At 44.1% G+C, this 263,831-nt stretch overlaps 1 protein-coding gene across 12 annotated transcripts; it reads left to right on the top strand.

The window, feature by feature from the left end:
• Positions 1 to 97,816: 97,816 nt before the first annotated feature.
• LOC144686843 (myc box-dependent-interacting protein 1-like) lies at positions 97,817 to 260,513 on the top strand. 12 transcript variants are annotated; one of them, XM_078552613.1, is made up of 20 exons: positions 97,817 to 97,970; positions 167,661 to 167,741; positions 173,239 to 173,293; positions 176,363 to 176,457; positions 177,240 to 177,335; positions 179,372 to 179,479; positions 182,778 to 182,870; positions 196,485 to 196,570; positions 201,926 to 202,001; positions 204,555 to 204,637; positions 221,847 to 221,988; positions 227,311 to 227,439; positions 231,636 to 231,746; positions 233,821 to 233,844; positions 237,366 to 237,509; positions 247,163 to 247,234; positions 252,541 to 252,612; positions 254,357 to 254,467; positions 255,716 to 255,817; positions 257,953 to 260,513. In XM_078552613.1, exons 1-20 carry the CDS (start codon positions 97,890 to 97,892, stop codon positions 258,058 to 258,060), a joined length of 1,869 nt encoding a protein of 622 aa, XP_078408739.1. In that variant the 5' UTR covers positions 97,817 to 97,889; the 3' UTR covers positions 258,061 to 260,513. The 12 variants fall into 12 exon arrangements, with proteins under 12 accessions (XP_078408739.1, XP_078408738.1, XP_078408741.1 ...); XM_078552612.1 differs by having other exon boundaries at positions 254,351 to 254,467; XM_078552615.1 differs by lacking the exon at positions 182,778 to 182,870 and having other exon boundaries at positions 254,351 to 254,467.
• The last annotated feature ends 3,318 nt before the right edge of the window (positions 260,514 to 263,831 follow it).

Raw genomic sequence — 263,831 nt, 5'->3', positions numbered from 1 at the left:
CTCCCGCCGGTCCTCGACTGCCTGGGGGAGCGCTGCCAGTGCTTTGTCGCCAGGCTTCGGGGCACAGCGCTTGTGTCTCCTCGGGGCCATTCCAGCGCTTGCCACGACAAGTCCTGGGCTGCAGAGAGTGACTGTGTGCGTGGGAGCCGTTTAAATATGGCGCCTGGAAATATAAGCTGATGAGGTAACAGCGAGGCAGACGAATCCCAGCCTGCCCCGCCATGAGGTGTGACGTGCTACATGTTTATGCGTGTATAATAAGCTAAAAAGCGGATGATATCTTGTGGCAACGTGTGGCACGCTGGCCGGGGCGGGGGGTGGGGGTTTGGAGGGGAGCCATGCCGCCTTTCCCATCTGCCATTGCACTTAGTTTCCGGAGCGGAAAATTCCGCCCATCATCTTTGTCAACAGCAACAACTTGCACTTGTACATCTGTTATTCTATAGAAAGCCTGGTGGTGGAGGATAGAACTGGAGCCAATCTTTACACACTTCTGCAGAAATTTACATTACAGACATGTGCCTCCTCACCGAACACCTTTTTACAGGGGCATAAGTGAATCCCCAATTAAAGTCCACCACCTGCACACAATTAAAAACAATTAACATACAATTAACATACGGCATCTTTACTACATTAAAACAGAATTGTAATCTGACAAAAAAATAACTCTGAGTCACTTCAGGAGATATTAATGGTGGGCGACCAAAAGCTTGGTCAAAGAGATAAAGAAAGAAAAACTTGCATTTTTGTAACACCTTTCTTGACCACCAGACATGACACAGCAGCCAATGAAGTTTTTCTGTGAAGTTGTAGCTACTGTTATAATATTAAAAATGCAGCAGCCAATTAGCACATGCATACATAGTGCACTTGAATCTGTTCCTAAGAAAGCTTGCTTTGCAAACGTATAGGGCTGTTTAATTTATGTCTCTGTCTCCAATAGCATTCCTGTTGTTTGAAAGAAAATACATCATGTGATATAATCTTTGAAAAAAAACCCATGGTAACAAAGCGCTGAACTGATGGCCAATTGTCTGATTTTTAAATATGGCTCACTTACCTTGAGCTGGTCCATTTAAAATGGGCTAATATTTTGGTTGTAACTATAATGGTTGACTCTCAACTGCCCTCTGAAATGGTCTAGCAATCCACTCAGTCATACTCAAGAAGTTGCTCAACACTGTAATATAAGGGTCTGGCATTGAAAGAGTTAACGTGGTACTGGGTATTCCTGCCCGCAGTGTGATGAAAAGGAACACATGACCCGAATCTACAGGGCAGACTTGTACTGGACAGAGACATGTGTAGAGGCAAGCATGGAGACACCACCTAGCTTAGAGCTTATACATTATATATGTATATGGTTACAATTAGCTAACAAACACTTACCTTTAAACTTTACAAGAATCAGAACCTCTTCTTGAGACCTACCGAACGGCACACAACTTCTTACAACAACCACCATATTCCCAGTATAATGTGGGGTGGGCAATAAACGCTACCACTGCCAACCATGCGCGCTTTCCATGAATGTATTAAAATAGAAAGTGACCTTTCAGCATTTACTTGTAATGCCTTCTTTCTTTTCAAGGAGAACACTGAGCAATTAACCCACTTTTATTTCAACACTTTAAATCAAAGACTTAAAAAATAGCACCATACATATTGAGTTGTACCTCGCCAATCCAACTCTTCTCCAGCTTTAAGATGGCCTTTAGTGTCAGCTGTGGCTCAGTTAGTGGTAACACTGACTTCTAAGTCAGAAGATTGTGGATTCACTCTAGGAGCTGACCATAAAAATCAAGGCAGACACTCCAGAGCAGTACTGAGGGAGTGCTGCACTGTCGGAGGTGCTGACTTTCAGATGATATGTTAAACCAAGAAGCCTGGCTTCTTAGATGGAATTAAAAGATCCTCTGAACTGCGAAGGAGAGCAAGGCAGTTATCCAAGGTGCCCTGGCCAATATTTGTCCCTCATTCAACATCACAAAAACAGATTACCTGGTCACTATCCCATTGCTGCTTGCCGGAGCTTGCTTTCAAACGACAGGAATGCTTTTGGAGACAGAGACGTAGGGCAGAATTTTGAGGTTGGTGGGCGGGCGCAGTGGGCGGGACTGGAAACGGCCAGAAAACGACCTGCTGCCTGCGATCGGACCCTGACCACGATTTCACGCTGATGGGCCAATTAGGGCCCGCCCAGCGTGAAACGCGGCTCTTCACTGTTTGGGAAGGGCCGAGCGGGGCCGGGGACCTGTCGCCTGCCAGGTCTGATGGCGAACTTTAAATTGCTGCTTTAACAATGGCCCAGGCAGGCCCAGAAAGGCTGCCGAGGAAGGCCATCTGCTCTGGGTTGTCTTGATGGAGTCGAGTGCGGCTGGAGATGCCAGGCGGGAGGGCAGGTTGGGTGGGCACTGGGCCACCCCGCTTTTTGGATGAGTGTCTCGCCGTCCTCCTGGAGGAGGTGGCTGCCAGGAGGGACACCCTTGTCCCCCAGAGATGAGAGGAGGAGGCCACTGCACCTCACAAAGAGGGCATGGGAGGAGGCAGGGGCGCTGGTGAGCAGCCATGATGTAGTGCGACGCACATGAGTGCAGTGCCGGAAGCGGTTCAATGACCTGCTGCGTTCAGGAAGGGTAATACCGTGTTGGCATTGGTTAGCGTACAGAAGTGTTAAGGTGTGGCCGTCCCGCTGTGGACCTCAGGAGTGCCAGCTGTCAATGACGCCAGAGCTGGTCAAGAGGGTGAGCCCTGGCTGCTTGGGCTGAGGGCCTTGTGGCTCGAGGGCCAGGACTCGGATGTGCCCTGTGAGGTGTTCCTCAGCTGGGATTGGCCAGGCTGCAATGGCGTTGCGGGTAGAGAGTGGACTAAGCAATGCTTTCTCACCCAGAGGGTGGTGGGAGTCTGGAACTCACTGCCAGAAACTCTCATAACATTTAAGAAGTATTTAGATATTACCTTGTATTGCCATAGCCTCCAGGGCTATGGGGTCAAGCGCTGGAAAATGGGATTAGTGTCGTCAGATCTTTGTTGACCGGCACGGACATGATGGGCCGAGTGGCCTCCTTTTGTTCTGTAAACGTCAATAAGTCTATGAGTCTATGCTCCTCTGTCCTTTTAGGAGAAGACGAGCCATAATCAAGCAGACGGGGCACGTACAAGAGGAGGCCCACCCAACCTGCTGCTGCTTAGCAGGTTCGAGCAGGACACCCTTGAGCTGGAGAGGAGGCACGCTCCCCGTGGTACCGGACGCGGAGAGGCAGGGGTGCCAGTCGAAGGTAAGAGCGCAGTGCAGGGAGTTGAAAGTTTCGGATTGTGCAACTACTCTAGTGTAGACTCTTCATTGATGGGAGCTTCGAACCTGGAGTCCCCATTGATCATTGAAAGACGATGGCACCATGATGCAGATCTCCATTGTCTCACCAGCATGCCTGGCATGCGCAGTGACAGTATAATGACTTTAACTAATGACATGTCCTAGTTCTCCCTTTTAGTTTCGCCAGCATGCACTTGCTCTCTGGACCCCAAAGGGCCACCCCTGACACTGGGGGACCACCGGGATTCACTTGCACCTACGTCACACCCGCTCTCTGAACCAGGCACCAGCACAGATACCAGCACCTCAGTGGGCATTAGATCAGTGACTAGAACGTCGGTGCACATTAGTGAGGGCACTGCACACTCGCTTGAGGTGCAGACAGAGGCAGAGAGTGCCCAGGGCGCCGGCAGTCGGAGGGCTGCTGGGGACCAGGACGATGCTGAGTCAAAGGTAGATGATAAGCCACTGGAGTCTTCCATTAGGCAGCAGATGCTGTACATCCAGTGGGATGTGTGTGAGGATCTGGCAGAGATCCATGAGGGTATGTGTGCCATGGTCTCCGTTGTGGAGGAGTCCATGTGGAGCGTGAGCACTATGTTGACCCTCATGGCCGAGCGCACTGCCTCCTCCACTGAGAGAGTGGCGACTCTCATGGAGAGGCAGCTCCAGGGACAGAATCAGGGGTACCTGGAGTTGTGCTCAGATCTGCAAGCCCTCACACAGGCAATGACCTCAGGTGAGCAGTATCCACGTGGGAGATGGATGAGTCACCTAGTATCCCAGCTAGGTGCCTGTCCACCAATGGTGAGCAGGGAGGTCCAGAGCGAGCTCATGTTGGCACACGAGCTGCTTGTCATCTCTCCGGGGGCGCTCTGGATGTTGGCAGCATCTCCTCTGCTCCTCCAGCTGTGGCATCTGATGAGGCTGTGATGACTGGGGAGATGCCAGCCATGACACTGGCCACTCCCTCCCAGGCAGGGTCAGCACAGGCTCCACTGGCTGGAGGACGACCGCGAAGGTCATCAAGGCCAACAAGACACCAGAGTCAGCAGGCTGGCTCCAATGCCGGTGCCAGCGAGGGGGTTGGGGCGGGGGCACCAAGATGTAGCACTTGCAAATGTGAGTTTAAGGCACCTTGAGCACAAGAGGGATAGTTCACAGGTGATTTTCTGTTCATTTATGTTTGGTTTTATGTCTGCTGGTGTGGACATCAACACCAGTAATTGTAATGTCATAATGATTTCAACCTGACGATGACAAAAAATTTGCTTTAGTTCTGATGGTCTAAGTATGCTTCACATTTTTCTTTCTGGTACAGGGTACGCCAGTATGTAATGCTGAACATGAGTGGCTGGATACTTTATTGCACAGGCACTGAGTGGACTTTAGGCACAAATGATAGGGTCATTTCAGACATGGGGGATGGAGGTAGCAGCCCCGGCGTGAGGCTGTAGGTGACCTTTGGTAACCTAGCTGAAGGATCATTGGACCAATGCATCCCTGGTGTCTCTGCCTCCCTGGAGGTTACCGAAATCTGCCTCCATACCCTCGGCGTTCCATGCACCGTGCTTTTCTTCTGAATCACTACTTGTGGTAAAACGAGGTACACCGTCCCTTTAAGAGAATGCAAGTGCACTGATCATGTGACAGTATTGACGAATCACTGTACAGCACGGGCAACTGGGAACTGTAAGTCTAGTTCTGGAGGTTTCTGAGTGAGCACGTATTATCTTGTGCTTTGCCCTATGTCTTAATAAACCATCACTGTTAATTCTTACATCAGTCTCTCCCCGTAATTGATTGCAAGCAGCAATTGATGAGAACATAGGAAAGCGTGCAGTTACAGTTCGCTTGGCCAACAAACTCATTTACCCAAGACATAAAACTACTGGACTCATCATCTATGGCCTGTGCAGCTGCATCAAGACCCTCTTCCTCCAGTGGGACCCCCTTGCCAGCGCCAGATTATGGAGAGCGCAACATGAAACCACTATCAGTGACACCCGCTCTGGGGGGTATTGTAGTACAGTCGATTGTACCCTGGGCATGGGGGAACCCAGAAATTGCTGCAAAGCCTCTGACTCGCTCAGCCTGGCTGGCCTCATCTGTATGATAAAGGATAAAGGTCAGTATCCACCTGAACAGAGCTTCTGTCACCAGCTTGACACAACTGTGGACAGCTGATTGGGACACTCCACACAGATCCCCCACTGACCCCTGGAAAGAGTCGGAGGCATTGAGGTTGGGGGCCGCTGTGACCTTCAGAGCCTCTGGCATGGAGTGTCCACCCACACAGTCGGAGCTGATCTCAGGCCCAATCATCTGGCAAATGGAGGTCACTGTCTCCCTTGAGAGGCGGAGCCTCCTTCGGCATTTCACCTCAGACATATTGAGGTAGCTGCATCGCCACCTGTAAACCCTGGCAGCAGGATAGTGGTGTCTTCTGCAGCCTGTTCTGCCTTGGACTGCCTGTTGGCCCTGTGCACATTGTGTCTGTGCCTCTCCTCCCACAGGTCCCTCCCCTGGAAGCTGCCTTGGGACACCTGGCCTCCTCTCCCTTCTGCCCCTTGCTTCCTCCTCAGAGGAGGTTCCACCAGCGAAGACCACAATCCCCATTACCAGGAAGGCTGTCTGATACCTGGAAGGGTCCACATGGTCTGAATCCCCCGGGGGCCTTGGAGAAATCAAGGAGACCTGAAATGAAGCCTGGAAATGCCAACAATGAAGTCCCGAACAGAGATGAAGCTGCCAAGTACCAATAACTCACCAGCAGGAAACTATGTACCAAACCCCCCACTACTGACACTGCCAATGCTGCTGACCCCTTTTATCCTGCCCATGGGTGAGGTTTTCAAAATTGTCGGCTGTCTGTTTTGCCCGTGTGGCAAGCACAAAATCGCATGGGCAATGAAAAATCGGCGTCAATTGGCTTTTTAATGGCCTTAAGTGGCCTCTTAATTAATGGCGGGCACGGCTCCGGCACCTGCGTGTGCCCACCGACCATGAAATATCGCGCAAGTCGCGCACTATTTTACGCTCGAGCGTGTCGGGTACGCGGCTGCATGCTGAGCGAAAAGTTTTGCCCGTAAATTAAACAGCCCCATATGTTTTCAAAGCGAGCTTCCCGAGGAACAGCTTCAAGTGCACGATGTACAATAAGCGTTTGCTAACAGCGTGTCGTTGGAAGTGCTTCTATTTACATTAACCCACTTCAGGTGATCAGGCCTTTTAAATTCGTTCTTGAGGTTGTAAGCTTATCATGGGTTGATTTCCTTACAAATAATCAGTTTGCTTATTTAACTAGCATTCGTCTTATTACTTATGCTGATAGGATGACCTCCATGGCTTCAGGAGTGCTACCGCTTGCTGGACGTTCTTAGAATATAAACCTCATTTGGATCAAAACATTAAAAACTCATTGTCTCATCACATGTTGATGATTTTAGAGAAGTGCGGGAATCCATGACTGATTTAAACTTTTGAATTGTATAAGCAGCCAACTTTGGTTATGATGAATTGCTGAGTTTCTTGTATTCATTCATGGGATGTGGGCATCGCTGGCAAGTCCAGCATTTATTGTCCATCCCTAATTACCCCTGAGGAGGTGGTGGTGAGCTGTCTCCTAGAAATGCTGCAGTCCATGTGGCGTAGGCACACCCACAGTGCTGTTAGGGAGGGAGCTCCAGGATTTTGACCCAGTGACAGTGAAGGAATGGCGATATATTTCTAAGTCAGGATGGTGAGTGACTTGGACAGGAATTTGCAGGCGGTGATATTCCCATGTGCCTGCTGCCCTTGTCCTTCTAGATGGCAGAGGTCACGGGTTATGACGGTGCTGTTGAAGGAGGCTTGAACATTGTGCAATCATCAGTGAACGCCCACTTTTCAGATCTTATGGTGCAGGGAAAGTTATGGATGAAGCAGCTGAGGATGGTTGAGCCTGGGACATTACCCTGAGGAGCTCCTGTAACAATGTCCTGAGACTGAGATGATCGGACTTCAACAACAACAACCATCTTCCTTTGTGCTAGGTATGAGTCCATTCAGTGGAGAGCTCTCTCCTGATTCCCATTGACTCCAGTTCTATTAGGGCTTCTTGATGTGTCACTTGTTTAAATTCTGGGTATAATGAAGGGTGAATTTCTAACCAAAAGTGCGGAGATAGAAATTACGGAATGAGTTCCAGAGCCTGAACAAATGCTGGCTGAAGTCTGACACTTGCAATTGCTGTTGAAACAGGACAAAGGATAGAAGGGAAGTGAAAGACAGAAGACAAAGTGCCTTCCCACCCAGTGACCTTTAGCTACTGTAAATCACTGCCTTAGCACTGTAATTGGTTGATCTGCTGAGATTTGCTGTGTGAGAATTGGTACAACTTTTGGCTGTCAGGTCTGAACCCCTTGCACAAAATTGATCTTTTAGGATGAGGGTGATGTTGGCAAGACAGTAGTTATTTCCTAGGCCCAATGAGCATCAAGAGCCTACTACATGGTGTGGGACTGGAGTGTCATATCAGGTCAGGCCAGGTACAGATGTCAGGTTCCATTAGCGAGCCAATTGTTTTTTTAATGACAATATAGAAAATTTCATTACCAATTTTTCCTTGTGCCCAGCAAAGAAATGACCAGGTTACTTAAATTCAGTTTAAGAACTTGCTCCGGTTGGATTTGAAGTCATGACCTCCAGGTTGCTAGTCCAATCATCATAATCATTAGGCTACCATACCCTTCCTTGTGTAAGTGTGAGAGGAAGATGGAAGGTCCCCATTTTGGAGATTCAAGACCAACAATGAGCATTATATCAGAGCAATTGCAGAGCTAAACATCCTCTAGTTTGCCCCATTATTGCTTATTGGCCATAATCTCAACTGTAGATTCCCTCTGCTGCACCAACAGGAGTAAGTCTGCTTTTTACAATGGGCTGAGCGAGACTGCCAACACAGGCTTGAAATGGCTGCGCTGGCACAAGTCAGGTTTTGGTGCTGCACTTGACAATAAGAACTGCCCAAGCACAGAAGTCCACTACTTGTCCCACATACCTATGCCCAGTGGACTAGAATAATTAAGCACGGTTGCTTGTGTCTATTTGTCCTTGTGCTCAGTAGTCAAAGTGCCCACCCGCCATCCAAACCTTTGACTCGGCCCAACCCTCAAGTGAGATATGAGCAACAGACAGCTGACAATTGCCCTGCCCGGTCATCTGTCATTGCAGTAGTTGGATAAAATGCAGCAATGTTTAGGACATATCTGTTAGTCTTCCTCTGAGTACATTATAGAGCAGCTTTTACTTTACTTCTGATTTTTCAAGAGTGTGGCACTTAACCTCCTTCTGTTTCTTCCCCGCCTGGCACTTCTTTTGTTCCTTCAAGAAGGAGCTGGACCTGTTCTTGACTTGGCACAGATCACACCATAGAGAAGGTATAGACAACATTTGGACCATGTGATCTCCTGGATTAGTTAAAATCACTTGAGGGGTGTCAGAGAGGAATTTTTTAGAATATATTTTTCCCTTATTGGCCTAGTTTCTTTTTCCTTGTCTATCCCAAGAGACTGCAGGGTGTAGGGGTGATGGGGAGAAGTGTAGAAAACTAAGAGGTATTTAGTCATGATGGTCATGATGGTTCAGCCATCATGCTCTGAGGCTGAATTGATGGACCAGCTCATCTGTTCTTATCCATCAATTATGGATATCTAATTAAATATTGGGAAGACTGACCATTGTCTTTGGTCCCCACTCCAAATTCTGTTCCCTAGCTACTGACTCCATGCCTCCCCATGGCAACGGCCTGAAACTAAACCAGTCTTTTCACAACCTGGGATATTTGAGCCCAAGAAAACCTACCAACTTCATATTTGTGCCATCGTTAAGACTGCCTATTTCCATCTCCATAGCATCACCCGACTTTGCCCTGTCTCAGCTCATCTGCTGCTGAAACAAACTCCTGCTGGTCTCCTATGTTCTAACCTCAGTAAACTTGAGGTTGTCCAAAGTCCTGCTGCCCATGTCCTAACTTGCAGCAAATCCTGTGCTTGCTGACCTACATTGGCTCCTGGTCAAATAACATCTTGCTTCTAAAATTCTCATCCTTATTCTCAAATCTCTCCATGGCCTCGCCCCTCAATATCTCTGAAATCTCTACCAGCTCCACAACCCTCTGAGATATCTGTGCTCACCTAGGTTGCAATATGGGTTCTTTAGGTGTCTTGATGATGAGATCTTGAGACTGGGGGCAGAATTTTACAGTCCTGTCGCGGCAGGGGCAGGGCCTTAAAATGCAACAAGCCATTCAAAAGCCCACTGACTTTGGCGGCACCTTGAATTCTCACCAATGTAAAATTCCATCCATATATATTTAAACATGAACCATTTATAATGAACCTTTAGAACCTACAGATCTCAGGTTACTGTCATGCACGGTGCTATTACCTTCATGCAAGCTGGTTCTAGAGTGTTCTCTCTGGACTGTTCTCTCAGACTATTACCATCTGACTCTATAGATCATACAGTGGGCAGTGCTATTTTCCAGCCCCACATTAACCCTTGGTTTTCTGCGTACCTTTACATTACAATGGCATGCAGGCATATCATACAACAATCCAATTCTGGCCTTTTGCTCATTCCCAATTATAATTGCTCCACCAATGGTGACCATGTCTTCAGTTGCCTAGGTCCCAAACCCTGAAGTTTGGCCCTGAGAATAATAGGAAAGCAATGACTTTGAAAACCCAAGTTATTCTAGTTAATCAAGTGTTAGGTTTATTTCACAATTTGATGACCAGTTCTGCCATACAACGCCTTCTTTGGAGGATATACTATAGAGTTGCAATACAATGCTCAACAGATGCCCCACAAAGGTAACAACTTGAAATCACCCGCAAAAGTAACCAGGCGTTGATTATACTCTTTAGGTGGCTGACTAACATACTTCGGCTGCAGAAATGGGTTCCAGAGATCACCATCCTTTTACACGCCTTTGACCAGACATGAGTCAGTGCAGGGTGTTGTATATCTGCTTTACACAAAGAACAAAGAAAAGTACAGCACAGGAACAGGCCCTTCGGCCCTCCAAGCCTGCACCGATCATATTGCCTATCAAACTAAAACATTTTGCACTTCCGTATCCCTCTATTCCCATCCTATTCATGTATTTGTCAAGCTGCCTCTTAAACAACCACTATCGTACCTGCTTCCACCACCTCCTCTGGCAGCGAATTCCGGACACTCACTACCCTCTGTGTAAAAAACTTGCCCCGCACATCTCCTCTAAAGTTTTGTCCTATCACCTTAAATCTATGTCCCCTAGTAATTGACTCTTCCACCCTGGGAAAAAGCTTCTGACTATCTACTCTGTCCATGCCACTCATAATTTTGTAAACTTCTATCAAGTCGCCCCTCAATCTCCGTCGCTCTAGTGAGAACAATCCGAGTTTCTCCAACCTCTCCTCATAGCTAATAACCTCCAGACCAGACAGCATCCTGGTAAACCTCCTCTGCACCCTCTCCAATGCCTCCATATCCTTCTGGTAATGTGGCGACCAGAATTACACACAATATTCCAAGTGTGGCCAAACCAAGGTTCTATACGGCTGCAGCATGACTTCCCAGCTTTTATACTCAATACCCCTGCCAATGAAGGCATGCATGCCATATGCCTTCCTGACTACCTTATCCACCTGCGTTGCCACTTTCAGTGACCTGTGGACCTGTACACCCATCGATGCACTTAAGGGTTCTGCCATTTACTGTATAATTCCTACCTGTATTAGACCTTCCAAAATGCATTACCTCGCATTTGTCCAGATTAAACCCCATCTGCCATTTCTCCGCCCAAGTCTCCAACCGATCTATGTCCCGTTGTATCCTTTGACAATCCTCTTCACTATCTGCAACTCCTCCAACCTTAATGGCATCTGCAAACTTACTAATTAGCCCAGTTATATTTTCCTCCAAATCATTTACGTATACTGCAAACAGCAAAGATCCCAGCACTGATCCCTGCGAACACCACTAGTCACAGCTCTCCATTCAGAAAAGCACCCTTCCACTGCTACCCTCTGTCTTCTATGACCAAGCCAATTCTGTATCCATCTTGCCAGCTCACCTCTGATCCTGTGCGACTTTACGTTCTGTACCAGTCTGCCATAAGGGACCTTGTCAAAGGCCTTACTGAAATCCATGTAGATAACATCCACTGCCCTTCCTTCGTCGATCATCTTTGTCACTTCCTCGAAAAACCCGATCAAGTTAGTGAGACATGACCTCCCCTTCACAAAACCATGCTGCCTCTCACTAATATGCCCATTTGCTTCCAAATAGTAGTAAATCCTGTCAAGGAGAATCTTCTCCAATAATTTCCCTACCACTGACGTAAGGCTCACCGGCCTGTAATTTCCTGGATTATCCCTGATACCCTTCTTAAACAATGGAACAACATTGGCCATTCTCCAGTCCTCTGAAACCTCACCCACAGCCAGTGAGGGTACAAAGATTTCTTTATAGTTAGTCAGTTTCAGCGAAAACCACCAGCTTTCCCTTAGCTGTCTCAGCTGTGATATTGTGGTTTCACTCCAACTGATTAGTCTTGGTCTTAATCCTCCACGTCAACAGAAGGCCATTGTTACACCCTGCAGTTAGTCAATCAGTATGTTTGCAAGGTGTTGCGCTGGAGCTGCTTTGAAGCTCAGCTCTTTTGCATCTTTGGAAGTTCAGTCTGACAAAGTTGGTCTTTATTGTTATCCTTTTGTGGTATGCGGGTGTGGCTGGCAAGGTCAGGATTTGTTGCCAATTCCTAATTGCTCTTGAACTGAATGGCTTGCTCAACCATTTCAGAGGGCAGTTAAGAGTCAACCATATGACTGTGGGGTTCTGGAGTCACATGTAGGCCAGACCAGGTAAGAATGGCAGATTTCCTTCCCTAAAGGGGCATTATTGAACCAAGTGCGTTTTTACAGTGATGGTTTTATGGTCACCATTACTGAGGCTAGCTTTCAATTCCAGATTTTATTAACTGAGTTTAAATTCCACTAGATGTCGTGGTGGGATTTGAATACATGTCCCCAGAACATTAGCCTGGACCTCTGGATTACTAGTCCAGTGATATTACCCACTATGCCACCATCTCCCAAAGGATAGCAGGTAGAGTGGTCAACTTTAGATGTTCTGTTTGAGTTCATTCTTCTCTACAGAGTCCTCCCTGAAACAGCTGCCTGGCCAGCTGATGACAGATACTAATGATACTCCTTATCGTAGAATTGAGGTTAGTCAATTTGGTGGGGAAAAGTGCGAGGTTCAATATTAGTGCAAGGATTATCATTGTACAAAATTAAACACATACATAAGCATCATGCAATGTCTTCCATAACTTGACCACTTCTTGTCCCTAGCAGCACTGGTTATCATGGCAAGTCATTATTGACAGGTGACAACACACCTGCTCCAATCCTTACAGGCCGGATTGGGGGTCAAGCAAAATTTTCCCGCTGCAATAGGACAGTTCTGGTTATTATACTGGCACTGCCGATGTAGAGTGGTGACATCTACATCACTCTTCCCCTTCCCCTCTATGCACATCTTATGGGGGAATGCCATAAGTCACCTTTGTGGTCCAGTTCCATTTAACACAATTCCAGTGAAACCCACAGACCGGAGCTGCATGTTCGGACTTGAGTGCACCCTGAAAGGTGTGTAACCACCAATCTATCCAGCCCATATACCCTGGGTGTTCAGCATATTCCACAAAATGGCTCCCTTTCTGTACCCCTATGTATTTCACACAGAACTCCTGTACAAGAGAGGGAAGTATCACACCAGCCCTAGCTGCCTTGATGTGAAGGACAATCACTTTCACATCACCTCTGGAATTCAGCTCCTTTCTCCATGTTTGGACCACCGTCCTAATCAGATCTGGAGCTAAGTGGCTCTGGTGGAAGCCAAACTGGGCACCTGTGAGCAGTTAGTTGCTCAGTAACATCTACAAGATGCAATGCAGCAACTCGCCAAGGTTCCTTCAACAGCACCTTCCAAACCCATGACCTCTAATATCTAAAAGGACAAGGGCAGCAGACACATGGGAGCACAACCACCTGCAAGTTCCCCTCCAAGCTGCACCTGATTCTGATTTGGAACTATATCGCTGTCCTTTCACTGTCGCTGGGTCAAAATCCTGGAACTCGCTCCCTAACAGCATTGTGGGTGCACCTACACCACATGGACTGCAGCGGTTCAACAAAGAGGCTCACCACCATTTTTACAAAAGAAAACGATTGCAGATGCTGGAAATCTAAAATAAAAAACAGAAAATGCTGGAAATGCTCAATAGGCCGGGAAGCATCTTGGAGAGAAACAGAGTTAAAGTTTCAGGTCGAGATAACCTTTCATAAGAACATAAGAACTAGGAGCAGGAGTCGGCAATTCAGCCCCTCGAGCCTGCCCCACCATTCAATACGATCATGGCCGATCTCATTTCGGCCTCAACTCCAATTTCCCGCCCTCTCCCCATAACCTTTCAACCCGTTACTAATTAAAAATCTGTCTATCTCCTCCTTAAATTTATTCAGCGTCCCGGCATCCACTGCTTTCTGAGGTAGTGAATTCCACAGATTCAAGATCCTTTGAGAAAAGTAATTCCTCCTCATCTCTGATTTAAAACCACCACCCCTTTAGCCTAAAACTAAGGCCTCTAGAATGCCCCACAAGGGGCAACATCCGCTCCACGTCTACTTTGTCTATCCCCTTTAGCATCTTTTATACCTCAATTAGATCTCCCTCATCCTTCTAAACTCTAGTGAGTATAGGCCTAAACTGCTCAATCTCTCCTCATAAGTCAAGCCCCGCATCTCTGGAATCAATCTGGTGAACCTCCTCTGAACCACCTCCAATGTAATACATCCTTCCTCGAGTAAGGGGACCAAAACTGTGCACAAGTACTCCAGGTGCGGTCTCACCAATGCCTTGTACAGTTGCAACAGCACTTCCCTATTTTTGTACTCTATTCCTTTAGCAAAAAATGCCAAAATTCCATCTGCCTTCCTTATTACCTGCTGTACCTGCATACTAGCTTTCAGCGATTCATGCACAAGGACACTCAGATCCCTCTGCACTGAAGCATTCTGAAGTTTCTCTCCATTTAAATAATAAATCAGAGCTGTTCTGATGAAAGGTCATCTTGACCTGAAACATTAACTCTGTTTCTCTTCATAGATGCTGCCTGACCTGCTGAGTGTTTCCGCATTTTCGTTTTTATTTCTCAAGGGCGGTTAGAATGGACAACAAGTGCTGCCCTTGCCAGTGATGCTCACATCCCATGGAAGACCACTAAAAAAAAAGGGGGCTGCTGGATAGGTCTGTCGATGACACCTTCCATTGCTTTGCAGATGAGCGAGACTAGACTGATGGGGAGGAAGTTGCTGGATTAGATTTGTCCTGCTTCTTGTGAATATACCTGGGCAATTTTCTGCATGGTAATGTAAGCACTGGCAGGTCTTGTGGCACAGCGTGTTGCATCCCTACCTCTGGGCCAGAAGTTCCAGGTTCAAATCCCACTTTGGCACTTGATGGCCACAGAAGGTAAGTTCATAATATGACCAAGCAGGTTTATTATCAGCCTTTAAATCCTTCCAATACCCCTGATGGCAGGTGGGTGAGTTTCCTGGTCAGCCCTACTGCAGAAGGCAATGGGAAACCACTGCAGTACCTTGCCAAGTATAGCCATGGACCAACACAATAGAAGTCCATTGGCACCAACACCCTCTTTGGGCATGGTAGCTGGAGGAGTAGTAAGGTAGGCACCAGTGCTGTGCTTGTACTGGAACAGCTAAATTTTATTATGTTAGTGGTACGATATAAATATATGCTGTTGTTGTTGATGTTTGGTTGCCAATTGGGCTGTTGCCAAGTTATTCCTTGGCAGAGCAACATGAAGCTTCAAGGCTGTGTCTTTGTAAATAGCAACATTGAATAAAAAGCAAGGAAGTTACGCTAAACCTTTTCAAAACACTGTTTTGGCCTCAACTGGAGCATTCAGTACAATTCTGTGGACCAGGCTTTAGGGAGGAGTTCAAGGCCTTGCAGCAGGCGGAGAGTAGGTTCACCAGGACGATACCAGGGATGAGAGGCTTCAGTTATGAGAAGAAAATGGAGAAGGTAAATTGGAAACCCAATAGGGGTATTCAGAATTTTGAGGGCTTTTGATAGCGGAAGGAGGGGGAAATTGTTTCATCTGCCAAACGGGTCAGTAACTAGAATCACAAATTTAAAATTGAAAACCACTTTAAAAAAGTGTATTCCTGTTGCCTTCAGGTAGAGCTAACCAGAAAACTCTCCTGCTCTTCCCATCTACCTTCAGGGGCATTGGAAGGATTTACAGGCTGATAATCAACCTGCTTGGCCACATTATGAACTCACCTTCCATGACCATCAAGTGCTGAAGCAGGACTTGAACCTGGAGTTTCTGGCCCAGAGGTAGGGACTCAACCCACTGTGCCACAAGACCTGCTGGTGCCTATATTACCATGCAGAAAATTGCCCAGGTATATTCACAAGAAGCAGGACAAATCTAATCCAGCAACATCCTCCCCATCAGTCTAGTCTCGCTCATCTGCAAAGCGATGGAAGGTGTCATCGACAGACCTATCCAGCAGCCCCCTTTTTTGTAATAGCATCACTGCCAAGGGCAGCATTTGTTGCCCATTCTTCATTGGCAAAAAAAATTAGAGGGGAAATGAGGAGAAAGTTGTTCACACGGAGAGTTGTAAAGATCTAGAATACACGACCTGAAAGGGTGACGGAATCAGATCCCATTGGAACTTTCAAAATGCAGAAGGAGATGTCATAGAGTCATAGAGGCATTACGGTACAGAAGGAGGTCATGTGGCCCATCGAGTCCATGCTGGCTCTCTGTAGATCCAATCAGTCCCATTACCCTGCTCTATCCCCTTAACCCTGCAAGTTTATTTCCCTCAGTTGCACATCCATTTTCCCATTGAACTCATTTATCGACTCTGCTTCCACCATCCTTGTACTCAGCAAGTTCCAGGCCATTAACACACGCTGTGTAAAAATGTTCTTCCTCGCTTCTCTCTTGCATCTCTTGCCCAAAATACCAAATCTGTGTTCCCTAGTCCTTGTACCAACGGCTAATGGGAACAGTTTTCCTTAGTCTACCTGATCTAAACCTGTAATAATTTTGTATACCTCTATTCCTCACTCTACCATTACCACCAAGCCAGGGGATCAACCCTGGTTCAATGAAGAGTGCAGGAGGACATGCCAGGAGTAGCATCAGGCACACCTAAAAATGAGGTGTCAACCTGGTGAGCTACAAGAAAGGACTATTTCCGTGCCAAACAGCACAAGCAGTATGTGATAGATAGAGCTACGCGATGCGATACTAACAGATCAGATCTAAGCTCTGCAGTCCTGCCACATCCAGTCATGAATGGTGGTGGACAATTAAACAACTCAGTGGAAGAGGAGGCTCCACAAATATCCTCTTCCTCAATGACGGAGGAGCCCAGCACATCAGTGCAAAAGATAAGGCTGAAGCATTCACAGCCAGAAGTGCCAAGTGGATGATCCTTCTTGGCCTCCTCTTGGGGTCCCCAGCATTGCAGATGCCAGTCTTCAGCCAATACGAATAACTCCACGTGATTTCAAAAAACAGCTGGATACTGCAAAGGCTATGGACCCTGACAATATTCCAGCACAGCATGGAAGGCTTGTAGTCCAGAACTTGCCTCGCCCTTAGCCAAGCTGTTCCAGTACAGCTACAACATTGGTATCTATGTGGCAATGTGGAAAATTGCCCAGGTGTGTCCAGGACAAATCCATATCGGCCAATTACCAATCCATCAGCCTACTTTTGATCACCAGTAAAGTGATGGAATGAGCCATCAGTAGTGCTATCAAGCCACACTTGCTTAGCAATAACGTGCTCCATGACGCTCAGTTTGGGTTCCGCCAGGGCCACTCAGATCTTGACCTCATTACAGACATGGTTCAAAAATGGTCAAAAGAGCTGAACTCCCGAGGTGAGGTGAGAGTGACTGCCCTTGACATCAAGGCAGCATTTGGGCGAGTGTGGCATCAAGGAGCCCTAGCAAAACTGGAGTCAATGGGAATCAGGGGGCAAACTGGTTGGAGTCATACCTAGCACAAAGGAAGATGGTTGTGGTTGTTGGAGATCAGTCATCTCAGCTCCAGGAGATCACTGTAGGAGATCCTCAGGGTAGTGTCCTAGGCCCAACCATCTTCAGGTGCTTCATCAATGACCTTCCTTCCACCATAAGGTCAGAAGTGGGGATGTCCGCTGATGATTGCGAAATGTTCAGAACTATTCGTAACTCCTAAGATACTGAAGCAGTGTATGTCCAAATGCAGCAAGACTTGGACAATATCCAGGCTTGGGCTGACAAGTGGCAAGTAACATTCACACCACACAAGTGTCAGGCAATGACCATCTTCAACCAGAGTGAATTTCACCATCGCCCCTTGACATTCAATGGCATTACCACTACTGAGTCCCCGACCATCAACATCCTGGGAGTTACCATTGACCAGAAACTGAACTTGATTAGCAATTTAAATACTGTGGATACAAGAGCAGGTCAGAGGCTAGGAATCCTGCAGTGTGTAACTCACCTCCTGACTCCCCAAAGCCTGTCCACCATCTGCAAGGCACAAGTCAGGAATGTGATGGAATACTCCCCACTTGCCTGGATGAGTGCAGCTCCAACAACACTCGAGAAGCTTGACACCATTAAGGACAAAGCAACCCTCTTGATTGGCACCCCATCCACAAACATTCACTCCCTCCACTACTGACGCACAGTAGCAGCAGTGTGTACCATCTGCAAGATGCGCTGCAGGAATTCACCAAGGCTCCTTCGACAGCACCTTCCAAACCCACGACTTCTACCACCTAGAAGGGCAAGGGCAACAGATGCACGGGAAAACCACCACCTAGAAGTTCCCCTCCAAGTCACTCACCATCCTGACTTGGAAATATATCACCGTTCCTTCACTGTCACTGGGTCAAAATCCTGGAACTCCCTCCCTAACAGCACTGCGGGTGTACTTACAACAAAGGGGATGCAGTGGTTCAAGGATGCAGCTCAACACCACCTTCTGAAGGGCAATTAGGGATGGACAATAAATTCTGGGTTAGCCAGCCGCACACAGATCCCATGAAGTAATAAAAAACTGTACTAAAAATTAATGTAAAGGAATAAAACGTAATGAGAAATGTTGATGGAACGTTGGCCTTTGTTCTCAAGGGATTGGAATACAAAGGGATGGAAGTGATGCTTTATTTAATACCATAAGACCATAAGACATAGGAGCAGAAATTAGGCCATTCGGCCCATCGAGCCTGCTCCACCATTCAATCATGGCTGATAAGTTTCTCAACCCCATTCTCCCGCCTTCTCCCCGTAACCTTTGATCCCCTTACCAGTCAAGAACCTATCTATCTCGGTCTTAAATACACTCAATGACCTGGCCTCCACAGCCTTCTGTGGCAATGAATTTCATAGATTCACCACTCTCTGGCTAAAGAAGTTTCTCCTCATCTCTGTTCTAAAAGGCCTTCCCTTTACTCTGAGGCTGTGCCCTCAGGTTCTAGTCTCTCCTACTAATGGAAACACCTTCCCCACGTCCACTCTATCCAGGCCTTTCAGCATTCTGTAAGTTTCAATCAGATCCCCCCTCATCCTTCTAAACTCCATCGAGTATAGACTCAGAGTCCTCAAACGTTCCTCATATGTTAAGCCTTTCATTTCTGGGATCGTTCTCGTGAACCTCCTCTGGACCTTCTCCAGGGCCAGCACATCCTTCCTGAGATACGGGGCCCAAAATTGCTCACAATATTCTAAATGTGGTCTGACCAGAGCCTTATAAAGCCTCAGCAGCACATCCCTGCTTTTATATTCTAGTCCTCTCAAAATAAATGCCAACATTGCATTTGCCTTCCTAACTACCGACTCAACCTACAAGTTAACTTTAAGAGAATCCTGGACTATGACTCCCAAGTCCCTTTGCACTCCAGATTTCTGAATTCTCTCCCCATTTAGAAAATAGTCTATGCCTCCATTCTTCCTACCAAAGTGCATGACCTCACACTTCCCCATGTTGTATTCCATCTGCCACTTCTTTGCCCATTCTCCTAACCTGTCCAAATCCTTCTGCAGCCTCCCCACCTCCTCAATACTACCTGTCCCTCCACCTATCTTTGTATCATCTGCAAACTTAGCCAGAATGCCCTCAGTTCCTTCATCTAGATCATTAATGTATAAAGTGAAAAGTTGTGGTCCCAACACTGACCCCTGCGGAACTCCACTAGTCACCTGCTGCCATCCTGAGAAGGACCCCCTTATCCCCACTCTCTGCCTCCTGCCAGACAGCCAATCTTCTATCCATGCTAATACCTTGCCTCTAACACCATGGGCTCTTATCTTACTGAGCAGCCTCCTGTGCAGCACCTTGTCAAAGGCCTTCTGAAAGTCCAAGTAGATAACATCCATTGGCTCTCCTTTGTCTAACCTACTCGTTACGTCCTCAAAGAATTCTAACAGATTTGTCAGGCATAATCTCCCCTTGATGAAACCATGCTGACTTTGCCCTATTTTACAATGTACTTCCAAGTATTCTGAAATCTCATCCTTAATAATGGACTCTAAAATCTTACCAACGACTGAGGTCAGGTTAATCGGCCTGTAATTTCCCGTCTTTTGCCTCACTCCCTTCTTAAACAGGGGGGTTACATTAGCAATTTTCCAGTCCTCTGGGACCCTCCCTGACTCCAGTGATTCCTGAAAGATCACCACTAACGCCTCCACTATCTCTTCAGCTATCTCCTTCAGAACTCTGGGGTCTGGTTCGGGTGGTTTATCCACCTTCAGACCTTTCAGTTTTCCTAGCACCTTCTCCTTGGTATTGGCCACCATACTCACCTCTGCCCCCCGACTCTCTTGAACTATGGGGATGTTACCCGTGTCTTCCACCGTGAAGACTGACGCAAAGTACCTATTCAGTTCCTCCGCCATTTCTTTGTTCCTCACTACTACTTCTCCAGTGTCATTTTCCAGCGGCCCAATGTCCACTTTTACCTCTCTCTTACCCTTTATATATCTAAAAATACTCTTGCAATTTTTTTTATATTACTGGCCAGTTTACCCTCATATTTAATCTTCTCCCTCCTTATTTCTTTTTAGTTGTCCTCTGTTGGTCTTTGTAGACTTCCCAATCCCCTGGTTTCCCACTGCTCTTCGCTGCATTGTATGCTTTCTCTTTAGCTTTTATGCTGTCCCTGACTTCCCTTGTCAGCCATGGTTGCCTCGTCCTCCCTTTAGTATGCTTCTTCTTCCTTGGGATGAATTTTTGCTTTGTCTCCTAAATTACTCCCAGAAACTCCTGCTATTGCTGTTCCACTGTCTTTCCTGCTAGGCTCATCTCCCAGTCAATTCTGGCCAGCTCCTCCCTCATGCCTCTGTAGTTGCCTTTATTCAACTGTAATACCGTTACATCTGATTCCAGCTTTTTCCTCTCAAATTGCAGGGTAAATTCTATCATATTATGGTCACTTCCTCCTAAGGGCTCCTTTACCTTAAGCTCCCTTTTCAAATCTGCCTCATTACACATCACTAAATCTAGAATTGCCTGTTCCCTAGTGGGCTCCAACACAAGCTGCTCCAAAAAGCCATCTCGTAGGCATTCCACAAATTCCTTTTCTTGGGATCCACTACCAACCTGATTTTCCCAGTCTATCTGCATATTGAAATCCCCTATGATCACTGTAACCTTGCCTTTCTTAAACGCCTTTTCTATCTCCTGGTGTACCTTGTGCCCCACATCCTGACTACTGTTCGGAGGCCTGTACATAACTCCCATTATGATTCTTTTACCTTTGCGATTCCTCAACTCTACCCACGCAGATTCTACATCATCTGACCCTACGTCATTTCTTGCTATCGATTTAATTTCATTTCTTACTAACAAAGCAACCCCACCCCCTCTGCCAACCTGCCTATCTTTTTGATAGGATGTATATCCTTGGATATTTGGCTCCCAGTCCTGATCCCCTTGCAGCCATGTCTCCGTGATGTCCACCACATCATAACTGCCAATTTCAATCTGCGCCACAAGCTCATTTACCTTATTTTGTATACTGCGTCGGAGTCTTGGTTAGACTCTATTTGGAGAGTTGTATAGACTTTTGGCCACTGAGCCTCCAGCAATTTATACTGGCCTTGAAGAGGCACAGGACAGAATGACAGCTGGTCTTAAAGGGTTAAATTCTGAGAACTGGTTTTTGGAAGGTTTAGGAATGATCAAAAAGATATTGATGCAGAGAAATTATTTCCACTGGTGGAGAAACCCAACTGTTCCAGCAACTCCACCTCACCTGAAATCGGAAAGATTGAATTTTGTTTTTAGATACACTTCATGCTGTGTGTTCGGGCTCCTTGACTTATTTTTAGCTTCCTTCGTATTGCTGGTAGTTTATCATCCTCCTCTACTGTGAAGCCAGATACAAAGCACTCATTTCACCAGTTTTTCTTTCTCATATAAGTCTTACCTGCATCTGCCTTTAATAGGCCCACACTCCCTTTTACCACTATCTTTCTCTCAGTATATTTATAAAAATGTCTGCTGATAGTTTTGTTATTCCTTTCAAGTTTTTTTCTCATATTCCCTCTGATTAATTTCTGTGTGTTCCTTTCTTGGTTTAGGTTATAACTCGACTCACACTTTTCCTTACATTTGCCTAAGGCTTTTCTGTTAGTTTGATGCTGTCTCTTACTGACTTGTTCACCATGACTGCTTAACTACATAAGTAGTGCCATTGCCTTTTAACTGTCCTGAATTGTGTCCTATATTAATTTAGGTGGGGGTCCATTCCAGCAACCATACGAACATACATGCGACCACATGAGTTCAGAGCAGGAATAGGCCTTTCAGCCCCTCAAGCCTGCTTCACCATTTGATAAGATCATGGCTGATCTGATTGTGGCTTCAACTCTACTTTCCTGCCTACCCCCTATACCCTTTGACTCCCTTGTCAATTAAGAATCTATCTAACTAAGTGTTAAAAATATTCAATGGTCCAGCCTCCATCGCTCTCTGGGGAGGAGAATTCCACAGACTAGCAACCCTCTGAGAGAGAATAAAAACTCCTCCTCACCATCTTAAATAGGAGACCCCTTATTTTTTTAACTGTGTCCCCTTGTTTTAGTCTCTCCCACAAGAGGAAACACCCTCTCAGCATCCACCCTGTCAAGTCCCCTCAGGACCTTACATGGTTCAATAAGATCATCCCTCGTTCTTCTAAACTCCAAAGGGTACAGGCCCAACCTGCCCTCCTTCATCCCAGGAATCAGTTGAGTGAACTTTTTCTGAGCTGCTTCTAATGCAGTTACATCCCTTCTTAATCTGTTTCTGCGTCCAATTTTAACCGAGACACAGGAGAATACTTTTGCTGGTTGTGCACTTGTAAAAGCTGGTAAGGTTTAGAGTTCAGATTGAGCAATCTGACTTAATTGGATCATTCTGCGTTTATTGAGATGTATAATGCAAAAAAAAAACACAGTCATCCTAACTTTTATGATCGAGAAATGAGAAAGCTTCAACAGATTTAACTTATATTGGCTGTAAAGGGTGGCCATACAGCTTTAAAATTTAACTAAGCCCCTTCCTTAAATGAATTGAAGCACACAGTGCGGCATTTAATGGCCATATAAAATGCAAAGTTTCCTTTTTTTGTTATTGGATCTTATTGTACTTTACACCACACTGAATTCACTGCGGGTAATGTACCTAATTCCATGAGGCAGGTTGACTTTTATAAAAGTACATTACGATACTTGTGCAAACATCTAGATGAAGATTACATTTTACAAAATGTGCCCAGAACATAAAAGCACATCAGATATTGAGTACAAATGATTCAACTCAGCCCAGCATTATGGAAAACCTCAAGCATGAAAGTATTCCAAAGCAAAATATCGGAGTATTTCAGTGGAGGAATTTTTTTCCTATGTACCCTCGCCCCCGTCTCTTCCTCGTCTATGCTCCATTTCTCTTCAGTAGGACCAATGGTGTGGGTATCTTGACTTTGCGCGAGAGTGTCAAATGGATCTGTTTTACATCTCTCTCATTTTTATTTCCATTTAAGTGCATATAATTTCAGACCATGGCAACTGCTCACCTTTTCTCAGGCAGCAGGTGCTGGTAATGATCTGCTTTTGCCATTTACAACTCCTTGACCCAGCTTCTCTCATTTACATCTCCTCTAGACTCATCTTTTGCCATTTACACCTCCTCTAGACCCATCTTTTGCCATTCGCACCTCCTCTAGACCCATCTTTTGCCATTTACACCTCCTCTAGACCCATCTTTTGCCATTGGCACCTCCTCTAGACCCATCTTTTGCCATTCGCACCTCCTCTAGACCCATCTTTTGCCATTTACACCTCCTCTAGACCCATCTTTTGCCATTTACACCTCCTCTAGACCCATCTTTTGCCATTCGCACCTCCTCTAGACCCATCTTTTGCCATTTACACCTCCTCTAGACCCATCTTTTGCCATTCGCACCTCCTCTAGACCCATCTTTTGTTTCATTACTTGTCCCATTACCACCCTCCTGGTTTAGCATTGCACCATCATATCTTTTGTCATTTAATCACTTCAGCCCTGCGCTCTACCATGGAACTTCCTCCCCTCCCCCAAAATATTTTCCATCTCTGCACTTGCTTATCACCTACCTGTTACATCGCTAACTTGCCAGTTCTAACGAAAGGCCATCGACCGCAGTTGCTGCATATTTGCTGTCTTTGTTTCAGGCTTCCAGCATCCGCAGTATGTTGCTGTTGATTTACTAACGCTTGTTTGATACAATTTGGAAAAATGACGCTCTTCCCCTTTTTCATCCTGCTCTTCTTAATCCGGTCTGTAACGTGGGGATTCAGTGACATGTTGCCTGATTTTTCGGTGTTCGTCTGTTCTTCTTGTAGTGAGCTCCAAGGTCGGGCCAATTAGAATGTGAAAGGATGTGAAGGCATCAGGGAGGGTGTAAAAAAGATTCACAAGAATGTCTCCCGGGATGGACAACTTCAATCAAATGGATAAATTGGAGAAGCTGGAGATGATCTCCTTGGAGAAAAGAAGATTAAGAGGAGATTTGATAGAGTTGTTCAAAATCATGGGTCTGGACAGGATAGATAGGGAGAAACTGTTCCCATTGGCGGAAAGATTGAGAGCCAGAGGACACAAGATTTAGGGTGATTGGCAAAGGAAGCAACAGAGACATGAGGAACGACTCTTTTATGCAGCGAGTGGTTAGGATCTGGAATGCACTGCCTGAGAATGTGGTGGAGGCAGATTCAATCGAGAATTGGACAATAACCTGAAGAGAAAACAATGGCAGGTCTATGGGGAGAAGGCTGGGGACATGTAAGGGAATTGCTCTTGACCCAAGGGAGTTGCTCTTACAGAGAGCTGGCACAGGCAAGGCGGGCCAAATGGCCTCCTTCTGGGCCATAACCATTCTAAAATTCTATCAGTATAGGAACAAGAAGAAACCACTTAAAAAGGTGATCAGGAAGCAAAAAATAGCCCTTTAAGAGAGCATACCGGCGGGTGCAAATGTAACAGTGAGAAATTGTGTCGGTACTTTAACAGTCAGTGGACTGTCAGAGAAGACGTGTGGTTTGATTTGACGATGGAATACTGTTACAAAAAGCACAAGGCAGTGATAATGCATGTTTTTTTTATTGGCTTTGATGAATAATAAGACATTTGCAGTAACAAATCGTTTTGCTATCTCCCTTTTTCCTTCTACTTTTCTATACGCTGCAATTACATTCTTCTAGAGAGCAGGGCTCCAACTGTGTAATGTGTGGAAAATGCCCAGGATATACAAATGATGCACAATAACTGAGAAGAGAATGGCATCTTTTTCGCTCATATCTCATAGTTCTATTAGCATAATACAAGGATAATTGATTGTGGGTCGGTAGACCTGCCACAGTTCCGAAGAAGAATTATTACTGGAATTGAAACGTTGGGTGAGATTTTCCATTTTGGACACTAAGGCCAGAATTCCACCCCCACCCCCTCCACCAGTGGGGGGGGAAGTTGATGGGCGAGTGCGTGCGGGTGCATTTCCGATTGGTGCCCCCAATCGGAGGCGCGGCGCCATTTTATGTGGGCGGGCCAATTAAGGCCCGCCCAGTGTGACGTCCACAGGGAAGCGCTGTGCACTCCCTGTGCAGGCGGGGAGAATGCCCAAAATCGAGAGTGCGCTCTTTCGCACATGTGCACGAAAGAGCGCAGTCATCTCCCTGAGGCTAAGTGCAGCCTCAGGGAAATCACCTCTACTTTCAAAAATATTAAAAATAGAAAAAAAAAAATTCCCTTACATGTTCCCTCATGTGACAATGTCACATGAGTTGGGACATGTTCATAATTTCCAAAACAACTTTATTAAAATTTTAAAAACCCTACATGAAACCTCATCCCGCTGGTGGATGAGGTTTCATGTTTTTTCTAGTTCGCGCCAGGGCTCCTGGCCTGCCCACCAACCTTAAGGTTGGACGGGCAGGTCCACTAATTACTTTAATTGCTCTGTCAATGGCCTCAGTTGGTCATTGACAGGTTGGCGGGTGCGCAGCTGATTTTGCTGCACCCCCGCCTTCCTGAAAATTTAAATGGGGCAGGATGATGTCGGTAGTTCCGCCCAACGTCACCGCGCATCATTTTACACGTCGACGAGCAGGCCCCGCGCCCGCTCGCCGACGGTAAAACACTGCCCTAGGTGCGGAGGTGGGTGGGCTCTGCAGCGCGTTTCCCGCTGGGCGGCAGGGCAGGAGCCTGTGCCTGATGTCACCCTTCGGAAGCTCATTAATTATGCATCAGTGAGTAGCTCTCCGAATCACATGGCGGGGTGGGCACTGATTTGTCTGCCCCGCCGCTACCTAATGGGGTCGTAGGCCACCCGAACACACACATTCGCTCTCTCCAGCCCAGCAGTTTGGAGGAGGCATCTCGATATGACCGCGCCTAAGGAGAAAGCTGCACTGAGGTTCAGTGATGACCCCCTTGAGGCCATCATCTGTGTAGTCCACCAGCACTGGGATGTCCTCTATCCGCGGAAGGCCCACTACTCAAGAAGGCCCACCAGCCCCACCTCACCGACTGGGGGGGCAGTTGTAAGAGAGGTCAGCTTATCAGGCATTCGCCCGAGAAACACCATCCAGCGTAGGAAGAGGGTGAACGATCTCACCTGCTCCGCCAGGGTAAGTCAACCTTCAGCTCACTCCAATCTCGCACTCTCATAATGGCATCATGCACACAGAGGGTTACACTGGTCAGGGATCGCACACAATATTAGCAGGGGACACATCAGCACTGATTGTCTCATGGGCTCTTTAACATCACCAGCATCTCATCTATCATGCTGCACAAACTCCATCTTCAGCCTTTACTGGGGAGGGCTCAGCACACACACAGCAGACACACATGCTTCCCAACCTCTCCTCCATCCCTTCTCATCACATTCCACCCATTTGTCTTCATGCAGGCCAAACTTGCCCACATTTAGAGAACCCAGACTGGAGGAGGAAGGGCCAACATCCTGGAGCTATCTAAATTCGAGGAGATGCCACTGAGTTGGTAGGTGAGGACAGAGGTCACTCCGGTGGGGAAGGCGATATTGACCTCCCCCAGCAAGCCAGTATGGATGAACCATCCATGAGTTGATCACATCCTGACGTTCTCAGTGAATGACATGCACTGTTGTATTCAGCCTGTTCATGAACTAAATGTATCTGCTCTCTCTTACAGACACCAGCAGGTCCAGGCAGACCTCCAAACCCAACATAAGCCCCAGCGCCCAGGCCATCTCAGAGGAGGATGCTGAGGAGCCATTTGAAGAAGACCCATCACTGCGTTCACCTGCACCCTCCACCAGCTCAGAGACACGTTCCCCGGTGGGTCCTAGTTATAGAACAAGCTTGGGGTCACATCCTGGGGAACACCTCACAGTCACGTCTCCACACCACCCGGAGGTAATGACAGCCCAGGCGTCTGGCACTTGGAGGACTGCTGGAGATCAGACGCTTGCTGAGTCTGAGCCTGATGATCAGGCTCTGGAAACAGCCATCTCACGCATGCTGGAGATGCAACGACAGTCGGTGTAAGATCAGGTAGAGTTACGAGAGGCAGTCAACAGGCCAGAGTGAAGGAGGGAGGAGTCCGTCCATGCTTTCTCTGATGGCGTGGCTCTGACATGTGAATGCCTTGAGGCCTCCATGGGAAGGGTGGTTACCACCTTGGTGACCTCGGTTCAGCACGATCCCACCGGATTTGTGCTTGGATCTGCAATCCATCACTATAGGCATTGGTGGGATCCATCAGTGGCTCAGCAAGAGGTCGGAGGGGCACCTTGACCTCCCTCTAGGAGCCCCTTCTCCTTAGGGAGTCAGGCAAGGGCCCTCAGGCACTCACAGGGAGGAGGGGCATCAGCTGGAGACCCCAGGCCATCCACCCAGGTGACTCCAACGTTAGCATCTAATAAGTTCTGTTTAATGAATGTTAAATACCCAGTACTTGAAGGTAATAAGGTGAACAAGTGCTGGGTATTGATTGGTTAATGATACTCAATTGTATATAAGGAAGAGTCAGCCAGGACTGGCTGTCTAATCTGTTAGAGGTGAGAAGTCAGATTTGTAGTGGGCAATAAACAGTCTTAACTGAATCATCCTAGTCTCTTGTATCCTTCACATCCAGTCTTGGGATTTAGCCAACATCTGACAATGTCCAGCCTTACCCAATGTGGCCCCCATCACCTCCAGCTGCACAGGCCAAGGAGGATGCACCTGCCACACAGCAGGACACCCAAAGCAGGCCGGGACCCTCCAGCTCTCGGCCCTCGAGAGGACGTCCACTAAAGACAACAGGACGTAGCAGTCAGCAGACTGCCTCCACCTCTGCTGTAGATGTTGGGGATATACCAAGATGCAGTGAGGGTTAGAAAAATTAAGAAGCTTTGATATCACTTCTAGGTCACAGGTGTTCAATCATCGTTTATATCGTGGACATTTGCTGTTCATGAGAGTGATCTCATCACTTGAAGACATCCCAATTTGTGATCGCCTCCCTTTGTGAGCCTCACATTCATGTGATGCGTAGCTGAGTCATGATAGTTACTCAACCCTTGTGTTATGTCAGGGATTTATGTAAAACTCTTTACTGGAAGGGTCTGCTAAAAACATTAGTAACCGAATTCCTTACAAGCCTGAATGGAGTTAGGTGTGTTCATTAGCCTTGGAGGGGTAGCTGTAATTGTGTCTCCAAATGAGATGGCTGCCTTCGCTGGTACTGCCAAAGCACAGGAACTGCAGCTATGATGGTCTCTTCAACCATGCGCGCGCCTCAGGCCAGGATTTTCCGATTCCGCCCGCCATTAGACCATAAACTCCTGTCCGAAGTCAACAGGCCTTTGGCTGGTCTGTCAAATTTTCCATCTCGCCTGCCACAATTCCCACCGTGGGCGGAAGCGGAAAATTCCGGCCTCAGTGCCTGCTGAAAGTTTCTCATAAAGGTGGCGATGATAGCATCAAGTCCTTTGATGCAGCGTTTGCGCTGTTGTGCCCACTTTCGCTTCCCAGATCGCACGGGTACAGGCTTCACCGCTGGTCTTTCCAAATATTAGGGCCTGGTGAATCATGAGGGTTGAAGGTGCAAGTGCGAGTGCTGAACTTGCTCTCAATGTTACTGGTTATAAAGGCCTTTCAGAGCACTGGCAAAGCACTAAGGGACAGGAGGAATGTGGCCGTGTCCTGTTGCCTGTACTTTAATCCTCCTGGAGTCTTGTGGCTATTAGACTGACATGGGCACGCCCTCCACGTTGTGCTTCTTCAATGCGCTCATGTGGAAGCTGACCCTCATCTCCCTCTTCAGTTTCTTGCCCTTCCTGCTCTTCATCATCCGAGGAGCTCTCAGCCTCCTCCATGTCTCCCTCTGGCAAGAGATCCCCCCACTATGAAGCACCAGGTTGCGAAGGGCGTAACAGACCACAATGTTGCGGAACACTCTCTGTGGAGAGTACTGCAGAGTCTCACCTGAGCGGTCCAAACATCGGAAGTGCATCTTCAGGATGCTAATGGTCTGCTTGATGATGGATCATATCAAGCTATGCGCCACATTGTATCTCTCCTCCTTGACACTCAGAGGGAGATACGTGGGTGTCATGAGCCATCGTTTGAGTGGGTACCTCTTATCCCCAACCAGCCAGCCCTGTAATCGCTGTGGCCCTTCGAGTACCTCAGGATGTATGAGTCATGGGAGCACCCAGGGGTACCTGGCACAAACCTGCATGATGTGCTTTTGATGATCATACACCAGTTGGATGTTCATGGAGTTGAGCCCTTTCCTGTTAATGAACATCAGGGACTGCTGCCATGGAGCTCTCAATGCCACATGAGTGCAATCGATCGCACCCTGTACTCTAGGGAAGCCTGAGATAGCTGCTAACCCCAGAAAGCTAGCAGCCTGGCTAGCTTCATCGAGGGGTGAAGTTGACATAATGATAAGCCTTACTGTAGTGGGCACCTGTCATCTCCTTGATACATTTATGTGCTGAGGACTGTGAGAAGCTGCATAAGTCCCCTGTCAATCCCTGGAATGATCTACAGGCAAAAAAATTAAGTGTGGCGGCGACCTTCAGGGGCACTGATAGGATGTCCTCCCAGTCCATGGGGCATTAGATACTCCTGCAGAATGTGGTAGATATGATCCACCACATCTCTGGACATGCATAGATGTGCACAGCATTGTCTGTTGCTCATCCCCAGATAGGAAAATCTTCTTTGGTAGACCTTTGTTCATGCGCGTCACCTCCCTGGGATGGGTCTAACCTCCTCATCCTCTGGTTCTTGCTGGGGCTTCTCTAGACCATTGACCTGAAGCCGGGCCTCCTCCTGAAGCTGTGCTAGGTGGTGCTGGACCCTTCTTCTCCTCCTCAATCAGATCACTGCCATTCAGAAGGCAGCACTGAGCAGAGACTCCATTATTCAGTCCTCCTTCAAGCGATTAATGAAGACATTAATGATCTAGATGAAGGAACTGAGGCATCCTGGCTAAGTTTGCAGATGATACAAAGATAGGTGGAGGGACAGGTAGTATTGAGGAGGCAGGGAGGCTGCAGAAGGATTTGGACAGGTTTGGAGAATGGGCAAAGAAGTGGCAGATGGAATACAACGTGGGGGGTGTGAGGTCATGCACTTTGGTAGGAAGAATAGAGGCACAGACTATTTTCTAAATGGGGAGAGAATTCAGAAATCTGGAGTGCAAAGGGACTTGGGAGTCCTAGTCCAGGATTCTCTTAAGGTTAACTTGCAGGTTGAGTCGGTAGTTAGGAAGGCAAATTCAACGTTGGCATTTATTTTGAGAGGACTAGAATATAAAAGCAGGGATGTGCTGCTGAGGCTTTATAAGGCCCTGGTCAGACCACATTTAGAATATTGTGATCAATTTTGGGCTCCGTATCTCAGGAAGGATGTGCTGGCCCTGGAGAGGGTCCAGAGGAGGTTCACGAGAATGATCCCAGGAATGAAAGGCTTAACGTATGAGGAACGTTTGAGGACTCTGAGTCTATACTCGATGGAGTTTAGAAGGATATGGGGGGATCTGATTGAAACTTACAGAATACTGAAAGGCCTGGATAGAGTGGACGTGGGGAAGATGTTTCCATTAGTAGGAGACACTAGGACCCAAGGGCACAGCCTCAGAGTAAAGGGAAGACCTTTTAGAACAGAGATGAGGAGAAACTTTTTTAGCCAGAGAGTGGTGAATCTATGGAATTCATTGCCACAGAAGGCTGTGGAGGCCAGGTCATTGAGTGTATATAAGACCGAGATAGATAGGTTCTTGATTGGTAAGGGGGTCAAAGCTTACAGGGAGAAGGCGGGAGAATGGGGTTGAGAAACTTATCAGCCATGATTGAATGGCGGAGCAGACTCGATGGGCCGAATGGCCTAATTTCTGCTCCTATGTCTTATGGTCTTATGGTCTAAGACTGGTTAAATATAGTGGACCTCCAGCTCGCAAACAAAGCCAACGTCATGCCCTTGAGCTACGTCTCTGCTATCAGCTTTTCACTGATACAGCCTTGTAGCCGAGATGCACACTCAGGTTTCTAGGTGACCACGATGCCGGCCCTGATACTTGGCAACTCAATCCTGCAGAGTTTGGGAGAGGGTTGAACAAATTCATGAAATGTGCCACCTTACCAAAGGCACTCCTGCAATCTCTGACCCGGGATACTGATCAAACTCAACTCCCACTTCAGCAATGGCTGGATGCCCTTTGGCCCATTACCCATGCCAATTGGAGAAAGCGCATCAGAGGCTTTCATTGGTGACCTGGCAGATATGCAGCAGCTCTGCTTCCTTAATGGTTGCCTACGTCTTCCATCCTCACATACCTCTCTGTTAATGCTCAAATGGAGCAACTGTATTGTGAAGCCAATGACCCCTGCAGTCTCTCATTAAAGCACATCAAAGGACAATGGCTCCAACTGCAGCTTCCCGAGGAAGCCTTCCTTTTCCTCTCAGCTCTGACTCTATTTCAATGTTGAGACTCTAAGCAGTTTGAGGGTGCCCCCTGGGAGGGTCACTTAGCCCAGCTGTGGGCTCCTCCCACACTGCCTCAGACCCTTCCCGTGCAGATTCTTTTGGTTTTAAACTGCACAACAACTTCGGGCTTTCAAGATGGTGGCGCTGGTGGAGACCAGCTTCAACCCTCCCCCTGTGCATGTTCGGGTCCCTCCAATCTTTCTGGAACCCCATGGTGTGCCGCTAGAGGAGCTCCCTCTGGTTATTCTCCAGCCTCCCCCAGCAATCCTGGATCCTATTGGAATTGTGGTCGACATTCCAACGCTCCCGCCTGAATACATCACTGTAGATGTCCCCATGTCTAAAGTTGATCTCACCCCTCCCTACCTTGAGGCTGTGTGTACAGTCATGTACAGAGAAACCGCCCCTCTCCCCCCCACACATCCCCACCCCCAAGGAGATCTTTGAATTCCCCGCTGCATACCAAGACGTGCCTTACTCCAATTGAGCTCACAGCCCTTGCTCCTCCCTGGAGTGGGACTATGATGTGCGTGCCATGAATAGCCCTGTAGCATTGCTCACAAAGCCCCAGGACTGTCTTTAATCCTTCATCCTGACCTCTTGGCCCCAGATCAGGGACTATGACTGTCTTTCAATGAGCTCTTGCATTCCTTCTTGACTGATGACAACACAGGCTCCCTCCCCACCTCCTCCATAAGTCCCTCGTGTGCCACACTAACACACCCCGCCTCTTGTACTGTGGAGCCTGCGTGCATCCTCTCTCATTCATGCAGTTCGATTCCCATCCACCCCCTTCTGTGTCTGCGTTCGGGTCATCCGTGTCAGACTCCAACATCCCCACCCTCGGTCTCTCCCCTGCCTCCCATCGCCCCCCTCCCGTCTCCAGCCCAACCATTGCCTATTGTCCCCCGTGTCTCCGTCTCTCTTCCCCCTGCCGCAACCCCACCATTGCCCATTGTCCCCCGTATGTCCGTCTTCCTTCCCCCCCCCACCACCCCCAACAAGGTTGCAATGCTGGTCTCTGGCCCTGAGCCCCGCAGAACACACCCACCCTGGAGTAAGGGCAAAGCCAGTGAGCAGACCAATCCCACACCCCCCAGTGTAGCATCTCACTGGCATTGGCGAGAACCCGGAGCAGGTAGGCTTTGAATGTGGCACTCGCCTCGAAGTCACGTGCAAAGTGAAGGCTGACGGCTACACGCCACTTATTTCCAACCATAATTCAGACCAGCCTAATTTCCCTCTGTAGGGCGGGATTGGGAGGGGGGCCATAATTCCGGTGAGTGGCACTTTCATTGAGCAGTTGTGACATGGTAGTGCGTGCAATTGGCGTTCCCGACATAGATCAGCGGCAAACCGGACCTGCCACCAGCCATCCATGAAAGTGCTGAGGGGAAAATTCCCAACTGATTCCCTGTCGGCGGGAATCCAATTTTTGGTCTGTCTCCAAATTTTCCGTTCCCGTCTGCCACAAAACCCGCCGCTGGCAGGGCTGGAAAATTCCGCCCCCCCCCCGCCCCCGTTAGCTCTGTTTCTCTCTCCACAGATGCTGCCAGACCCTGCTGAGCTTTCCAGCATTTTCTGTTTTTATTTCACATTTCTACCTCTCCGCAGCTCCGGAGAAGACCCATATTAGACTCAAAACATTAACTCGGTTTCTCTCTCTCTCCACAGACGCTTCCAGTCCTGCTGAGTTTTTCCAGCGCTTTCTGTTTTTTTTTTCCACCAGGAATCCCTTGACTACTTATCCTTTACAATATGTTGTTACCTCTGGAATCTCAGTGTTGAGAACTTTGGACATTTATAGAGCCTCTCCAATCCAGTGCTGCGCATGATAGTTGAAATATTTGCAAACACTCTCTCTACAATTAACGAATAAACCTTGGAGACTCACAAAGTTTCATCGATGATTTATTGTACTTCTCAACTGATAAAAATCAGTGTTTACAGCTTTTTGATACAAGAGCTTGGTTTCCTATGGGGACTAAGCACAGGCCCTTACATGTGTGATTGTGTTACAGGTACAAGTTTCAGACTTGTACTTGCTCAGACATAGGACTGTTTATTCCACACATTAATGTACCAATGGCTTAATGTCCAACAAACTTAAGCTACAAAACTTCAAAGTCTTAGACACATAAAAATGCACAGCAATACAGAGAGTCATTTCAGATTAATTATTTTGGGCATGGATTTATAACTTGCAAGTGCTTTCCAACTCATAAACCTCAACACTAATAAGTAATGAAACTTGCGTTATTGTATAATCATGTGTCAGCCATAGCACAGTGGTCACACTCTCGCCTAAGTCAGACAGTCATAGGTTCAAGTCCCACCCCAGAAACTTGAGTACGAAATCTTCCGTGCAATACTGAGGTAGTGCTGCACAGCCAGAGATGCTGACTTTGACATGAGGCGTTGAAATGATGCCTCGTCTGACCTCTCAGGTGGACATAAAAGATCTTGTGGTGATATTTTGAAAATAGCAAGGAATGCATTAATGTTAGTTCCTTGGCCAACATGGCTAAAAATGGATTATCTAGTCATTCCTTTTTGTGGGAGCTTGCTGTGCACAAATTGACGAGCACATTTCTCTAAAGTTTGACAGTGACTACAGTCAAAAGTACCTCATCAGCAACAAAGTACATGGGGAGGTTGTGAAAGGCGCTATATAAACACAGGTTCTTTTGTGCAACTGGCAACCTTTACTTTAAAGGGTCTTGGTATAAAGCTCCAGCCTAAAGTTGGCACTTCCGACAATGCAGCACTCCCTCAGTGCTACATTGGCAGCGCCAGCTTAGGTAATGAGCTCAAACCTCTGGAGTGAGACTTGATCCTGAAAAGCTCTGACTCAGGGGGGAGAGGTGGAGAAAGAGTGCCATGGCAGACACTGTATATTTGTGCATCACTTGATCATGAGCAATACCACAGGAGTTCTCTTAGTATTGTAGTGTTGACACTGTGCTGAAAGTGGCCTTGGTTTTTTTTCCGAAGCTTGGGAAGGATCGGACTGAAACATGGCCTTGCAGCCGTTGCAGTTCCAGTGGTACCACAGTTGGTGTGTTGCCCACCTATTGATTTGGGCAACTATTTGCTGAACATACTCTGTGCACCTTTTGGGCAAACTTCACCTTGAAGATCCTCACCCAGCAACAGGCCAGACTGGGGCCTGCATGGCATTTTACAACAATTAACGTAAATACTGGGAAATAACAAGCCAAGAGGACCATCAAGGACTTTGTTTAACACCTCAAGTCTGACAATGTAGCATCAGACTACCACCCTAGATTTTGTGTGCGAGTCTCTGTGGTGGTACTTGAACCCACAACCTTCTGATTTAGAGCTGCCAGTAGTGTCCACTCAGCCATGACTGACAACTACCTCCCATTTGTTCATTTTCCATGCTCCTTCCAATCATGGCACACGACCTTGATGTTGAAATGCATTGTGGGTTACTGCACCATCTAAAGAACCTGTGCATATGACCATTTCTGTTTGTGGGAACTTGCTGAGCACAAATTGACCACTGTATTTCCTACACTACAACAATGACTACACTTGAAAAGTGCCTCAGTGACTAAAATACTTTGGGGCATCCTGGGGTCCTGAAATGAAACTATTTTTTCTTCGCAGGTAAATTGGCAACATAATCACTCTGGGTTACTTCTGTCGATTTCTTAGTACCTGGGCTAAGGTGGACATTGGCAGAGACCAAGGAACAGACTGTTCTACCTCCCATCTTGTGGCTTGGGAGATTCTGTTTCAAAATCCACTTCAGATGCAAATAAAGATCTGGTAATGTTCCAAAAAAATGTGACGCATATCTTGGACAGGAGTGGTGAGGGAGTCGGGGCTGTGAAATATATATCATCTGGAATCCATGCTCCTCATCATTGTCCATTAACTGCTGCTGCTTGCCTGTGGACACTGCAGCTTGAGAGTGATGACCTCCATACTTACCAATGCAATGTGTCTCATGTATGCATGCTAGAAACTACATATATTCTTACATTTTTTTGATATTCATTCATGGGATGTGGGCGTTGCTGACTGGGCCAGCAGTTATTACCCATCCCTAATTGCCCTTGAGGAGGTGGTGGTGAGCTGCCTTCTTGAACTGATGCAGTCCAAGTGGTGTAGGTACACCCACAGTGCTGTTAGGGAGGGAGTTCCAGGATTTTGATCCAGCGACAGTGAAGGAACGGCTGATATATTTCCAAGTCAGGATGGTGAGTGTCTTGGAGTGGAACTTCCAGTTGGCAGTGTTCCCATGTGTCTGCTACCCTTGTCCTTCTAGGTGGTAGTGGTTGTGGGTTTGGATGTTGCTGTCTGAGCAGCCTTGGTGAGTTCCTGCAGTGCATCTTGTAGATTGTACACACTGCTGCTACTGTGCGTCGGTGGTGGAGGGAGTGAATGTTTGTGGATGGGGTGCCAATCAAGCGGGCTGCTTTGTCCTTCTTGAGTGTTGTTGGAGCTGCGCTCATCCAGGCAAGTGGAGAGTATTCCATCACACTTATGACTTGTGCCTTGTCGATGGTGGACAGACTTTGGGGAGTCAGGAGGTGAGTTACTCACTGTAGGATTCCTAGCCTCTGGTAGCCACAGTATTTATATGGCTAGCCCAGTTCAGGTAACCCAGGAAGCTGAAAGTGGGGGATTCAGTGATAATAATACCAATTGAATGTCAAGAGGTGATGGTTAAATTCTCTCTTGTTGGAGATGGTCATTGCCTGACACTTGTGAGCCACGAATGTTAGTTGCCACTTGTCAGCCCAAACCTGAATATTGTCCAAGTCTTGTTGCATTTGGACATGGACTGCTTCAGCACCTGAGGAGTCGTGAATGGTACTGAACATTGTGCAATCATCAACGAACATCCCCGCTTTTGACTTTATAAGACCATAAGACATAGGAGCAGAAATTAGGCCATTTGGCCCATCAAGTCTGCTCCGCCATTAAATCATGGCTGACAATTTTCTCAACCGCATTCTCCCGCCTTCTCCCTGTAACCTTTGATCCCCTTACCAATCAAGAACCTCGGTCTTAAATACACTCAATGACCTGGCCTCCACAGCCTTCTGTGGCAATGAATTCCATAGATTCACCACTCTCTGGCTAAAGAGGTTTCTCCTCATCTCTGTTCTGAAAGGTCTTCCCTTTACTCTGAGGCTGTGCCCTCGGGTCCTATTCTCTCCAACTAATGGAAACATCTTCCCCACGTCCAATCTACCCAGGCCTTTCAGTATTCTGTAAGTTTCAATCAGATCCCCCCATATCCTTCTAAACTCCATCGAATATTGACCCAGAGTCCTCAAACGTTCCTCATATGTTAAGCCTTTCATTCCTGGGATCGTTCTCGTGAACCTCCTCTGGACCCTCTCCAGGGCCAGCACATCCTTCCTGAGATACGGGGCCCAAAATTGCTCACAATATTCTAAATGTGGTCTGACCAGAGCCTTATAAAGTCTCAGCAGCACATCCCTGCTTTTATATTCTAGTCCTCTTGAAATAAATGCCAACATTGCATTTGCCTTCCTAACTACCGACTCAACCTGCAAGTTGACCTTAAGAGAATCCTGGACTAGGACTCCCAAGTCCCTTTGCACTCCAGATTTCTGAATTCTCTCCCCATTTATAAAATAGTCTATGCCTCTATTCTTCCTACCAAAGTGCATGACCTCACACTTCCCCACGTTGTATTCCATCTGCCACTTCTTTGCCCATTCTCCTAACCTGTCCAAATCCTTCTGCAGCCTCCCAGCCTCCTCAATACTACCTGTCCCTCCACCTATCTTTGTGTCATCTGCAAACTTAGCCAGGATGCCCTCAGTTCCTTCATCTAGATCATTAATGTATAAAGTGAAATGTTGTGGTCCCAACACTGACCCCTGCAGAACTCCACTAGTCACCAGCCGCCATCCTGAGAAGGACACCCTTATCCCCACTCTCTGTCTCCTGCCAGACAGCCAATCTTCTATCCATGCTAGTACCTTGCCTCTAACACCATGGGCTCTTATCTTACGGAGCAGCCTCCTGTGCGGCACCTTGTCAAAGGCCTTCTGGAAGTCCAAGTAGATAACATCCATTGGCTCTCCTTTGTCTAACCTACTCATTACCTCCTCAAAGAATTCTAACAGATTTGTCAGGTATGACCTCCCCTTGATGAAACCATGCTGACTTTTCCCTATTTTATCATGCACTTCCAAGTATTCTGAAATCTCATCCTTAATAATGAACTCTAAAATCTTACCAACAACCGAGGTTAGGCTAATCGGCCTGTAATTTCCCATCTTAAACAGGGGAGTTACAGTAGCGATTTTCCAGTCCCTTGGGACCTTCCCTGACTCCAGTGATTCCTGAAAAATCACCACTAATGCCTCCACTAGCTCTTCAGCTATCTCCTTCAGGACTCTGGGGTGTAATCCATCTGGTCCAGGTGATTTATCCACCTTCAGACCTTTCGGTTTTCCTAGCACCTTCTCCTTGGTAATGGCCACCATACTCACCTCTGCCCCCCGACTCTCTTGAATTTTGGGGATATCACTTGTGTCTTTCACTGTGAAGACTGACGCAAAGTACCTATTCAGTTCCTCCGCCATTTCTTTGTTCCCCACTACTACTTCTCCAGCGTCATTTTCCAATGGCCCAATGTCCACTTTTGCCTCTCTCTTACCCTTTATATATCTAAAAAAAACTCTTGCAATTTTCTTTTATATTACTAGCTAGTTTACCCTCATATTTAATCTTCTCCCTCCTTATTTCTTTTTTAGTTGTCCTCTGTTGGTCTTTGTAGGCTTCCCAATCCCCTGGTTTCCCACTGCTCTTCACGCATTGTATGCTTTCTCTTTAGCTTTTATGCTGTCCCTGACTTCCCTTGTCAGCCATAGTTGCCTCGTCCTCCCTTTAGTATGCTTCTTCTTCCTAGGGATGAATTTTTGCTTTGTCTCCCAAATTTCTCCCAGAAACTCCTGCCATTGCTGTTCCACTGTCTTTCCTGCTAGGCTCATCTCCCAGTCAATTCTGGCCAGCTCCTCCCTCATGCCTCTGTAGTTGCCTTTATTCAACTGTAATACCGTTACATCTGATTCCAGCTTTTTCCTCTCAAATTGCAGGGTAAATTCTATCATATTATGGTCACTTCCTCCTAAGGGTTCCTTCACCTTAAACTCCCTTATCAAATCTGCCTCATTACACATCACTCAATCTAGAATTGCCTGTTCCCTAGTGGGCTCCACCACAAGCTGCTCCAAAAAGCCATCTCGTAGACATTCCACAAATTCCTTTTCTTGGGATCCACTACCAACCTGATTTTCCCAGTCTACCTGCATATTGAAATCCCCCACGATCACTGTAACCTTGCCTTTCTTACATGCCCTTTCTATCTCCTGGTGTATCTTGTGCCCCACATCCTGACTACTGTTCGGAGGCCTGTACATAACTCCCATTATGGTTTTTTTACCTTTGCGGTTCCTCAACTCTACCCACACAGATTCTACATCATCTGATCCTACGTCATTTCTTGCTATCGATTTAATTTCATTTCTCACTAACAAAGCAACCTCACCCCCTCTGCCAACCTGCCTATCTTTTCGATAAGATGTATATCCTTGGATATTTAGCTCCCAGTCCTGATCCCCTTGCAGCCATGTCTCCGTGATGCCCACCACATCATACCTGCCAATTTCAATCAGCGCCACAAGCTCATTTACCTTATTTCGTATACTGCGTGCATTCAGATACAACACCTTCAGTCCTGTATTTCCCGTCCCCTTTCTCATTGTCGTCCCTTTATCTGATGTGCTTGAAGTTAGATTCGTAGCCCTTTCCAAACACTCTGTCCTATTTTGTGTTCTAAAGACTTTAATAGCCTCTCCTGGGCTCTCCTTTCTTTTCAGTTTTTTCATAATTTTCCATGAAGTTGAATCCACCCCCCACACGCTAACCTGCTGCTTTGTTTCCCATTAGTCTTACTTCTTGGAGTTTTACCCTTCCCTTCCCCCCCACTTTCTAGTTTAAAGTCCTATTGACCACCCTATTTACCCTTTTCGCTAGAACATTGGTCCCAGATCGGTTCAGGTGGAGACCATCCCAACGGTACAGATCCCTCCTGTTCCAATACTGATGCCAGTGCCCCACGAAATGGAACCCCTCTTTCCCGCGCCACTCCTTTAGCCACGTGTTTACTTCCCTTATTCTCGCGTCCCTATGCCAATTTGCACATGGTGAAAGAAAGGTCATTGATGAAGCAGCCAAAGATGGTTGGGCCTAGGACACTACCCTGAGGAACTCCTACAGTGATCTCCTGGAGCTGAGATGACTGACCTCCAACAACCACAACCATCTTCCTTTGTGCTGGGTATGACTCCAACCAGCGGAGTGCTTCCCCCCTGATTCCCATTGACTCTAGTTTTGCTAGGGCTCCTTGATGCCATACTCAGTCAAGCGCTGCCTTGATGTCAAGGGCATTCATTATCACCTCACCTCGGGAGGTCAACTCTTTTGCCCATCTTTGAACCAAGGCTGTAGTGAGGTCAGGAGCAGAGTAACCCAAAGTGAGCGCCAGGGAGCAGGTTATTGCTAAGCAAGTGTCTCTTAATAGCATTGTTGATGACCCCTTCCATCACTTTACTGAAGATTGAGAGTAGACTGATGGGGTGGTTTGTTCCAGACTCCAACAACCTTCTGGTTGAAAAAATGTTTCCTCACATCAGTTACTCCTTTTGTCAATTATTTTGAATCTGTGCCCTCTAGTTATTGATGTTCTCTTGAGTGGGAACAGTTTCTCACTATTTACCCTGTCCATACCCCTCAGGATCTTGAATAACTCTATCAAGTCTCCTCTCAGCCTTCTTTTCTCCAAGGAAAACAGTCCTAACCTCTCCAATCTAGCCTCATAGCTACAGTTCTTCATCCCAGGAATCATTCTTGTGAATCTCCTCTGTACTCTCTCCAATGCCTTCATATTCTTCCTTAAGTACGGTGCCCAGAACTGGACACAGTACTCCAGATGAGGCCTAACAAGTGTCTTTTACAAGTTCAACATGACCTCCTTACTCTTCTACTCAATGCCCTGATTATTAAAGCCTAAAATACTATATGCTTTATTTACTGCTCTCTCAACATGCCCTGGTATCTTCAATGACCTATGTACATAAACATCGAGGTACCTCTGTTCTTGCATCTCCTTTAGAGGTTCTCCCTTTATTTTTTACTGTCTTACCATCTCTTTCCTGCCAAATGAATCACCTCACACTTCTCTGCATTGAACTTCATCTGCCACTTGTCTGCCCAATGCACCAACATGTCCATGTCTTTTTGAAGTTCAAAACTATCCCCATCACATTTAACATTTCCAATCTTTGTATAATCTGCAAATTTTGAGATCATACCCTGCACACCACAGTCTAGGTCATTAATATATATCAGTAAGAGTAAGGGGCCCAACACTGACTCCTGAGGAACTCCACTACAAACCTTCCTCCAATCTGAAAAGCAACCATTTATCACTATTTTCTGTTTCCTGTCACTCGGCCAATTTCTTATCCATGTGCCTAATTTCCTTTTTATTCCATCAGCTAGAATTTTGCTCACAAGTCTGTTGTGTGGCACTGCATCAAATGCCTTTTGAAAATCCATATACACCACATCAACAGTGTTTCCTTTATCAACCTTCTCTGTTAACTCCTCAAAAAACTCCAGTAAGTTAGTTAAACATGATTTTCCATTGATGAACTCATGCTGGCTTTCCTCAATTATCCTGCACTTGTTTAAGCGATTAGTGATTTTATTCCAGAAGTTTCCCTACCACTGAGGTCAAACTGATTGGCCTGCAGTTACCAACTTTATCCTTGCACCCCTTTTTTGAACAAGGGTGTAACATTTGCAATTTTCCAGTCCTTTGGCACCTCCCCTGTGTCTAAGGAAGACTGGAAGATTATCACTAGTGCCTCTGCAATTTCCACTCTCACCTCCCTCAGTACCCTCGGATGCATCTCACCCGGTCCTGGTAACTTAATATTTTAAGTAAAGATAGCCTTTCCAACACCTCCTTCCTCTCGATTGTAAATTCATCTAGTGTACCATTTATCTCCTCTCTCACCTCGGCCTGGGTAGCAAGTTCTTCCTTTGTAAAGACAGATGCAAAGTACTCGTTTAACACCTCTGATATTTCTCCAGCCTCCACATGCAAGTCCCCTTTCTTGTCCCTAGTTGGCCCTACTTTTTCTTTTACAACCCTTTTCTTATTTACATGCTTATGGAAGACTTTGGGATTCCCTTTTATGTTTGCTGCCAGCTTCTTTTCATGCTCTCTCCTTGCTTTTCTTATTAGTTTCTTCACTTCCCCCCTGGCCCTTCTATATTCAGCCTTACTCGCCATTGTATTTTCCACTGGACATTTGCGCACTTCTTCCTTTTCATCTTTACTCCTATCTCAGTTGTCATCCAGGGCACGCTGAATTTATTTGCCCTATCTTTCCCCTTCAAGGGAATATACCTGGACATTGCCTGCAATACTTATTCTTTGAGGGTGGTCCATTGCTCAGGCACCATCTTTTCTGCCAACATTTGATTCCAACTCACTCGACTCAGATGCATTCTCATCCCATCGAAGTTGGCTTTCTCCCAATTAATTATCCCTGCTCTGGATTGTTCCCTGTCATTTTCCATGATTAATCTAAACCTTATGATAGAATGTTCACTGTCCCCTAGGATCTTTCCCACTGATATTTGATCCATTTGGGCCAACTCATTCCCCAGAACCAGGTCCAAAAGTGCAAGCCCTCTTGTTGGACTGGAAACATACTGCTGCAGAAAATTATCTTGAATACATTCCAGGAACTCTTGCCCCTCTTGACCTTTTGTACTATTCCTATCCCAGTATATATTTGGATAATTGAAGTCCCCCATTATGATTATTCTATAAGTATTGTACCTCTCATAATTTCTTTGCAAATTTGCTCCTCCACATCCCTTCCACTAGCTGGTGGTCTATATACCACACCAATCAATGTTATTGCACCTTTCCCATTCCTTACCTCTAGCCAGAGAGATTCTGTCCTTGACTCCTCTATAACATCCTCTCTCTCCAGTACAGTAATGCATTCTTCAACCAATATTGCCACTCACTCACCCCCCCAAACCCTTTTCTTCCTTTCCTGTCTCTCCTAAACAATTTGTACCCAGGGATATTTAACGCCCAGTTGTGCTCTTATTTGAGCCAGGTCTCTGTTATAACGATGATCTCATAATTCCATTTGTCAACCTGTGTCTGCGGTTCATCAATCTTATTAATCACACTCTGCGCATTCACATACATGCACATTAGCCCTGGTTTAGGTTTTCTTTAACTTTCCGGCATATGCAGACCCCATCTAATGACTTACTGTTGCCTACTCTAATTCTATCAAACTCTCCAAGTTTTCTAACTACCTTGATGCAACTCTCTGATGTATCCTTGTTATATGTTGATACTTCACTACTTCCCACTGCCAGGTTTTCTCCTCTCCTCTCTGAATATCCCCCCAGGTTCTCACCCCCCTGCCAATCTAGTTTAACCCCTCCCCAGCCACACTAGTAAACCTCCCTGCAAGGACATTAGTCCCAGTCCTCTTAAGGTGCAACCAATCCTTCATGTACAGGTCCCACCTGCCCCAGAACCAGTCCCAATGCCTCAGAAATCTAAAGCATTTCCCTCCTACTCCATTTCTCCAGCCACGTGTTGAACTGCTCAACCTTCCTATTCTTATGCTCACTGGCACGTGGCACTGGGAGTAATTTTGAGATTACTGCTCTTGAGGTCCTGTTTTTTAATCCCCTTTCTAACTCCCTAAAATCTGCTTTCAGGACCTCATCCCTTTTCCTACCTTTTTCATTGGTCCCAATGTGGACCACAACCTCTGGATGTTCACCCTCCCAGAAAATAATGTTCCGCATCTGCTCTGTGACATCCTTGACCCTGGCACCAGGGAGGCAACATACCATCCTGGAGTCATGTCTACGGGCGCAGAAATGCCTGTCTGCTCCTCTAACAATGGAATTTCTTGCCACTACGGCAGTTCCACTCCTCCTCCTCCCCTCCTGAGCAGCTGAGCCCCCTGCAGTGCCACAGACTTGGCTCTTGCTATAGTCCTCCGAGGAAATAGCTCACTCACCAATATCCAAATTATAAATCACATGGAGTGAGTGGCTGAAGACTGGCATCTGGGATACAGAGGACCTCTGGAGGAGGCCAAGATGGATCATCCACTTGGCACTTCTGGTTGAAGGGTGTTGCAAGCGCTTTAGCCTTATCTTTTGCACTGATGTGCTGGGCTCCCCTATCATTGAGGATGAGGATATTTGTGGATCCTCCTCCTCCAGTCAGTTGTTTAATTGTCAACCACCATTCATGACTAGGTGTGGCAGGAGTGCAGCACTTTGATCAGATCGTTAGTTGTGGGATCGCTTAGCTCTGTCTATCGCAATGCTGCTTACGCTATTTGGCACATAAATAGTCCTGTGCCATAGCTTCACCAGGTTGATACCTCATTTTTAGGTATGCTTGGTGCTGCTCCTGGCATGCCCTTCTGCACTCTTCATTGAACCAGGGCTGATCTCCTGACTTGATGTCAATCATAGAGTAGGGAATATGCCAGCCCATGAGGTTACAGATTGTGGTTGTATACAATTCTGCTGCTGCTGATGGCCCGCAGCTGTTTGAATTAAACAAAAGCAATGGAGGACAATGGTTTCCTGGTGCATTCTCCATGGTAACACCTCGACCAATCAGAGTGAACCAGCCAACCAATCAGCACCCTTTCTCCCATTGTCACTCCCTTTGAAATCTGGCATTCTTGCATCTGTCCTGATGAGTGCAAGATGAAAAGCTTTGGCAGCATGTCTCTTTTTTCAGCAATACACAAGTTCTGTACTACCCAGCAACTACTTCCATTTTCTTTGTGTGCAAGAATGCTTCCTGGTATCACCACTGAATAGCCTAGCTCTAATTTTAAGGTTATGTCTCCTTGTTCTGGACTCCCCCAGCCAAGGAACTAGTTTCCTTATTGACCCTATCAAATCTTTTAATCATTTTAGGAACATGGACACAGGTGTAGAACATTCAGCTCTTCAAGTCTGGTCTACCACATCATAACTGATCTGATCCTACCTTCTCCTATGTGATTCTATGCATCTTAACTAACTACCTTGGGTACATAACCCTTAAAGCTTAGCCGAACAAAAATCTATCAATCTCAGTTCAGAAATTTTCTCTTGACCTCCTAGCCTCCACAGCTGTTTGGCGGAGTGAGTTCCTGATTTCCACGTTCCTCCTTTGCGTAAAGAAATGCTTTCTGACATCGCTCCTGAATGACTTAGTTCTAATTTTAAGGCTATTTCTGCACTGTTCCCAACTGAGGAAATAGTTTCTCCCCTAATTTCCTATCAAAGCCTTTAATCATCTCAAAAAGCTCGATTAGGCCACCCCTTAATCTTCTACACTCAAAGAAATACAAACCCAGTTGATGCAAAATCAAAGTACTGAAGATGATGGAAATCTGAAACAAAAACAGAAAGTACTAGCAACACTCGGCAGCATCTGTGGAGGGAAACGGAGTTAATGTTTCAGTTCGATGATCTTTCGTCAGAATTGAGGAAAGATAAAAATGTGATAGATTTTGAGCAAGTGAAAGGTGGGCAGGCACAGGAAGAGGGAGGGTGGTGGTGTAGTGGTAACGTCATTTGACTAGTAATCTAGAGGCCCGTCTCTGGGGGCACAGGTTCTAATCCCACCCCGGCAGCTGGTAGAATTTCAATTCAATTAATAAATCTGGAATTGAAAGCTAAGCTCAGTAATGGTGACCATGAAACTATCATTGATTGTTGTAAAAATCTATCTGGTTCACTCATGCCCTATAGGGAAGGAAATTTGCTGTCCTTACCTGTCTGGGTCTGGCCTACATGTGAGTCCAGACCCATGTTGTTGACTCTGAACTACTCTCTAAAATAGTCTAGCCAGCTACTCAGTTCAAGGGCAGTTAGGGAAGGGCAACAAATGCTGGCCTTGCCAGTGATGCCCATGTCCATTGAAAGAATAGAGGGAGGGAAAAATATCAAAAAGGAAGATTGGTGATAGGGTGGAGAGATTAAATGACAAAATATTGCATGGTACAAAAACCAAAGGGAGTGGTAATGGGGGTGAAGAGATGCAAATGGCTGATTGTAGCCATCTGAATGCAAAGTGAAGGAATAAAGATAGAAATGAGGGAAAAAAATCAAACCAGCAAAGCAAAAATACATGGAACAAAATGGGGGTAGAGGTAATGATCTAAAATTATTCAACTCAATGTTGAGTCCAGTGCTGAGTCTACTCAATCTGTCCTCAAAGTTTAACCCTGCTTGTCCCAGTATAATTCTAGCGAATCTGCTCTGGAACCATTCTTTCCTCAGATGTGATGCCAAGAAGTGATTGCAATTATCGAAATGGAAGTCTAACCAAAGTTCTGTTCACCTGTTTGTATTCCAGTCCCCTTGCGCTAACATCAATATTTCATTCGCCTTGCACACTGTTTTTTGCACCTGCTCACTAATTCCTGAACTTGGTTCCCTAAATCTTGCAGCTCCTCCATGCTTCTCACTATTGACAGTCAATTCCCGCCGTTCATTGACCCGAGCGAATGTGTTTGTACACCCGCTCGCGGTTCACGGCCCCAAAACCTCGCTCGACCCTGATTTAGAATGTTAATCTCTCACCTTTCCCACAGCGTTCCCCCATAGAAAGCGTGCTGTGTGCATGTGCTGTCTCTACGCATGGGCAAGTTCACCGTTCACGATTTCACCCTTCGCGAGATGTCGCAGGAATGGGACCACTGCGAACAGCAGGACATTACTGTCGTAAATACTCTGATCTACCTTTCTGAAGGGCAAAGTGAACAATCTCACCTTCCCCACGCTAAACTACACCTGCCATAGTTTCGTCCACTCACTTAATCTATCAATCTCCCCTTGCAACTTTGTGCTCCCACTGTCTGCACTGTGTACTTTGCAGCCGAATTTGGTGCAATCAGCTAACCTGGATTTGTGGCTCTCCATTTTTTATCTCCAGTGCTTTAGCCAATATTTGTCCCTTATTCAACATCACTAAAAATTATCTCTTCATTACCTCATTGATGATTGTGGGATCTTGCTATGTGCAAATTAGCTGCCAAGTTTCCTACGTTACAACAGTGACTACACTTCAAAAGTACTTCATTGGATGTAAAGGGCTTTGGGATGTACAGTGGTTTTGAATGGTGCTGTGTGAATGCAAGTCTTTCCTTTTTTCATTTAAGTCATTTATAAATATAGTGACAATCTGGGGCCCCAGTACAGATAGTGACATGTTATGGGGGGCAAGGGTCTCTCAGTGCCCACGGAACCATATGAATGGGCATTGCATCACAAGGCGATGACGTCTCACACAATGTCAAGACCTGAGCACAGGGGAGATGGTGTTGTAGTGGTGATGTTGCTAGACAAGTAACCCAGAGGCCTGAGCTAATGTTCTTGGGGCGAGGGCAATGGTTCAGATTCCACCATGGCAGATGGTGGAATTTAAACTAATAACCTGGAAAGAAAATCTAGTCTCAGTAATGGTGACTAAATCGATTGTCATAAAAACCCATCTGGTTCGTTAATGTCCTTTAGGGAAAGAAATTTGTCATCCTTACCTGGTCTGGCCTACATGTAACTCCAGACCCACAGCAAGGTGGCTGGTTCTTAAATATCCTCTGAAATGGTCTAGCAAGCCACTCAGTTCAAGGGCAATTAGGGATTGGCAACAAATGCTGGCTTTGCCCACATCCCGTGAAAGAATGAAGAAAAAGAAAACTCCTTAGACAACATTCCTGGATAATGATTGGGTAGGAAGGACACTGACTCCTTTCCCCAGGGCCCAGGCACCAACTATAGCCTTCCCCTGCCACTCACCCCCTAAAAAAAGTTAAGCCACCAGCTGAGAACAATGAACTCAGTGAACAGACAAAGGGAATCAAGTCTATTGGACTTTAGCTGCTTTGTAGAGGTCAATTTGACACTGGACAGCCCATTCAACAAACGAGCCCTTAGGAACTACAGCGTGGTGGCAGCAGGAGTGGGGGTGAGGCGGGAGTGAGGGTTGATGATTGCTGCCTATATTCAGATTGTTTAGCTTCTGGAACCTTGGCACCCAATGTAACCGTGAGTAGCATTAAATGCTATTTCAGCAGATAACCGCAGCAGCATAAACCAAAATTTGGCAATGCAGCTTTGGAGATTGCCTGCTGCTTTTATCTATCAGCGCAATAAATGTCCCATCCAGCTTACAGGCAGATTACGGCTGTAAACATAAATCTTTCTCTCTGACAAGGTTTGCGAGTCAGGTTTTTATCACTTTCACCTTCAATAAATTGCTGGTGCTGGCTTTAACTTTCATCTTGGTCCCTGGATGAGCTCAACCAACGATTCCTGTTCCCTGTGTGTCTCCATGACTAATCTCTCTTCCCATTTCACTGCTCTGACATAAGCACAGTGGGCAAGTTGAGTATCCTTCCGTCGTTCCTTTAACAGAGTGCTTTTTTTTTTCAAATAAAGTGAAGCGCCAACGTTGTTATGTTAGAGAAGGTTCTATTATGGTCAACTATGGGGCTTAACACTGGAGCTTGCAGGGAGCAGAATTTTGTTTCTTTTTGGTGGACCAGAGGAGATTGAGGAAGAACATTATCTAGATTTTTAAAGCGCTGGGAGGACTGAACAACGTAGATACCTCAAACAAGACTTAGGATAGGAATTTGGTTTGCATTGTGCCCATTTTTCAAGATCAGACTAATTTCTACCCCAGTGTATAATAATGAGGAGGTCTTGTGGTGCAGTGGGTGGTGTCCCTGCCTCATAGCCAGAAGCTCTGTGTTCAATTCCCACTCCAGGACTTGATGGCCAAGGAAGGTATGTTTATAATGTGGCCAAATAGGTTGATTTTTTTCAACCTGTAAAATTTCCAATATGCCTTGGGCAGGTGGTAAGAGTAGGAGAGTCTCCTGATCAGCCATGCTTGATGCAGAGAGGTGCCTCTCTCTGGCAACAGGTTTGTGGCCTGTTCCAGGAAAGGCTAGCCATGGAAGCAGAGGTAAGCATGTATTTTGTCTGCTTCATATGTCACTAGATATGGGAAGCTTCTCAGTCTCTAAGTAGGATATGCTATGATTCTGTGAATATGACTTAGCGGTTAATGTCTCAGACTCCTCCATCACCACTTTCGGCTATGTTTTGTCCGACAGATAAACAGAGCTGCCAGAGATGTGGATACAATGGTAGAAAGGCGGAAGTCTTCAGCATTAACTCAGGATCCGAATAAGTCTCATGACTTCAGGCCAAAAATGGACAAGGAAACCTCATGCTGACCTCCACCAATTGCCCTCTGTCAGCTGATGAGTTTGCACTCCTCCTGGTTCAATGAAGAGCACAGAAGAGCATGTTGACAGTATCAGGCCTACCTGAAAATAAGACCATAAGACATAGGAGCAGAAATTAGGCCATTCGGCCCATCGAGTCTGCTCCACCATTCAATCATGGCTGATAAGTTTCTCAACCCCATTCTCCCACCTTCTCCCCGTAACTTTTGATCCCCTTACCAATCAAGAACCTATCTATCTCGGTTTTAAATACACTCAATGACCTGGCCTCCACAGCCTTCTGTGGCAATGAATTCCATAGATTCACCACTCTCTGGCTAAAGAAGTTTCTCCTCATCTCTGTTCTAAAAGGTCTTCCCTTTACTCTGAGGCTGTGCCCTTGGGTCCTATTCTCTCCTACTAATGGAAACATCTTCCCCACGTCCACTTTATCCAGGCCTTTCAGTATTCTGTAAGTTTCAATCAGATTCCCCCCTCATCCTTCTAAACTCCATTGAGTATAGACCCAGAGTCCTCAAACGTTCCTCATATGTTAAGCCTTTCATTCCTGGGATCGTTCTCATGAACCTCCTCTGGACCCTCTCCAGGGCCAGCACATCCTTCCTGAGATACGGGGCCCAAAATTGCTCACAATATTCTAAATGTGGTCTGACCAGAGCCTTATAAAGCCTCAGCAGCACATCCCTGCTTTTATATTCTAGTCCTCTCAAAATAAATGCCAACATTGCATTTGCCTTCCTAACTACCGACTCAACCTGCAAGTTAACCTTAAGAGAATCCTGGACTAGGACTCCCAAGTCCCTTTGCACTCCAGATTTCTGAATTCTCTCCCCATTTAGAAAATAGTCTATGCCTCTATTCTTCCTACCAAAGTGCATGACCTCACACTTCCCCACATTGTATTCCATCTGCCACTTCTTTGCTCATTCTCCTAACCTGTCCACATCCTTCTGCAGCCTCCCAGCCTCCTCAATACTACCTGTCCCTCCACCTATGTTTGTATCATCTACAAACTTAGCCAGGATGCCCTCAGTTCCTTCATCTAGATCATTAATGTATAAAGTGAAAAGTTGTGGTCCCAACACTGACTCCTGCGGAACTCCACTAGTCACCGGCCTCCATCCTGAGAAGGACTCCCTTATCCCCACTCTCTGCCTCCTGCCAGACAGCCAATCTTCTATCCATGCTAGTACCTTGCCTCTAACACCATGGGCTCTTACCTTACTGAGCAGCTTCCTGTGCGGCACCTTGTCAAAGGCCTTCTGGAAGTCCAAGTAGATAACATCCATTGGCTCTCCTTTGTCTAACCTACTCTTTACCTCCTCAAAGAATTCTAACAGATTTGTCAGGCATGACCTCCCCTTGATGAAACCATGCTGACTTTGCCCGATTTTATCATGCACTTCCAAGTATTCTGAAATCTCAAAATGTAGTGCCTACATGATGAAGCTACATGATAGGATTACCTGCATGCTAAGCAGCAGAAGTAAGCTGTTTTAAACAAATTGAAGACATCCCATATTCAAAGCATCTGGCCAAGGACCTGTAAACCTGATACATCCAATCCTTAATGGTGGTGGACAATTGAGCAACAAATAGGAGGAGGAGACTCCTCGAACATCCCCATCCTCAATGAGCCAAATATATGACTGCAAAATAGTATCTTCTGCCAGGAGTGCCAAGTGGATGGCTTTTCTCGATCTCTTCCTGAGGTACCCGGCATGACAGATGATAGTCTTCAGATATTTCAACCTTCCATTAAAAATCACCAAATGCTGCAGGTCCTGACAACATCCAGGCTGTAATAGTGAAGACTTGTGCTCCAGAACTTGCCGCGCCCCTAGCCAAGCTGTTCCAGTCCAGCTACAACACTGGCATCTACCCGGCTACGTGGAAAATTGCCCTGTCCATACAAAGCAGGACAAATCCAACCCAACCAATTATTACCTGATAACTTCCTCCTCAGCTGTGGGTAAACTTACAATCAATGTTAGAAATTTCTTCATGCAAAGGTTGGGATTGGACTTGTTGGTTCATGTGAAGGAAACACTAGGGCAGACTTGATGGGCCAAATGCACTATTTTGAAGAGTTGATAATGCACATTTTTATTTCATAAAATTGTACAAAACCGGCGGGAGGGGAGGCCACTCAGCCCATCACCCCTGTGCCAGCTCTTTGAAAGAACTCTCCAAACAGTCCTGCTCCTTCTCCATGACCCTGCAAATTTTGCCTCTTCAATTCCATTTTGAGAGTTACAATTGAATCTGTTTCCACCAAACAAACAGTTCGGACCAGCACTCTTATTTCCAAGTTTTTATTGATTTTTCCATTTGGGCAGCCCTTCTGGCACGCATTCCAGATCAGAATAATTTGCCGAATTAAAATCTAAAGCAAAATTTGTGAGTACCAAGTAACATTCTGCCCGCTCAGGTTCCTCCTTACAGACAGAAATGCCAGCCTTCAAGACAAAACCCTCCCCAGCTTTGAGAGCCACATTTGAAGGTTCGAAGTGGAGATTCAGGTTTGTAGACGTTTGGCTTCATCTAGTGTTAATGTGGGAAACTGCAGCTTACGAATGTTTCTTGGTTTGATGCGTCGGGCCTAGGTGGACCTGCTGTTCAAGGGTGTGCCAGGGCTTTACCATCGGAGCCACTAGGCGCCAGATAAGTAATGCCGAATGGTGAAGACCTGTGCTCTAGAACTTGCCGCGCCCCTGGCCAAGCTGTTCCAGTCCAGCAACACCACTGGCATCTACCCGGCTATGCGGAAAATTGCCCGGGTACGTCCTGTACACAAAAAGCAGGACATATCCAATCTAATCAATCATCACCTCATCAACTTACTCCCCAGCAGTGGGTAAACAAATTTACAGTCAAGGTTGGCACTTGGCACTCCCGGCTAAAGATGGTTCTTGTGCAGCCATATGCTCGGCTCATCAAGGATGGGGACGTTCATGGGGGCCTCCTCCTCCCATTAGTTGCTCAATTGTCCAGCACTGTTCAGGATTGGATGTAGCAGGTTTACAGATCTTTGGCTAGATGCATTGTTCATGGGGTTGCTTCAATCTGTTTAAAACAGCTTACTTCTCCTGCCTAGCATGCATGTAGCCCTATCATGAAGCTTCATCAGGAGCTGGAGAGGCACCAACCAATTAGGGCTGCCAAGATTGCCCTGCAGCCTCCAGGAATTGAAGATTCATCTCCAGGACAATGCTGCAAGCAAAACACTGGGCAGAAATCATAGGGACATTAAGAGTAATAGTATCTTTCAACATTTTTGTAAATCATTTATGAAGGTGTTGGTGATGGGACAGGGAGGACTGTTTGACTCCCAGTCAAGCCCCATCCAATTGGTTAATGAAGATCTTGTTTGCTTTCTCGAATGGCTGTGGGAAAGTGTTGTGACATGAGGATGGGCCAGTGGACAACCAACGGTGGGTGGGGGGGAGGGGTGTGGGAGGGAGTTTGGAGAGAGAAGGTCATGTGATAACACCTCCAAGAATGCATCGAGCCAGATTTGACAGCCCTGCATCTCAGGCCTCCAGAGCCTGGGAACTTGGATGCACAGTGTCTTCCACTGGAGCTAGAACCTCGGCCCACACTTCCATGGAGACGTAGCCACTGATTGGCCTCTGGTTGCTTCAGAAGTGGGGAGGAGCTGAGGCAGATTCTTAAAAAAAAAATCATAGAAATTTACAGCACAGAAAGAGGTCATTCAGCCCATTGTGTCTCCACTGGCTGACAAATAGCCACCCAGCCTAATCCCAGTTTCCAGCCCTTGGCCTATGGCCCTGTAAATTGTGACACTTCAAGTGCATGTCCAAGTACTTTTTAAATATTATGAGGGTTTCTAACCCTACCACCCCTTCGGGCAGTGAGTTCAAGACCCCCACCACCCTCTCGGTGAAAAGAATTCCCCTCAAACCCCCTCTAACCCTCCTGCGCATCCTCCAATTCAAGGGGAGGACCGTTGAACAAATGCTAGTGTCCTTCTTGAAGCCAGCTTCACAAGCATTCAGATAAAACTGCAAAATCAAACTCAATGGATTGGACACTGCGTTCGGATGTCCAAAAAGCGTCTCTCCTGCCAGGTCCTGTTTTCTCAGCTATCAAATGGCCAATGTTCTGAGGGATGACAAAGAAAACACTTCAAAGACACTCTGAAGCTCTCTTTAAAGTACGGCAGCATTGATATTAATGACTGGGAGAAGCTTGCATCAATCGTTCAAAATGGTGACAACTTGCCCATCAAGTGGGAAAGCCGTGAGTCACAGAGTCTTAATGATGAGGCAGATCGGCGGCAGAGAAGGAAAGAACAGGAAGCAAATCCTGCACTCCGGATTCCACTACCTCGTGGGACGCCCTGTCCCATTGTGCCCAAAGATCTGTGGGTCGAGAATCGGCCTGTTCAGTCAGGTGAAAGACCCATGAGAGAAATTTGCGGTCTTAAGTAGACATCATCCTCGAACTGAGGGACAGCCAACAATGATAGTGAGTTGACCAGAACTGTAGGCTGTACTCCAGCTGCAGCCAAACCACTGATTTATATACTGCCAGCCTAACTTCCCAGCTCTTATTTTCTATGCAGTTCAGAGAAGGTTTACTCAATTAATACCAGAAATGGGTGGGTTGTCTTATGAGGAAAGACTAGGCTTGTATCCGCTGGAGTTTAGAAGAGTTAGAGGTGACTTGATTGAAACCCTTAAGGTCCTGAGGGGTCTTGACAGGGTGGATGTGGAGAGGATGTTTCCTCTTGTGGGAGAATCTAGTACTAGGGGTCACCGTTTAAAAATAAGGGGTTGCTTATTGAAGATAGAGTTGAGGAGAATTTCTTTCTCTCAGAGGGTTGTGAGTCTTTGGAACTCTCTTTCTCAAAAGGCAGTGGAAGCAAAGCCTTTGAATATGTTTAAGGCAGAAGTAGAAAGCTTCTTGATAAGCGAGGGGGTGAAAGGTAATTGGGGGTAGGTGGTAAAGTGGAGTTAAGGCCACAATCAGATCAGCCATGATCTTATTGAATGGCGGAGGAAGCTCATGGGGCTGAGTGGCCTACTCCTGCTCCTAATTCGTATGTTCGCATGTCTTGGGCAATAAATGCAAATATCCCATGTGCCTTCTTGATGAACTTACCTACATGTTCAGCTATCTTCAGGGATCTGTGGACATGCTGTCCAAGGCATCTCTATTCCTCCACACTCCTCTACCATTTATTGTACAGTTGGCACAAGATCTATTGATGTTCTGCAAGTAAAGAAAGAAAACACCTTCCTTGATGTTGTTGCGATGGAGGGTGACAACTGTCAACAGCCACACAAACTCGAAGAATGACTCGGAGCCTGTGAGTAGACCTGATGTTCCTCAAACTTCCTGCTTTTCAAGGAGTGCCTAAGAGGTCTGGATCAAAAGCTTTGTTGAGAAACCTTGTTCATGGCCTTCCCTGGGAAGACCCACTGCTCATTCCTCAACCTCCGTAAACTGCCCACGCCGTATCCTCACCAACACTATCTAAATGTGGGAGGGAGGTATCTCAAACATCTGCAGTTCACGGAAGCAGCAACACATTTAAAGGTGCAGCTGCTTTGACTCAAATGTAATTTTCGCCACCCAGGTTTCTGAAACACGACTCGTGGGCTTTAGATGTTTGAAGAAAAGGTCTAGGCTTACTAGAATTCTTTGAGGACTCAGGTACTGTTTTGGAGAGGTGAGGTACCCTTTTGGGGAGATTCACATACTCCTTTGGGATTGTTAACAATGAACATTAATGTCCGCAAAAGGTGGATAAGCTCTGTGGAACTGTCAAGTTGTCAAGTTATTTAAACCCCTGCCCTTTAAATTTTGGGGGAAGAAACAGCCTGCTGTGGCTCTTAATTAAGAAAAAAACAACAATTGCAATTTCAATAGACTTTTATTGATATAAACCAGAGGGTTATCATTATGGGATTAGTGCTTCTTGACTGTTTTCACAAACTATCTTTATCACAGTGGATGTCTGTAAGTTCACAGTTTGATTGACAGCTTCAAGTGGTTCTAAAGGGATTACCTATCTTCTTTGATGTGGGGCTATTGAATATAAATGTTTGTTTTTAATAAGGGTAATAAGCACTTGAAGGAAATGTTTGTTTTCATAAGGGACTAAGTACTTGAAGGAATTTAAATGTTTTGAATGGGCTTTTATCAATGAGTGTTTTTTTATATATAGTAAAGTCTGTAATAGATACATAGAACGTCATTTTATTTAATCTCAGCATAGCTACTCAGATCTGCCCATGGTGGATACAGGGTGAGTTGGCATGGAAGGGGTAGGGAAAAGGGTGGTGGGTGGGGGGCATGAGTTGGCATGATTGGGGCATGGGAGTGTGAGGGGTCGAGGGGGTGTGAGGGGTGAGGGCTGGAGGGCTGTTTTTTATTTAATTGTGTTTAGTGTAACCGGGACAAAGTTTCAGACCAGCTTTTAAACAGCCCGCCTAGGCACTCGGCAGCCCCTGAAGCTGCCTCTGCAATGTTTCTGGAGTTGGTGGACCCGACTCCAGTTAGCACCCATCCCCCCAGAACGAAAATCCAATCATTCAGGGCACTTTCTCCCGGTTGGGTTTGTGGAGTTGGAAAAATTTCCCACTCTAGATACCTGACACAGGAGCAAATATTTGGCCCTTTGGGCCCTGGTATCAAATTTTGTTTGATAACACTCCTATAAAGCATCTCAGGAGGCTCTCCTACATTAAACATGCTATATAAACGCAAGTTCTTTGTGCTGTTGTTGATGAAGGCATTTTAGGATTCAGATTTAAAAGCATTGGAACAATTGTTCTTAAAGGAAATTGGTAGGGTATAAAAATTCATAGTTACTGGTTTACTTGACCAGGGTAAAAGTTATTTTTGCAGCTGGTAATTCTCGAAGGAGAGCAGTGCATAGGAGATGAGAGAGACTGGCTGATGTTTTACCTCTCCTGCACTGGTCAGGTTATTGAATATCTTTCACCAGTGGGGATGAGAGCTGCATCTGCCACTACCCTCCCTATGGCACAGAACACTTTTTTAAAAAAAATGCATTGGATGTGGGCATAGGTCAGCCTTAATTTAAGAGTCAACCACATTGCTGTGGGCCTGCTGTCACATGCAGGCCAGACCAGATGAGGACAGCAGATTTCCTTCCCTAAAGGGCATTATTGAACCAGATGGGCTTTTACGACAATTGGCAATGGTTTCATGGTCATCATCAGTCTTTTAATTTCAGATTTTTGTTTTATTGAATTCAAATGTCACCATCTGTCATGGTGGGGTTCAAACCCAGGCCCCCAAAGCATTACTCTGGGCCTCTGGAACATTAGTCCAATGACAACACCACTATACCACCGCCTCCCCATTTTTGGGTGACTGCCTTTGATGGGGGCCTCAGCAATCTGTCTCTCTCGTGCTGAATCTCAACAGTGAGAGTTTGTAGGTCAGCCTTAGGAAAAGAGTGGGCCCTTTGTTTTTGTAGTGCCCGTCTCCCTGCTTGGGTTGCCTCTGCCAAGTCCTACAGAGAATGATATTCTTCAAAAGTGGCACAGAATCACATACACGCCATTCACTGCAGCTATTAGACAGTCAACGCAATGAGAACAACGCTTTCCTATTTCCCTGTTATTTTCTACATGGGATATTGTGCACAATCCTGGTTTCCACACCACGTAAAGGCATTGGAGAAGGTGCAGAAAAGGGATGACACAGATTTAATAGGTGGTAACTATCAGGGCAGGTTGGGGTTCTTTTTTTTAAGATAGAAGTCTGAGGGATAACCTAGTAATGGTCTTTCAAATTATTAAGGGATTTATTGAGGTAAACATAGAGAAGATGTTTTCACTAGTAGTGCAGTTCAAATATAGGGAGGCCATGAATATAAGGTAGTCACTATTAAATCCAGTGGAGAATTAAGGAGAACTTCTTTAGTCAGAAAAAGTGGTTAGAATGTGGAACTCGCTGCCACTAGTGGGTATGTGATTCTGTGCCACTTTTGAAGAATATCATTCTCTGTAGGACTTGGCAGAGACAACCAAAGCAGGGAGACGGGCACTACAAAAACAAAGGGCCCACTCTTTTCCTAAGACTGACCTACAAACTCTCACTGTTGAGATTCAGCACGGGAGAGACAGATTGCTGAGGCCCCCATTGAAGGCAGTCGCTCAAAAAAGGGAGGGGGCGGTGGCGTAGTGGTAATGTTGATGGACTAGTAATCCAGGAACCCAGTCTAATGCTCTGGGGACATGGGTTCAAATCCCCCGTGGCAGCTGGTGGAATTTAAAAATTCAATTAGTTCATAAATCTGGGATTGAAAGCTAATCTCAGTAAATGGTGATCATGGAACTATCATCGATTGTTATAAAAACCTGTCTGGTCTGCTAATGGAAGGAAATTCACCACCTTACCTGGTCTCTGGACTACAGGTCCACACCAATGTGGTTGACTCTTAACTACCCTCTGAAATGGCCTAGCAAGCACCTCAGGTCAGGGGCAATTAGGATGGGCTGGCCTTGCCAGTCACACCTGTATCCCATAAAAGAACGATGCCAGCATAGATGCCCTTAAGGGGAAGTGAAATAACCCATTGAAAGGAATAGGAGGATATGTTGTTTGGGTGCAATGAAGTGAGGTGAGGAGAGGCCAAGTGGCCTGTTCCTGCAGTGTAAATTCTATCCGATACCAGGCACATCCCCAGCTTGCTTCAATCTTCAAATAGACTTGCTTTTTTACAGCACCGGCTGCCTCATGGCAACCCAAGGTGAAGAAGGAGCATAGGAATAAGATAAACAATTCAGCTTCTCAAATCTGCTCCACCATTCAATTACATTGTGGTTTACTCTGTATCATCCCTTCATTTACCTGCCTTTGTTCCATAAACCTTCATAAACTTGCCTAACACCATTATATCAATCTAACTTTTGAAGTTTTCAGTGGGGCCACGGTCTCAACACCTTTTTAGGGGTAAAGGTTCCTGATTTCCACTAGGCTTCATGTGAAGATTTGCTTCCTGACATCACCCCTGAACAGCCTAACTTTAAAGTTTCTGTTTCCTTGTCCTAGACTCTCCCATGAAAGGAAGCAGTTCTTCTCTATCCAACATCTCAATTAGCATCCATTAGTCTTCTGTAGTCAAGGGAACAAAAGCCATGTCTGTACAACCTATCCTCACGGTTTAACCCTTTAAGACCAGGTATTATTCCAGTAACTTTTCTCTGCACCCCTCTCCAAGGCCAGTATATCCCCCCTGAAGTGCAGAGCCCAGATCTGAATTGGAACTCCTGATGCGGTCTAACCAGAGCTATGTATAGCCTCTACCCCACTATATTCCAAACACCCTTGAGATAAAGGCCAACATGCCATTAGACTCTTCAATTATTCACTAGTTTTTAGTGATTTCTGTTCAATGACTCTTAAATCTCACTGCTTTGGCAATCGTAGCTTTTTACCGTTTAGAAAATGCTCTAATCTATCTTTCTTAGGTGCAAAGTGAATGCCCTCACGCTTCTCCACGGTGAACTCCATCTGTCATAGTTTTGCCAATATTGCTGGAGGGGGCTTCAGGCAAGTGTTAGGCCACCTTCTATGCGATGGGCTCATGGCCTACTCAGGCCTGGGGCCCTGAACGCCAGATATCCTTTGGCCTGCACCACTGTGGCGGATACTCACCTCCAGCTCATGGTGAGCATGGGCTTCCTGCCATCCATATTGGAGGAATAGGGGGCCACTTAGCATCCAAAAAAATGATTGCTGCTTTGCCAAATTTCTAAGCCGTGGGGCAGGATTTTACAGTCCCGACGAACTGAATGGAGATTTAAATGGCTCGCTGTAGCCGCCGGGGGGGGAGGTATGCCACAGCAGGGTGGTAAAGTCCTTGCCGTGATCTAACTGAGTTCTTCTGTAGAGTTCCTTATTTTTCATGGAAAGGTAAACCGCTATCTTTTTTTTTTATTATTTAGGAAGTGTATACCTTTCCAAACTTTTCCTTTGACAGCACCTTCCAAACCCACGACCTCTACCACATAGAAGGACAAGGATATGAGGACACTAACATTGGCAAGTTCCCCTCTAAGTCACACACCATCCTGACATGGAACTATATCGCCGTTCCTTCACTGTCTCTGGGTCAAACTCCTGGAACTCCCTCCCTAACAGCACTGTGGGTGAACCTACACCACATGGACAGCAGCGGTTCAAGAAGGCAGCTCACCACCACCTTCTCAAGGGCAACTAGGGATGGGTAATAAACACTGGCCCAGCCAGCGAAGCCCACATCCCGTGAACAAATAAAAAAATAGAAACACTTGCAAAGTGATGCTTTGCACAAACACTCCATGCGCCATTGACAAGTAAGAGGCATTTCTTAAATCTCAACTATTCCTTCACAAGGTGTCGTTTCATGGTTCACGGTGGGATTTCCAAAAGGATGGAATTCGGTGCTTCTTATCAGCCTTTCCCTCTCACTGCGGGCTGACACTCTCTGTGCAGCACCGAGGGAGTACTCCACTGTCTGAGGTGCCACCTTTCAGATGAGATTTTAAACCGAGGCCCCGTCTGCTCTCTCTGGTAGACAGAAGATCCCACAACCCTTATTCTGAAGAAGAGCAAGGGAGTTATCACAGGTGAACAAAAATACCTGGAAAAACTCGGCAGGTCTGGCAGCATCTGCGGAGAGGAACACAGTTAACGTTTCGAGTCCGAATGACCCTTCAACAGAACTGAGTAAAAATAGAAGAGAGGTGAAATATAAGCTGGTTTAAGGGGGGGGTTGGGACAACTAGAGTTATCACAGGTGCCCTGGTTAATATTTGTTTTGCCTTCGACATCACTAATACAGATTATCTTGGATTATCACCTTGTTGTTTGTGGGAGGGTGCTGCCGCTCAAAGAGTCTGCCATAACAACAGCAACTACAGTTCATTGGCTGTAAAATGCTTTGGAACGTCCTAGGCTGCAGAAAGGCACAATATAAATGCAAGTCTTTTTCCCTCCAGAAGCTCACTGGCACCCTCTAGTGGATGTTTACAAAATGGCTATGGCAGAAACCTGTGATTTTGGAAACTTTCAGCAGTTAGGACCTTTCTCAGGTCCTGACCCCATTCGCAACAGCAGAGCACCCAGCACCGGGTGAGTTCAGAGACTCAATTTATTTGCCACGCTGATCAAACCTCCCAATTTGCCTCTTGTAGACACCACGGGGATTCTGTGCGACGCCGGTAAAATCTTGTTTGCACTGGAAAATTGCTGCTAATGGTCGGTGATGTGCCTTACTTGGCTTTCCACCGCTGCTGGGCAGGTGGTCATCGTCCCACTGAAGCCACAAGGGGGCAGCAACACATGGAAGAACAGGGGCGTCTTTCTCTGTGTTTTTCCCGCCATCGCCGCCCCCCCCTCCATCCCTCACCCCCAACCCACATCCAGGAGGAGCAGAGGCGGGGGGCAATAAAGCAATGAGAGAAAGTGGGAACTCAGGGAAGTAGAGCAGGAGCTAAGAGGAACAGAAGGGGAATTTGAAGGATCGGAGTGAGAGTGGGAATTCGGCGGAGCGGAATGAGGCTCTAGTCACCTGCCAGACCCTGCGTGTCCTGCAGGGGGGGTGTGACATCACGGGGAGGCAGGTAGGTGATTGGCTGGTGAGTATTTCCTACTCACCTGATCTAAACTAGGGAATTTTAATCAGGGTAGGTAGAATATTTATTGAAATATTATGAATAGAAACACAATCAAGACTAGACCATTAATTTAAAAAAAAAAATTAGGAAAATAAATAATTAATTGGTCAACTAAAATGCAACAAAGATGGCATAGCAGGTGACGTATTGCGGCTACAGTATGTGGGGGCTCATGGATGTCAGTGTAATCCAATGCAACCACACCTGCAATAGGTGTCTGCAGCTCAACTTTGGCTCAGGGTCATGCATCATGGAGGGGGAAAGTTACCTGCACAATTAGTTCCAGGAGGTAGTCACACACCTTGAGCTGGGGTGCTCTGATTTGGTCCATGGTCAGGGACAGGAGGGTGTGACTGTTAGTGAGGCAGGTATAGGGACCCAGAAGATAGGAGTGGAGGAGTCTCAGTCTTTGCAATTGCCCAGCAGGTTCAAGGTTCTTTCAGCTTGTGTGGATGAGACTGGGGGCTGCAGGGTGAATGACCAAATTGACCATAGCCCTGTGGTGTGGGAAGCCATTCAAGTGCAGGGAGTAAATAGGAATTTAGTGGTAGAAGGGGACCTTATTGTCAGGGGGATAGACACAGTTTTCTGTAGCTGTGAGCGAGAGTCCAGAAGGCAATGTTGCCTGCGTAGTGCTAGGGTTCTGGATCTTGGCTCGGGGTTAGAGAGGAACTAGCAGTGGGAGGGGGAGGAATCCTGTTGTCATGGTCCACGTAGGTACCAATGACACAGATAGGATTTGATAAATTGAAGGAAAAGGACAAGGCAAGAGAGCAATGTAGCAATAAGGATAATGATACTTGGAGGGTGTCAGGAAGGAATAGAGTGTACAAACTTAAGATTGCACCAGCAGATAAGGAGAGTTTGCATAAATAGTAAAATTACAGGACTAAAGGCTCTGTGCCTGAATGCCCACAGCATTCAGAACAAGACAGATTAATTTAAGGAACGTATACATGAAATACAACAATTATTCATTCCTGTCTGGTGCAAAAATAAAACAGGAAAGGTGGCTTAACCATGGTTTACAAAATAAATTAGGGATAGTATTAGATCCAAAGAGGAGACAATAAAATTGCCAGAAAAAGCCACAAGCCTGAGGATTGGGAGCAGTTTAGAATTCAGCAAAAGTGGACAAAAACATTGATCAAAAAGGGGAAAGTGGAGTATGAGAGTAAACTTGCAGGGAACATAAAAACAGACTGTAAAAGCTTCTATAAATTTGTGAAGAGAAAAAGATTAGCAAAGACAAATGTAGGTCCCTTACAGTCAGAAATGGGGGAAATTATACTGGGGAACAAAGAAATGGCAGAAGATGGAAAGAGGTTTTGCTGAGGGAATACGAGCAGCTAGGGGCTAAATTAAAAAGCAGAACCAAAATGGTAATAATCTCCGGGTTACTACCTGAGCCACGAGCTAATTGGCACAGGGTCAGTAAGATTAAAGAGGTAAATGCGTGGCTCAAAGATTGGTGTGGGGAGAAGTGGGTTCGAATTCATGGGACACTGGCACCAGTACTGGGGAAAGAGGGAGTTATTCCGTTGGGACGGGCTCCACTTGAATCATGCTGGGACCAGTGTCCTGGCGAATTGCATAATTAGGGTCGTAGATAGGGCTTTAAACTAAATAGTTGGGGGGAGGGTTCAGTTGCATGGAAATATAAAAAAATCAAAGTTTAAGGAGAGGGTAAGAGTGCAGGTTAGTGACGAGGCTGATTGTTACCAAAAAGTGAAAGGAAGGGACAGAGTGTGTGAACGCCATATTGCACCAAAGAATCATATAAGAGTAGGGAAAATTGACAATAGGGCAAGCTTAATGGCTTTGTATCTGAATGTGCGTAGTATTCGGAATAAAACTAATGAGTTAACAGCACAAATAGAGATAAATAGATATGATTTGGTGGCGATTACTGAGACATGGTTACAGGGAGAACAGGTTTGGGAGTTGAATATCCAAGGGTATTCAGTGCTTCAGAAGGATAGGCAGGAAAGAAAAGGAGGTGGTGTAGCTTTGTTAGTAAAGGAAGAGATCAGTTCTATAGTGAGGAATGATATAGGCACTGGAGAGCAAGACAGAGAGTCAGTCTGGGTAGAAATAAGAAATAGCAAGGGAAAGAAGTCCCTGGTGGGAGTAATCTATAGGTCCCCAAACAGTAGTTCAGCAGTAGGGTACAGTATAAACCAGGAAATACTGGGAGCATGCAAAAAGGCATGGCAATAATTATGGGTGATTTTAATATGCATATAGACTGGACTAATTAAATTGGCAAGTGTAGCCTTGAGGGAGAGTTCATAGAGTGTATTAGAGATTGTTTCTTGGAGCAATATGTTGTGGAACCAACCAGGGAGCAGGCTTTTCTGGATTTGGTTTTGTATAATGAAATGGGATTAATTAATGATCTCATAGTAAAGGATCCTCTAGGGAAGAGTGATCACAGCATGTTAGAATTTCAAGTTCAGTTTGAAAGCGAGAAACTTGAGCTTCACACGAGTGTTCTGGAGTTAAACAAAGGTAACTACATATGTATGAGGGCAGATTTGGCCCCAGTGGACTGGGCAGGAAGACTACAAGGTAGGACAGTTGATGAACAGTGGCAGATATTTAAGGAGATATTCAATTCCTCCCAAGTTAAATATATCCCAAAGAGGAAGAAAGATGGTAAGATGGGGAAAAAGCATCCATGGCTAAGCAAGGAAGTTAAAGATAACATAAAGGCAAAAACTAAGGCATGCCAAATTGCAAAGGTCAGTGGCAGGCTGGAAGATTGGGAAACTTTTAAAGATCAACAAAGGGTTACTAATACAATAATAAAAAGAGCAAAGGTAAATTATGAAAGAAAACTAGCGCAAATGCAAAAACTGATATCAAAAGCTTCTACAAGTATATAAAAGGAAAGAGAGTAGTGAAAGTGAACGTTGGTCCCTTGGAGGATGAGACTGGGGAGTTAATAGTGGGGAATGCAGAAATGGCAGGGATGCTTAATCAATATTTTGCCTCAGTTTGTGGAGGACACTAGTACCACCCCAATAGTAACAGGTAGTGCAGAGGGTATAGAGAAGGAGGAACTTAGAACAATCACCATCACTAGAGAAAAAGTACTGAGCAAACTATTGGGACTAAAGGGTGACAAGTCCCCAGGACCTGATGGCCTACATCCCAGGGTCTGAAAGGAAGTGGCAGTGGAGATAGTGGATGAATTGGTTATAATATTCCAAAATTCCCTGGATTCTGGAAAGGCTCCAGCAGATTGGAAAAATGCTAATATAACACCCTTATTCAAAAAGGGAGTGGGGGGTGGGGGGTGGGGAGGCAGAAAGTAGGAAACTATAGACCAGTTAGTTTAATGTCTGTCATTGGGAAATTGTTGGAATCCATTATTAAGGAAGTAGTAATGGGGCATTTGGAAAGTCAAAATGGAATCCATCAGAGTCAGTATGGTTTTATGAAGAGTAAATCATGTTTGATTAATTTGCTCGAGTTCTTTGAAGATGTGACAAGCAAAGTGGATAATGGGGATCCTGTAGATGTAGTATATCTGGACTTCCAGAAGGCCTTTGATAAGATGCCGCACAAAAACTTAATACACAAGATAAGATCACATGGAGTTAGGGGTAATATATTAGCTTGGATAGAGGATTGGCTAACCAACAGAAAGTAGAGAGTCGTGATAAATGGGTCTTTTTCTGGATGGCAAGCTGTAACTAGTGGAGTGCCACAGTGTTCAGTCCTTGGGCCCCAACTATTTACAATCTATATTAATGACTTGGATTCAGGGATAGAAGGTACTATAGCTAAATTTGTAGATGACACCATAATAGGTGGGAAAGTAAGTTGCAATGAAGAAATAAGAAATTTACAAATGGATATGGACAGGTTAGGTGAATGGGCCAAAATTTGGCAGATGGAGTATAACGTGGATAAGTGTGAGGTTATCCATTTTGGTCGGAAGAATAAAAAGGCGACTTATTATTTAAATGGAGAGAAACATCAGAATGCTTCAGTACAGAGGGATCTGGGTCTCCTTGTGCATGAATTACTGAAAGCTAGTATGCAGGTACAACAGGTAATAAGGAAGGCACATGGAATTTTGGCATTTATTGCTAAAAGAATAGAATATAAAAATAGGGAAGTGTTGTTGAACTGTACAAAGCATTGGTGAGACCGCACCTAGGGTCCCCTTCCCCTTGGTTCCCTTACTTGAGGAAGGATGTAGTTGCATTGGAGGTGGTTCAGAGGAGGTGCACTAGATTGATTCCAGAGATGCGGGGCTTGTCTTATGAGGAGAGATTGAACAGTTTAGGCCTATACTCGCTAGAGATTAGAAGGATGAGAGGAGATCTAATTGAGGTATATAAGATGCTAAAGGGGATAGACAAAGTAGATGTGGAGCGGATGTTTCCCCTTGTGGGGCATTCTAGAACAAGAGGCCATAGTTTTAGGCTAAGGGGTGGTAGATTTAAATCAGAGATGAGGAGCACATAGGGTTGGGGGTAATATACTGGCATGGATTGAGAATTGGTTGACAGACCGGAAACATAGAGTGAGAATAAATGGGTCTTTTTCCGGGTGGCAGGTGGTGACTAGTGGTATACCGCAGGAATCAGTGCTTGGGCCCCAGCTATTCATGGTATATATAAATGACTTGGATGAGGAAACCAAATGCAATAATTCCATGTTTGCTGATGACACAAAACTGGGCGGGGTTGTGAGGAGGATGATGCAAGGTGGCTTCAGGGCAATTTAGACAAGTTTCGTGTGTGGCCAAACACATGGCAGATGCAGTATAACGTAGATATATGTGAAGTTATATGCTTCGGTGTGAAAAACAGAAAGGCAGAGTATTATTTAAATGGGGATATATTGGGAAGTGTGGATGTACAAAGGGTGTCCTTGTACACCAGTCAGTGAAAGTAAATAGGCAGGTACAGCAAGCAATTAGGAAGGCAAGTGGTAGGTTGGCCTTCATTGCAAGAGGATTTGAGTTCAGAAGTAGGGATGTCCAGGACCTTGATGAGGCCACACCTGGAGTATTGTGTGCAATTTTGGTCTCCCTATCTAAGAAAAGATATACTTGCTATAGACAGAGTGCAGCGAAGGTTCACTAGGCTGGTACCGGGAATGGCAGAACTGTCCTTTGAGGAGAGATTGGTTCGACTGGGCCTGTATTCACTGGAGTTTAGAAGAATGAGAGAGGATCTGATTGAAACATATAAAATTCTAACCAAGCTAAACAGGCTGGATACAAGGAAGATGTTTCCGCTGGTTAGGAAGTCTAGAACCAGGGGCCACAGTCTCAGTTTATGGGGCAAGCCACTTAGGACTGAGGTGAGGAAAAATTTCTTCACTCAGGGGGTGGTCAACCTGTGGAATTCTCTACCACAGAAGGCAGTGGAGACCGGGTCACTGAGTATATTCAAGAAAGAAATTGATAATTTTTTGGATATAAGGGGCATCAAGGGGCATGGAGAGAAAGCAGGAATATAGTGTTGAGATAGAGGATCAGCCATTATCATATTTAATGTTGGAGCAGGCTTGAAGGGCTGAATGGCCTACCCCTGCTCCTAATTTCTATGTTTCTATGAATCAGCTCAAATAGAAATAAATATGTATGACCTAATAGCCATTACAGAAATGTGGCTGCAAGGTGACCAATGCTGGGACCTGAATATGCAAGGGTATTTCAGAAGGACACAAAGCTAGGAAAAGGTGGTGGGGTAGCTCTGTTAATTAAGGGTGGCATTGATACAACAGAGAGAGAGAGAGAGAGAGATGACCTTAGTTCTAAAGATCAAAATGCAGAATAAGTTTGGGTAAATGTAAGAAATAACAAAGGGAAGAAGTCAACTGTGGTAGCAGTTTATAGTCTTCCTAATAGTAGTGATGCTGAGATATACAGGAAGAAATAATGGGGGCTTCCAAGAATGTCACTGCAATTATCATGGGTGATTTTAATCTGCATATGGATTAGATGACTTAGATCAGTTCAGAAGATCAGTTCAGGAAGATGAGTTCATGAGTGAATTCAGTTTCTTAAAGCAGCACTTTATGGAGCCAGCTAAAGAGCAGGCTATTCTCAATCTGGTAGTGTGCAATGAGGCAGGATTAATTAATAACTGTATAGTAAAGGATCCTCTAGGGAGCAGCAATCATAACACCTCTGAATTTCGGATTCAGTTTGAGGAAGAGAAGAGTGGGTCTAAGACTAGTGTTTTAAGCTTAAATAAAGGCAATTTCAAGGATTTCAAGAAAGAGCTGGCTAAACTGAACTGGGAAAATAGGTTATGGGTTAACTCAGTAGAAGTGCAATTACTGACGTTTAAGGAGATACGTCATAACATTCAGCAAAGATAGATTCCAATGAGAAAAAAAGACTCTAGGAGACAAATGCACCATCCATGGCTGACTAAGGAAGTGAAAAATAGTATCAAGTTGAAAGAAAAAGCACGGAATTCCGTGAAGATTAGTGGTAGGTCAGAAGATTGGACAGAAATTAAAAAAACAGCAAAGGAATGGCTAAAAACATAATGAGGGAGGAATTAGAGCGTGAGAAAAATCTAGCTAGAAATATAAAAACAGATAGTAAGATTTTCTATAAGTATTTTAAAAAGAAAAGAATAACTAAAGTGAGTGTGGGTCCTTTAGAGAGTGCGTCCGGGGAATTTATAATGCGAAATAAGGAAACGGTGGAGGTGGTGAACAGGTATTGTGTGCCTGCCTTCAATGTAGAAGACATAAATAACATCCCAGAAGAGGTGAAAGGGAGTGAGGAACTTAAAACAATCCCAATCACCAGGGAAAAGATCCTAAGAAAACTATTAAAACTAAAGGCTGACAAGCCCTCAGGACCTGATAGACTTCACCCTAGGGCCCTAAAAGAAGTGGCTGCGGAGATAGTAGATGCATTGGTTTTAATTTTCCAAAATTCCCTTGAATCTGGAAAGGTCCCCTCAGACTGGAAAGCAACAAATTTAACTCCTCTATTCAAGAAAGGAGGGAGACAGAAAGCAGGTAGTTACAGGCCAGTTAGCCTAATATCTGTCATCGAGAAAGTGTTAGAATCTATTATTCAGGAGCTTTTGGCAGGATACTGAGAAAATCTTGATGCAATTAAGCAGAGTCAATATGGTTTTGTGAACGAGAAATCATGTTTGAGTAATTTATTAGCGTCCTTTCTAGAAGTAATCAGTAATATAGATTGTAAGCAATGTAGCTAAGGGAGGCAATGGTGTAGTGGTAGTATTGCTGGACTAGTAATTGCAGAGACCTAAGGTAGTACCCTGGGGACCTGGGTTTAAATCCTGCCACAGCAGTTTGTGAAATTTGAATTCAATAAAAATATGGACTTTGAAAGTCTAATAATGGCTATAAAGCCATTGAAGCTGGAATTCCAAGTCTAATGATGACCATGAAGCCATTGTTAATTGCTGTAAAAACCCATCTGGTTTACTAATGTCCTTCTGAGGAGGAAGTCTACTAAATGTGGTTGACTCTTAAATGCCCTCTGAACAAAGGCAATTAGAGGTGGGCAATAAATGCTGACCTAGCCAGTGACCCCCACATCCAATGAATAATTTAAATAAGGAATCATACAGCACAGAAGGAGACTGTTCAGTCCACCATGTCCTTGCCTGAAGGAGAAATAAATTATTCCCACCCCTTTGCTCTTTCCCCAGACACATGCAAAATCTTTCCTTTTTAAGTCTGTATCTAATCCCCCTTTGAAGTGAGGTGGAGTGTAAAAAGAATAGCTGTAATTGGTTTAAAATACTACTCCCTGATAAAAATGCCAAAAAGAAATCATCGTTTATTGAACACCAATCCGTCTTTGCCTTATTTCTAAGTATAAATGATGGAGGAAACTGGGTCACGCTCCTCCATCTCTCTGCACTCCTACCTATCCAATTTGCCATTTTTGTTTTATTCACACATGGGATGTGGGCATCGCTGACTAGGCCAGCGTTTATGACCCATCCCTAGTTGCCATTTTTCAGAGGGCATTTAAGAGCCAACCATGTTGCTGTGGGTCTGCAGTCACATGTAGGCCAGATCAGGTAAGGATAGCAGATTTCCTTCCTTAAAGGACATTAGTGAACCAGATGGGTTTTTACAAGCAATCAGCAATGGCTTCGTGGTCATCATTAGACTTTTAATTCCAAATTTTTATCGAATTCAAATTATACTATCTGCTGTGGCAGGATTCAAACCTGGGTCCCCACAGCATTACCCTAGGTCTCTGGAATACTAGTCCAGCAACAATACCACTACGCCATTACCTCCCCCATTGCCACGTCTAGCTGATTTGGGTCAGCTAAGGACTCATCTAGGAAAATCCACCACTTCTGTCCTGGTGCAAGAACAGTAGGCAGCTCGAGCACAGAGAGCGACACAGACACGTGCAGGAAGCTGGGCGCAAGAACTTCAGGAAAACAAAACTGACAAGCTGAGAAATAGAAAAAGGGGAAGTGAGTCAGGGCCTTAACAACAAATCCATTTAGACCCATTCAATCTCGGGAACCAGGCACACTGGCAAAGAATAGTTATCAGCACTTCAGAGGCTCGGAGCCTGAATAAATAAAATAATGCAGAGTTCCTAAGATGGTTCATTCTACATCAAACTGCAAATCAGCAGTTTAAATTCTCAGTCAAAATGAAAAGATTTAAGATAATTCAATATAGGTTGAAAATCTGCAAAATTTTTATTTTTTTAGAGATGTTTTTGCTGAGTTCCTCAGTACTGTGCACAATTGTGTTTAAGGTTACTCGGAGCATTTAATGTCATTCCCATTTCTATCACGTTTGTGGGTTTTACCTTGACTAACACTTAGAAATTATTATTTAGAAATTTACTGTTATGATCCCAGCTGATGTTACTACTGGACAAGCCAGAACCCAGGGTGGAATCCGGCTTGATAGTTACGAAAGCTATCTTATGCCCTCATGTTCACAGTAAGTACACACAGTCCATGTAAACCAATAGGCAACCTGTGGTCACGCACACCACACTCTGAGACCAAGTGACAGATGCCACCCCAATCAGATGCTATGGATCCCCCATCAACTCCCCCCAGGCGCTTGTCACACCGTAAGCCAATCAGTCTCACCGAACTCCAGCTTTCGCACGGGGTTTCCAATCTCTGCTTTCAAAGAACCTGCCTTGGGATCTTTTCCCAAATGACACTTTCTCTCAGATGCCTTCCACAAGGGTCCACCTCCAGGGCTTTAAATCCTCCTTCCGATGTTCCTCTCCTCGGGATCGCCACGTGTATTCAATCTTTCTTCAATGCGCTCTCTCTCAGATACTCAGCCGTGCCAACAGAGCACCACCACTTCATATGCCCGTAGTAAGGACTCACCAACCTTTGGCTATCACCTTGGATCTTCTAGCTTCTCGCAAGCCTATTTTGCTTTAAGTCCGCATCCTGCTGCTTTCTCCCTTTAAGCTTGGAGCCTTCCTCTGCTCTTCACTCTTAACTTAACTTACAGGACCTTTTCTAGATTCCTGTTCTTTTCCTTTGACTAGATCTTCTTGGGACTTTCCGTTTTTCCCACTCCCTGGTTTCTGGGACCTTCTCCTGTTCTTATGGGAAATCTACTTTCTGTAGCTCCCTTTCCCGTCCAGCTCCTCTTGGCTCCTAGCTTAAACTGAACTGAAGCTACTTTTCTGTTTTCTCTGTCTCTATGGGCCCCTCTCTCTGGACCACTCTTGCTAGACAACAGCACAGTTTTTCTACATTGTGTTTGTTTTAACTTCCCTTCAAGAGTCATAAAACCTCATTAGAATGCAGGCATCTTTTAAAGTGAAACCAAAACTCAAGTTCCACCCTCTCTTTACACACAAACACAGAAATACAAATTAAAATTAAACTTAAAGCTAATACTCATTCCTCACACCCACAAATACAAATGTAACTTACTTAAAATATCTCTAGTTCCTAACAATACAAAGAAAGGATAGTGGAAGGAGCCACAAGCTTTTTTGGAGAGCTGGCTCATTTGTGATAGGCTGAATGGCCTCATCTCTGCTGTGCTCCTGTTATGTTAGCTGTTCAGTTCATTATTTCAGAGAAGCTTTCTCACCAATGTGCCACACACACACGCGCGCGCGCACGCACACACACACACACACACATACACACGTGCCCCAGCGCACACCATGCACACACACACACATACACACACACACACATACACTGGATGGCCTTATAGAGTGATAGTTGGCTCCTTGAGAATAAGTCCCTTAACTTCAGTGTCTCCTGGGTATACATAGGAATTAGAAGCTTAAAAGCAAGAACAACAGGAACAAGAGCAGGCCATTCAGCCCCTTAAGCCATTCAATTATATCATGTCTGAGCTGTATCTTCACTCCAACTACCTGCCTTGTTACCATATCCCTTCATACCCTTCACTAATAGAAATCTGTCAATCTCAGTTGTTAGATTTTTGGTTGTGTAGTATAAAGGGTTAACAGATGAGCTATGCTAATGCATGACGTAGATGATGATGTACTACTGACATCAGTCAGTCATGTGTCAGATGAGAGAGAGAGAGAGAGAGATTGGAATCATGACTAAGAGCAACATGCCTACTCTGTAACCTGTTTAGAAGTCGGACTAATAAGTAGCTGTTAAGCTGATCCCAGAGTATGACTGCAGTCCGTCCAAGAAACAAGTCCCATGCCTAGAGTCCGAGGTAGAAGGACCAATCTCAGAACATGGGACAGCAGAGTGGAGGTATCGATGTAAAAAAAAACATACGGGTGCTATTGAAGGAATCACAGAGTGAAGGAAACTCTCAAAGCAGCTTGAAAAATTTCAGCGGAAGGAGGGGGCACTCTAGAGAGAAATAACGATGACCATGCCTGGTGAGCGGTCCCTGCCCTTGCCCTTGCCCTGCCTGTTTGACTGTCAGGAGAGGCCGCAGAGAGGCCAGCAGTGGGAGTTACGGAAGTGCCATTTTCTCCGATACTGAGCAGCGCCAGGTCTTCACAAAAAGGAGTCAAAGCTTCAAGTTAATTCCTGTCTTTATGTAGCAGGTCCAGACAATGCTCCCCCAAAGCAGGGTGTGCAGGTGTCCACTGCAGACTTTGAGTCCACTCTTAAAGCCTTCGACACCTATTTTAGCCTGAAGCTAATTTAGTAATTGAACAAGTGTATTTTAACCAGCGCTCGCAACGACCTGGGGAATCGATTGAATTATTCCTAAATGACCTACATCGCCTCAATAGCTCTTACGGATGTGGGCGCTGAAGGGCGAGCTAATCCGTGATCACATGGTCATGGGTGTCCGGGATGAAAAGGTTTCTGACTTCCTGTAGGCCAAAGATGGCCTTTATTTTGGATCAAGGGGTCCAGTATGCGAGGCAGGCCAAGTTTAGAGTATTTAATCGGGCTATAATTCATGGCGGCTTTGAGGCTTCCCATGACTCTGTAGATTGGGTAGGCCCATGGACAGTGGCCCCCCCCATCAGAAAGCCTGCCAAACCAAGAGGAAGGGCAGTAAACGCCGCACCGGCAGCCATTTTGAGATGCTTGCATTGTGGCACGAAAACCCAGTATAGACGCCAAGGCGGCCCAGCAGGGGGTGAGGAATGTTTCCAATGTGACAAAACTGGACGTTTCAAGCTTTTCTGCAAATCTAGAAATTTTAATCAAAGTCGCAGGCCAGCAAGTGTTATAAAACATAAGAAAAAGACAAAGTTACAGTGCTCCTAGGTGAAGTCGATCATTTTAGTCCAGGCTATTGGGCAGTACAGTCCAAGTTCAAGGCTTCAATATCACTTTTAAAATTGGTGCTGGAGCAGCTGTTAACGAATTAGCAGATAACCTTAGCTTGCTTCAGCCATTGACCCTTCATCCATCAGCATCAAATTACAAGGTCCAGGCAGTGTAGACCTTCCAATTAAAGGCAGGATTATTCCTCCCCTTAGTTACAAGAGGTGACAGATCGTTGATTCTCTCTATGTTATTCACAATCAATGTACATCCTTACTGCGTGGAGATGTTGGCATACTTCTAACAATCCTAGAAAAACCAGAAATGCTCTTCATTTGAATGACTCACTGTCATTCATGCAACAATCTTCGGCCTTTTGTTTAGAAGCAGTGGAAATTCAGCCTTCAGAAGCTGAGGAAGTTTATACACTCAGCAGTAAGCTCATTTCTTTCTTGGACATAGCATCCACTAGGATGAGCATCCCTGGGCAGACATGGAAGTTATGAATCCCTCAGTTCTTCACAAAGTAAGGCCTGAGGTGGAGGATACAGAGGCACTGCAGCAGACGGTGACCGTCCCCATGAAGACCTGCTGGACCTGAATTGGATCCTCTTCGAGAGTGATGAGGAAGAATCCCTTGCAGTCCTGAGTGACCTCTTGGAGATTAACGTCCTAGAGAATGATTTGTCTTTCCCATTGATGGATGCGCCTTATGAAGCCCCTGTTGTCTTTTTAGAAGAATCAGCTGTGCTTTTAGCATCCGAGTAGCACTCAGGTCTCAGTTCCATTGAATCTACCAGTGTATTGCCTGCGTTATTTCCTGTTGTTCATGAATTCCACAGAGAATGCCTTGCCTGAGTCCAGGTTAGAGTCCACACTGCTAAAGAGCTGGTACCTTCCCAGGGTGAAATCAATTGCCACCATACTTCAGTCCCACCCGAAAGTTGTCTTCCCTTCAGAGCTGGAGACCAGCAAAGAGGCTGCAGCAGAATGTTTAGTACTTCTGAAGCTGCAGAATCCTGTACAGCAATCTTGTACCCGGGTTGATTTTTTTTTACAGGAGATTTGTCTCATTACAGAAGATGTGCTATGACTTGGGGAGGGGAAGTGTAGGAGCTGGAGCTGAGTAGAACCTGTAGCTGTAAAAAGAGATTTACAGAAATGTACTGTAAATAGTTAGAGACATAGGCCGGGGTTTTCCGCCCCCGATCCCAGCGGACGTGTTTGGTGGCGAGATTGGAGAATCTTGCGAGAAGGCCCTAGTCATGTTTCCCGGTGACATACACCCAGGACGCAATCGTCCCCCTCCCCCCATCAATGGCGGGGCCACGTTTCCTGCCATCGAACATCGGGAGCTGAATTGTAACAAATTTTCATAAATTGTGGCCACACTCAGGAATCATCCCCCCGCCACCCCCCCACATCAAATTTAAATCCCACGTCGGTGTGATTTCACAATGACGTGATTTACAGCTGCCTTTAAGGGGCACGAACCCGGCGACCCTAACTTCGAGGGGAACTCGGAGGTGAGCGCACACAACTTTGCACAGCACTCGCGATGATCCCAGTGGCTCCGCAGATTGGGGGATGGTGGGGGTGAGGAACAAGCAAATCTCCGCAGTGGCTTCTTCATGGCTGGCTGGCGGTGGCAGAGCAAGGGCAACAGTGCAAATGGGCGGCAAGCTCGGGGGAAGGTGACAGTGCCGTGTGGGTCACGACACCACCGACTGAAGTTTGAGCGCAAACACATGTGGTGGGTGGTGGGGGAAAGGGAAGAAAACGGATGGGCTAATGCCAAAACATATCAAAGATGAGCATTCCACTGCAGCTTACAGTGTTTAGCTTGTGCTCAGTTAAAATGTTGGAGTCAGTGTAGTCAAGCAACTGTGCCCACTCAAGCAGTGCAAATTCCTCACAGTGCCAACAATTGCTCCTCTACTGTTAACCCCTCTCGCACTCACTGCAAGCTCGAATGAGCGCTATGGTGCTGCAGAACCAATTGGGCGACTGGGCAGGCTTGAGGATGCCCTTAGGAAAGGTGGCCATTGAACAGCGATGGTGGGATGCGCTCCTAATCCCTTGCATTACGTTTCAGTTTTCATTGAGAAGTCACGCTCATGCTTCAAGCAAATCTTGAAGCCTTGGAGTGCGGGTTAGGAAAACGCCTGCCCCTGGGATAAGGGTTCAGGATGCAGTCGAGTGGCCGCCGCCACTCGGTCATGTGGTGTGGGGCGGTGCTGGGTGTGGGCATGGTGAGCCATCATGTGCACTAAACATTGGGCATCCATGTGGTGGGCTGGACTCTCCGGCATGCGTTAAGAGGCTTTGAGAGGCAGGCACGGGCAATAACTTGACCAACAGTGTTCCATAGGAGACAATTGCTATCTCTTTCTTCGACACTGCGGTGAGGAGACCATCAGCAGCACGGAGCCTGGTGATCTCGCTGTCTGCCTGATTGCTTTTCAGCAGGAGAGAAGAAGGAGAAGAGAGTGATGGAGGCACTTGGCTCTCCAAAGGGAGGAGCAGAATCCTGAAGACCAAGAGGTCCCCTCTGCATGCAGAAGATGAAACCCACAGAGCCATCAGTCATAGGCGCATCGCTAGACCCAGGGTCCATAGACGACGCATGTGCTACCCGCAGATGAGCAAGAACCAGGATCGCCAATGCCTGCGCATGTCAAGGGAACTGGTTATGCACATATGCCACTTCTTGCAGCATTTGGCACCATGGGGACTCGGAGGGCATCCACTGCCAGTGGCAGTTAAAGTTACCACTGCGCTCAATTTCTACGACAGTGGCTCCTTCCAGGGCTTCACTGGGGACCTTTGTGGGATCTCGCAAAACTCTGCCCACAAATGTACCCAGGAGGTCACAGACGTCCTTTTTGCCAAGGCACATAGCTTTGTAAATTTCGACAGCGATTGGGCGAGCCAGGAAGCAAGAGCACTGGGATTTTCTCAGATTTCTGGATTCCCACAGTTGCAGGGTGCCATCGACTGCACCCACGTGGCTCTTAAATCTCCCTGGCAACAAGCAGTCCAGTAAGTGAACCGCAAAGGCTTCCACTCTCTCAATGCTCAGCTGGTCTGTGAGAATAACAAACGGATCATGCAGGTTTGTGCAAGATACACCGGAAGCATCCATGACTCGTACATCCTCAGCAGGTCTCAGATCCCTGAAATATTTCAGGGTCCACACAGGATGCAGGGTTGACTCTCCGGGGACAAGGGCTACCCACAAAGGATGTGGCTGATGATGCCCATGCGGTGGCCTCAGACTCCTAGTGAGAGAAGCTACAACAAGGCTCATGCTGTAGTCCAGAGCTCGGTTGAGCATGGCACTGGCATCCTGAAAATGAGGTTCTGGTGCCTGGATAGGTCTGGTGGAGCGCTGCAGTACACTCCCCAGAGGGTGTCGGGCATCACCGTGGCTTGCTGCGCACTACACAACCTGACGATGCAAAGGAGGGAGGACCTGGATGATGAGGAGATGCAAGAACTGCACGTCTCCTCCGATGAGGAGGGAGTCGAAGGCGGATGAGGGCGATGAGGTCCTGGAAGGAGAAGGTGCAGGCGATGAGGCCATCGCGCTGGTCAGACGAGGCAGCCTAGCTGTGAGGCCCTCATTACCACAAGATTCCAGGAGGATGATGACAAGATGCAGTGAGGACACTCCTGAGATCTTCACGTTGCACCTGGGAACGTCTGACACCTGTCTGGCTGAGGGCAGCGCACATACGCTCTGTGAAGAGGCTCATATCATGGAGATGTTGCTGAGAAACAGGGGGCACATGGACTTTAAGACAACTTGACCCTTTGGCAGGCTTCATCACCTGTTCCCTTCAGCTGTCAGGACTGAAGCACGCTACAGTGTGCTTGCACACTAAGAGGAGAACGAGCACATCCTGAGTGGGGCACAGCCAGAGTGGGTATTCGGAATTTGGTGCAAAGCAGGAATTCGGTGCATAAGGGACAAGGTGCTCTTTGCATTTTTTCTTTGCTATCCAAGTTCTTAAATCTTCAGAGCGTGCTGCAGCAGGAGAGGCTACAAGGGAAAGGAATCACTGGTAAGTAGTGGGTAAGGTATTTACTACTTTAATCGCTTTTAGTTTAAGGTCTTTTTGTGGTTTACAGTTTGTATATTCTACAGTAACGAGGATCAGGAAATAAGGGCCCTAGAGTAATTGACTTAAAAGGTTTAATTTAAAGGGATAAGTCATGGCAGGAGAGCTCAAAGCCGTGGTGTGCTCCTCGTGCATCATGTGGGAAGCCAGGAACATTTTCAGCGCCCAGGACCAGCATGTGTGCAGGAAGTGTGTCCAGCTGCAGCTCCTGGAAGCTCAGGTTTCAGAGCTGGAACGGCGGCTGGGGACACTGTGGAGCATCCGCGAGTCTGAGAGCATTGTGGATAGCACGTTAGAGAGGTGGTCACACCGCAGATGAAGGGACCTGAGGAAGGAAGGGAATGGGTGACTATCAGGCAGTCCAAGAGAAACAGGCAAGTAGTTCAGGAGTCCCCTGGGGTCCCGCTCGCAAATCGGTATTCCATTTTGGAGGCTGATGAGGGCGCTGGTTCCTCCAGGGAGTGCGGACAGAACCAAGCTTCTGGCATCACAAGCAGCCTGTCTGTACTAAAGGGGAGGAAGGGAGGAGGAGCAATAGTAATAGGGGATTCTATAATCAGGGGAACAGATAGGCGCGACTGTGGCTCTCAACGTGACTCCAGGATGGTATGTTGCCTCCCTGGTGCCAGGGTCCAGGATGTCACTGAACGGCTGCAGGGCATCCTGAAGGGGGAGGGTGATAAGGCAGAGGTCATGGTACATGTTGGTACCAATGACATAGGTAGAAAGAGGGATGATGTCTTGCATCAAGAATTCAGGGAGTCAGGCAGTAGATTAAAAAGCAGGACCTCTCGGGTTGTAATCTTTGGATTACTCCCAGTGCCACGTGCTAGCGAGCTCAGAAATAGGAGAATAGCGCAGATGAATACATGGTTTAAGAGTTGGTGCAGGAGGGAGGGTTTTAGATTCCTGGATCACTGGGACCATTTCTGGGGAAGGTGGGACCTGTACAAGCGGGATGGTCTACATCTGAACCAGAGCGGGACTAACATCCTTGCGGGCGGGTTTGCTAGTGCTGTTGGGAGGAGTTTAAACTAATTTGGCAGGGGGAGGGGACACAGAATATTAGCAGAATAGGGACACACTATAATACAGTAAAACAATCAAGTCAGAGGGAGTACAGCTGCAATAAGCTTCAAGGGAGTAAGGCAAGGCTGGATGGCCTCTACTTTAATACCAGGAGTATTACAGGTAAAACAGATGAGTTAAGGGTCAGGATTGACATGTGGAATTGTGATATAGTAGCCATCACTGGGACATTGTTGAGGGAAGGGCAGGATTGGCAGCTCAACATTCTGGGATATAGAATCTTCAGGCGAGACAGGGGCAGGGATAAAAGAGGAGGAGGCATTGCGTAATAAGCTAAGGAGCCAGTTACTGCAGTAAGGAGAGATGATATCTTGGAGGGGACGTTGTGGGTAGAGCTTAGGAATTAAAAAGGGGCAACCACATTGTTAGGTGTTTATTATAGACCCCAGATAGTCAGCGAGAAATTGAGGAGCAAATATGTGCACAATTTGTGGAGGTGTGTAAAAACAATAACAATAGGGTAATTATATTAGGTTATTTCAACTGTCCCAACATTAATTGGGATAGACGTAGTGTTAAGGGCTTGGATGGAGTGGATTTCTTGAAATGCGTACAGGAGAACTTTTTAGGTCAATATGTTGAGGGTCCAACAAGGGACGGTACAGTGCTGGACCTAATTCTGGGGAATGAAGCCAGACAGGTGGCTGAGGTGGTGGTGGGCGAGCATTTTAGTAATAGCGACCACAACATGGTACAGTTTAAGTTTGTTATGGACAAAGAAATCAACAAGTTGCAAAAAAAATGTTTTGGATTGGGGGAAGAGTGGATTTTAGTAAAATAAGGCAGGATCTGGCCAAGGTAGACTGGGAACAGTTACTTGTGGGGAAATCTATAGAGGAACAACGGGGGTTGTTCAAAAAGGAAATGAGGAGGGTACAGGCTCAACATGTTCCCTCTAGGGTGATAGGAAGGAGTAACAAGCCCAGAGAACCATGGATGACCAGAGATATTCAGGTTACGATGAGAAGGAAAAGAGAGGCTTTTAGCAGGTACAAGGGGAGCAAATCAGCAGAGGCATTAGTGGAGTACAGAAAGTGCAGGGTGGAGCTTAAGAAAGCAATTAGGAGAGCAAAGAGGGGATATGAGAAAGCTCTGGCTGGTAAAAGTAGGGAAAATCCCAAGATATTCTATAAGTGTATCAATGGGAAGAGGATAACCAGGGAAAGAGTAGGGCCCATTAGGGACCAAGGGGGTAATCTATGGGTGGAGCCAGAGGATATCGCTAGAGTGTTGAATTAATACTTCACGTCTGTCTTCACCCAAGAGAATGAGGATGAAGGTATCGAACTCGGGGAGAGAGACTGCGAAATTCTTAAGCAAATTAATATAGGGAGTGACAAGGTATTGGAGGTGTTAGCAGGCTTAAAAATGGACAAATCTCCAGGTCTGGGTGATTTGTGTCCCAGACTGCTGAGGGAGGCAAGGGAGGAGATCGCAAGGGCTCTGACCCAAATTTTTAATTCCTCTCTGGCCATGGGGGAGGTGCCAGAGGACTGGAGAACAGCTAATGTGGTTCCACTATTTAAGAAGGGTTGTAGAGATAAGCCAGAGAACTACAGGCCAGTGAGTCTCACGTCAGTGGTAGGGAAACTATTGTAGAAAGTTCTGAAGGAGAGTATCTATCTCCACTTGGAGAGGCACGGTTTGATCAGGGATAGTCAGCATGGCTTTGTCAGAGGGAGGTCATGCCTAACAAATTTGATTGAGTTTTTTGAGGAGGTGACCAGGTGTGTAGATGAGGGTAGTGCAGTTGATGTAATTTATATGGATTTCAGCAAAGCCTTTGACAAGGTCCCACATGGGAGACTTATAAAGAAGGCAAATGCACATGGGATACAGGGTAATTTGATAAGGTGGATTCAAAATTGGCTTAGTTGTAGGAGGCAGAGGGTGATGACAGAAGGATGCTTTAGTGACTGGAAACCAGTGTCCAGTGGCGAACCACAGGGATCTGTGCTGGGTCCCCTATTATTCATCATTTATATAAACGACATTGATGACTATGTAGGGGGTAGGATTAGTAAATTTGCGGATGACACAAAGATTGGCCGGGTGGTTAATAGTGAGGTTGAGTGTCTTGGGCTACAGGAAGATATAGACGGGATGGTCAAATGGGCAGATAAGTGGCAGATGGAATTTAACCTTGAAAAGTGTGAGGTGATACACTTTGGAAGGAGTAATTTGATGAGGAAGTATTCAATGAATGGCATGACACTAGGAATGATGTGCCAAGTGCTCATCCACATACTTTTTAAAGGATGTGAGTCAACCCGCCTCCACCACCCTCCCAGGCAGTGCATTCCAGACCATCATCACCCTCTGGGTAAAAAAGTTTTTCCTTACATCCCCTCTAAACCTCCTGCATTTCACCTTGAACTTATGTCCCCTTGTGACTGACCATTCAACTAAGGGGAACAGCTGCTCCCTATCCACCCTGTCCATGCTCGTAATCTTGTACACCTCGATCATCTCTGCTCCAACGAAAACAACCCAAGTCTATCCAACCTCTCTTCATAACTTAAATGTTTCATCCCAGGCAACATCCTGGTGAATCTCCTCTGCACCCCCTCCAGTGCAATCACACCCTTCCTATAATGTGGCAACCAGAACTGCACACAGTACTCCAGCTGTGGCCTCACCAAGGTTCTATACAACTCCAACATGACCTCCCTACTTTTGTAATCTATGCCTTGATTGGTAAAGGCAAGTGTCCCATATACCTTTTTCACCACCCGGCTAACATGGCATGTCATTCATGGCTATGGGCCAAGTGCTGGTAAATGGGATTAGGTAGGTAGGTCAGGTGTTTCTCACGTGTTGGTGCAGACTCGATGGGCTGAAGGGCCTCTTCTGCACTGTGTGATTCTGTGATTCTATAATTCTGTGATTCGTTGGCATACTGTAGCAGGCCAAGGACAGAAAGGTCAGAGTGGGAGCAACCCTCTCTGAGTTTTTGCCTTCTGACCTCAAGTTCTCCTTTTTAAATACTCAGTCAATAAGCAAAGATCTTCTACAATAATCTTTTAAATTCATTCCCCAGATTGGAAATGGGAGGTATTTTAATCCATGCTGGTGCTGGGCACTGACACTCTGAAGAGTGGCGTTTCCACAGCAGGTGATATCTTAGCTAAAGTGCTCCTGCATGATCAGTTCCTTTTTTATTCATTTACTGGATCTGGGCATCTATGGCTAGGCCAGCATTTATTGCCCATCCCTATCTGCAGTGGTGAGAAGGTGGTGGTGAGCTGCCTTCTTGAACTACTGCCGTCCATGTGGTGTCGGTACACCCGTAGTACTGTTAGGGAGGGAGTTCCAGGATTTTGACCCAGCGACAGTGAAGGAACGGTGATATATTTCCAAGTCGCGATGGTGAGTGGCTTTCAGGGCAACTGCCGGGGAGCTTAGTAGGTAGAATCAGGTTTAGGGGAGGAAAGATGGTTCCTTCTGTTCTGTTTTTGCAGGCATGGCACTTATAGCTTTACAACAGGCCAGTAGCTGTTTTGGATGCCTTCCTCTGGCTCTCCCTGGGTTGAAGCTTCTCCGTGATGGTTCTTGATGGATCTCTGTGTTGTAGGCAACTTCCTGCCCTTTTCAATGCTTTTTGTAAGTCAGCCAAGGTGGCCACTATCATCATGTGACCTGTACAAGAATGATGAGTCACCTTCCATATAAGGCATTGGCACTTCAAAGGGCCTTTCTCCCACCTGTGGTTCTTGGCTTTTGTCCTGACCAAGGGAACGTCTACATTCTTACAATGAGGCATCAGCAAAAAATTTTGTTATCTCCTGGACAAGACCACGGTGAACTAAAATTAAATTATGGATTATCTTTTGTCCTCTCGGAAGAAGAGACCCATCCTGAATTCCACAATTCTGTCTGGTAGCTTGGAGCCATTTTGAAACAGCCTTTAAACTCTGTGCAAGGTTTTGTAAAAAAATGTAGCCTTGAAAACAGTTTTCTAAAAATTTGTAATATCACAGCTGCACATCCTAACAAAGGCTAGCTTCCAACTAGGAATATTAGTAAAAATAGACAATTAATCGAGCTTGTAACATAGCTCGTTTATGCTTTCTAGAAGTGACATATATTTACATGCAGGGAATATGTTCAATAGTAATAATAAAATAAAAGCAAAATATTGCTAATGCTGGAAATAGAAAATGAAAACAGTGTTAAAAATACTCTGCAGGTCCAGCAGCATCTGTGGAGAAAGAAACAGAGTTAATCTCTTGAGTCCAATACGACACTTCTTTGGAACATCTTCGGAATATGCTCAAGTCTTCCACCTTTTTTTGAATTACCCAGGAGCTTGTGGAGCCTATAGTTCCTTGTTACATTCTCTGTGGCAATGCCTCAGCCAATAAGAGTCGACCTGCCGACCCTTTTCTCCTGTAGAATAAATTGTTGTGAGCGTTTGAAATTTGGCATTCTTGTGTTTGCCCTGATGAGTGCAAGATGAAAAATTTCAGCAACACGTCTCTCTTTTCAGCAATAATCAAGTTCTGTACTACTATTAATAGAACGACTGTTAACAGAAATATGGAGCTATCTCTCGAAAAGCTATTGAGGCTTGGCCATTTGTAAATTTCAAAACTGAGGGCGGAATCATCCCAGATTTGCAATAAGTGCAGTAGTGGGCAGGAAAAAGAATATAACGCAATGGCAGCTTTTCACACCGTATTGTCCCAATCCCGGCCCATTAATTATGCAGCCAAAGGAAACACCTGTCTTGCTGGCAGGAGGCCCCTGAATTGCCCGCCACACCATTACTTCACTGTTTCCTCACTCCCGGTGCCAGATCTAACCTGTAGCCATGCACACAGTTCTCAATGCTTGCAGCCCAGGACTGAAAGCCAAGAAGCGTTCAGTAACCCATCACTAGAATGCCTTTTGAAGGCCCGCTGTGATGACCTCTACCCTTGCTCTAGCCGCGGGATGTCCAGTAATCTCACCACTCCGGCTTGGGAGACGGTGGCAGTGGTGGTCAGTGCCAATGCTGCACAGAAAAGGTTGGCTATCCAGTGCAGAAAGAGGATGAATGATCTCATCCATGCCACCAGGATAAGGAAACCATCTCATCACTCTAAACTCACCCACTCACAAGGCCATCACACATTCACTGGCATCTCACTCACTGCCAGCTCAAGGGACATCACCACTCTCTTTCTCACACACACCCTCACATCTCCATCTGGCTTCACCTCCTCTGGAGAATGCCTCCACAGCCCTCACCATCTTGAGGCCACTTGCACAAGTCAGCGTGTGCCCCCACACACACACACAGAGGGATACCCTTCTTCCCCAGTACAGCCTTTGCCCTGCAGCCTCTTCCCTTGCCTGAGGCCACTTCTCCCCCCTCCCCAAGCAAGCCCTAACCCCGCAGCCATTGAAAAGCCGCCCCCGCCTTATGGCTGGTCTGGTAGGTAGAGACCTGCCCGTGAGCCCCCCTATAAGTGATGTGGTGCTGCCCGTGAAGCCTGGCTCTGATGGCTGCGAGTGCTGCCCGAAGCCAGGTAGGCAAACAAACCTCAAAATTCAGAGCAAAGTGCAGCTCGCCAGGTGCATGTTGCTCATGTACAGTTGTGAAACTCGTCGGTGTGCAATCACGCTGATGTGCTCGGATGATCCAGTGTAGGGGGATGATTCCGGCGAGCTGGGCTTATAATGCTGTGCAAATGTAATACAATGAAGTTCCCAACATGCGGTAGTGGGAAACACGGTCCGTCATTGATGGGCAGAGTGGATGATTGCAAACTGGTTCCATGACGTCACAAAACCGGTTTTTGACCTTCCCGCCATATTGTCGGTTCTAGTCCGCCATGACGCCCAACAACAGTGGACACAGAAAATTCCGCCCTGAGATTTATAAATTTTTGTTAGGAAAGGGTACTAAAGGATATGAAACAAAGGTGGGCAAATGGAATTAACATACAGATCAATCATGATCTAAGGCAGAACAGACTGAAAAGGCTTTCTCTCCCTAAGTTTTCTAAATCGATTGACATTGGTTCTCACTTGAGCAACGCCTTGACTTTTTTTCATGCTTGGTTTCAAATCTTTCTATGGCTTTGCTGCTCCCTATCTCTTTAACCTTCTCCCCACAGCCCTAAAGCGCCCAATATCTCTGTGCTTTTCCAATTCTGGTCTCTTGAGCATCCCCAATTTTCATTTCTCTAACATTTGCAGTCATGCCTTCAGCTGCCTAGGCCCTAAACTCTGGAATTTCTTCCTTAAAGTTCTCCACCTCTCTCCAACTCACTCTCTTCCTTTAAGGGTCTGATTAAAATTTGCCTCTCTGACCAAGCTTTTTGTCCTAATATCTTCTTAAGTGGCTCAATGTCAAGTTTTATTTGATTACACTCCTGTGAAGTCCCTTGGCACGTTTTACTATGTTAAAGGCATTATATAAATACAAGTGTTTGTTTGTTATTGTATGTATACCACTATCTTATCTGCTCAGTCATTAGGTATGATTCATTCTCTCATCTACTCTTCATTCTCTAGCCCATTGCTGAACACATTTAAGACTGGGAAAAACAGACAAGGGAAAGAGACATTCAAGCCCAGAAGATGCCACAGAGAGTAGCCAGCATCAGATGAGTCATGAGAAAAGTTTGGAGCAATGGAGCTTTTCAACCTTGATCTGAGGTAACGGGGAGTTGAACACTACTTCAAATTAATCTTGGAGGTAACAGAAGACACAGAACAAGCTGGCCTGTTGAGCCTGCTCCACTATTCAATATGATCATGGTTGATCCTGGGCTTCAACTCCACTTTTCCGCTTACTCCCCATATTCCTTGATTCCTTGGTCTACTCCTCCTCCAGCTTCTTATGAAGTTCTTAGGAAACCCCCTTCCCCAGCATCCTGCTCCCCTACAAGATACTGAGGAAATCCACTTAGTCAATCTTAGGTCATCCATCCAGTCTCCATTTCACAACATCCCCATTGCTTAGATGATTCTGGAGTTTGTCTTTCCACTATTCTACCCAACATGGATTTCACCACCTTCAACACCTCTTTGATCCTTTTGTCTGTGACATCTTTTGATTATCTGCTCCTATCACTGCTTGCTTGTCCCTACAACCACCCCACCCTCAACTTCTCTCCCCCCACCCCCCACCTTAAACCAGCTTATATTTCACCCCTCTCCTAACTATACTTCAGTTCTGCTGAATGGTCGTGTGGACCCGAAACGTCGACTCTTTTCTTCTCCACCGATGCTGCCAGACCTGCTGAGTTTTTCCAGGTAATTCTGTTTTTGTTATGGATTTCCTTTGCATGTTCGCTCACTGTTTATGAAGAAACATTTCCTTCAGTAAGTTCCATTTCTTTCTTTGGCTAATTTGTTCTGTGTCTCCTGCTACTTCCAAGAGTAATTTTAAGTAGCATTCAGGTTGCTACTCATACTTACCTCACATCAATTTTGAAAAGCCTAAGTTGTTCCAAACATTTCTCATCACCCATCTGATGCTGGCTGCTCTCTGTGGCATCCTCTGGGCTTGAGTCTCTCTTTCCCTGATGTATTAATGACCACAAATGGACACAATACTCAAGGTGTGTCTACGAGCACACTGTACAGTTGAACATGATTTCCTCTCACTTGCACCCCTACTGTTTTCAGTTATATGGTTCAACATTTTATGTACTTTATTGATGGCTGCTCTGCATAGCTTGAACTTCTTGAGTGTTTAAGGCTTCTAAAGTGATTCCATCTCTTTAGTTCTTTGGATGCCATTACATAGAATTCCATTGAATCTACAACACAGAAATGGACCATTTGGCCCAACTGGTCCATGCAGGTGTTTCTTTGTACACAAGCCTCCTCCCATCCCTCTTCATCTAACCCAATCTTCTATTCCTTTCTCCCTCAGGTGTTTGTGTAGCATTCCCTTAAAGACAATTATGCTACTCGCATCAACAATGCCTGTGGTAGCAAGTTCCACATTGCGTCTGCCCTCTGGATAAAGAAGTTTCTCCCGAATTCCTTAGTCGATTTATTTGTGACAAATTTATATTTAGATCCCCTAGTGTTGGTCTCCCCCACAAGTGGAAACATTCACTCCACATATACCCTATCAAACCCTTTCATTATCTTAAAGATCTCCATCAGGTCACCCCCTCAGTCTTCTCTTCTCTAGAGAGAAGAGACCCAACCTGTTCAGTCTTTCCCAATGGTTGTAACCTTTCAGTTCTGGTATCGTATGGAGTACTTTTGGTTCCAGTTGCTGCGTTTCCTACATTACAACAGTGACTGCACTTTAAAAGTGTTTAATTGCCTGTAAAGGACTTTGGGACTTCCTGAGGTGAAACAGCTCAACAGGTCTAAAAGAAGTCAAAGAAAGGGGACCCGAGCACACGTTTGGACATTACAATCCTACTGGTGGGCTGCAGGTGACACTTGTTGTATCTGAAATATGATGTCTGTGTCCAGTGCAGTCAATTACCTCCAGTTAGGGGCAGTATATCATCACAATCTACTCTCGAGAATGCCTGAGCAACTATTGCTCCTCCTCTTCCTCCTCCGAACAAAATCAAATGCAAAAAGTTATTTCCACTGTAAAACTCAATGTATCAACATTTTTAATGTAGCAAAAAATAGTTCTTAGTGTAGACCTTTTAAAATGTCTTTCATAAATTCCACACATTAGTGGTGCCAGACGCCTGTTTTATGTGGGCAAGCAAGCAACTAAAATCTGTACTGGCATAAACACTGTGAAATCACAAGGGTATCTTAATAATACTCATCAGGGTGATGGCTAAAATTGATATAATCAACTGCATTCTATGAGTGATTTAGGAACCAACACAAAACCTGACTGGGAAATTGTGTGGTTCCCAATATCTTCATGTGGTGTGGTTCTTTAAGCACTAGTCAAGATTCCCGCAGTCCCCCAACACCCACAACCAGGCGGTACTGTCCCTTTAACGGGTGCCCCAGATTCCCAATACCCCTGCCCCCTGTGTAGTGCATCTCTGTAAGGGCTTTGTGTGTTTCCCAATGCACCTCTCTCCGAGTGGTTCGGTTTCTTTAAGGACTGCTCCATGATTCTAATGCACTTTGCCCTTTGTAGTATGGTGTCTTTAATGGTTGTTTCATGTTCACAATACCCCTCCCTGTTTGTGGTGCCATCACTTTAAGGGTTCTTTCAAGTTCGCAGTGTCCCTCACCTGGTGTGGTGCTGTCTCTTTAAAGGCTGCTCCAGATTCCAATGCCTCTCCACCTGGGTGGGGCGGTCCCTTTAAAAGATGTTCCAGATCCCAATGCCCATCCAGTTGGATGGTGCAGCCCCTTTCAATCCCTCTCCAGATAACATTGCCCCTCCTCTGGATGGTGCGGTCCCTTTAAATCCCTCCAATGCCTGAACAAGGGAGATTCAAACAAAAAAGGAAAATGTCATAAAAATTGGGCCAGAGAAGGTTGCAGTTATAATGGGCAGCTAAACAATAAATTGAATAAAAAGTGAAGACACCATTACTCTGTGGTGTGTCCCTGCTCCAACTCATCTTCGTGGGCGGAGCTTTGGAAAGGGCTGCGAAAGCGGCTACAGCAACACTTATCCCAGGTACGATGGAAGAAGGAATGTCAAAGGGATATTGTCAGAATGTCCATAAAATTCCCCACTTTGAACTGGGATGCAGTTGACCTAATATCTGAATTCGGAATGTTTAAACAGCATACAGGGCTACGGTTTCTTGATTCAGGTGTGTCTGAACCAGACAAGCAGGCCATAAAAATTCACCTAGCAACCGGGAATGAAGGTCTACACAGGCTGAACACGTCGGGATTAACAGAAGAGCTAAAGGGTCCCCAAAAGAAGTGCGCCGGAATTTTACAGTCCCGGTGCGGCAGGGATGGGGCCATAAAATGCAGCGAGGCATTCCAAGCTCCATTGACTTCAGCGGGAACGTTAAATCCTGCTGGCGTAAAATTCCGCTCCACGGACTACATTGGAAGACCAGGTCAGAGTCAGGTTAACCTTCCGTATTCATCAACCGGAGTTCATGTCATTTTGATAACAGCCTACAGAATCCATTGGCCGCTTCGTCAACTGGTGCAGAGTAAAGGGTACGTACTGTGATTTTTCGAATGCAGAGCTAGCAGGTAGAATTGTTGAGCCGATGATCGCATCCACCCCCCTGGAAGCATCCCAGGAAAATCTGCTAGACAAGCTCAAAATGTATAGCATCGAAGAGCTACACAAGGATGGACGTAAGTGCGAAGGGGTCCTTACAGGTCACGAAAACTTACAGGTCCTAAGAATAACCCCAATTGTTGACGCACTCAGTAGAACACCCAAAACTAGACATGTGGAAGGTACGGCCTTCTGCCTGCAAGGAGGAAATGCCCAGCTTTTCATCAATTCTGCAAGGCCAGTGGCAGAAAGGGCTATTGACAGAGACAGTGCACTAGAGGAAATGCTGATGCAGCTACAAAGAGCCGTGCACTGATCCAACCAGACTGCACAACGGGTACCTTCTGGCCATAAGAATGGCCATTTGGTATCCCGTCATTCGGGTGCCTGGCATGCGCAGTGACAGTGTGATGACTTAAACTAATGACATGTTGTTGTTCTCCCCTAGAATCACCAGCTTGCCTTCAAACGCTGGACTCCAATGAACCACCCTTGATGCCAGAGGACCACTGGGCTTTAGATGCACCTGCCTCACACCCCCTCTCTGAACCAGGCACTGGCGCAGATACTAGCACCTCGGTGGACATTAGGTCAGCAGCTAGAATGTCAGTGCCTAGCAGTGAGGATACTTCACATTCACTTGAGGAGCAGGCGGAGGCAGAGGGTGCCAGGGTGCTGGCAGTTGGAGGGCTGCTGGAGACCAGGACGATGCTGATTTGAAGGCAGATGATGCACCTCTGGAGTCGTCCATTAGGTGGCAGATGCTGGATGTCCAACGGGATGTGGGGGAGGATCTGGCAGAGATCCATGAGGATCTTCGTGCCATGATCTCTGTTGTGGAGGAGTCCATGTGGAGCATGAGCACTGCGTTGACCCTCCTGGCCGAGCACACTACCTCCTCCATTGAGAGAGTGGCGACTCTTATGGAGAGGCAGCTCCAGGGCCAGAATGAGGGGTTCCTGGGGTTGTGCTCGGACCTGCAAGCCCTCACACAGGCACTGATCTCAGGTGGTCAGTCTCCATGTGGGAGATGGATGAGGCACCCATAATCCCAACTAGGTACCCGTCCACCAATGATGGGCAGGGAAGTCCAGAGCCACCTCATGTTGGCGCACGAGCTGCTTGTCATCTCTGCGGGCTCCTCTCAGGGCACTCTGGATTACGGCTGCAGCTCCTCCGTCCCTCTGCATTGACCATGGTATCTGACGAGACTGCGATGACTAGGGAGATGCCAGCCATGGCACTGGATGCTCCCTCCCAGGCGGGGCCTGCACAGGCTCCACTGGCTAGAGGACGACCACCAAGGTCATCAAGGCCAACAAGACAGCAGAGTCAGCAGGTTGTCTCCAGTGCCACTGCCAGCGAGGTGCGTGGGTGCAACAGCACTCGCAAACGTGAGTTTAAGGCACCATGAGCACAAAAGGGACTGTTCATGGGTGATCTTCTGTTCTCTATGTTTTGTTAATATGTTTACTGATGTGACCATTAACGCCATATATTGTTATGCTCATTTGATGTGAGTGTCAACATGATATAAATTTTGCTTTTGTCTTAATGGTCTGAGTATGCTTCACTTGGCTTGTAGGTGCAGGGTACGCCAGTATGTAATGCTGGACGTGAGTGACTCTAAACTTTATTGCACAGGCACTGAGTGGACTTTGGGTTCAAAGGAGAGGGCCATTTCAGACATCCAGGATGGAGGCGGCAGCCCTTGCGTGAGGTGGAAGCAGATCTGTGGCAGCCGAGCTGAAGGAGCTTTGGATCAAGGCATCCCTGGTGTCCCTGCCTCCCTGAAGGATCCAGAGGTCTGGCTCCATGCCCTCAGCATTCTCCTCACCATGCTCCTCTTCTGACTCACCACTGGATTCATCCTCTGTGGCCTGTGCAGCTGCTTCAAAATCCTCTTCTTCCAGTGGGTCTCTTCTTGCCAGAGCCAGATTGGGGAGAACGCAGAATGCAGCCACTATCAGTGACACCCACTTTGGGGGGTATTGTAGTGCTCCCCTTGAACGGTCCAGGCATCGGAAGCGCATTTGAGAAGACCTATGGTTCTCTCTACCACCACACTTGTGGAGGCATGACTCCTATTATAATGCTGCTCTGCCTCTGTTCTTGGGTAGCAGAGAGGCGTCAAAAAGCCACCTTTTCAATGGATAGCCCTTGTCACCCAGCAGCCATCCATCTTGTTGGGCTGGAGCACTGAAGAGCCCCGGCACCTGTAAGTGTCTGAGGATGTAAGCATCATGGGAGCTGCCATGGTACTTTGCACACACTTGCAGAACCTGCGTCATGTGATCACAAACTATCTGGATGTTCATGGACTGGAATCCCTTCCTGTTCACCAAGGCACCCGGCTGATCCACTGGTGCCTTGATGGCCACATGTGTGCAGTTGATTGCTTCCTGGATGTGGAGGATCCCAGCAATCGCTGCAAAGCCTCTGGCTCACTCAGCCTGGCTGGCCTCGTCCGTACGCTAATGAATAAATGTTATTAGCCGCCTGAACAGAGTGTCTGTCACCAGCTTGATGCAACTGTGGACAGCTGATTGGGAGACTCCACAAAGATCCCCCACTGACCCCTGGAAAGAGCAGGAGGCATAGAAATTGGGGGCCACTATGACCTACAGAGCCACTGGCATGGGGTGTCCACCCACACAGTCGGAGCTGATCTCAGGCCCAAACATCTGACAAATGGAGGTCACTGTCTCCCTGGAGAGGCGGAGCCTCCTTCGACATTGCACCTCTGACATATTGAGGTAGCTGCATCGCTACCTGTAAACCCTGGCAGCAGGATAGTGACATCTTCTGTGGCCCCTTCGGCTTTGGAATACCTGCTGACCCTTGTGCCTGCGTCTCTCCTCTCACAGGTCACTCCCCTGGAAGCTGCACAGGGGCACCTACCTCCTCTCCCTTCTGCCCCTCTCTTCCTCCTCAGAGGAGGTGCCACCAGCGGAGACCACGATCCCCATTACCATGGTAACAGAAGACTGTCCAGTGCCTGGAAGGGTCCGCATGGTCAAAATCCTCTAGGGGCCTTGGAGATACCAATGAGTCCTGAAATAAAGCCTAGAAATGCTAAGACTGCAGCTCAGAACAGAGATGAAGCTGTCAAGTTCAAATAAGCAACCAGCAGCAAACTCTCTCCTAAGCTCCTCACTACCCACAATGGCAATGCTGCTGACCCTTTTTATCCTGCCCGTAGATGAGGTTTAGTTAAAAGTGGGCTGCCCGCCCGCCTGCTTTGCCCATGCGATGAGCGCTAAATCATTTGGGCAATGTAAAATCGGGATCAATTGCCTTTTTAATGGCCTTAAGCGGCCCTTTAATTGTTGGTGGGCCCGGTTCTGACACCCGTGTGTGCCTGCCGACCTGAAGATTGCTCGCGTGCAGGATGACATCGGGATGATCGCCTGAGGTCATCTCACGCTATTTCACGTCCACTCAGGTCGAGCGCACGTCCGCCCGCGAGACCTAAAATTCTGGCGTGCATGTTTCGCACGGTCAATCTCGTGGAAAACATAAACACCATCACACTATCCAAAGTGTTTGCCAAGATTCAAATTATCTGCCCTAAGAAAGTTATTATTTATTATTGGCCAAGATTGACGTGGGGCAAGAGCCAACATACAACCCCTGTGAATTCTAAAAGACATTTATCCAGAGACATGGAAGGCCATGGCAAAACCTACTGCTGTGAAACTTTCAGAGTATAACAGAGTTCACTAATTCTATGTCTAGGATCCATAGTTCTGGAATGCAAATACAATTAATGTTCCTGGGTATCTCAGATGTTCTAGATTGTGGAAACTAATGGCCCAGCAATTGCAGGTCTACCGACATGTCATGGAATCAGTCAGGCATCACAAGGCAGATGATATAGCTGTTCTGGGAAGAACAAAGCAAGAACATGACCACAATCTGCACTTATGCAAGTGGCACGTAATGAAGGACTGGTGTTCAGAATTCTGAAATGTGACATCAACATGCAGCAGATCAATTTCTTCAATTCTTGATTATTGCTGAAAAAAGAGACATGTCGAAGCTTTTCGTCTTGCACAAAAACAAAATAAGTGACAGCCATTCACTGACTCATTCCTCAGGGCAATTCCTTGACCAATCAGGGTCAAGCTGCCTGGTTTAAATGTCAACCAATACTAAGCAGTTAACTGTCAGTCACCATCAATTGGTGCATTCTCAATGGCAACGCATCTACCAATCAAAGTCCACTTGCCAAATAATTAGCACTCTCTTCTCATACAATATAATTTCTTATTTTTCCCTTATATATTGGTATTCTTGCGAAGTGTCCTGATGAGTGCGAGATGAAAAGCTTTGTCATGTCTCTTTTATCAGCAATACCCATGTTCTGTACCATCAAACGACTATTTTTCAGTTCTATTTATTCCGGTGCTGGCATATGTCCCGATCCAAGTAAAGTAGAGGATATTAAATCCATGCCAACTCCTCAAGATAAGGATGATCTTCGAAGATGTCCAGGTCTCTTTATTTTCTTGTCTCCATACATTCCCAATTTCGCTCAAAAATGTTCATTACAAAGGGTATTGTTGAGATGTGCCTTTCCTGTGTCATGAAGGTCACCTATACCTCTTTGAAGCACTGAAACAGTCTTTATCAGAAGCATCGACATTCCAATTTTATGATTTTTTATTCATTCAAGAGATGTGGGCATCGCTGGCTGGGCCAGCATTTATTGCCCATCCCTAGTTGCCCTTGAGAAGGTGGTGGTGAGCTGCCTTCTTGAACTGCTGCAGTCTATGTGGTGTAGGTACACCCACAGTGCTGTTAGGAAGGGAGTTCCAGGATTTTGGCCCAGCGACAGTGAAGAAACTGAACTTATGACTGAATTTATGATCCTCAGGAGACAACTCCCTGGAGCTAGATGCCTCACAGAGAGGCCTGGGAGCATACATACTACAAAAAGACAAACTGAATGCATCTGCTTCAAAGTCTCTGTCCGTAACGTAATCCAACTACTCCAACATCGGGTGGGAAACATTAGCTTTAGTGTTTGGAATCATGTGTTTTCATATCTATATATTTGGCAAAAGATTTGCGGTAGAGACCGACCACAAGCCACCGGAGATGATTTGGTGAAAACCATTGACCAGTGCACAACCAAGATTGCAACGTCGCTTGATAAAGATTCAAGGCTATGACTGTGAGATTAGGTACAAGCCAGATAACATGGTGGTCACATCGGGTACACTTAGCAGATTGCCTAACCCAGCGAAAACAGAAGATACATCCTTGAATCTACAAGTTGACTTCATTCACATCAAACTTGAAGACGTTCTCCAAATTGACCTGGTAAATCTTGTGCAACACAAATGCCGGCAGCTGCAAAAGGAAACGATGAACGTTTCTACGCTACAGAAACAGTGGAAAACCATCATCGAAGGATGGCCTGATTCAGTTCAGCATGTCCAAGATTATGTGAGACCATTTTGGCCTTATTGGGATGAGCTAGACATCTCCCTGGGAGTCATCTTTAAAGTCAGGCAGATCATCATACCGGAATCTTTGCGACCTGATATTCTTCAACAACTTCATCAGGCATACATTGGCATAAATTGGATGAGGAAACCTGCAAGGAAGACAGTTTATTGGCTGGGTATGAACAATGACATTGAAGTTATTGTCAATGGTAATCTCAGCCCTGTCGACTCTGCAAAGTCCTTCTTACTAACATCTGAGGCTAGTGCCAAAATTGGGAGAGCTGTTTCACAGACTAGTCAAGCAACATAATCATACTCACAGAATCATACCTTACAGATAATGCCCCAGACCCCACCATCACCATCCCTGGGTATGTCCTGTCCCACCGGCAGGACAGACCCAGCAGAGGTGGCGGCACAGTGATATACAGTTGGGAGGGAGTTGCTCTGGGAGTCCTCAAAATTGACTCTGGACCCTTTGAAGTCTCATAGCATCAGGTCAAACATGGGCAAGCAAACCTCCTGCTGACCACCTACTGCCCTCCCTCAGCTGATGAATCAGTGCTCCTCCATGTTGAACATCACTTGGAGGAAGCACTGAGGGTGGCAAGGGCACAGATTGTACTCTGGGTGGGGGACTTTAATGTCCATCACCAAGAGTGGCTCAGTAGCACCACTACTGACCGTGGTGGCTGAGTCCTAAATGACATAGCTGCTAGATTGGGTCTGCAGCAGGTGGTGAGGGAACCAACAAGAGGGAAAAACGTACTTGACCTCATCCTGCCTGCCGCAGATGTATCTGTCCATGACAGTATCAGTGGGAGTGACCATTGCACAGTAATTGTGGAGATGAAGTCCCGCCTTCACATTGAGGACACCCTCCATCGTGTTGTGTGGCACTACCACCATACTAAATGGGATAGATTTCGAACAGATCTAGCAACTCAGGACTGGGCATCCATGAGGCGCTGTGGTTCATCAGCAGCAGCAGAATTGTACTCGAACGCAATCTGTAACCTCATAGCCCGACATATCCCCCACTCTACCATTACCATCAAGCCAGGGGATCAACCCTGGTTCAATGAAGAGTGCAGGAGGGCATGTCAGGAGCAGCACCAGGCATACCTAAAAATGAGGTGTCAACCTGGTGAAGCTATAACACAGGACTACTTGCATGCCAAACAGCTTAAGCAGCAAGTGATAGTCAGAGCTAAGCGATCCTACAACCAACGGATCAGATCTAAGCTCTGCAGTCCAGCCACATTTAGTCGTGAACGGTGGTGGACAATTAACCAACTCACTGGAGGAGGAGGCTCCACAAATATCCCATCCTCAATGATGGAGGAGCCCAGCACAGCAGTACAAAAGATAAGGCTGAAGCATTCACAACAATCTTCAGCCAGAAGTGCCAAGTGGATGATCAATCTCAGCACAGATGCCAGTGTTCAGCCAGTTTGATTCACTCCACATGATATCCAGAAATGGCTGAAGGCACTGGATACTGCAAAGGCTATGGACCCTGATAATTTTCCAGCAATTGTAATAAAAGACTTGTGCTCCAGAACTTGCCACACCTCTAGCCAAGCTGTTCCAGTACAGCTACAACACTGACATCTACCCAGCTATGTGGAAAATTGCCCAGGTATGTCCTGTACACAAAAAACAGGACAAATCCAACCCGGCCAATTATTGCCCCATCAGTCTACTCTCCATTATCAGTAAAGTAATGGAAGGGGTCATCAACAGTGCTATCAAGCGGCACTTGCTTAACAATAACCTGCTCACTGACGCCCAGTTTGGGTTCCGCTAGGGCCACTCAGCTCCTGACCTCGTTACAGCCTTGGTTCAAACATGGACAAAAGAGCTGAACTCCCGAGGTGATGTGAAAGTGACTACCCTTGACATCAAGGCTGCATTTGACAGAGTGTGGTATCAAGGAGCCCTAGCAAAACTGGAGTCAATGAGAATCAGGGGGAAAACTCTCCGCTGGTTGAAGTCATACCTAGCACAGAGGAAGATGGTTGTGATTGTTGGAGGTCAGTCATCTCAGCTCCAGGACATCACTGCAGGAGTTCCTCAGGGTAATGTCCTCGGCCCAACCATCTTCAGCTGCTTCAGCAATGGCCTTCCTTCCATCATGAGGTCAGAAGTGGGGATGTTCACTGATGATTGCACGATGTTCAGCACCATTTGCGACTCCTCAGATACTGAAGTGATCCATGTCCAAATGCAGCAAGACCTGGACAATATCCAGGCTTGGATTAACAAGTGGCCAGTAACATTCACGCCACACAAGTGTCAGGCAATGTTCATCTCCAACAAAAGAGAATGCAACCATCGCCCCTTGATATTCAATGGCATTACCATCACTGAATCCCCCACTATCATCATCCTGGGGGTTACCATTGACCAGAAATTGAACTGGACTAGCCATATAAAGACTGTGGCTACAAGAGGCTAGGAATCATGCTTCGAGATCCCAAATGCAACCAGGAATAACATCCAAGAATGACTCTGAATGGGCTCTGAAGAAGAGTCATACGGATTCGAAACATTAACTTTGTTTCTCTCTCCATAGATGCTATCAGACCTGCTCAGTTTTTCCAGCATTTTCTGTTTTTATCCAAGAATGACAATCCCACAGATCACTGCAATGTTACCAATACAAGATTTGGGCATACCAGCAGACTACCATTATGTTTTAGAGATTCATAGATTCATCAGTCCTATGCACTTATGTGATGGTAACTAAGCTTGAATATGTATTGTAAATAGTTACACTTCTTAGGAAGGGGGGAAAGTATATTTAGACAGAAAGGGGGATGTTGTAATATGCCTTTAAGGGATATCAGCATGACATCACTAGAAGGGAAATGTGCCATATGATTTAGTCTTAGTTTCACTTTTTAAAAATTTGCTCATGGTCAGGCCAGCATTTATTACCCATCCCTAGTTGCCCCCTAGTTTGGGGGGCATTTAAGAGTCAACCACATTGCTGTGGGTCTGGAGTCAAATGTAAGCCAGATCAGGTAAGACAGCAGATTTCCTTCCCTAAAGGGCATTTGTGAACCATGGATTTTTACAACAATCGACAATGGTTTTAGACTTTTAATTCCAGATTTATATTGAATTCAAATTCCACCATCTGTCGTGGCAGGATTCGAACCCGGGTCCCCAGAGCATTACTCTGGGTCTCTGGATTACTTGTCCAATGACAATATCACTATGTGATCACCTCCTCCCTATGCTTGGAGCAGAGCACACAGACAGAGCTCTGATAGCTTTCTACCTAACTATAACTGTTCTCATGTGCCTTGTCTTAATAAATGAACCCACAATATGTTTACACAATCCCTTATGAGTGATTGGTACTTTATGTCTTGTACAGTAAATAAGCCCAAGATATTATATTATAATGACACGATAATGTGGTCCCTTTAAATCCCTCTGCAGGTTACAATACACTTCCCCCTGGGTGCTGCAGTCCAATTAAATTCCTCTGCAGGTTCAAATGTGCCTTCCCCTGGGTGCTGTGGTCCCTTTAAATCGCTCTGTAGGTTCCAATGACGCTCCTTCTGGGCGGTGCAGTACTTTTAAATCCCTCTGTAGGTTCCAATGCCACCCCGCACCCACCGCACACCCCCCCACAGCCCCCTCCACTCCCGGCGATGCAGTCCCTTTAAATCCCTCTGCTGGTCCCAATTGTCCTCCCCCAGAGTGGTGCAGTCCCTTTAAATCCTTCTGCAGGTCGCAATTCTCCTCGCCGGGTGGTACGGTCCCTTTAAATTCCTCTGTGGGTCCCAATGCCCCTCTTCCTGGGCGGTGCGGTCCCTTTAAACCCCTCTGCAGGTTCCAACGACGCTCCCTCTGGGCAATGCAGTCCCTTTAAATTGCTCTGTAGGTTCCAATGAGCCCCCCCGGGTGTTGCGGCGCTTTTAAATCCCTCTGTAGGTTCCAATGGCGCTTCCTCTGGGCGGTGCAGTACCTTTAAATCGCTCTGTGGGTTCCAATGCCACCCCGCACCCACCAGCCCCCCCCCACTCCTGGCGATGCAATCCCTTTAAATCCCTCTGCCGCTCCCAATTGTCCTCCCCCAGGGGTGGTGCGGTCCCTTTAAATTCCTCTGCGGGTCCCAATGCCACTCTTCCTGGGCGGTGCGGTCCCTTTAAATCCCTCTGCAGGGTCCCGATGCCCCTCCCCCCTGGGGGCGGTGCGGTCCCTTTAAATCCCTCTGCAGGGTCCCGATGCCCCTCCCCCCTGGGGGCGGTGCGGTCCCTTTAAATCCCTCTGCAGGTTCCCATCATTCCCATTGTCTGTAGTGGCCCCGCCCCTCGGTTCACAGGAGGGAAAATGGCGGAACCAGGGAAAGGAGTGAGTGCCGGCTTCATCGCCAAGAATGTCCAGAAGAAGATTAACCGGGCGCAGGAGAAGGTGAGGGGGGGTTGAAGGGGCGGGGAAGGGGGGAGAGAAGGTGAGCGGCTTGTGAGGGAGGCTCCGGCTCCGGCTCCTCTTCGCCCCCGCCGGCTCGGCTCGCTGCGGACAGTCAGGGGAGGGAGGGAGGGTTACCCGGGGCTCCCGAGCCGGGGCTCCCGAGCCGGGGCTCCCGAGCCGGGGCTCCCGAGCCGGGGCTCCCGAGCCGGGGCTCCCGAGCCGGGGCTCCCGAGCCGGGGCTCCCGAGCCGGGGCTCCCGAGCCGGGGCTCCCGAGCCGGGGCTCCCGAGCCGGGGCTCCCGAGCCGGGGCTCCCGAGCCGGGGCTCCCGAGCCGGGGCTCCCGAGCCGGGGCTCCCGAGCCGGGGCTCCCGAGCCGGGGCTCCCGAGCCGGGGCTCCCGAGCCGGGGCTCCCGAGCCGGGGCTCCCGAGCCGGGGCTCCCGAGCCGGGGCTCCCGAGCCGGGGCTCCCGAGCCGGGGCTCCCGAGCGTCAGTAATTTGGAGAGGAGGGAGAGGGGGGCAGGCGAGTATGGGGGGGGAGGGGGAGAGAGAGGGGGGGGCAGGCGAGTATTGGGGGTGAGGGAGAGAGGTGGGGGCAGGCGAGTATTGGGGGTGAGGGAGAGAGAGGGGGGCAGGTGAGTATTGGGGGGGAGGGGGAGAGAGAGGGGGGCAGGCGAGTATTGGGGGTGAGGGAGAGAGGTGGGGGCAGGCGAGTATGGGGGGGGTGAGGGAGAGAGGTGGGGGCAGGCGAGTATGGGGGGGGTGAGGGAGAGAGGTGGGGGCAGGCGAGTATGGGGGGGGTGAGGGAGAGAGGTGGGGGCAGGCGAGTATGGGGGGGGTGAGGGAGAGAGGTGGGGGCAGGCGAGTATGGGGGGGGTGAGGGAGAGAGGTGGGGGCAGGCGAGTGTGGGGGGCATGGTGGGAGAGAGGGGGGCAGGCGAGTATGGGGGGGCTGGGAGAGAGGGGGGCAGGCGAGTATGGGGGGAGGGGGAATGAGAGGGGGCAGGCGAGTATGGGGGGAGGGGGAATGAGAGGGGGCAGGCGAGTGTGGGGGGAGGGTGAATGAGAGGGGGCAGGCGAGTGTGGGGGGGTGGTGGGAGAGAGGGGGGCAGGCGAGTGTGGGGGGCATGGTGGGAGAGGGGGGCAGGCGAGTATGGGGGGGCTGGGAGAGAGGGGGGCAGGCGAGTATGGGGGGAGGGGGAATGAGAGGGGGCAGGCGAATATGGGGGGAGGGTGAATGAGGGGGGCAGGCGAGTATGGGGGGGAGGGAGAGAGAGGGGGGCAGGCGAGTATGGGGAGGTGGGAGAGAGGGGGGCAGGCGAGTATGGGGAGGCTGAGAGAGAGAGAGGGGCAGGCGAGTATGGGGAGGCTGGGAGAGAGAGGGGGGCAGGCGAGTATGGGGAGGCTGGGAGAGAGAGGGGGGCAGGCGAGTATGGGGGGAGGGGGAATGAGGGGGGGCAGGCGACTATTGGGGGGAGGGAGAGAGGGTGGGGGGGCAGGTGAGTATGTGGGGGTGACCCTGTATGACTCTTGTTTGGGAATTTGGAGTGTGGTCACCGTTCCAAAAGCCCCAGGGAGAAGAACCATCTCCATTTGTCGGAATCTGTTGTAGGTCAACGTATTGGAGTGTGAATGAGGAAGGGATATTTCCCCCTTTCTGGAGGACAGGGCAGAGGAGGTGTGTTTGCGCCCCCCCCCTGCCCCCACTGCACCCATTCTGGAGTAAGGTGGGGGTGGTTTGGTTGTGGTGGGTGTTGTCTCTCCATCCACAGGATCTTTGTAGGTCCAGTGTTGTACATCTCTTAGACAAATGTACAAGATTTATGCATACAGGAGGCCATTTGACTCACTGACAGGGCTGGCAAAAAAAAAAGCTATCCATCCTCATGCCATGTTTAATCTCTTGGCCAGGGCCTTGTGGATTTCGGCACCTCAAGTGCATATTTGAGTTTTTTAATGTGATGAGTGTCCCTGCCCCTGTCATTTTTTCAGGCAATGAGTTCCAGACTCCAAACATGCTCTGGGAGGAAAAAAATTGTTGTCTCAAATCTAACCCTTTCACTGGTTCCTATAGATCTATGGCCCCTGTTATTGATCCCTCTGCAAAAAGAAATTTGTTCCCGCTATCCACTCTGTTTAGGCTTCGCTTCAATTAAATTTCCTCTCAGCCTCCCCTCTTCCAAGAAAATAACCCCAGAATTTTTAAAATTTCCCCTTGCTGGTAACGGCCTTGTGAAATTCGTGTCTCAAAACAGCATTTAATTTTTCTTTGGCTGTGGATTCTGCTTCTTCATCCTCCCTGATTCGGCTCACATCTGTATCCTCCCCAGCTCTTCATCCCCACTGGTAATTCTGTGTGAATCTTTCCAGCACCTTTTTTAAAGCTTCTGAGATCTTTAAAAAAAATATATAAAATCCTATTCTCTGATCTTAGATCTCCAGGTTTTATGGCCCTGTCGCCCCAGCTCCATTTGGAGTTGAGCCTGGGTCGATCTTGCTTTATGGTCTGCCTAGCCTGCTATTTGAGTTAAGTGCCTTAGTGGTGTCTTCCTGGAGGATTGAAAACAGTCGATGGTGTTGTACATTGTTTCCCCCTAGTCCTAGTCTGCTGTAGGTGAACTGTGTGATATCAATTGTATTTAATGCTTTTGGTTTTTTTGGTTCATTTCCTATTTTTGAAAATTTATCTATTCTCTCCAAAAATTCTGCTATCATCACTTTACAAAGCTTCCTTTACTAGACATTTGCACAGCTACCGTGTTTCAACACTTTGGTTTTGGGATATTTAGAATTGTACGCAGTGCACAGGATATATGCTGGGCCTAAATGGTCATGAGCGTGGGAGGATTTCTCTAGCCTAGCCCACTTTTTTTTTCCAGGCATAATTAAAAGCCTCTTCCTAAGAAGAAGCTGCATTCTCTCTCGCCTGTAGCTGGAACAGTGACCGCATAGCTGCTTGCCAGTGTGCCAGCAGGAGCAGATACTCATTTATGCTCATTGTGTAATCTGGAATATTACAAAATGTGTGTTCCTGTTTTACAATGGCCCATGGTTTTGACAGATGAGTTTTTGATTCATTTTTGACCAATGAATGTCTGATAATATTGGATTTGGTCCTTGGATTAGAAGTATAACTCTTTTTTAAATAAAATGAGTACTGCTGATATGTGAAAAGGTAGCACTAAGATAGGACCACCATCACTGGTGGAGATATATACGGCTTTGTTTGAGAATTCTCTTATTAAGCACAAGATCATGCTTCCTCCAAAAAGCAGGGGAACTGTCACATATGTCGCCCCACCAGGGAAATGACTACCAACCCGCATATTCTTGGAAGGAGTAAATTCCCACTTCAATTCTCTACTCAGAGCATTCACATTGACACCACGGGGGATATAAATACTCTGCGTCAGATCATTGATGTCCTTGAGAGGTCGCTGGATCCCATCAAAGATGTGTTATTTTTTGTTCAAATCCACACGGCCCTAAATCTACAGCGAATGGAAACTAATTGTGAACCTAGCCCAAATTTTTAGTGGTGTGATGCTGAATCACATATGTCATGAATATCCAAGGTTTAATTTATTCTTAGCTGCGACGTGGGTGACATGCTGCAATTGTCCTTTGTGCATTTGACCTATGGTGTCAAGAGGTTCAAAATCAGCTAGTGTTTGTTCTCCTGATGCCGAGTATGCCACCTATAGTTGAATTACCTATAGAAACTCCACTCTCCAGGCTTGCATAGGAAGAATAGTCATTGGGCTGTCGTAACATGAGGCCCAGTGGTGTCCTGACACAAGCTACTGCCTTTGGGAGAAACATACATAGAAACTAGGAGCAGGAGTAGGCCATTCGGCCCTTCGAGCCTGCTCCGCCATTCATTATGATCGTGGCTGATCATCCAACTCAGTAGCCTGCTCCTGCTTTCTCCCCATATCCTTTGATCCCCTTCGCCCCAAGAGCTATATCTCACTCCTTCTAGAAAACATACAATGTTTTGGCCTCAACTACTTTCTTTGGTAGCGAATTCCACAGGCTCACCACTCTCTGGGTGAAGAAATTTCCGCCCACCTCAGTCCTAAATGGTCTGCCCCGTATCCTTGGACTGTGAACCCTGGTTCTGGACTCTCCCACATCGGGAACATCCTTCTGGCATCTACCCTGTCTAGTCCTGTTAGAATTTTATAGGTTTCTATGAGATCCCTCATTCTTCTGAACTACAGCGAATATAATCCTAACCAACTCAATCTCTCCTCATATGTCAGTCCCGCCACCCCAGGAATCAGTCTGGTAACTCTTTCGAGTTATCGATAGTCACAGATTGTAACTCTTTTGAGTACATTCACAGTTCTTGGTTTCTGGGAGTGGGACATGAACCCACAACCTTCTGATTCAAAGGCGAGGGTGCTATGAACTGAGCCACAGCTGACACCTCAATCAGTCTGGTAAACCTTCGCTGCACTCCCTCTAAAGCAAGAACATCCTTCCTCAGATAAGGAGACCAAAACTGCACACAATATTCCAGGTGTGGTCTCACCAAGGCCCTGTATAATTGCAGCAAGACATCCCTGCTCCTGTACTCAAACCCTCTGGCTATGAAGGCCAACAAACCATTTTCCTTCTTTACCACCTGCTGCACCTGCATGCTTACCTTCAGCAACTGGTGTACAAGGACACCCAAGTCTCGTTCCACATTCCCCTCTCCCAATTTATAGCCAATCAGATAGTAATCTGCCTTCTTGTTTTTGCTACCAAAGTGGGTAACCTCACATTTATCTGCATTACACTGCATCTGCCATGCATTTGCCCACCCATTCAGCTTGTCCAAATCACACTGAAGCATCTCTGCATCCTCCTCACAACTCACCCTCCTACACAGCTTTGCGTCAGCTGCAAGTTTGGAGATATTACATTTAATTCCCTTATCTAAATCATTAATACATATTGTGAATAGTTGGGGTCCCAGCACTGATCCCTGCGGTACCCCACTAGTCACTGCCTGCCATTCGGGAAAAGACCTGTTTATTCCTATTCAAAAATAAAAATAACTGGAAAAACTCAGCAGGTCTGACAGCATCTGCGGAGAGGAACACAGTTAACATTTCGAGTCCGTATATTCCTACTCTGTTTCCTGCCTGCCAACTAGCTTTCTATCCATCTCGATACACTACCCCCAATCCCATGTGCTTTAACTTCCCAAGCCGATCTCTTATGTGGGACTTGTCGAAAGCCTCCTGAAAGTCCAAATAAATCACATCCTCTGGCTCCCCCTCATCAACTCTACTAGTTACCACCTCAAAATTCCAGTAGATTTGTCAAGCATGATTTCCCTTTTGTAAATCCATGCTGACTGTGTCTGATTCTGCCACTGTTTTCCAAGTGCTCAGCTATTAAATCTTTTATAATGGACTCTAGCATTTTCCCCACTATGGACGTCAGGCTGACTGGTCTATAATTCCCTGTTTTCTCTCTGCCTCCCTTTTTAAGTAGTGTGGTTACATTAGCTACCCTCCAATCTGCAGGAACTGTTCCAGAGTCTATAGAGTCTCAGAAGATGACCACCAATGCATCCACTATTTCTAGGGCCACTTCTTTTAATGTGGGATGTAGATTCAGGCCCTGGGGATTTATCGGCCTTTAATCCCATCAATTTCCCCAACAACATTTCCCTACTAATATTGATTTTTCAGTTCCACCCTCTCTCTAAACCCTGTGTTCCCCAACATTTCTGGTATGTTATTAGTGTCCTCCTTTGTGAAGACAGAAACAAAGTATGTATTTAGTTGGTCAGCCATTTCTTTGTTCCCCATTATAAATTCCCCTGTTTCTGACTTTTTCTCTTCACATACCTATAGCAACTTTTACAGTCGGTTTTTATGCTCCCTGCAAGCTTACTCTCGTACTCTATTTTCCCCTTCTTAATCAATCCCTTGGTCCTCCTTTGCTGAATTCTAACTGCTCCCAATCCTCAGGTCTGGTTTTTTTTTTTTCTGGCCAATTTGTATGGTTCTTCCTTGGATCTAATACTATCTCTAATTTCCCTTGTAAACCATGGTTTGGCCATCTTTCCTGTTTTACTTTTGCGCCAGTCAGGAATAAACAACTGTTGCAGTTCACCCATGAATAGGGGAGTGGTGTGGGTTCTCGAAAGTGTAACTAGTTTCCCAAAGGATTGCTGAGAACTTTGGGTGGAGTTGGATGTGACTGTTAATGCTGGTTATGAATAGCATTGTTGCTATGTACCATAATGTGAATGATCTGACACACTCAATAAAAATAATGGAGTGAATAGTAATACTACTGAGTCAGCGAGTGAGTGGCAAGGCGGAATTTGTGCTTCTAATTTATCCAGGAGACTGGTTGCTGTAATTGAGTGTAGCAGGGCTGTTGCTCAAGCAAGATGCAGTGAGTGGAGGATAACTAATTAACGACTAGGTGTGTGAAATTAGTCCTGGTCAGCTGTGATTGACGAGGGTTATATTCCAATATCTCCATTCTGGTCAAAACTTGTGGCTATAAAGGCATAACAATGTGATTGCAACTATTTCCAGTATAAAAATGATTACAACAAAGTCCAAGTTGCTGGCCATCCCCTGCCTTGCTGATATATGCCGGCAACTGTTATCTGTTCTGTAGACTCTTGGTGACCGTCTATTAACCAAATATAGCTTGAAAATATGCCTACTTTTGGTACTAGTTGAGATCTTTTGTATATTTTTGCACAAACCTCTGCTCCTGCCACTGTACTAGGGGATCTCATACTACTACTTATGACAGTTTGTATAATCTTTCTGTATTCCCTTAAACTCAGGAATGTGATTGATATGACTATTTTGAAAAGCCTTTTTGGGTGTGAGGGATTGTAATGAGGGAGCAAATTAAATGTTCCTAATAAATGTGAGATTTGCCACAAGGCATGTTGAATGCATTTGCAGAGATGTCCACTGGTTTGCAGTAGAATTTTGACTAATTGGTAATTTACAGGACTTAGTTTAGAGTTTAATCCCAAGCGAAATTTGTAATGAGTATGTCTATCCAAAGAGTGACTTGCAGTGATAGAACACCTTAGTAAAACGTCCCAAGGTGCTCTGTAGGAATGTAATTTATTTAGGCCTTTGGCTTTGGGAGTTCCAAAGCGCTTTAATGTCAATGTGAGGTCTTCCTGAGCTGCAGTCACAGTTTGTAATGTAGGAAAATTTCACATGGCAAGGTCCCAGAAAGTACAATTGGATAAAAGATCAGGTAATTTGTATAAATTGGGTTGTTTGAGGTGATGTGTATTGGCCGTGGCATGGCAAGAACTCTTCTTTGAAGTAGTGCCCTGGGATATTTCATTTCCATGTGGAAGGGCAGAAAGGGCAAAGGATTAATATCATAACCAACTGTGCCATACACTCAGCGCTGCACTGAAGTATCACCTTTGATTGCGTTTAGTGTTCAGAGTAGGAGTTAAACTCATGCCCTACTGGTGAGATTGCTGCCACTGTACTAAAGTTGATTCCTTCAGGATTGTAATAGTTGAAAGTTTTGAGTGCAAGTTGGCAATGAGTAAAAATAAAAAGCAGCTGCTATGGTATGTCCTCATGATCTTTGTATAATTGGGGTGTAGTATAAGCTTCTTAAAGCAGCGTGGGTGTTAACAGTTGTACATGCTGGATTCATCACTCCAGCCAGTAAACATAAAAAAATTTACAGCTGCTCCAAGCTTTTCATTCCAGGTTACAGCTGATTCCTGATCATTCTTCCATTAAATGTTATGTTTGAAAAAGACTTGCATTTATATAGCACAACCTCTAGACATGCAATTAAAGTAATTTTTTGAAGTGTAGTCACTTTTATGCAGCCAATTTGTGCACAGCAAGCTGGTAAACAATAACGTGATATCCCTCAAATGAACATTTTAAAAGTTAAATATTGGCCAAGTCACTGGGGAAGAACTCCCCTGTTGTTCAAACAGACTGTGGGATCTGTCCATTTGAGAGGGCACAGGATGTCGGTTTAATGTCTCCATTTGAAAGACAGCACCTCAAGAGTGCAGCACTCCCCTCGGTACAGCACTGGGAGTATCATCCTAGATTGTCTGCTCAAATCTTGAGTGGGATTCTGAGGCATTAAATACAGTATCAGCTGCGCCTGCTCGGTTTTCTACAAACTACGGCAGTGAGTGTTTGACAACAAAGACCTCTGGCAAGTAAATAGAAGTCCTAGTGTACAAAGCTGTTGTCATCACCACACTCTTGTACTGCAGTGAGACCTGGACTGTTATCAGCAAAGCAGAGTGCTAGAGAAATTCTGTCAGCAATGCTTCCTCTACATCTTCCAGATTCAATGGGAGGGCTACCGAACAAACGTTAGTGTCCTCCTTGAAGCCAACTCCACAAGCATTCAGGCAAAACTCCTGCAAAATCAACTTTGAACTGGATACTGTCTGAGTGGCCTAAAACTGTTCACCCTGTTTTCTTAACTCAGAGGCCAATGTTCCAGGGAAGGACAAAGAAAAGGCTTCAAAAGCTCTCCTTGAAGCGTGGCAACATTAACATTAATGACTTGGAGTAGCTTGCTACCAATCATTCAGAATGGGGACAACTTATCCACCAAGCAGGAGGTGGTGTTGGCATAGTGGTATTGTCACTGGATTAGTGACCCAGTGTAATGCTGGACCCAGGTTTGAATCCCACCATGGCAGATGGTGGAATTTGAATTCAATAAAAATCTGTCTATTAAAAGTCTAATGATGACTATGACCAACTATCATCGATTGTCATTAAAAACCCCATCTGGTTCACTAATGTCCTTTAGGGAAGGAAATCTGGTCTGGCCTACATGTGACTCTAGACCCATGGTGGTTGACTCAAATGTCTGGAACCAATACCACATGGATTGCAGCAGTTCAAGAAGGTGGCTCACCATCTCATTCTCAAGGCAATAAATGCTGGCCTAGTTAGTGATGCCCACAAATTGGCCTCTTCACTCACATGAAAGAAACTCATGACCATGAGCAGATGTCATCCTTGACTTGAGGGACAGCTGTCCTCTCTGAATAATAGCTAACATGGGGAATCCTGGCCAGCATTCCTTTTTTCTCCTGCTCCCTCCAGTCCTGATGGGCATTTTGAAGTGATCACTAATGGTTCACTTAAAACTGCATTGTTTTCCACTCTATCTCCTTTTGCAGTGGAAATGGTTTGCATTGTCATAACTAACATTCAAAGCTGTAAGCTTTAGGTGAATGTCTAAGCTTGGCTTGATTGCTTTGTGCTTAGGAGATTGAGGCATGGTTTTATTGAGGTGTTTGTAAAAGGTGTTGGTCAGGTATGTCCTCTGGGAAATAAGGGGACATCTTAAAACTGGAGCTAGGCCATTTGGGAGAGAAATCAGAAAACACTTTTCTCCAAGGATGGTGGAAATGTAGGAGTTCTTGCCTTCAAAAGGCTATTATACATTTGTTAGCTAAAAGTATCAAGGGGTTATGGGGGGGGAATAAGGCAGGTAATGGGGTTGAGGTGCAAGTCCATTAAGATCTTGGGCTCAGGACTGAATGGCTGGCTCCTGTTTCAAACTTGTTTGCTAACGCCTGGACCTGTTTATAATTGGTATAGTTGTTTCTTGGTTCCTTGTACACAGTGCACCATTTTCATCTCAGGGACATGCTCTGAGGATGATGTCAGCTGTCTGTATTTTATAGTTGTGTGTTTCAAATCCTACTCCAGAGACTTGAGCACACAATACGGGCTGGCATTCCAGTGCAGTATTGAGGGACTGCACTGCCGGAAGTGGGGACATGACTTTAAACTGAGGCCTCTGCTGTCTCGGGTGGAAATGAAAGATCTCACTGTTCTTTGAAAAACAGAACAGTTCTGGTCTCCTGGCCAATATCTATCCCTCAATTAGCTGTGCTTTTTTTATTTTAAAAAAAAAAGCAAAGTGGATCAAGTGTGGCTTCTTGGTCAGGGTAGGTTTCTCACTAGGATTTTAAGATTGGTAATAGCTGAATAAAGGTGGACATTTTTAAGTGTTATGATCTTCAGTGTGCCACCTGAAAGAGTGGTGGAAACTCCCTTTTTTCAAAAGGGAATTGGATATAAACTTGATGCTTAAAAATATTGCCCTCCTGGGGAGGGGGGTGGCAAGGGAGAGGAGTGGGGCTAATTGGATAACTCTTTCCAAGATCAGGCAAGATGGGCTCAATGGCCTTCTGTGCTGTATCATTCTTTGACATCTGGTTATCAGAATGCTGTTTTTGGTTGCTGTATTTTCACGTGCAACAGTGACGACACTTCAACCCATTGGCTGTGAGCCACTTTGGGGTGTCCTTGGGCCATGAATGGCACGTATAAATGCGTGTGTTGTGTCTGCCTTGGTGCTGCTGACCTGACAGTATTGTGATCGCAACCCCATGGAAAATCATTACTAAGCTGACCCTTTTAATAGTGTTTCACAGTCTCCCTCACCACCAGCCAGCCAATGAGATACAGTAAATTCACCCTGAAGTGATGTTGACCAGGTATGTCTGTCTTTTGTAATTTAAACAAAATATTGTCATTCTTTATTCTGCATCTTGTCCCAATGCATGCCATGGGAAAACATTTTTAAGCTGTGATCTTCATCATGTGAAGCACTTTAAATCATCTGTAGTTAATTCTAGTATGGTTATAGTTCAACACACTCCAGATGTAACTGAGGAGCAACACCTGGGATTACTGCTGAGTGTTTTAACAGTTTGAAAGCCTTTTTAGCACTGGAAGGTTAAGCATAACCTCCACAATGATCTTGGACTGTTTGGAAAAGTCTCTTTCAGCAAATCATGTCATCTCAAATTATTCATGTATTGTATGTGTCACAAGCTTGGGTGGAACATGTCTTTTAGACCCATGGTTCTTAAAGTTCTCCACCATTTGGGTTTCCTAGCCGCCTGTCTGGGCCTGTTGTAGGATCAGGCCGTTTAATCTCTTGATCCTGCTCTGCCATTCAGTGAGATCATGGCTAATTTGTGACCTAAATCCACATTTACCCCATAATCTTCTGCTTTTCTTAATCAGGCAGCTAGCTTAGATTTTAAAATTAATCATTGGTTTGGCATTAATTACTGTTTCTGGAAAAAAGTTCCAAACTTCTATCACCTTTTTGTGTAAAAGTTTTTCTAATTTCACACCTGAAAGGTCTGGCTTTGATTTTAACATTATGCCCTCGAGTCCTAAACTCCTCAACCAGTAGGAATAGTTTTTTCTATGTACCCTATCGGTTCCCCTTAATATCTTAAATTTTCTTCAAATCATTTCTTAACCTTTTTTTAAATTCCTGAACACAGCCCTAGTTTGTGCAATCTCGTTTAGTCAACAAAATCATGGAGAGTGAACTAGATGGATCTTGGCCTTCTCATATATATCTAGCAATCCCAATGCATTTACTACTTCAAGGGAGGTGGAATGATTTTATTTGCTCTTTCTCTTTCTGTCTCGCTCTTTCTCCCCACCCCCCCCAAAAAAAAATAATGTTGATGTTGCTCCAATGCTGATGTTAGAAATTACACAATGTGGATCATTCTCTGTGCTGGCTAGCTAATGGTGGAAAGAGACCTTTGCTAATGGCTAATCTGTAGCCTAGTGCATGGAAATAAGTGTATAGTTCTGGAGGGCAGTTTGTGTGCACTTTAGCTTCTTGCATTGGAGGCTGTACAGTGAAGGTTCACTAAGCTGGTCCCTGGGATGAAGGGGTTGTCCTATGAAAGGCTGAGTAAATTGGGTCTATATTCTCCTAGTTTAGAAGAGTGAGAGGTGACCTTGTTGAAACATACAAGGCTGTGAAGTGGCTTGATAAAGTAGACACTGAGAGACTTCCCAACCAGTGGAAGCAAAACACATGGGGGGCACAGATCTGGATAAGGGACAAATCATTTAGGAATGAGCTGAAGAGAAATTACTTCACTCAAAGGATTGTGAATCTTTGGAACTCTCTGCTTCAGAAGGTTGTGGATGCTCCATCGCTGAATACATTTAAGGCTGGGATGGACAGATTTTTGATCTCTCGGAATCGAGGGATATGGGGAGCAGGCTGGAAAGTGGAGTTCAAGCCTAGATCAGCCATGATTGTATTGAATAAGCAGAGCAGTCTTGATGGGCGGTATGGTGTACTCCTGTTTCTGTGTTCCTGTCTTGTTCCCCTCAGTTATCGTAATATTTAGCAATAAGGGAGTTTGCTAGAATGATCTGTTTTATCTGGTGTTTGGGTGGACTTGCTATCCTTTTTCTAGCTGTTGTGTTTTACGCTTTAGGTTTATGATGTTTTTGTTATTGCCCAGTTCTATTCAGAGCCTTTGTGTCACCTAGAACATCATTGATGTAACGGGGAGCCATGAAGTTGGCTCATAGTTAGAAGGCAAAAACCTGAGGAATTGGTTGAGAAGTTAGACTCCTCTCCACCACCACACACACACACACACTCCCCCACCCCCGGAGGATGAAGTTTATAGGTGCAAAGGAATAATGCTTTAAATAGTTAGATGATCTACCAATAACTTGCATTTTATATAGGCCCTTTTTTAATGTAGTTAAAGGTGCTAAGCTGCTTCCCAGATGTCCAAGTCCGATAAAAGTTGGCACCGAGCTAAAGGAGACAGCATTGGGATGGGTGACCAAAAAGCTTGGTCAGAGGTAGACTTCAAAGGGTCTTAAAGAAAGTAGTGATTTGTTTTTTTTTGGGTGGGGTGGAATTTCAGAGTTTAGGGCTGAGACAGCTGGAGGCACAGCCACCAATAGTGAGATGTAAGTCAGCGATGCACAAAAGCCTGAAATTTGAGGAATGTAGAGATTATTGAAGGTTGTAGAGCTGGAGGAGGTTGCACAAATGGAGAGGGTGAGGCTGTGGAGGAATTTGAGCTGAGGGTGATCAAAGAGCTAGAACAGGTTGCTGGGACAGTTAATTGAGAACAAAACATTGAACTCTTTTTTTTTAGAAACAGCTGGTGTAATAGAAGAATGAGATCAAATAAGCCACAAGGGCTGCCTTTGCACAACCCATCTTGAGATGGTAATATGTCAGAAATGTCACTTCATAATGGTGAACAAGCGGAGGTGCTGAGTAAATTTTCAGGCTGAATGGGAGAAAAGAATCCATTTTTAATAAATTCAAGAATTTGAAGATGTCTGTTTCAGGACACAACAATGTGGCTTTTCTGCACTATTTTCACCTACCCTGGGTTTAATGCTGCAGACTTACAATTCCCATTACTGAAGAAAGCAATTTTTTTTTTGGAAGTGGGAGTGGTGGGAAATTGAGTGATTCAGCTTTTCCTCCTATTTTAAACATGGTGCTTGTAACAACTGAGTCCAGGCTCCAGGCAGATTGAGTCACTTGTTTATGTGCTGTTGAGGATAAGTTATATTCAGGTATACTCTGTCCCTTTGGATGGTACAAGGTGTTGCCCTGCTATCCTGTTGTTAGGGTTTGATCCCAGCCCAGACTTGTAGGGTGAAAATCTGACTGGCTGTATGGGACTTAATGAGTTTGGGCTAATCCCAAGCCCCTGTGCATGGAGACCTGTTTTTTTATATATCTTTCATGGGATGTGGGCATTGCTGGCAGGGCCAGCATTTGTTGCCCATCCCTAATTCCCTTGAACTGAGTGGCTTGTTGGGCCATTTTGGAGGACGGTTAATAGTCAACCACATTGCTATGGGTCTGGAGTCATATGTAGGCTAGACTAGGTAAGGATGGCAGGTTTCCTTCCCTAAAGGACATTAGTGAACCAGATGGGTTTTTATGACAATCAACAGTACTTCCATGGTCACCATTACTGAGACTAGCTTTTCATTCCAGAATTATTAATTGAATTTAATTTCCACCAACTGCTGTGGATTTGAACCCCTGTCCCCAAATATTAGCCTGGGCCTCAAGATTACTAGTCAAGTGACATTTCCACTGTCTCCGTTGTGCAAAACGATTTCTGATTTGGTCACTAGATTGTACAGACCAATGAATTGGCTGGTGAGAGAAATGAGTCACATTGCAGGGAGTGATGTTGATTTGTGGCTTATGATGAGTTACCCCCGAAGGAGCATAAATTTTCTCCACCTAGAATTTACAGCACAGAACAGGCCATTCAGCCCAACTAGTCGATTTTTCATAATCACAGAATTGTTAGTGTAGAAGATCAGTCAGCCTGTTGTGTCTGCACTGGCTCTGAGCATTTTAACTTGGTGCCAATCTCCTGTCCTTTCCCTGTAAACCTGCACATTGGATGATTATTTAAATAGAAATAATGCCCTCTTGTATGCCTCAATTGAAGCTGCCTCCACCGCATTTCCGGGCAGTGCCTTCCAAACCCTAACTACTTGCTGTGTGAAAGTTTTCCCTCGCCTCATGCTTGCGTGAGCTTCATCCCACCTTCCTTATTCTTGTCCTTATTGAGCTTAAACATTCTGAATGTTGTACCTCACCAGGAGCTTTCTTACCACTGCCTGAAATAAGAGTTGATTTATATAGTGACTCTCTCAGCTTCTGGATGTCTTGAAGTGCTTTACAATTGCATTGAAGTGTTGTCACTGTAAAATCTGTAATTCTTCCTTTTTCAAAATGCTTCTTTGTTTTCTTTGAGCTGCAACAAATTTAGGCTCCTCCCCAGTGTTCATGTGCATTCCAAAATGACAGCTGCTTATGTATTTGGTGTTTGGCCACATGGCCATTGAACTTGGGGCTTGGCATGCTTGATTCCTTCAACAATAGGGAGTTCCTGATTTTGTGTGCTGGGAGAGGAGCTGGATGAAAACCAGGATGTCTCCTCCATACTGGATGGGAGTAGAAATTTTGGGGAGAGCAGCAGAGTGGCTATCTGTAGACTGATATTGGCAGATGGTGGGAGGTGGTTGCATACTTAACATCTCATCCAGGGATGGTGAGAGGCATTTAATACTGGGGCTGGAAAAAATAGGAGAACACATTAAAAACACAAATTTTTTTGATTGAATGGATTGAATTTATCTTTAGATTTAATTTGGTAGGAGCGGACGGTCTGACCTGTTAGTGCAGCTCTGGTTGCTGCTGCCATCTGATCTTTGCGTGCATCTGTTACTGAGCTGTTTTCCCCTAATACGCAAGGGTCATGTAGTTATTTTAATACCACCAGTTGCGACCAGTTTTGAGTAGGACAGACACGTGCTGCAGTTCCAAAGATTTATAGTTTGAGGCAGCCCAAAATTCTATTTCAGTTTTCATTTGTCACCAGGTCCTTTTTATAAACAAAGCTCAGGCTACATGATGGCACAGGTTTACATGTCCAGTTACTTGACTCAGATTTGTACTGAGTTTCCATTGCAAGTTTTTCCCTGTTTATAACAACAGCCCATGGTATGTGATCTGTGCCTCACTTGGCAGTACTATTTGTAGCACAAGTGTGTGTTGGGAGAAGGGTGAAAGGGATTTGTGTACAGCAATCAGGAACTCAAACTCCTTTGCAACCGACAAATTACTTCTGAAGTGTAGTTGCTGTTGTAGTGTAGGGAATCGTAACAGCCGTTTGGTGCACAGCAAGATCCCACCAACAGCATTGACCGGAGAATCTTTTTGTTGGGGGTAAATTTTGCACAGGAGACTCTCCTGCTGTTGAGTGAAATAGTGCCATGGAATCTTTTACATCTGCTTGAGGGAGCAGATGGGCCCTTGGATTAACTCGCCAGTTGCACGCTGGAGTGTGAATGTAGATCACAGGTTCAAGTATCTGGAGTGGAACCTAAACACCTAAACCCATTACATTTGAGTTTGGAGGCAAGCTACACCACCATCCTGCAGCCCTCCCCACCCATCCCAAACCTCCCTGAGCCCAAGAAAGTAAATGGAGGGAGTCTGGATGATTGAGTGAAATTTGCCTTTTAATCTTGAGCATGGCCATCAGGCTGCTGGTCATCCTGTCTGCCACTTGGCAATGAAACCTTGCCATTTGAACAATAAAAGTGGCATTCGTCTTAATGCAGTGTATTTAACACAGTCACAGATCTCTCTGTGGATCTCTCGTGGACATGTCAAGGTCAGGTGGCGTCTTCAGGAAGTTGGGTTATAAGGTGTGGAGTAATTGGTCTCTGTTTTTGTCATGCACCTTGCCCTTTTATGGATTGGCAGTATAAGTTCTTAAATCCACATTTATAATGGAATCTGCCTCTAAGGTTTTTGCCCTATGATTGCATTCCACAGTTTAATGCTGCAGTACTTTCCCCAGGAGGAATGTTCAATCAGTGATTTTTTTCTGTTAATTTCTTGTGTCCATTTCTTTTAATGGAAGAAGTTAAGTGTATTTTTTAATCCGGTAGTAAACCGAATCTGAGGTGGCTGTTATCTATCATATATCTTCCATGATGCAGTAATCAGGAAAATGGGTGAATTTTAACTCCTCCTGCATCAGTGTGTGAGAGTAGCAGCAATCTGTTATCTAAGCAAGATAGGACTGTAGTTGCAAATCCCTTTTTTAATGTTAATTTGATATTTAATTTTCAGTAGGAGAAATTGTTTCCCCAGAAAGTGGCAGATGAACTAATTTAAATCATGTTGAAAGGAATTGCATAGAGAATTACCTAGAAATTGTAGCACAAACAGGCCATTCAGCCCAACTGATCTGTTCCTGTGTTTATTCTCCAGGAGACAAGTCTTGCACCTCTTTGTAGAACCCTATCAATATATCCTTCTATTCCTTTTCTCTGTCTCATACATATGAACGCATTCGCTATACATAAACCTGCCTTATAGACAAAGTATTTGGTCACCTATTCTAATCTCCTTATGTGGCTCGGTGTCAAATTTTGTTTAATGTTGCTGTGAAGCACCTGGCATCATTTCATGATAAAAGTGCTATATAACTCTTAAGCTGCTGGCCCTTCTGATGTCGAGCTGCAAAGCAATGGGAAGCCTGAAGCTGTTTTTCTATTGCACTGTGGTGGTGACGTGTGGGTCTTGTGTAACTGTCTTGAAAACACGCACACTGTGGATGGCCCTCATCTTGGTAATGAGATGTTGTGTTGTCTAGATTGTATATCCAGCGGGACTTGATGATCCAGCAAATAATCTGCCAGATGTGCAATTTCTACAACTGGAAGCTCTCCAAGCTTCAATTTTTAAAATATATATTTGTCCTCTATATCTGCATGATGCTTGTAAGGTAATTGCATCTATCACTGGTTCTTACTTGCCTGAGAGGGGTGGTGCTCTCGTCTCTGGAGTGGGACTTGAACCCATGACCTTCTGGCTCTCAGAGACAAGAGTGCTACCTACTGAGCCATCGCTCAGCTGATGATGATGGTGGGGTGCCTTCTACATTTCAGTCCTGTAAACATACAAAATTGACCAGGCAGGAAAATTTCAAATGGGTCATCTAGGCGTGCTAGTATTATGAAGACATAATTCCCTCCCCCACAGCCATGTAATCTCCAGCGACATACATAAAAAGCAGATTAAACTACCCTTATGGTGGTGGTGGTGGTGGTGGTGGGGAAACACTCTTTGGAAAAGTTCTTCTTTGACACCCACAGATGATCTCTGCCAGTCCAGGAGATCACATCAATCAAAAAAAATCCACTCTGTATGATGTGATCCCTGTCCCATTCAGAAACTCTTCTGGAGAAGGCGATGGAGAATTGGCACACGTCAGCTGGCAGTGTATTAGAGGCTCACTATTCTCTGGGGTAGAAAAAGTGCTGCTTAATATCCAGTCTATTCTAGGGATGAGGGATTTTAGCTACAAGGTTAGGTTGGAGAAGCTGAGATTGTTCTCCTTGGAGCAAAGGAGATTGAGGGGTGATTTAATTGAGGTGTGCAAGATTATGACTGGTTTAGATAAAGTAGACCAAAGTTGTTCCCTTTAGCTGATGGTGCAATGACTAGGGGGCACAATTTAAGGCTTTGGTCAGGGGGCATGTGAACTTTTATGTAGTGAGTGGTCATGACCTGAAACTTGCTTGAGTGGTGGAAGTGGAGCTGATCAGTGATTTCAAAAATAAATTTGAGCACTTGACAACTTGCAGAGCTACAAGGATAAGAGTGAAGAAATGGGACTGACCGGATTGTTACACAAAATGCTGGCACGAACTAGGGGCCAAATGGCTTCCCTCTGCCTTTTTATGGATCTGATTCTAGTCCTGCTCTTGCATAACTTAAATTAGTCTCCATTACTTCTTCTCCACCTGTTAAACTGAAATAATTGATCGATCCTCATGGTGATACCACAATGGTGGTAGGGAGGGAATTGTTGCATTTCCACCTGGAGACCAGGAAGGTAGGGCAAATATTTGTCCAAGGTAGTGTAAAGAGGGACCACGCTGTTCTTGGTGTGATTTATGGTGCTGGAAGGTATTGCCAGGTAAGTTTGGTGAGCTGTTGCATTGCACCTGGTAGATAATGTGGTACTCCAATGTGTTAGTGATATGGAATCCAATAGCATGGGGGCTGATCAAGCAAATTACTCTGTCTTGGATAGTGACCAAGCTTCCTGAGTCATGTGACATCACACAAGCAAGTGATTAAAATGTTGATTAGTTTGACCAAGCTTTTGGTCACTGGTCCTAATGTGGCTCAGTATCAAATTTTGGCAACACTTTGGGCCAATTTACTATATTAAAGACGTTGTATAGATGTCCTGTTACACTCTTGACTGAAGCTTTATATATGATGGACAGGTGTCAAGGGGTTAGCAGGTGAGTTACTCAAAGAAGTCTTGATGGCTGGTCCAGTTAAGCTTCTGGTCTCTGATCCTGCCAGATGTTGATGCTGTTGAAGATCAAAATGGAACGATGATTATTACTTGGCACTTGGAGAAGGGTACATGTTACCTGCTACTTAAGTGTTACAATCTCCATAGAGACAGTTGGCTTTTTTAAAAAAAGTTAGAAGTTCTGATAACAAAGGATGACATGACAAAATTTCACTTTGACTTATTACTGTATTAAGCAAAGTAAAAGCACTACGATTAAACACTCTTTTGTAGGGAACTTGTATTTTATACTGGAGAACCAGAAGTCCCCCTTTTTTAATTTTTTTTTAACACAACCGAAAGAAATATCTTCCCAGGTATACTTTTACACTGCCTTTTAAATAAACTTTTTTCCACCAGAGCCAGTCCAAAGTGATTCTTGGCTCTTGAGTGTTTACTTCCATTCTTTTCCCTTCCCAGCCTGGTAACTTTTAACCTCCATTATCTTTGACGATGAGGGTTTTTTTCCCCTGGAGATCCCTCCCTTTAGCTAAAGCTATGCAAACTTCCAGTTTCATTTAACTCATGAATTTGTCTTTTCAATTTGAGTTCGAGCTTCCACCTGAATATCTGTGGTGAGCCTGAAACTTTGGGGCTCTGGCTGCTTGCTCTCTCCCAGATCCTGGCAGCCCTGAGAGTTTGAGATATCTTAGAAACCCCCTCATAGCCCATCTCCATGGCAACATGCATCACATGGGCCTTGTATTCTGGTAGAAATGCTGATTAACTATCTTGACAGCCCACTCTTTGTTTTAATCTTGGAAGTAAGAACTTGACATTCTCAACATCTTCCTGGGACTTTGGGCTCTACCATTCTAACCATATTGACTCCAAGTGTGAGCACCTTGCACCTTCTTCCCCAAAACAATCTCTGCCTACCTCTAACCTTTGACAGCCATGTCACCCAGACCTGTTGTCAGGCATACTTCAGAACAGTATGCATGACCCCTTCATCGTACCCTAAATTTAAGGGAGCCCCAAAACATAACCATCTTATGAACCTTGTAATTGTAACAACAGCCAGCGTTGTCCATGGCCAACTCTAGGTTGGCAGGAATTGCTTCATTGTTTGAGTTGTGGATGAAGCTCAATACTGTCGAATCACAAATAAATAGATTTGTATCTGACTTTAAGCTGGTGAGCAGGTCATTTAAGCAGCTGAAGAGGGATGTGCCAAGGATGCTGCCTGTTGGAACTCCTGCAGAATAGTATAGGGGCTGCAGTGATTAATCTATAATAAGATTGTTGCAAAGGGTACCTTGTACTGTTACAGATCAAAGATGATTTTATTAGTGACCAACTGAGTTGAGTGAATCTGTATGATTGAAGTGCACAAGTGAAGTGTTTTTTTTTACTGCAAGTATTGGTATAAACCTTGTTTTTTCCAAAACCATTCCCCCAGTGTGTATATTTCAACATGCTAAACTCCTGAAAATTCAGTCCAATGTGAGGGCCATGCATAAAAGACATGATGTAACAATAGTTGTCCTGGCCGCATTCAGAAATGTTTTCTATTCAGTGCTCAGTTTGGTTTTTGTATTATGGAGAATAGTTGGAATCTTTTGACTTGGGGTAACATGGAATCTCTGACACCTGTGAACTGAACACCATGTTAAAAATACTAAACCAAACTCTGCTTAAGCATCCCCTCAGATGTGATGAACCCATTCTGCCCAAGGAGACAGCTACCAAATGAATGAACGAGCAGGAACATTTTTCAATTTTCACCGCATTAAGGATAAAACTGGGCATGTGGTGGGGAGGATTAATGGAGGCATTTTTAAAGTAGGGAACCAAATAGTTTTTGAGGGTGGTCTTTGAAGTCTGGTAATGACACAGTGGGGGTGGTAATAAAATAGAAGTAACTAGGCAGGGTTTTCTGAAGGATAGAGTAGGGGTTAAAGCAAAGCCTGACATTGCAACCTCATGTACTCTGCATTTGCAAGGCAGAAGCAGAACACCTGAAGTTGAGGTTGAGCAGGGGTGTGAAGGGATATCCTAAAATGGTGCTTGTAGATTGGTCTCGGGAACAGTGATGTACACTTGATCTTTATTCCACTGTTTGGCTTGAGGCCAGACATCACAGTGCAGCCAGTACATTCCTTTCTGTGCTCCTCCCAGCCACATAGAATAAACTTGCTAAATAATCAATTGGCTGTTCTACCTGTCTGCTCCTAGACAGTGTCATGGGTTTTTTGACAATAAAAGGCTTCAGTGCCCAGACCTGTCTTGTTCTGATTTCACTTGAGAGGTACCCTGACTCCCCCCTCCCCCACCTGTGATTGCCAGTGACTGGCACTGGGTACACAACTGGAGCCTCCCTTGTCTTTCCTTACAGATCTTGGTTAACTTGGATTCTGGGAAGGGAACTTGGGATGGCCCTGTTCTGTAAGATTAAGGTACTTGCAGAACCACATTAAGAAAGAGTCCAGTAAGTGCCTTAATTGCTCATGGCTAAAGGATTTTTTGGGGCAATGTGGAGGAATGAATCTGAGAGTAACCCAGATTCTTCAACTAACTTCAGTCTGTGGTTGCTCCACTTTGCAACCTTGCTGTGAGTTCCCTATTCTGCTTTTGTACAAACTGCCCTCTGGGTCCATGTAATGGCATTCCTTTGTTACTGAACTAAGTGACCCTGTGTAAAGTTCATAATACTTTTTTGGTTCCCTTTTCAGTTACCCACTGATCTATTAGCATGCTCCCCATGCCGTTATTTCCTTTTTCAGTTCTCCTGTATTTTCTCTCCAGGTTGGTTCTGAGTCTGATCTCCATCTTTAATTATCTGAGGAGCTTTAGATTTGGCTGCCCTTTTCCCCCTTGTGGGAATGTCTAAATGGTCCTCGAGCTATCTCCTCCTATGAAGGCCTCCTATTGCTCATTTGTTCATTTTTTTTCCTTCTGATCTTTCATTTCCTTCCAATCCACCTGTGCCAAATTCCCTTTTAAACCTGAAATGATTCCTCCTCCAGGTGAATATTTTCATATTTGATTGTCCCTAATATTGTGATTGCTATTTCCAAAATGCTAATTTTCTGTCTGATTATGTCTCCACACAAACCACACCCTACCCCTCTTTATCTCGCCTTATCCACATAACCCGTTTATTCCCTTAATCCACATGTTTATCCAGTTTCCCTTGAATGTTATTCACCTCAGCCACCCCTATGACTTTAAACAAAATCTGTTTTCCCCTCTTTTCCCCCCCCCCCCCATTTTGAAATAACAATTAGATTAATGGATTTTAAAATATCATTTAATATGATGTGGGCATGGCTGGCAAGGCCAGCATTTATTGCTCATCCCCAATTTCCCTTGACAAAGTGGTGAACTGATGCTTTGAACGTCTGAAGGCCATGTTGTGTCAGTGCTCCCACAGAGCTGCTGCTGGGGAGTGAGTTCCAGGATTTTGATCCAGTAGTGAATTGCATTGGAATCAATGCACTGAGGGTGTTTTATCTCTGTGCTGGGTAATAAAATGGACATCCTTGCTCTTTTATAGGGCGCATGCAAAATAAAATAGAGGAAATATTCACCTCTTCACATGTGTTGCTGCTCAAGGCTCTCCATAACAAACATGTTAATGAGTTGTTGCACAATAGATTACAATGAGCCAGTAAATGTCAGAGGACCATTATTTTGCCTTTGTATAATTCTCTGTGGGTGGGAAGATGAGTTGAGCTGGCCATGTGAAAGCACAGATTAAACAGCCTAATGACTACTCTTGGCCCCTGACAGTTCTTTGTACAGATGCTGTGAAGGCTTGCTGGTGCTATTGTGACAAAACGATTAAATGTTAGATGATGCAATGCAATTTTAACACTTCTAGATTAGAAACCTGAAGAGTGAGAAATTAGTTTGTACAGCAACCGCCTAGGAACACTATTTTATTACATGGTGGAATAGGAGGGGTTGGCATACAATATTGTCACCATTGACTGTTTTGGGAGACCTTATTAAAGAAGGCCAACACCATACAAGTGAGGTCATCAATTTTATTTCTTTAGGGAGAACAATGAGGAAATGTGAGCTTTTGCACTGTTAAAATTCTCATACCTGTTTTGTCAAATCCCTCATGTCTTTGCCCCCTCTATCCCTAACTTCTGCCAGTCCTACGAACCTCTCAGCTCTACATTCTTCCCATTCAGACCTCTTGCATGCCCCTGATTTTCATTGCATCACTATTGGTGGCTATGTCTTCTCATTGGGACCTAAGCTTTGGAATTCCCTCCCAAACCTTTCAGCCCCCCCTACCTCTCTCCCCTCATAGAACTGACAGCACAGAAGGAGGCCACTTGGACCATTGTGCCTTGTCTGGCTCTTTCAAAGAGCAGTTGTGCTTAGTTCTACAGTTATCCTGTAAGTTCTTCATCTGTGCATTATCAACAGTATTTTGCTTTTGTTTAGTTCTTCAGTATATGTCTAATTGAATCAAAAAAAATACTATTTATTAAATCTGTTTCCACCACCTTTCCTAATAGTGTTCAAGATCCCAGTGGGTGGTGGGGAATTCTCCTCATCTTCCCTCTTGTCCTTAGCCAAACATTTTAAATCTATCACCTCTGGTTATTGATCGACTGGGGGAACAGATTTTTCCTGTGTGTTGTTGAACCTCGAAACTTGACTGTCTCTGTTCCAAGAACACTCTTTAAATCTTAATCCTTTAGAATCATAGGATGGTTAGAGCGCAGGAGGCAGCCACTTGCCTCGTTGAGCCTGTGCTTTCTGCAAGAGTAACTTAGTTAGTCCCACTCCCTGTATCCCTGAAATATTTCCATTCAGGCATTTGGTCAATCCCCTTTTGAAAGCTATGATTGAATCTGCCTCTGCCAACTTTCAGGCAGTGCACTCCAGATTGTAGCCAAATGTTTTGAAAAATATGTTCTCCCTTTTTGTGCAAACGTTTGGTCACCTGTCCCAATGTGACTCGGTGTCAAGTTTCATTAACACTCCTGTGACGCACCTTGGGATATTTTAACTATGTTAAAGGTGTTGTTTAAAGACAAGTTTGGGTTCCCCCAGAGCCATTCCTCTCCTGATCTAATTACAGCCTTGGTCCAAAAATGGACAGAAGAGTGGAACTTGAGGGCAGTCACTCTCTCGCCTCTTGAGATCAAGGCAGCATTTGACAGTGTGGCATCAAGGAGCCTGAGCACAGCTGGAGCCAATGGGAGTCATGGGTGGTGGGGACACTCCACTGGTTGGAGTCATACCTAGCACAAAGGAAGATGGCTGTGGTTGTTAGAGGTCAGTCATCTCAGTCCCAGGATATTGAGGCAGAATATAGACAGTATAATGTCCTAGGTCCAGCTATCTTATCCGTGACATTCCCTCCTTCATAAGGTCAAAAGTGGGGATGTTCCTGTTGATTACACAATGTTGTTTAGCACCATTCCTGGCTCAGGTACTGAAGCAGTTTGTGTGTAGCAAGGCCTGGGCAATATTCAGGCTTGGGCAGATAAGTGGCAAGCAACTTTGTTTGGCACTTGTGTGGTGCTAATGATCATCTCTAACAAGCAAATCCCACCATCTCCCCATGACATTCAATGGCATTATCATTGCTGAAATCCCCCATAAGCATCCTGGAGCTTACCATTAACCAGAAACTGAACTGAACTGGACCAGCCATATAAATACTGTGGCTATAAGAGCAGGTCAGAGGCTGGAAATTCTGCAGAGAATAACTCAGCCCCTGACTCCTCAAAGCCTGTTCACCATCTACAAGGCACAAGTCAAGAGTGTGTTGGAATACTCTCCCTTGCTTGGATGAATGCTTCTCCAACAGCACTCAAAGCTTGACACCATCCAGGACACAGCAGCCCACTTGATTGGCACCCCATCCACTTCCTTCACATCCACTCCCTCCACCAACAGTGGTGGCAGTGTGTACCATTTACAAAATACACTGCAGCCATTCCCCAAGGCTGCTTTGACAGCACCTTCTAAACCCGTGACCTCTATCACCTAGAAGGGCAGCAGATGCTTGGGAACACACCACCTGCAAGTTCCTCCCCAAGCCCCTTGCCATCCTGACTTGGAACTATATCACCATTCCTTCACTGTCACTGGGTCAAAATTCTGGAACTCCCTCCCTAACGGCCTTGTGGGTGTACTTGCATCACAGACTGCAGCGGTTCAATAAGGCAGCTCACCATCACCTTCTCGAGGGTAATTAGGGATGGGCAATAAATGCTGGTTCATGTCCATCCTTCCCATGCCCCACTGAAATGACCTCCAGCCCAGGCACCCCTTCTGTTCTCCACCAACCCCCTCACCTCAATTGCTGTTGTCACCAGCAATTGGCAGCCACATGTGCCTGTATGTACCAGGCACTGCCCTGCAAATCAACCCAGTGACAGACGCACCCCTTAAACTGATCAATCAAAATAGTCTGGATAGACAAAAACAGGAGTGGTATTATTGATTTATTTGCCTCAGTGTTTCGCAGGAAGAGTGAGAATGCGCACATGATGTGATGGTTAAAAAGATAAACACACACTGACATGGAAAGGGGGGAGATAAACTAATCACATTTAGAGAGAAAAACTGGATGGATTGCATCCATCAGCAGTTTTAAAATGTTGGACAGAAAAAGCAGAGGTTCTGTTAAATAAGTATAAAAATTCATTAGTAAAGTGACTAGTGCCAGATGACTGGCACATGAGGGAGGAAAGGTTTGCTGACAGGGTGAGATGTGGAGTGGGGAAAGCTTGAGTGAAGTGTAAATTGCGTAGATCTGAGGCTGGACGGCCTATAAATTATATGAAATAGGAGCACATGGGTGAATAACCTAAATTTAATTGAAGTGCACCATTGTTTGCAATCTGACTGCAGAACTTGGTCTACAGTGGATAGAATAATTGAATATTTTTCACTCAACTCCTCAATAGAATTTTTGGAATTTTACTCTATATCATTGCAAACCGTTTGTACTAGTTTATAATCTCAACTATAAATTATCCCCACATCTACAGAACAGTGTGCTTGGTGTAGAGGCACCAATATTCTAGCTCCACACGGAATGTGTGCAGCCTGCACCCTACCCACCCCCAAAGGGCAAATCTATTGTGATATCCCCGTAGAGACTGAAATTTTAGAGTTCTGACTGAAAGGATCACATGATGTTTTCAGACCTTTGCCGTAACAAACTAAAAGCAACACTGCCTACTAAAAAGTGTTTAGCCAATTGCAGCCTAAACTACAAAGTTTCCCCATTTAGCCTTTAAAATGACAAAAAATTCCCCTCCACTGTTATACTTTGTCCCTTAAGTAGAAACTTCATTTCCCAGGAATGTGTCCAAAGGTATTCTCAGCTCCCAATGGCTTGCTTTCTTTTCTAGCTGGACAACCTCTAATCCCTGAACTGGTTTTCACTGCAGATTCCTCCCTCTAGCCAAAGCTAGGCAAATCTTCAGCCTTGGATTAGTACCCAAGTTCATAGGATTTAAACAAGTGTGAGCTCCTACCTGCTGTCTGTATGGTGAACAATAAAGGCTGGCTGCCTCTATCTCTCTGCTGTCTCTAATTCAAGCAGACTGGCTTGTTTGTCGGATTCTGTGATATCTTAGAAAACCCTGTAAACTGATACTATTGCTTGCTATGGACTCTTCCTTTCTTGAAGCCCATGTCCAACACAGTGTGAATCACATGGGCCTTGTGTTCAGGTAGAAATGCTAAATGGCTATGCTTTAGAGCCCCAACTCCATTCTAACTTGAAATTAAATAGGCAGTTTAAAGTATGACCATTTTTAAACCTGAAATTCCAACACCTCCCTGTGAGACTTGTATATTAACATACGAACGTAAGAAATAGGAGCAGGAGTAGGCCATTCGGTTCCTCAAGCCTGCCCTTCCATCCAATAAGATCATGGCTGATCTGCCCCAGGCCTCAACTCTTTCATGCCAGCACCTCATAGCCCTCAACTCCCCGATATTTTAAAATTCTACCTACCTCCTCTTTAAATACTTTCAGTGATCTAGCCTCCACAAATCTCTGGAGTAGAGGATTCCAGACATTCACTATCCTCAGAAGAAATTCCTTTGCATTCTCAGTTTTAAATGAGTGTTCCCTTATTCTGTAACTATGGCTCCTAGTTCCAGATTCCCCCACTTGTGGAAACACCTTCTCACCATCTACCCAGTCAAGCCCCCTCAGAATCTTGTACATTTCAATAAGATCACCCCTCATTCTTCTAAACTCTAATGAATAAAGGCCTAACCTGTTTAGCTGTTCTTGATAAGTCATCCTCTTCATCCCAGGAGTCAGCCTAGTGAATCACTTTTGGACTGCCTCCAATGCCAGTATATCCTTAAATATGGGGACCAAAACTGAACACGCTACTCCAGGTGTGGCCTCGACAACACCCTGTACAGTTGTAACAAGACTTCCTTATTTTTTAAACTCCAGCCCTCTGGCAATACAGGCCAAAATTCCATTTGCCTTAATTACGTGCTGCACCTGCATGTTAATCTTGTTTCATGCACAAGAGCACCCAGATCCCTCTGTGCTGCATGGAGAGTGTCTCTATTTAAATGATAGTCTGCCTTTTGATTCTTCCTACCAAAATGCATGACCTCATACTTTCCTACATTAAAGTCCATCTGCCAAGTTTTAGTCCACTCGTTCAACCTATCTTTATCCCCTTGCAGATTCTTTGTCCTCATCACAACATGCCTTCCCATCTACTTTTGTATCATCAGCAAATTTGGATAATTACACTCTGCCTCCTCCTCCAAGTCATTAATATAAATAGTAAATAATTAAGGCCAATTGATCCTTGTGGCACTCCACTAGTTACGTCTTTCCAACCTGAAAAAGACCCATTACTCCCGACTATCTTTTGCATGTTAACCAATCCTCAATCCATGCTAATATATTGGCCCGAATACTATGAACTCCTACCTTGTGCAATAACCTTATCAAATGCCTTCTGGAAATCCAAATAGATTACATCTACAGGTTCCCCTTTTTATCAACTCTGCTTGTTATATCCTCAAAGAACGCTAGTAAATTTATCAAACATAATTTCCCTTTCACAGAACCATGTTGACTCTGCATCAAGATTTTCTAAATGTCCTATTTCTTCCTTAATAATGGACTCTAACATCTGTCGTTGGGAAAATGCTAGGCTGACTGGCCTATAGTTTTCTGCTTTTTGTCGTCCTCCCTTGTACAGGGGTCTCACATTAGCAGTTTTCCAATCTGCTGGGACCCTCCTGGAATCCAGTGGGTTCTGGAATATTTCGACTAATGCCTCCTACCTCTGCAGCCACTTCCTTTAAAACCCTTGGATGCAGGCCATCAGGTCCTGGCGACCTGTCTGCCTTTAGTCCCATTAGTTTGTTAATACTTTGTCCCATTAGCTCCATGCTTATCTGATATCTTTGGGATGATTATAGTGTCCTCCAATATGCAGACCGATGGCAAATAATTTAAACCAATATTTTGCATTTCACTGTTCCCTGATATCAATCCTCCAAGGGCCCTACATTCACTTTAGCCACTCTCTTTATTTACCTGTAGAAGCTCTTACTGTTTGTTTTTATATTTCTTGCCAATTTACTTTCATAATAAATTTCCTCCCTCTTTATTAGCTTTTTAGTCATCCGCTGCTGGTTCCTTTTTTTTAAAAAAAAAAAAAATTCCCAATCCTTTGGCCTACCACTAGTTTTCGCCACTTGTGTGCCTTAGTTTTTAATTGGATACTCTCCTTGACCACTTTTGTTAACCACGGGTGGTTCATCCTTCTCATAGTCCTTTTTGACTGGGCTAAATTTTTGCTGAGCTGTTGTTAAATATCTGCTTAAATGTCTGTCACTCACCTTCCCCTTGGTCTGTTTTCCCAGCCAGCTTTGGACAATTTTTGTCGTACCTCTAATTGCCCTTATTTAAAATGAGGTCACTGGTTTGAGACTAAAGTTGCTTGCCTTCAAACTGAATGAAATTCTACCATACTGTGATTGCTACCCCCTAGAGGATCCTTAACTATGATATCTCTTATTAATCTTGCCTCATTACACATTATTAGATCTAAAATAGCCTTTTCCCGGGTAGGTTCTGCAATGTATTGCTCTAGGAAACAATCCCAAATGCACTCTACAGATTTGTTTTCCATGTTACCCCTGTCAATCTGATTTACCCAGTCAATAGGCAGATTTAAAATTGCCCATGATAATCGTAGCACCCTTCTTACACGCCTCCATTATTTCCCAATTTATACTTTGTCCTACAGTGAGGCAACTCTTCAGGGGGGCCTATTAATGACTCCCACCTGTGACTTCTTCCCCTTGCTATTCCTTCTTTCCACCCAAACTGATTCCACATCACTATCTATTGCACCTAGGTCACTACTCACCACTGCACTGATACCTTTTATTATCAAAACTACCCCACCTCCTTTTCCTTTTTGCCTATTTTTCTGGAGCGTTGAATATCCTTGAATATAGAGTTCCCAGTCTTGGTCACCTTGCAACCACGTCTCTGTAATAGCTATCAAGTCATATTCATTAAGATAAAAACAAAAAGCTAAAAGCTACTGCGGATGCTGGAAATCCAAAACAAAATAAAAACAGAATTACCTGGAAAAACTCAGCAAGTCTGGCAGCATCGGCGGAGAAGAAATCAGTCAACGTTTCGAGCCCTCATGGCTCTTCGGCAGAACTGAAGCATAGTTTCAACAAGGGAGAAATATAAATTGGTTTAAGGTGGGTGGGGGGGAAGAGACACATTGAGGGTGTGGTGTGAGCAGATAATCAAAAGATGTCAGAGACAAAAGGGTCAAAGAGGTGTTGAAGGTGGTGGTCTTTGTCTGAGAAAAGTGCTAATTAAGAATGGAAAACAGGATATTCAAAGTACAGCTCTAGTGGGGGTGGGGTGGAAAGACTAAAGGTTTTAGTTTTAGATTTAAAAATAATGGAAATAGGTGGGGAAAGAAGAATCTATATAAATTATTAAAAAAAAGGCGGGTGGGGGGGGAAAAGAAACGGGGTGGGGATGGGGGGAGGGGGAGTTTAAGATCTAAAGTTGTTGAATTCAATATTCAGCCCAGAAGGCTGTAAAGTGCCTAGTCGGAAGATGAGGTGCTGTTCCTCCAGTTTGCGTTGGGCTTCACTGGAACAATGCAGCAAGCCAAGGACAGACAGGTGGGCAAGAGAACAGGGTGGAGTGTTAAAATGGCAAGCGACAGGGAGGTTTGGGTCTTTCTTGCGGACAGACCGCAGGTGTTCCGCAAAACGGTCGCCCAGTTTGCGTTTGGTCTCTCCAATGTAGAGGAGACCGCATTGGGAGCAACGAATGCAGTAGACTAAGTTAGGGGAAATGCAAGTGAAATGCTGCTTCACTTGAAAGGAGTGTTTGGGCCCTTGGACGGTGAGGAGAGAGGAAGTGAAGGGGCAGGTGTTGCATCTTCTGCGTGGGCATGGGGAGGTGCCATAAGTGGGGGTTGAGGAGTAGGGGGTGATGGAGGAGTGGACCAGGGTGTCCCGGAGGGAACGATCCCTACAGAATGCCGTCAAGGGGGGTGAAGGGAAGATGTGTTTGGTGGTGGCATCATGCTGGAGTTGGCGGAAATGGCGGAGGATGATCCTTTGAATGCGGAGGCTGGTGGGGTGATAAGTGAGGACAAGGGGGACCCTATCATGTTTCTGGGAGGGAGGAGAAGGCGTGAGGGAGGATGCGCAGGATATGGGCCGGACACGGTTGAGGGCCCTGTCAACGACCGTGGATGGAAAACCTCGGTTAAGGAAGAAGGAGGACATGTCAGAGGAGCTGTTTTTGAAGGTAGCGTCATCAGAACAGATGCGACGGAGGCGAAGGAACTGAGAGAATGGGATGGAGTCTTTACAGGAAGCGGGGTGTGAGGAGCTGTAGTCGAGGTAGCTGTGGGAGTCGGTAGGCTTGTAATGGATATTGGTGGACAGTCTATCATCAGAAATTGAGACAGAGGTCAAGGAAGGGAAGAGAAGTGTCAGAGATGGACCATGTGAAGATGATGGAGGGGTGGAGATTGGAAGCAAAATTAATAAATTTTTCCAGGTCCCGACGAGAGCATGAAGCAGCACCGAAGTAATCATCGATGTACCGGAGAAAGAGTTGTGGGAGGGGGCCGGAGTAGGACTGGAACAAGGAATGTTCCACATACCCCATAAAGAGACAGGCATAGCTGGGGCCCATGCGGGTACCCATAGCCACACCTTTTATTTGGAGGAAGTGAGAGGAGTTAAAGGAGAAATTGTTCAGTGTGAGAACAAGTTCAGCCAGACGGAGGAGAGTAGTGGTGGATGGGGATTGTTGGGGCCTCTGTTCAAGGAAGAAGCTAAGGGCCCTCAGACCATCCTGGTGGGGGATGGAGGTGTAGAGGGATTGGACATCCATGGTGAAGAGGAAGCGGTTGGGGCCAGGGAACTGGAAATTGTTGATGTGACGTAAGGTGTCAGAGGAATCACGGATGTAGGTGGGAAGGGACTGGACAAGGGGAGAGAGAAGGGAGTCAAGATAACGAGAAATGAGTTCCGTGGGGCAGGAACAGGCTGACACGATCGGTCTGCCAGGACAGTTCTGTTTGTGGATTTTGGGTAGGAGGTAGAAGCGGGCCGTCCGAGGTTGGGCGACTATCAAGTTGGAAGCTGTGGGAGGAAGATCTCCAGAGGAGATGAGGTCAGTGACAGTCCTGGAAACAATGGCTTGATGTTCTGTGGTGGGGTCATGGTCCAGGGAGAGGTAGGAGGAAACGTCTGCGAGTTGACGCTCAGCCTCCGCGAGGTAGAGGTCAATGCGCCAGACAACAACAGTACCACCCTTGTCAGCGGGTTTGATGACAATGTTGGGGTTGGACCTGAGAGAACGGAGTGCAGTGAGACTTTGAGTGCAGTGAACAGTGAGTGCAGTGAACTGTCCTGGCAGACCGATCGTGTCAGCCTGTTCCTGCCCCACGGAACTCATTTCTCGTTATCTTGACTCCCTTCTCTCTCCCCTTGTCCAGTCCCTTCCCACCTACATCCGTGATTCCTCTGACACCTTACGTCACATCAACAATTTCCAGTTCCCTGGCCCCAACCGCTTCCTCTTCACCATGGATGTCCAATCCCTCTACACCTCCATCCCCCACCAGGATGGTCTGAGGGCCCTTAGCTTCTTCCTTGAACAGAGGCCCCAACAATCCCCATCCACCACTACTCTCCTCCGTCTGGCTGAACTTGTTCTCACACTGAACAATTTCTCCTTTAACTCCTCTCACTTCCTCCAAATAAAAGGTGTGGCTATGGGTACCCGCATGGGCCCCAGCTATGCCTGTCTCTTTATGGGGTATGTGGAACATTCCTTGTTCCAGTCCTACTCCGGCCCCCTCCCACAACTCTTTCTCCGGTACATCGATGATTACTTCGGTGCTGCTTCATGCTCTCGTCGGGACCTGGAAAAATTTATTAATTTTGCTTCCAATCTCCACCCCTCCATCATCTTCACATGGTCCATCTCTGACACTTCTCTTCCCTTCCTTGACCTCTCTGTCTCAATTTCTGATGATAGACTGTCCACCAATATCCATTACAAGCCTACCGACTCCCACAGCTACCTCGACTACAGCTCCTCACACCCCGCTTCCTGTAAAGACTCCATCCCATTCTCTCAGTTCCTTCGCCTCCGTCGCATCTGTTCTGATGACGCTACCTTCAAAAACAGCTCCTCTGACATGTCCTCCTTCTTCCTTAACCGAGGTTTTCCATCCACGGTCGTTGACAGGGCCCTCAACCGTGTCCGGCCCATATCCCGCGCATCCTCCCTCACGCCTTCTCCTCCTTCCCAGAAACATGATACGGTCCCCCTTGTCCTCACTTATTACCCCACCAGCCTCCGCATTCAAAGGATCATCCTCCGCCATTTCCGCCAACTCCAGCATGATGCCACCACCAAACACATCTTCCCTTCACCCCCCTTGACGGCATTCTGTAGGGATCGTTCCCTCCGGGACACCCTGGTCCACTCCTCCATCACCCCCTACTCCTCAACCCCCACTTATGGCACCTCCCCATGCCCACGCAGAAGATGCAACACCTGCCCCTTCACTTCCTCTCTCCTCACCGTCCAAGGGCCCAAACACTCCTTTCAAGTGAAGCAGCATTTCACTTGCATTTCCCCTAACTTAGTCTACTGCATTCGTTGCTCCCAATGCGGTCTCCTCTACATTGGAGAGACCAAACGCAAACTGGGCGACCGTTTTGCGGAACACCTGCGGTCTGTCCGCAAGAAAGACCCAAACCTCCCTGTCGCTTGCCATTTTAACACTCCACCCTGTTCTCTTGCCCACATGTCTGTCCTTGGCTTGCTGCATTGTTCCAGTGAAGCCCAACGCAAACTGGAGGAACAGCACCTCATCTTCCGACTAGGCACTTTACAGCCTTCTGGGCTGAATATTGAATTCAACAACTTTAGATCTTAAACTCCCCCTCCCCCCATCCCCACCCCGTTTCTTTCCCCCCCCCACCCGCCTTTTTTTTAATAATTTATATAGATTCTTCTTTCCCCACCTATTTCCATTATTTTTAAATCTAAAACTAAAACCTTTAGTCTTTCCACCCCACCCCCACTAGAGCTGTACTTTGAATATCCTGTTTTCCATTCTTAATTAGCACTTTTCTCAGACAAAGACCACCACCTTCAACACCTCTTTGACCCTTTTGTCTCTGACATCTTTTGATTATCTGCTCACACCACACCCTCAATGTGTCTCTTCCCCCCCACCCACCTTAAACCAATTTATATTTCTCCCTTGTTGAAACTATGCTTCAGTTCTGCCGAAGAGCCATGAGGGCTCGAAATGTTGACTGATTTCTTCTCCACCGATGCTGCCAGACTTGCTGAGTTTTTCCAGGTAATTCTGTTTTTATTAAGTCATATTCATTTATTTCTATTTGTGCCCTCAACTCATCTATCTTGTTACAAATGCTGCGTGCGTTCAGATAAAGACCCTTTAGCTTTGACTTTTTTTTACTATTATTGCTCATCCTGTTTCTGATTTCTGCTGCACTCTTCTGCTTATTTTCTGCCCCTTCCTCTCATACTCTGATTATCGTTTGCCTCTTCGCTACCCTGCACCTCTGCTCTCATTTCTTTTTGATTTATTAAAACTTTCCTTCAATTGAACCCTCCTCTTTTCTCCCCCTACCCCCCACCCCTCCACTAATTAGCTTACCCACAGTCTAACAGTCTTCGCACCGTCATCACAGATACTTTTGCCATTATCCACAGGTATGAACATCTTGCCCCTCCTCAGTATAACAACCTAGGACCTTTAACAACAAAGCCAGCCAAGCTTGTTGGACAGAATTCAGAACAGGTGACATGACCCCTTCTGCCCTCCGTTTTGTCCTAAATTAAAAAGGCATCTCAAAACACAATTTTACAAACTTTATATTTGTGACAAATATAATGTCCATTAGACCTTTCAACACTCTGTCTCCTCCCTGTGCTGACAGACTAAATGATTTGTGCTTAGTTGGAAAATGTGGAGTATTGAGCTGTGTGGTCTGGAATAAATCTTTCCCAACAACTATGTAACTCTGAGTACATTCACAGTTCTTGACTTTTTTTTTCCAGGAGTGGGACATGAACCCACTACCTTCTGACTCAAAGGCGAGGGTGCTATGAACTGAGCCACAGCTGACACCTCCCGAAAAATCAACGCTCATTCCAACAAATTCAACAACTCGACATTCCCTGACCGGGAATCGAACCCCGGTCACGGTGGTGAAAGCGCCGGATCCTAACCACTAGACCACCAGGCTTAGTTGGAAAATGTGCTCAGTTACCCCTGACCATTGTGTAAAAGCTAAATGAGGCCAATCTCTGTCAGCTAAGGGCCATGAAATGATCATGACTTTCAAGTACATGTGCTGGAGACATAGAGTTTATAACATACAAAGAGCACTTGGTGTTTATCTTTTACACAAATTTCCTCACAATTTATCATTTCATCTGACCCTCATGCTGTTAATGCATGGCTCTGTTTGCAGCAGATAGGATGTGGGCAGTGAGGAGGGAGGTGAGTACTTACATGTGAGAGAGAAGTTGCATGTAACAGCCAGAAAGAACAAAAATGTAAAAGTTGGCTGGAAGTTAGAATAGTTCTTCAATATAGTGCATCCTAAGCCAGGGTGAGGAGAGCAGTCCCATCATCTTTTGTGTATTTTTGTTTCTAATGAGATTGTTGATGACTGGTTCATGTCCCTTTTCAGGGAAGGCAACCTGTTGCCTTATACTCAGTCTGGGCCTGTATATGGCTTCAGCCCCAAACCAACATGGTTGATTCTAAGCAAGGCAGTAACCATGCTAGATGTGCTGAGGTTGGGGTGGTGGGGGTTGTTAGAAATTTGACCAAACCCTTCCCACAGCTTTTGCTAAGGATTCCACAGTGCTATTGGAAGAGTGAGTTCTCCATGTCCTCAGCAAAATTCCTTTCTCAACTGTTGCCAAATAAAATCATTGGTGATTCTGTTATTGGGATCTTGCTGTGTAAAATGGTTACTGCATTCTATTGATGTCAAAATAATCCAGAAGCACTTTCTGATGAAGACATTTCGATGTTGTGCAAGTGAGTTTGTTTTCAGAAGATTGTAATTAGTTCTGCATGCACTGGCAATAATTTGCAGCCTTGTCTAACAGCAAACCTCAGTCTCATTTCTGTTGCTTCTGTACTGACAATGGCATTTTAATTAGCATATCAATCCTTAACTTGAGTTGTTTACAGTTTTTCACCCCTCATTTGAGCTGATGAATTTTTCAGCAACCTGCTATCCAAATTTGCATTATGTACGCCAATAATTTGTCATCTTGCCTTGTAGTTATTGAGATGTCTGGATATAGAAGATGTGCAGCAGCTACTTGCATTTAAATAACTTCTGTTTAATGTAGAAAAGTGCTTTACCACACTGGTTTTGTTCGAAGTGTATAACAGAATTAGCGTTTGAAACTCACGAGAGCAAAGCTGTGGTTTATCAAACCTTCTCCCCACATATGAGCACTAATGGTCGCCTCCTCCTAGCTTTGTTTCCGATAAGGGAGTTCCAAATTAGTTTGTCATTGTTGAAACGAGATGGAAGCAGAGTACTTATCTCATGAAACACACTTCATATCTGTTCTGTTGAACCTGCCAGTTTCATGCTGTGATCTATTCTACTGGGAACAAGAGTGAAATTGCAGAATAAAATCTGGGCAATGACCAACTTTTTTTTAAAAAAAAAACCTCTGGGATACTTTTAAGTGCACAGGAGTTTTACCAAACAAAATTGGGTGCTAAGCCATGGAGGGATTTGAAATTCTGGTTTTGAAAATGACTAGCAATTTAGAAAGTTTCAACTTTTGCTCCCCCCCTCATCATCCCAGCTGGTTTCACTTAATATTAGCTTTTTTATAAGTCTAAAAGTCTCACTTTCTTTTTTAGAGCAATTTTCATTTGATGCTGTACTTTGTTTCTGAAGAGGTCAATTATTTCCATGATATAGGCTTTTTAAAAAGCCTGTATTCACTGTATTGTAAAACTTGGCTCTTGAGGAGGTGGCTTGGACATTCATGTTGGTATTCCCTGGCTTAAGTTCAATAGTGAAGAGGTTGCTTCAGCTGCAATTTAAATACCTCATGCTAACAGCCTATTAGTCAAGACTGACAAAGCATAACATCTTGGTTGTAAGTTTTAAATTGGGGACTATTTACAGTAAATACTTGTTTAGCTATTGTTTGTCAGTATAGCAAGAAAGAACTTGCATTTCTGTAATGCCTTCCAAGACTCCAGGATGTCCCAAATCACTTCAAAGCAAATGTAGTACTTTCCTGAAATGTAAGGCTGGTTTTTTGCACACAGCAAGACCCCACAAATAACAATGTGACAATGCAGCGTTAGTTTTAAGAATAAACATTGGCCAGTACACCAGGGAGAATTCTGTGCAATGGTCCCATTGGATCCATTACATGTACCAGTCTCATCCAAAAGTTGGCACCTCCCAACAGTGCTGCACCCAATCAGTGCTGCCAGCCAAGATTTTTCATTCAAACCCCTGGAATGGGACTTGAACCCACAACCTTAAGACTCTGGTGAGTGCTACTGATTGAGCTACAGCTGGTACCTTAAGGCTGAGGTGGGGGGTTATGATTAGAATATACAACACTCTGGGCCCAACCAGCCCATGCTGACAATGTAGAACTCTAGCTCCCTGCCTTTCCTCATCCAACTCCATCAGCATAAACCTTCACTCCTTTCTCATTTAGCTAGCTTCCCCATATGTGCATCTATACTATTTTCTTAATCACTCCTTGTGGTAGTGAGTTCCACATTCTTGCCATTCTGGGTAAAGCAGTTTCTCCTGAATTTCACCTATTAAATCTCTAGATCTGCTCTTCCACGTAAGTGGAAACACAGTGCCCACTCTTACAAGGCCTTTCGTAATTTAAAGACCCTGATTAGATCACTTCTCAGCCTCTTTTCAGTCTTGTTCATCCTCCCCTGATGGGTATATCTATCTTATTCCTATATAAATCTTTTTGTTGTGCCCCTCCATCTTTGTTATAGTATGGCAACCAGAATTGTATTCAGTACCCCAGTATTCAGTTTGAAGCTTGGTTGGTTGAGTCGAATACATGTTATGGCCCTGTAGTTCTGTATAATGAGTCTCACTATAGTGGGGAGTTTATGGATAACTTTTGCTCCCCCGGTTTTTTAAATAAAATAATACTCTGCTTCAAATGCATCCTTGGCTTCCAGAGTGATTCTTGACGTTAAGAACACTTGTTGCTAAGCCACATGACTTCACGTAAGTGGGTGCTGCCTGTCTATATGTGGAATAAATGCCCCTCCAATTGTTTTTCTCAATTTGAATATTGAGAATTTCCCAGCTTTGTACTGTGACTTTTGTCACTTGCTGCATGTAAAGTGCCTGTTGCCAAGTGTTAAGCTTGCTGGTCACTTCAGCTTCCTTCAGGCTGAATTGACTGATTCTTGGCTTTCTAATTTGCAAAATATCCCCTGACTTGATGTGCGTCTTCCCACTTTTCAGGTGCAATGTTAAACGGGCCCCATCTACCCCCTCGGGTGATGTAAAAGATCCCATGGCACTAGTTCAAAGAACAAGGAAGCTCTCCTGTATTTATCCCCCAACCAACCAAGGTCACTAAAGCAGATTATCTCATCATTACTATAATCACAAAAATAAAAGCAAAATACTGCAGATGCTGGAAGTGTGAAATAAAAACAATGCTGGAAAAACTTAGCAGATCTGGCAGCATCAGTGGAAAGAGACAGTTAATGTTTCAAGTCCAGCGTGACTTCTTTGGAACTGAAGATAGAAATGTGATAGGTTTTATGCTGTTGATAAGGGGGGTTGGGCAGTTGTAGCAAAATTTAAAGGTCAGGGGTAGGTTAAGAGGGCAGGAGAGATTAAAAGACAGATGTGATGGAACGTAAAACAAGAGGGATTTGGAATGATTGTATTAAAGTCTCTAAAGCTTTGGTCCAGAATAGGCGTTAAGAGCATAGAAAGGGCCAGTGTGGTTGACAGGCCCCTCGACTTGTGTCCAACCCATTTCCTGCATTTCTATCCCCCTCTCTCCTCCCAGAACCATGATAGCATTCCCCTTATCCTCACGTTCCATCCCACCAGCCTCCATGTTCAAAGAATTGTCCTCTGTCACTTCTGTCGACTCCAGCATGATTCTACCACCAAACACATCTTGCCCTTGCCATCCTGTCAGCATTTCAAAGGGGCCATTCCCTCTGTGACACGCTGGTCCGCTCCTCTATCGCCCCCAATACCTCAGCACCTCCCCATGCAATCGCAGGAGATGCAACCCTGCCTCTCTACCTCTTCGCTCCTCACCATTCAAGGCCCCAAACACTCCTTCCAGGTGAAGCAGAAATTTACTTGCACTTTAGACGACTGTGTTCGCTGCTCACAATGTGGTGGTCTCTGCATTGGGGAGATGAAATGCAGACTGGGTGACTGCTTTGTGGTACACCTTCGCTCAGTCCGCAAGCATGACCCAGACCTTCTGGTTTCTTGCCATTTCTATTAACCTACAGTGTTCCAGTGAAGCCCAATGTAAGCTGGAGAGACAGCAGCTCCTCCAGTTAGGCACTTCACAGTCTTCTGGACTCAACATTTAAGTTCAACAACTTCACACCATGAACTTGTCATGATTTATCCCTCCTCCCCCACCCCCCCACCCAAGTGCCAGTCTGTATCTTATGTTTTTCATAGTTTGACCCTTTTTCTGCTATTTTGCTTTCAGACAATGCTGACCTTTTATTTTGCTATTAATACCCACTCTGGACTTTTGGAATTTAATGCTATTGTTGTCATTCCCTTTGTTTTATGTTCCATGACACCTTTGTCTGTTAGTATCTCCTGCCCTCTAACCTATCCCCAACCACCACCTTCTATTTTGCTCCAACAACCCCCAACCCTTTTTCAACAGCATAAAACCCATCACATTCATGGCTTTCTTCAGAACTGAAGAGGAGTCATATGGTTTCAACGTTATCCGTTTCTCTCAGCAAATGCTGCCAGACCTGAGATTTTAAAGCATTTTGTTATTGTCATGTCATTCTTTGGGAACTTGCTGCGCGTGAATTGGCTTCTGCATTTCCAATGTTACAATGGTGACAGTGCTTCTAAAGTGCTTAAATGGCTGTAAAGTGCTTTGAGATGCCCTGAGGGTGTGAAAGGTGCTATATAAATCTTTGTTTTCTCTGTAATGGTGATATGATTAGACATGTTGGTGTGTTGGTATCAGTAAATTGCAGGGAAAAGAGATTGCACCTGAGGCAAACCTTTTCTGCAGTCAGTTTATTTTAGGTGGTGCTAATCTCTTCAATCAGGAGATTATGGTTTAAACCTCATTCGGAATTTACACACACAATCATACATCCCAGTTCTGTGCAGTACTGAGGCTGCTGTATTTTGAAAGATTGTTGGATGTTCCCATGGCACTGTTTGAAGAGCAGGGAGTTCTAATATTTTGAACAAGGTTCCTCTCACCACCATTTATCCAATATGCTGTTTGGGAGACCTTGATATATGCAAATTAATTTACTTGCATATAGCACTCGATGTAATTTATTGATTTTGAGTGATTTTTTTTGGGATTTCCTGAGCATGTGAAGGGTGCTATATAAATAAATGCATGTTCATTCTTTAATGACAACTATGTTTCCTAATAGTGCAGTAGACTGTAAATATGTTGGTCTCTTCAGCTGCTTGGACTCCTGAGTGAAGCTAGTGTGCTCCTGGCACTGTAGATACAAAAAATGCAGATCTCTGGCAACTGATTTAAGGGAACTGGGGGTGTCTGCGTATGCTATAGCAATCTTAGCCTTTCTGAAGTTTTTGTGCCCCTACACACTGCCTTTTGTCATTTGTTGCCTTCAGTTCAGGCCATGCCACAATTGAACCTTGTGTTTTCAGTAGTGAAATTTTTTAATTCAGGGGATGTGGGTGTCACTGGCTAGGCCAGCATTTATGGTTCAGAGGGCATTTAGGGCATTGCTGTGGGTCTGGAGTCACATGTAGGCTAGGCCAGACCAGGTAAGGACAGGTTTCCTCCCCTAAAGGACATTTGGGAACCAGATGGGTTTTTTACAACAATCAGCAATGGTTTCATGGTCATCATTAGGCTTTCAATTCCAGATTTTTATTGAATTCAAATTCCACCATCTGCTGTGGCAGGATTTGAACCTGGGTCACCAGAGCATTTCCCTGGATCTCTGGATTACTAGTCCAGTGACAATACCACTGTGCCATTGCCTCTCCTTAAATTAGTCTAACTCTCTCTAATGTCCGGACTCCCCACTAACTTCACCCCATGTCTTGGAATGTATAAACAGGACTAGGCCATTCAGCCTATATCCACCTACCTTCAAGCTTTCAATACATATACTATCTACAGTCTTTTTGGTGGGGGGAGTGTTCCAGACTTCCCGTGTGTGTGATGGATGCTATTACGCAACTAAGTCAGGTAGAGGTATAGGGTTGGAAGCTCATCTTGGTCAAATCAAACATTTGCAAAATTGGGCATAGAGCTTTATCATCCTTCACCCAGGGCTTTTAATATGTAGGCTGAAGAGTGAAGGACACAGTTCAGATCCCTGGGAACATGTATCATCAATCGGACAATATTCCCTTATCACTGTCTCCCACCTCCCAACCAATTTTTGATTCACAATGTTGCCCCCATTCCCTGTGCTCATTTTTGCTAATTTGTTGCTCTGAACTACATCCATAGACACACACACATCTGTTCACCATGCTGTTGGCCTCAAAAAAAAAGTGCAACTAGATCACTGACATGACCTAGACTTCACCAATAAACCAAGGTAGCATGCTGAGTGGCATTTTGAGGTACGAAGTGAAGTCCTTTATGGCAATGTGAGGGCAAATGATTCTTACACAGTCTGAGTTTTCATGGTATCCATATTGTAGTGAAATATATTTTGGGGGGTGCTGAATATGTGAAAGTTTTCAATATTCCCAAGATCAGTTCCCCTCTTAGTTTATCAGGATATTGCAGTAATTTAATCTCAAACCAGGATATGGTACCCTTTTTCAGACACTAGCATAATGGAGTATAGGGGGTTGTACAAGGTGTACCAATTGGCCAGAATTCTGATTTTGCTGTCTTCCATGAAGGGTACAAAGATGATGTGACAGCACTCTTATAGGAATCTAAATACAAGGGTGGGAATGGCATCGAGCAGAGTGGACAAGGAAGTCGACCCAGTCAAGCTTAGGACAAAGTCCTTTTTTTAAAACTTCAGACAATGCAATTGAGGTTGCTGCAGAGATGGTTCCTCTTGTCCTTGATCCAGTATTTTCCTGCATGAATTCTGGCTTTCTGTTGCTGTTGGCACTGGTATAATGACTAAATTGCCTACAGGAAGTTTCTATGATAATTAATAGTGGAATCTTAACTGCAGTAATCTGCACTTTGTTTTTTGTATGTTCACAAAGATGAATGTGACCCAAGCTTTTTTCAATAATCAACCCAAGATACAAGTCATGGTAAGGGTAATGGAGACAAAAAGCAGTCTTGTTTTAACAATTGATTGCTGTGGCCGGGAGGATTGTGGGGCGAACTCTGTTCTCTTTTTGGATGAATAAGTGAATGTTAACTCTTTGAATTGAGTCACTGTAGCTCTTTAAGTGTACCACATACTCTGAAAATGTAGCGAGGCAGCGCTCGAGCTTTGACAGGAGCATTGTCCTCTAAACCAGCATAGAGTTGTCTTATGCTCGGTAACTTCAGCCATCCTCTATTCATTTGGTCTGCCCTGGCTTTTGAGTTTATAAGGAAAACACTCTTCCTAAGCAGGTCATTTAGTTATCCAATTAATTCACTAACCATTTAAGTTTTTTGCTTTTGTGTTGTAGGCCTCTTGATTTGTATTTTTGCACTAGCAATTTTAATTACATAAAGCTGCTGTGGGTTTAACTCCTGATTCCTCCAACACATTGCCAGTAATACTTTACATGCTCAAAATGCTGGAAAAACTCAGCAGGCCTAACGACATCTGTGGAGAGAAAAACAGTTAATGTTTCAAGTCTCTATGACTCAGAACTCTGAAGAATCTCACAGACTCAGAACTCTGAAGAAGAATCACAGACTCTAAATGTTAACTTTGTTTTTCTCTCCACAGATTCTGTTAGACCTGAGTTTTTGCAGCATTTTCTGTTTTTGTTTCAGATTTCCAGCACCTGCAGTATTTTGCTTTTATACTTGGTGCCTGGCTAACATATTGCACTGTTTCTACTGCTCACTCTTTTGGTTTGGGGCTTTGCAGTGCATTCCTGGAAATTGGGGAAGGCCAGAGCTCCTGACGACTTGGTTTTGGGGTAGTGTGGGTGATACCCTGCAGAGAGGGAGAACACTACCTTCGGTGATTGCTATAAGTTGAGCATCACAGCTGTTATGGTGATTTGAGTGGGAGAGTGGAGTTCTGTTTCAAAAAATATCTTTCCCCAATTTTCCCCCTCCATGGATGAGTGAACTTGAGTTTGAATTTTTTGTAAAGAAAATCTTTACCATTTGGTTATAAATAAGGCACTTATCAGAAGAAAATTTAATTTGCAAGACGAGGGATTAATGTTGAGGAATGATCTGAATCACTGGTCTGGCTGTCAGACTGCTTCTTATAGTGACTACTGCATCTTAGAAGTATTGTAAGCTAAGTATTGCCAAAACCAAATAGTTGAAGTTGAAGTATGTTTAAGCAATTTTATTACTGAAGTGTTTTCCCCAATGGATATGAAACTGAGGACATGACTAACCAGTGGCACAAAATGGCTGCCACCATTTTTGGTAGGCTTACTTTTCTTTAAAATCCATTAAATGTCCAAGTTCTTGCTGATTTTTATGCAGGCTGGCTCCACAACAATGTCTGTTGCCTGACTTCCATTTTTGTTTGCCAAGTGGTTTCAACTGGATCAGTGGCTTTGATACTATAGAACTGTTAAGGTCATAAGGCAAGGCCTACTGCTTTTGCTGTGACTTTGTATTAGCTACACTTGTTTTAAAAAAAAAGTTTTAGGGCAAGGAGTTGAGTTCCTAATGCAAAAGCAAAATACTCCAGGTACTGGAAATCTCAAAAATAGCAAATCCTGGAAATACTCAGGAGGTCAGGCAGTGTCTGTGGAGAGAGAGAGTTAACTTTTCAGGTTTGTGACCTTTCAAAACCAAAGTTAGAAATGTAAGAGAGGGTGGGTGGGAAGAACAACAAAAGGGGAACACTTGTGATAGGGGGGAGCGCAGGAGATTACATGACAAGGGACATTATATTGTGCAAGGTCAAATGGGGTGTCCAGAGGAAATGTGAGTGGCTGGGTAGCAGTGCTCAATGTGGAGTAAGGAGATAAAGAAATGAAGGGGGTGGGGAGAAAAATAAACCAGCAAAAAAAAGTAAACAGAAACTGAGCCAGAGATCATGATCTAAAATTGTTGAATTCAGTGTCGAATCCAGAAGTCTATCCGCATGAGAAGTTATTCAGGTTGCCCAATGCTCTGTATGTACATCTACCGTGTTCTACACATCTACCCATGTGCCTGGAAGTAAATAATTGCTTAAAAGCTGTTTTCTTTGCTCTCCAGTTTTGGATTCTGTCAATCTTTCGGTTCCACTTTGTAAAAAAAAAAAAAAAAAAATGCCTTGAAGGAGTGAGTGACTGGCCAGCAACTCAGACACGCTGGCAGTTAGTTTCAGTTCGGTGTTTGTGGAGGCAGCCGACTATTTAAAGAAGCAATCAGGCCCTCTGATTTCTCCCATGCCCGTTTTTACTTCTGCCAGCCTACCAACTGGGACTATTGCCTAAAGGCACATTATCCAACTTCTGGGGGGAAAAAAATCTTCCTTGGGAATTCACTGGGTGGTTTGGCTTTTAAATTAAATGGAATGGGGGTGCTTGTGTACACTCTTTTTTACATAGAAGTTGGTTGTAAAACATTTTTGGTGGGTGGGTGGGGAAGGGATGGTCTTGCACTTGTAGGAGGTGCTACATATATGCAAGTCTTTCTTCACAACTGCCATTGTGATTTGTCACCAGTGGTTGCATTGCAGTGTTGTCAGTAAGCCTGGCTTCACAAACCAAAGTGTTATAAACCTCAGAAACTGTGCATCTGATTCTGCTGTTGGGCTGAGGGAGCTGGCTTCAAATATATAACTGAGCCTGTCCCATTAATAGTGTTGGGACCACAAAAGTGGATTCCAGAGCTTTTGAAGATGCTTGTTGTGGGTCAGTTTGCATGCTTCCCCTCGAGTCCCACTCCAGTGTTTGAATGCAAAAATCAAGGCTGGCGCTCCACTGCAGTACTGGGGTAGTGCTGCCATGGGATGGTCAAATGGGCAGATAAGTGGCAGATGGAATTTAACCCTGGAAAGTGTGAGGTGATACACTTTGGAAGGAGTAATTTGACAAGGAAGTATTCAATGAACGGCATGTCACTAGGAAGTTGAGGAACAAAGGGACCTTAGCGTGTGTGTCCATAGATCTCTGAAGGCGGAGGGGCATGTTAGTGGGGTGGTGAAAAAGGCATATGGGACACTTGCCTTTATCAATCGAGGCATAGATTACAAAAATAGGGAGGTCATGTTGGAGTTGTATAGAATCTTGGTGATGCCACAGCTGGAGTACTGTGTGCAGTTCTGGTCACCGAATTATAGGAAGGATGTGATTGTACTGGAGGGGGTGCAGAGGAGATTCACCAGGATGTTGCCTGGGATGAAACATTTAAGCTATGAAGAGAGGTTGGATAGACTTGGGTTGTTTTCGTTGTAGCAGAGAAGACTGAGGGGCGACCTGATCGAGGTGTGCAAGATTGAGGGGCATGAACAGGGAGCAGCTGTTCCCCTTAGTTGAAGGGTCCGTCATAAGGGGACATAAGTTCAAGGTGAGGGGCAGGAGGTTTAGGAGGAATGTGAGGAAAAACATTTTTACCCAGAGGGTGGTGACAGTCTGGATTGCGCTGCCTGGGAGGGTGGTGGAGGTGGGTTGCCTCACATCCTTAAAGTACCTGGATGAGCACTTGGCACGTCATAACATTCAAGGCTATGGGCCAAGTGCTGGTAAATAGGATTAGGTAGGTAGGTCAGGTGTTTCTCATGTGTTGGTGCAGACTTGATAGGCAGAAGACCCTCTTCTGCACTCTAATTCTGATTTTGTGCTGCACTGTTGGAGGTGCCATCTTTTGCTTGAGATGTTAAATTGAGGCCCCATCTGCCTCCTTGAATGGATGTACAAGATTTCATGGAACTAATTGGAAGAACTGCAGGGGAGCTTCCAAAGGAGGGATAACTGGTTTCTTGGGCAATATTTATTCTTCAACATCACAAAAATATCAGGCCATTATCACCTTGCTTTTTGAGTTTGCCTGCAAGTTGGCTGCCATATTTCCTACAACAGTGACTCCACTCCATTAGCTGTAAAGTGCTTTAGGGTGTCTGGTGATCATGAAAATGCTATATACATGCAAGCCTTTCTTTACTTGTTTTTCCTCGCTCCCTACTTACCCATTCTTTTCTCCATTCTCCCCCTTCATCAATGTGTGAAGTTTGGGTGGTGGATTCTCCCTAGAACTGACTGGATGCTATGACTATTTAACTAAAAATTGACGCCAGGGTGAAAGTTGAGTGGCACCTTGTAATTAGTCTGTTTAAATGCTGACCACCTCCTCTTTTGTAATACACTATTTTAAACTTGTGTGTGATTTGTGCTTGTGACTCTGGGCTGGTGAAGTGTTAGCATCATGCAGCCAGCTGCAAATGTGAAATTCTAGATCTGTTGCTTTGCGGACCTTGCTTATTAATTTTGTGTCCATTTCATTACAGTTTTGTCATTAGTTTAGAGCTGGAGTCAAGTGGCAGTTGTCCAATACATTGCATAGAATTTACAAGCATTCATCCCAACTGGTCTGTCAGTGTTTATGCTCCATATGAACCTCATCTGATCAACATTCTTCTGTGCTGTTCCCTTGTGCTTATCTAGCTTTCCTTTAACACATGCATGGCCTAACCATTCCTTGTAGCAAGCTCTGCTGTCCTAGATTCTCTTCTGGATTTATTAGTGACTATCTTGTATTTATGGCCCTATTCTTGGACCACCCATTGCAATACAAACAACTCTACAACTGCCCTAACAAGTCCCCTCATAATATAAAATTCCAACAGGCCACAAATTAGCCCTCTATTTTTTATAGAGAAAAGAGCCCCCACCTGTTCTTTCCGTCCTGATAGTTATAACCTCATAGTTCTGGCGTCAACTTGTAAATCTTTTGCACTTTCTCCAATGCTTCAGTGTCCCGTTGCAAGATGGAGACCAGAACAGTGCACAATGCTCTTAAATCTCGAATATTGTTTGATAAAAAGAGACATGCCAAAGTGTTTTGCCTTGCACTCATCAGGACACTTAAAAATACCAATATAAGGGTAAAATAATTTATACTGTATGCGAAGAGGGTGTGGATTGGTTGGCAAGTGGACTCTACCAGAGTTGTTGCCATGGAGATTGCACCAGTGATGGTGACTGACAGTTAACTGCCAAGCATGACAAGGTGGATGTTGAAAGGATGTTTCCATTTATGGGTGAGCCCAGAACTAGGGGGCACTGTTTTAAAATTAGGGTGCGCCCTTTTAGGACAAATGAGAAATTTTGAGGGTTGTGTAACTTTGGAATCCTCTGCCTCAGAATGTGGTGGAGATGGGGTCGTTGAATATTTTTAAGGCAGTGGTAGATTGATTCCCTTGCCTAACAAGAATCTAAGGTTATCAGGGTTAGGTGGGAATGTGGAAATCGAAACACAAGATTAGCCATGATCTTATTGAATGGCAGAGCAGGCTCAAGGGGCTGAATAGTCTACCCCTCCTATTCCTATTTTTTTATGTTCTAAGCATTTTGAAATTTAAACCAGGCAGCTTATTTTCAGCTGAAACAGGCACAATGTGTGTACATGTTCTTTCTGTCTGCAAAGAACAGGACCCTGTGTATTAATATATGTACCTTCCAGTATATGCAAAGGTACCACACTGAGAGCCTGACTACCTTAAATTGGTTGTCAGTGTAATTTATCACACTGAGGATTATTTAGCAAATGTTGTCCTATCATGGAATCGCATCTAATGTTGGACACTGTTTTGAGTTTTGTAAGCATGGGCTGGTTGGGTATGGTTTATACCTTGCCCATTGCGAACAGTGGCTGGGATATGCTGTTTGATATGATCTGCCAGTCTTTGGGACGTATGGCCTACATACCTAGCATCACACTATTACGGAAATTCATATACCACATTACTGATTTGTGAGATAAGCAGAACATCTTTTTGGCTTGAAGGCACCACCCTGTTAGTGGCGAATACCACTCGCGTTGCTACTGCATATTGGCAGGGTGAAACTCTTGAATCTGGTCACCATTTTAAAAAAAAAATGCCCTTTGACTTCTATTTTGAGCATTTGTACTTTTTCTTATCTCATCTGATCTCTTCTGTGCTGAGCCTGCATGACTTGTAGTTTGAGGGCTCCTACTCTAGTTGCCCGCACCATGCTGCGATTTGACCAGCCTGCTTTGCCCTTCAATGAGACCATGGCTGATCTGATAATCCTCAACTCCACTTTCCTGCGTGGCCCCCCCCCCCCTCCAAACCTTGATTCCCTTACTGAATAAGAATTTGTTTATCTCTGCCTTGAATATACTTAATGACCCAGCTTCTACAGCCCTCTGCAATAAAGAATTCCACAGATTAACTACCCTCAGAAGAAATTCCTCCTTATTTCTGTTTAAATGGGCAACCCCTTACTCTGAGATTATGCCCTCTGGTCCTAGACTCTCCCACAAGGGGAAACAACTGCTCAGTATCTACCCTGTCGAACCCCCTAAGAATCTAATGTTTCAATAAGGTCGCCTCTCATTCTTCTAAACTCCAGTGAGTACAGGCCCAACCTACTCAACCTCTCCTCATAAGAAAATCCATCCATACCCAGAATTAACCTAGTGAACTTTTCTCTGGACTGCCTCCAATGCCAGTATATCTCCCCTTGGATAGGGGGACCAGAACTATTTACAGTATTCAAGGTGTGGTTTAATTAGTGCCTTGTATAGTTTTAGCAAGACTTCTAATTTTAAACTCCAATCCCTCTGAAATAAAGGCCAACATTCCATTTGCCTTCCCTATTACCTGTTGAACTTGTGCATGAATCCCAAAAAGCTAACATACAAGGACTCCCAAATCCCTCTGCTGCAGCCTTCTGTCATCTTTCTCCATTTTAAATAATGTTCAGCACCTCTATTCCTCCTGCCAAAGTGCATAACCTCATTTTCCCACATTTTTGCCCACTCACTTAACCTGTCTTTTTCCTCCTGTAGACTTCTTGTCACCTTCACCATTTGCCTTCCCATCATTTTTATATCTGCAAATTTGGTGATAAGACATTTACTTCCCTTATCTAAGTCATTAATATATATTGTAAATAATTGAGGCCCCAGTGCTGATCCCTGTGGCACTCCACTAGTTACAGGTTGCCATCTTGAAAATGCCCCCCTTATCCCAACTCTGTCTTTTATTAGTTAGCCAGTTCTCTATCTATGCTAATATACTACCCCCAACACCATGGACTCTAAGTAGCCTTGTGCGGCACCTTATCAAACACCTTTTTGGAAATGTTAACAGATCCTTTTTTTAATTTTTAAAAAAAAAAGCTTACATTTTTTGCCAAAAACTAATTAGTTGTTTCATTAAAATCTGTCTTAGTTTTTAAGGTGTATTGTTTGCAAACGGGCAAAAACATTACCTCCACTCACTTTTAGTCGCTGTGGCAACAATGACCAGGTAATCTGTTAATCGAGTTGGTTGAGGGGTAACTTTGAAACTGCATCAAAGGAACTGCTCACCGGAGAAGACAGGCAGAGCCTAGATACCTCAATGCAACATGTACTCATTGCTCTTTTTTGGGACCAGTCTCAAGTGGGGCTTGAACCCACAACTGTCTCTGTTGAACAAGAGAGCTACCCACTGACAGCTAACACCCAAGTTCAGGATCATAAGTTGTGTAGATAAGCTCACACCAAGGACACCTCTGGCACTTTTTGTTTTAAGCTGCGACAGTTTCGAAAAGTTGTCTCATATTTCAAAACCACATTTCCTACCTTGTGGAAGTTTAGCACTAAATAACCAGCAAAATGTTTCCTGAGCAACAATATCTCCCCCATGGAATTGGAGAATGTGAACTAACCAATTAAGGCTGCTACAGAGATGCTATCTAGCTTTGAGCTCCAGCTGTGAACAAATTTCCTTTTGTCAGTTTGTTTTTTTTTGTTCCAGGGTACCACTGCTGGAGTTTCTTGGGGTAGTGTCCTAGGCCCAACCATCTTACCATCTTTAGCTGCTTCATCAATCACCTTCCTTGCATCATGGGTCAGAAGTGGGGATGTTTGCTGATTGCACAGTATTCAGCACCATTCGCGATGACTCATACTGAAGCAGTCCATGTCCAAATACAGCAAGACCTGTACAATGTCCAGGCTTGGGCTGACAAGTGGCAAGTAATATTCGTTCCACCCAAGTGCCAGGCAATGACCATCTTGAACAAGAGAGAAACTAAGCAATCACCCTTTACATTCAATGGCATTACTGTCATTGAGTCCCCCATTATCAACATCTTGGGGGTTACCATTGACCAGAAACTGAACTGGACTAGCCATATAAATACTGTGGCTACCAGAACAGGCCAGATGCTAGGAATTCTGTGGCAAGTAACGCTCCAGCCGACTCCCTAAAATCTGTCCATCTACAAGGTGCAGGTCAGAGGTGTAATTTGAATACAATCCACTTACCTGGATGAGTAAAGCTCGAACAACACAAGAAGCTTGAGACCATTCAGGGCACAGCCTGTCTCATTGGCACCCCATCCACAAACATTTACCCCCCCCCCCCCCCCCCCCCCACCCCCTCACTGACGCACAGTGGCAGCAGTGTGCCATCTACAAGATGCACTGCATGAATTCCGCAAGCTGTCACGGACAGCACCTTCCAAAACCATGACCACTACTATCTAGAAGGACAAGGGCAGCAGGCAGATGGGGAAAACCACCACCTGGAAGTTCCCCTCCAAGCCACTCACCATCCTGACTTGGAAATATATCGTCGTTCCTTCACTGTTGCTGGGTCAAAATCCTGGTACTCCTCCCTAACAGCACTGTGGGTGTACCTACACCACAGGGACTGCAGTGGTTCAAAAAGGCAGCTCACCACCACCTTCTCAGGCAATTAAGGATGTCAATAAATGCCAGCCTAGTCTGTGATGCCCACATCCTATGAACAATTAGTTTTCTGTCTAGTATTGACATTGCACATGGCATTGAGGCATTTGACCATTTTGTACTGTAAGGGCCCCAAGTTAGTCACATTTTTCCACTTTATTTTCACCTATAATTTCCCATTTCTACAACAGCTAGGGTTTATGCCTATCCTCCACTCGAACAGGGGAAGCTAGATGAACACGAGGTGGAAAAGGAAGGCAAGATTATGAAGTAAGCTGGGAGGAGATTCTTGTGGAGCTGGTATAAACCAGTTGGGCCAAATGGCCTGTTGAGTTCTGTCATTTCGCATCCTATGTGCCCACTCTATTCTGGTTTCCTTCAAACACCCCAACTGACCTGTAGTTGAATATTAACATGGCGCTTTGATCTTCAGTCACTTTCTCTCCGATAAAAGCAAAATACTGTGGATGCTGGAAATCTAGAACAAAAACAAAAATACCCGGAAAAACTCAGCAGGTCTGACAGCATCTGCGGAGAGGAACACAGTTAACGTTTCGAGTCCGTATGACCCTTCATCAGAACTAAGGAAAAATAGAAAAGAGGTGAAATATAAGCTGGTTTAAGGGAGGGTGGGTAGGGGGGACAGGTAGAGCGGAACGTGGAGCAGGTGAAGCGGTGTTAAGGGTATGACCAGCAAACAGGAGACTAGGATTATGGTACCACCACATGGAAAGTGGCATGGATGCAAACTTGTTGAACTGAATGGCTTATGTTTATGTAGTTGCATATTGTGTAAATCTATCTTAAAATGGGATGCAATGATGGAGCAAATACAGACATACCTCTGCAGTAATTGATAAGCTACTGCACACGAGATGCAAAACAAAACAAAAACAGAATTACCTGGAAAAACTCAGCAAGTCTGGCAGCATCGGCGGAGAAGAAATCAGTCAACGTTTCGAGCCTCCATGGCCCTTCGGCAGAACTGCAGCATAGTTTCAACAAGGGAGAAATATAAATTGGTTTAAGGTGGGTGGGGGGCGGGGGGGAAGAGACACATTGAGGGTGTGGTGTGAGCAGATAATAATCAAAAGATGTCAGAGACAAAAGGGTCAAAGAGGTGTTGAAGGTGGTGGTCTTTGTCTGAGAAAAGTGCTAATTAAGAATGGAAAACAGGATATTCAAAGTACAGCTCTAGTGGGGGTGGGGTGGAAAGACTAAAGGTTTTAGTTTTAGATTTAAAAATAATGGAAATAGGTGGGCACACGAGATGCAGTTGATTGCTAAGTTATTACAGCAAAAGAGCAATTCGACTGACGAGGTTGAAATATGCATTACCTTCTTGTCAGAGCACATTATTGGGACCACTTCACTTTGTAGTTTAAATTATGGCCTTCCTAAGTGGGCTTTTGTCTAATTAAAGGCATTTAGAATTATGGAATCTTGCAACACAGATATGCTGGTTTAAATACTCCAATTCAATCTGTGCCTGACCTCTGCATTGTGTCTCCCTTCTCTCAATGCAAAGCTACAAAATCACCGGTTTTTTGTACTAGTTTTACATTCAGTGGTTGTGTAAAATCTTGCAGCACAGAAGGTCATTTTGTTCCATGCTATCTGCACTGGCTCTTGAAAGACCTGTCCAATTTCCTCCCCTTTCCCCATAGCTCAGCAGTATTTTCAGGTCTGTAATGATGGGAAAGCGGAGATCAAGATAAACAGTCAACAGCTGGAACAGGTACCACCATTTAAGTAACTGGGAAGCATCTTGTCAGAAGATGGTTACTGCCTTGACATCAGAGCTAGAATACCAATGGCAAAGAGTTCATTCTCCAAACATAGGTGCTCAGTGAAAGAATGAGTAGCGATCTTAAAATAATGATTTGGAGTGTCTTGTCGACTGGACTGAAACATGGACTTTTAGAAAAGCAGACATCCAAAGATTATATAAAGCTGTGAAATGTGGTTCTGGAGAAGGATGGAGCAGGTCAGTTGGAGAGAACATGAGCAACGAAGAGTTTTCAGGATGGTGGAGGAAAGATTGGTGAATATCAAAAGGCAACAAGCTTGGATTGGCTGTATTCTAAGCAATGAACTTGCTGACGGGGAAGATTAGAAAGATGTAGACCAAAAAGCAGGAAGGGAATGATGTTACACAACTCTAAATAGAAAATGGGAAGCTTCTGAGAGCAAATGGAGGAAAGCGCAAGGTCATGAACACATGGAGAAATGAGCAGAGGACCTGCCCTTGATCACTGCTGTTATAACTTTAAAGAGAATTGTATACATCAAATCTCCTTCACTGCCCTTTTCAAGCAGTGCCTTCCTATATAGTCATACTCCATAGAACATTCTTTTGCCAACGGTTTTAAATCTGAGTGCTCTGGTTACTGATGCTCCTGTCTGTGGAAAATTCTTCTTATCTATTCTTACCAAAAACACTTTTTAAATAATTTTGAACATCTGTTAGATTGCCAATTAACCTTCTCTGGTCCACAATCCCAGCTTTTCTAGTCTCATTTAACTGAAACCTTTCATTGATGATGGCATTCTAGTAAATCTCTTCTTCATCCTCCAAGATTTTTATTCTTTCTGAAATATAGTGCCCAGTATTGGAAACCATTTTAAATGCGGATGGTTAAGGAGGGGAGGAGAACCTGATTGCATCTTGCCACAAAAGCTTTGTACTGGTTAGTGTTCTCTTTCTGTTGTTCAGTGCCTGTTAAACCTAACTTTTCTGTGCTGCAAATTGCAAAGAAATGCCACAGTTTGGGCACAAATTGCCTTGCCCATTACTTCCCCTTTGTTCTCCTTTCATGTCTCTCGAGTGGGACTATAGACCTAGCATGGTTCTGTGGTTGCCAAGTAGGGCATTTGGTATTTGCATTCTGATACTCAAACTGTTGGATTGAATGAGTGTAGTGCTTGATCAACCTGTACCTATCCTCATCAGAGAGGCACAGGCATCTTTTATAGCAGTGGCATTAAACCGGCTCTGCATTTCCACCCACAAATGCTGTTTACTACATACTCTTGTCTGGATGGGAACCACACTCTTAAGCAAGTGGCTGATCAAGTGGGCTGCTTTGTCTTGGTATCTAGCTTAAACATTCGCTTCCTCCACCATTGGTGCACCATGGCTGCATCTGCAAGATGCACTGTAACTTGCCAAAGCTTGTTCAACAGCACCTCCTGGACCTGTTCTCCACAGCCTGGAAGGACAAGGGCAGTGCATGTGCAGGAATGCCATCTCGAGTTCCCTCCAAACTGCAAACCATCCAGATTTGGGCATGTATAAAAACTCTGAACACTACCTAGCAGCAGTATTATCAGAGTACCTTAATCTCTCACTGCAGCATTTCGAGAAAGTGGCTCACCACCTCAAGGGCAACTAGTGATTGCTGATAAATGTAGTGACTCCACATGTTATCCAGTGTCGGTGGAAAGTGTAACTGGATGTTGGGATAACGATTAGATCCCAGGCTTTCACTCCTTCCTCCCTACCACTCAAACCCTATTTGTCGGAAAGCAGCTAAGCCACCTTTCCCCTTCCTCTGTCTCCTCTCTCTGCTCATGTCCTCTCACTAGACGGTGCCTTTTGGAAATGAGAATTGAATGCTTTCCCCCAGAGTTGTCACTAGTCCCAGATCTTGCTGAACTTGATTTTGGCAGTGTTGCTGGAGTGACTTGGATCACCAGCTGCAGATGATAGCTGGAGGAAAAAGGTGTTGGGAGTGAAATGGTTTTGAATGTATGCATTCCTTAATCCTTTTCCTGACAATTTGGAGGAGTTATTGTGGCCTGGCACTGAACCTGGTGGGTAAGATGTATAGCTGGAAAGATGCTGCATTTGTAAAATGCATATGCTAAGAATAGCTTTTGACAATCAGCCATCAGTTGAGCCATATAAAGAGTCGTTCAAACTTAATGCCTCTGAAAGATATACAACATCTATTAATCTTCACTCTCAAGTTTGAAAGAAGACTTGTGTGTCCTAAAGCCCTTCATAGCTTAAGCAACTTTCCCCATCATTCCCCCCAAGTGTAATCATTGTTGTAGGGCAAAATCTTGAACATGGGATAAATAATGTTGTGCTGATCCTATGTGGGTGGGAGATAGTATATTGGCTTCAGACAGTTCTTTGGGTTCAGGAGTAAGGGAGAGTCATGTTGACTGAAGTAGTAACTGAAATCTTTAATGATGTATTCCTTATTGTCATTTTTCATGTTTTTAGTTGTGTTGATGCAGTGGGATAGTCAAATTGGAATGCAACTCCATGTAATGAATTTTAACTTTTTGATGCCATTGACATTTTACTAGCTCAGAATTCTTACATCTATAAATTTAAGTGGCCAATTGTTAAAGAAAATCTGAATTCTGCCTGAGGGCATTCTTTCATTCAATGGTTGCCATTCTCTGACATGGGATATTGGCAAGTGTTCAAGTTGTGGGCAGCTGGCTGAAACTTCAGTTTGCTGGATGGGCACCCAACCCTTGGGACCTTGAACTAGCCCATTTGTGGCTCATTGAGGGGAGATGGTGGCATTGTGGTAATGTCCCTTGACTAGTAATTCAGAGACCCAGGCTAATGCCCTGGGGACACTGGTTCAGATCTCACCATGGCAACCGGTGGAATTTAAATTCAATTAATAAATTCAATTTGTTTCAATAATGTTGACAACTAAACTCTTAACCTACCTGATCACTATCCCCTAGGGAAGGAAATCTGACATCCTAACCTGGTCTGAGTTACCCACAGTAATGTGTTTATTCTTTCACTGGATGTGGGTGTTGCTGGCTAGGCCAGCATTTATTGCCCATCCCTAATTACCTTTGGTAGTGGTGGTGAGCTGCCTTCTCGAACCACTGCAGTCCGTATGGTGTAGGTACACCCACAGTGCTGTTGGGTAGGGAGTTCTGGGATTTTGACTCAGTGACAATGAAGGAACGGTGATATAATTCCAAGTCATGGTGAGTGAGTTGGAGGAGAACTTCCAGGTGGTGGTGTTCCCATGTGTTTGCTGCCCTTGTCCCTCTAGCTGATTGTGCGTTTGGAAGGTGCTGTCTAAGGTGGCTTGGTGAGTTCATGCAGTGCATCTTGTAGATGGTACACACTGCCACTGTGTGTGGTGGTGGAGGGAGTGAATGTTTATGGATGGGGTGCCAGTCAAGCAGGCTGCTTTGGCCTGGATGGTGTCAAGCTGCTTGAGTGTTGTTGGAGCTGCACTCATCCAGACAAGTGGAGAGTATTCCATCACATTCCTTACCCGTGTCTTGTAGATGGTGGACAGGCTTTGGGGAGTCGGGAGGTGAGGTACTCACTGCAGGATTTCTAGCCTCTGACCTGCTCTTGCAGCCACAGTACTTGTATGCCTAGTCCAGTTCAGTTTCTGGTCAATGGTAACCCCCAGGATGTTAATGTGGGATGCAGTGATGGTAATGCCATTGCATGTCAGAATGTTTAGATTCCCTCTTGTTGGAGATGGCCATTACCTGGCATTTATGTTGCACAAATTACTTACCACTTGTCATTCCAAGCCTGGATATTGTCCAGGTCTTGCTGCATTTGGACATGGACTACTTCAGCATCTGAGGAGTTGTGAATGGTGCTGAATGTTGTGCAATCATCAGCGAACATCCCCACTTCTGACCCTATGATGGAAGGAAGGTCATTGAAGCAGCTGAAGATGGTTGAGCCTAGGACACTACCCTGAGCAATGCCTGAAATGATGTCCTGGAACTGAGGTGATTGACTTCCAACAACCACAACCATCTTCCTTTGTGCTAGGTATGACTAACCGGTGGAGTTCCCCCTCCTCCTCCAATTGACTCTAGTTTTGCTAGGGCCCCTTGATGCCACACTCTGTTAAATGCTGCCTTGATGTCAAGGGCAGTCATTCACACTCACCGTACCTCTGGAGTTCAGCTGTTTTATCCATGTTTGAACCAAGGCTGTAATGAGGTCAGTAGCTGAGTGGCCCTGGTGGACTTCAAACTGAGCATCAGTGAGCAGGTTATTGCTAAGCAAGTTCTGCTTGAATACACTGTTGATGACCCCTTCCATCACTTTACTGATGATTGAGTAGACTGGGAGTGGTAATTGGCCGAATTGGATTTGTCCTTTTTTGTGGATGGGAGATACCTGGGCAATTTTCCACATTGCCAGGTAGATGCCAGTGTTCCAGTTGTACTGGAACAGCTTGGCTAGGGGTGTGACAAGTTCTGGAGCACAAGTATTCAGTACTATTGCCAGAATATTCAGTGCTCATAGCCTTTGCAGTATCCAGTGCCTTCAGCCATTTTTTTGATATCACATGGAGTGAATTGGATTGGCTGAAGACTTGCATCTGTGATGCTGGGAACTGTGCACCTCCGTTATTGAGGATGGGGATATTTGTGGAGCTGCTCCTGCAGTGAGTTGTTTAATTGACCACCACCATTCACAACTGGATTTGGCAGGACTGCAGAACTTGGATCTGATCAGTTGGTTGTGGCATCTCAGCTCTTCTGTCACTTGCTGTTTATGCTGTTTGGCATGGAATAGTCCTGTGTTTGTAGCTTCACCAGGTTGATGCCATTTTTAGGTATGCCTAATGCTGCTCCTGGCATACCCTCCTGCACCCTTCGTTGAACCAGGGTTGATCCCCTGGCTTGGTAATGGTCGTGTAGGGGATATGCCGGGCCATGAGGTTACAGATTGTTCGAGTGCAATTCTTCTGTTGCTGGTAGCCCACAGTGCCTAATGGATGCCTAGACTTGAGTTGCTAGATCTGTTCAAAATCTCCAATTTAGCATGTTGTATGGCACTACCAACATGATGGAGGGTATCCTCCAATGTTAAGATAGGACTTTGTCTCCACAAGGACTGTGTGCCTGTGCTCCCTGTACTGTCATGGACGGATGCATCTGCAGCAGGCAGGTTAGTGAGGATGAGGTCAAGTATGTCTTTCCTTCTTGGTTCCCTCACCACTTGATGCAGACCCAGTCTAGCAGCTATGTCCTTTAGGGCTGAGTCAGTAGTGGTGCTACTGAGCCACTCTTGGTGATAGGCAGACATTGATGTCCCCCACCCAGAGTACACTCTGCACTCTTGCTACCCTCGGTGCTTCCTCCAAGTGGTGTTCAACATGGAGTACTGATTTATCAGCTGAGGGGGTTGGGGCATTATGTGCTAATCGGGTAGTTTCCTTGCCCATGTTTGACCTGATGCCGTGGGATCAAGTCCAGTGTGGTTGACTCTTAACTACTGTTGAGGGCAATTATGAGCAACAAATGTTGGCCTTGTCAGTGATGCCCACATCCCATGAATGATTACTGTATATATTTAAAAAATCATGCAGAGCTTTCTGTTCAAGAAAACACTGCTATGCTTGGTGCTTAATGTTGGGATTGTTGACTGCAAACAACCTGCTGGGACAGGGGTCCTGTTCTCTCAGCCCTTCCCAGATATTTTGTTTGAGGGAGATGGATTGGAGTATAGCTGTGTAAATTTAGTTTCAAGAGTGAGAGGTCCTACTTGGCTAATCTTTGAGGGTGAGGATGCTGTTAGCTTGGATTTTGCATTGCTCTTCCCCACACATGGGAAATGATATAGGGAATGACACTTGCTGGAATCCAAAAAGGGTGCATTTTATAGGCAAAACCATACATTATAGTTAGTGAATGTTTGAGGTTAGGACAGATGTCTTTCACTTATTTTTTTTTCCCCCAGGCAGAGCTAGATAGATTCATGCCTAACAAAGGAATCAGGTGGCATCAGGGTAGGTAGGAAAGTGGGGTTAAGGTCATAGCCTAATCAGCCATGATCTAGTTGAATAGCTGAGCAGGCTTGAGGAGCCAAATGCTCCTCTGGAGTATACTCCTTTTCTTGTTCATATGTATCTTCCCCCTATTGTCAGCTAGGGGTATTTTTACATTGTGAATTGATTGGATTTTATTTGATTTTTCCCTTTTAAAGCTGTTAGGCTCAGTAAGGAGTAATATTGGATGACATGGTAGATTATAAAACTGAGCAGAGAACCTATTACTGTGCGTTGTTCTTGTCTGCTCTTCAAACCTCTGGCAGAGTGGGCATTGGATAATATCCAATTTTACAGTTCTTAAAGTATTGTGGGTACTGTTTTTTTTGTTATCTGGTAAACAGTAATTAAGTCATGCAAATTTGCAAGCTCCTGGGTTGAGTCCACAGTATTGGCTAGGATGCTTCTGTTGTCTTTTATTCCCATGTCATTTACTTTGGAAACAATACAACTGAGAGGAGTCAAACTTCCTGGCAAAGGAGGCTTGCTTTGTTAGAGTTCGCCTCTTCACTCCGAGCTAATACTGAAGTTCAGCATTGATTGATTTAAGTGGAAACTACTTCATGGCTTTTGAAGTTGCATTGTAACTATACCCTTGGCACATAGAGCCTGTCCTCCCTCTGGGGACCATTAATTGAGAGGGCGTAGAGGAAATTCATGATGAAATCTGGAATGAGGGACTTTAAGCACAAACCCAGCTTCACATGACTAATGTAGAGAAGCTTAAGGGAAGACTTAATATGTTCAAAACTGACAGCTTTTGATAAAATGCAAGTGTTTTTCTTTTTTTAAAGCATCTTTCAGGACCACAGATGATTAAAAGCCCTTTACAACCAATGAAGTACTTTTTGAAATGTAGTCAGACATAGGAAATGCGGCAGCCAATTTGTGCACAGCAAGCTCCCACAAACACCAGTGTGATGATGACCAGATAATCATTTTTTTGGGAGATTAAATAATTGACCAGGAGACTAGGGATAGCTTTCTGCTCTTCATTGAACCAGTGCCTTGGGATCTTTTACATTCACCTGAGAGGGTCAGTCTCAGTTTAACACCACATACTAAAGTTGGCACCTCTGGGTGCAACATTCCCTCAGTACAGCACTAAAGTGTCAAACTTAATCTTTGTGCTCAAGCCCTAGAAGTTGATGGGGGTGCAATTGTTTCCACTCGCAGTTGGCTTTGTAGCCAGAGGATACAAAAATTGGCAGAAAAACTGGCGAAGGAGGTGTGGAGTGGGGAGATGAGGGCAGGGAAGATGAGCAATGTTTTTATGCCATTATCATCTGAGAAGTGGAGCCAGACTCAATAGTAACTTTAAAAAGGGATTTGGGGACATGATGTGAAAGGAAAAATTTGCAGGGCAATTGAGAGTTGGAGAGTTAGACTAATTTAATAGCTGAGATGGCAGGAGGAAGATGGGTCAAATAACCACCATTGGAACAGGAGGGGACCAATTAGCTGCTCAGCCTGTTCCTGCTATTCAATAAATTGTGGCTGATCTGCAATCAACTCTATATACCGTTGACTCATATTGCATAATACTCCTAGATGTTTACAGCACAGATGGAGGCCATTTGGACCATCTTGTCCGTGACAGTCAACAAAGATCCGACAACACTAATCCCATTTCCCAGCACTTGGCCCATAGCCTTGGAGGCTATGGCAACGCAAGTAAATATCTAAACGCTACTTGGTATGAGAGTTTCTGACTCAACCACCCTTTCAGGCAGTGAGTTCCAGACTCCCACCACCCTCTGGGTGAAAAAATTTCTCCTCAACTCACTTCTTAGCCTTCTACCTCTTACCTTAAATCTATGCCCCCTGGTTATTGACCACTCTACTAATGGAAAAAGTTCCTTCCTATCCACCCTATCTATGCCCCTCAATCTTATTCTCCTATCAGGTCCCCTCTCAACTTTTGCAGCCCCAAGGAAAACAGCCCCAGTCTATCCAATCTTTCCTTTATAGCTCAGACCCTCCAGCCCAGGCAACTTCCTGGTAAATCTCCTCTGTGCTGTCTCCAGTGCAATCGCATCCTTCCTATAATGTGGTGACCAGAACTGCATGCAGCGCTCCAGTTGTGGCCTAACCAGCAATTTAAACAGTTCCAGCATAACCTCCCTGCTCTTGCCTTTATTAGCTGAGGCATAGAATACAAGTATCCCATACGCCTTCTTAACTACCTTTTATCTACCTGCCCTGCTGCCTTCAGGGATCTGTGGATATGCACACTGAGGTCCCTCTGATCTTCATTACTTTCCAGGGTCCTACCATTCATAGTGTAATCCTTTGCCTTGTTAGCCCTCCCCAAGTGCATTACCCCTCACTTTTCTGGGTTGAATTCCATTTGCCACTGCTCTGCCCACCTGATATTGATATCCTCCAGTTTACGGCTACCCTCATTATTTAGCACTCCTCCAACTTTTGTGTCATCTGCAAACTTTTTGATCATACCCTCTACATCTTAAGTTCAAATTATTTATGTACACCACAGAGCAAGGGCCCCAGCACCAAGCCCTGTGGAACCCCACCGGAAACAGACTTCCAGTCACAGAAGCATCCTTCTACCATCACCCTCTGTTTCCTGCTTCTCAGCCAATTTTGGACCCAATGTGCCACTTTACCGTGGATCCCAAGGGCTCTTGCTTTCTTGACCAGTCTGCCATGAGGAACCTTGTCAAAAGTCTTGCTAAAATCCAGTAGACCACACAGATGCATTAACCCCATCAACACTCTTGGTTACCTCAAAAATTTGATCAAATTTGTTATTAGACACCAGTACATAGGGATAACAACAATCTACCCCTCTCTGATTTAAAATTAGCAACTGATGCTGATCAATTGTTATATTTAGATGAATTGAACACTCCTCTCAGCCTTTTTGTGTAAAGATACACTTCCTAATTTCACTAGTGAAAGGTCTGGTTCTAGTTTTTAGATTATGCCCCAAGCCCTAGGTGGCCAGTGGAAATAGTTTCTCTACCCTGTTCACTTTAATATCTTAAACTTGGGATCAAATCACCCCTTAACCTAGTTTGTTTAATCTCTCCACCTCGCCTAGCCCTTCTGCTCTGTATGATCGAGATTGAAGTAGTGACCTTGCTGTTGTTAATGACTCGATGCTGCACAGGATGGTGTGTTTCCGTTGAGTCATTGGGCTGAGAGGATTATTTTGCTGGTATTCAAGGCGCAACTGGCTCTTAAGCTCTGAGCACGCTAGTGTTCTGTGGCAAAAGCTGCATTATTAATCTTGGCTTTTGTAGATGTTTTGCAGTGAGCATGCTTTTGTGCGGATCGGATGCATTTCTGGAACTCTGCATGATTTTAAGGGTCATCCCTTGTGACGTGTTCAGTGAGCAGATTAGGCATGAGACATTTGAGTAAAACTGAACAAACACAGATTTATTGCAGGGAGCTGAATCCAGATAGCTGCTTACTACACAGCCCGAATCTTTATTTAAAATGAGATCTCCATTGAATTAACTGTACAAATTGGAGGACCCCTCTCTGACCCCCTCCCCCTTGTATTCCTGTATTGAGTCTGTGCTTCCAGTGTAGGAAGAACTTAGTTATACAACCCCTTTTCAATGACAGGTGGATGTCCTGAAGTACTTTTTTTGATGTGTAGTCAAACATGTATTGTTGGAAACATTGCCTCCAAATTTTTCACAGCCAAGCCCAATAAACTGCAATGTGACCAGAATTTGTTTTTTGTTAGTGATGTTGATTTGAGGGATAATTATGGACCACAGCACTGAGAGAACACCCTGATTCTTGAAGTACTGCCAGGGACTCTTTTAAACCCACCTGATGTGGCTGGTAAGGCTACTCTGTGCAAGGACTAGATTATCCAACAATACAGGGACCCCTTTGAATAAAATTCGTGTTTTTATTCTGTGGCTTCAAGTGGTTTAAAAACTTCCATTTTAACCACCCCCAAACCTCTGCTTCAGCTGTTTTGCCTTCCCCTTGTCCTGTCCCATTTGTCAAATAAGATGTTTTCCTTTCTAAAATGGTCCCAGCTGGACTGAAATCAGCACTATTATCTTAACCTGTTGACAATCTGCAGTGTACACATGTCCATTGGTTAGTACCTGTGTATTCCTTGTACATGGGTCATAGAAGCTTACAGCACAGGAGGACATTTGACGCATCGTACCTATGTCAGCTGTTTGAGTTGTCGAATTAGTCCCACTCTCCAGCTGTTATCCGATTAATCCTGCAAATTAGTTCTCTTCAGTACATGTCCAATTACCTCTTAACATTTCCTATGAAATGTGCTTCTGTCACACTTTCCAGTAGTACAGTCCAGATCTTAACACCCTGATGATTTCTTATTTTATCCCTTTAGCTCTCTTTTTGTCAATTATTTTAAATCCATGACCCCTAGTTACATACCAACTTGCCAGAAGAAGCAATTTATACCTACTTTATCAAAACCCACCCAGTTTTGAGTAACATTCTAAGCAGAACAACCCCAGCTTCTCCAATCTCGCTCTTATTCATCCTCTCACGACAGATCAGAGCCCCAAATTACTTACGAACTCATTGAACTGTTTAAAGGGAGGTATGTCTTCATACATTCTCAGCCACCTTTGCTTGTAAAATAACCACTTTCTGGAAAATTCCTATGTGGAATATACTTGGCTGACTAGTTCAGAGAGAACATGGACTGTCACACCTTAAATGTCAAGGCCTACTTCAGACAAACACTTGAAAGGAAGAGATGCAATGCAAAAGACTCAGCTTTAATCTCCTGTGGTTATGGAGACTGATTACCACATCTCAGCAGAAACCATCTGATGTTGAGTGATACCTCAGTGTGGAAATGGTCTGAGTTGAAAGAAAGCAGATTCTAGGTGAAAGGCATGTTTGTTTTTACCTCCCAGGAATACACAAGAAAAAGGGTTAAAAAGCTAGCTGCCAACCTGATCTGTGTTCTAATTCTGGCGTGCTAGTGTGTGCTGTGAGAGTCACAGCAGAAGAACAACAACAGTTAGACATGCTTGCAGGTAAAAGTCTCTCCTCTCTGGTTGGAGGCAAGTCAGCAAAACCAAGTCAGAAAGGAAATAGAACAGCTCTTTCAGCTAACCTGCAGAATCCAGTATCTCCAAACCAAACCAACTGCTCAACTGCTAAAGTCAGTTCTACCTGAATTGCTTAACTTAACTACCGTGATATTTCATTTACTCTTCACGGGCAAGCCAAAGACTGATTTTATATATCTTTTGTAACCTTTATTTTTGGACGACTCATTTCTGATCTGTGTGTTTTTTTTCTCTTGGGTTTAGTACTAATAAACTCACTCTTTCTCTGACTCAAGTCTGGTTAAATTGATTCTTTCTAAAGCATAAGTTTGATTCTTTCTAAAGCTTAAGTACATTTGGGCTGGGAAAAGGGTATCCACAAGGGAAGGGATCCCTTTTAAATTAACCTTGTTGCGGCCACCCAAGGGGCTTGGATAAAGGAGAGCCAAATCGTTCCTTTTCACGGGGAGCATAACAAAATTGGGGTCCCCTTTGGGAAGTTAACAGTTTGGGGATCTCGTCCAGATAATAACAAATTGGGGTCTTTGCCCAGAGACTGGTCGTGACAATCCTTCCTAAAGTACAGTACTCAGAATTGGATACAAATACTTCAGTTGAGATTTCTAACCAGAGATTTCAAAAGGTTTACCCTGACTTGTTTGTTTTGCATTCATTGCTTTAATTACAAGTATTCCATACTCTTTCTTAACCATCTTATCACCTTGCTTTGCCATGTTCAACGATTTGTGAATATGCACCCTGTGACCAAACTAGTACCATTTAGATTTTTCCTGATGTGCATCACTTCATGCTTGTCTGTATTACATTGTGTCTGCCAATTTCATCAATTTATCCTCCTGACTGCAACTATCCTGCTCACTATTTACTACATTGCTAAGTTTTGTATTATCCACAAATCTAAATTGTACTCCTATATCCATGTCTAAATCATAATGCAAAAGCAATGGACCTAAAATGGTTAGGAAATTGGCTGAATGGAAACAGAGTAGGGATAATGGGCAAGCACTTTAATTGGAAGGATGTGACTAGTGGTGTCTCAAAGGACCATGTTGCATCCTCAACTATTCGCTGTATTCATTAACGCCATGGTGCACTGATGGTCCAAAGATAGGTGGTATTGTAAGCAGCGTAGATGTTAGTGTAACATTACAAGATATTGATAGCGTAATTGAATAGGCAAACAGATTTAACTGTAGTCAGATGTGATATCATTCACTTTTTATCTAAAAATGATAGAACAGGGTACTTTGTAATTGCTGAAAAGCTAGAAGCAGTGGAAGCCCAAAGAGATTTGGGGATCCAGGTACATTAGAATGTCATGAGCTGGTATAAAATATAATCAAAAAAGCTAATGAAATGCTGGTCTCATCAGTAGGACTAGAGCATAAGGGCGTAGCAGTCATGCTTCAGCTATACAAAGCCCTGATTAGGTCACAACTGGAGCACGGAGCTGCTCACAGCACACCACACCTAAGGAAAATATTTATGTAGATTTACCAGAACCATACCTCACATTCAAATGTTAGGCAGGAGAGATTCCACAAGCTAGGATTGTCTTCTGGAATTTAGAAGATTAAGGGGTGGCCTTAAGATAGATTGGGAGAAACAATTTTCACTAGTTTGGGGAGTCTAGGACTTGGGCATCGTCTAAAAAAAAATAGAGCCAGACCCTTCAGGCGAAAAATTAGGAAACACTTACACAGGGTGGTAGAAGTTTGGAAAACACTTCCAGAAATAGCAATTGATGCTAGATGAATTGTTAATTTTTAAAATTGAGATTGATAGATTTTTGTTTGCCGCATATCCTTTAACACCTTTGGCTGAGTTGGGTCACATCAGCCATAGTCTCATTGAAAGGCAGAACAGACTTGAGGGGCTAAATAGCCTGCTTCTGTTCCTATGCTCCTAATACTGGACGCTAGGAGACCCCACAGCATTCTTCTGTCAGTTAGGGAAAAAAAAACTCAAGCACCACTGCTCTCTGCCATCTATCCCTTAGCCAATTATTTACTAAAGTTATCACTATTCCTCTGTGCTCAGTTTAAGTAAGTCTATTATGTGGAACTTTGTCAATTTTGAAAGTCACAATATCACCTACTGCACTAGCTCCATTAACTCCCTCTTTATTAAAGAACTAAAGTTTGTCAGACATGATTAACCTTTGATAGATTTATTAACCCATGCTTCTCCCAAATGAGAATTAATTTTGTCCTTGCCAATGGCCTTCTGTCATTTTCCCAGTGATTGAACTGCTAGAACCCTTGCCTCAAAGATGTTTGTGTGTAGACTATATTGAGTAAAAAGGTTGGGCTTTATCTGCATTGCTACCTCGAGTGAGCATTTTCAATGTCAACAAGAGTTCCTTGGAAGCTTTCTGCATGAACAAAATGCAGATTGTGAGTTTTTTAAATCCAGCTGGATATAATTTTCAGTCGTACCTTCAGTTTGCCCTCAGCAGCGTTGCCGTCTTTCTGCTGATGCACTGCGCTAATTGGTGTTTGACATTTGCAGAATGTCATAGAATCTTGCAGCATAGAATGAGGCCATGTGGCCCATTGTGCCTGTACCAGCTCTTTTGAAAGAAGAACAACCCTGCAGCTTATTTCAAGATTATGCTAGAACTGCGGTAAAACAAATGCTGCAGCTACAATACTGCATATAGCCTGGTCACCACATGACAGGAAGGATATGATCACAGAGGGTACAGAGGAGATTTGAGGATGTTGCCAGGAATGGAGAATTTTATTTATGACTAAAAATTGGTTAGGCTGGGATTGTTTTCTTTAGAACAGAGGAGCCTGAGGGGAGATTGAATTGAGGTGTATAAAACTGAGGGGTCTAGATAGTGAAATTGGAAGGATTCATTTCTGTTGGCAGAGAGATCGATAACCAGGGTGCATAAATTTAAAGTAATTGGCAGAAGGATTAAATATGAGAGATTTTTGTTTTAACCCAGAGTTTGGTGGGGGCCTGGAATTCGTTGCTGGAAAAGGTGGTTGTGGCAAAATATTCTTTTTTTTTAGAAAAAATACTTGGATATGTAGCTCAAGTGTAGTAACTTGCAGGGCTATGGACCAGGAGCTGGAAGGTGGGAATAGCTGGATAGTTATTTTAGCTGGTACACGATGGACCAGATAGTGGTCTCCAGTGCTATAAATTGTTTGTCTCCAAGTATATATCTAATGTCTAGTTGAAAGTTAGTATTGAGTTAGGAGCCCAAATGGGTGGTAGAAGCTATCATGACAACTTGTCATGTGACTGACCTTGTAACAATATCTCATTCCTTAATGCTAATCTTTTATTTCAACAATTCTGCCTTAAAATAGTGCTTTTAAATTAGCAAAAATTCCAAGGCGTTTTACATCCGTGAGATCAAATAAATTTGATACTGAGCCACATGAGATATCAGGACAGATGAGAGGTATGCTTTAAAGTGTCTTAAAGGAGAGGAGGGATTGAGGGAAGAATTCCAGAGTTGAACAGTCATCGTTCCAATGAGTGACTTGATTCCAATAATGTACCAATTTACATGTGTAAAATGTACAGCACCAGTCCATACTGGTGTTTATCGTCCCCATTAGCTACCTCTTACTCATCATCTTACGACCCTATCATCAAATTCTATTTCCCTCGTACTTAATCTAGCACATCTCTGCTGTTCACCTCTACTACCCCATTGTGGTAGTGAGTTTCAAGTTCTCTCTATTCCGGATAAAGATGTTTCTCCTGAATTCCCTATTCGATTTATATGTATCTTTTATATTTATGGCCCCTACCCTACAAAACCCTTTTTTAATCTTAACTCTCTGTTCAGTTGACCTTCACTTTTTTTCTAGAGAAGAGTCCTGTCCTGTTTGATCTTTTCTGTCTTTCAGTTCTGGTATAATTTTGCATGTTCTCCAGTGCCTCATGCTGTACATTATTACTTAAGTCGTCATGTGTCTGATTCCTACACGATGTCTGCTGGAAGTTGTTTTGTTCCTATCTGTCAGTCATGGCTCACTAGGTAGCCCTCATCCCTGACTCGAGGCTGTGGATTAAGCCTTGCTCAAGACTAGTAGAAAAATCAACGTGACACCAGTGCAGTACTGAGGGAATGCAGTATTGTCTTTTGGATGGGATGTTAAACCAATGCCCCATCTGTCCTCTAGATGGATGATCATCACTTCTGTGTCCCTTTTTGAAGCCGAGACAGTATGGGTCAGTGGGGAAGCTGACCATGGAGGAGGGGATGTTATAGTTGCCCCTGCTCTTATTTACCATTTGTGTGCTAACTTGGCAGCAGGAGGGAGGGGGTGGTGGGGGGGTGGGAGGGGGGTGGGGTGAAAGACAACCTTTCAACTATATAACATTTTTCATGATCTCAAGATTTACAGCCAATGAATTGCTTTTGAAGTGCAGTCATTAATGTAGGAAATGCAGCAACTAACTTGTGCACAGCCAGGCCCCACAAACAGCAATGTAGTAAAGACCAGATAATCTGATTTTAGTTATGTTAAGTAAATATTGGCCAGGCCACCAGGGAGAATTCTCCTCTTCAAAGTAGTGCCATGGAATCTTGAGTCCATCTGAAAGGGCAGAATCTGTCATCGCAAAGATGGTAGCATTGCCTCTGTACAGCACTGGAGTATCAGCCTTGGGTTTTTTCACTTTTGGGAGTGAGACTTGAACCCACAGATTACTGCAAGAGGGGAGACTGCTACCAAATGAGCCCTGGCTGACTCTGATCCTGAATCAATTTTTCAGCTAATACTGATGGGCTGTGGTCCCTTTTTTTAACATAAGGGTGAGTTTGAGATTTTCAGTCAAGCAGTTCTCTTATTAAAACTTAAATCAATTCAGAGTGGTGAAGCAAATCTAATTGCAAGTGCACAAAAATTCCCCCCCACCCCCCAACTCCCTGAACAATCCAAGCTCTAGTGGCAACCCTATAGGGCTCTATTGTTGCTCAAGTTGAAATATACTAATTCAATTTGGCCAAGAATTGGACCTGTGGCCTTTCTGCTATGCACAGCTTGGTTCCACCTTGGCAATGTCCTTTATCAAGTAATCCATTGGAGCGACAGTTATATCAGAATCATCATCTGATTGGCCATCTATGCTTAAAGTTGAAGAGAAGACTGGCTCTTCTTAAGGGCTGCTCAGATGTTCATAAACTAAATCTCACCTCCCTTCTCTATTCATCTGCTTATCCATGCACAGGTTATTCTCTCTGCCATATATACTCGTGTAAAATCCAAGCTCATGTAAAAGTCAACCCATGATTTTTAACCTGAAACTCTAATTTTTCACTTGTATAAAAGTCAACCCTTGTTTTCAGACATGATAGCCTAAAAATTGGTCAAAGTATAATGGTTTGATTTCATTGTAAATGTATAAAACCTAATGAAAATGAGGACCAGTAAGTAAATACATTTAAACATAAGTTTTAATTTTTCAAATTGGTGATCAGGTTATGAATGGTGATCAGTAGGAGTTCTTTGTTGCATTTTACTTTAATCCATTACGATGCTCTTTTTTGGATTTCACTTCGGCCCAAGCCAAGCATGTCAATCCCTCAGCGTTACCCATGTAGAAGTGACCGTGACCTTTTTCGCCTAAAAACTGGTCCCAAATTTTGAGTTTTACGTGTGTACAGAATCTCTAATGTTAGTAAATGAGTGGACTCATGCAGACATTGTCCTAGTAATCATACCTCCTCCCTTCTAAATGTGTTCTGCCTGCTAGCTTGGAGACGGGACTTCCATCCAAATGGGTTAACAGCCAGGCCTAAATCAGAATTAGTGTCATGAAGCTCATATGTTTTTTTTTCATTGTATTATTGTGGTTTATGGGGATATGGTTGGGTCTGTGCATAATTTTAATTACATTTGGAGTCGAGTAGACTGCAAGTTTGAAATCATCAAAAGGAGCTAGGTGCTTGACCTGCTAATGAGTAAACATGGAAGCTGGCTTAGCATGTAAGGTGTGAAGGGAATTTGCATTTTTAGATAAATGAAGGGACATTTGGATTTCAAAGGGATCTTAGTTTGTTTTCAACTAGCCAGATAAGTAAGGCTAAGGAATGTTTATTTTCCCAAAGGTTATTGGCAACATAGAAGTTTTATACTATGAGGAAGATACAGTTTCAACGACATGGAACAATATAATTTACATATTAAAATAAAATGTATAAACATGGATGGTACTGAATGGCCTACTCTTATGTTCTTATGATATCTATTCTGTATGTATATCTCATCATCTCCAAACATGAATGCTCTCCTACCCAGATGAGTCAGTTGTTGTGCTGGCACGTTGGTCATGCTGGTTTTCATTATTCTATCTCTTTTTAAATTTGCAGGTCCTCCAGAAACTGGGCAAAGCTGATGAGACAAAAGATGAACAATTTGAACAGTGTGTGCAGAACTTCAACAGGCAGTTGGTAAGAAGTGTTTCCTTTCAAAGGATTTGTATAGTACCTTTCACGACCATTGCATGTTCAAAATCATTTTTCAATTGTAGTCATCATTGTAGGAAACTTGGCAGCCAACGTGCACACAGCAAACTCGTTCAAACAATTTTTGTGGTGTGATGATATAAACATTGAGGTTAACTCCTCCCTTGTTGCTCTTAAATAATGCACTGGGATCTTTTGCATCTAACTGAGGGAAGATAGGTCCTTGGTTTAATGTTACATCTGAAGGGCATCTTTGACAGTGCAGCACCCCCTCAGTATTGCATTAGTGTGTCAGCATTGATTTTTATACTCAAGTTTTGGGGTGCGACTCTCATCTGCTTCTGACTCAGGTAGCAGAGCTGCTGATTGAGCCCCACAATTAAAGATGTGGGGCTAGGGTTGATGGAGCTGAAAAGAAAGAACTTGTATTTACATATGTCTTTTGCAACCGTGGGTCATTCTAAAGCATTTTACAGCTAACAAAGTACTTTTTTGAGGTGTTGTAGAAAACTTAATTTATGCACAGTAAGCTCCCACAAACAGCAATCCATTTCAGTGATGGTTGAAGAAATTTTGACCAAGATGCTGGGGGAAAACTCCCTACTCTTTTTTTTCATTGAATAGTGTTGTAGGATATTTTGTATTGACAGAGGCTGGCACCTCACGTTTCAGCACTGCACTAAAGTATCAGCCTAGATGGGGTGCTCCAATCTGGAGTGAGACTTCAACCCACAACCTTGATGCTGCGGCAAGAGTGCTACAAATTGAGCCTGCCAATCCGATAATGAAAATGGTCTAAAGCAGCATGCTGAAGGGAGGAGGTGACTGTTTTGTGAATATGGGGCAATAGTTACACAAAGGATGTGCCCATCTCACTCATAGTGTCTCACCTTGAGCCTTTCATTGCCTTTGGTGTTTGTAGCCTGGAGGTCAGTTAGAACCATCAACTTGGTGAGTCGTGTGACACTTCAGAAGCACTGCTATTGATGTTTCTACCCACCTGAGTGGAGCCTGCTGATTTGCATTGTTCATAATGAAAGCTGTTCTTTACAGTGGACTTGGAGCTAATGCGAATTGGTTGAGATGTTTACAGAGTGGTTCTGTGTAAATCTATTTAGGTAGGTGGCTCATTTCCCAATGTCGGTGTGGAACGTTTAACTATTTGAAAGGATTGCAATTACTTTGAGATGAAATGGATCTTTTGTGTATAATGTGTTGTCTGTCCAAAAGAATGAGGGTGTTGGTCAGTATTGTACCATTTGCAGGCAGGAATGCCTATAATTGAACAACATATGTTCCCTGGTTATCTCAAACTGTTAATATAGAAGCTTGCACAATTGACTGGGTAGCAAATGTAAGAAGGTGAACGTTTTCACTTTAATCCTGTGACTAGGTCAACCATCTTTTTAACCCTTTGTTTCAAAGGCATGAAAGGAGCCTTTTAGCCCCCTCGAGCCTTTTCATTTAGTTAGATCGTGGGTGATCTGTATCTTAATGCCATCTACCCCTGTCTAGCTGTCTCTCTTGAAATTGGCAATTGACTTGACCCCTAACCTCAATAGTTTTTGGGGAGATTTCCACTACTTTGTTTGAATTGCTGCTAGACGTCGCTCTTGAACAGCATGGTTCTAATTTTGTGAATTCCCTTGTTCTGAACTCTGCCACCAGAGGAGAGAATTTCTTACCCCCGCCCCCCCACCACCCAAACCATATTTCTTCATGGTGAGTTTGCTGACCCAAGCTCCTTTTTACTTCTCAGTTCAATATAAGTAGAGTTGCACTGTTTAAATTTGAATTCTATAGTTTAGCTTAAGGCAGTGCTGTGCAGAATGAGGTACAAGGGGCAAGTCTCTCATTTTCAACAGTGTTGTTTGGTTTAAAATCCATAGTATTTCCAACAACCTGTTTGAGTAAAAAGCAAAAAACTGCGGATGCTGGAAATCCAAAACAAAAACAAAAACGTTTGAGAACATTCATGTAGGTGTCAGGGAAACATGTTAGGAATTCCTGAGCTTGACATTGCAAGGAGCAGACTGGCATTCGTGGAGCTGGTGATTCATCTGATGTTTCATTTTGTTAACTGGTACAGAATGGTTAGCTTTCCCATCTGTTACTGCCCACGCGTGCATGCAGTGCTGATCAGAGAATTGATATTAAAACAGAAAATGCTGGAAAAACTCAGCAGGTCTGGCAGAATCTGCAGAGAGAGAGAGAGAGAGATAAAAATTTTGAGTCCAGTATGACTCTTTGGAACTTTGGGTTCAGTGTTAACTGTTTCTCTCTCAACAGATGTTGCTGGACCTGAGTTTTTGCATTTTATTTTCCCAACATCTGCAGTATTTTGCTTTAACTTAGACTTGATATTCTATTGGCTCAGTGGCGTGAATGATCTGATTATTGTAAGGCTGTGGGCTAACTGGAGCCAACACAAGCATAGTGGGCTGAATGGGCTCATTGTGTGCCATATTGATTTGTGGGCCTGTATAGTAATTGGAGCAATAAAAACCATTATTTGCTCCAGTGCAAAGTCCTTTCCTGGGAATCCAAATCTGAAGCTGTAATATTTATTCTGGCATTTCTTCCTTTGCTACCCTGGAATTTTAAATTCTTTAATGGCAGTTTTACCCTTGATATGAAAACCTTTCTGAGCTGGATCTTCTCTCCCAGATTTGGTGCCCTTATGTAGATTGCACCTTCTGCATCCTGGAGTAAGGCTCCATGCAATTGAGTCACTCCCAAGTAGATCAGATCCAGCAAACCGTTGCGACCCTACCACAGCCTGCTACAGTGTTTGGGGTCTGCTTCCTTTGATTGCACTCCAGCAATGCAAAAACGTACTACACTGGCTTGATCATTCTCAGCACAGCTCATTAGACATCAGCATTCGCTAACAGAACAAAATTCACAAGTTCAAATCTATTAAGTTAATTGAACATTTTTCACTTATTATTTGAAAAGCCTTTTTATTAAGGCAACTTATGTTGATCGTGTGCTGTTTTTTTAATGTAGTAAAATGCCCCAAGGCACTTCACAGGAGCACTATCGAACAAAATTTGATACTGAGCCACGTACGATATTGGGGCAACTGATGAAAATCATGTCGGAAATTTGTTTTTTTTTAAGGAGAACCTTTTAAAGGAGGAAAGGGAAGCAGAGAGGTTTAAGGGAGAAATTCCAGAGCTTGGGATTTGAACAGTTGAAGGTACAGCCACCAATAATGGAACGATGATAACCTGATGTGTGAGGCCAGTATTGCAGGAATGTAGCAATATTGCAAACTAGTATTAAGGTTAAATTAATTAAGCCTGCATCTTGAATTGTTATGCAAGTAAATTCCACAGTGTCAGGAATTGCAAGAAGCACATGAAAATGCTCAGCGTGGATTCGACTGCAAATTAAAAGATTTTATTCGCCAAGATGAAAGCAAAATACTGTGGATGTTGGAAATCTGAAATAAAAACCAAAAAATGCTGGGAAAGCTCAGCAGGTCTGACCGCATCTGTGGAGAGAAACGGTTAACATTTCGAGTCGTATGACTCTTCAGAGCTCTGACAGAGCGATACAGGCTCAAAACGTTAACTGCTTCTCTCTCCACAGATGCTGCCAGACCTGAGTTTTTCCAACATTATTTTTAAGATTTTATTGGTTGTACGTTGAAGCCTAGAATAATAGAGCCCGTTGAGTCTGCAGTGGCTGTAAACAACAATCCAGATAGTCCTCTTCCTCCTATCCATGCTTTTTTTCCCCCTCTCGAATATTTATTTAGGTTTTTTTGTGAAGGTTACTATTAAATCTGTACCCATTATAATCAGAGTGTCTGCAGTCCAAATCTTCTCCATTCATCTATCATGAAGAAATTAATACCTATGATGTTGGAAATTTTATTTTTGAATTGGAATTGTAGTAGGGTATGTATCTGTATGTGTCTAAATTGGATTAAAGCCAGATAGTCTGGGTGCTTTGATGTATAGTACTTTTTAAGATGTTAATTAAATAAACGCAAGGAGGAAAAAGTACATTTGTATTTGTTGAATAAAGCATTCAAGAGCGGGAGTAAAATCTTGCACCTAGCTGACAAGACGCTAAGCAATGTGTTTATATTACTAATAAAATCGGTGGAATTATTGGTAGGAGAGGTAAAATATATAAAAAAAAAACCTAGTATTACAACGGAAAACTTACATTCAAAGGGGAAGCCCGGTGTAAACAAATGTGTGCATGTAAGGTCTAACTGGCCTGCACGTCTACAACTATCTGCAAAGGAACCAAAGTGCAAGGAACCTCAGTGTGCACGTATCAGGTCAGATGTTTTCTGCTTGGTGTCTGTTTAAAGCCTATAGGTTATTGTTGCCTTGGTGAAGATTTACCTGGGGGTGATTAATGTGGGGATTTGTTTAAAAATTAGTATGGTAGTAATTTGTAGACGTGTATGTGTTTTAATTAGTTGATAAATTGATAAGTGTTCGACTTTTTTTAATATTTAAAAAAAAAACCTTGGTGGTTTTATTCCTGAACTCAGTGCTGCATCTCAAGCATTCCAGTTGAAAATATAGATATGACACTTGTTCAAATCCCAGAGCGAAACTTGAACAACTCAACCTTTACCAACTGTTGTCACAACACGTTATATGGGAAGTTTTTCCCTCCTTTTGCCTCTGGACCCTTTGCCAGTCACCTTTTTAAAATCTGTGCTTTCTGATTATTGATCCTTCAGCCACTGAAAAATAGTCCCCCCTCCATTGCCTATCTAAATCCTTTCACCCATAAAAACCAAGGCTGTCACTTCAGTGCAGGACTGAGGGAGTGCTGCACTGTTATGGGTGCCATCTTTCAAATGAGATATCCAACCACTGCCCCTATCTGGCTGCTTGGGTGGATGTAAGTGACCCCGTGGCACTATTTTGAAGTAAAGCAGGGGACTCCCCTCTCCTAACTTGACTCCGTTCTGCTGAAGGGTCATGAGGACTCGAAATGTCAACTCTTTTCTTCTCCGCCGATGCTGCCAGACCTGCTGAGTTTTTCCAGGTAATTCTGTTTTTGTTTTGAGTTATCTCTGGTGCCCTGGTCAATGTTTATCCCTCAATCAACATCGCAAAAAGATTATCTAGTCATTATCGCATTGTTGTTTGTGAGGGTTTCCTGTATGCAAATTGGCTGCTGCGTTTCCTACATCAGTGACTTCAAAACTGTCACTTTGAGATGTCTGGTTGTGATTGTGAAAAGTGCTATATTGATTCAAGTCTGTCTTTTTTTCTTTTGTGTTCCAGTCTCCTCACAACACTGCTAATTATTCTTGTTGATCACACTTGAATATCCTGAAACCTTGCTCTTGCCAATTTATACCCAAGAGAAAGTTTTCCCAAGTGAATGCTGCCAAAAGGCTAGTCAGTCACTTGCCAATATTGCGCACTTTTACAGCATATTATTTGTGTAAATGCCCAATGCATGCACAAACAAATGAAGTATCGTTTTTCTTCCGCAGAACGAAGGAACTAAACTCCAGAAAGATCTGCGAACGTATCTGACAGCTGTAAAAGGTAGGATGTTCATATACTCTGAGAACTCGACATGGCAGTTCTCCTTGAAAAGAATGATAAAGTCCTAGATTCCAAAGGTGTTGAGGGATGTATGGAGTCAGGTCCCAGATTGGCCATAATCTGCTTTGAATAGCAAATCAGGCTTGTGGACCTACTCGAGTTTCCAATTTTTCCAATTGGATACTTGGCCAAATTCTCCATGACAGACCTGACAAAGGGTGCTGCCAAAGGGTTTGCTATCTTTAGTTTAACTATGCCAGGTTTTGGAACCTCCTATGATGCAAAGTTATCTGCATTTATTATCTTTTTAAAGAAAAAGAGTTGGATACAAGAACAGCCCTTGCATTGTTACTGTATAACGTGAAATGAATTCTGTCTGCTTAGGGTTGTATCCTGCAAAGTGTGGCTCAACTTTATTGAATTTAAAAGCTGCTTTGCTATAAAGTCTGTATTGGCCACATCTGCAGTGGGTGATGCTATTTTGTTGTCCACTTTCAGTATAGCAAGCTTTACAGGAACTTAAGCTCCTTCTACAGATTGCAGCTATAGCTCATGTCCATTTAAAAAAAAAATGTAATGAGTCATGCAGACACAACCTGACCTAGTCCACGTATGCCTAAGTCAATGGTTACTACTGGCATTGGATCCTTTTTAATATACATATCAAAAAGATCTATCATAAAAGAACAGATCAAAAATACAACCCACTTTTCCGGGAGCCAATTTTAACTTTGTGCAGCTGCAGTCATTGCTTGATCTGAATTTTGAACTTGAGCTCCAGATAAATCATTCTATATACTGCATTGGCCTCAGAATGATGCAGGACCAAAGAAGGCTATTTGGTCCATCATACCTATGCTGGCTTTGAAATTTAATCCCACCCCCCCCATAGTTCTGTAAAAATTTCCCCTACATGTATTTATCCAGTTCCCTTTTGAAAGGTTTTTTTTTTGTTCAACCTGCTTCCACCACCCTTTTTCAGCAGTGCATTCCAAATCATCATCATAACTTGTTGCATTGATTTAAAAACTCTCCTCTTTGCCATTACTTTAAACCCATGCCCTCTGGCTGCTGACCCTCCTGCCACTTGAAATGGCTTCTCCTCCTCCAACACCCTTCATTCATAATTTTGAGCACCTCCGTTCAATCACTTGACCTTGCCTGAAGAACAAATATAAATCTTTTTTAATAATAAATAATTGCTTCTCTTAGTTTGCCAACTAAGTGGGAACACCGATGTCACAAATGTTCATGACCCTTACTGAATTGTGCTTTTATTATTTATCACTCTGCGGTTGTTGAAAGATTTAACATCATTGTCTTCCTCTTATCCCCTCCTGTCTTTTGCACCCCTCCATGAAATATTACTTTGTAATTTGCAACAAATATACCTTCCTTTTGGGGATTAAGAGCCCATGGGAAGCATGCTTGAGGGAAGTTAGCAATAGTATTAGATTAAGGGGAGAGGCTTATAATCAAAAAGAGTAGCAAGTGTGAGGGTTGGGAGGGTTTTAGAATTCAGCAAAGGCAGGCCAAAAAACTGATAAGAGAAAAGAATGAGGGTAGACAAGCATGAGATCTAAAAATAAATTGAAAAACTTCTATTGGTATGATATGAAAATGAAGAGAATAGCAAGAATAAATGGGGGTCCTTTTTAGAGATAAAGGTAGGAGAAATTAGAATGGGGAATAAGGAAATAGCGCAGACAATATAAGAATACATTGTTTTCATGGGGAACTGAAGGTCTGGCAAGAATGAAAAACTTGAAATTAGTATTGGTAAAATTGGACAAATTCATGGAATTGATCAACGCAATTCCTGGACCTGATTCTCTAGAATTCCAGAATTCCTTTAAATTCTAGAACAGTCCCAGTGGACTGGCAATTGGTAACCAAACCCTGCAATTCAACCAGAGGGCATGAGAAAATGGGGAACTAAAGGCTAATTAATCTGATATCAGCATTTAATGTGGTAATCAATTTATGCATATTCTAATAGGGAACTTTAAAGCAAAAACATAATGGGAAAAGTGATGGATGCAGTATATTTGGATTTGAGGTATTTGATAAGGTGCTACATGAAGTTAGTATTCAAAATTAGGACTTGTATTGAAGGTAATAGCATGGATTGATTGACGGACAACCATAAACAGGCCATTTTTGGGTTGGCAGGCTCGATATAAAACTAATAGGGTGTCAACGAGGGCCATTGCTTGGGATTTGGCTATTTGGCAATGACTTGGATGAGGGGAACAAGTGTAACGTATCTAATCTTGCTGATGATGCAAAGTTAGATGGGCAAGAAAGATGTGAGGAAGATGGTTTCTCAAAAGCGGTATTGGGTCAAGAGGCTGGACAAAAATATGGCAGATTCATATGTGAGGAAGTGTGAAGTTATCTATTTGTACGTGAATCACAAAATTAACATACAGGTACACCAAGTAATTTGGAAAGCAAATGGCTTGTTGGCTTTTGTTACAAAGGGATTGGCGTATGAGTGTGAGGAGGCCATGGTCAGACCATACCTGAAGTACTGTGTACTATTTTGGTCTCTTACCTAAGGAAGGATAAAGTTGCCTTAGAGGGAGTCCAATGAAGGTCCGCTTGACTGATTTCTTGATGAGGGAATTGTCTTAAAGTTAAGTAGATGAGATCTATATTTCCTTGGAATTTAGAATTAGTGGCAATCTCATTGAAACATAATTTTTAAAGGGCTTGACTGGGTAGATGCTGAATAATTGTTTCCACTGGCTGGGGAGCATTGAACATGGGGTCACAGTCTCAATTAGGTGTCCATCATTTTAGGATTGAGAAATTTCTTTACTCTGTTGTGGAGCTATGGAGTTCTCTACAGCAGAGCTGTAGATACACTAAAGACATATTTGGCAACTAAAGGGAATTTGGGGATGTGGGGGTAGTGTGGGAAGGTGGAGTTGTGGTAGAGGGTCAACGATGATCCCATTGAATGGTGGAGCAGGATTGAAGGGCTGAATGACCTACTTTATTTCTGATCTAATGTTATAAGCAGCTGAAACATAACTGACCGCAAATTAAAATTTTGTTCTAAAGCTATGCATGAAGCCACGAAGAAGCTGTCCGACTTGTTGGAGGAAATTTATGAACCAGACTGGGTCGGCAGAGAAGATATTCATTCTATTTCTGAGGTTAGACTTTTTTTTGTTTTCATGCTTTCATGCCACTTGCTTCAAAGGTCTCCATGAATTATGGGGCAACCTTGAACTTTGCGCTGACCGTCTTCTGCTCCAATCTATAGGAGGCCTAACTAGAGTGTGAAAATAAATATCAGGGACTGACTTCTACACTTGTCTCTCTGAATAAGTTATGTTCTTGTTAAAATGACAGCAGCTAGCTTCGAACACAGTTGATTGTTTAACTGCTGATAACTAACTTGGGCTGTCTAATTCTTCTTACCCTGTTATGACTCACCTTACAAGGTGGAGGGGAGGGGGGTGTGGTGAGAAATAACTTTATTTCCCTGGTGTTCTTAATGAGAGGTGATCTTGTTGAAACACAAAATTCTGAGTGTGCTTCCCAGGGAAAATGCTGAGAGGCTATTTGTTCCCTGGCTGGGGAATCTAGAACTAGGAGTCATAGTCTTAGAATAAGGTGTCAGCCATTTAGGACTGAGATGAGAAATTTCTTTCAGAGGGTTGTGAAACTTCTCTAACCCAGAGAGCTGTGGATGCTCAGCCATTGAGCATTTTCATGCCGAGGGTTTTTCTTGGGCCCACAAGGAATCAAGGGATAGGGCAGTAAAGTGGGAGTCAAGGTCGAAGTTCAGTCAGGAATCATGGATAGACTTGAGGGGCCTTGTGGCCTGCTCCTCCTATTTCTTGTGTTCTGTTCTTTCAACTAAAATTTATTTATTTTTTTGGATTTGTAAACATTTCTCATTTTTGCATGACATCTATTCATTTACTTTCAGGATGGTGACCTTCTCTGGACTGACTATCACCAGAAGCTGGTGGATCAAGCTCTCCTGACACTAGACACTTACCTCGGCCAATTTCCAGATATCAAAGTACGGATCAAATCATTTTTGCTTGTTTGCTCTGGACCCATTTATTAACTGAGCAGGATTCATTGATCTCATTTTTAAAAAAATGTGACTAACATCCCCAATTGTGTGTTGATTGTTGTTGAAATTATAAATGGTTTTGACATTTCCTTAAATTGTGTTGCTGTAGAATACTTCAAAGGACTTTATAGGTTACTGGGTTATCCTTTAAGGAGCAGATACTACATATTTATTTGAGCAACGATGAAGGTTATTGTTGGCAATGTTGATAATGGTGAGGAGGTTTGATTGATTGGGTTACAAAAATTCTGGCTGAGTGTTAGTTGTTGGGAGGGCATTGTTATGATCCCTGTGGAGACCAATAGCATTTAAAGAGAAATTTGAACTTCAGTTGAAAACCGAAAAGGATGACATGACAGATTTCACGCTTAAAACTCCTACTTGTAATGAATGACAAGGCACTATTGATTACACCCTTCCATTTGCATGCAACTTATATACTGAAGCATAAAAAGGGGAACATTTCTTATACTTATCACACGTTGTACTCCCCATGGAATTACAGTCCTTACACCAACTGCTGTTTTTTCCCTCTTTTCCGTTCTGCCCAAAAGCTTGGAGCCAGCAAGCCTACTTTTAGCACAGCTGTCCTTGCCCTTTGTTCCCAGTTGAGAGAACTTTGCAGAACACGGCTAGTTCCTTGACTAAGCCAGACTTGTTGTTGGGTAGAATTTGGAAATAATTGAATGACCTCCTTCGATTCAACCTATGTTTAAAGACACAGTCCAAAACCTAATTGTATAACCCTCAATTTTAACAGCATGGTGTTAGAGGTGAGGGCTGAAGGAAGTAAAGATGGCACATCTTTGGGAGGATTAGGTGAGACTTGTAGGGGCGCTGGACAAAGAGGATGATCTTACATAAGAGACCACACCTCGACTTAAGTAATTTGCAATGTCCTGAGGTCATGAAAGATGTTACGCACTAGCACGGACCTGAGGGCCAAATGGGCAATTTCTGTGCTGTAAATAGTTTGTAGATTTTCATATTATTGGGGCTTGGAGAGGTGGTAGATAAGGAGGATATTGAAGGTGAGGCCAGAGGGATGGAACAGAGTGGGAGACTTTGGATTAATTCAGTGGGTGGATTCCTGCCTTCTATTGCTAATTGGTGATCTTGATAGATGCAGTACTATTCTCCATTTTAAGAAATTAGACTTTGCATTTACATTCCTCCTCCTGTGACAAACTGTCCTTTCTCTAATTTCAAATGCAGTTGTTTGCTAAACGTGTGACTAATTATTCCTCCTTTTTTAAGCTTGATAGACAATGACGACATTATCGCAAATGCTAACTTGCCAACTTTGTAAAAGCCCTTGACTAAATTCAAACTTTCCTGCAGGCTGGATTTGTCTTGTGAATGCTGCATAAGGTTAAATTTACAAGCATTTTGGAGAAGTTCAGACTGGTACAGGACAGGAGGATATTTGGCCCATTGTGCCTGTGTCTGCTCTTTGAAGAGTAAATACAATTAGTCCCACATTCTTGCCATTGCTTTGCAAATTGTTTATTATGAGTGTTTATTAAATTCCCTTTTGACACTACTATAGAATCTGTTTCCACCACCCTTTTCAGGCACAGCATTAGATGTTGCCGTGGCTCACTGTTTGTATTTTGAAGTTGTATTGATGGTTTTGACCTCCTTTTGGAATCAATGATGCATATCCTGTGACATTTGCCCATATAAGGTCAACGTGAAACCTTTTTTCCAATGCTAGGTAAGGGAATCTGTAGCTTAAAGCACCGTGCCATGGTTAGAAATCCACAGCTATGGGTATGACGGTCATTGAATAGTGATACCCAAGTAAGGAGTGAGGTATTTGATAACTTCAATATTTGATAAGGCCTTTTTGATGTTTCACTGATTTGAGACAGAACGGAGAAAGGATTGTGCGTATTCACCTTTTGCAGGTGAAATCTTTATTGTGAATCTCCTTTTACCAACTGCATGGTTTTTTTTAAAAAGCATTTCTCTTGTAGACTCGCATTGCGAAGCGTGGGAGGAAGCTTGTTGACTACGACAGTGCAAGGCATCATTACGAATCTCTCCAAGGTGCAAAAAAGAAAGATGACGTCAAAATAGCCAAGGTAAAATATGTTGCTTAGTCATAGAATCATGTCACACAGAAGGAGGCTATTCAATCCAGTGTACCTGTGCTGGTTCTTTGAGCAATCCAGCTAGGCCCATTCCTATTGCACTCTACTAATAATCTTGTAAACTGTTTCATTTCAAGTATTCATCTAATTCCCTTTCGAAAATTGCTATTGAATCTGCTTCCACCTTTTTTTTCCCAGGCATTCCAGATGATCGCAACTCGGTATTTAATTTTCAAAAACATTTCCCTTCTGGTTCTTTTGCTAATTACCTTGAACGTATGTCCGATAGTTACTGACCTTCCTGTCTGTGAAACCAGTTTCTTCTTTATGCTCATCCCGTTCGAAACTACCATGAAATACTCAGTCACCTTTATCTCTAAGACCCAGTTCTGAGATTATGATGTGTATAAGTGGCTAATTCGCTTGTTAACTGGAAGAGCTCATTTATGTTGCACAGGATGGAATCACTTGAAGTTTTTTTTTAGGAAGATGACCAGAAATGAGGGTGGAAAATATTTGAAAATGATGTGACTGATATAGTGATGTTTCTGAAGCACTAAGGAGTGCCCTGATGGAACTGCGGTAACTTATTTTGCCCCACATAGCCAATGTCTTGCTTGTGTTGACTTACTGCAAATTGAAGACTCTTGGAAATCTTCTAAATGGCCATAATGGGTTGATGCTTCAAATTGAAATATCATCTGCCATCCTGGTAATGGAATTTTTGCTCCGCAGTGGTGTTGATGGAACGAGTAGAAAATCCTTTGTTACATTGGTCTGGTCTGTCTTGAAAAGTTGCATATCCAAGCTAACTTTCTTTGGTTTGCCTTCACTCCAGGAACTGTTGCTACTGGATAATCCTGGAAATGCTCATGTCAAACTTCCATTTCTATTTAGTTTGCACTAGAAATTGACTCTAGTCCTAGGCTGTTTTGCTGGGATGGCAGCTGTTCCATGGGTTTTTTCCCTCTGAAATGCTGCTTGCACCCTGGTGCCAGTCTGCCTCAATTCACCTGTCAAACTCTTACTTGTGTATGGCTTGGAATATTTTGCTATGTTTTAGTGTTTTTAATGAAGTTATTGTCCATCTAATTTGGTAGACTAGCAATGAGAAGAGCCAGCCCTTTAAGCTGGTTTGCTATTTAGTTAGATTGTGGCTGATCTGTACATCAAATCCTTTTAACCTTCTGAGCAGCTTGGTTTACTGCTCTTGAGAGAAGTCATTAAACTGGGTTATGGCAATTCCCCAGACTATTTATATTCAAAGTTTCTCTCCCTGATTTCTTGCTCCAAAATTTCAGGGGAAACTAACTGGTTGTACTATACCAATGGATAGAACAATTGATGCAAAGAACGAATGACTGAATATAGAGGTTCTTGTAACCATCACCAACGTGGATGGGGAGGAAAGTCCACCTTGGTTTCTTTGTGCTATTCCTGCCTGGTGATGGTGTGTTACAATTCACTGAGCCAGTTGTGGCAACATGCAAGTTGTAGCCTGAAGCTATGGAAAGTGATAGTAGAGGCTTCAACATTCTTTCCATCACATGGCTGACCAGAAATCTCTCCCACTCTTAATGCCTGCCATTATTGGAAGGATTTGCAGGTTGATAATCTGTTTGGCTGTATTATGAACCTTTCTTAGCCATTTAACTCCTAGGGTGGGACTCAAACCCAGAGCTTCTGGCTCAGAGGCAGGGCTGCTACCTATTGTGCCACAAGATCTCCCTGTTCTGTTTACATAGCTTTCAACATTGCATTAATGTCCTCTAACTACCTGATACAAAAGGTAGTGGAAATCTGGAACTCCCTCATAAAGCTGTGGGCAATTGAGAATTTCAAGACTTGAGGTTAATGTTTTAATAGACAGGGTATTAAGGGTTATGCAACCGAGGCAGTTAGATGAAGTTTTTTTTTTCTTTCATGGGATGTGAGCGTCGCTGGCAAGGCCAGCATTTGAGTAGCTTACTAGATCACTTCAAAGGGCTGTTAAGAGTCAACCACATTGCTTTGGGTCTGGAGTCCCATGTAGGCCAGACTGGGTAAGGATGGTAGGTTTCATGGTCACCATTACTGAAACTAGCTTTCAATTCCAGGTTTTATTAATTGAATTTAAATTCCACCAGCTGCCATGGTGGGATTTGAACCCATGAGCACTATCCTAGGCCTCTGGATTGCTGGTTCAGTGATATTACCACTACACCATCCTAGTCATTTCCCTTGTCATTGGGTGTCTCAGGGCTGAAGGCTATTGCCAATTGATCTAGAATCTGATGGCCTGCAGTGGTCTGGTGTGAATGGCCACCCCTGGGTAAGTAGCAGGAGAAGCTACTGTTGACCTCATGTTACTAGGCTAGGAAACGGTACACAGAGAACAGAGCTCTCCTAATTCTAGCTTGCTTTCCACTGACCCTCTGCTTGTGATTGTGGGTGAGTGTTGGAATGTGGCTGGGTTATGATACTCACCACCCAGCCACTTGTTCATATCTGCCCCCTTTTTTTTTGAGGGTCAGCGGCAGTGGTGAAATACTATCCCTACCAGAGGTCAGCACCACAAGGAGGTGCCATGAATCCTTGTGTTTTCAGTTTAGATTTGCAGCATTGTTTTGTCTTTTTTCTTAAGCACACTCCCTTGTGAAATGATTGTTCCTCTCAGGCCTTAAGTCAACTGTTGGGATGTATGGGAAAGTTTCCCATTTTTTTTTCTCTCTCCCTTTCCCCTCTCTCTCTGTCCCTTGAATCAACCAAGCTCTAGGAGCAGAGTAACAAGGTGGTTGTAGCTGGTGGTTAAACTTCTACATGTGAATCCTGGACCAAAGTCAATCCTGACTGCTTGCACCACTTGAGGAGAGACTTATCTGCAAACCACTCACTAGTGCACTTAATTTATGCCCTTGTTGCCCCTCCTACTATCCAAGCACACTGATGGCATGCTCTTGTGGGTGATTTGGGAGTCTGGACTTTGGAACCATGTACTAAAGTGTTTCCATGCGTTGCATTGTTAACTTGGATTGGTAACTTGCTTTGACTAACTGCTCTTTTGTCTCATTAACTGTTCTTTGCAGCTGACCTGCTCTTGTTTAACTGTTGCTGGGAAGTCCATGAGAAGCTGGTGTATCTGTGGCTCGGTGCTGTTCATTATAACAATGTTATTCCACCCCCTCCCCTTCTAATCCCTTACCTGTCTTTTTCACCACCCCCTCCTCTCCCCTCCCACCGACTTACCAAGCTGTTGCTCTTGCTGTAATCTTTCTGTGTGCTTTTTTTTTTTGTTTATTTTCCTCCCTAGCCTGTCTCGTTGCTTGAGAAAGCTGCGCCTCAGTGGTGCCAGGGGAAACTTGTGGCGCATATCGTTGCTCAGTCAAATCTGCTCCGAAATCAGGTGACCACATTGTTCCTTTTTTGGCCTTGGTGTGGTGTATCTGTGGCTGCGCTTTACTGTCTGTGTTGTGATAAGTGCTTTAAGCTCTTTGTGTCTCTGTCTTGAGCACTTCAAAAAGTTGCAGCTGGTAGCAGCTCTCTCCCTTGGGCACTAGATTATAGAAGAACCAATTTTGTTTTTTTTTCTCTTTCTCTTCCTCTCCCCACGGGAAGTGTCCATTCAGTGTGAAAGTGAGCAGAGACCCCCGTGAAAACGGACCTGAAACCGAGCCTATTCCTGCTGTTCTCAAGTCTTATACAGTTCATTAATATTTGTGCCCAAGTTTGGAGTTGTTGAGGTCATCCCAGTGACTAACTGTAGTTAGTTTAGAGCTTAGTTGAGAGCCAATTTGATGTTGATGCAGGACCGTGGATAGCTGGATCAGCCAGCACCTAACTTAGAGGTTGTGTTGTGGTGCAAGTAGAGGGGAGGGGTTTAAGGGACAGTTTTTTAAAAATAACACTCTAACAAACTGGTGAGCAAGTTCTTCATTTTCATGCTCTTCAACCACGAAGTCTATGTGAAGAAGGAACAGTTATAAAAATGCTTGCTGACAGGTCCTGCAGCAGTATTTGCTTCTAAATTTGTTCTCTGGATTTGGCATTGCAAGACCGATTTTTTTTTTTTAAAAAACTTTTTTTTTATATCCCATCCTTAGTTGCCCCAAGAAAGTTGGTGATGGGCTCCTGTCTTGATCCACTGGAGTCTATGCGGCTATTCTTTGTAGCATTTTCACACAACGAGAGACTTGCTTGGCTGTTTGAGGACTGTTGACGGCCAGCTACTAATAGAGCAAAATACTATGGTGGTTAGGGTTGCAAAATGTATTCCTGGAGGTTTCGTGACCCGACTCGACCTACCCCCCACAATGCTCTAGCCGTTAGTCAACACATGCAACCTTGTGATGCATTACCTTCCTATGCCAATCGGAAAGCAAAAAGGTTCCTTACCAATTGGGCGATACTTGACTGTCAGCCAAACAGTTTTTTTCTCGCCACTTTCAATATTTTTATATCTGACCAAGAGAAATGGTCAAAAAAAAAGGACTAATCTTTAATGTCCTGATTTTTTTTCCAGGGTTGCTCACAGCAATGCCCTGGAGATTGATCTTCAATTCCTGGAGACTCCAAGCCAATCCTGGCGGGTTGACTACCTTAATGGTAGCTAGAAATCAAAAGTTTAAAATTAGAATATGCTGTAAATACTCGGCAGATTAGGGAGCATGTGGAAAGAGAAGCTGTGAATGTTTCAGAGCAATAACCTTTTGCTCCAACCTGAAGCGTTAATTCTGTTTAGCTCCCCAGATGCTGCCTGGCTTGCTGTGTATTTCCAGCATCTCCATCTCCAATTATTAAGTCAGCCACGCTTGTTGTGATGCTGGGGCCACATCGGCTAGATCGAGTAAGGATGGCAAAATTCCTTCCTTAAAAGATGTCAACCAGTTGGGTTTTTTTAATGACTCATTCAATCTAATAATGGCTTCAAAAATAAAGTCAGATTCTTAAACTACCATGATGGACTTTAACTCTTATTTTAAAAAAATTATTCTTCCCTGAGATGAGCCACTGGAAAGGCCATTGTTGCCCATTTCTAATTGCCCTTGAGATGGTGGTGGTGGTGAGACTCCTTCTCAAACTGCTGCAGTCCAGGCCTCTGGATTACAGGTCCACTTCACCCCATATCCTGTCTGAACTTTTAACTCCCTTTAGATATGCAGTGATCTGAGCACTTCACCCTGTGGTTTTATTTTTGACCACTGGCTTTGAAGCCTGCCCAGATTGATGGGCCAGTGTGGATCATATTGTTGCCAAACAGCACAGGGTTCGATCCCTGTTCTGGCTGGGCTGGATTCAGGACCTGCCTCCTTGCCCTGTCCATGATGGAGGTTGTGGCGCAGAGAACTGAAGAATAAAGATATACTAGAGGTGGGGAAAAGGAATAGAAGAATATGCTCGTAGGGTTAGATGAAGAGGGGGTGTGAGGAAGCTGACGTAGACCAATTGGGTTGTAAGTTCTCCATCTGTGCAAGCTGCACTGGACCCAAGGCTGTCCAATCTGTTTTGCTGTGTTGAAATTTTTGTCTGGAATTCCTGGCTACAAACTGATGAAATCATGTGATTCCGTGCACCTATTATACAGGAACAGGCAAAAAATGAACTCGACTAGTCTATACCTTGGGTGATGGTGAATCGTTTTTTAATTTGATTAGAAAGAGATGCCAGAAGTCTCCACGTAAAGGAGGGACTGGGGGAGGGAGAAAGACCTGAATGCTGCTATCTCCTGACTGTTTTTGTAACCTGTGTGACTTGGCAGCTTTTCTACACAGCACCCATCTTCCCTGCTCACCTCATTTAAAAATCAGGTCCAGTTAATGCATGTGGAATTTTAAGACACGCCTGGGAGTTCAATTTCTCTGAATTTTAGAGAGCTCCTACCCATGCTTGGGGTAGGTGCTTCACCTGTGGGCTCACTTCATTTGTGGCTCTTGGTGCCAACTGTGGTTCAGCTGGCAACACCTTTGCCTCTGTCATAAAGCTCAGGGTTCAAATCCCACTCCTGAGACTTGAGCACCAAACTCCAGGCTGGCACTCTAGTGCAGTGCTGAAAAAGTTCTGCATTGTTGGAGGTCTCATCTTTTGGATGAGATGTTAAACTGAGGTCTGGTCTTTCAGGTCGACGTGAAAGATCCTGAGCACTATTTTGAAGAACAGCAGGGGTGTTGTCCCTGGAGTTCTGGCCAGTATTTATCCCTAAATCTGCACCCCCAAAATCTGGTCATTTCACAAATAGCCGATGAGAGAGCTGGCTGTGTGCATATGCTTCCTACCATACATCAGTACCACCTACACTTCCAAATGATTTCATTGCCTTTCGAGCGCTTTGGGATGTCATAAGATTTGTGAAAGGTACTATCAAAATGAGTTTTTTTCCCTCATTCCTTCCTGCTTTAGTACATTTCTAGGTTGCCATGACCAGAGTGCAAGCAGATAGAGCGCAATCAAAAGCTCAATCTCTTTTGAAGCCAAGAATTCTTTCTTCCTCAGTTCAAGAAAGAACTTTCTTTCAGGGAGTGCAAAACACTCCATGGCCAGTGAGAGCTTTCTAAAGTGCTCTGGTTTTATGTGGGTGGGGAAAAAGTAGCGGCCTGTTGGTGCAGAGCAAGATGCCACAAAATGGCAAATGAGAGATATCTGTTTCGAAGACCGAGACATGAACGTTCACTCGTACTGTAAAACCTTTTTCCCCATGACTAATGCTGTGCTCTCTTGTCCCTTTTTTGTTTTAATTGTCTACCTTATCAGAAAATTGGCACTCAACAATGTAATACTGCCCCCCCCCACCCCAGCGTAGCTCTGAAGTGGCGACCTGGTTTATTTATCCTGTTAATGTTTTTTTACAAAGTAATAAAATAGGAAATTACACTGAATAAAATTTGGAAGGAAATGAAAGACAGATAAACGAGCGAACGTATGACGTTTAATCATGTTTTAAATTAAACAGAGAAGAAATAATATTTTGAATTTTATTGCTAAGCATTTGTGTGCAAGTTGAAAGTTTTTAGACAAATGTAGGGGCCCAGTGAGACTTTTTTTTCTTGCCTTTTTATCCTGGCAAATACATAGACCAGTTGCAGTAGCTCCAGTATTATGTTGGTTTTTATGCTGTACAGGAATCTCCTCCCACCCCACATCATGGAACAGGAGGATAATCTGATTAAAAACTTGTTTCTCCCTGATGCTTATCGAGCTTCTTCTTAATCCCTTCTATGCTATTTGCCTCAACCATTCCCTGTGGTCGTGGAGTCCTACATTCTAACCACTGCCTGGGTAAAGAAGCTTTTCCTGAATTCCCTATTAGATCTAAGTCCCTGAGTTTTGAACTCGTATGCGGAAGCATTTTAAAAACTTTTTTTTTGGCTGCGTCTACACTTTCAAACCTGTCTAAAAACTCTATTAGCTCTGCCTTCTCCTTTTTTCTAGAGAAGAGCACCCCGGTCTGATCAGTCTTTCCTGATGGTTCCAACTAAGGGGCTAATTAAAAAGCTCTAATGGCAAAAAAATCATCAATTATGTGGTTGAGTGGCATAGATGAAGATATGGGTTTGAACTATAATGAGCATTATTCCTATCAGAGACTTCTGATGGGAGTGCACTCAGTTGCTGTGATCTAGAGCACAAATTTGAATAACAACTTATGTACTTTGTATTGAAACGTCCCTGGGCACTTAAAAAATGACACAGCCATAAAAGGAGATATTGGGTCAACTGATCAAAAGTTTGGTCAAAAAGGAAGGTTTTGAGGAACTTCTTATGGAAAGGTGATTGTAGAGAGGTGGAAAGGTGCAGGGAAGGTAGTCCAGAGCTTGGGTCCTAGACATCTGAAGGCAATGCCACAAAGGTTGGAACAGTTTAAAATTGGAGATGCACAAGTGGCCAGAATTAGAGGAGCGCAGATATTGCGGAGGACTTTTTTTATTCATTCAAGGGATGTGGGCTTCGCTGGCTGGGCCAGCATTTATTGCCCATCCCTAATTGTCCTTGAGAAGGTGGTGGTGAGCTGCCTTCTTGAACAAAAACAAAAATAAAAATATGTTTTTGTTTTGGATTTCCAGCATCTGCAGTTTTTTGCTTTTACCTTCTTGAACCGTTGCCGTCCATGTGGTGTAGGTACACCCAAAGTGCTGTTTGGAACAGAGTTCCAGGATTTTGTGACAGTGAAAGAACGGCGATATATTTCCAAGTCAGAATGGTGAGTGACATGGAGGGGAGCTTCCAGTTGATGGTGTTCCCATCTACCTGCTGCCCTTGTCCTTCTAGGTGGCAGTGGTTATGGGTTTGGGAGGTGCTGCCTAAGGAGCCTTGGTGAATTCCTGCAGTGCATCTTGTAGATGGTACACACTTCTACTGTGTGTCAGTGGTGGAGGGAATGAACGTTTGTGGATGGGGTGCCAATCAAGAGGGCTGCTTTGTCTTGTAGGAGCTGCACTCATTCAAGCAAGTGGGGAGTATTCCATCACATTCCTGACTTGTGCCTTGTAGATGGTGGATAGGCTTTGGGGAGTCAGGAGATGAGTTACTTGTCGCACGATTCCTAGCCTCTGACCTGCTCTTGCAGCCACAGTATTTATATGGCTAGTCCAGTTCAGTTTCGGGTCAATGGTAATCTCCAGTATGTTTATAGTGGGGGATTCAGTGATGGTAATGCCATTGAATATCGAGGGGTGATGGTTGGATTCTCTCTTGTTGGAGATGGTCATTGCCTGACACTTGTGTGGCACGAATATTACTTGCGACTTGTCAGCCCAAGACTGGATATTGTCCAGGTCTTGCTGCATTTGGACATGGACTGCTTCAGTATCTGAGGAGTCACGAATGGTGCTGAACATTGTGCAAACATCAAACATCTCTACTTCTGACCTCATGATAGAAGGCAGGTTATTGATGAAGCAGCTGAAGATGGTTGGGCTGAGGACACCACCCTGAAGAACTCCTGCAGTGGTGTCCTGGAGCTGAGGTGACTGACCTCCAATAACCATAACCATCTTCCTTTGTGCTAGGTTTGACTCTTAACCAGCGGAGAGTCCGTCCCGTTTCTCTCCCCCACTAGCACCCCCCCGATTCCCATTCACTCCAGTTTTTTGCTAGAGCTCCTTGATGCCACACTCGGTCAAATGCTGCCTTGATGCCAAGGGCAGTCACACCTCGCCTCAGGAGTTCAACTCTTTGGTCCATGTTTGAACCAAGGCTGTAATGAGGTCAGGAGCTGAGTGGCCCTGGCAAAACCCAAACTGGGCATCAGTGAGCAGGTTAATGCTAAGCAAGTGCTGCTTGATAGCACTGTTGATGACCCCTTCCATTACTTCAGGATTGAGAGTAATAGTGATGGGGCGGTAATTGGCCGGGTGGCATTTGTCCTGCTTTTTGTGTACAGGACATACCTGGGCAATTTTCCACATAGCTGGTGTCGTGGCTGTACTGGAACAGCTTGGGTAGGGGCGCGGCAAGCTCTGGAGCACAAGTCTTTAGTACATTGCCGGAATGTTGTCAGGGCCCATAGCCTCTGCAATACCAGTGCCTTCAGCCGTTTCTTGGTGGTATCATGTGGAGTGAATCAAATTGGCTGAAGACTGCCATCTGTGATGCTGGGGACCTCCAGAGGAGGCTGAGATGGATCATCCACTCGGCACTTCTGGCTGCAGATTGTTGCAAATGCTTCAACCTTATCTTTTGCACAGCTGTACTGGACTCCTCCATTATTGAGGATGGGGATATTTGTGGAGTATCCTCCAGTGAGTTGTTTAATTGTCTGCCACCATTCTTAACTGGATGTGGCAGGACTGCAGAGCTTAGATCTGATCCGTTGGTTGTGGGATCGCTCAGCTTTGTCTATCACTTGCTGCTTATTATGTTTGGCATGCAAGTAACCCTGATTTAAAGCTTCACCAGGTTGACGCCACATTTTTTGGTATGCCTGGTGCTACTCCTGGCATGCCCACCTACATACTTCATTGAACCAGGGTTGATCCCCTAGCTTGATAGTAAGGGTAGAGTGGGGGATCTGCCACGCCATGAGGTTACAGATTGTGTTCGAGTACAATTCTGCTGCATCTGATGACCGACAGTGCCTCATGGATGCCCAGTCTTGAGTTGCTAGACCTGTTCGAAACCTATCCCATTTAACATGGTGGTAGTGCCACACAGCACGATGGAGGGTGTCCTCAGTGTGAAGGCGGGACTGTGTGCGGTGGTCATTCCTACCAACACTCGTGTTAGGCAGGTTGGTAATGAGGTCAAGTATGTTTTTCCCTCTTGGCTCCCCCACCACCTGCTGCAGACCCAGTCTAGCAGCTATGCCATTTAGGGTTCGGTCAGTAGTGGTGCTACCGAGCCACTCTTGGTGATGGACATTGAAGATCCCACCCAGAGAACATTTTGTGCCTTTGCCATCCTCAATGCTCCCTCCAAGTGATGCTCAACATCAGGAGCACTGATTCATCAGCTGAGGGTGGGCAGCACGTGCTAACCAGCAGGAGATTTCCTTGTCCATGTTTGACCTGATGCCATGAGACTTCATTGGGTCCATACTCCATGTTGATGACTCCCAGGACAACTCCCTCACGACCGTATACCGCTGTGCTGCCATCTCTGCTGGGTCTGTGTGCCGGTGGGACAGGACATACCCAAGGATGGTGATGGTGGAGTCTGGGACATTATCTGTAAGGTATGATTCTGTCTGTGAGGATGAGTGGGGGAAGGCTGTTGCTTGACTAGTCTGAGACAGCTCTGCCAATTTTGGCACTAGGCCCCAGATGTTAGTAAGGAGGACTTTGCAGGGTCCGTTGTCATTTCCGGTGCCTAGGTCCATCTGGTAGGTTTCAAACCTTTTTTGTGTCTCTGTTACAACTGTGTCGACCACATTGCTGTGGGTCTGGAGTCATGTAGGCCAGACCAGGTAAAGAACAGTGAACCAGATGGGTGGTTACAACAATCGACAATGGTTTCATGGTCATCATTGGACGTAATTCCAGATTTTTATTGAATTCTGGTTCCACCATCTGCTGTGATGGGATTCAAACCAGAGCATTACCCTGGGTTTCTCGGTTACTAGTCCAGTGACAATACCACTACGCCACCGCCTCCTCATACTGTGGGGCTGGACGAGATTACAGACATGGGGAGGGGTGAGCCATGGAGGGATTTGAAAACAAGGGTGTGAATTTTAAAATGAAGACATTGCTTAACTGGGAGCTTGTGTAGGTCAGTGAGCACAGGGCTAATGGGTGAGCAAGATTGGTGAGGGTTGAGGCACGGGCAAGAGCGTTTTGGATGACTGAGTTTATCGAGGGCAGAATGTGGGAGACTAGCCAGGATAAGCAAACTGACTATGGCACTGTGATACAGGAAGCCATTCAAGTGTGGGGAGCAAAAAGGAACGTAGTGCTAACAGGTGACAGTACAGTGATTGACACTTCTCTGTAGCAAAGAGCAAGAGCCCAGATGGCTGTGTTGCCTGCCTGGTGCCAGGGTTCGGGATGTCTGCTTGAGGCTGGAGAGGAACTTGCAGTGGCAGGGGGAGGATCCAGTGGCCGTGGTCCATGTGTGCAACAACGAAATAGGCAGGGTGAGGGAAGAGGCTCTGCATAGTCCATATGTGGAGCTAGGCACCAAATTAAGAACAACCTCAAAGATAATTTCTTGTTACCTAAGCCGCGTACAAATTGGCATTGGACATTTAAGATTAGAGAAATGAATGCATGCCTCAAAGATTGGTGTGGGAGAAGTGAGTTCTAGTTTGTGGGGCACTGGCACCAGTATTGGGGAAAAGTGGGATCTGTACTGTTGGGATGGTCTACTCCTGAACTGTGCTGGATCAGTGTCCTCACGAACCGCATAACTAGGGAAGTAGAGGGTTTTAAATTAAATAGTGGGGGAAGGGATCAAATTGAACCAAAGAGTAGAGACAAGGCAGGAAAGAAAGTTATTAATATGGGAAACGATAAACAGACTGACAGTAAGGGACAGGGAGTCCAAATCTAAGAGTACATCAGTAGAGAAGGCGAGAAGCTACAAAATAAATGGAAAAAACTAAAGGCTCTATCTAAATGCATGTAGCATTCAAAACAAAACAGATGAACTGAGTTATTTCAATTTGTACTATGATCTGATAGCCATTACAGAGACATGGCTACAGGATGACATAGATTAGGACCCGAATATTGAAGAGTGACATTTAGGAAGGATTGGACCAGAAGCTAGGAAAAGGTGGAGGGGTGGCTCCGTTAATTAATGCTGGTATTAGCACATTCTAAATTCAGGAAACCAGGATGTAGAAGCATTTTTGCTTGCAATGAGAAATGACGATGACAAAGGCAAAAAATTACTTGGGAGTGGTGTACAGGCCCCCTAATTGCAACTACATGGTAGGACAAAGTATAAAAGAAGAGATAATGGGAGCTTGTCAGAAAGGTACAGCAATAGTCATGGGGGGGGTTTTAAATCTACGTAGACTGGAAAGATCAGATGGGCAGAGGTAGCGTAGCTGAGTTCATAGAATGTTTTTGAAATTGTTTCTGAGATCGTTTCTCAGAACAGTGTGTTCTGCAGCCAACCAGAGAGCAGGCTATACTAGACCTGGTAATAAGCAACGAGATAGGATTAATTGATAACCTCATAGTGAAGGCACCCCTAGGTAGCAGCAAGCATAATATGATTTGAATTTTACATTCATTTTGAGGGCGAAACGAGTGCATCCAAGACTAGTAATTTAAACTTAAATAAGGGCATGTAAACAGAGCTAGCTAAAGTGAACTGGCAAATGAGGTTAAGGGCTAGGTCAGTTAGAGGTTCAGTGGCAGGCATTTAAAGAGATATTTCAGAATACACAATATATACATTCCAATGAGAGAGAGAAAAATTCCAAGGAGATGGCCCACCATTTGTGGTTAACAAAAAAATTAAAAATCATATCAAACTTAAAGAAAAAGCATAGTTACGCAAAGATGGGTGGCAAGTCAAAATATTGGAAAGAATATAAAGAACAACAAAGAATGCCAAAAAGATTAGTAAGGAGGGAAATATTAGAGTATGAGAGAAAGCTGGCTAATATAAAGATGAATAGTAAGAGTTTCAATAGATATTTAAATAAGAAAAGAGTTGACAAAGTGAGCATTAGTCTCTGCGTCTGGGGAATTAATATTGGAAAGTAGGGAAATGGCATATGAATTAAACAGGTATTTTGCTTCGGTCTTCACCGGAGCGGACAAGTAACACTGCAGAAATAGCTGTAAATGGGAGGGAGGAGGTTGGGAGATGTTGGGAAGAGAGTTACAATCACTAGGGAAGTGGTATTGAACAACTTGTTGGTGCTGCGGACTGACACATCCCCAGGTCTGGGTGGACTTCACAGAATCTTTACAGTACAGAAGGAGGCCATTTGGCTCATTTTCACCATAAGGTCTTGAAAAATGGCTGGTGAGGTAGTTGATGCATTGGTTTTAATTTTTCAAAATTCCCTATATCTCGAGGAAACTTCCATTAGATTGGAAAATAGCGAATGGTAACTCCTTTATTTAAAAAGGGAGGGAGACAGAAACCAGGAAACTACAGGCCAGTTAGCTTAACATCTGTCATGGGGAAAATGTTAGAAGCTTTTATTGTTAAAGACATTATAGCAGGGCACCCGGAAAAATTCCGGGTGATCGTGCAGAATCAACATGGTTTGGTGAAAGGGAAATCATGTTTAACCAATTTATTGGAATTCTTTGAGGAAGTAACATGTGCTATGGATAAAGGGGAACCAGTGGATGTTCTGAGGTTCCCAGAAGGCATTTGATAAGGTGCCACATCAAAGCGTTTTGCGGAAAATAAAAGATCATGGTGTAGGGGGTGACATATTGGTATGGATTGAAGATTGGCTGGCTAACAGGAAGCAGAGAGTAGGCATAAATGGGTCTTTTTTTCTGGTTGGTAGGGTGTAACGAGTGGTGTGCCATGGGGATAAGTGCTGGACCCTCAACTTTTTACAATTCATATAAATGACTTGGATGGAGGGACCACAGGAATGGCTGCTAAACTTGCTGATGACAAAGATAGGTAGGAAAGTAAATTGTGAAGAGGACATAAGGAGGCTACAAAATGACATGGGTTAAGTGAGTGGGTAAAGCTCTGGCAAATGGAGTATAATATGGGAAAATGTGCAATTGTTCATTTTGGCAGGAAGCCTATTATTTAAATGGTGAGAGATTGCAGAGCTTTGAAATGCTGAGGGATCTGGGTGTCCCATTGCATGAATCTCAAAACTAGTATGCAGGTACAGAAAGTTTAGGAAAGCTAATAGAATGTTATCATTTATTGTGAGGGGAATTGAATAGAAAGTAGGGAAGTTATGCTTCAGCTGCACTGGGCACTAGTAAGACCAAATCTGGAGTACTGTGTATAGTACTGGTCTCCTTATTTAAGGAAAGATGTAACTGCGTTGGAAGCAGTTCAGAGAAGGTTTACTAGACTAATAGCAGGAATGGGTGGGTTGTCTTATGAGGAAAGGTTGGACAGGTTAGGCTGGGATCCGCTGGAATTTAGAGCAAGAAGTGACTTGATTGAAACATAAGATCCTGAGGGGTCTTGACAGGGTGGATGTGGTGAGGATGCTTCCTCTTGTGGGAGAATCTAGAACTAGGAGCCACTGTTTAAAAATAAGGGGTTGCTCATTTAAGACAGAAGATTTTAACTCTCGAGGGTCGTGAGCCATTGGAACTCCTCGTCAAAAGGCAGTGGAAGCAGAGTCTTTAAATATTAAGGCAGAGCTAGATAGATTCTTGATTAACAAGTGGGCAAAAGATTATTGGGGGTAGGCAGGAATGGTGGGGTTGAAGCTACAATCAGATCAGCCATGATCTTGTATGACAGAGCAGACTTGAGGGGCTGAGTGGTCTACTCCTGTCCCTAACTCCTATGTTCGTATGAGTACATTGGAATTGTCAAGTCTAGCAGTATTGAAGGCATTACTGAGGGTTTCAGCAGTGGATGAGCCGAGATGGGTAAATCAGGCGATGTTACAAAAGTGGAATTAGGGGCTATCGTGATGAAGTCGTCAGTAAGAGGTTGGAAGCTCTGCTCTAGGTCAAATATGAAACAGGTTGCAAAGAGACCGGCTTAATCTCGCACTGTCACTAGGGTACAGGATGGAATCAGTAGCTAGGGATGAAGTTTGGAGTGAAGACTGAACTATGATTTCAGTCTTCCCAATATTTCATTGGCAATAGTGATGCCTTGAGTTTACACAAACCAAAGTTGGAGTTTGAGAGGTGTGTATCTGGTGAAAAGGGGCTGTTGAGAAGGATAGAATATATGGACTTGCATGTATCACATTCACTTTGATCCCTATAGATAGTTGAGTGGGCAAAAAATTAGCAGGTGGAGTATAATGTGGGAAAATAAGTGATCAGGGTGTCCTTGTACATGAATTACAAAGTTAACATTCTGGTACAGTAGCTAATTGACCAGGCAAATTGAATGTTGGCCTTTATTTTAAGGTTGATGGTGACTGAAAGTAGGTAAGACTTGCTACAACTGTATGGGGCATTGGTGAGACCACACCTGGAGTATTGTATACAGCTTTGTTCTCCTTATGGAGTGATATAGTGCCACTGAAGGCAGTTTGGAGAAGGTTCACTGGGTTGATTCCTGGGCCAAAGGGATTGTCTTATGAAGAAAGTTTGAGCAGGTTTGGCCAATACTCATGGAGTTTGAGTGAGAGATGGTCTTATTGAAACATAAGATTGAGCGGACTTGACAGGGTAGATGCTGAGAGGATGCCCCCCCTCTTGGGGGAATCTAGAACTAGGGGTGGAATTTTCAAATCCATCTCCTCGATGAGGAGACTTGAGAGTCATTACTTTTTGGAATTCTCTACTGCAGAGAGCAGTAGAGGCTGGGTTATTGAATATATTCAAGGCTGAGTTACAGATTTTTGCTATATAAGGAATCCAGTGTTATGGGGGGGACAGGCGGAAAAGTGGAGTTAAGGCCACAATCAGATTAAATGGCGGAGCAGGCTCGAGGGGCTGAATGGCCTAGTCCCTATTTCTTATGATCGCATTATCTTAATGTCAACATTTGAGCACTTAAAACCCTCTCCTCCACCTTTATTTTATAATTGAGGGGTAGAACCCATTGTACCATCTCCTGTGGCTGGAGATTAGTTCAAGACGACAATCAATATGGTGACATTAAATTTAATCATGTACAATTAGGTACACTTGGTGACGGGCAGTACGTAAAATGGATGGATGTTGCCCTAATTCTTTGGAGAACAAATAATCATGTCTTGAAGCTGTCCACCCCTTTGGTCTTTATTACTGCTCTGCTCTTTCCCCAGAGGCATATTTTATATATTTCCACTCCATGTGGCAGCCCTGGGACTATAAAGTCATCTCCCCTCAGCCAGTCAGTGGCATGGTAGCCCATTGAATCCATGGATGGGCATGCTTCTAGTTTGCTCTTCCATGGCATTTTCCAGCAGTGCAACTTCTACTCTTAACTATAGTTTTTCTTAGGATTGTGTTGCTGTAAATGACAGCACTGCTGTGTGAGGCAGAATCATGCAAACCAGCATATCTCTGCTTCATCGCAGTTCAGTCGACCTCAACTGGTGCACAAATTGAGGTTGCTTTAGATCTCACTGGCTTGAGATTAGGAAGGTGAAAGATAAATTGTCTCATGGTCCTTGCTCCTGATTGCTTTCCAGATTCGGTGTGAGTGGGGATGTTGGCTGTGATGTGCTCTGTAGTGGAACAGCTGATTAACGCCTCTCTGACTACATACTACCAACAGTGAAGGGAAAAAATTGGTGGTTGAGTGAGGTGGAAATTGTTGGAGAAATGTGGTTTTAAATTTCTGCAATATTGGCATCTGCTACCCTATGTAGAAGTCTGAGTACCCTACATGTGTGACATTTAGTCTGGCAATTGAACTTCAGCCTTCGAATTAGCTAATGCTTTGGCTTAGATTTTTAGCCTATCATGATTGTTCTTAAAATGTCAATTGTCAATTATTTGGGATTTTTTTATGTTTAAAGGCAGAAGAAGAATTTTTAAAAGCCCAGAAAGTGTTTGAGGAAATTAATATTGACTTGCAGGAAGAATTGCCATCACTATGGAACAGGTGAGTGGCTGGTATATTGACTGTTTTTTATATTATATTGGACGAGGTTGGTGGCTGATCTAGCTTGTGGAAGTCAATGGAAGTCTGAGTCTTTACTTTTAATGCAAAGATGAAATCTGTACAGTTTTTGACACGCACTGGGCCTGATTAACATTTTAAGTCTGTATGACCTTTCTTCAGAGCTCTGAAGAAGAGTCATACGGACTCGAAATGTTAACTCTGTTTCTCTCTCCACAGATGCTGCTAGACCTGCTGAGCTTTTCCAGCATTTTGTTTTTTGTTTCAGATTTCCAGCATCCACAGTATTTTTCTTTTTTTGTTTGTTTAAACTGAGTGAGTTATAACCTTGCCCTGAATGTAGTAAGAAACAAAATGCTGTAAACATTCAGGTCAGGCAGCACCTGTGGTGATGAATTGAACTCAGACCTTTTGATTAGGCACTTTGAAACCTTCTGGACTCTACATTGAGTTCAACAATTTCAGATCCTAATCTCTACTGCCACTTTAGTAGCTTTCTCTCTGCAGGTTTCGGCTTTACTTGCATATTGTCTTGTTTTTGCTTTCAGGCAAACTGTTAATCATTCTGCCACTCACACCTCCTCTAGAGACATCTTTTTGTTCCTTTACTTATCCCGTTACGGCTCCCTTTGGCCCTGCACCATTAACTTTTTTTTATAATTTAATCTCTGTTTTCCACCCTGTCAAAGACCTTCCCTATTATGTTCTCGAAATTTCCAAGACTCTAGCTTTCACTTGTTAAAAGCTAGAAATGTAATAGGTTTTTCCCAGTTCTGATGAATGCTCTTCAGCCTGAAACATAACTGTTTTTTGCCACAGATGCTGCTTGTGCACAGAATGTTTCCAGCATTTTCTGTTTTTACTTCAGATATCCAGCATCTGCAGTATTCTGCTTTTCGATTTTACTTCTGAAACAATCTATAGTCAGTGTTCGAACCCTTTCACTTAAAAGTTGCCTAGTACAGTCTTTCTCTTTCTTTAACTCTACGTGAGGTTAAAAAAAAACGTACAGCACAGCAGGAGGTCATTTGGCCCATTGTGCCAGTGCTGGTTCTTTAACACAGCTATTCAATTAGTCTCCATTGAATTGCAATTTTTCACCAATTACTGTCAACTCTGCACCCATCATTCTTTCAGGCAGTACATTGCAGATCGTCATAACTGTATAATAAAAAAAAAAATCTCCTCTTGCCTCTGGTGCTTTTGCTAATTAGCTTAAATCAGTGTCCTTTGGTTACTGACCCTCCTGCCAGTGGTTTTGGAAAATGCCTCAAATACTCCCTTTCTATCCCAATGGCGCCCCCCCAAAACCTCCCAACAGTAGCTCAACTGATTTAAGTATTCAGTTGCTAAGCTGTACACACCAGTATGTCTGTTCTGTTCAAGATCTATAGCAAATCACCCAGGGGCAGTGAAAGGTGGTCAATAAATTTTTACTAGACAAGGATTTAAAAGGATATGGAGTCAAAGCAAGTGAATGGAGTTGAGATTCTGATCAGCCATGAACTCTGAATGGCAGAACATGCTCCTTGTTTCTCTGCTCTCTGCTGCAATATCTTGAAATGGTATTAGCTGAGGACTGATTATTTTTTAAAATATTATTGCAAAGATCTTCAAAACATTCTCAAGTTCTGGTGAAATGTGTTCCCATTACTCTATTGTGGATAGTTCTCTGACAGTGCAGGGAGAGTGGGAGGAGGTGCTGTAGTCTGAGTCCACACTGTCGACATTAATCATATTGCTCATCTCCAAATTGGACACAGGTGGGGCTAAGAATTGCTGAGATAAGTGAGATCTAATGTGTAACATCTGTCACCCAAAAACTGACAAGGTTCAAGCGTCTGGATGTGTTTCCTGGATTATTCGTCTGGTTGCACATTTTGTGCTTGCTCAAGTGTTGCTTTTGTAAAGCAGGTCAGCAGGGAGCCTGTGTTCACTTGTAGCATTTTGTTGAATTCTTGCTTTTAACCTGACCATGGTATTTTCCTATTTGAGAGACAATCAAAACCTAGCACTTTTCCACACACGAGTAAAGCACCATCCCTCCGCCCCACTCCAACCCCCATTGCAGTATTGGTACAAGAGCGACTCAGGATGTGAAAATTGAGGAAGGAATATGTGGGACAATTTTCTTTTTAAATGCTTCTCACACAAACTGTTAAAACTTGGCATTGCCCAAATTGGGCTATTCTAATGGTTGATGTTTACTTATTCTTTTCTACCTCCCTTCTCCACCACCTGCACTCCACCCGCCCCGCCCCCCACAAAAGTGTAATGTTTAATTTCCTCCTGTCCCTTGTCCCAAGAAATTCTTTTTTCAGAAGAAAGGTGGCAAATATGCATTTGTGGCCTACATTTACCCTAGTGTAACCTAGGTTCACAGAAAAGATGGGATAGAGCACAAACGCTAGAAATCTGAAGTAAAGCCTAGAACTAGGGGTCATAGTCTCAAGGTCAACTAATTAAGACAGATGGAGAAATTTCTTCATTCATTGTTGTGAATCTTTGAAATTTTCAGTGGTCAAGTATGTTGAATTTTTGGGCACTATAGGAGTAGGGGCATGGGAAAAGCAGAGTTGATCTTGAAGGGCAGTAGAGGCTTGAGACTGCATGGCCTACTCCTGTTTTTTTTACATTCGTTCATGGGATGTCGGTGTTGTGCTGGGCCAGCATTTATTGCCCATCCCTAATTGCTCTTGTTCAGAGGGCATTTGAGTCAACCACATTGCTGTGGGTCTGGAGTCACATGTAGGCCAAACAGCAGATTTCCTTCCCTAAAGGACATTAGTGAACCAGATGGATTTTTACAACAATTGTTGTAAATGTTGCAATGGTGGGATTTGATCCTGGGTCGCTGGAATACTAGTCCAATATGCCACTGCCTCCCCATGTGTTTATTACAACCGCATGAGGAGTGAAATGACTCCCCTGTTCTATCCCTCTAGACCTGACCGTAACAGGGCCTCTGTGAATTCAAAAGGATGCAGACATTAACTCAATGTCTGTGCTTACCCATTTACCTGCTGATTGCAAAGAAACCAGTCTGACAGGCGTTCTTGAGTTAAGCACAAAGGGTTTAGTAGTTTTATTGAGCTAAAATCCACCCAGGTAAAGATATAAAGATTTAAACAAGGTAAACCCACTTCCTGACATTTGCAACACGCACAAGCATTCAAAATTACAAGTTCTATAGTATGAAGTTGTGACCTAGCTCCATATAGTTCCTTTGGTCCATACCCTTAATAACCTTTAACAGATATCTCTTAATTTTTGGCCATATTAACTTTTACTGATAAAAGACAAATAATAGAGTTCATTGTGTCCTTCACTGGCATCTTTGGTTGATGCAAAATTTTTCCACAGTGGTCTTGAAATTTGAAGAGTTAAAGCCAATATAAACTGCAATTTCTAGAGACAATCTTTTTATGTAATCCACCTTTTCCAAAATTCTTCCCCTCTCATGCACATGTCACATCATTGTGACATATTTTCTTCAAGGTATGGGAATATTCCACTGAGATGGTCTTGCATACCCTGCTGTTTCTATTATGGCATTTATTGAGAGAGATTTAGTTAATTTTCTGTATCTTAAAGCGTAGGCACAGGAGTAGGCTACACCTCAAGGCTGCCATTTAATGAGATCCTGGATGACCTGTGACCTAACTCCATATATTTCCTTTGGTCCGTATCCTTAAAACCTATAGTTAACACATCTACTTATCGCAGATTTAAAATTAATTTTTTTAAAATTTGTTCGTTCATGGGACCTGGGTGTCACTGGCTAGGCCAGTATTTAGCCCATCCCTAATTGCCCTTGAAGGTGGTGGTGAGCTGCTGCCTTGAACTGCTGCAGTCTGTGGTCTAGGTATACCCACAGCACTGTTGGGGAGTTCTGGGAGTTTAACCTAGTGACTGTGAAGGAATGACGATGTAGTTCCAAGCCAGGATGATGTGTGGCTTGGAGGGGATCTTGCAGGTGGTGTTCCCATGCATCTGCTGCCCTTGTCCTTCTAGGTAGTAGTGGTCGTGGGTTTGAAAGGTGCTGTCAAAGATGAGTTGCTGCAGTGCATGTTGTATGTGGCACACACTGTCACTATGTGTTAGTGGTGCAGGGAGTGAATGCTAATAATGGTGGATGGGGATGCCAATCAAGTGGATTGCTTTGCCCTGGATGGTGTTGAGGTTCTTGTGATGTTGAAGCTGCACTCATCCAGGCAAGTGGCAAGTATTCCATGACATTCCTGAATTATCTTGTAGATGGCACAGATGGCTTTAGGGAGTTAGAGGCTGAGACAGCAAGTAACTCACCTGACCTTCTCTTATAGCCATAGTATTTATGTGGCTGGTTCAGTTACAGTTCTGGTCAATGGTAACCCCCAGATTGTTAGTATTCTGTAATGATAATGCCATTGAATGTCAAGGGCGATGGTTAGATTCTCTCTTGTTGAAGATAGTCACTGCCTGGCACTGATGGGCATGGGCTGCTTCAGTATCTCAGGAGTTGTTTGCTAATGATTGCACCATTCACATTCCCCCTTCTGACCTTATGATGGAGAGGTCATTGAAGCAACTGATGGTTGGGCCTAGGACAATGCCCTGAGGAACTCTTGCAGTGATGTCCTGGGACTGAGATGATTAACCTCTAACAACCAACTGAGCACTATTTGCAGGTTGTGGAAGAGAATTCCAGCTCCTCCATCCTTCACATATAGAAGTGCTTCCTAACTTCACTCCTGAAAGGTCTCGCTCTAACCTTTAGACTCTGTCCCCTGTTTCTAGCAACATAAGTTTCTCCTAACTTGCCATATCAGTTGCTACTAATACTTCAAACTTGCATCAGATCACCACTTAACCTTCTAAATTCCAGGAAACACAACCCTCGTTTGTGGGATCTCTCCTTGGACTTGAGAGTTACATTACAAGTGTTATTCCAGCAAATGTATGTGATGCTTCCTCAAAGGTCATTATATCCTTCCCCTAAGGTGTGGTGCCCAGAACTGCTCATTGCACTCCAAGAGTGGTCTAACAAGGGCTGTTTGGCTGAAGCATGACTTCTACCCCCTTGTATTCTGTTCCTCTAAATATAAAAGCGAGCATTGCATTAGCCATTTTGTTTTGTTTGTACCCATCCATAACATATTTTGAGGATCTATGTATTTGGACCACCACTACTTCTAACCCTTCACCAATTAGAAATCCCTCTGATCTATCCTTGGGTCCAAACACTTAATTTGTAGTATTAATCTAACTTTGCCGTGTTCCAGTTTTTAGTTCAGTGCAAGACCATGTATCAACTTGCTCTTTTTGATGAATCCTGTTTTAATTTTTGTTTTACAGTCGTGTTGGTTTTTATGTGAACACATTCCAAAGTATAGCTGGTCTGGAGGAAACATTTCATAAAGAAATGAGCAAGGTATGAGGTAATTACTTGGCTTGATGTTTTAGATGCTAGCATTTTGAAAGCATAGATTGAGGTCATCTCAAACTCTGCTTGTCTTAACTTACGCCAAGTTCCATTTCCCTATCACCCCTTTGCTCGCTGACCTACATTGACCCCATGTCAATCAATGTCATGATTTGAAAATTTTCATCCTTGCTTTCAAACCCCTCCATGTGCTTGCCCTTCCCTATCTCTCTAATCTCCTTCAGCCCCACAATCCTGAGATATCTGCAATCATCTAATTCTGGCTCCTTCTGCATTCCCAATTATAATTTCTGCCCCTCCCCCCCCGCCCACCGCCCGGTGACCGTGTCTTTGGTTGCCTCGGCCCCCAGGCTCTGCAATTTACCTCCCTAAACCACCTCTGCCTTTTAACTCGCCTTCCTCTGTTGGGATGCTCCTCTAAAACCTACCTTTCTGACTATCTGACCTATAGCTCAAGTCGCTCACTGTCATATTTTGTTCATAATATTCCTGTGGAGTGCACTGGGACAATTCTTTACATTTACAGATTTTATGTAGCCCTTTAAATGTAAACCAACTATGATTGACACTTCCCAATCTGAAGCATTCTGCTGATGTCCTGAGTTGTGTTTTTTGCCTCCACTGTTTAAGCAAATTTTTTTTTATATTTTCATGTTCAACAAAGTTGCCAAGACCTCAGGACATCGGCAAAATGAAGAATAAACAAAGCCTGGGATCCACTGTCCACTACTTTGGTTTTAAAATGCTGTCTGATATTGGAGGAAGGGTAGATTTGGGGGACAGTTTGAGCTTCTTAGAATTTTTAGTTTATTTGTTTTTGGGATGTGGGCGTTCCTGGCTAGTCCAGTGTTTTTTTTTTTGCTCATCCCATTGCCCTTGTTAAGGCAGTTGAGACTCTAGACCCAATGTGGTTGACTCTTATGTAGGCCAGACCAGGTAAGGAGAGCAGATTTCCTTCCTTAAAGGACATTAGTGAACCAGATGGGTTTGCACAACAATTGACAATCAGAGACTTTTAATTCCAGATTTTTATTGAATTCAAATTCTACCATTTGCCATGGTGGGATTCGAACCCAGGTCCTCAGAGCATGCCCTGGATTACTAATCTAGTGACAAACCACTACGCCACCACCTCCCCCTCTTTAATGCAATTTAGAATGAGATGACATTTGTAGGGAAATGGCAGAAGAGTGGGGCTAGTTGGGTTGCTCTTTCACAGAACCGACATGTGCGATGGTTGCCTCTTGTCCCATATTATTCTATGATTTCTGATAGAATGTCTTTTCTGGAGTTTAAGAACAAAATTAAATTGGGCAATGACCATGGCAACTTCAAGTTAAAATTGGAGGCCAGAGATGTAGGTTGAATTTTCAATTGGCCATTATTTTAAATAGATTTTTGAAATGCATATTTGAAGGCCATTTCTTTGCCATTGCTACTACAGGGATACAAGACCAAGGTCTGGTTGTGTTTACCTGAAAGGGATGGATATACAATAGTGAATAATCCCAGCGTGATTGGATTTCTTGCCTCATTTGATTTAACAATTTTAAATTAAGCTACACAATTGCAGCTAAATAAGAACACCTTGAGGGGATGTGGTGTAGTGGTAATGTCACTGGACGAGTAATCCAGAGGCCCAGGAGGATAATACTCTGGAATATGGGTTCAAATCCCGCTGGTAGCTGGTGGAATTTAAATTCAATTAATAAAATCAGGAACATAAGCTAATCTCAGCAATGGTCACCATGACAGCAATCATCGTTTTTTTTGGTAGAACCCCATCTGGTTCACTAATGTCCTTTAGGGAAGGAAACCTGCCACCTTTACCTGGTCTGGCCTTCGTGTGACTGTGGACTCAGCAGTGTGGTTGACTCTTAACTGCCCTCTGAAATGGCCTAGCAAGCCACTCCGTTCAAGGACAATTGAGGTTGGGCAGCAAATGCTGGCCTTGCCACATCCCATGAAAGAAAATACAGCTGCATAGACTTGGCAAAATCTGTCATCCTGAATGTGGCTGGCAATTTTTCAATGATTTTGTCTGATAAGTGTGAGGAAAATTCACCTCTTTGCTCTTTCCTGAGCCTAACCCACATTGCTGATTCTCAACTGTTAAGATTGCTACTATAGGGAGGTATAGTACACAAGCCAGCAGTCTCCTCTTGGCGTTGCTGTTCTTCTGTTCTTACTCACTGGCTCTCTGGCTTGCATGTTCTCTTTTTCTCTCGCCACCTCCCCTAGAGGGCTAGCTTTTAAGTTCCAATGTAAACTTGTGCAATAGAAATGGGCATTCAGTCCCATGGTTCTATGTATGTGTTTTCCCACTCTACTTTATCTCCCGCCATGTAACCTTTTCTTTCCCTCTCGTGCTTATCTAGCTTTCCATTGAATGCATATGTGTTGTTTGCCTCAACTAATTCATGTAGTAGTGTTCCACATTCTAGTAACTCTTTCTCTGGTAGCTGTATTTGTGACTATCTTATGTCCCCCTAGCCATGATGCTCTCCATCCTGATCACTGTTTTATTTTGTCCCTCCACAGCTGAACCAAAATCTTGGCGATGTAATGGACCAACTGGAACACCAACACACGGGCAAGCCATTACCAGTCAAGGGAGCACCAAGGTTGGTTTTGTTAAGGAGATGTGAAGTTTCCTTTTTTTTTTAAAAAAAGCTTTCAGTTTCATTTGTTCTGAAGATTTCTTTGGTTATTTTAATATTTTGTATCTTTGAAAATATTAATGGGTCTCTTACCTCAGTTTCTATATCTGCTGCTGGCTGTGATTCCTGGTCTACTGAAGTAACTGACCCTGCCCTCAGATGCTCCACATTCAGCCCCAATGTTCTGCATGAGGGATGGGGTTGCCACTCCCACTGATTTAACCTACTATTTCTTACTAAGCATCTTTACAGACAGTGATGTACTTTTGAAGTGTAATCATTGTTGTAAAGGAGGAAACATGACATCCAGTTTGCACACCGCAATCTCCCACAAACAGCAATGTCTTAATGACCAAATAATTTTTTTTTGTAATGTTGATTTGAGAGACAGATGTTAGCCAGGGCACCAGTAAGAAGCTCCCCTGCACATCAAAATGGTGCCTAGTCATCTTTTAACTCTGTGATCTCTGACGGGGCAGACAGGGCTCTGGCTTCCAGTTTCATCTGTACATTAATATAAAAGCAAAAAACTGCGGATGCTGGAAATCCAAAACAAAAACCAAAATACCTGGAAAAACTCAGCAGGTCCGGCAGCATCTGCGGAGAGGAACACAGTTAACGTTTTGAGTCTGAATGACCTTTCAACAGAACTAAGTAAAAATAGAAGAGAGGTGAAATATAAGCTGGTTTAAGGGGGGGTGGGACAAGTAGAGCTGCATAGAGGGCCAGTGATAGCTGGAGATAACCAAAAGATGTCACAGACAAAAGGACAAAGAGGTGTTGAAGGTGGTGATATTATCTAAGGAATGTGTTAATTAAGGGTATAAAGCAGGACAAGCAAGGTACAGATTTTTCGATTCCTTCACCCCACCCCCACTAGCACTATCTGTACCTTGCTTGTCCTGCTTTCTACCCTTAATTAACACATTCCCCAGATAATATCACCACCTTCAACACCTCTTTGTCCTTTTGTCTGTGACCTATCACTGGCCCTCTATCCAGCTCTACTTGTCCCATCCCCCTTGAACTAGCTTATATTTCATCTCTCTTCTATTTATACTTAGTTCTGTTGAAGGGTCATTCGGACTCGAAACGTTAACTGTGTTCCTCTCCGCAGATACTGCCAGACCTGCTGAGTTTTTCCAGGTATTTTTGTTTTTGTTCATCTGTAAACTGTTTTGTGAACCTTCTGATAAGTACTGTATTAATACAAGTTTGTCTTTGCATTGTGGCTTGGAATACAGTGGTTGCTGAGATATTTGAGTGGTTGCAGGCACTTGGCAATTTTTTTTTTTGTTTCATTTTTGAGGGGGCAGTAGGGAAGGTAGAAAGTAAAGATATCGCACCTGGCTTCCTCTTGCTCCTTCCTGTGATGTACAGGAAGACCAGGCAGCATGGGGAAAGTCTTGGTCATTAAACATTCTGTTTGTGCTTTGACATTACCGGAAACTTCTACCAGCCCAGACTGTTTCTATCAAAGTGGATAATTGTGAACAAATGCATGAACTTTCTTGCTCAGTTGTAAAGAAGCCCTGCTTCAGCATTAAAGATAGATTTTATAATTATGTTCTAGATTCCTGCAATAATGAAGTCTGTCCCCCTTTCTCCCTCCCTCCCTTATTTTTCTAACTTAAATGTTAGAATATTACAATTCTCACTCCCAGTTGATTTGGACTTATCTTAAATGCTTCATGAATTTGTGTGGAAAGTGACTAAATTAAAAGTCAAATTTTAAATCCCACTAAATTCAATTATAATCTAACAATCACTATCTGTTTAATGAATTATATAAACCTGTCATTAACAATGACGTGTGGCATAACCAGGCACCCCAAGGAAGTGACTGGCGAACAGAGTCAGAAACAGAAGGTTAATGGCCAAACTTGTGGTCAGAGCTTGGTTTTCAGGAGGCTTTTGGAGCCATGGTTGATTTTTACTTCCTCTAAGCTGCATTTAATACTGTTGCTGAAGGTGTGTCCACATTTCTCCTGTAGAGAGTGGAAATAGAGACTATCAGTAAGTTCAAAAGAAAGTTGGATGGGCACCTAAGAGAAATAGACTTGCAGGGCTATGGGGATGGAGTAGGGGAATGGGACTGACTGGATTGTGGAGAGCCAGCATGAACCTGATGGGCTGAATGGTCACCTCCTGTGCCATAATGACTGTAGGAGGGGAAATGTCTGTCAAACTCGCTCCATTTGGAGCAGAGTGCTGCAAACTTAAATAATGTGCCAAATTACCCTGAGGATGATTTGAAACTTGACATGCAACTTCAATTTGAATTTAATTATTTCTCGACAGAGAAAACAACACCTAGAATATCACATATGTGATGGGCATAATACACTTCTCTGTATGCGAATTTGAGCTCAATATTTTAATTCATTTTTTTTTCTTAAAATCACACCTGTTATACAGAGAACTGCATTTCCCCAACCCCCATGAACAGGAAAGGGCTGTGTGCATTAGGAATTGGAGAGCCCACCTCTCCTACAGGACTCCTTCCAGTTTCACCTGAAATACAGGCTTGAAACTGGTTTGAGAGCCTTCTGATACTTGCTTTATTAATGCGAGTTTGTCTTTGCATTGTGGTTTGGAGTGCACTGGTTGCTGAGATATTTGAGTGGCTGCAGACACTTAGCAATTTTTTTTTTTGTTTCATTTAAGGGGTCAGTAGGGGAGGTAGAAAGTAAAGATATAGTTTTTTTAGGAGCCAGATTAAAAAATTCTGAGCCAGTCTGGCCTCCAGTTGACCTATACCTTTGCTAAGAATGTCATCAGGATGGAAACCTTTACAGGCACTGCGCCATTTAGCCTTAAAGAGATATATGTATGCACTTCAGACTTACACTGCACTGTGGTTTAATGTTCATGTCCTTAAGTCCATCCTCTGACAGTGATCTGTATTGTGGGAGATATGCCTGTAGCTTTAAGTTAGTTTTGAACTGTCAACAGCATGCCCAAAGAATTATGTTTGCTGATTGTGCATTAATATGAATAAAATTTGTCGCGCCACACATGCACGATTGCTATCAAATGTGCAGCTTAACTTCAGAATGCCTTCTAAGAAATATTACAACATTCAGCTGTAATGCTTTAGAGAACTGTGGCTTGTAACCCATGTGGTTATAATTTTCTATGAGCCAAACCGTTTAGGAAAATGTTTTCCTCCCTGGACTTTTGCATAACTTGGACTCTGTAGCAATCTATAACCAACCTCTCCACAGGAAGTCGTTGAGCAGAGCAAGCCAGCTGCTGGCTGGCCTATTCACATTCTTGTTGATTTCCGCAGTGCCATTAACCAATGTTTGATTGCTTGTTAGTTGGTTTAAATGTAGAGGAAATTTGTTTTTGGTTCTGAAAGCTACTGGATGATATTTCGATAAGGACGCTCATTTAACATGGCAACACAGTTGAAGGAGGCAAAAAGAAAACTTGTTCCCAATCCAGAATAAAACACAAGAAGCTGAAGGTGTGCAATGTCAAAGGGTTCATATCTTGGAGTAACCATTTTACTACTTAGAGGAGAAGGGAAATGCACACCCAGGATGTTATCATATAAATCTCTGGATTCTGGTTGGCCTGCTGTGTGTTAACATTGAACAGTTAAGTAAACTTCCTTCTGTCTGTGGTTCACAACACACTAAGCTTGAGACACGTGGTGGTGTATATGAAGCAGATTTCAATCATCTACAGCATAGGTGATCAATCTAACTATACTGAGTGGCTTTCTGCCTTTGAGCCCTCAGAATTTTTTTTATTTGTCCATGGGATATGGGTGTTGCTGGCTAGGCCAACATTTATTACCCATCCCTAATTGCCCTTGTTCAGAGGGCAGTTAAGAGTCAACACATTTGCTGTGGGGCTGGAGTCGTGTGTAGACCAGACCAGGTAAAGACAACAGATTTCCTTCCCTAAAGGACATTAGATACTTTGCTCCTTTTATATGCCAGGTTTTCCTTTACACCAAAGGTGTATGTCCTGGATAGGACCCCATTGCATATGTTCCTGAATCCTTTGAAAACAGTCATGTAAACAGTTGTAGTTGATTACTTCAAATTTCTTTCAACTGGTTCTTTAAAGAATGAGCTTTATTAACAGTTAGCTTTGTATATTATAGTCAATGGATCCCTCTGCCTACTTATCACCCTAACCACTAAGGTTACACTTTATTCACCCATGGCTAAACTCATTACTGTTGCTTCTTTCTTTGCCCAAGCATTTTTTTAATATAACACTCAGACACTGAAAGCAGAAGAGAAGTCGTGCGTTCCTCATGCCATTTCGCAACCACCTTGTTCATCTTGAAAAGCCTGTTGCTCCAAGATGCAAAGACATTTGACTTTTAACTCTTAACTCTCAAATGTCCAACATACAGCTCTCCAGGATGCATAACATTCTGCATTTCCAGCATTTATTGTTCTGCTAATGTCTGGCTCATGGCGAATTTTAATCCAACACTGCATTACATACTGGTACCAAAACAAAAATAGCTGGAAAAACTCAGCAGGCCTGACAGCATCTGCGGAGAGGAACACAGACAACGTTTCGAGTCCGCATGACTCTTCAGAACTGTTCAGGCCTGCTGAATTTTTCCAGCTACTTTTGTTTTTGTTTCAGATTTCTAGCATCTGTGGTATTTTGCTTTTACATACTGGTAGTTTGACTAGTGCTTTGTCTGAAGAGCTTTGACAAATTCACTTAATGGGTTCAAACATTTGTCCACCATCTTGACCAGATTTGCCTTGGGTCATGAAGCAAGTGTTCATTTGTGTATAAAAGTCTCTTTTGCCAAAAGCACCAAGGATCAGGAGTAAAAACAAAAAACTACTACGGATGCTGGAAATCCAAAACAAAAACAGAATTACCTGGAAAAACTCAGCAGGTCTGGCAGCATCGGTGGAGAAGAAAAGAGTCGACGTTTCGAGTCCACATGACCCTTCAACAGAACTGAGTATAGTTAGGGGAGGGGTGAAATATAAGCTGGTTTAAGGTGGGGGGTGGGGGGAAAGAAGTTGGGGGGCGGGGGAGGGTGGTTGTAGGGACAAGCAAGCAGTGATAGGAGCAGATAATCAAAAGATGTCACAAACAAAAGGAGCAAAGCGGTGTTGAAGGTGGTGATATTATCTAAGAAAATGTGCTAATTAAGAATGGATGGCAGGACACTCAAGGTACAGCTCTAGTGGGGATGAGGTGGAAAGACTGACGAGGTATTAGTTGTAGATTTAAAAATAATGGAAATAGGTGGGAAAAGAAAAATCTATATAAATTATTGAAAAAAAAAGGGAGGGGGAAGAAACGGGGTGGGGATGGGTGGAGGGGGAGTTTAAGATCTAAAGTTGTTGAATTCAATATTCAGCCCGGAAGGCTGTAAAGTGCCTAGTCGGAAGATGAGGTGCTGTTCCTCCAGTTTACGTTGGGCTTCACTGGAACAATGCAGCAAGCCAAGGACAGACATGTGGGCAAGAGAGCAGGGTGGAGTGTTAAAATGGCAAGCGACAGGGAGGTTTGGGTCTTTCTTGCGGACAGACCGCAGGTGTTCTGCAAAGAAATCGCCCAGTTTGCGTTTGGTCTCTCCAAAGTAGAGGAGACCGTGTCAGCCTGTTCCTGCCCCACGGAACACATTTCTCGTTATCTTGACTCCCTTCTCTCTCCCCTTGTCCAGTCCCTTCCCACCTACATCCGTGATTCCTCTGACACCTTACGTCACATCAACAATTTCCAGTTCCCTGGCCCCAACCACTTCCTCTTCACCATGGATGTCCAATCCCTCTACACCTCCATCCCCCACCAGGATGGTCTGAGGTCCCTTAGCTTCTTCCTTGAACAGAGGCCCGAACAATCCCCATCCACCACTACTCTCCTCCGTCTGGCTGAACTTGTTCTCACACTGAACAATTTCTCCTTTAACTCCTCTCACTTCTTCCAAATAAAAGGTGTGGCTATGGGTACCCGCATGGGCCCCAGCTATGCCTGTCTCTTTATGGGGTATGTGGAACATTCCTTGTTCCAGTCCTACTCCAGCCCCCTCCCACAACTCTTTTTCTCCGGTACATCGATGATTACCTCGGTGCTGCTTCATGCTCTCGTCGGGACCTGGAAAAATGTATTAATTTTGCTTCCAATCTCCACCCCTCCATCATTTTCACATGGTCCATCTCTGACACTTCTCTTCCCTTCCTTGACGTCTCTGTCTCAATTTCTGATGATAGACTGTCCACCAATATCCATTACAAGCCTACCGACTCCCACAGCTACCTCGACTACAGCTCCTCACACCCCGCTTCCTGTAAGGACTCCATCCCATTCTCTCAGTTCCTTCGCCTCTGTCGCATCTGTTCTGATGACGCTACCTTCAAAAACAGCTCCTCTGACATGTCCTCCTTCTTCCTTAACCGAGGTTTTCCACACACGGTCGTTGACAGGGCCCTCAACCATGTACGGCCCATCTCCCGCGCATCCGCCCTCACGCCTTCTCCTCCCTCCCAGAAACATGATAGGGTCCCCCTTGTCCTCACTTATCACCCCACCAGCCTCCGCATTCAAAGGATCATCCTCCGCCATTTCCGCCAACTCCAGCATGATGCCACCACCAAACACATCTTCCCTTCACCCCCCCCGGTGGCATTCCGTAGGGATCATTCCCTCCGGGACACCCTGGTCCACTCCTCCATCACCCCCTACTCCTCAACCCCCACTTATGGCACCTCCCCATGCCCACGCAGAAGATGCAACACCTGCCCCTTCACTTCCTCTCTCCTCACCGTCCAAGGGCCCAAACACTCCTTTCAAGTGAAGCAGCATTTCACTTGCATTTCCCCTAACTTAGTCTACTGCATTCGTTGCTCCCAATGCGGTCTCCTCTACATTGGAGAGACCAAACGCAAACTGGGCGACCGCTTTGCGGAACACCTGCGGTCTGTCCGCAAGAAAGACCCAAACCTCCCTGTCGCTTGCCATTTTAACACTCCACCCTGTTCTCTTGCCCACATGTCTGTCCTTGGCTTGCTGCATTGTTCCAGTGAAGCCCAACGCAAACTGGAGGAACAGCACCTCATCTTCCGACTAGGCACTTTACAGCCTTCTGGGCTGAATATTGAATTCAACAACTTTAGATCTTAAACTCACCCTTCCCCCATCCCCACCCCGTTTCTTCCCCCTCCCTTTTTTTTTCAATAATTTATATAGATTCTTCTTTTCCCACCTATTTCCATTATTTTTAACTATACAACTAATACCTTGTCAGTCTTTCCACCTCATCCCCACTAGAGCTGTACCTTGAGTGTCCTGCCATCCATTCTTAATTAGCACATTTTCTTAGATAATATCACCACCTTCAACACCTCTTTGATCCTTTTGTCTGTGACATCTTTTGATTATCTGCTCCTATCACTGCTTGCTTGTCCCCACAACCACCCCACCCTCAACTTCTCTCTCCCCCCACCCCCCACCTTAGACCAGCTTATATTTCACCTCTCTCCTAACTATACTTCAGTTCTGCCGAAGGGTCATGAGGACTCGAAACGTCAACTTTTTTCTTCTCCACTGCTGAAGTTATACCTAGCATGGCTCATTGAATGTAAATTCTCATTGTATCACCAACCTCTGAACTAAACCCTGCTAACAATAAAACCCCTTTCATGCTACCAATTTTATTAGCAATATAAACATATTGCTTGATCTCTGCTGGATAGGTGTCAGTTTTCACCCCACTTCTTGAATGCTCTATTCAAAAAATGCAAATACACTAACTCTCTTACATCTCAAAACTAGTACACATCAAAGAACCCAGACTAGCTGGCTTTAATCCAATTAAGACACACCCACAGACTAAATACAGAGATAAAAACAAAAAACTACTGCGGATGCTGGAAATCCAAAACAAAAACAGAATTACCTGGAAAAACTCAGCAGGTCTGGCAGCATCGGCGGAGAAGAAAAGAGTTGACGTTTCGAGTCCTCATGACCCTTCAACAGAACTAAGTAAAAATAGGAGAGGGGTGAAATATAAGCTGGTTTAAGGTGGGGGGAGAGAAGTTGGGCGGGGGGTGCGGTGGTTGTAGGGACAAGCAAGCAGTGATAGGAGCAGATAATCAAAATATGTCACAGATAAAGGAACAAAGAGGTGTTGAAGGTGTTGTGCAAACACATCTTCCCTTCACCCCCCCGGCGGCATTCCGTAGGGATCGTTCCCTCCGGGACACCCTGGTCCACTCCTCCATCACCCCCTACTCCTCAACCCCCACCTATGGCACCTCCCTATGCCCACACAGAAGATGCAACACCTGCCCCTTCACGTCCTCCCTCCTCGCCGTCCAAGGGCCCAAACACTCCTTTCAAGTGAAGCAGCATTTCACTTGCATTTCCCCTAACTTAGTCTACTGCATTCGTTGCTCCCAATGCGGTCTCCTCTACATTGGAGAGACCAAATGTAAACTGGGCGACCACTTTGCAGAACACCTGCGGTCTGTCCGCAAGAAAGACCTAAACCTCCCTGTCGCTTGCTATTTTAACACTCCACCCTGCTCTCTTGCCCACATGTCTGTCCTTGGCTTGCTGCATTGTTCCAGTGAAGCCCAACGCAAACTGGAAGAACAGCACCTCATCTTCTGACTAGGCACTTTACACCCTTCCGGACTGAATATTGAATTCAACAACTTTAGATCTTGAACTCCCTTGTCCATCCCCACCCCCTTTCCGTTTCTTCCCCCTCCCTTTTGTTTTTTCCAATAATTTATATAGATTCTTCTTTTCCCACTTATTTCCATTATTTTAAAATCTATACCTTTAATGCCCTGTCAGTCTTTCCACCCCACCCCCACTAGAGCTGTACCTTAAGTGTCCTGCCATCCATTCTTAATTAGCATATTCTCTTAGAGAATATTACTACCTTCAACACCACAGACTAAACCTCTGTTTTAAAAGAAAAATGTTTTCCAATAATAATATATACATTAATAGCTTCACGACAAAGCCCCATTCCAGAGACTTGAGTACACATTCCAGACTAACAATCCAGTGCTACACTGTCACAGGTGCCATCATTTGGCTGAGAAGGACTAGGTTCCTGTCTGTCCCCTCAAATGGACATCAAAATACTGCTGTGGGATGTTTTAAGAGTAGGGGATTTATTCCCAGTGTCCTGGTCACTTTGTTCCTCAATCAATATCAAAAAACAGATTGGGTTATTCTGGCTTTGCTGTGTGCAAATTGACTGCTGTATTCTACATTCCCACAGTGACTAGTTTGGCTGTAAAGCACTTTGAGACATTCTGATAATGTAAGGTACCATATAAAGTCTCTCTCTTCCCATTGTGTAACAGGATAGCATATTAATTGCCTCGACAGTCAACAAACCACATTAATCTCCTGGAAATGTTGAGATGGGCCAGTTTTCTTCTGTGGTCATGCACATTAAATCTGCACAACCATTGTTTCATTGACTGAAGTCCTTTTGAGTATTGGGCTCTGCCAAGTGTTGGTTTCAGTTTGCCGATGCTGCCAGACCTACTGAGTTTTTCCAAGTATTTCTTTTTGTTTTGGATTTCCAGCATCTGCAGTTTTTTGTTTTTATCAGTTTACATTTTGCCTGAACTTAAGGCAGCACACCACCACCACCACCTTCTCAAGGCCAATTAAGGATGAGCAATAAATGCTGGCCTAGCCGGTGATGCCCACATCACATGAATTAAAAAAAAACTGTTAATGCAACTTGTGGGTGACTGTCTCCATTATGAGTCACTGAGGGCGGCAACTATTTTGGTTGATTTCAGTCAGCACTCATGGGGAAAACCTCCCTGTAAACAATCAGCTTTATAGCATTGTTTTTAAGAAAGGGGTCTTTATAAACTCTCTCTAACTTGATCCTTTGGTTATTTTAATTTTGGCCAACTTCACTGGGTGCCCATGCCCTACATTTATTCAACATCCCTTAAAGTCCTCTGGTCATTGCTCTTTGGGGGAGCTTGCTGTGCACAAATTGGCTGTTGTGTTCTCCACATTACGACAGTGGCTACACTTGAAAGAACTTCAAGGGCTGTGTCATGCTTTGGAGCATCTGGAGAATCATTAGGCGCTATAAAAATGTGCTTTGCTGTCCTCTTCTCGCACCCCGCCCCTGCGCCACCACCTCAAATGAAGATTCCTGACAATACTATGCGAAGTGCTATGGGGAGATGATGGTGTAGTGATAATGGGTTCAAATCACATGCTGGCAGCTAATTTAAAATATCTGGAATTCAAAGCTACTAACGGTGACCATGACTATTAAATCCCCTCTGGTTTATGGAAGGAAATCCGCCATTCTTACCTGGTCTGGCCTACATGTGACTCCAGACCCACAGCAATGTGGCTAACTCTTAACTGCCCTCAAAGGTAATTAAGGATGGGCATCAAATGCTGGCCTTACCAGCAATGCCCACATCCCATGAAAGAATTAAAAAAAAAAAGCACAGGGTAAATGTACCCTTGTTTTCCCCTTTTTCCCCAGTTTTGGGATGCAACTCATCAAGCCAAAATATTCTACGGGAACCTCTGCACTGGCTGCTTGATGCGACTGTAGCTTCTGTGTTTCAGGCTGGTTCTTTGAATCAAGGCCTTGCACGCAAAGAAATAATGATGCGGTTGCGTGTGTGAAGATAGATTGACTAACATAGTTGTACTTAGTGTGAGAGGTTTAGAGGGAGTGGAATTCTTAAAATGCATCCAGGAGAGCTTTTTAAGCCAGTATGTAGAAGGTCCTACAAGAGGGGGCGGTCCTGGACTTAATTTTAGGGAATGAAGCCAGGCAAGTGGTGGAGGTATCAGTGGGGGAATGTTTTGCAGATAGTGATTGTAACTGTTGGATTCAAGGTGGTTATGGAAAAGGAGAAGGATGGGCCAGAAATCAGAGTTCTAAATTGGGGGAAGGCCGATTTTAATAAGATCAGATATGATTTGGCCAGAGTGGACTGGGAGCAGCTACTTTTAAGTAAATCTGCATCAGAGCAGTGGGACTCATTCAAGAAGGAAATAGGGAGAGTACAGGGCCAACATATTCCAGTAAAGATAAAGGGTGAGCCCAACAAATCTACCCTGAATGTTGAGGGATATACAGGATTGGATAAAGAGAAAAAGGGAGGCTTATGGCAGATACCGAAGGCTCAAAACAGAGGAAGCCCTAGAGGAGTATAGAATGTGTAGGGGGGAACTTAAAAAGGAAATTAGGAGAGCAAAAAGGGACATGAAAAAACATTGGCAGGTCAAATCAAAATCCAAAGTTATTTTACAAGTATATTAATAGTGAGAGGATAACGAAGGAAAGAGTAGAGCCCATTAAGGATCATAGTGGTAATTTGTATGTGGAGCCAGAAGAGGTAGGTGGGGTTCTAAATGAATACTTTGTGTCAAGTGTTCACAAGTGAGAGGGACGATGTGGGTATGGAAATCAGGCAGAAGGACGATGATATAATTAAAGAAATTAGTATAGAAGGGAGGAGGTTCTAAGTGATCTGGCAGGCTTAAAAGTAGATAAATCTCCAGGCCTGGGTGAAATGTATCCCAGGCTGTTGAGTGAGGCAAGGGAGGAGATAGCAGGGGCGCTGGCAATTTTCAATACCCCTCTGGCCACTGGAAAGTTGTCAGAGGACTGGAAGACAGCCAATGTGGATACTTCCTGTTATTCAAGAAGGGAGGAAGGGATAAACCAGGGAACTACAGGCCAGTCAGTCTAACCTCAGTGGTGGGGAAACTGTTGGAAGTGATTCTGAGGGACAGAATTAATCTACACTGGGAGAGGCAGGAATTAATCAAGGACAGTCAGCATGGTTTTGTCAAGGGCCAATTTGATTGAATTTTTCAAAGAAGTGACCAGGTGTGTAGATGAGGGCAATGCATTTGACGTAGTCTACTTGGACTTCAAGGCTTTTGATAAGGTCCTGCATGGGAGACTGATAAAGAATGTAAGAGCCCATGGGATCCAAGGCAATTTGGCAAATTGGATCCAGAATTGGCTGATTGGCAGGAAGCAGAGGGTGATGGTCATTTTTGTGACTGGTTGCCTGTGTCCAGTGGGTTCCACAGGGATCAGTGTTGGGTCCCTTGTTGTTTGTGGTGTATATATAAACGATTTAGACTTGAATGTAGGAGGGTTGATCAGTAAGTTTGCGGATGACATGAAAATTGGTGGGGTGGTAAATAGTGTAGAGGATAGCCTTGGATTACAGGAGGAGCTAGACGGGCTGGTCAGATGGGCTGATCAGTGGCAAATGGAATTTAATCCGGATAAGTGTGAGGTGATGCATTTCGGCAGGACAATCACGGCACATGAATATACTATGAACGGTAGGACCCTGGGAAGTACCGAGGATCAGAGGGACCTTGGTGTGCATGTCCACCGGTCCCTTAAGGTAGTGGGACAGGTAGATAAGGTGGTTAAGAAGGCATATGGAATACTTCCCTTTATTAGCTGAGGCATGGAATAGAGCAGGGAGGTTATGCTGGAACTGTATAAAATGCTGGTTAGACCACAGCTAGAGTATTGCGTGCTGTTCTGGAATCCGCGTTATAGGAAGGATGTGATTGCACTAGAGAGAGTGCCGAGGAGATTTACCAGGATGTTGCCTGGGCTGGAGAGTTTTAGTTATGAGGAGAGATTGGATAGACTGGGGTTATTTTCCCTGGAGCAGAGAAGATTGAGGTGTATAAAATTGAGGCGCATAGATAGGGTAGACAGGAAGGAACTTTTCCCCTTGGTGGAGGGATCAATAACCAGGGGCATAGATTTAAGGTAAGGGGCAGGAGGTTTAGAGGGGATGTGAGGAAGATTTTTTCACCCAGAGGGTGATGGGAATCTGGAACTCACTGTCTGAAAGGATGGTTGAGGCAGAAACCCTCAACATTTAAGCATTTGGATGTGCACTTGTGATGCCCTGACTTTCAAGGCTATGGGCCTAGTGCTGGAAAATGATAGTAGAATAGTTAGGCACTTGATTGACTGGTGCAGACTCGATGGGCCGAAGGGCCGCCTTCTGTGCTGTAGACCTCTGACTCTAATTGGCCCACCTCAATAATTCTGCTGGCTTCAAGACTGGTGACTTGGAGGGAAAATGTAACTCTGGTTGGAAAAACATTGTGCTCTGGATTTCTTCACCTGCACATGCTGAGAAATCTTGACCACAGATGCCAGGGAGCCTGACAAATTTTCAAATCCAGGAATTGAAAATGGGCTATGGCAAGGATTGCTTCAGCTGGTTAGCTGAAGCCAGGCTGTGCTGCTTCTAGGACAACTTGTACTTAAATACCACTCTTTGACATAGTGAAAGGCACTTCAAAGGGGCATTATAAAAACAAAATGCCACTGCACAATGTTAAGATGCCTTGGTCAGATGACCAAAAGCTTAGTGGTAGTTTTTAAGGAACTCCTTAAAGGTGTAGGGAAGGAATTCCCTAGTTTTAGGGTCTAGGCAGCCGAAAGCACCACTGTCAGTGGAGGAGTTATTAAAATTGGGGATGCTTGAGGCTAGAATTGGAGAACGGCACAGACGTCTACAGCGCAGAAGGAGGCCATTTGGCCTATCCTGTCCGTGCCGGTCAATAAAGATCTGACTACACTAATCCCATTTTCCAGCGCTTGGCCCATCGTCCTGGAGGCTATGGCAACGCAGGTGAATGTCTAAATACTTAAATGTTAGGAGAGTTTCTGACTCGACCAACCTTTCAGGCAGTGAGTCCCAGACTCCCACCACCCTCTGGGTAAAATAATTTCTCCTCAACTCCCCTCTCAGCCTCTACCTCTTACCTTAAATATATGCCCCCTGGTTATTGACCCCTCTACTAATGGAAAAAGTGCTTTCCTAACCACCCCTATCTGTGCCCCTCATAATCTTATACACCTCTATCAGGTCCCCTCTCAACCTTCGTTGCTCCAAGGAAAATAACTCCAGCCTATCCAATCTTTCCTCATAACTCAGACCCTCCAGCCCAGGAAGCACCATGGTAAATCTCCTCTGCTGCACCCTCTCCAGTGCAATCACATCCTTCTTATAGTGTGGTGACCAGAACTGCACGCAGTCCCCTAGTTGTGGCCCAACCAGCATTTTATACAGTTCCAGCATAACCTCCCTGCTCTTGCCTTTATTAGCTGAGGCATTGAATACAAGTATCCCATATGCCTTCTTAACCACCTCATCTACGTGCCCTGCTACCTTCAGGGATCTATGGATATGCGCACCAAGATCCCCCTGATCTTCAGTACTTTCCAGGGTCCTACTATTCATAGCGTAATTCCATTTGCCACTGCTCTGCCCACCTGACTGGTCCATTGATATCCACCTGCAGTTTATGGCTATCCTCACTATTTACCGCCCTACCATATCTTGCAGGGTTGTTGCTGGAGGAGATGGGGAGAGACCAGGCTTTGAAGGGATTTGAAAACAACTATATGAATTTTGAATTCAAGACTGCTGGAGCAGGTACTAACGTAGATCAGTGAGCACAGATGGGTAAATGGGTATTGATATGAGTTAGGACACAGCATCAGAGTTTGAGTTTATAGAGGCTAGATGGTGGGGGGTAGTAGAAAACCTGGGCACCTGAATCTCCAAGTAAGTCCATTTGGTTATTTCCTCCACTGTGGCTGTTCAAATTGTTGTCACTTCTTTCTTCAGAAGTGTTATTAACATTTCTCAGTAAGATGGTGACCCATGATGTATGGCTGCTTTTAAGAAAAGTGCCTGTAATTGACTTTAATGACCTGTCGCTGCTAACCAGATTAAACGGTATTAAGTACGTCACCATTTTTGGCTCCTGTCTGGTTTTTAGCTCTTGGGGTGAAGAATTAAAGTGACAGGCCACCATGCTTGTGGACTGAATGGAAGTGTTCAGCAAAGCAGTCACCTATCCTGCATTTGGTCTCACTGATGCAGAAGAGACCACGTTTTGAGCAGCAAATACAGTATACCAGATTGTACTTCTGTAAATTGCTGCTTCACCTGGACGGAGTGTTTGGGGCCTTAGACGATGAGGAGAGAGTGGTGAAAAAGGCAGATGTTACACCTGCCTTTTTTTATTAATTCGTGGAATGTGGGTGTTGCCGATGAGGCCAGCGTTTATTGTCCATCCCTAGTTGCCCTTGTCCAAGGTGGCAGCTCACCACCACCTTCTCAACTGCAGCCCATGCAGCGTAGGTACACCCACAGTGCTGTAAGGGAGTGAGTTCCAGGACTTTGACCCGGTAACAGTGAAGGAACGGCAATATATTTCCAAGTCAGGATGGTGAGTGGCTTGGAGGGGAACTTCCAGGTGGCGGTGCTCCCATGTGTCTGCTGCCCTTGTCTTTCTAGATGGTAGTGGTCATGGGTTTGGAAGGTGCTGTCTAAGGAGGCTTGGTGAGTTCCTGCAGTATATCTTCTAGATGGTACACCCTGCTGCCACTGTGCATCAGTGGTGGAGGGAGTGAATGTTTGTTTGTGGATGGAGTGCTTTGTCCTGGATGATGCTGTGGGAAAGGGACAGGATGTTGTGGGTGATTTGAGGAGCGGACTAGGGTGTCACGGAGGGAACAGTCCCTTCGGAATGCTACTCCAGCAGGGGAAGATATGTTTGGTGGCATCATACTGGAGGTAGTGGAAATGGTGGAAAATGATCTGTTGAAAACTGAGGCTGGTGGGGTGGAAGGTGAGAAGGGAAATCCTACCATGGTTCTTAATCTAGTATACTATATTCATGCTTAAAATGTGTTATTGTCTACACTGGAAACACCAAATGCAGATTGGGTGACTGTCTCGCGGAGCACCTCCATTCAGTCTGCAAGCATGACCCACAGATTCCGGTGGCCTGTATGTTAATTCTCCACCTTGCCCTCATGCTGATATTTCAGTCCGTGGCCTGCTGCACTGTTCCAGAAAAGCCCAATGCAAGCTTGAACAGCACCTCGCCTTTTCATTTAGGCACTTCGCAGCCTTATGGACTCAACATTGAGTTAAACAGTTTCAGGTCATAATCTCCATTTTATTTCCTTTGCTTGGTTTTGGTTTTTTACTTCGTCAGCAGCAGCACTTGCTCTTCTGTTTCTTTGCTTTCTTGTCCTATCTCCATTCCCTTGGCTTCTGAAGACAATTCTTCTGTCATTTCAATCTCTCCTATCACAAACCTACCTTTTTGTCCTTGTCCCACCCACCCCTCGGTCAAAACCAAATACACCTCTAACTTCTTCCAGTTGAATTAAACAAAATGTGGGGAAATGATGGAATTCACCAGGAAACTCCATAGTGCCAGCTTGCCAACCAATCACTGCACTTTTGCAGTATAAATTGTTGCTCCCTTTGAAATTTGGCATTCTTGCATCTGTCCCGATGAGTGCAAGATGTAAAGATTTGATGGCATGTCTTTTTTCAGCAATACTCAAGTTCTGTACTACTAAGTGACTAATGCTAGTCTCCCTATACAAGCCTGACAGTCTCTTAGTTCACTGTCGTTGGAGCCCAGCTGTTTTTGATGTTTCTATTATATACTGACACTTCATCCAGTAATGTTTTTAATTGGGGGGCGGGGGGGAACAAAGGGCAAGATATTGGCAAGTTCCATAAGTCTCTGAACTTCTCTCAGTAGTGATTTCCAATGTTTATGACTTGCAGAATGCATAATTCTAGATATGCATATGAGCAACACCACTTTTTTTCCCTCAATATTTTGTTAAATATTCATATGTACATTGAAACAATTCTGCCTTGGCTCACCTGATTAAAATCCGAATGGATGCCTTTTGTTGCCTTTTGCTTACCTGTCCTAATATCGTTTTATGTGGCTTGGTGTCAGAATTTGACTCTTGCAAAATGTGTTGGGTTGCTTTACTACATGAAAGGTGCTGTATAAATGCAAGTGGTTGAATGTGAGTACTTTTCATGTGTGGGTGAACTAGGGCTCATGAGGCAATCCTTAATCAGTTCAGTAAAGAATTTAGGAGGAACCTCTTTACCCAAAGAATGGTGAGAATGTGGAACTTGCTACCACATGGAGTAGTTGAGGTGAATAGCCTACATGTAAGGGGAACTAATGAAGGAGAAACTACTAAAAGGGTATGTTTATGCCCTTGAGGCAATGAAAGATGTTATGTTTAAAAGGTATTTATTTTTGAGGGGATATTCTGTTGAACATTGCTTTATGAATTTTAAGGAGTTGTATGTTGTACCAACAGTACCCCTGTGAAACCTGAGAAGTCTGCATCACCGACAGTGGAAGAGTCTCCACCCAACAGTCCCACAACAAAGAATGACAACCATGTACCTGCTGCTTCTCCCACACCACATGCCCCTCCTATACCAAAGTCACCATCCCAGGTAACGTAGTTCATCAGTTGCCTTTCTGGTGGCTGCCATATGATATTCTTCAGTTAAATCATTGGTTTTTCCTTTAGTTCTGTGTGTCGACACTCAGGATCTGTATTAGAGGTTGGGAATAGTCCTGGAATACTGACGGTGGAATGGCTTGATTTGGAATTTTGCAGCTGTCATGAGAACATCTGAACTTTGCTCACCATGGCATAAAATATGTTGGTTTTGCTCTAAGCTGGTCAGTGGACAGCCAGTTACTGTCTCTTCCAATCCTAGACATTTTCTGACTATACTTGTGCTAAATGTAGTGCCAGTAGTGAATCTGCTGTTGTCATAGTTGTTTGTATTCTGCTAAGCTGGTTGTTACTGGGAATTGAGCTCACTTGAGTTGCATGTAAAATTCGGGAGAATTTAACTGAAATGTTCCCATGTTGCACTTATTTCAATCTGTTCCATTGTATAACTATAAAGTAATGCCCCACACAATGAAAGGTGGCTAAAATGACCTGTAATTTTATGAACTTGAAGCATTTGATAATCCAGTGATTTTTTTATCATAATTTTGTTAAAGTAAAGCATTGGTGATGAATGAGGGACTTCAAATATTAAGATAATCACTAATGAATCCAATAAGGGATTTGGGGGGAAACGTCTTTACCCAGAGTGGTTAAAATGTGAAACTCACTGAAGTTGGGGATTTTAAGTATGATGGGGCAAAAAGCAGAGAGTGACCGCTAATGAAGGTTAGCTTGCAAATTGTAATTTGAGAATGAGTCCCAGTTGTTACACTGGATGAGGATTTGGTAATTTTAGATGGAGTTAGAGCCTGAGCTGGCTACAGAGATACACTCACACATGTGAAAAGTATAAATAGCTGATTAGTTGTGCGTCATTTGGTTCCACAGTAGTACTGCATAGACTAATTTGCTATCTTGAATTAAGTGGCTACTATTAATTTGAATAAATTATTCATAAGTTGTTCTGACCCTTGGAGGGTTGAAAGCTGTTCGAAATATGCATTTTTTTTTTCTTTCTTACTATTCCCCCCCCAATGCCTCCTGTTCTATCATCTGTTTAACAATTTGTGATTGTGCCAACAAGGAGGGAAAAGAGACTTACCTGTTGAACCAAAGTAGGAAAGGAGAAGGCCATTCAGGTGTGATAGGATCCTGGGCAATACACTTAGCCACTGAGACATCAGGCAGTCCGATGTTGTATTTCTACGAATTAGAAGGAATTGGTCAGAATGATTTGTATTTATTACACTCTGGTGCACTAAATGCACCATTATTAAAATAATTGGACTGGATTTAACATTTTTGTGACCTGTCTATAAATATGCTGTCTATAAACTGTTTTTAAATTCAAACAATTAAACTTGATGAGTTACAAGAACCATCAAAGAGCCGGCTATATAAAGAGGTGACAGGTGTATGTGCGGGGGATGTACTGAGTCTTAAGTGACTTTGTCCTCTAGGTGAATCCGATAGCTGACTGGTCATGCCTCTGCTATTTGAACTGAGCTAAATGATACTACATAAATCCCTGCTGACTACATTGCTGCCTGACGCCACCCATATATCACTGCAGTGGAACAAATGCCTCTAAATCTGTCAATCTGGCTCTAGTTTCAAAGTCCAAGGGCAATTGTATTGGGGCTCCCCCTGCTAAAAATGTTAACGTCATGAGAATTATTTTAGTAACAACCCATTCACAGCCTGGGATTTAACCTAGAACTGTGTGCATTTTCATATCAAAAGTAAACAACTCTTTTCTAAATTCACATATTGAGTGGCTAAGTATTCTGCAGTGGTAGAATGTTGGAACCTACTGCAATATGGAGCAGTTGAGGCAAATAGCATAGTGCATTTAAGGGGAAGCTAGACAAGAACATGAGGGAATGCTGATAGAGGAGGAAGGATGGGAGGAGGCTTGAGTAAAACATACTAACCAGCATGGACTAGTTAATTTGAATGGCCTGCTTCTGTTCTGTATATTCTACCATTGTTAGAATGCAGACTGGTGTCTATAGCCTCTCACTCAGCAAATGCCTTTAGTCACATCTCAATTCTGCTGCCTGGAGGAATTGCTGAGCATTTCACCCAGGGGAGGCTCACTGGGTCTTTGGAGATTAATAAACATAATAACTTGCCTTTATATAAGCGCAATGTCCCAAGACATTTTACTGGAGCATCAGCAAACAAAATTTGACACCAAACCATGTATATTATTTGGCCAGGTGACAACAGGCTTGGTCAAAGCTGGGTTTTAAGGAGTGTCTTAGAGGAAAGACCAGTTTAGGGAGGGAATTCCCTAGCTTAGGGCTGAGGCAGTTGAAGGCATGGCCACCGATGGTGGACTGAAGAAAAGTCCTGGAGGATTGTACAGATGGAAGAATTGAGATGGCTAGGGGTGTGATAATTATGGCTGGAGGGGCTGACTGTCCTAGGCTCAATCATCTTCAGCTGCTTTGTTAATGACCATCTTTCCATCATAAGGTCAGAAGTGGGGATATACAATCATCAGTGAACAATGTTCACCATTGCTGACGACTCTGATACTGAAGCTGTCCCAAATGCAGCGAGACCGGGACAACATTCAGGCTTGGGGTGGCAAGTAGCATTCATGCCACACAAGTGCCAGGAATAATCATCTCCAACAAAAGAGAATCTAACCATCGCCCCTTCATATTCAACGGCATTACCATTGCTGAATCCTCCACTATCAACATCCTGGGGGTTGCCATTGACCAGAAACTTAACTGGATTAGCCATATAAATACTGTGGCTACAAGAGCAGGTCAAAAGGCTAGAAATCCTGTAGTGAGTAACTCACCTGACTCCCTAAAGCCTGTCCACCATCTACAAGGCACAAGTCAGGAGTTGTTGGAATACTCTCCACTTGCCTCGATGAGTTCAGCTCCAATAACACTTCAAGCTTAACTCCATCCAGGACAAAGCAGCCCACTTGATTGGCACCCCATCCACAAACATTCACTCCCTCCACCCACGCACAGTAGCAGCAGTGTGTACCATCTACAAGATGTGCTGCGGAAACTCACCAAGGCTCCTTCTTCGACAGCACCTTCCAAACCCACGACAGCTACTGTCTAGAAGCACAAAGGCAGCAGATGCATTGGAGCGCCACCACCTGGAAGTTGCCCTCCAAGTCACTTACCATCCTGACTCGGGAATATATTCTCACTATCACTGGGTTAAGACCCTGGAACTCCCTCCCTAACAGCACTGTGGGTGTACAACAGTGGCTCAAGAAGGCAGCTCACCACTACCTCGACGGCAACTAGGGGTGGGCAATAAATGCAGGCCTAACCAGCGAAGCCCACATCCTATGCATGAATTAATTAAAAAAAACTAGTTCTGTTCACATCGTTGTCAGATGCCATCTGCTTCTAGTGCAAAAAAAGAGACAAAAGTTTGACCGTGTTGGTTTTTAAGCTGTACTGAAATCCAGGGCTTGAAGTTGTACAATGCCTGTTTTAATTGGGACAGGACTGGGAAGGATGAATGTTAGCAGCAGGAAATTGACCTCATTTTTACCCAGCACCCTAGCAAGCACAGCTCCTGGTCTGTGATTTTGGACACAGTTCAAGTGAAAACCTTTCAATCTCTCCAGTGATTTGTCCCTGGCCATTTAAACTGGAGTCTGCAGAAAGGAGTATGAGACTCCCTGCAAAATGGAATTGAGGCAAATGGTATTGATATGCAGCGATTGGAATGTGAGGGAGAAAAGAGTAGAAATTATGTGGAAGAGGTGTGGGAGAGGCTCATGTGCAGCATAAACACCAGCATAGTACGTTAGGACCAAATGGCCTGCTTGTGGTATATAATATGTAATTCTGTGTGTAACCCTTGCTCAAAGCACTAATACAGCTTTATATCTTTTTAAATTGAACGGCACTCATTGGAAAAATGTGGCTTTTATTTTAAAACCGTGTCAGTTTGAATCATCTGAGGGCTGACTGTGTAAAGGAGTACTCTTTTTTGCTGATTTATCACCAATGACTCTATCAAGTGCCCTGCAGTCAGCTGTAGCCAAGGACATCCTCCTCCGTCTTTCAATGATATATTTAGGACCCTGAACACCAGTGTTTGTCTTCGCCGAAATCATAGTTTCAGTGGGAGATTGGACTCTGAGCTGGTGTTCTTATTTTTGTGCTGTGGTTGACCATTAGTGGGGCTGTCGCAGCTGGTTTGTTGTTTCTACCGTCGGTAAAGGGGAAATTTGATAAGAGTTCATAATTGAAAAGTTTTGATAAAATCCAATAGAGGAATGAGCTGATTTGAGTGGCAGGAGAGTCCGTAATCAGAGGGCGCCGGCTTAAGGTAATTGGCAAAAGAACCAGAGGCAGCATGAGCAAACGTCAGCCCTGGCTCGGTTGGTACCACTATTAAGTATACAGAAGCTGCATAAAGTTTTGTATTAGCACTTGATGATGCATGAGAATGTTTGTTTATTCTGGTGAAGCACAGGTGGAAGAGTGATGTCTTTTTTTTTAAATGAAGGGTTGGTTGCAATGTGAATCTGTGTACTTTCTCCAGTGCCTCATATCCTCTTCATAGTTTGCAAACCAGATAGATTTATAGTACTTTTAGCTGTGAGGTAAGATTGCATAGGCTGGAGCAGAGGAGAAATTTCATTGAGGTGTATAAAATTGACGGGGCCTAGATAGTGGGTAGGAAGGGTCTGTTAGCAGAGGGGCCAACGACTAAGGGGAAAGATTTAAAGTAATTAGACTGGCGCAGACTAGATGGGCCGAAGGGCCTTTTTCTGTGCTGTGGACCTCTGACTCTATGACTCTAGAAGGGTTAAAGGGGAGTTGAGGAGGAATATTTTCACCCAGAGGATGGTGGGGATTTGGAATTCACTGGCTGAAAGGGTGGTAGAGGAGAAGCCCTAATCGTGTTTGGATGTGTATTTGAGTTGCTGTAACCTACAGGGCTACAGACAGCTGGAAAGTGAGACAAGACTAATGACAACAACAGAGATAAAAACAAAAAACTACTGCAGATGCTAGATGACTAAGACTAGATGACTCTCTTTTTGGACCAGCAAGACCACAATAAGCCAAATGGCTGCCTCCTGTATTGAATGTTGGATTAAACAAAACTGAACAAATTGAACAAGTTTCCCTTTACCTGTCTGCTTGATCTGTGTTCTACACCTCCCTCTAGGTCCAGCCTGCTCTGCTGTTCCTGTTCCTCAATGCACTTGGTCTCTACTAATGTTTGTTACAAAGTTTAGCGTTGATTGTCCTGCCTTGCTCTTTTCCTGCTTTTTTGCTATTGATGTATTTTTGTGCATATGCAGCAAAGGAAAGGCCCTCCAGTGCCCCCTCCACCAAAGGTCACACCGTCAAAGGACATCAAGCAAGAAAATATCCTCAATCTGTTTGACGACAGTTTCATCCCTGAGATAAGTGTGACGACACCTTCACAGGTTAGCCATTGCCTCTTCCAACACTCTTGTGTCCTCCATCACCATCCCTTCCATTTTCATCACCACTTTCGACTAATCTTCAATAATCCATTGTGCATGAAGCATGCTTTGGGTTAGTTGATGGCTTCTTGTGCCTGACCCCTCCCTTCAGTTACTGACCTAACACGACTATTCCTGTTTTCACTCCAACTAGACTGGGATTGCCACCTTTTCCTAACCAAAACTGCGATGCGTTAAAATGTTTTGACCTTCAATGGGTAAAATTTGCAAAATAACCCAAAAAAATTTATCTCAACGCCAATATTGTCAGAAATTAATTTGCATTGGTGGGGGTGGGAAGAAAGTAACCTGACTGTGCTTAGTTAATATTTTAGGCACTTACAATGTGTGGCAGCTCCAAGTCTCTCAAAATCTTTTGTTCCCTTGTCTGTGGCTACTTATGCAGATTCCTAAAGGGCCTTACCAAATATTGCAAAGTCAACATACTAATTGTTCCTCAGAGTGCTTGTTATACACTTGGAGGAAACTGGTTGTCATCTACATGCTCTAGTTTGAGCAAGTGTCTAATGGGCTGTGTTTGACGAGCAATTTTTTTCCCCAAACCACTTGTACAGAATTGACATCAATTCAACTTGAACGGATTTCAGCAATTTGTAATCTCTCAGCCTACCCAGAAATGAGAAAGTTCTGTGGTTTATCTAAAGCAAGAAGTTTCATTTTATACTGAGTTGGGTATAAAGTTAGCTTCAAGTATTTCTTTACACAGTGCTTAAATTTTAGTGAATTGTTTTACAATAATGTTTTGCATATAAGATCGTTTACTTTTTAACCAGTGATGATTACTCTCAATTACTTGATTGTAGCACATCAGATCCTGAGGGGACTTGATGGACTGGAAGTGGAAAGGATGTTTTGTCTTGTGGGAGAATCTAGAACTTGGGCGTCACTCTCTTTTAAAATAAGGGGTAGCCTGTATAAGACAAATGAGGAAAAATATTTTGAGGATTGAGACTTTGGAGTTCTCTTCCTCAAAAGGTGGTTGAGGCAGAGTCCTTGAACATCTTTAAGGCAGAGGTAGGTAGATTCTTGATGAGCAAGGAGGTTGAAGGTTATCAGGGCTTGGCAGGAATGTGAAGTTGAGGTTAAAATCAGGTCAGTCATGACCTTATTGAAAACAAAAACAGAGTTACCTGGAAAAACTCAGCAGGTCTGGCATCATCGGTGGAGAAGATGCTGCCAGACCTGCTGAGTTTTTCCAGGTAATTCTGTTTTTGTTTTGGATTTCCAGCATCCGCAGTAGCTTTTAGCTTTTTGTTTTTATGACCTTATTGAATGCCAGAGCAGGCTTGAGGGACCCAGCGGCCTCCTACTGCTCCTAATTCGTTTGTTTGTATGTAATTTGGGATATTCAGCATTGCCGTTTGAGAACCTGTTCTGACTTTTTTTAAAATGACGGGTTGGACACAATCTGGTTAGTTGGCCTGTTTGAAATGTTTAGGGACTAGAGGTTCTGCTTTAATTAAAAACCTATGGCAAAACGTGGGATTAAATGCCCTCTTGGACTGCTGAGGTGAGGAAAGTATGCAGTTGTTACAGCCTTCTAGAAGGAAAGAGGTACCTGGACATTACCAAGTATTGGGTGTGGAAGGGGTAATGAGCTTTTAATTATGATTTTTAGTTATGGACAACTGAAGTCACATGTTGCATATATGAAGGCTTTGAGTCAGAAGGAATCTTCACAAGTACTTCTTGACTTAGTTGCAGATTGCTTGGCTTTTCCAGGGGATAATGTGGGGAAGTGGATGTGTGTATGGAAGGTTAAGGTAATAGTGAAGTTGATGAAGTAAAAACAAAGTACTGCGAAAACTCAGATCTGGCAGCATCTGTGGAGAGGAAACAGTTAATTTTTTGAGTCTGATATGACGACTCTTTGGAGTGCCGAAGAAGTCATATTGGACTCTAAACGTTAACTCTTTTTCTCTCTCCACAGGTGCTGCCAGACCTGCTGAGTTTTTCCAGCACTTTGTTTTTTTATTTCAGATTTCCAGCAGCTGCAGGATTTTGCTTTTATTTTAATGAAGTTGATGAGATGGAGCAGGCCTCCTCGCCACTCCTGCAGAGAGGTGGGCTTGATTCTACTAATTCATCTCTCTGGTTCATATGCTGTAAGGGGGTGAAAATGCTAAATATAGTCACTGTAGGCTGATACTATCAGTGTGGTGGGGTCAGGGGGTGTGGTGGTGGTGGTGTGCACCCTTCCTGAGAAAGCTTGCACCATCTTTTCTAATCCTTTTACTTCAATTTTATTTATAATTGGGCTTGCCTTTTCTTGAATATTGGTCTCCACCATTTTTAAACTCTTTCCCAGAAGCATGTAAATTGGAGTGTTCAGCTCTTCCTGATGAGTTTGCTGGTTTCTGGTGGGCACTATTGATTAGAATGTTTAGATGGAATTTGGTGTTTTTTTTTCTTTTGGTTAGCATCTTCCAGATTCACTAACGGACCATCCAGTGAGGTGCAGATGGCATTTGGTAATAAATCTACATTCCCTGCGCTACTGCCTCCTGATGGCTGGAGGAAGGTACTTGTATATTCTTGAAGCACATGGGAGGTTCTTCAGTATGTGAACTTCAGATCCTGTGACAGGAGTGTCCACTTCAACAAAAATTGTGTACATTAGTCTAAATATGGTTCTCCTTTCTCTTGGCCTGGGAGGGGAGGTAGAGGGAAGAGGTGCTGCCCATTTGGGAAGAGGGAGGGAGTCCAGCATTCACATTTGGCTTTAGTTTTCTCTACTGCTCCACTACTTCCTCCTGGGCCAGCTGGATTTGGTTCCTGAGGCTTCTCTCCATGGTAACAAAGTGTTGCTCCATAAGGGAATGCTTGGGATCCCACTTTCCTGGTTGAGTGATCGTGCATGATATTTCACCTCTTCCCAGGTGGTTTGAAGAAGTGTTTCAACCAGTATCCCAATGAGGAAGGGCAGATGGTGAAGAGGAGGTAAAGATGGTGAAATAGGCCCACTTAAGACATGATTATGCCATGGATGCAGGTTTGAACAGGATTGTAGCTCCCTAGTGCCAGAGCTGATGATTCTGTTCAGCACACCTGTAGTTATCTGGCTAACATTTGAAATGAATCCAAATAAGCTAATACTGGAAAAAAAAAAATGGTGTTGAGTTTTGCAAGGTGTATGTAGTCACATCCATTCAGTTTGTTCAATCTGCTTCTTAAACCGATGTGATTGCTGAGCTAAATTTTCAAAAGGCTCTGAACTTTCATTTTGCTGTGGAACTGTTTAGCTGCCATCTAATTTACTGATTTAATGTTGATTCAATAGGATTTGAGTAATAGCTGATTCACGAACAGCTGTGTCTTGAGCCGCGTTCCATTCAATAAACAGGATGTCAACATAAATGGAATGCTAAGCAATCTGTTCTATAATCTGATGCTGTTTGGTACCCTTTTCACTAATTAAGGTTAAGTTCTCTGATCTGTTGCTCTGACCTGGCCAGTACCCTTTTAACTTACCCAGGTGATATTTATGTCTTCCTTTTGTGAGTCAGCGCCATGTCCTACATAAAGACTTGGAATACTCTGTGAAGCTACATCAACAAATGCAAGAACTTTATCTACCCTATACATTCCTCCCCTCCCTGCTCCAACCTACTGGGAGCAGCAAGAAAATGCAAGTAAATCTTGTCAATCTTGCTCGACAGCCATTGGCAAGTAGGCTTCACCACCAAGGTGGTGATTGTTTTCCCTTGCCTAATTGGCAGGAATGGTATCCTTTCCTCCGTCTTTTTACAAAGTATGTGGCAAAATCAAAATGGACGTTTTGTTTCACTTTAATTGCAACTGAAGATGGGTAATGTGCAGAGTCCAATAAAGTCTTTGGCTTCATCAGGATTGTGCGTGCAGATCAAGGCAAAATTGCTATTGGTAAATAAGTAGCTTTAGTTTGTCATCCTCTTTAATTGGAACAAAGTTCTTTAAAGTCACCCTTGTTAAAGATTATTGTTGTCTGTTACTATAATCTTGTTTCATCTACCTCATCTCTGTTGTGCTAAAGCCTACATGTGTTTTTTTTCATGTTCAGCTACTCAACACTGCATCATGACATACCTGTGTAGCAAATGAGTAAACTACTTTCTCTCTTTCTCCTCTTTCCCTCCCCCATACAAAAACCTGCCTAGTTTGAGGCTCCTGGGCTTCTGCAGGATGAAGGAAGCCTATTGGACTTAGACTTTGATCCTCTGAAGCCAGAGTCCAGTCCAGTAGTGAGAGCAGCTTCGCCAGTCTCTCAGGTTTGTTTAGCTCAGTCTTTTCTCTGGTTAGTGACCTAACCACTCAAGGTGTAGAAAATACTTTTAGCCTAGAGAAGGTGTTGTTTGCTTATTGAACCAGATCATGTTCTCCAGTGAAGTACCTGTCTGAGCTCTTGGTTGTGTGGAAGAAGATGCAGCCCAGGTTGCTCATTTTGTAGAGAATGACACATTGAAATTTTAGCCTTTTTCCCCTCTGGAGCTGGGAGACTGAGGCTTCATTTAATTGCCTGTCCCTAGTTGTACCAAAAAGGTGGAACCTTGAACCACTGAGGTGACTGTGTTCCCACAATCAGGAAGCAGGGAATGCCAGGATTTCTTTTAATTCATTCACAGGTTGTGGCGAGGCCATTTTATTGCACATTCCTGTTCAACTAAGTGGCATGCTTAGCCATTTTGGAGGGCAATTGAGTCAACCACATTGCTATGGGTCTGGGTCACACATAGGCCGGTCCAGGTAATGACAGCAGATTTCCTTCCCTAAAGGACATTAATGAACCAGATGGATATTTACAGCAATCTCATTTCACAGTTGTTATTACTGATGCCAGCTTCTTATTCTAGAATCATTTAATTAATTTGAATTTAAATTTCCCAGCTACCATGGTGGGATTTGAACTCCTGTCAATGGATCGCTAGTCCAGGCCTGTGGATTACTGGTCCAGTAACGTAACCACTATGCTACCATATCTGCAAAATATTGACCCAGCAATCATAAAACCATGCAATTTACAGTTTTGATCCAATCAAACTAGGGTTGGTGGCTGTAGATCATTCACTAATTATAGTTTGTAGCTTCTAGTTGCACGAAGTTTTTAAAAGCTGCACCAAAGGACAACATGGGAAATTAACCCTAACTGATTGTAGTTGTTGCATGTATTTTTTTTTAAAACAATGGATGTTCACAGTTCTAAATGTTGAGAGAATTGAGCAAATTGTGACTGCTCAAAAATCGGAACATTAACTGGTCCACCAACTCTCCACTGTGCCCAGTCAGGCTGAGATGTTTCAAACTGTCATTTACAATCGTTCGTCCCCCATTGCCTCCAAAGAAGGGGGTGAAAGATTTTTCCTCCTCCTTTCCACTCTCTGCCCCACACACTATTCTCTGCTCTTAAATGTGCTGTCTCTGGTTGTACTTTTCCTGTGGCTGAAGGCAAATGGGCTGTGTGATGCGAATGCTGCTGGTTACCCACAAGAATCTGAGTGGGGGCAGCATTGTTACAGCCATGATCCCTCTGTTATCTTTCCTTCAACACCCTCCACAGCCAATCAATGCAGCTTGTGGGTGCTGTGTGACTTTTGTTCAGTCCTTGGATCATAAAAAAAGCAGTGGCTGTGCTGGCAATTTTGCACACTCCACGCTCTGCTTTCAAACCCATCCCATCGATTGATTGCACTGTACCTCTGCTTGAGTGGAGAGTCCTTCCAGTCACCACTTCAATTGGAAATAGGCAGTTAGAAGCCCATGGTCGGACATTAAGGTTCTTGCCCTTTCCGCTAACTAGCAACCATCTATTTGCAGCACCTGCTGTTTTTCAACTGGTCCCGAATGGACCCAGCTGTGGTGCTATCCAGCTAGAGTCATTCAGCACAGATGGAATCCATTTGGCCCATTGTGCCTGTGCTGGTGTTTTTTAAAGGGAAATTAATTTAGTTTGTCCCACTCCCTGGCCCTTCCCCATGTACTTGCAAATTTTTTCCCTTCCAAGAATTTGCCCAACTAATTGAAACAGGAAAAATTTAAAAGGATTGGAGCTAAGTTGCCTGGTGGCCAACACTGGTACAATGGACCGAATGGCCACCTTTGTGCCATAAAATTCTATGAAGATTGGGCTTTCTTTTCCGCAGTAAATATTTTAAGACCTGGCAATATTTTGTCACCTAACAGCACAGAGCTGGACTTTATTTAACTGCCATTAAATTGGGTGTTTACTGATATTGCATTTTGAAATATACCTCAAACAGGGAGAGGGAACGTAATATATTCTTGCTATAAGGTGTGACTAACGCCTGCTCAATTTACATGTTTTATGTATTTTATTCAACATGCTAGTCTTTACCTTGGGATTTGTGGGAGGTAAGCAACATGGATCATTATTTTAAAACACGCCTAACTTTCAGCATGTACAACAAGTCTCGCCTTTGTCACTGCCCATCCAGTTCATGTTTGCATCTTTTTTTTAAAAAATGTGTGCATAGTTTATATATGCATTGCTCTAAACAGCTACCAGCAGAATCTGAGCTTTAAGTGGTTAGGTGCTTTTTCTGCTCTCAGCATGCATTTGTTCATTATTCCTTCTCTGAGATCACTTCACCCCACCCTGTATCCACCCTCAGGCACTGCAGTCTGCACACAGTTGCTTTGCTTAAAGCCTAGTCTGTCTTGTGTATGAGGTAAATGTTACCCTTGTGTGTCTGTGGTCCGTCTTTATGTACCTCTGGGTTTTATATCAAAAAATGGCTTCACTTCTCAAGTTGCAGCATGGCTGTCATGTCAAGTTGTTTTTTAAAATTGTTTTTGTTCCAGTCTTTGTGTAGTCAAATCGGACAAGACCTCCTTAAGATGTGCTGTGAATTATTTGTTAAGCAGCTGACTAGGAATCCTGGCTCTGCAATTTGGTACATTTCTTTAGTGCAACATGTCCAATTTTTTTCTTTTGCCAATTGCGAGCTGTGGTGCCCCTGTTTGAACACCCGCCCTTAAGTAAGAACATTCACTTGTCACAGTTTTTACTTACATAAAAATAAGTCAAGACAAGATGGCAATTTGTTTTGATCCCCTCTGGAAATGGTCAAATAGGTTCCTGACTTGTGTGTGACTAATGGCCACTTGGATGAAATACTGGAGGTTGGCTGTTTAATGGAACTAACATTCAAGAGTCAGTACCCTCAGGAGGTGAGGAAATTCTCTTGGTGTATTAAAAAACTGGCTTAACTCTGTATTTCCCAGTAATATGCTAACATTTCTGTCCAAATCATATGGTTTTAAAGCTGATTGCCCTGACCCTCCACCTCCCCAGAAAACCAGAGTGCCAGATAGCTTTTTTGGCATTTTGAAAAGATGCTTTATTTTATACATTTTGGGATTTGGGTGGCAATAGCAACACCAGCATTTATGGCCCATCCCTAATTATCTTTAACTGAGTGGCTTGCTAAGTCATTTCAGGGGGCGAATACATTGCTGTGGAGTCACAGCCACATTGGGTAAGGACAGCAGATTTGCTTTGCTAAAGGACATGAGTGAACCAGATAGGTTTCTACAACGATCCAGTAATTTCATGGACTTTTTATTCCAGATTCATTTAATTAACTGAATTTAAATTCCAAAGCTGCTCTGCTGGGATTCAAACTCGTGTCTCAGATTATTAGTCCAGCCCTCTGGATTACTGGTCCAGTAACATAACCACTGCATTATCATTCCTGAGGTACAAGGTAGTTAGATCTTGTTGTGAGATATTGCTAGTTATTAGTGTTGGGATGTGTTTCTGACACCACTGTTACAGACTTTTGCAGCCAGATGCAGAGCATGTGTATCTTGAGTGCTACAGACTTGAGCAAAGAAACAAGATTATTCAAAGAAGTTAAACATACTGGGTTACAGTGTGGTGACTGTGGGACCCGAGTTGACTTCACACTCATGGGTTTTTAGTTCCGTCTGGTCGATTGTTTGAACATATGAACATATGAATTAGGAGCAGGAGTTGGACACTCAGCGTTTTGAGCCTGCTATTCAGTAAGATCATGGCTGATTCATCACATTCCTCCCTACCCCCAAAAACCTTCCACTCCTGTCTTATTAAGAATCTATCTACCTCTGCCTTAAAATATTCAAGGGCTCTGCTTCTACCCCTTATTGAGGAAGTGTTCCAAAGACACTCGACCCTCCAAAAAAAAAAATTCCCCTTATCAAATGCCTTCTGGAAATCTAAATACAGTACATCCACTAGTTCTCCTTTATCCAGAGTATATGTGACTCCTTCAAAGAGCTCCAATAAATTGGTTAAACATGATTTCCCTTTCTCAAAAGCATGTTGACTGCCTGATTATCCTGAATTTTTCCAAGTGCTCTGCTATAACATCTTTAGCTTCCAACATTTTCTCTATGACAGATGTTAAGCTAACTGGCCTGTAGTTTCCTGCTTTGTCGTCGTCTCCTTTTGAATAAAGGAGTGACATTTGCGATTTTCCAATCTAATGGAACCGTCTCTGAATCTAGGAAATTTTGGAAGATTAAAACCAACACATCAACTATTTCCCTAGCCACTTCTTTCAAGACCCTAGGGTGAAGTCCATCATGACCCAGGGACTTGTCAGCCTGCAGCTTCAACAATTTGCTCAGTACCACTTCCTTGGTGATTTTAATTCCTGGAGTTCCTGCCTCCCTTCCATTTCCTGATTTGCAGCTATTTCTGGGATGTTACTTGCATCCTCTATAGTGAAGACTGATGCAAAATGCCTGTTCAATTTATCCACCATCTCCTTATCTTCCATTATTAATTCCCCAGACACTCTTTCTATAGCACCAATGCTCACTTTGTTAACTCTCTTCTTTGTTAACTCTTACTCTTGTTGTCTTTATATCTGTAGCTAGGTTTCTCTCATGCTCTAATTTTTCCATTCTTTTCAATCTTTTAGTCATTCTTTGCTGTTTTTTATATTCTGTCCAATCTTCTAACCTACCATACACCTTTGTGTAATTATATGCTTTTTCTTTCAAGTTTGATACTATCGTTAACATTTTTAGCTAACCACAGATGGTGGGTTCCCCTTCTTTTGAATTTTTTTTTGTTCTCATTGGAATATCTCTGTTCTGTGTATTCTGAAATATCCCTTTTAAATGTCTGCCATTGCATCTCTGTTGACCTATCCCCTTGATTAACACCATTGAATCATATGGTGCCAGGAGTAATGGTGTAGTTTGCACACTGCTGTAAGGTCCAGTAATATCTTGCACTATCATGTTGACTAAGATGGTTTAGCAATTAACAATCTATTAGGTGGGAAAGACCTTGAAGAGAAGACATTCCACTTCAGTAGAAAAATCGAACGTTTTGTTGCTGAGGGAAACTATCTGGAAGGAATCAGTCTCCCCATGAAGAAGTCGCTAATCTACTTCTGCCCTTCAGGAGAGTTTGAGGAACCTGTAGTGGGGCATCACTATCGCCTTCACTCAACAGGAATTTGTGGCCATTAATTAGTGCATTTCCTTTTAACTGATGGTGGAACGCTATACATGCAGAGTGCTTCCTGCACCATGGAGTTCATGAAGACCTTGCAAAGTGGAAAGATTTGATTTGTACTTCATAGAAATGCTTTACATTGATTGTGGGCAAAGGTTAAGCAAGGGCCAAGTGTGATCTGCGCAAACCTCCCAGCCCAGGTATCAGGTAGAGTATAAATCATCTTGGAGAAGCAAAATTGGGTATTTTAAGATTTATTGGAGTGATGTTTTGACCTGCTGTCAAACCACTGACAACTGCTGTAGGATGAAAGCTGCTGTTCTTGCATTCCCCACCCATTGTGTGGTCTCTTCACTCCATACCTGCCTTTATTTTTTACTATGCTTCTCTCTTTATCTTTTCTCACTGGATTGTGCAGCCTGAAAAGAGTGCATCTAACAGCATGCCTATGGATCACTCTCCAAGTATGGCCATGGGGGATGGTCTTAATGAGAGCAGTTTTGCAGTGGACTGGTCAGCCCAGCCCAACCTGCTTGACCAGAATGAAGGTGTCACTGCTGAAGTAAGTGTAAATAATTGGCTTTTTTTCAGAAGTTGTGTATATATTTCCACTACTGTGCACTTTCAATTGCTGCAAATATATTGTTTGTTTAGGCCAGGTGAAGAATTAAAAAAACTTATTGTAAGTGTGCAGGTGTAACTGTGGGCTGAATTCAGGTTGCCTATTCCAGTTGGATATTCTCTTGAAACAAGGCTGAGGGGTGACCTAATAGGTCTTCAAAATTGTGAAAGGTTTTGAGTGGATACAAAGAATGCTTTCTCTTGTGGGGAAGAGCCATCAATATAAGATAGTCATCAAGAAATCCAATAGGGAATTGAGAAGGAACTTGTTATCCAGAGTGGTGAGGATGTGGAACTTGCTACTACAGTGGTTGAAACAAATAGCGGAGATGCATTTAAGGGTAAACTAGGCAAGCATATGAAGGAGAAAGATGGCAGATTTAGATGAGAAAAGATGGGAGGAGGCTCAAGTGGAGCATAAACACTTGTGGACTGGTCTGGCCAAATGATCTGTTTGTGTAGTTTGCACTGGTTCCAACATTAAGTCACTTCTGGCTCTTGCCTTTTGGAATAAATTCTAGATGATATTTTGGCCTATTAGATGGACTTGGGTTACTAGATTCAGTGAGGGAAACAATTTGTTGTCATCCTCATTTTGCCTTAACCACCCTACCAAAAATAAAATGTTTCTCCTAGATTTTTATTTTTAAGCATCAAATTTACTCTTTCAGTTGGTAGAGGGAAGGGAGTTACAGATCGCATACAATCTGGTAATTTTAATGTGGAATCTTGTGCTTTCTTTCTTCCACTGTCACTTGCGAATAAGTTTAATGCAGAATCCTATAGAAGTATATTGAATCATTTAGATAAGTTAAACTATTGTTTCAGAATAAACCTGGCTGAAAAATACCAGAGGACCCAAGGTTCAGTGAACAGTGAATTTAGAGCTAATGTTTAAAACAGTTTCAAACATATGTTGTCATCTTTGAGTAATACATTACCTTGTCTATTTTACAAACTTTAAAATGCAGTTGGATAGACTGGGAATTGAGTCTGGACTGAGTTGACTTTTCCTAGCCCTTAACTATTCATTCCTTTCTCTTCATACTTAACTATGCCCTCCAAAGGGGGGGGAACCAACATTTCAATGGGTGAACAAAAAATGAGCATTTTTTTGTGATGCAGAATGGTTTGGGTTGGGTTGGACCTGGTCTCCATCTTGGTGAGAGGATGGGGCAGTGAGTGCAAAATACTTATTTCGGGTTTCCATATTTTTATTTTAATAACAAATGTTGAATGCAGAATAGGTCCATCAACAACTGGAAGAGAGTTTAATAGAAGTGTACAAAATCGAGGGGTTTTGATTCCAAGGAGAGAAAGTTTCCACTTACAGGACAGTTGGGAACCAGAGGGGACAGATTTCAAATAATTGGTGAGGGGTGATTAGGAAAATCTTCTTTCACTCAGCAAGTTATGACCTGGAATACACTGCCTTGAAAGGGTAGTGGAAGCAGTGTCAATAGAAACTTTCAAAAGCGAATTGGATAAATACTTGAAGGGAAAAGCTTTACAGGTCTGCAAAGGAGAGGGAAGTGGGACTATTTGGATAGGTCTTTCAAAAGAGCCAGGCATGATGGACTAATTGACCTGTGATGCCTTAATCTTAAATCTTTGCTTAAAGTTGAGAAAGGATGAGGTCCTTCTTCAGAAATGGCTGCTGTCTGACCCATCCTTAATGCCAATTTTGCAGTGCATTTCCACTTTTTTCTTCATAAGATGCAATGTTTTTAGATCTAAACATAGCGCACCTGCATGTTGAATTTTGTAATGGGTTAACTTCAGATACTTCCACAATTTCTAACTTCATTTTGAGCTCCTCTTCCTTCATTTCTCTCCACCCCACCCAAACTACATCAGTTGCTTATCAATCTCTCACTTTCAAGGGTCAAGATTATAGGTCAAAATTTGTGGATGATATAAATTGGAAACATTGTGAACTCTGAGTAGGATAGTGTAGAATTTCAAAAGGATGTGGACTGGTTGGAATGGGTGGACAAGTGACAGGTGAAATTTAATGCAGTGAAGTGTGAAGTGATTCATTTTGAAAGGATGAACATGGAGAGACAATATAAAATAAATGGTATAATTCTAAAGGAGCTGCAGGAGTAGAGGAACCTGTGTGTGTGCATAAGCCATTGAAGGTGGCAGGACAGATTGAGAGAATGGTTAATAAAGCATATAGCATCCTGGACTTTATCAACAGGGGCATTGAGTACAAAAGCAAGGGAATTGTGTTAAACCTGTATAAAACTCTGCTTCTGCCTCAACTGGAATATTGCACCCAGTTCTAAGCACCACACTTAGGAAAAACGTGAAGGCATTAGAGAGGGTGCAGAAAAAATTCATGAGAATGGTTCCAGGCATGAGGAACTTCAGTTATGTAGATTGGAGAAGAGAAAGTTGAGGAAGTTTGATAGAGGCATTCAAAATTATGGGTCTGGACAGAGTAGGTAAGGAGAACTAGAGGGCACAGTTTTAAGGTGATTGTTACTTTTGCAAATCATAGCATAAGGGAAAACTTTTTCACACTGCAAATGGTTAGGCTCTGGAATGCACTGCCTAAGACATTCAAAAGGGAATTAGGTTATTACCTAAAAAGGAAAAATGTGCAAAGTTATGGGGAAGTGGCACTAGGTGAATTGCTCCTTCAGAGGGCCAGCGCAGACATGATGGGCTGAATGCCCTCTGCTGTAACCATTCTATGATTGTACAAGCCCTGGAGCAGAACTTTATACAGTGATGCACTATTCCTGTAGTACTGGGGTGTTATTCAAAAGAATAATATGGGATTAGTCCCTGTCTACTCAACCTTGTTTTTGGGTGGGCTTTTCTATACACAAAATGGTGTCTACATTTTTCTATAGCCACTACCCTTCAAACTTCAGAGGGACATGATTTACCAAATAAAAGCAAAGCTCTTGTATATAGGATTGTGATTGCTAAAGTTTGAGCTAGCCAAATAATAGAAACATAGAAAATAGCAGAAGTAGGTCATTTGGACCCCCAAGCCTGCTCCGCCATTCAGTATGATCATGGCTGATCCTCTATCTCAACGCCGTACCTCTTGATGCCTTTAGAGCCTAGAAAGCTATCTAATTCCTTAAATATAATCAGTGACTTGGCCTCCACAGCCTTCTGTGGTAGATAATTCCACAGGTTCACCACCCTTCTGAGTGAAGAAGTTTCTCCTCATCTCAGTCCTAAATGGCCTACCCTGTATCCTGAGATTGTGACCCTTTGCTCTGGGATTCCCCCCCAACCAGAGGAAACATCCTCCCTGCATCCACTCTGTCCAGCCCTGTCAGAATTTTATACGTTTCAATGAGATCCCCTGTTTCTTCTAAACTCCAGTAAATACAGGCCTAGCTGGCCCAATCTCCTTGTATAACAATCCTGCCATCCCAGGAATCAGTCTGGTGAACCTTTTCTTAGGTAAGGAGAGCAAAACTGCACACACTACTCCAAGTGTGGTCTCACCAAGGCCCTGTATAGCTGCAGTAAGACATCCTTGCTCCTGTACTCAAGTCCTCTCTCAATGAAGGCCAGCATACCATTTGCTGCCTTAACTGCTTGCTGCACCTGCATGTTTGCTTTCAGCGATTTGGTGTAACAAGGACACCCAGGTCCCTTTTGTACGTCAACATTTCCCAATCTATCTATCAGCATTTAAATAATACTCTGCCATTCTGTTTTTCCTACCCAAGTGGATAACTTCACACTTATCCACGTTATACTGCATCTCCCATGTATTTGCCCACTCACTCAACTTGTGTAAATCGTCTTGAACCCTCAACACCCTCTTCATCACTCGCATTCCCACCTAGTTTTGAGTCGTCAGCAAACTTGGAAATATTGCATTTGGTGCCTGCATCCAAATCATTGATATGTATTGTGAATAGCTGGGGCCCAAGCACTGGTCCCTGCAGTACCCCACTAGTCACTGCCTGCCATTCTGAAAAAGACCCATTTATTCCTTCTGTTTCCTGTCTGCTAACCAATTCTCAATCCATGTCAATATATCATCCCTAATCCCATGTACTTTAATGTTGCACACTAACCTCTTTTATGTGAGACTTTATCAAAAGCTTTCCGAAAATCCAAATACACTGTATCCACTGGTCCTCCCTTATCTATTCTGCTAGTTATGTCCTCAAAAAAAAAACTCCAGTAGGTTTGTCAAACATGATTTCCTCTTTCATAAATCCATGTTGACTTTGTCTAATCCTGTTATTTTCTAAGTGTCTTGTTATCACATCCTTTTCAATAGTCTAGCATTTTCCCTACCACTGATGTTAGGCTAACTGGTCTGTAATTCCTTGTTTTTTCCCTCCCTTTTTTTAAATAGTGGGGTTACATTTGCCACCCTCCAATCTTCCAGGACTGTTCTGAACCTACAGAATTTTGGAAGATGACAACCAACGCATCCACTATATTTCCATGACCACCTCCTTTAGTACCCTGGATATAGATTATCAGGCCCTGAGGATTTATCCGTTTTCATTCCAATTAATTTCTCCACTTTTTTTTTAGTAATACTCATTTCTTTAAACTCCTCCTCCTCACTAGACCTTCCGTTCCTAGTATTTCTGGAAGGTTATTTGTCTTCCTCTGAAGAAAGAACTTAAGTAGTTGTTTAATTGCTCTACCATATCCTTGTTCTCAATTATAAATTCTCCTGTTTTGGACTGTAAGGGACCTACATTTGTCTTCACTAATCTTTTTCTGCTTGCTTACTTAGAAGCTTTTACAGTCCTCTTTTATGTTCCTTGCAAGTTTATTCTCATACTCTAATTTTCCCTTCTTGATCAATCTCTTGGTCCTCCTTTGCTGAATTCTAAACTGCTCCCAATCCCCAGGTTTGCTACTTTTTCTAGCAACTTTATATGACTCCTCTTTTGGATCTAATACTACCCTTAATTTCTTTTGTTAGTCATGGTTGGGCCACTATTCCTGTTGTGTTTTTGCACTAGAAAGGAACATATAACTGTTGTAATGCATACATTAATTCCTTAAATATTAGCCATTGCCCACCCTTTTAATGAAGCTCCTCAATCTATCTTAGCCAACTCGCACCTCATACCTTCATAGTTCCCTTTGTTTAGATTTAGGACCATAGTTCTGGATTGTACTACTTTACTTTCCAACCTAAGGAAGAATTCTGTCATGTTATGGTCACTGTTCTCTAAAGGACCCTGCACAAAATATTATTAGCTAGCCCCTTCTCATTGCACAAAACCAAATCCAGGATAGCCTGTTCCCTAGTTGGTTCCTTGACATACTGGTTTAAAAAAACACATCTTGTACACACTACAGGAATTCATCTGCCACAGTGTTATTGCTAATTTGGTTTGCCCAGTCTACATATAGATTAAAGCCACCCATGATTACTGTAGCACCCTTGTTACATGTATCTCTAATTTCCTGTTTAATACTGTCCCCACCTTACCACTACTGTTTGGATGCCTATATACAACTCCCACTAATGCTTTGTCCCTTGTTGCTTCTTAGCTCCACCCAGACTGATTCTACATCTAGACTTTCAGAGCCAATATCCCCTCACTATTGCACTGATTTCACCCTTAACTAACAATGCCATGCCATCTCATTTTCCCTTTTGCTTGTCCTTCATAAATATCGAATATCCTTGGATATTCAATTCCTAGCCTTGGTTCCCCCACAACCATGTCTCTAATCGCAATCATATCGTACCTGTTTACATCTAACTGTGCTGTTAATTCGCCTACCTTATTACAAATGCTCCATGCATTCAGATACAGTACAAATCTTGCTACAACTGTAAAAGAAATAACTGAACATGGGACATTTGACTAATTTTATCATATTGCTTCAAAATGTGCAATTACTATTTTTTTGGGTAATATTCTCCCAGCTGTTGCCTTTTCAATTTAATTTACATTTGCTTACACCTCATTGTACTGCTTGAATTTAGTGGTCACTATCATAAGGATTGCTATTGTCCGTTCAGAGATGCTACCTGTAGTTGAACTGAGCCATGGAGTACAAAAAACAGACTTGAATCATTAGAATGGTTACAGCACAGAAGGAGACCATTTGGCCCTTCATGTCGGCACTGGGCCTCTACAAGAGAAACTCAGACAGTGCCACTCCCCTGCCTTTTCCTGTTGGTTTTGCAATATTTTTTTCTCTTCAGATGCATATCCAGTTCTCTTTTGAAAGCCACAATTGAATCCACCTCCGCCATATTTAGTGCATCATGGCTCCTAATCCGTCACTCTGTAAAAAGGCTTTTCCTCATGTTACCATTGCTGCTTTTGCCTTACATCAATGTCCTCTGGTTCTCAACCCTTTCACCAATCTCGCTGTCCTTGCTCACTCTCCCATTCTAGACCTCGTGATTTTGAACATCAGTAACAAATTTCCTCTCAACCTTCTCTCCTCTAAGGCAAACAGCCCCAGCTTCTCCAACCTATCCATGTAACAAAAACAGAAAATGCTGGAAAAACTCAGCAGGTCTAGCAGCATCTGTGGAGAGAGAAACAGAGTTAAGAGTTAATGTTTTGAGTCTGTATGATTTCTTCAGAGCAGCATTTCTTCAGAGTATTTTGCTTTTATCCATGTACCAAGTGTCTCATCCCTGGAACCATTGTCCTGAATCTTTTCTGCACCCTCTCCAATGCCTTTGCTTTCTAAAGTGTAGTGCCCAGAATTGAGTTGGCACTAAGGCTCCTATATCTATGCTCAGAAAACCAGCCAAGATTTTGCACTTGCAACCTCTCAATTCAGTGAAGTTTCCCTTAACTTGAGTGCCTTGATTGACCATTTCAGGGTATAGTTTTGCTGTGGTCTGGAATTGCAAATAGGCCAGACTGAGTAAGATAGCAGATTTCCTTCCATCCAAGGTGTAAGTTAATCAGATGGGTTTTGATGACAATCGTTTCCTGGTACAGGCCTTAAAGTTAGTTTATTTAAACACCTGAATTTTAAGTTCCCCGGCTGCCATGATGGGATTTGAGCTTGTCTCCAGATTTCTAGTCCACTATGCCTTCATTTGCCATGTTAGATAGGACAAGTTGTTTACTTTGAATATAATGCTAAGATCTGCGTGTCTTAATGCTGATGTGCTATGCACCACTTTGCATCTTTCCCAGTTATTTTTGTGAATGTTTTGGCTCTGCAGTGCCATCTAGAGTCTGGTAAAATCCGTCCTGAATTAAGCACAGAATAGTAGGCAACCAGGGAAATACTTTGCAGCATACCTGTTTCTAGTATTTGTATTGGAACCTGCTTCTGTTGACATTTCTAAAGTAGGACAGGTCTTTGCATTGTGCTTTGGCAAACAGAAGTTTGGATCATTGTTTACTGTGTGTCTGTCTCTCTCTCTCTAACTTTGTGTAATATCAAATCTGGTTGTTCACATTGAACATGTTAGTGTTATCGCTGGTTTTCTTTTTGCTTTGTCTTTTCATTGCCATGAATACAATTCTAATTTAGACACTGTCATCACTTTTCAACTAAGCGCTCCCAGATGTAGTATCCCAGCAATGTGCCTCAACTCTGACCTCTGAACACCATGTTCATTACACGTGCTGGGCAGTTGTCCTCTTAAGTAGATTGATAAAATTGCTTTGAGTGGTAGCCTCACCTCCATCCATGCCTCTAATCTGGCTTCAAAATGCTTGCCTGAATTTTAACCAGATAGCCAAACATGCCTGTGAAAGCAAAATACCAATTTTAACTGATTTGGGTGTGTGAAGTTAGCTGTTATTTGTAGCTGTAATAACCGTGTTTTAGGCTGAAAACCATCTGGTTTATGGTTAAGTCTAGTCATTTGGTGCAATGGATTTGGCAAATTTTTACATGTGTGATATGGACTGTGATTTTTGTCCTGGGCACCATTTTTTTTAATATCCTGGATGTGGTGATAGTGCCCGTGAGTGTGTGGACCTGTTGCCCCAGTTCCAGGATTGACTATGAACTTTGTCTTGTAAATGGATACAGTTGGATGTTATGCCAGTATAAATCCTATTCTAATGTTACAACCCCAGGGTATGCTACTGACATCTGGGTTGGTGCCAGAAGTTTGAGTATTTTCTGCTTTTGATCACCTGAGAGAGACACAGACATTCAAACATTGGAGACATTGCAGATGATAGCAGCAAGGGAGTTCCCTGTCTTGGGATGCTTTATCAAACAAGGCTGGAGAAACTTGGGCTCTTCACCTTTTCCTAGCATTTCATTTAAAGGTTGAATTTCACTTGGGTAAACAAAATTGCAAATGGTATGTGAAAGGTAAATCCATAAAATGAGACTAGAATAAAGAGCCATCGGATTAAGCTGATGGCCAAAAGGTTAAAACTCGTAACAGGACATTCAGCATGCACAGTGGATTCTTGAGCAACTCCTGGAATTGCTTGAGAACCAGTTGGATGTTGCAGTAGGGGAGACCTTGGGGTGAGTTGTTGTGATAATCCATGTCCATAATTTTATTCCAGATTTGTGAACTCTACAGTGAATTCTTCAATCGCATCCCGCACCCCTCCGCCCCCACAACTAACCCAGATATTTGGCTGTGGCTCGGAGTGTTCCTGGATTTTCATTGCCGCAGGCATCTAATTTCTTCCATGGAATGCTCTGTGACTTTTTAAAAAGAGCATGGATTTTTTGTTTACAATGGAGATTTCCAAATTGCAATGTCTAGAAAACGCGCTTGCTGTAAAAAAAAATATATATTTTAAATGTAATGTAGGATGCGACTTCTGTTGCCCTTAATATTTAGAGTTAGTGCAACTAGACAAAGGAAAAGATGGAAGTGTGCAGCCTGTTCCCTATGAAATCCTTTTAATTGTACTTTTGAGGCACCTCTAACTTGCTTTCCTCTAGGACACTCCGTAAAACAACGTCTTTGACCAAACTTTGGTCATCTGACTTATATTTCCTTATGGCTCTGTGTCATACTTTGTTTTGTAACACTCCTGTGAAATGCCTTGGGACATTTCACTGTTAAGGATGCTACCTAAATGTAAGTTGTTGATTACATTGATAGAAACATAGAAACTAGGAGCAGGAGTAGGCCATTCGGCCCTTCAAGCCTGCTCCGCCATTCATCATGATCATGGCTGTTCATCCAACTCAATAGCCTGCTCCTGCTTTCTCCCCATATCCTTTCGCCCCAAGAGCTACATCTAACTCCTTCTTGAAAACATACAATGTTTTGGCTTCAACTACTTTCTGTGGTAGCGAATTCCACAGGCTCACCTCTCTGGGTTAAAAAATTTCTCCTCATCTCAGTCCTAAATGGTCTACCCCGTATCCTCAGACTGTGACCCCTGGTTTTGGACTCCCCCACTACCGGGAACATCCTTCCTGTATCTACCCTGTCTAGTCTTATTAGAATTTTATAGGTTTCTATGAGATCCCCTCCCATTCTTCTGAACTCCAGCAAATATAATCCTAATCAACTCAATCTCTCCTCATATATGTCAGTCCTGCCATCCCAGGAATCAGTCTGATAAACCTTCGCTGCACTCCCTCTATAGCAACCACAGTGTAGTTCTGATTTTTAACTGAGGGGTTGTTTCCTTTGACAAAATGTTGCATTTCATTCTCTTGCAGGCAGTGGAACAAGAAAACGCCAGCAGTGAAGTTACAGAGAAAGGAGATGGAGATAAAGCTGCATCTTTTATTGTAAGAACCTGGATTATTACTTTTTTAATTGGTCTAATACTGTGGGGGTGGATCTGGCAACTCTAAATAGACCATTTTGTTTTGTTTGACTTTTGTACATCTGTTATTGAAATCCCTTTTTTCTTCTTTGCGGATGAAGTTAGGCCATCTTCAGGCTGGAAATATTAAGGCGAGCAGCTTGAAAGAATGGCTTTTTTCTTTTTTTTTGCCATGATAGATCTGCCAGGCATTTAATTTGATCATCCTTGTAATTGAGAGTTGACTCGAGATCTAGTTAACCAGGGCCTGTATTGCTGTACAACCCTCATGGCTACCATTGCAGGCATTGGATCTGTTAGTCCATTGATTGATGACATTTATAATATGCCAGCTAATGTAAAGTAGAAAACAGAGGCTGTAATATTGAGTTTTTACTTGATTTTAGCAGTCAAACTGCTGGGTTGCTCACATTGCAGTGTTGGGCAACTTACTTTTGAAGCTGCTGATGAGATGAAAAGAACAGTTGAGGATGGATGCTGAGGGGCAGATGTATTTGTCATAGCAAGGAAATTAGAAGGTTGAAGGATTATTCCTTCTACCAGATGGTGAACATGTTCTCAAGGCTGGTTTTTGAGTACAGAGCTTCAAAGGGTCTTCCAGTTCTTCTTTCTCTTTCTTTCTCCACCACACCCCCTGCCCCAACCTCTCTTGTCAAGCAACTCTGAGCAGTGCTAATTCCCAAGACTTGAGAGAGGGCCACTTATAGTATTTCAGTTTGTCCAGATATAAAGAGAATTTTAGTTCTCCCCCCGCCCCCCCACCTCGCACTGAAAGTAGTCATTAATATCATGTAGTCCAGTACAAGTTGAGAAGGTGCCAATGGGCTATTCAGCTCTTCAGTGTTACAGATGAGCTTGATTATTGAACCTGAGAGCACAAACAGAGGCCATTCTACCTATCATGCCTGTGCTGGCTCTTTGACTGCTTTACTGACCACACATGCACTCAGTTTGACATAGGGTTTACTGGGCAGAGAAAGAAAGAAAGAAAACATAGTTGTACAAGTACCTCAGGATGGCTCAAAGTGCTTTACATCCAGTGAACCATTTTAGAAATGCAGGGTGTGTTGTAGGAGCCAGCCACATTATGCACAGTAAGCTTTGAAATAAGAATGAGGTAAATGACTAATGTTTTGGTTGTGGGTTGAATTGCTCAAGACACTGGGGCGATCACCACTGGCCCTCTTCATAATCGGGCCATGAGATCTTTTATGCCCACCTGAAAGGTTTAAATCTCATCTGAAAGACAGCACCTCTGACAGTGCAATGTTCCCATTCAGTACTGCACTGATTTATGTACACCAGTCTCCTGAGTGAGTTTGACTTAGGTGGGAGTGGAATCCACTGAGCTGTAGTCATCAGGAGCTCTCCCTCCCCTTGTCTGTGGATTTGGAAGCCAATTGGAGAGTTCATATTGTGGCTGTGATCAGACTCCTCAGCACTAATCAGGAATAAAGTCTATAACCGCCCCTGATCAGTGTGATTCTGTACGAACTATGATGCATTCACCTTCTGGGAGAGTGTATGTTTTCAAGCATAAAGGGCAAGTAGACCAAGAAGCACTTAAAACAAAATAAAAAATACTTCTGTTTGTTCTGGGCACATGAGTGTCATTGGCAAGGCCAGCATTTATTGCCCATCCCTAATTTCCCTTGAGAAGGTGGTGTTGAGCAGCTGCCTTTACCTGCAGTCCATGGTGCACCCATAAAACATAGGAGCAGAAATTAGGCCATTCGGCCCATCAAGTCTGCTCCACCATTCAATCATGGCTGATAAGTTTCTCAACCCCATTCTCCCGCCTTCTCCCCGTAACCTTTTATACCCTTACCAATCAAGAACCTATCTATCTCGGTCTTAAGTACACAATGACCTGACCTCCACAGCCTTCTGTGGCAATGAATTCCAAAGCTTCACCACTCTCTGGCTAAAGAAGTTTCTCCTCATCTCTGTTCTAAAAGGTCTTCCCTTTACTCTGAGGCTGTGCCCTCGGGTCCTAGTCTCTCCTACTAATGGAAACATCTTCCCCACGTCCACTCTTCCCAGGCCTTTCAGTATTCTGTAAGTTTCAATCAGATCCCCCCTCATCCTTCTAAACTCCGTCGAGTATAGACCCAGAGTCCTTATACGTTCCACATATGTTAATCCTTTCATTCCTGGTATCATTCTCGTGAACCTCCTCTGGACCCTCTCCAGGGCCAGAACATCCTTCCTGAGATACGGGGCCCAAAATTGCTCTCAATATTCTAAATATGGTCTGACCAGAGCCTTATAAAGCCTCAGCAGCACATCTCTGCTTTTATATTCTAGTCCTCTCGAAATAAATGCCAACATTGCATTTGCCTTCCTAACTACCGACTCAACTTGCAAGTTAACCTTAAGAGAATCCTGGACTAGGACTCCCAAGTCCCTTTGCACTCCAAATTCCTGAATTCTGTCCCCATTTAGAAAATAGTCTATGCCTCTATTCTTCCTACCAAAGTGCATGACCTCACACTTCCCCATGTTGTATTCCATCTGCCACTTCTTTGCCCATTCTCCTAACCTGTCCAGATCCTTCTACAGCCTCCCCCCCTCCTCAATGCTACCTGTCCCTCCGCCTATCTTTGTATCATCCGCAAACTTAGCCAGAATGCCCTCAGTTCCTTCACCTAGATCATTAATGTATAAAGTGAAAAGTTGTGGTCCCAACACTGACCCCTGCGGAACTCCACTAGTCACCGGCCGCCATCCTGAGAAGGACCCCCTTATCCCCACTCTCTGCCTCCTGCCAGACAGCCAATCTTCTATCCATGCTAGTTCCTTGCCTCTAACACCATGGGCTCTTATCTTACTGAGCAGCCACCTGTGCGGCACCTTGTCAAAGGCCTTCTGGAAGTCCAAGTAGATAACATCCATTGGCTCTCCTTTGTCTAACCTACTCGTTACCACCTCAAAGAATTCTAACAGATTTGTCAGGCATGACCTCCCCTTGATGAAACCATGCTGACTTTGCCCTATTTTACCATGCACTTCCAAGTATTCTGAAATCTCAGCCTTAATAATGGAATCTAACATCTTACCAACGACCGAGGTCAGGCTAATCGGCCTGTAATTTCCCGTCTTTTGCCTCACTCCCTTCTTAAACAGGGGGTTACATTAGCGATTTTCCAGTCCTCTGGGACCCTCCCTGACTTGAGTGATTCCTGAAAGATCACCACTAACTCCTCTACTATCTGTTCAGCTATCTCCTTCAGAACTCTGGGGTGTAATCCATCTGGTCCAGGGGATTTATCCACCTTCAGACCTTTTCATTTTTCCTAGCACCTTCTCCTTGGTAATGGCCACCATACTCACCTCTGCGTCAGTCTTCACGGTGGAAGACATGAGTAACATCCCCAAAGTTCAAGAGAGTCAGGGGGCAAAGTACCTATTCAGTTCCTCCGCCATTTCTTTGTTCCCCACTACTATTTCTCCAGCGTCATTTTTCAGTGGCCCAATGTCCACTTTTGCCTCTCTCTTACCCTTTTATACATCTAAAAAAAACTCTTGCAATCTTCTTTTATATTACTGACTAGTTTACCCTCATATTTAATCTTCTCCCTCATTTTTTTAGTTGTCCTCTGTTGGTCTTTGTAGGCTTCCCAATCCCCTGGTTTCCCACTGCTCTTCGCCGCATTGTATGCTTTCCCTTTAGCTTTTATGCTGTCCTTGACTTCCCTTGTCAGCCATGGTTGCCTCATCCTCATCATTTAGTATGCTGCTTCTTCCTAGGGATGAATTTTTGCTGTGTCTCCCAAATTACTCCCAGAAACTCCTGCCATTGCTGTTCCACTGTCTTTCCTGCTAGGCTCATCTCCCAGTCAATTCTGGCCAGCTCCTCCCTCATGCCTCTGTAGTTGCCTTTATTCAACTGTAATACCGTTACATCTGATTCTAGCTTTTTCCCCTCAAATTGTGGGGTAAATTCTATCATATTATGGTCACTTCCTCCTAAGGGTTCCTTCACCTTAAGCTCCCTTATCAAATCTGCCTCATTACACATCGCTAAATCTAAATTGCCTGTTCCCTAGTGGGCTCCACCACAAGCTGCTCCAAAAAGCCATCTCGTAGACATTCCACAAATTCCTTTTCTTGGGATCCACTACCAACCTGATTTTCCCAGTCTACCTGCATATTGAAATCCCCCATGATCACTGTAACCTTGCCTTTCTTACATACCTTTTCTATCTCCTGGTGTATCTTGTGCCCCACATCCTGACTACTGTTCTGAGGCCTGTACGTAACTCCCATTATGGTTTTTTTTACCTTTGTGTTTCCTCAACTCTACCCACACAGATTTTACATCATCTGACCCTACGTCATATCTTGCTATTGATTTAATTTCATTTCTTACTAACAAAGCAGCCCCACCCACTCTGGCAACCTGCCTATCTTTTCTATAGGATGTATATCCTTGGATATTTAGCTCCCAGTCCTTATCCCCTTGCAGCCATGTCTCCGTGATGCCCACCACATCATACCTGCCAATTTCAATCTGCGCCACAAGCTCATTTACCTTATTTCGTATACTGCGTGCATTCAGGACCTGTACAGGACCTTCAGTCCTGTATTTCCCGTCCCCTTTCTCATTGTCGTCCCTTTATCTGATGTGCTTGAAGTTAGATTCCTAGCCCTTTCCAAACACTGTCCTATTTTGTGTTCTGGGGACTTTAATAGCCTCTCCTGGGCTCTCCTTTCTTTTCAGTTTTTTCATAATTTTCCATGAAGTTGAATCCACTCCCCCCACACGCTAACCTGCTGCTTTGTTTCCCATTAGTCATACTTCTTGGAGTTTTACCCTTCCCTCCCCCTCCCCACCCCACAGTGCTTTCTTGTTTCTCTGTAGCAGTTTGGCACAACTGAGTGGCTTGCCTGGCTCATTTCAGAGGGCAGTTAAGAGTTAACCACATTGCTGTGGTTCTGGAGTCACATGTAGGCCAGACCAGGTAAGGACGGCAGATTTCCTTCTCTAGAGGACACTAGTGAACAGATGGGTTATTCCAACAGTTGCTATTAAGACTAGCATTTTATTCCAGATTATTTGAATTTAAATTGCCCCAACTGGGATTGGAACTCATGTATCTGGAGTATTTGTCCTAACCTCTGGTTCACTAATCCAGTAACATTACTCCTATGTTACCATACCCTGGTAACCAAAGCATTATTACCATGTTTCTAAATATGATTTCTAGCATTAACCATCATCTAGATGCCAGTCTTCCATCTAATCCATATTTCCCTGAATTTCAGTCCGAGGAACAATCAGAACCAAAGAAAGAAGTTGTGGAAAATGAAAATGAAACTGAAGCTGACATTACTGTGGTAAGTTAAATAGTTCACTGTTTTACCAAGACTGAAATTTCTAATATAGCTACAGGAGACGACCATTTAGTCCCTCGAGCGCTCAGATCATGGCCGACCTGTATAAGTTCATCTTCCTATCTTTGTTCTGTAACGCTTAATAGCATTCTGAATAAACAGCTGTTTTTCTAGGGAATCGGAATGAAGATGTTGGTCAAATTTGTCTCTTGCTGGTCTTCTCCTGCCTGTCTGTCATTTTCATTTGTGCCTCTATACAGCTGGAAGCAGCTGTACTGAATCTTGTCGAGCGATTAGCCCCCTGTCTTTGTTCCATTCATGGGGAGAAGAAAACCCAATGTGCAAGTTTTAAAAAAAAAACAGGAAATGCTAGAAAAACACACAGCGCCTATTGACATCTGACTGAACTAGAGGCAAGGTATCCTTTTTTTGGTAGGGTTCACCTGGAGGGAGTCATATAAAGGGTGCAAACTGTTCTCATTGCCCAACATTTTGATCCTTGGTCTCCCAGTGCCTCGGTTTTTTTTTTCAACTAAGGTATTCCTGTATTCAAATCCTCCAAGGCTTCACTATTTCTAACCATCCCCCAGTCCTACAATACTCTGCAAACCATGTGGTCTTCTGACTGGCCTCATCTGCTTCTTCCATTCCCTTTGTCTCACCAATGGTGACCATATCTTCAGTGGTTTAAGCCCCATGCTCTGGGATACCCTCCAGCTCACTTTTATTTTCTTTTAAGGGCATACTTAAAGTTGGGGGGGCAGATGGAGCTTTACAGCACCTTTCACATCCTTGATGTCCCAAAGAACTTTGTGCAAAATGTATTACCTTACAAAGTGTGGTCACTATTGTTTTGTAGGAAAACACAGCAGCTATTTTGCACACAGCAAGATCCCACAAATGGGAAATGAGACGCAGGCCTAGTTAATCTGATTTGATGCTGGTTGAGTGAGGGATAGGTGTTGACTAGAATATACCAGGAGATCTCTTTGGGGCAGTGCTATGGAATTTCCTTTTACAGACTGGGTGTCGGTTTAACATCTCATCTGAAAGATGAAATCATTTCTCTTGGTGATGTGCCAGCCCAGTATTTGCTCAGCTTCCAAAGTGGGGGGAGGTTAAGCCCACAGCCTCATGACATGACATGACATGACATGAGTGTGAATAAACTCCAAGAGCCTGAGTTCATCCAAAATTCTGCTACCTGTATACTAACTCCAAATCACATTCACCCAATGCCCCTGTGCTCGTTGTCTAAATCAGCTCCAGGTCCGGCAATGCCTCAATTTAATCATTCTCATCCCAGTTTTTTTGAATCCCTCTTTGCTCTCCTCTTATCATACCCTTCTCTGACCCCACGCAACTCTCAGGTATCTGTGCTCCCCAAACTCCAGCTTCTTCTGCACCCCTAGTTTTAAATTTCTCTGCCATTGAAGGCTGTTCCTTCAGATGCCTAGGCCCTAAGCTCTGGAATCCCCCCTCTCCCCACCTAAAGTGCTCTACCGCTCTGCTTTTAAATGCTCCTTAAAACTTACCTCTTTGACCGAACCTTTTGGTCACCTCCAGTATCTGCTTATGCAATTGTCATATTTTGCTCTAACACTCCTGTTCGAGGGCTGTGGGACAGTTTATTACATGAAAGGCACAATGTCAATGCAAGTAGGAGGAGTGGAGCATTACATTTTGGTTTTTCAGCACCATTTACAGAACATTTAAGTGCTACCTTTTTTTAAATTTCAAGTCGAAGGATGTTTTGCCAGCTGTGGTAACGGAGACACTTCTAGCAACCACCAATGGAGCTGTGTATGACACAGTGCCTTCTGACGAGATTGAAATGCCCCCTGGATTTCAGTTTAAGGTGGGTGTTGAGCTAGTTTATTTCGATAACAATGCATTGAAGCAGCTACTATTGAACTTTACTCCTGTCATTATTAAATCCGACTTTAACTGGCAGATTATGGATTTTTTTTTTTAATGTATAATCAGGATATTTTGGTTTCCTTATTTAGGTTGCATAAGTAACTGTTTTGTCTAGATCCATTCCAACAGCTCAGCCTTGGGCAGGAAGTCTTGAGGCTCAGTGGGCAGCGTCCCTGCATCTGGGCCAGACCCTCCAGGTTAAGTCCCACTCCAGGACTTGATGGGCAAGGAAGGTATGTTTATAACGTGGCCAAACAAGTTGAGGATCAACCTGTAGATCCTTCCAATATGCTTATGACAGGCAGTAAGTGGGAGAGTCTCCTGGTCAGCTGGAACAGTGCAGTAGCTGCAGCGCAACAGCCTCCATGTTAAACTCTGTGCGCAGGTTCCTACCATGGGCTGTACGCCATGGCAAGCATCCTCCTTGCCTAGAGGGACTACCGATGATGGTATTCCTGGGCGGAGTGTGGCACAGTAACCAACTAATAACTTGCACTAATGGCACTGCTATTGAGCAGATAGGGACCAAGAATTGTCTCCCTGAAGGCTGGTCGAATTGAAATCTGGCCAAGCAACGAATACAGAATTCAGTTGCCTGTCTTTGTGAGTTTGATTGACAAGATCCCAGGAACTGCTGTTTGTACCCTCCAGCATTGGAGGATCTTGGGCACCTTTCATGTGATGAGCCTATAGCCACCACTGCATGCTGTGGTCTCAATGTCACACATGATCAGGGAATATATGATTTTTGCCACCTAGTTTTTTTTAAAAAAAAAAAACAATTTTTCACTTGTCTTGAGCTGTAGCTGGATTTGGCTGGCATTGAGAACAGTGCTAGGCTAGAAGAATGCCAGTGGGGGTGGATCAGATCTCTGCCCTCCTTCAATTCTGGTCTTGTGCACATTTCCCCTTTCCTTTGGTCCCTCATTGGTGGCTGTGGGCTCCAAGTGCTGGAATTCCCTTCCAAAATTTCTCCACTTAAACCTTTCCTCCTGAGGGATCACTTTTTTTTTTGTCAGCGTAGAATGTATACTCCTTGGAGCTGCTGATTCATATGCAGGCAATATTGGTGTTTGGCTTTGATGAGAATTGACAGCTGGGTGAAGTTTTTGTAGAAATAAAATGGTGGAAACTCCATTATGAATTGAGAGCACTATTCAGTTAACACGCTTTCTGCTGTTGTCAGGTTCGGGCTCTCCACGATTACAATGCAACAGACACTGACGAACTAAATCTTAAAGCAGGCGATATTATTTTTGTCGTTGCACATGAAAACCCAGAGGAACAGGTAAGCAGTTTTGTTTATCTTAAACTTTAGTTGTGGTCAGAGGCACATGAAGATTTCAGTTTGGTCTGGGATGACCTGCAGTGATGGGGGTGAAGGAAAAGGAGGAAAGATTTTCATTTATATAAACATCTTTCATGACTTCATATCTCCAAAATGCCCGACAGCCAATGAATTACTTTTAAAGCGTAGTTACTGTTGTATTGTAAGAAATGTGGCAATTTGCACACAGCAAGCTCCCACAATGAACAATGCGATAATGACCAGAGTTGTTTTTTTGTGATGTTGATTGAGGGATAAATATTCACAAAGTCACCAGAATAAATAGGCACAGTATGAGGGAGAACTCCTCTGCTCTTTGAAATAATGCCATGGAGTCTTTTACACCCATCTGAAAGAGGGCAGATGGGACCTCGGTTAAACACCTCATCTGAAAGAGGGCACTTCAGGCAGTGCAGCACTCCTTCATTTAGTACGCTGGAGTGCTGGTGTGGATTTTGTGCTAAAGTATCTAAAGTGGTGCTTGAACCCACAACCTGTTGACTCCAAGGTGAGAATGATATCCCCTGACATAAACAGGAAATGGTGGAAGCAGCTCTGGCAGCGTCTGTGGGGAGAGAAGCTGCAGAGTAAACATTTCAGGTCAGTGACTCATAGGAACTGTCATGATGAGTGGCTCATCAACCTGTAATGTTAACTCATCCTCACTCCACAGATGCAGCTTGACCTGAATGCCTCCACTTTTGTTTTTATTTAAGGAGCTAAAATATTTTGCTTCTGTATGTCATGATATAAACTTTGGAGTGGGGTGGGGGACAGAATCGTGCAGGACAGAAACTGTCAAGTGCTATTGAATTGCTGAGGTGGGTATGGAGAGTGGGAGATGGGAGAAATGACTAATTGTACTTATTCTGGAAACATTTTTGTAAACATAAATTTTATAATTAGATGTTACAAGTTCAATATTCTCGTACCCTTCAATTAAGGAGCAGCTGGATGGGTATTTGGCAAGAAACATGATTTAAGGATGTTAGAAGGTAGTAACTTGAACACAATATCTAGGTTGATGCATTCAGTGCTGAGGGAGTGCTACACTGTCATCTTTCTGACGAGACATTAAACCGATGTTCTGTCTGCCCTTGGATTGATATGAAAGGTTCCAAGCTGCTAATTTGAAGACCAGGAGGGTTCACCTTGGTGACCTGAGCAATATTTTATCCCTCGAACACTAGGTATGTTATATTTATAACCTGGTCATTTTTATTTTTTGTGGGACCTTTCTGCACGCAAGTTGGCTGTCACACTTCCAACGTTATAACAGTGACTCCAGTTGCCAAAGCACTTTACATCCCATGGAAGTACTTTTCAATGTCATGAGGTTGTAAAAGGTTGTAATATAAATGCAAATTATTTTCTTTTGGGTCCTGCCAGAAGGTTTCCCCAATGGTGTCTTGGTACATTCCTACATTCCTGAGCAATCTTGGGTTGCCATCTTTCTCAAGTGACCAGAAACTAGCAGGTTACAGATCAATTGAATTCTACCTCCCAATTTGAGAGTGTAAAAAAAAAGAAATCAGAAGCCAACTCTCGAATAAATGGCCTGAATCTTGTATTTAAAGCAACATGCCCAATGCTTTTTTTTGTTGTAGTAGTGACCTGCCCATGGGCAGGCTGTCTGCTCATTTCCTCTGCACCTTCTGGCCTTTCTCTTCTGGAGCTTGTAGGAACCTCTCATTCTTAATTTCAATGACCAAATGATCCAGCAAAAGAATACATGAGGTGGGGTTTCCCATTGCCTTCCTCGTGTGCTTAAAGGAAATGCAAGTCCCCTTCTTAAATGATCCTCTGCCTGTAAGCAGCTGTTGCCCATTCGGTTTTAGCTCTTCTGCCATTACCATAGAAAACTTTCCGGTTCTGCCATTGACCATAGTACCGTTGAGTATGGGAACCTTACCTGGACCTGGGGCAATTTGCAAAAAGGGCTGGGGTGACCGCCCCTTAAAGTCTCATGACCTGGCTACCCTGTTAATGCTCTTTCTCAAATACAAATGAGTTCCAGATCAACTGAGGGTGGTAAGGCTGGCTTTTTACTAACGTTGGGTCACTTTTTTTTTATTTGTAATTTTTCTTCCTCACAGGATGAGGGCTGGCTAATGGGCATAAAGGAGATTGACTGGATCCAGCAGAAAGATCTGAAGTCTGCCAGCAGTGTGTTCCCAGAAAACTTTACCGAGCGTGTTCAATAGCTCCGTTGGAAACAGGAGACCAGCAAGGTGGGAGGAGGCTCCTGGGGCCTGCAAGTGGAAGACCCGCACCAGTGCAATTTGCTCAAACACACTCTCAACCAAAATGCAGAAGTTGCCATTGTAAATGTGAAACATTCAGCTGTGATTTCATGTTTACCTATTCTGGTTATGGTGCTTTGAATATTAATTAAAAAGTGCAGCTGGTCCCTGGAACAAACAGTTCTACCATTTAAAACCGCAATCTACTCTAGTTTTTACATTGATGCATGAAATTCTGTTGTGGCAATTTGAGCGTACAGGAAAGTCAAACATATCTAAAGGTATTATGTGATATCCTGGTTAGAGGTGGGAGAAGGTCATTCGATGTTTTTAAAGCTACTGGTGTCGCTTGTAGGGGTCTCCGAGCCGACCTTCCAAATGCTTCCACAGGCCAAGAGGTAATCTTGACTCTGCAGTGTCATTTTATGCGATGCAGTTATGTATGACCTTTAGAAAATGGCCAATTTAAAGCTTGATTATTTTTCAGGTTGGGTTCGTCAGACGGTATTGGGGATAAGGGTCGGGGTAGGCAGTTGGGAACTGAATTACATGAAACTATTTTACACTCAAACCGCATCGGATTCGGTGCTCCTACCTTTTTTTATTTACACTTGTGCAATAATTTCTAGAAAGGGATGCCCTATGGTTTATCAATGGCTCATTTTCATGGGCACTCCTATCTCTAGAAAGATGGAACTGAATCTATAAAACACATGGGGTGACTGTAGTAGACAGGTTGCTATAACCAGAGAATCGAAGGAAGTTGTGACTTTCATTGGTATTCTCCATCACAGGGCAAGGAAGTCTGATTATCATTGAGTCTTGGTGTTCAGACTGTTTTTTTTCCTCGTTAGTTTTTTTTTGTAGCTTTTGAGGTTTTTTTTATTTGTAGGCTGGAACAGTGGTAGGGTTGCCATTTCTGGATGTATTCCTGGATGTTTCATCACCTGACTTCCCTCCTGCCCCCATCCCCTACCCCACACCCTCCCATTGGCCATCCAACATATCCATACCTGCAAGGCCACACCTTCCCCAGACCAATGGGAAAGCAAGAAGGCTCTTCATCACTCGATTGGCCGATGCTTGACTATCGCTCAAACAGACTCTCCTTTCCAATTTAAAATCCTTTTTAATAACTAAAGCAAGTGTTGAAATGATTATTCTTCTATGTTGTCAAGAGATTAATCTTCAATTCCTGGAGACTGCAGAACAATCCTGGAGGGTTGGCAACTCTCTGCCTGGGTGAAACCAAATCACCATCATCCATTCAGTCTTTGTCACAACCAATTTTTCTTCAATTAAGTTTGAAAAATTGGTTGGTTCTCTAACCCTGGCTGCAATCTGTTTCAAATGGAGCATTAATGATCTTGTGACTCCATTCTCTAAGCATTATACTCTTTGCACATTTTATTTGTCCTTCTGTCTCTTTCCCTACCCCACCCCCTCTCTTTTTTCTCTTTCCTTCACTCTCGTTGCCTTGTGCTCTTGTTTTCATGAAGGTGAAGCGAGAGATGACTCCACAATTGCTGGCAGCTCTGAAATCTGGCCAAGAGGTCCATTGTACATGAACCTCAATGGTGAGGGACTGTAGGCTTTTTGATTGTTTGTGGGGGTGCAGGGTAGGAGGTGACAGGTGAACATGATGAAGCTGATCCTTGATGTCCCTACATATGCACATATCCAACAGGGGTCATGGGGTAACAATCTGGATTGGGGACTTCTGTCTGCACTTTAATTCTACCCCTTGCTCCTACCCCAGGGACAACTGATGCCAAATCAGCCCTCTTTGAGCTCTTGTCAAAATAATTATAAACCTGCCCTGATCATTGCAAGCAGTCTGAATTAAGATGTTGATCATCTTTTAGTTTTTTTTAAATGCTGTCGTAGCCTCAGCAGGTGAGTCTCCAACCATGAGGACCTGACTTAGCAGTATTTTAATTATTGTAAATTCTGCAAACATGTATTCTTGATTGAGATATTAGTTGACCTTGCAATCAAGGGTTGTTGTTTTAAGCTAGCCATCTATATACTTCATCTTGGCTCAAGTCAATTGTTTAATATGCGAGTCATTGCCATCTGTATGTGTGTGTATGTATATATAATAGCTTCCCAATAGCCTGATCATTTTGAAGTGGTTTGGTTTCCGTGTTGCATTATTTAAGAATTATGGCAAAAATCCCAATACTGGAACATCAGTTTGTTAATAGTTTTCTGTTGGTGAATTATCTCATGGTGTCTTCCACAAACACCCAATGTTTTGAACATTTTTGTTCAGTTGCAAGCAGCTCTGATGTTCACTTCTGTATGGTATTGCAACCCTGTGAAATTGCTCATCCCCAGTGACGTATGCAATGCAGTTGGAATTGCTCTGTTCATAGCTAATGCACAAAGAAATAAAACTGGTCTTCTGGTCACTTGTTTTTTTTTTCTTAGTTCTAAGGGAATTTGTTTCAAAAGTGCAGATTCCTGAGGCTAAATGGCTTTACCAGCCCAAGCGTGGGACAATCCATAACTTGTAGAAAATGGAAGGGAAGGTGTGGGGGTGGTAGAGAATTTTTCTTTATTGTAGAGCAATTCGGGTGCCCCAAGTGCTTGACAATCAATGAAGTACTTTTTGAAGTGTTGTCACTAGCTGCCATACTTCCTACAAACATGCAGCAATGTAAGGTGGTAAATGACAAGCCGATCTAGTGATTTCAGTTTGGGGATAAATACTGGCCAGGACAGTGGGAAGTGCAACCCTGCACGTCTTTCTTAAAAAAAAAAAACACACTTTGGGATCTGGTAAATCCAGCTCAGTTCAACGTCTCATCTGAAAGACCTCATGCCTGGCCTGCATGGTGCTCCCTCCAACTTCCACTGATTGTTATGCTGGAGTGGGTCTTGAACACATGCACACACTTCTGACTGAGGAAGGAGAAGGGGCAAGAGCAAGGTACCATGATGTGATTGAGTTGGCTGGTGAAGGCTGCTATGGGAAAGAGTTGAAGGCAGAAATTCTGAATAAGTGCAATTTAACTAAATTAGTGATAACTGCTTCAGATTTACTTGAGCTATTTCATGTGGCCTGTCCATTATTATTGTGGGACCCAGGCTTGTGTATACTGGCACCCTCTGTCTAAGGGTTGGTTGAGTGCCTGATATTCAGTAGCACGCAAACATATGCAAAATGACGCAACAAAAGACCATTTATAACAGTTCTCTATCTGAGTTTGGGCTGTCTTAATCCGATTTCTTGTGGCACTATTGCATCAAACACATGCTTGACTATCTATTGGCACAAGTCAAATCTCATTATCATAGCTGGTTTATAAAAAGATTATGCACACCTATACACCTTTCATGACTGCAGGATGGCCCAAAGCACATGACAGTCAATAAAGTGCAGTTACCGTTGTAATCTAGGAAATGTAGCCCCTGATTTGTGCACAGTAAGCTCCCACAGATGCCAATGTGATAATGACTAGATAACCTTGCTCAATACACAAAACCAGGTTAAATGTTGGTCACTGCGGGTAACCCTGAAAGGCCCCAGACCTGAAAAATTAACTTTGGCAGCATCTCTGGAGAGAGAAACGGAGCTGAGTATTTCCAGCATTTTTTTTTATAGTGAGGATAACTTTATTGCTCTTCAGAGTGGTGCCATCTGATGAAAGTGGGAAATGTCGTGTTGGTGCTGTTTGAAGTTTCTTAATGATGTTCAACTTGTAAAGAACTTTGATTGGACCTGCTTTCCTGGGTTCTAGCTATCCATAGTATTGAAAACCAATGTAGGGGCACTGGAAAAGATGGAACAACATTGGTGCCATTGTTGAGATCCTTCTGTGCGTGTGCAGTGGCTCATGCATTGCTGCCGTCATTCAAAGTGTCCAGGGTGCACAAGGGTGGTTGTGTTGGTGTCAGACACAGCCATGTAAAAAAATTTAAATATAATGCCTGAACTGATGTTCTACCTACTGTGGAGGCAGAGGATCTTCTCTTTAGAAAAAAAGAGGGGCGAGCTAATAGAGCTCTTCAAGATCATAGAAGGGCTTGATAAGGTAGATTTGGTCCCTTTTGTGGGGGAGTCCAAAACCAAAACGAGTCACTAATGAACCTAATAGTGAATTCCAGAGAAGCTAAGTGGTTTGAACGTGGAACTTGCTAACACAAGTTGTTAAGGTACACAGCACAGATGCATTTAAGCAGAAGCTAGATCAGCATATGATGGAGAAAGGCATAGAAGGTTCTGGTGATGGGGTGAGATGACAAGGCATGAGAGGCACCTTGTGAGGGGCATAGACACTGGCATTGTTGGGCTGAATGGCCTGTACTTTGTAAATTGGGTGAACATGGAGACAAGTTGAGGTCATGGAAGTATTATTTTACATCTCGGGAATAGCAAAAAGCTAAATGACATTGAAATTCAGTCAGCCATTTTGGAAGGAAGTCCTGTTCCTGATAATTCCACAGGATATTTCACGTATGCATGAACAGACAAACATGCAGCATCTCTGTTTAATGCCTCATCTGAAGGGTAACAGCATCAGGGTGAAGAAAGGAGGTGTATTTATTTAGTGCCTTTTGGGACTCTTAAAGTGCTTCACATTCCATTGATATACATTTGAAATGTAGTCACTGTCATAGGAAACGAGACCATTTGGGCACAGTAAGAACTTGCAAATAACAATGCGATAATGACTAGAAGAACGGTGCTATCACTTTGCCTTGATATTGTATTCAAAAAGTTATCTCTTCTCTCTCAGCACTTTGTATACTGTGGGTGGAATTTTACGGCAGCAGGATTTTACATTCCTGTCGAAGTCAATGGAGTTTATTGAACTTTTTAATTTGCTTTTTAACCATGTTTATTAGTTATAGACATATTGGAGTTGGGAGCTACATGTAACTGGGAGGTCATGGGATGAAGCCTCCAGGAACGTATCCAACCGGAGTTGGAAATCTGAGGTACAAGCTGGAAATTGCTGAGGACTCCAAGGCCTTACTGTCGCGTTGGAGCAGCAATATGTAATTGGATGTTTGGTGTACAGGAGAGCTGTGGTGCTCACCATCTGTGATGCTCCCAATTGCTGTAGTTCATTGATTTCTCCCAGCCCCCCCTCAAGAGTTTCTAAGTGGAGAGGCACAGGGCAAAGTTAGTGCTTCCCAACACCGGGGTGCCCTTGGGCTTCTGTGCTAGTGAGTGTTCACTTGCCCTCCTGTGACCAAAGGCTTGGAGGAAATTACTGTGCATAGTCAGGAAAACATGTGCAATACATCTTTATGGAGGGGAGAGGAACGAGTTGCAAAATTAACCTAATGTTGTAATTTAACTAAAATTGATTTACATTTTTTTGCAATTGCCTTTTAGTTTTCTGTAGCATTTGCTTATCTGCAGGTACGACAGGAGCCTCTGTCATTGGCTATAATGAAGAGGATCATTGATCTGCTAAGGCTAGAGCTTGACTCTGCCCAGCAACACCCTAGAAATATGAATGAAGATGTCATGTAATTCAGATAGCAAATGGAAGTTTAATCTCTTTGGGCTGTGAGGTTGTCACTCAGGAGGAGATTGGTGTTAGCATGTTTTTCAACAAGGTTCCAGGATTTTAACCTAGTGACAGTGAAGAAATTTCCCAGTCAGGAGTGTGTCTCTTGGAGGAGAACTTCCAGGTTGGGATGTTCACATGTCTGCATTGCACTTGCCCTTTTAGATAATAGTGGTCATGGGTTTGGAAGGTGCTGTCTAAGGA

Source organism: Cetorhinus maximus, chromosome 11 (genome assembly GCF_964194155.1).
Source record: "Cetorhinus maximus chromosome 11, sCetMax3.hap1.1, whole genome shotgun sequence".
Taxonomy (NCBI): domain Eukaryota; kingdom Metazoa; phylum Chordata; class Chondrichthyes; order Lamniformes; family Cetorhinidae; genus Cetorhinus; species Cetorhinus maximus.
The sequence above is the reverse complement of the archived record's forward strand: the minus strand, read 5'-3'. Positions and strand labels throughout refer to the sequence as shown.

What these genes read in the sequence shown, in the direction of transcription:
- LOC144686843 (XM_078552612.1), top strand. Translation starts at nt 97,890, where the DNA reads ATGGCGGAACCAGGGAAAGGAGTGAGTGCCGGCTTCATCGCCAAGAAT. An exon ending in GCCAATTTCCAGATATCAAA is followed by an intron (nt 177,336 to 179,371) that starts GTACGGATCAAA and finishes TTTCTCTTGTAG; the next exon opens with ACTCGCATTGCGAAGCGTGG. An exon ending in TTCATAAAGAAATGAGCAAG is followed by an intron (nt 202,002 to 204,554) that starts GTATGAGGTAAT and finishes GTCCCTCCACAG; the next exon opens with CTGAACCAAAATCTTGGCGA.